Raw genomic sequence first — 262,726 nt, 5'->3', positions numbered from 1 at the left:
CTGCTGGCCTTATTGCCCCTAACTGCCTCTGCCTTGGCCCCCACCACCATGGCTTTGTCCGGAAGGAAGTTGGACGTGCAGAAGATGGCTGGTCGACCCAGTCTAATTAGCATATTACCATTTTGTTAGTATAGATTTTTTCTCTTACTGCAAACATCATAATAGAGCTAAATTTATTCCTCCCCTTATTCTCACACAGAGGCTAAATCTACCCTGCCCTGGACTAACCAAGACAATAAATAGTAACCAAGATGGATCCCTCTGGGCAGGCACCTCCAGCCATTTTCCTTGGAGGTGATATGCCTAGAAGGTCCTTAGAGGCTTGATCCCACAGTAGGGCTGCAAAGTACCTGAGAGCAACATCTTGCGGCCGTGCATCGATCTGCCTGTCTCCTAAGACTCTGGTCTCCCAGCTCTTAAGTTCACTCTTTATTTTAACCTAAATAGTGCTGTCTCACTCCATCTGTGGGAAGGGAAAGGAATCAGAAAGTAGAGGAGTGGCCTGTTTATGGGAGTCTCCATGAAAGCATGACATTTGCAAGTCTAAATGGATGTGTTCCGGGCTAAAGATTTGACTCTAGCTGATCAACTTCTGCCTCACCAGACACCTTATCCAGAGGCAGCTTCTGGTCAGGAAAGCTGGGCTCTGAGATAGGAAAGGGAGGAGACCCTGAAGATGCTGTGCCCACACTTTGCCCTCACCCTGGCCCCAAGGTTCAAATTATAGCAACCCTGGCAGCTCCCGGGGAACTGAGGTACAGTGATGTGAACATTGTCAGTAGAGGGTTCAAGGCCAAGGGCCCTATTTTTGGTAGCTGCCAGTAGTGGTTCCCAAAGTGAGTGCTAAGGATGTGATGGCAGCAAGCTCTGTGATCAGGGTTTAGAGAGAAGAATGTCCCTGCTTTTGCCAAAGGTGATTTTTAAGAAACATTGATCAAAAGCTGTGGATATTCATTTACAAATGGATACCCCTTAACCAGACACCAAAGTCTGAAAAGCTCTTCTTCAAAGCATTATTTGTAGCCATAAATAATTGGAAATGACCTAAATGTTCAACTAGAGAGGAAGGGCTAAGTAAATTATGGCACAGGTAGTAATGAAATATTATGGGCCCATTAAAAATTGTGGTTACATTATGCAGCATGGGAAATGGTGATGATGCAGGTTAGGTGAAAAAGGTAGAACAAGATTTTATAAATGTTACATCCACAAAAATGTAACTATGCATATCAAAAGAGTGAAGGGGTTATGGTGATAGTGAGGTAGGATTATTATATTTATTATATTTTATTATATTTCTCATACTTAAATAATACTTGTATTATTTTCATAATTTTAAAAAAATGAAAGTGAATCATTATTTTTAGGATTTAATCTTCCAATGCATGAGAAACCTTCTGAACTTTGCCACGGTGGAGAGAAGTCATCCTTTTGATGGTTAAGAGGACTCTCCGCATATATGAATATGCCTATTAATCTCCAGAGATATCGATTTTAAATTGTTTTATTAAATAAATGTGAAATATTTATTAAAAGCAGTATTTTTATCTCACCCTATAAAGTAAGTCTAGAGATCTGGCACTCAGCATCCATTCAAACTCCTCCTTGTACTGCAGTTGCTAGAAAATTTGAAACTACCATTCTCTGACTTCTTTGCAGCTAGGAGTCTAGAGTGAATTACTTATATTCTGCCAATTAGATGAACTAGAGAGCTCTGGGGGGTGGAAGGGAGATGGAGGCCAGCTTCCTGCTGCTTTGATATTCTATTGCCTAGCATGGTCATAGACATTTGGATTAGGAGCAGTTGGGGTAGGCAATGCCTTCCCTATTGCAGCAGCTTTGCAGTGTCTGGCCTCCAGGTGCATAGGTGTTGCCTAGGCAGTGTAGCAGGGGGGTGGCAGGAGTGATGGCAGCCTCCTCCTGATCCCTGCACCATAGCTCTAGTGATGGCCTTTCTCACCTCGGCGGCAGAGGTTCCCTCTAAGAGGCCAGTTTGGATCTGGGAGTGATATATCCCTGAAGGCCCGGCAAAGGGTCGGCTCCCCACCCATTCTAACAGTATTGTGTATGGTAGACAAAGCCTGCTTCGAGATAGGTGACATCCCAGACAGAATAACCAAGTGCTTTGGCCACACTGCCAACAAGGAAGGAGGCGTGTGGGGACCCGGAGCACAGCAGTGATGCTCTCCTGCGGGATGGGCCACAGACTCAGAATGACTTTGGTTTCACACACGTCTTACGTAAAGTTCCCGAACGTTGAAATTCTGAAGATGTCATGATATTGCCTAGCCTACCGGGAACCAAGCTCCATGTAGAAAGAGGAAGCTGGGGAAGGGGGGGAGGGGGGGAGGGGGGACATTGTCTGGTGAAGAGCACTTGACTTGGAGTCATGGGCCCTTCAAGTCCTGCTTCTACCATTTACTAGCTGTGTGGCTCTGGCCAATGTGGTTGGTGTGCTCTCTCACCAGTTGACCATGGGTACTGATGCTTAACACATGGTGAATGAAATATAGAAAAAAGTAGACTAAAATCTCATGATGGATTATATAGAATTTGGGGGTATTGGAAGAAAAGAGGACAGAAAGGAGTTATGGGTACAGAGGGAAGAGGCCCAGGCTTTCTCCAAAATCCTGCCTTTTTCACGGTAATTACTCTAGACCTGACATCGGCCTGCCCACACAGCTACCGGAATACCCTCCCAGAATTAGCCAGTGCTGTGTCTCCTCCTGGGGCCCCTCCCATGCTCTACCAGAGAGAGGAGGCCTGTTCCTTGGAGCAGCTGCTGTGGGGCACAGTCTCCTGGAGCACCATGTGGTATGGCCCCAGGGTAGAGCGTGTGCTTTCTGTCTTTGTTTTTGTCAATGGACGCCATCCCCATCCCCATTAATTTTAAACCAACTTTACAAGTTGAGAGAGCTGTCAGCACCTCAGGACGTGCAGGTCCTTCCCTCGCATAATCCCAGAATTCCTTGATTTCCCAAGGATGGCGCTGTGCCTCCTAAAAGCTTATACTTAGGCATGAGCCTCCTATTGAGAAGGAAGAAATGGAGATAAAAATCTAGCCACACTCAGGAGCCCCAGAGCAAACAAGGAGAGGGTGGGAGAGAGCCATCAGATGCAGAGAACCCCGAGCCCTCTCACTTTAAAAGGCGTTCAAGGGCACTGACTGGCCAGGGTCAGAGCTGGGGTGGGGGGTGGGGGGGGGGGGGCGTTGAGAGAAGTGTTGACCTGCCCTGCCTCCTAAAAGCCTGGCTGGCTCGTGCTTCTGCAGACACCGCTGCTGAATCCAATCGTCCATGTGATGCTGACCAGATCCCACTGCTGTGACACCATCCTCTGGCTCCTGTGCCATCCTCCCTGGCAGCTGCCCCATGTACTTTTACTGAAGAGACCCCACAGTGCCCAGCGGGTGTGGTTCAGTGGTTGAGCACTCACCTATGAACCAGAAGGTCACGGTCATATACCCTGACCGAGTTGTGGTCAGGGCATATGACCCAATAGGGGGCATTCAGGAGACAGCCTATCTATGATTCTCTCTCATCATTGATGATATATATCAACAGTTCCACAGTTCTAGCTGCCCCCCATCACCCCTGGGGCCACACCGTCTCTGTGCTGTTCTCATTCCCACTCTTATTCAAGCGTCCATCCCCTACTGGATGGCTTAAAGCCCCAGAGGACAGAGAGGGTGGCAGAGGAGAGCTGAGGCCCCAGTGGAGGCAAAGGATTGGCTAAATTCTGGGTGGGGTGTGACATATCAGTGTGTTTGCAAGAGTTGGCCTTGGGCCATCCTCAGCCACCCACCCCAAGAGCTTCCATCTCTCATTTCCTGCTCTCCTCACCTTCTCCCACAAATATATTCAGTTCTCTACAGCCTAATAAGATCCCTTTTCCCTGCTGCACACCTTAAGCTGTGGTCCTATTTCTCTCCTGGACCAGAAGTTCCTGAAGAAAAATCTCCCCTTGCCTGTCTTTGCTTACTCACAATGCACTCATTCCTGAAGGTTTGATCTGGTGCTTTCTAACCCCCTGCACTTTTTCAAAGGAGCTCTTGAAAAGGTCAACCGTGACACGAATGCTAAATCAGCCCCGTCTCCCAGTGTGACCTCTTGACCTCTGCCTCCTCAGGAATTCCTCTCTCACTTTTGCTCACTTCCTGCCCTTCCCACATGGCCCTCTGCCCCCTTGACTACCTCTCCTTCCTCTCTACACCCTGTCCTCAGAGTTCCTCTCCTGGCTACTCTTTGGATCTCTCTTCCATTCCCACATTCCCGTCACCAACCCTGGTTCTGTTTTAAATCCTGGCCTTTCTCGGCATGCCAGCCCGACACGTTCATGTGCCTCCTAGACAGCTCTACCTGGATACTCCACCTGAACCTAAAGCGTAGAAAGTGCATCAGTGTCCTAGGGCTGCCATCACAAAAGACCAAAAAACGGGTGGCCTAAACCAACAGACATACTCTCTTGTGGTTTTATGAGGCTTGCCGTCCAAGGCCAAGGTGTAGATAGGGCCACACTCCCTCCAAAGACGCTCAGGGGAGGATCTTCCCTTGCCTCTTCCTGCCTTCTGGCGGCTCCTGTCCATCCTTGGCATTCCTTAGCTTGTAGATGCACCACTCCCATCTTGACCTCTGATGTCATATGGCCTTCTTCCTGTGTGTTTCTGTGTCTGTGTCCATATTTCCCTCTTCTTATAAGAGCACTTATCATACTAGATTACGGGACCATGCTATGCCAGTATGAGCTTTTCTTAACTCCATTATATCTGCAAAGACCCTGTTTCCAAATAAGGTCACATTCACAGGTTTCGTGCAGACAGGAATTTGGAGAGTACAGTGAGGTAGAGAAGCAAGAACTTCCAACCAGAGTGCAGGAAGCCCGAGTCCCAGGAATGTTGAATATCGCTGTGAAAGGAGAGGTTAGAAGCAATGTGTACAGGACCCCCTCCAGTTCTGTCTTTCTAACCTAAAACTGAATTCACAATTTTTCCTCGTAATTGGCAATTCCTTCTAATGCCATTTTTTTTTCCCTTCTGTATTTCTGTTTTATCAGGCAACCAGCTGGAAAGCTTAAAGTCATTCCTGCTTCTCAGATCCTATTAGCCATGTATAACTCCGGCCTCGGAGAGAGAATCATTTATAGCTATGGTGACTAGATCCTTTATCTAAACTGGGGTGCTTTTAGGAGTGAAAAGGGGCATTGTGCGTAATTACACCAGGACAGAGGTATAAACTGTAACTGTCTTGGGAAAACTAAGACAAATGATGATATTACTTATAGCCAGCCCTTACTTTCCATCTCCAAACCATGTCGCTAAACCTTTACCTGTCCCCTCCTTACATCCTCTTCTAGGGAAGGGCTCTCCATGTCTCCATATGTCATTTCTCAGCTCAGATGGTTCTCCTTCCATGAAGCCTTCCCTTACACAAGATGTAAGCTGAACCCTGTCACTCTTTCGTTTGTCCTTCACAGCCCTCACAGTCTTCCACCCCATACTACAGTTCTAGTAACCATGTCTTTCCCATCCCATTACACTCTAACTTCCTTGAAGATTTAAGTTGTGTAAATAATATATATCAAAGAAGTAAGAGAGAGAGGGCAAGAGACTGAGAACCTATTTGAAGAAATAATGACTGAAACTTCCCTAACCTGGTGAAGGAAAAAGACATACAAGTCCAGGAAGCACAGAGTCACAAACAAGATGGACCCAAAGAGGCCCACACCAAGACACATCATAATTTAAATGCAGAAGAGAGAATCTTAAGAGCAGCAAGAGTAAAGCAGTTAGTTACCTATAACAGAGCTCCCATAAGACTGTTAGCTAAGTTCTGCAGGCCAGAAGGGATTGGTACAAAATATTCAAAGTGATGAATAGCAAGGACCTACAACCAAGATTATGCTACTAAGAAAAGCTCTCATTTATACTTGAAGGACAGATAAAAAGCTTCCCAGACGAGGAAAAGCTAAAAGAGTTCTTACCACCAAACCAGAATTACAAGAAATGTCAAAAGGTCTTCTTTATCATAAGAAAAAGAAAATATAGCCAAAACTGGTTTGGTTTGGTGGATAGAGCGTCAGCCTGTGGACTGAAAGGTCCCAGGTTCTATTCCAGTCAAGGGCATGTAACTTGGTTGTGGGCACATCCCCGGTGGGGGGTGTGCAGGAGGCAGCTGATCGATGATTCGCTCTCATCGATGTTTCTAATGCTCTATCCCTCTCTCTTCTTCTCTGTAAAAAGTCAATAAAATATATTTGAAAAAAATATATATAAAAATATTAATAATAAAATGGCAATAAATATATACCTATCAACAATTACTTTAAATGCAAATGGGTTAAATCCTACAAACAAAAGATATAGTGTGGCTGAATGGATAACAAAACAAGATGTATATATATTTGCTGTTTATAAGAGACTCACTTCAGATCAAAAGATACACACAGACTGAAAGCAAAGGGATGGAAAATGTCATTTTTTGAAAGAGGAAACAAACAAACAAAAAAGCTAGGGTAACAATACTTATACCAGACAAAATAGTCTTTAAAACAAAAGCTATAGCAGGAGACAAAGAAGGACCCAGCAATTCAACCCCTGGTTATTTATCCGAGGAAACTTAAAACATTAAATAAAAAAGACACAAACATCCATATGTCTTTTGCAACATTATTTACAATAGCAAAGATTCAGAAGCAACTTATGTGTCCATCAACTAATGAATGGAGAAAGAAGAACTAGTGCATATATACAATAGAATATGATTCAGCCATAAAAACGAATGAAATCTTGCCATCTGCAACAACATAGATGGACTTAGGGGATATTGTGCTGAGTGAAATAAGTCAGACAGAGAAAGGCAAATGTCAGATTATTTCATTTATTTATGGAATCTAAAAAAACAAAATAAATAATGAACAGACTAGCAACAGACTCATAGATAGAGTACATTTTGATGGTTGCCAGATGGGTGGGGGGTTGGGAGGAGGGGGGGGAAAGCTGAAGGGATTAAGAAGGACAGATTGGCAGTTACAGACTAGTCACGGGGTTTTGAAGTACAGCTTGGGAATATAGTCAATTATTTTATAATAACTGCATGGTGTCAGGTGGGTGCTAGATTTGTTAAGCTATACAAACATCTAATCACTGGATTGTACACCTGAAACTTATGTACATCAACTGAAATTTAAAAATAAAAATATATTTTTTTTAAAAAAGGAGTAAGAGCTTCCTTCAAAAGAGCTTCATATTCCAATAACATCATTTTATTATAATAATATAATATATTATGGCAGACATGCGTAATCTCTGGGAAGTTAAACCATGTTGTGCCTTAGATCCTGAAGCTCTGGACACAGTGGGGAAGAGAGAAATAAATGACATTTTCTTGCCTTCCAAAGAGCATGTTGCAAATGCTAACTTAGGGTGCAACTTTTCTTAGGGATATAGAGTTGCAAAGCCCAGGAACTGGAAAAGACCTAGAATATGATACAGTCTGTAAATCCCATCTCACAGGTGAGCACAAGATATCCAAGAGGTAAAGTAACTTGTCCAAGGACACAAAAGTGGTTGGTGGCAGAGGTGGGATTAAAAGAACACAACAGAATTTATTCAGTACTCTTCCCTTCACTTATCTTTGAAATAAACTCAAGGGTGATAACACTCCTTTATTGCTGTCATTAGTTATATCTCAGGTGCCTGCTCTGTAAAAATCAATAGTCATCAATTATCCCCACCTTGGCCAGGTTTGCCTAACAGCTTGTTAGCACAGGTGAGTTTTACACAGAGCTCTAAGCATCATTAATAAGTCTGTTGATCATGAGCCTTCAAATGGCATAGTGGCCATATTTCCAATGCTCCACTCGGCATGGGAAAGATGCTCTGGCCAGGATTTGATAACTTTCAGGATTGCCTTGTCAGAAGCAGCTCCTCTTGACTGGAAGCACCAACTATTGCAATGTCTCATGTAGGCTTCCTGTCTGCTTTCCCTGTCCATGGCACTCTGTTTCGCATGGGATGTCACCCAAGTGTGCACCTCAGCTTTAGGTGCCTTGGAGGTGCCCAGGGTCATGACTGAACAAAGCAAAGGCTACGTTAACAGTGGGAGCCTCTCAGGTGAGGGAGAAGGGTTTACCCAGCTCCTCAGTTCCTTCAGAATAAATGGCAGCAGGGAGAGGACAGATCTTGTCCCTTCCCTCAGCTACTGCGTTAGGAGATGGGCACCAATACCCAAGGCTCTCGGCATGGTTATGCTAGAACGGGCTGGACATACCTCTTCCCTAAATTAAAGGACCGGGCTATGGGGAAATCCTGACACACACAAACTGTGAAGTTTTTAACTCTGTGTTGTTAATTTCCAGAGTCCCACTTGATGTAATAAATATATCCTTCTCCATTTAGCCTAAATGTGGTAATTCGCAAAGTCTATGTAGCAGTTTATGCCACAAAATATGCCTACCTTGGACAGGTTAGCAAAAACCAGGATATGTGGTCAACATAATCAGAAGTATTTTTAATCTATTTTTGTTCTTTAAAAAAAAAGAAAAGAAAACTAACCAGCACTGACACAATCAATTTGGAAAACAGTCTGACAGTATTTACTAAAGCTGAACATGCACATAACCTTTGACCCAGCAATTCTACTCCTAATATATACCCAGTGGGAATACATACTCTGTGTGCCAAAAGGCACATACAAAAACGCGCATGGCAGCACAACATGCCCAACATGGAAACCACCCAAAACATCCATCAGTAACAGAATGGATAAATATAGTACACAATGGGATGTTAGGTGGCAATGAGAATGAATGAGATCCAAGGCAACTCAATGCAACAACATGGATGAACTCCATACACATAATATTGGTCAAAAGAAGCCAGACACAAAATATAATTTTATTTATTTATTTATTTATTTATTTATTTGAGAGAGAGAGAGAGAGAGAGAGAGAGAGAGAGAGAGAGAGAGAGAGACATTGGTGTGGGAGAGACACTTGGATAGATTGCCTCTCACACATCTCCAAGCAAGGATCAAATCTGCAACCTAAGTATACGCCCTGACCGAGAATCAAGCCCATGACCCTCTGGTGCACAGGATGGTACTCCCAGGTTAAGCCACACTGTTCAGGGAAAAATATAACTCTTTTTTACATAAAGCTCACAAACAGATAACACTATGTGTTAGTGTTAGAAATTGGCGCAGTGATTACGCTGTGGCAACAGGAAACATGAGGGACCTCTGGGTTCTGGTACGTTCTGCTTTTTCACCCGGGTACTTGTGACACAGGTATGTTCACTTTGTGGGCATTCATAAGATTTCTACGCTTTTCCACATGCATGTCAGTACTTAATTATAAATGTCAAAATATTTATATATTTTGGAGGGAAAATATGACATCTCCTCAAGTGTTGATGAGACTTATAGATAGATGACAGATCCAGAACTAAAACTCCCACTCATCCTCTTCCCTCCTTTCTCAGGAAGATAAGGGTAAGGTGTCTGGGAGCCAGGCCTATGGAAGATTCATTAAAGAACTCTTCCTTCCCCAACACTTTATATCTTATTTATTTATTTTTAATATTTCTATTGATTTTTAGAGAGAGAGGAAGAGAAAGGGAGAGGAACATCAATGTGAGAATGAAGCATCAATCGGCTACCTCCTGCATGCCCCCTACTGGAGATGGAGCCCAAAACCTGGGTATTTGCCTTGATCGGGAATCGAACCAGCAACTCTTTGATGCATAGAATGATGCCCAACCAACTGAGCCTCGCTGGCCAGCCCCTCCCAATCTCAACACTTTAGAATTGAACCTAGAAACACCACTCCTATCCCTCCATCATTGCCCCCAGTTAGGAACAGAGGAACCCTCACGTTCCCACCACACATCTATCCTCCTCCTGGCTACCCCAAGCTACTCGTTCTTCAAGGAGCATGCAGCCTCAAGGCGTGCCCATTGTCCCTGGAACCAAAGCCGCACTCTCCAAAGCCAGGCTCCCCTAGGCCCTCCATAGTCTGACCCCCGCCTGCCTTTCCCAACTCATCCTTCTCACTCTCCAAGACTCTCGCACACCTGGTTCCAGCCCATGTTCTGCCTGGCTCCCTCCTCGGGGCTCTGTACTTGCTGTTTCCCTTCCTGGGACATACAGTGCCAGCTCTTCCCACAGTGGCTTCTTGTCTTTCAAATATCAGCTCTGTGCCACTTCGTCAGAGACAACAAACTAAACCAGTACCCCGTCATTAAAAAAGATTTTTTTAGCATCCAGTGCATTCTTAAAATATCTTTTTGTTTTATATTCTCTCTCTCTCTCTCTCTCTCTCTCTCTCTCTCTCTCTCTCTCTCTCTCTCTCTCTCTCTCTCTCTCTCTCTCTCTCTCTCACCTGCTCGCACGCACGCACAACCACACTGTAAACCTCAAGAATAGACATTGGGTATCATATCTTTATAGCTGTGTCCCCAATGCCTAGGACCATGCCTGGTACAGAGTTGGCAGTCACAAAAGAGATACAAAAGAATAAATAAAATGTCACTTCATCCATCTCTCTCCACTGGACTTCTCTAGGTTGTGTGTGCTGCATCACCCACATGACAGCTGTCATGTACTGCCATGTGCTGTGGTTTGTTTCAGTACTTGCTCTGGTCCCCTTTCTAGATCGTAAATCGCTGCATTATACTCCTTTCTATCCCCGGAAGCTAGCACAGGTTCCTGCACGTGGCAGGAGAGCCATAAACCTGTGCTCAATCGATTAAAGAGGAAGCAGAGCACAGGAGAAAAGATGAACTTTGAAGTCAGAAGTCCTGACTTACTACTTCCTACCTGGCTAAAAATTACTTAAAATCTCCAAGTCGAGTTTCTCAGCTATAAAATGGCCACAGGAATTCTTCACAGGATTAAAAGAAAAGTTGTAAAAGCTGTGTGTGTGTGTGTGTGTGTGTGTGTGTGTGTGTGTGTGTTTAAATATCCATTCCCCTTAGTGTTTGACAAATGTTTGTCACCTCTTACTATAGCCACGGACATATTTCATAGCATATTTATATTCACCAAAGATTTCTGCCTCTAAATTCTGCTTTTTCAAAGATAAAGTGTTCTCTTTATCTCCATCCCCCCTTCCCCTGAAAAAAATATACAAGTATGTATATAAAATCAGGGCATGAACACAACTTGCTCGATTTAGTTTCAATGTTATAGTAAAAAGGACCTATTCAAATTCTCACCATTAGTTTCACACCCACAAAAGCAACTTCGAGAGCAATAGTAATCTCTCAAAATGGAGGAGTTTGGCACACACACAAGGAAGAAAGATGGTGTAGCTCCTCTGTTCCCTGGCTACAGCGTGCCCGCTGAGTCCCTGTGTCGCTCCATTCCCAAGTCATAGCAAATGATAGTTGTGTAACTCTGGAGAATGTTCAAGCACCTTCACAATCTTATCTCTCCCGATCCTTAGGGCTGTTATTAGTGAGTAAGATGGAGCAACGCGGGCTGTGTGATATCACTGTACAGTTGGCCTGATTTGAAGCTGTGCCCCAAGGTTGATTAATGGGGCCAATATCAGCAGGAAAGGAGGTGTGACACAGGACTCTGTCCTTGACCAGGTTCACATCAACTATATATATATATATATATATATATATATATATATATATATATATATATATTCTTATCAGCCACTGGGAAAAAAACATGGAATGCAGATTTATCAACTTCTTAGAAGACAAAATACTAGGAGAAGCAGCTTCTTGGAATGCTGAAAGTCAAGGTTTGTTGTTGTGTATTTTTTAAAATCTCTAAAGACAAAATCCTATCATTATTCAAATTCTCACCATTAGTATCACACCCACAAAAGGGGGATGGGGGTGGTGGTGGATAAAAAGAACATTTGAAAAAGCAGAATTAACTGCTCCTTAAGAGGCAGAAATCTTTGGTGAATATAAATATGCTATGAAATATGTCCATGGCTAGAGTAAGAGGTGACAAACTTTTGTGCCAAACAGGGGAGAGCCCTCCTGAGCTGACAAGTCCTCACAGGACAGTGTAGTTGCCCCTAAGCTTAGCATCAGCTCCAGCTCCAGGCCTTCTACCCTGGGAAGCACTATTGTCCTTCCAGGCCCCATTTAGATGCACCCTCTCTAGGCAACCATCCTGGCTGCTTTCTGTTGTTCAAGCCACAAGCCCTGGAGTCATCCCGGTGTCCTCATTGTCATTCACATAGAACATGGACTATCTCAAAAATCACGTCACTTCCACCCAACCGGTTTGGCTCAGTGGACACAGCATTGGCTGGAGGACCAAAAGGTCCTGGTCAAGGGCACGACTCCTCTCCAGCCCAGGCCCTATCAGAGCTCATGCAGGAGGCAACCAATCGGTGTGTTTCTCTCATAGCTGTGTCCCCAGACAGGTATTTCTCTCTGTCTTTCCCTCTCCCTCCCACTCCCCCTAAAAATCAATGGAAAAATATCCTCTAGTGAGGATTAATAATTTAAAAAAAACAACACAATGTCACCTCTACCACCCAGGAGGCTGGTAAATATAGTTGCATTTATTATTCATTGACATACAGTTTTATCATGCATGGTTTTACTTATGCCTTCAGCTCCCTTCAAAAGAATGTCAGCCTTTGAAGAGAGAATTTTGCTTTTGCCACTGCTACTTCCCAGAATCTATAACACATGGTAGGAACCTAATAAGTCTTCATTTTTCATGAATGAATGAGTGAATAAATGAGGATGAGTTAGAGGCCCCCCTTTAAAGCTCCCCTATCACACTGTAAATCTCTCATCATAAGATTTAATACACTGTAGTGTAATTGGGATTTATTTCTGCTTAAAGAGCTATCCTTTAATTATATGTCTGCCCATGAATACATTCCAGTTGTCGTGTAATGGTTTACTTACAGCCCTTTTGCTAGACTATAAACCACAAAGCCCCATAGCTGGTCCGCCTGGCACAGTGTCCTGCACAGAGAGTAGCACGCTGGTGGAGTGCCAGACTCTCTGCTAATGCTTTTACATGCACTCACTCACTTCATCCTCCCACAACCCAATGAGGCGGGCCCTAGTATTATTTCTGTGTTATAGAAAAGGAAACTGAGGCTCTGAGGAGTTAGGGTTCGTGCCCAATGGCACCTAGTGAGGGATGGAGGTTGGAATCTGACCGAGGAGGTCTGGCTCCAGAGATCAAACTTAAGCTACTACCCCGAATTGCCTCACCTTTACACGGAACCCAATAAAACATGTTCCATAAATGAATCAGTGAAGTATGGCTGCCAAAAAAGCAGGCAACGTGTTCTTTGGCTGTGTTAGTGAAGGGCTGAGATAAGACAGGGTGTGGTCCCAGAGTGGACTTCAGGTCAGTTCAGGTTAGAATAATTCATATTTAGAAGGAGATCAGTAAATTAAAGTACGTAGGTCTGAAAACCTACACCGTAATGGCAAAGAGTCTGGAAATTATGGGCTCAGGACCTCTCTTCCAATCCAGGGATTCCTGTGGGAAGGGGGCCAGTCAGATACTATAGGTCCCAAGGGCAGAGCTGGGCAATCTGGTGTAGGTCACAGGCAGGCAGGTTTCAGCTCCCTGTGTGGAGGAACTATCAGTTAGAACCATGGTCGGCAAACTGCAGCTCGCGAGTCACATACGGCTCTTTGGCTCTTGGAGTGTGGCTCTTCCACAAAATACCACGGCCTGGGTGAGTCTATTTTGAAGAAGTGGCATTTGGAGAAGTTTAGGTTTAAAAAATTGGCTCTCAAAAGAAATTTCAGTAGTTGTACTATTGATATTTGGCTCTGTTGATTAATGAGTTTGCCGACTACTGAGTTAGAAACAAAAAACTGAGGGTCCACCAACGGATGGACAGATCAACAAAACGTGGTCAACACATACAATGGAATATTACTCTGCCTTAGAAAGGAAGGACATTCTGACACATGCTACAATGAGGGTGAATCTTGAAGACATGATTTTTAAGTGAAATGATCCATTCACAAAAGGACAAATACGATAGGGTTCCAATTAGTCAAGACACGTGGAGTTGTCAAACCCATAGAGACAGGAAGAGCATCGTTACCAGGGCCTGGGGAGACAGGGGAACAGGGAGTCTGTGTTTAATGAGCACAGTTTTCATTTGGATGATGCAACGGTTCTGGAGATGGGTGGTGGGATGTACTTAATGCCACTGAATAGTAAAAGTTAAAATGGTTAAAACAGTAACTGTTATGTTCTGTATATTTTACCACAATAAACATAAACACAATTTAAGACACTCAAGGGTCTGCTCTATGAGATGAATAACTTCTTACCACGGGCAGGCAGTAAACATGTAAGGCTGGGTATCAGGGGAAATGTACAGGCATTTCTGAGTTTGGGTGAGAGTTGGAATGGATGGCCCTTATGGATCCTTTCAGTTCTTCTTCTTTTTTTCTTTTTTTATTGACATTAGAGAGGAAGGGAGAGGGAGAAAGAGAGAAACATTAATGATGAGAGAGAATCATTGGTTGGCTGCCTCCTGCATACCCCCTACTGGGGATCAAGCCTGCAACCCAGGCATGTGCCCTTGAGAAGAATCGAATCCAGGACCCTTGAGTGCAGAGACCAACACTGTCCACTGAGCCAAACCGGCTAGGGCTCTTTCAGTTCTTACGTTTTTGTTTGTTTTAACGTTTATGCCTGGGTTATCTCATTATCTCATTGACTCTCCACCACTCCATAAGACAACACTATTATAGCCCCATCTTACAAAAGAGGAAATGGAGGCTCAGAGATCTTACATCACCTACTCCAGGCCCCAGGTGCTCGGCATAAGGAAGAAGAATGGTCCAGAGGCAGCACTGCTGCAGAGCGCAGCCTGCACGCAGGAGGGGACCTGCTGGGCTTGTGACTGCCAGGGCCAGGTCTTCGGAGTGGCCTGGGGCTCCTCCAGGAACTCTGTGCTGCCTTCTCCCAGCCCCCACATGGGCACCACCTTAAGGTGTCCTCAGGAAGCATACCCTCACACCGCCTCAGAGGATGTGATGATGGTTAGGCTGTCTGGTGAGTGATGTTAGCCTGCACCAGCATTGGCGTTACCACTATTGTATTCTCAGGGTCAATTTTACTGGTTAGTAAGCAAGCGACCTTGTTATTTCCATCACGATTTCCCACATCACAGCCTCTGTGTTCCCTGACTTTAAAGGTGGTTGTAAATGATGGTTTGAGAACCCAAGCTCTTCATAGACTCAAAGCCCATTTGAATTTTATGAGGATTGTGCTTTTTTAATAGATGATACAGTCTTTAAAGGCTTTGAGGCAGAGTCTAGATCAGCACCGCCCAACAGAAATACAATGCATACCACAAGCGTGAGTTTCAATTTTCTGGTAGCCACGTTAGCAATGTAAAAGGAAATAGGTGACATTAATGTTAGCAATATGGTGTCTTTATCTTAATTTATCAAAAATAATTATTAGTGAGATATTTTACACTCCTTTTTCATGTCTTTGAAATAGGTATATATTTTATACTCCCAGCACATCTCAGTTCAGACTAGCCATCCTTCAAGTGCTTAGCAGCCCCAGGGAGCTAGGGACTAGCACAGAGAGCAGCACAGGCCCAGGCCCCTTTTTCAAAGAGTTTGATGTGAAGAGTCACAGAGGAATAAGGCCGAGTTTTGAGGGGAGCTGGACCTTGTGAAAGTTTTATTTAATTCTAGTGGCCCAATGCACAAAGATCCATGCAAGAATGGACCTTCCTTCCCCTGGCTGCTGACACCACCTTTGCTCTGGCCCGAAGCTGCCTTTTCATCTTCCCATGCTGCACAGAGGCCAAGAGCAGCTGGAGTGGTGTGGAATGCCTGCATTGTCGCCTTGGCAATGATCCAAGCATCCCGCCCCCAGCTGCTCGGTGCCTATGAATGCAAATTAACTCACCATCTTTGTTGGGTCGATTTGCATACTTGCTCCTGATTGGCTGGTGGGTATTGCAAAGGTATGGTCAATTTGCATCTTCCTCTTTTATTAGTGTAGATGAGATGCATGATCACATATATAGATTACAGGGGATAAAGAGAGGAGAAACCAAAGATGAAATCAAGGATAATAAATAATGGCTCCTCATCCCAGGAGATTCTGGATAGAAGGGGAGATGGAGGAGAGAGTGAGGGGGGGTGGGACCAAGGACCCAACATTGAGGTTGATGCTGGTTGTATACTTCTATAATTATTTAAAATCATTTCACTTTTTGTGAGTCTTAATTTTCACCCTTATTTCCTCCTCTCCTCTCCTGGTCTCCTTGAGCTGAGACTCAAGTCCCCTACAAGTCTGTCCCAGGTGCCTTTGCTCAACTGTGTGACTTGGAACAAATCAACGTCCCTTGTGGCTTTGGTTTCCCTCCTTTGTAAAAGAGGCAGTTGGGCTATTCAGGTATTCATTCATCCAGTCAGTCACACAGTCAGTATGGAATACATAGTGAGCACTGGCCACTGTTCTAGGTGCTGATTGTCACTTCCTCTGCTTCTAATGTTTTGCGTTCCTCACGACTTCCGAGCGGCGCTTTCTCTGTTGCTCTGTGCTACATGTCACAGGCTAAAAATTTCTATTCCCGAAGGAAGCCAGAGGGCCCTCAGTCAGGTTAGAGTGTCCCTGCTAGACACAGAAACAGGGAGGAGAGAAAGAGGTCACCAACAGGGTGGGCCAACACTGTGCCCACTACACATCCTCACGCAGCAACACACTGAGAGGGGTTTCCTCAGTAGAGTGGCCCCCTTAGCTGGCCCTGGAGGTTCTGACCAGCATCCACCTAAGCTCTTTGTACTACGTATGCACCACAGCATGGACAGGGTAAGGGAGGAAGAGGTCATACAAAAACCCCTCAACTGATCTGTCTAGAAGCCTGATGTGTAACTGCTGTCAGTTAGTACAGTAGGTGGGATTATATATGGAATCTAAAAAACAAACTTACAGAAAAAAAGATCAGATTTGTGGTTACTAGAGGCAGGGGTGGAGGTGGGGAAATTGGATGAAGGTGGTTCAGAGGTACAAACTTCCAGTCATAAAATGAGTAAGTCCTGTTCTAACTGGTTTGGCTCAGTGGATAGAGTGTCAGCCTGCACACTGAAGGGTCCTGGGTTCGATACAGGTCAAGGGCATGTACCTGGTTGTGGGCACATCCCCAGTAGGGAGTGTGCAGGAGGCAGCTGATTGATGTTTCTCTCTCATCAGTGTTTCTAACTCTCTATCCCTCTCCCTTCCTCTCTGTAAAAAATCAATAATATATATATATATTTTTAAAAAGATAAATAAGTCCTGTGGATGTAATGTACAACACAGTGACTAGTTAACACTGCTGGATGGTATATTTGAAAGTGTTAAAACTGAATCCTAAAAGCTTTCATCATAAGGAAAAGGTTTTTTGTAACTATAGGAGGTAGTAGATAGTAACTAAGCTTATTGTGGGAATCATTTCACAGACTATGCAAATCAAAACATTATGCTGCGTACTTGAACCCATACAGTGCCGTATGTCATTCATACCTGACGGCTATAAAGTTCATCAGAAAGGGTTACCAAGTCTAGGAATAAAGGGAGAGTCACAGACAGAAACCTCAGCAGCACCTGCTGGTGCTGAGATGAAGGAAGAAGCAAGACCTCGGGGCCCAGCTTCTGGAAGCCTCTGCAATGCCACATCACATGGGCCACAGGGCTCCTGGCTGAGCCAGCATCCCGCTGCCTTTGCTGGTGATTATAGGAAGCCCCGTAAGGCATCTTGCTGTCAAGAATCTCATTCATCTAGTTCCCCTGCATCTGGCTGTGTCACCGGGTCACCATCCGGGCCACCCTTCGGTTCCCACGAGGATTGCCTGCAGAGGGACAACATGCCTCACTGTAAACCCTCAGGGAACTTGGCCTTCTAGCCCCACGTATTAATCTCGTGTGCTTGATAAATCCAACATGGTCCCTGACAAGTCCAAGGACCCTCGGGGAACCAACACCAGTGGGTCTCTCCCCTGAAAGTCTCATGAACGCCCCCAGCAGGAAGGGGCCTCCCCCCGATGGCCACGCCAGCTGGTGGCTTATCCACTGACACCCGTTCTGAGACCCCTTGCTCCTACGGGACACTGAGTTGGGTCTGAGGGACACCACTCTCCTGCTCTCCTGGAGAGTCCGGCTTTGTTTACTACGGCCATCTGCAGAGAAATTAAAACAACAGCCTCTTCCTTATCTTTTCTCAGGTCAAAAAAAAAAAGCCACCTTTAAAAAAAAATCACATAAATGCAGGCCGAAGGAAATTCCTGGAGTCCTGTCCTGCCTGCCCCGTGGGTGTGCTGACATGTAGCTTGTCTTTGAAGGAGAGGTTTCCTGGTGGGGCCGTTGGGGAAGCCGAGCCCTGTGTTTGCTGTCTGCTCCCTGGACAAGACCCTCAGGAGAGAGCTGCCGAGGCGGCCTGGAGCCAGGGAGGACCTGCAGGAGGCAGGCAGGGAGCAATCAGATAGATGCATGGGCACCAATGAGACAAACCCTCCCCAGGGATCCAGCTGTGTTCGGATGTTTTCTCTTTCACTTTAATTCTGTCTGGAAGCGCAGGTCTAGCACAGCTGGTGAAGGTGTGCAAAGGGCCCTCAGGAGGCGTGACTAGGTGGGAGCTGCTGGGCTGCCCATCACTCGTCCACGTATCTATTGAACCTCAAGACACTCCTGGGCAGGGAGCTCCCAGCTGTGTTTATCTCCCAGGGGCTTGCAGGTCCTTTGGGTTGATTAGGGGAAGGGTGGGTTTGGCTTACAGCAGGAACTATCTGCCCTCAGGCCAGAGGCTCTTGTATGAAGCAAGATGTCCCAGTGAAGTGACAGGTATGGGGAGATAAGCAGGCAGGGACCAGCCAAAGCGAGCACACCCATCCCAGAACCCAGGCAAATAAAGGCTCTTAAAGGGGCCACGCAGGTCATTTGTTTCCCATCTGCTTTGACTGTTCAAAATATTTAATTGTATGATGGTGGCTTGCAAGGCAGGTGCTAATGGTCATGCATTGTAGCTAACTGAGGGCATGGCATTGTCCAGTGGCAACTAACAGCATATGTTCTTTTCTTTTTCTTTTGTAAGGAAATATTCTTTTTAAAAATATATATTTTATTGATTTTTTTTTTCAGAGAGGAAGAAGAGAGAGGGAGAGTTAGAAACATCGATGAGAGAGAAACATCGATCAGCTGCCTCCTGCACACCTCCTATTAGGGATGTGCCCGCAACCAAGATACATGCCCTTAACTGTAATCAAACCTGGGACCTTTCAGACTGCAGATTCACGCTCTATCCACTGAGCCAAACTGGTTATGGCTAGCATATGTACTTTTATGTTCACTAGGTGACAGTTTGTAAATGGTAGCTACTATACATAGATCAGTGTTTTTCAACCTTTTTTGGGCAAAGGCACACTTGTTTCATGAAAAAAATCACGAGGCACACCACCATTAGAAAATGTTAAAAAATTTAACTCTGTGCCTATATTGACTATATATAAAGTAATTCTCTTGAATTGGAATCAAATAAACACAAAGAAAGTATTTTATAATTACTTTATTATGAAATATTAAGTAAACAAAATAGTGAAAAATTATAAAATTCTTGTCTTATCTGCACCTACGGCACACCAGGCAACATCACTAGTGTGCCGCGGAACAGCGGTTGAAAAACGCTGACATAGATCATTTAGAACCAACACTTGAAGTTGACATAAGGAAGGCTGCATAAGACTTTCTTGATGCTAAAATACAGACTCCCAGGTGCCACGCTTAGAGAGGCTGATTGCGTAGGTCTGGGGTAGGACCTAGGACTCTGCCTTACAGCCAGCAGCTCCCTGCACCCCATACACACGCCGGATGATTTGGGCCTGCCTCAGCAGAGGACCTCTCTTTGAGAAAGTCTGGGGAAGGGGCACTGGGCTTCTCCACTGAAGGCCTAGTCCTGGGAGCAGCTGTGTGACTTTGGAGAAGGCCCCTCACCTCTCGGGGCCTCCCTCCCTGTATCTATAGAGTGAGGGACCTGCTCCTTCAGGCCCTTCGCAGAGCAGTATTCCAGAAGCGAGGTGCACCCACAATGCTGCCCATGGCTGGGGGTGCTCCAAATCTCCATGGGAACCAAGCCACAGGCTCAGCTTCACCCTAAAGAGGATCTGGTGACAAACACAGAGGGCAGGGGATAGGAGAAGAGGGAGAGAGGGGAAAAGGAGAAGAGGAGAGGGGAGGGGAAGGCAGGAACAGGGAGAAAAGAGAAAACCAAGAGTCTCTCCCAAAAGACTGCCCGGGCACAGTGACCAGCTCTGAAGCACTTGCGCCTGAAGGTGGGGCAGGGGTTAGATTTGTCCTGAGTTACACTCCAGTGCCCTGCACAGCTCCAGGCGTGGAAGAGATGTAACAGGGACCACGTGACAGCGATGGGTTCCCAGGAGTGCTGCCCGCTGCTCCGCTGCCCATTCTTCCGGCCCAGTGTGCCATTTGCACTGACGCAGCCTGAAAACACGGAGACTTGGGGGAAGTCTGCAGGCCAGCGGCTGGTGCTCTGGGGCTGTGTCCAGGAGAATGTTTTGAGACACTGAGGCACTGTGGAGTCACAATTCTGCTCCACTTCGTTGAGCTTCCAGACTGAAATCTTGCTTCCTTTACTCAAAGATTCTGCTGATTGTTCTTAATTTTACTTTTTTTCAATCATAGTTAACATTCAATATCATCTTTGTTTCGTATGTATAGCATAGTGGTTAGACATTTCTATAATTTACAAAGTGATCCCCCCAATAAATCTAGTACCTACCTGGCACCATACATAGTTATTACAATATTATTGACTATATTCTCTGTGCTGTACTTTACATCCCCATGGCTAGTCTGCATCTTCCAATTTGTACTTCTTAATCCTTTTACCTTTTTCCACTCAATCCCCCAACCTCTCACCCCTCTGGCAACCATCTAAAAAAAAAAAAACAAAAACAAATGAGCAAACAAAACCAAGCTTTTTTAAACAAACCAACTAGAACAAAATAAGTAAATGAGTTATTTCAGCACCAACAACAGAAGTATACACATCTTTCCAGGTGGTTAAATATTCTTCTACAACATTTATAATGGCTACAGAGGACACATCAAATTCAGTCAACCAGTCACTATTGTTAGACATTTAGACTGGTTCCAGTTTCTGCTCAGTACTGGAACAAACATTCCTACAGCGAAGCCCTGGCATACAAGTTATTTCTTTAGGAAAAAAATAGAATTCCTATCAGTGGAAATTTCCTTTGTCAAAGAGTCTGAATATTTTCAAGGCTTTTGAGATATATTGGCAAATATACCTTCAAAAAAGTTGTATTAGTTCATGCACACATTAGTATTTGAGAATCTCCTTTGCAAAACTGAAGTCAACTTTAAGAGTTTACATTAAACAAAAATATATTTCCATTGGCTACAGAAAAAATGGAATCTTATCATTTTGATTTGACCTCAGTCACAGAGCTCACTTGCCGCACATTCATTGGACATTTGTGTTTCTTCGTGGTCTCCTGTTGAGGCATTCCTCTTTTTCTTATTGCTTAGTAAGAGCTTCTTTTTTATTGTGATACTAGAGGCCTGATGCACGAAATTCCTGCATGGGTAGGGTCCTTAGGCCTGGCCAGCTATCAGAGCCAATCTGTGGGGCAACTAGCAGGGTGATCAGGGGGCCCCTGCTGACACCTGCCTTGGCTGGCCTGGGGCCTGCAGGCTGGGGGCAGCTCGTGCATTGAGCATCTGCCCCCTCGTGGTCAGTGTGCATCATAGTGACCAGTCATTCCACCATTCGGTCCATTTGCGTATTAGGCTTTTATTATATAGGATTAACTCTTTTTCATTTGCCAAAACCAGTTTGGCTCAATGGATAGAGTGTTGGCTTGGGGACTGAAAGGTCCCGGGTTCGATTCCGGTCAAGGGCATGTACCTTGGTTGCAGGCACACCCCCAGTGGGGGGGGGGGGTGCAAGAGGCAGATGATCGATGACTCTCTCTCATCGATGTTTCTGACTCTCTATCCCTCTCTCTTCCTCTCTGTAAAAAAAAACAAAAAAAAAAAACATTTCCTTTGTTAATACTTTCTTTTTTGTTTTGCCATTTGCCTTTACATTTTATTTTTATTGGGTTTTGATGTACAGATATTTTTATTTAAATATATTAATATTTATCATTTCAGATTCTGTCTTTAGTGTTCTTTTCTTTCTCAAAATCTATATAAATGTTCACCTATACTAGTATTTTCCTCCAATATTTCCCTGGTTTTATTTCTATTTTATTTTGTTTTTTTCCTAGTCTGAAGGCTGAGATGGGGCTCTTTCCCTCCCCACCAGAGTTAGTCATTTCATGAATAAGTCATCTTTTTCTTACTGAATTTAAACGGGACTTTAATTATATATTGGATCGAGTCTGTTTCTAGACTTTCTTCTGTTTTAATTGATGTGTATTCTTTTGCCAGCTTTATGTTAATTATTGTAATTATGGTATATGTCATTTCTAGGATTATGGAAAGTCCTCATTATTTCTTTCTTTTCTTTTTTTAATTCAACATTACTTTGGTCGTACTTGTGTTCCTCCAGAATCATTCTCACAACTCCACTTTGTTTCTTTACTTGTAGCATTATGAGCATGAATGGTTTTTCTAATTATTTCTTTATTATTTATTTGCTGATGTATTTGCACTATAATTTTGAGCATCCCTTGTACTGTATCTGGCTGAAAGGTAAGAGGGGATACAAAAGTGAATAAAAATTAAGCAACTCACAATCAGTGATGAACAGTCGGAAACTAACAGAGGGTGCCCTAAGAGAGCTCAAGAGAGGTCAAGGTTCTCTATTCATGATTTTTCTTAAACCCACATATGGTCTTGACCAGAAGAGGTGGTTGGAGAGAAAAAAGAAACACCAGATGAGGCAAGTCATTGATGTTTTGCTCTAATCATATCACAGCTAACCAGACCTTAAACTCCACCAAATCCATACCATCGGAGGCATGAATGCAAACCTTTGTAAATGGAGAGATAGGGAGAGAGAATATAATGACATACAGGTAGAATTAAAAGAAAGAACACGAAATCTGAAATCAGAAGGAACACAAAGATACCTGAAATCAAAGTACTAAAAGTAAATTAAAAAAAAAAAATCCAAGGTTTTCATTTTCTCACTTTCATTCATTTTTCATTTCTGTAAACAAAAAGGCTAGCCTGACTGGTGTGGATCACTGGTTGAATGTTGACCGATGAACCAGGAGGTCATGGTTCCATTCCCAGTCAGAGCACATGTCCAGGTTGTGGGTTTGATCCCCAATGTGGGGCATGTAGGAGGCAGCCAATCAATGATTCTCTCTCATCATTTATGTTTCTCTCTTTCTTTCTCACTCCCCTCCTCTCTGAAATCAATACACATGTTTTTTAAAAAGGCTAAATGTTTTTAAGAAGACACTGACAGTGTTCAGTATATCCCCTTATCTATTGTAGGATGTATGTGCGGTGCCTTCCAGAGAGTGTAGAGTCAACCTCTGCCCACGGCAGGAATGCCCTGCAGCGCCTGCAGGAGTGGCTTTGCAGACTCTGCTTGGCTACCGCTGACCAGGCCCTGACTCACTACCTCCTTGAGCTCTTTCCATGTTTAAAGAGCCTAATTATTAGAAGGTGCTGTGGCTATAAAGTCAAAATCTGTCTCCCAGGACCTTCCCCACCCCCACCTCCACCCTCATTCTGCCTTTTGGAGCAAACATGGGCCCTTGCTGCCTTGAAGGGGGCTCTCAGGTCCCCCTTCAGTTTTATCTTTCACAGGCTTGTCTCTCCTGATTCCTCAAACCAGTCCTTTCAGGACATGCTCCAGCTTTCTCCTCTGGAAATGCAGCAACACAGCCAACATTCCTTTGAAAAGTGAAACTCAGAAGGTAAGATAATTATCCAAATTCCATCTAACCTGTGCAGTCAATAGGAAGAACTTCATTCCTCCCTTGGTACTTTCCCCTGAGGCTACATTCGCATCCTCAGAGATAACAGACTCTGGCTTGAGCTGATTGGCCTTGCTGTCAAGAAAACACCTTAGGCTGTTTTCCCTGTGAGAGAACAAACCTCACAGGGGAGATGAGGAACTCTTGTAGCCTCTGTGAAATTGGGCCGTGGCTGTAAAGCTAGAAATAAGGAAACAGAAGACCTTTCCATATGGAAACTGAAGATTCCCAGTTGTGGAATGTGAGTGCTATAAAAGCTTCTGTACTCAAGTGTTACCGACATTGGGGTTCTTGAGTTCCCCAAGGTAGAAATTGAGAGGAAACCGCAGAGAAATTTCCAGACTGATTTTATTAAGCTTACTAGGGGCTCAGTGCACAAAATTGCATGAGACCTCAGACCGGCCTTGCTGGCGGGACCCCAGACCCATCGCATGAGGCTGAATCCCAGACCCCAGACCTGCCTTGCAGACGCACACAGTCTCCTGCTGAACAGTCTTTATGGCACAAGGACATGACGACCATTAGCATATTAGCTCTTTATTATATAGGATTATATAGGATGCTCAAGCACAAGGGAGGCAGCCCGGAGGAAAGGAAAGTTCTATGAACTGGCTCAGGGCTGGCTCTGCTCAGCTGCTTGTATAAGCTGGGGACAAAGCGGGCTTGCAAGGGAAGGAGGGCTTTTTGGAAAGGTGGGCTTGCCGAATTTTCCACTTCAGGGTCAGGTGACTTCGTTTTCCAGCTGGGCTGGCTGGTAACTACATTTAGCGCCTGGGCTGTGGGAACAAGATGGCGGAATGCTCATTACCACACCCTAGGAAAGTCCCATAGCAGTCAAACCCGGATCAACTGCCCGTGCCGGTCAATAGTTTAAGCAGGAAGTTAGAAAGGAGATAAAACCAGCTACCTTTGCGGGGGTTGTTTTTTAGTACGGAGTGGGGGTGGGGATGGGGGTGACATTTTTGCCCGGGTTCCTTCTGACCACCCAGTCTGAACTCGGCTTTCCTATTCCCCGGTATTTCCTATTCCTGGCCCGAGTCCCTGTGCCATCTCACAGGGAAGGGGGTGCCTGCCCATCAGTGAAAAAAAACCCTGGACTGTCACCTTCAGGGCCTGCTCCAGACACAGGTCTCCACACCGGCAGACCCAGCATTTGACAACCCCACTGTGGCCACTTTTCAACCTTGCTTCCTGTTGCTAAGCGCTGGAAGTCCTGTCTTGTTTATGCCCAGGTGTGTGCTTGAACATGCAAAATGGCAATTAATACTCAGGACTCCAAGTACTCTACGTCTAGTACCCATGGGGTCCTGGAGAACTTCAGGCGGATCCTCCTGGAAGCTTCTCAATAATTCAGAGAGAGCCCAACTCCTGGGAGACCCTCCTCCGCTCACTTTTCCCTGCCTTGGGATCAATGCTGTCAGCACCCCAGGGGGCTCTGCAGGCACGGCCCCCGCGGCTGCAGAGACTCCCCATTGAGCTGCGGCCCCAGGTACACAACAGTGGGGCAATCAAGAAATTGGAGGCCTCCCTACCTGCACCTGATCGGCCCTCTCCTGCTGCCTCCAGACGGGAAAAAGCAGACAGGTTCACAGGCCGACCCTGCTTGAAATGTAGGTCTAATTGCAGAGCCACAGACCTCCATCTCCTCCTCTATTCTAGCATTGACCATGGTGAGTCAAGTCAGGAGCTAAACACTGGCTTTCCAGGGAGAGTGGAGGCAGGAGGAAGGTGGAGGAAGGGGCACCCTCATTGAGCTTCTATTGATAGAAGAGAAGCAAGGGTCTTCCAGACGCAGAAGTTTCTTCAACTAGCTCATTGTCAGTGGGCCCCGGCCCGCCTCACCCTTTTGGGCATTGTTTTCTATGACTCTATCCCTTATCGAGTAAAATCCAGTTTTGAGTAGGCTCCATATATTTCCTTACACTGCTATTCTTCTTGGCAGTTAAGTCACTGAAGAAGTACTAAGCAGCCTGGCCTTCGTAACTTTTGCCACCGTACGAGGCAGAGGGAAGATGTGGAAGAAGGTTAGGGTCAGCCAGCTGGAAAGGTCTCTCTCTGCAATGTGTACAGGTGGCCACAGGCCTGTGGTTATAAAACTAGAGAGGGAGGAGGAGAGATGGCCAGCAGCCCACATCCTGCCTCAGACCCAGGGTCAGCTCTGAGCCCAGGACCCTTAGGTGGGAAGAATGTGGGGGGAGGGGGGTTAGAGGTGGCTCCATGCTCTCTCATCCTGCCTCCCACCCTCCCTCCAGAACTCTGAGCACTGGTCAGGGAACACACCCCTTGCCCGCCTCCCTTACCACCCTCAGCCTCCTATAAGGTTTGGGATGTTTGCTGAAGTGTTACCTTGTGCAGTTAACCTCTCATTTCTGTACAGGCATACCTCAAAGATATTGCGAGTTCAGTTCCACAATAAACTGAGTATCAAAATAAAGTGAGTATCTCCATCAAGCAAGCTGTAATCTTGCTGGTGGAGATCTTGCCTTCAGTTTCTACAGAAACGCAATATCTGTGAAGAGCAATAAAGCGAAGTGCAATAAAATGAGTGTCTGTCACATGTCATCCTTGTACTCAAGGTACAAACCAACAGTTCTTGAATGAATGGACACACCTCGAAGGCTCCTGCAGGGGAGCTGGGCCCTTAGAAGGTTGTTCCCACACACTAACAACACCGGGGAAGCAATTTGGTGAAAAGCTGCAATCAAAAGTTGGGTTCGTTTCTACTTTCTACTCTGAACATTTATACTCTGCGTTGGAATAGGAAATTAAATTCATAACTGGTTTTGTATCATTTATACTCCACCCATTTATTACCCCGCCGCCCCCACCATGCTTATGTTGAAGCAAACAAAACTCGTCATGTTGTTTTAGTTCTAAATATAAAGTGTGTGTCTCTGAAAGATAAGGACTCCTGTCTTAAACAACCACCTCTGTGCTGTTATCCAAGTGCTCCATCTTGGAGCCTGAGAGCTGATGAGCTCCTTTAAGATATGCCTCTGTAAGGCCCCACTCCTACCACATGGGATGTCATGGGTGCACGGAAATCTTACGTCATGTCCGCTCCGCCACTGTCCCACCTTTTCCCAGTGGCCTGCTCTGGGGGCAGGTGGGGTGAAGGTGGGAACCTGCCTCCTAAGAGGGGCTTCCATGCAATAAATAGACTTAGAAGTCAGACTGGTTTGGGATTCCAGCTCAGTGGCCTTGAGCAAGATGTTTAGCCTCTCTGTGCTTCAATATCCTCATAGACAAGCTAAGATAGGCCCTGACCGGTTTGGCTCAGTGGATAGAGTGTCTGCCTGTGTACTCAAGAGTCCCAGGTTCGATTCCGGTCAAGGGCATGTACCTTGGTTGCAGGCATATCCCCAGCAGAGGGTGCGCAGGAGGCAGCTGATTAATGTTTCTCTCTCACTGATGTTTCTAACTCTCTATCCCTCTCCCTTCCTCTCTATAAAAAATCAATAAAATATATTTTAAAAATAAAAACTAAGTTAGTTAATAGTGCATACTTCATAGGGTTGTTATAAGGATTAAATATACTAAAAATAAGATGAAGCTCTTGGAACAGCATCTGGCATTGATGGGAAGTACCAGTATTTGCTTTTTGAGAAACTCATCCTTTGCTTAATACATGAACCATTTCCACGAACGTCACTTACTTCCTGGAATTAACTGACAAGCAATAACCCCTCAATATGTAGAGCAACGTATGTATTTCTCAAAGCACTTTCATGCACGTTATCAGGTGTGATCTGGCCACGATCTTGCCACAATCCATGAGGGTACCAGGCTGGGCGATTCAGAGGTGTAAACGCAAATGCAGGATTTTGCTTCAAAAAGTCCCCCTTATGATGAGACAAAGTTAGAGCCAAGCCAAAGGTCTAACAACAGGAGACTGGGTAAGCAAAACATAGCACATGTGTGTGTGCTGTCATCATAAATGAGGCAAAAGAACATTTCATGCCGTAAAAAATATCCATGCTGAGTTAACTGAAAGAGAAAGGTTACAAAAAAGTAATTAAAGTAGGGATCTACTGTGCTTTTTTTTTTTTTCCTCTCCTTACAGTATAGTAAAAGACTGGAACGGTAACATCGAATATTCATGTTTGTTATTTCTCAATGAACCAACAAAAACTCATTTTCTTTTCTTCTTTGTGTTTGAATTCTCTGAATGCTCCATAATGAGCATGTGTTATATGTACAATAAGGAAAGGTTCTTGTTTTAAAACAGGGTACATACTTGTATGTGCAGGGTGATTCAGGCATGTAAAAAATAGGTGAAAACAGCAACATGTTGATGGGAAATTGGGGGTGTTTTTCTTTATATATTTGTTTTTCAGGATTCCCAGCTTTTCTTCTCTGAGAGCAATGCCTTGCTTTTAGGAAGCTGGGTCAGGTAGGGAAACTGAGGCACAAATGGGCACAAAGGCTCTCTGGCTCCTGACACATCCTGCCCAAACTAGAGCAGGTGTGGTCATTCCTCCCTAGAGAAGCTCCCCCTTCCTTTGGGGTCGCCCCTGACCCGTGACTTAAGGCTCAAGGCTAAGTGACCATCACATCATTTCAGAGTGCCATCACTGGACCTCTCCTCTCCTTCTTGACAAAAGATCAGCAAGTAGCCACCGGAAGAGAGAAGACAGGGGCCCTGCGTGTGTTTGGGAAGAGGGTGGGGATGCTGGGCATCCAGAGGCACCATCTGGCCGCCTGTAGGGGCGGAGCCAGTCCTCAGCTGGGCCTCCCTGCAGCTGGGCCTCTCCAGATCCCCAGGCCCTGCCATCGCCCCCTCCAGATGCCAGCTGTGAGGGCGGAGTCAGCCCGGAGGCAGGTGTGTCCCTGAGTGATAGCAGGCGGCCCGCCCAGGCCAAAGAGTTTGGGCCTCCCTGATCTAGTCCCCAACAAGTGTGTCCCGAACAAAATAAAACAGAAACAAAAACAGACAGAGGCAGGGAGCAGAAAAGGAAAGGGGGAACTAGAAGTTTTCTCTGTAAAGCAGCAGTGGTGCCTGTACACCGTGGAAGACCACTTGGCCCTCGAAAGGAAGAAAATTTTACCCTCTGGCAACAGAGTGGATGGATCCGGAGGACATCATGCTAAATGACATAAGCCAGTCAAAGAACGACAAGTACCACACAATCTCACTCGTAGGCAGAATGTAATGAACAGAAAGTGTTTTCTAACAAAGCGGTTGGATTTCATGGCAACCCAGGAGGCGGCAGCAGCAGGGAGGGTGGCGTGGCCCAACTGGCACCGCTGTGGGTTAGGTCATGGGCTCAGAGTTCCTTCTTCGCCCACTGCCTGAGGCCGTGTAACCCGAGGCATGTGTACCCCCTCCCCAGGCAGCTCCCCTCTGCGAGAGGCAGCTGGCCCTTTGGGGAGGAAGGTCTCCTGGCTCCGGGAAGGGGTCCCCAGTGCATGTCTGCCCCCGTACCCGCAGGAGGAGTGGTTGGCAGGGCCTTGCTGCCTGTGCCTGTTGGATCCGGTTGGGAGGGCAGATTGCAGTGCTGTCAGACTTGTGCTTCCAGCTCTGCGGGCGAGGAGACAGCGCCGGCGGGGCTGTGCACAGGGAGCCTCGAGCCGGCCTGGCAGCTCCTGGCCTGGCCTTGCTCTGTGAGTGGACAGGCCTAGACTGTCTTCAGGGCAGTCCACTCTGAGTGGCCGGTGCCACCTTCCCAGGCCCACGCTGCCCAGGAGGACATTCTCTTTCCATTGGCCTCAGAGTAAAATGAACTTTAGGGGTTTTTCCCCAGGTGGAACGAAAGCAAAAAAATAGTATCGGTGGCCTATTGCCATTAAAATTATACATATGGCCTGGCAGCCGTAGAGATGCCCAGTGTGTTTGAAGGTAGCCACTTACCCGGTTCTGGACAAAGAGGAGACCCTAACAGTGATGTGGGGGAAGAATAAAGAGAACACCTCTGAGGATGTGGATAGTAGGAAAGAACCATCTTTTCTTAGGCACCAGCATTCTACGTTTTCCTTCATAGGCTGCTATTGAGATCCCACCAGATCCTTCCATGGGTGCCCCTTTGGCTTTGTTAACTGATTCAGGTTTAGGTGCACCCCCCTGGGGCTGGGCAAGGTGTGCGGGAGGATGCAGCAGAAGAACAGGACTTGGGCCTGCCAATCCCAATGCAGAGGGGATGATCAGATCACACATGGCTGACCATGCGCAGAATAGGTGAGGCTATGAGTATGCTCACTCCTAATTAACATCAACCCCAAACAGACCCTATAGACAGGATCCTGAAATGCACCCCTGATGCTTTATATGTCCTCGGCTGGTAATGCATATGCTGTGGGCGAGGTCTCTGCCTTAGGCTGCAGGAGACACAGGGTGGCCGCCCAGTACCAGGCCCGGGCATTCTGGGTGTACACAATGTCCCCCTGTGAGCAGCATCAGCTGGGCTGTTACACATGTGTCTGGCAGGATTTAGATATGTCCTACCCTCAGGACAGCTTAGAACAGAGAAAATACTTTCCGGGACCCAAAATGCATGCCAACAGCATGCCAGCTGCTTCCAGCAAGGGTGCAAGTGCAGGCCTCATATCCCACACGTTCATTTACTGAGCATATTCTTGTAATTAACAATCTCTCTCTCTCTCTCTCTCTCTATCTATCTATCTATCTCTCTCTCTCTCCCCCCTCTCTCTTTCTTTCTCTCTTTCTCTCTCTCTCTCCTCCCCAGCTCAACCCTCGCATCTTCTACTCTTCAATGATGTTTCCAATTGCTCTTCCATTCCAAGTCATTATTCTTAAAATAGAACTAGTTAATGATTCTGTTGAAGTCCAGAGGGTGTAGGAGGTGATGGGTCTTTGAGTGGCACCAAGGTGCCTTCACAAAACTGACAATCCTGTCTCCCGGAAAAGACTGGTCAACAATCTTCGAAGTGGTGGTGACTTTCCATGGTCTGTCGCTGACTTCCTATTAAGTGAGCCCTCATGATCATTAGCTTAATGACTTTGCAAAGCAGGTGGGTCAATACCTAATGAGAGCCATGACGTGCGCCTTAGCCTACGCCAACTAGTTTTTTGTATTAATTGTTCAACCCCATTTTCATCAGCAAACATGTAAGATAGGACAAGGGTCTCAAGGTCTGGGCCAGTGGTCGGCAAACTCATTAATCAAGAGAGCCAAATATCAACAGTACAACGATTGAAATTTCTTTTGAGAGCCACATGTTTTAAACTTAAACTTCTTCTAACGCCACTTCTTAAAAATAGGCTCGCCCAGGCCGTGGTATTTTGTGGAAGAGCCACATTCAAGGGGCCAGAGAGCCGCAGGTGGCTCGCGAGCCGCAGTTTGCTGGCCATGGGTCTGGGTGATTCTTGCCAAATGTAACAACATAGCACCGTATTTTGCAGGTGCAGCTGTAAACAGGATGAGCTAGACAGGACCCTAACAGGATTAAGTGTAGCCAGCTGCAAAGAAGAAATCAATGTTTAATAACATTGATTATTTATTTAAATCAATAATTAAGCAAACAGCGTATAAGCTAATGCCTAAGCCTCCCTTCCCGAGACAGAGCTTTGGATGTGAATCCGCCTTCTTTACCGGCTGCAAGTGAATAAACCACCTACCAACCACCACGCGTCTTTCCTGAATAGAACCCCTTGAGTTTGGTAACAAAGGATTACAATCAAAACAGTATTATTATTATTACAAAAGTAGTAATTTCAGAGTCAGTGGTAATTCCAGGCCAATAATGTGTGAGATACATATCATCTTTGTGAACAACAATTATACAAAAAGCAGAACTACATCCAAGAAATAGCACAAGGCTGAAACCACCTGCTAACTCCTTCCAGAAGAATAAGCAAGCCTGAATTTTCTTCCTATTTACACATCTGGTCCCGAAACGAAGGGCCAATGTGTTTGTCTGGCTATATGACCTAGAGTTATAAACTATATCATGCATAGGGGGCTGAAATATTACGTTATGTGCCCAAAGAATACCTATTTCTATGTAGACCTCTCCATCCACAACAAATTTATAGCTGAACAAATAATTCCTTACTAGACTAGAAGTGAACACAGGTAAACTGCAAATGCTTTCCAGTTGGTTAAGTATATTAGTCTTTGTGTCCTATGTGCTAAGTGTACTTCCTTCTTAGATCCATTGAGAGGAGGTCAGTCTGATATAGAGATTTTAAAATTTACTTTAAAATACATAAAAGTTCCGTATCCCCAATATAACATGAGGTCTTACATTAGTATTGGCATTATTTGTTACTTAAAATGATTTTAAATTTAAATATACAAGAACCAACCAAGTGAAGCAACTATGGCTTCTGCTTACAGTGAATCCCTGCAGGATAACACTTTAAATGCTTTAGTTTATTCTCTTAAATAGGTAAACAGCACTTGTGTCAGTTTCCTGTGGCTGCTATAACTAATTACCACAAATTGGTGGCTTAAAACAACACACGTTTGCCGAGACCGGTTTGGTTCAGTGGATAGAGCGTCAGCCTGTGGACTGAAAAGTCCAAGGTTCGATTCTGGTCAAGGGCATGTACCTTGGTTGCGGGCACATCCCCAGTAGGAGGTGTGCAGGAAGCAGCTGATCCATGATTCTCTCATCGATGTTTCTAACTGTCTGTCCCTCTCTCTTTCTCTCTCTCTATATATTTTTTAAAAAATCAATAAAATATATTTAAAAAAAAAATACCTATGGGGTATTTTTTTTTTTTAAGTAACACATGTTCCAGGGATTAGGACATAGGTATTTTGGTGGGGGATGTTTCTATCTCTCTCTCCCTCTTCCTTCCTTTCTGAAATCAATAAAAATATACTTAAAAAAAAAACACGTTTATTATCTTACTGGAGTTAGAAGTATATCTGTTTCCCTGGACAGAAATCAAGGTGTCTGTCAGGAGTCCTGGGGCTTTCCCGTGTGTTTCCTTGCCTTTTCCAGCTCCTGGGGGGGAGCTTTATTCCTTTGTCTCCCAACCCTTCCTGCCACCACTGCCCCCTCCTACTTCTTCCTCTCCCTGCTGCCTTCCTCTAGAATATTGAAGATGCACCTGGATAGTTTGGGCTAATCTCCCCATGTCAAGGTCCTGCATTTACCATATCTGCAAGTCCCTGTTACCAATACAGTAACACATGTTCCAGGGATTAGGACATGGGTATTTTGGTGGGGGGATGGGAGGGAGGGGGATATTATTCAGCCAACCACACTGTTCATCTAACCTTATCTACAACTGCCTTCTTGGAGCAATAAAGATGGGGCAATATTTGCATCTAAGTGGAGGCTGAAGACAGCGCTGCATTGGCAGTGAAGAGACCCCAGTCTGAGTCCCACTCTGCCACAGAGGCAGGAGGGAGGGTGGCTGGGCACAGATGGGCTGCTTTGAAATCCTGGAGCTGACTTATTAACCGGGTGACCTTGAGCAAATTGCTTACCTCATTTGGGGAACAACCACACCTGCTAGGCCGCGTGGTCCCTGAGACTAAGGTCCCCACTGTGTGTGTGAAGTGCGCAGCATGCTCGGTGTTTAGGAAACAGCTGCTAAACCCAGTTTCCCTTCCCAGCCCACACCACGGGGGTGAGATGATACCTGTGGTTTTGTTTTTTTAATTTCTGAAAGTTAAAAGCTATCAGAAATACAAGTTCATATGATTATCATAGACAAGGTCCGTTCAGTCCATCCATCCTCTGAGTGAAGTTTAGGAAAGAGCAGCGTTGGGGATAAAGGGCGCGAAGGGTTGAACCGAAAGGAAAGAAAAGAAACACGAGCCGAATACAGGCGTAGGGGGTTTTGTTGTTGCCTGAGAAAGTGCTCTTTCTCTTGTTTTAAATATATATATATATTTTATTTCAGGGAGGGAGGGAGAGAGAGAGAGAGAAAAAAAGTCAATGATGAGAAAGGACCACTCCTGGGGATCCAGCCGGCAACCTGGGCACGTGCCCTGGCTGGGAATTGATCTATGACCTCCTGGTTCACAGCTAAGGCTCAGCCACGGAGCCACACCGGGCAGGCGGGCAGGTGGGCTTTAACAAATTAGGGAGGATTATTAGAATTCACCCGTCCCCACCCGGGTATCACAGCGGGTGGTTTCAGCAAGGCCAGTCCTGTTTTGATTGTAATTTCAGTGTTCACGCCCGTGAAAAGGCTCTCGCCCCGCTCTGACTATGTACAAACGGCAACTGCACACAAACCGAGTCAATGCTGGCGCCGTGTCGCGTAAACGGTATTGTGCTCTGCAAACCCACGGTGGCCTCCTAACCGATCGTTATGAGCCACGGTCGGTCGGGCAATGATTTTCCTCCCAGCTTCAAAATGTGATCAGCATGGAAACAACAGGCAGCACAGCCAAGAAAAGGACTTGGCAACCAAATATACCAGCCGCCCCGGCTCCACAGCTCCCAGCCCCATGGTTCCCCACAGAACCACGCAAACACGTCCTCCTTCGGGACGAGAGGCCTGGGAGGCATAGCACCTGCCAGACCAGGCCAGTCCCTTCTCTCCACACCCCAAGGCGCCTCCTGCAACCACTCCTGCACACTCAGACGCGGTTCTTGTTTCTAAGGAAAATGGCTTTGAAATTGCTCTGCCACCAGGGCGCCCCGCAGTGCCCTGGAGATGAAAAGGTCAGTAACAACCAGCTTGTTCTTCCTTGAGCCCCGAGAACAAAAGGGAACATCACCTGGACGAAGCTCTCTGAGTTGTTTTGTTGTTGTTGTTGTTGTTGTTGTTGTTTTAATATATTTTTATTGATTTTACACAGAGAGGAAGAGAGAGGGATAGAGAGTTAGAAACGTCGATGAGAGAGAAACATCGACCAGCTACCTCTTGCACACCCCCCACTGGGATGTGCCCGCAACCAAGATACGTGCCCTTGACTGGAATCGAACCCGGGACCTTTCAGTCCACAGGCCAACGCTCTATCCATTGAGCCAAACTGGTTTCGGCCAAAGCTCTCTGAGTTTCGTCAGCCACAAAGGGATGGGGAAGCAGAGGACGCCACCCCTCTCACTGGGCCCCTACTGGGCTCTCTCTTGGGTGTGAGAACTCTTCTTAAAAGAAAACAGTGTTCCTCTAGGGGTCAAATGTCATGGTTTGCTTTTCTGGCGTTGCCCCTTTTCTGGGATAGTCCTAATCCCTGGGCCTCATTGTCCCATTTTCTCATCATTGGTGTGCAGTTGTTCAAGAATAAATAGGCTGGCCAGCTTGGCTCAGTGGATAGAGCGTTGGCCTGCGGACTGAAAGGTCCCAGGTTCGATTCTGGTCAAGGACATGTACCTTGGTTGCGGGCACATCCCCAGTAAGGGGTGTGCAAGAGGCAGCTGATTGATGATTCTCTATCATCGATGTTTCTAACTTTCTGTCCCTCTCTCTTCCTCTCTGTAAAAAAAAAAAAAAATCAATAAAATATATTTTTAAAATTTTTTTTAACTTATTGATTGGTTTTAGAGAAAGAGAAAGGAAGAGAAAGAAACATTGATTTGTTGTTCCACTTATTTATGCGTTCATTAGTTCATTCTTATATGAACTAATCAACTACCCAGCCAGGGCTCAAAAGACCTTTGACTCAAACCCCTGCAATTAGCCGGGGAGCCCCACCCCACCCACCAAATGGGCAGGGCGGCCCCTCTTGCTCCCACTCCTCCGGTCTTCAGTGGCAGGCGATCCTTTTAGGCACCTCTGACACAGCGCTCGGTGTCTGTGTTGGCTTGTGAACAGAGGGGTGTAGAGCAGGGGCCACACTCAGTGTAAGTTCCCTCCTAAAACAGATGGTTCCTGGCAGCTGGCTCTGCCAGCACGTTGGCCTGTGACTGGCTGCCAGCTCCAGGAAAATGCTCAGAGAGTGAGGCCCAGGAGATTCAGCTGGGCCCTGGAGATAAGATGGGCCAAGCCTTCAGCTGGGTGGGCCACACTGCTGGTGGAAGCGAAGGGAGGTCTCAGAGCCATCGCGGCAGAATCCCCTGCTCGCCTCGAGGGAGGAGTGGAAGAGTGATTGGTTGCAGAGAATTTTTTAAATATATTTTATTGATTTTTTTTTTTTTACAGAGAGGAAGAGAGAGGGATAGAGAGTTAGAAACATCAATGAGAAAGAAACACCGATCAGCTGCCTCCTGCACACCCCCCACTGGGGATGTGCCCGCAACCAAAATCAAACCTGGGACCTTTCAGTCCGCAGGCCAACGCTCTATCCACTGAGCCAAACTGGTTTCGGCTGCAGAGAATTTTTGAGGAACTCTCATCTCTGGGGGCAAAACATATCTAATAATACCGAGGTCCGCTCAGAAAACGGTTTCCAGCAGCGTGGCCCTGGCTGACAAGCGAGGTTCTTCCAACTCCAGGAGAAAGAAAAGATTCCTCCTTGCCCAAAACAACTCAACCAATGGGACACTGCCAAAATTTAGCCAACGAAAAGTCACTATACTTCAAATCATTTTGCTCCAATTCATTCTTCCTTTACAGCAGCCCTTCCCAAGTCCATGAAAGAGCTTCCTCACCTTTGTTTCTTTAGATTTACATGTTGTTGCAAATGACAAGATTTTATTCTTTTTTATTGCTGAGTGACATTCCATGTGTATATGTACCACATCTTCTTTATCCATTCATCTATCAATGGACACTTACATTGCTTTCATATCTTGGCTATTGTAAATAATGCGGCAGTGAACATAGGAGTACATGTATCTTTTTGAGTTAGTGTTTTTGGTTTTGGGGGGTAAATACCCAGAAGTGGAATTGCTGGATTGTATGGTGGTTCTATTTTTTTTATTTTTGGAGGAACCTTGATTCTGTTTTCCATGGTAGCTGCACCAGTTTACAATGTCACCAACTGTGTATGAGGGTTCCCTTTTCTCCGCATTCTCACCAATACTAGGACAAGGGTTTTTTTCTGATTGGGGTAGCCTGAAGAAGAATGAGTTAGGAGAAGGTCCTCTACCTTCTCTCTGGAGATTTCAGAAAACATGGGAGAGACCCACATCTTGGGCTGAACTTTTGGGGCCTGGGCTGCCTCCTCTGGGAGGAATGTGTTCCATCTGACAGTGAGTGACAGGCCGGGAGCCCCTGCCCTGGGTGGGGCCCTCAGGCCCTTCAATAAGGGCAGTAACTTATCAGTCTGGTCTCCACCTACCCGGGAGGCTACCCAGAAAGAGATAAGCTCAACTCATCAGTCTTCCTCTCTTAGAGCACGTCATTTTTATTTTTAAATAATTGTATATTTTTCTGTTTATAAATAATAAATGCTTATATTTTAAAAACAAAGAAAATCAAAATAACACTATTACCCTGGGTCTTACCACCCAAAATAATCACTCTTCTGTATACCAAGTGATTTTTAGTGCATTATTATTATTATTATTATTATTATTATTTGCTGTTTAAAAATAATCTAATTGTATTTAGAATATAGTTTTACTCTACTTTCTCATTTGACATTGATTCATAGCTTTTGCTCTTACAGACTTTATACTAGTATACACCATTTTAAAAGTCCACCTTAGGTTGTAATTAGATGATGTGCTTTCATCTCATCTTCCCTGCTTGTTGGACTGCTTCCAATTTTACACTATTATAAATTGCACCACATTGACATCTTGGTATGCAGTATATTCTATAATTTGAATTACTTCCTTAGATTAAATTCTGAAAAATTGAATTCATGTAATTAAAAGGGTATGAACATTTATAAAGCTTTATATACATGTATTAGGCATCCCAAAATGTTTTCTTTTTTTTTTTTTAATAAGTTTTTATTGTTCATATTATTACAAATGTTCCTTTTTTCCCCCCACCACCATTGCTCTCCTCCACCAGGTTCCCACCCCACCCTCTGCCCTTTCCCCACTCCCCATTGTCCTCATCCATAGTTGCACAGTTTATGTATGTTCAGTCTCTTCCCACGCCCCCCTCTCCCCTTTTCCCCAAGACTCGTCAGTTCACTCCCCTTCCATACCTCTGATTCTATTATATTCAACAGTTACTATTGTTCATCAGATTTTTTTTTAATTTCCTTGGTTTTTAGATTCACTTGTTGATAGTTACGTATTTGTTGTTCATAATTTTTATCTTTGTTTATTTTCTCTTCTGAAAGAACCCCCTTCAGCAATTCATATATAGTAATTCTGGTTTGGTGTTGATGAACTCCTTTAGCTTTTTTTTATTTGTGAAGCTCTTTATCTGACCTTCGATTCTGAGTGATAGCTTTGCTGGATAGATTATCTTTGGCTGTAGGTTCTTACTATTCATCACCTTGAATATTTCTTGCCATTCCCTTCTGGCCTGCATGGTTTCTGTTGAGAAGTCAGCTGACAATCGTATAGGTGCTCCTTTATAGGTAACTACCTTCTTTGCTCTTGCTTCTTTTAATATTCTCTCTTTGTCTTTTGCTCTTGGAATTTTAATTATGATGTGTCTTGGTGTGGTCCTCTTTGGATTCCTTTTGTTTGGAGTTCTGTGCGCTTCCTGGACTTGTAAGTCTAATTCTTTCACCAGGTGAGGGAAGTTTTCTGTCACTATTTCTTTCAGTATGTTTTCGATATCTTGCTCTCTCTCATCTTCTGGGACCCCCATAATTCTGATGTTGGTTTGCTTGAAGTTGTCCCAGAGGTTTCTTACATTATCTTCAATTTTCTGGATTCTCTTGCCTTCTAGCTTCTGTGGTGGAGTGTTTTCTGGCTCTTTATGTTCCAAATCTTTGACTTGATTCTTGCGATCTTCCCTTCTGTTTTTAGGACTCTATAAAATATTTTTTATTTCAGACAATGTATTCTTTATTTCTTGTTGATCCCTTATCATTTCTTGATGACTCCTTATTAATTCTAGTTGATCTCTTTTCATATCCTCATAGGTCTTATCCATCTTTTCTAGGAAATTCTTTTTTTTTTTTTAATCCAAAATGTGTTTATTGGGATAGTTTCCCACTCATCTTGATTTGAGGTGCTTTTAGTGCTGCTTCCTTCTGAAGGAGCATCCTTCTGTAAGCCTTGCTTTTCCTCCTGTTGGCTGACAGAGAACAGTGGAGCAACCAACACACAAAACTACCATTTGTGCGTGGCTAAAGACGGTGGTGATTTTATAGCATCCTGGGCATTTGACATCCATGAAGTAGGAATTGGGGCTCTGCACCAGGCGCTTCTTCTTGTGTTTCCTCTTCTCCTCTTCCGGAGAGGGATGGAGGAGATCCTTAGCGAGAGGCATATTGTCGTGGGAGGTCGTCACCGCCGGAAAGGCTCTAGGAAATTATTGAAAAACCTTATAAGCGTAGATTTGAACTCTATATCCAGACGCTTTTTGTCCTCCATTTCTTTCGTTTGTGATCTATTTTGTTGTCGCATTTCGCAGTTACAGATGGGACGGGGTTTCAGGGTGGAGCCTGCAGCTTTGGCTTCCGTCAGCCCCGCCCTATGCGGGTCCTTCAGTGCTCGCTGCCGGCGCCTCTGAGAGAAAGGTGCCCTCTATTTTTGCCTGCTGCCAAACAGTCTATGCTCTCCCACAATGAGCCCGGTATTGGGATTCAGTTCAGTTGGAAGTGGAGTTGGAGGTGGCGTTCAGAGCAGTCTGGAGCCCCAGTCTCCTTCCCATCAGGGCAATCCCGCGGCACAGCCGACCGTCCCTTCTCTGCGCGCAGTGTGCGCGCCTCCGGGACCTCCTTTCGCCGCTCCCCAGGGTTCCGCCTTACAGCCCAGCTCCCTATGGCTGAGCCTGAGTCCCCAGGGTCTGGCCTAGAACTGGGGTTCAGAGCAGTCGGGGGCCCAGCACAGTCGGAGTTTTATCTCCTTTCCGCTAGGGAACGCCCACCAGGCACTCCGCCTCCCCCTCCTCTCCGGCCGTCCTCTCCGCGCGCGCTGCGTCTCCGTACCTTGGGCTTTTCCAGCTCCTCCGCGCTTCCTTCTGGTTTTCTCCTTGCTTCTCGCTGTAGAATTTCCAGTCAGTCAACTTTCCTGTAGTTCTGGGTAATGTCCGTTTTATATTTTAGTTGTATTTTATTGAAGTTGTTGTGTGTGGCTGCGGCTAGGTGTTTACCTGGGCGCAGCCATGTTGGATCCCCCCAAATGTTTTCTTATGAGTAATATATACTTACTAGAGGCCCGATGCATGAAGATTCATGCAAGAATAAGCCTTCCTTCCCCTGGCTGCCGACACCCGGGACCTGGACATTCACGCTGGCTGCCCTCTTCCGCCTTTGCTCCTGCTGGAAAGCTGCCTTCCACCTTCTTGCACTGTCTAGAGGCCAGGAGCAGCCAGAGTGGAGCAGGATGCCTGCACCATTACCATGGCAACGATGCAAGTGTCCAGGCCTGCCTGCCACCATCTTTGTTGCATCAATTTGCATATTCCCTCCTTATTGGCTGTGGGTGCAGCCATCTTTGTTATGAAGTGATGGTCAATTTGCATATTAAGTCTTTATTAGATAGGATAAAAACAAAAAGCTAAGTAAAATGAATAGGAAAAATTTAATAATCCAACCACCCCAAAATTATCACTTTGGACACTTTCATGTACTTCCTTCCACATTTTTCTGGGATTATTTTATAAATAAAAATAATATTTTTCAGTTATTTTTCCCTATCTTTAAGAATCCCTCTAAAACTTGATTTTTATTTACTTCACAGTGGCCATTGTGTATGTATCAAAGTTTATTTCTTATTGATGGTAATTGGAATATTCCCCACAATGCTTCACTCTGATAAATGATACCAAAACAGATGCTGAAAGGCCACTATAAGCATGAGGGAGACCCTATCTTGGTAGGAGTCACAGAATTATAGATTTTTAGCTCTCATGAACCTCAAGAGAATCACTCTGCCAGCACCCTGCAACCAGATTCACAACCTTGTATATGCTCATTTTACAGAGGATGTGAGTGGCTAATGCAAGGTCATAGATCTAGGAAGTGTCAAAGGTAAGACCTGAAACCTGGTATGTCGAATGGCAAAAGCAATATTCCAAATTCAATAGACCTAAAGGACCGACCAAAACTCTTCCTATTGGGAAGAATTATGAAAATTTCCTTTCTAACAACAACAACAACTGTTCAGTGCTGGTGAACAATGTAACATAGGGAGCCACCAAGTTTCACAACTCCAGGGGCACCATTGACATGTACTTCAGCTTTGAATGTGGCTTCCAAAAAAGCTGCACTGAATTTAGGCTGTATTAACAGAACTTTAATGTTGTTAAAAATTTTCATGAGAGCCCTAACCAGTTTGGCTCAGTAGAGAGAGAGAGCATTGACCCATGAACTAACAGGTCCCAGAACGGTCAAGGGCATGAACTTTGATTGTGGACTTGATACCCAGGAAGGGGCATGCAGGAAGCAGCTGGTGCTTGTTTCTCTCTCATCGATGCTTTTATTTCCCTTTCTCTCTGTAAAATCAATAAAATAGATATTTTTAAATGTTTTCATGATGCCTATTACAGACTTTATTTATGATATCTGTTACAGATGAGGTATTCAGTGGGGGCTACTATAATGGAGTGTTGTTGTAGGGAGAGGAAAGGGACTCAACTCTGAACACAAAAAGGACAAGTGGAAATTTATAGCCGGTGAGCAGGGTCAGAAAATTTACTAAGAGGAAGCATCTGGGGTAACGGGGATTCCTGCTAAACCATCCCAAAGCAGTTTTGCTGAAGGTGGGCCAGGGTGGTAAGATATTGAGGAATAAGAAATCTAGAGTGAGGGATTTTTCCTAAACTGACCCAACAAAATTCTTGATAAAAGTAGAGTAAACAGAGAGGAACACAGAAGCCAAAAAATCAGAGTCCGATTAGAATTAGGACAAGCAGAGAATCTCGGTCAGGGTCCAAAGCAATTATACTTGTCTGGGCCTCCAAATAGAGCCACATTTCTAGAGGAATACTGACCAACTTGAGTATACCAACAAGAAGGTAGCCTGGATGACAAAAGGCCAGGGGAGCCTTGCAGGTGTGGCTCAGTGGTTGAGCATCGACCTATGAACCAGGAGATCATGGTTTGATTTCCAGTCGGGACACATGCCTGGATTGCAGACTCACTCCCTAATGTGGGGCATGCAGGATGCAGCCGATCAATGATTCTCTCTCATCATTGATGTTTCTATCACTCCTCCCTTCCTCTCTGAAGTCAATAAAAATATCTTAAAAAAAAAAAAAAAAAAGACCAGGAGAAAATGTCTTGTTTATCTTTCAAAAGGTATTTATTGAATACCTACTATGTGCCAGTTGATCAGTATAGACCCGTGGTCGGCAAAGTCATTAGTCAACAGAGCCAAATATCAATAGTACAATGTTTGAAATTTCTTTAGAGAGCCAATTTTTTTAAACTTCAACTTCTTCTAACACCACTTCTTCAAAATAGACTTACCCAGGTCATTTTGTGGAAGAGCCACACTCAAGGGGCCAAGGAGCCCCATTTGGCTTGCAAGCCACAGTCTGCCAACCATGGGTGTAGACAACAAAAACTAGATTCCTATCCCAAAGAACTTCACAATCTGGTGTGAGTATAAGAAGAGACTGAAAATGACTAGTACATGAAAAAAGTAAGCAAGATGTTTATAGTATGAAAGGGATAAAGGAGGGAAATGGTGGAGAGTAGGATATAACATTTGGACTCTAGAATCTAGAGCAATTAATGAGGCAGAAGACAATCCGGAGTTTGGGGTGTCACAGAAACAGACAGGAAACTTAGAAAATGAGGGAGGAGTTGATTGTGTTGGGTGCTGCTGAGAGATGAGAACAGAGAGGCAACCACAAACTTTGGCAAAATGGAAGTCATTTGTGACCACAACACAAGCACAGCGTTCATTTGTATTATTGGGAGTGGGAGCTGGTGGGAGTGGTTTGAAGAGAGGGTGGGAAGTAGAAACAACCAGTTCCAGAAGTGTTCACTGTGATTGGGGAGCAAAGAATAGGATGGTAGCTACTGGAGGTCATAGACGATCAGGAGAGAGGGGAAATAAATGCAGATGCATAGTCTTTGAGACAACAAATGGAGATGAGGTGCAGAGGCAGGGTTGGAGCAGGGAGATAGAGGAAGCATATAACTGGGGGGGGAAACACACAGAAAATGTGAGTTTAGCTGCCAGTAGGTTTGTAGACTTGGTTGATAGGAAGATGTCAAGTGCTGCCATATTCTTAATGACGTTGACACTGAGTTGGGTGGGGCAGCTTGCAGGTTTGACGAGAGAGGAAAGATACAAATAACTGCCATGGAAGGCGAGAGCCCGTATTGACTAGGCCCGATGTAGGCAAACTGCAGCTCGCGAGCCACATGCTGCTCTTTGGCCCCCTGAGTGTGGCTCTTCCACAAAATACCATGGCCTGGGCGAGTTTATTTTGAAGAAGTGGCATTTGAAGAAGTTTACATTTAAAAAATTTGGCTCTCAAACGAAATTTCAATGGTTGTACTGTTGATATTTGGCTCTGTTGACTAATGAGTTTGCCGACCACTGGACGAGGCCAACGTAGCAGGATTGTTGGGCAGAGTCGAGTGCCCATCTGAGGTTTGTTTAAGCCTCAGACATTGGCTCTGGCTACAGGAGCAACCAATCTGGTGGAAGAATAGAGAGAGTTTCCTTGGTCACAGGAAAAACTGAAGGAGCAGAGTGCCAGAGCCTAGCGTAGCACCGGGGATCTCAAGCAGGCACTCATGGGTGGCGTTCTAGAATGCAACTTTTGACGTGAATGAGTTCCATTCCTCCTTGTTCGAGTTCCAAGGAGAGAGCGTCTGATTGGCCAGATTGAAGCAAAGAACAATTGGACTGAAAGTCTCACCAAGACAGTTCAGTGGGGAATGGATGCTTCATCCAGCTACAGCGTGATGTGATTACATGAAGAGGAGAAGGGTTCTGGACAGACCAAATCAGATGACTGGTGTGTGTCATGAATTACAGTGGAACCGGTAATTTATGTGTGGGTGGTTTTTTGTGTTTTTTTTCTCCAGCAATATTCAACCTCTCTGGGGCAAGCTCAACGAAAGTGGGTCACTGGGATTGCGCTAAGTAAGCATTGTGGAATAAGAAGCTTAATATAGTACCTAGGCCTTACACAATCGAGGGAGGAGCTGAAGAAGTAAAAGCCCAAATTTGGAGCTAACGGATCAGAGAAAAGCCATGAACCAGCCCTGGCACTGGGGAATGAGGGGGCATTTGCAGGCATTCTAGAAGCCAGCCACCTCCAGCTGCTGCAGGAGCAGCACAAAGGGCTAGTGTAGGAGTCCATGGATGGGTGTCAGTTCTGCATAGCTACCGCCTCTGTAGTTCACACTCAAGAGCCACGGGCGAGTCTGGGGTCACTGTTGGTCAGCAGGGCCAGCAGTTGGGAAAAGAGACGCAGAGAGGCGAAGAGTAAGTACAAACTGGAACTTCTGGAACTTCTGCCTCCACCTCTAAGTTCCCAGGATAAATATGTCATCGACATAAAATGGTGGTGTGGCAAGTGTAATGATAGAAAAGACTGACACAGGAATTTAGGGTATTTTAGGGGAGTGACTCTAAAGATGGATCATAGGAGAATCACATGAATTGGCCTTCTCAAGGTCAAAAGTTTTGCCCTGGGGGTGCCAGAGTGAATGTGCTATAAGGATAGAAGATGATCAAAAGAGGGATTTCAGATGTGTTGTGGTAACACCATGGTGGTAAGAAGGTCTAGGGTGGCTGCGGTGATGGAGACCTGCGTTGGAAGAATCGTGTGTTGAACTTGTTGAGAATGGTGGTTGAGAGAGGACCAGAGAGAAAGTCCTCAGTCAGCCTGGAGCTGACAGTCCTCAGTGAGCCTGTGGCGATGGCTCGCAGGTTGTAAGGTACAGTGGTGAGGGTAGCTGGAGACCAACCTTGAAAGAAGCTGGAGAGTTGGAAGTGGAAGGAAGGGAGTGGTTTTTAAATGGCAATAGAGAGCAAGGAGGGCTCCCACCCCTGTCATGGCCCAGAGGTACCCAGAGGTGATGGGAAAAGATCTGAGGAGGGAAGATGGACTATGTTCCGAGAGCCCCGCCAGAGAACCAATGTCCTGAAGGGGGCGCCAGATTTCACTTAACGAAGTGGGAGGCTCATTCTGGAAAGAGGTGAGAATACAGGGGAATGAGCTGATCGCTCCACATGTGTTCCAAGAAGGCCCAGTGAAATGTCCCCGCAGAGGGGAGGGTGTGAGGGTGAGTCAGGTTAGAGCTTATGTTAGGACTTTCTGTTTCAAATGTCAGAGATCCAACTCAAAACAGAGTAAGCAAAAGAAGAGAGAATTTGCCCTGGCTGATGTGGCTCAGTTGGTTGAGTGTTGTCCCATGAACCAAGAGGTCCCCTGTGGGATTTCTGGTCAGGGAACATGCCTGGGTTGTGGGCTTGAGTGCCCACCTGTGAACCAGGAGGCCAAGGTTTGATTCCCAGTCAGGGCACATGCCTGGGTTGTGGGCTCCATCCCCAGTAGGGGCATGCAGAAGGCAGCTGATCAATGGTTCTCTCTCATCAGTGATATTGCGCTCTCTCTCTCTCTCTCTCTCTCTCTCTCTCTCTCTCTCTCTCTCTCTCCCTTCCTTTCTGAAATCAAAAAAATATATATTAAAAAAAAAAAAGAGGAAGAAGACAGGGTACTGGACAGGCAGAGGTCCTATGTTCTCATCAGTTACATACAGAACAGGACAGGAATGACTGTCAGGATGATGTAGCATTATTTCCCAGGCTGGGATTTAGATGTCTGATGGTCACCGAGGAAAACTGGTATGAGGAGCGATGGGGTTGACACTGATAGCTTCCTAGGGATAGTGGGCAATCCTTATATTAGTCCTGAGGACCTAGTGCACCAGCACAGGCCCTTGGCCACAGCGCCATCTAGCGCTGTGTTGTGATATAGCAGGGAGAGCCATCTGCAAAATGACCTCTCACTAACTCAACCTGAAGTCTCACAAGGTTTGGAGACAGAACTCAGGAGATCTTGGTGCCAAACTTCACAAATTCTCACACAAAAATATCGGATATTGGATAGCCGCCCTTGGCAATTTGAAGATCTGACCCCTGGAAGAGGGAGGAAACATAGTCTCCAGGGCAGAATCAGCACCCATGTGTAGAAGCTAGAGAGGGTTGAACTAAGAGTGGCTGTGTCTTATCAGATGAAACTCTTTGAGTGACTGTGTCAGGGTATGTGGTAAACCCAGCTCCATAGAAGTGTCTCAAACCTCAAACCGCCAAGCGCCTGGCATTTGCTGCACTGAGATGGAGAGCCATAGCTAGGGTGCCACCTGGTGGCGAGTCTGAAGCCTCATTGTAGGGTTGTAAAGGGTGCCAACATGCCTTCATGATATGTGAAGAGCTAAGATTCAGACAGCTGCAATGGGTGGGTCCTGAATCCCAGGCCCAGAGCCCATCATCGCGTCCTCCCTCCAAAACAGTACTCGTTGCCCATGTTGCCCTAGATCCGTATTCCTGAACGGAGTCACCTCTCTCAGCCCACACCTTCACCTTCTTTCTCTAGAAAGAAATTTAAATGCCCACTATCCTCTCTTTTCTATTTCCACTGGTGTTACACACACACACACACACACACACACACACACACTCTCACACACACACACACACCACCTGTTGTCAGGATCATTCGTCAGAGACTTCTGCAGGGAGAACTTTTCCTAAAACTAAGATTCAGGCAGCAGCCTGGGGAGGTGAAGGACCACCAAGGGAGAAAATGCTGTTCTTACCAAGGAACCCTTGTAAGCAGAGCCTAGGAAACAAGCATTCTCGGCAGCCTCTCAAGATGCCAGGCCTCCTTTAGGGCCTCCCCTCTTTTCTCCTGCCCCCTCTCTTTGCCTGGGGTGCCACACCTCAGCCCCAGCCCCGCCTTCCAGCAGGGCAGGCGGCTGTGCAGAGCCTGCACCTGGAAAAGCAGGGAGACCGGTGCTTGCAGGGTCCAGAGGTGCGGGCGTGGCCCTGGTGTCAGAGGCAATGGAGGGCCGACATGGCAGCCACAGGCTGTTCTCTGAATACGACTGGGCGATGTAGAGTTCTCTGAGCTCACACTTACTTTTACCCTTGAGTCACCCAATTCAGCCGTTCATTATATAAGTAAACAAATAATGTTATATGTTTTGTGAATGCCTGTATTTTACATTTAAACCATATCTTCATTTCAGTTCTCATGATGATGGGCAGCATAATCCCTCCCTCAGAAAATATCCACATCTTAATCCCCAGAATCTGTGAATACATTCCCTCATGTGGCCCAAGAGACTTTATAAGATGTGATCAAGTTTAATGACTCTGAGATGGGAAGATTATCTTGGATTATCCTGGCAGGCCCAACCTAATCACATTAGCCCTTTGAAAGCAGAGAACTTCCCTGACTGGTTTGGCTAAGTGGATAGAGCATTGGTCTGCAGACTAAAAGGTCCTAGGTTCGATTTCGGTCAAGGGCATGTATCTTGGTTGCAGGCACATCCCCAGTGGGAGATGTGCAGGAGGCAGCTGATCGATGTTTCTCTCTCGTTGATGTGTCTAACTCTCTATTCCTCTCCCTTCCTCTCTAAAAAAAAATCAATAAAATATATATTTAAAAAATAAAAAATAAAAGCAGAGAGCCTTTACAGGCTATGGAGAGCAAGAGAACGAAAAGGAGAGAAGGGTCCAAGAGAGATGTGATGTTGCTGGCTTGAAGGTGGAGAAGGGGGTCATGTATGAGCAAGGAATGTGTGCAGCCTCTGTAAGCTGGACGAGGCAAGGGGACAGATTCTCCCCTGGAGTCTCCAGAAAGAGTGCAGCCCCGTGGCATCCTGGTGTTAGCCAGTGATAGCCACATCAGACTTCTGCAGAACCGCAAGACCATTTGCGATGTTTTAAGCCACTAACGTCATGGTAACTTGTTAGAGGAGAAATAAAAGCGAATACAGGCAGTAGATCTCAAAGTCACATTCCACATCAAAGGGAGAACTACTGGAGCCATCCTGCCCCCTCAGAAACTTGCCTCTGATGGGGGCCCTGTTCTTTGGATGTTGTCTGAGGATCTGGAAAGGCATCGTTTCGGTTAACAATCTGTTTTGTTTCTCAGAAGCCGAAAGATCTTCTCTGTCCCACCTAGTGGGCCTCTAATGAGTGTCTTCAGACTCCTCTATGAGCTCTGAATCAGAGGCTCCTGGGGACAGCTTCAGTGCCCCTCCTCACTGGCTGGGACACACCTAGAGACAGGTGACGGGTGTGCACTGTAGAGAGGGCACACAGGAATCGTCTCTACCAGGAAGTACTGGCTCCTAAAGAAGTACTCACTGCATCAGAAAATGGTCCAAACTACAAGCGCAGCAATTCCACTCCTGGAATTTTTAAAATTTGAAAAGCTAATTCCAAAGATGATAAGTAAAATATGCATAGAAGAGCTTGTAATATTATCTATTATAGTAGAAGCAACAACAAAGGAAACAGTCATAATTTCAACACAAGGAAATCTTTAATAAATTATGATTTTGTGCCAATATAGAACTATTAGAAATTACAAATATGGAAACATATTCTCATTATGCAAAATGGAAACAGCATATTATAAAATAGTATTTATTCAATAATCCTTTATTGACCATTTGCAATGTATCAGGAATTGTACAAGTGCCAAGTAATGAAAGTACATATACTCCCCACCCTTGTAGACTGAGGTACATAGTGATTGCAAACATCAAATGATCTCTGTGTGGAAGGAGATGTAGCAAAATATGAAGCAGGTGTTATGCTAGGGCTTGGTAAGTATTCCATTTAACCTTCTTTTTTAAATATATTTTTTATTGATTTCAGAGAGGAAGGGAGAGAGAGACAGAAACATCGATGATGAGAGAGAATCGTTGATCAATTGCCTCCTGCACGTCCTGCACTGGGGATCGAGCCTGCAACCTGGATACGTTCCCTGACCGGGAATCAAACCATGACCTCCTGGTTTATAGGTTGATGATCAACCACTGAGCCATGCCGACAAGACTCAATCTTCTTAAATGACTTTCAGTTAATGATCTTTATATTACTGGATAGGCAGGAAGAAACATAAACCTCCGGACCGAAGTCCCAAAGCAGAGCAGGGGTGGGAGCGGGCTCCTTTGCAGAGAACGCGGGGTCTGAACATACTGTTTAGAAACACAACAAACAACTGCGTGGCAGGGCAGGGGCCAGCCTGGTCCCCAGCAGGAGAGCGGGAATCCAGCTGTACACACAGGTCCTTCCCAGTGGGGCCAGCTCTCGGGGGCCACATTTGAGTCTGACCTGACACCGCTGTGTGTTTGGGAAACTTTCACTGCACCAGGCATGGCCCCAAGGGACGGCAGCACCTGTCTCTACCTGTCTCCTCAGCTGCTGAGAGGCTAACTGTGAAAACAGATGCCGCGTGACTCATCGTTTTATGCTGCTGCCTGTGTCGGGCCAGCCACATACACTGGGCCTGGCTCGGTCTTCCTGTGCGAGCAAGGGAAGCCAGGGCTGGTCAGTTTCTAAAGTGCCTTCTGAAGTCTGCAGCTCTGGGAGCTGTGCTGGGCTGTCTGCCACATGCGGTGCATTCTAAGCGGGCACAGCGCCTGGACACCAGCTTATAGCCCGAGGAGACTTCTGTGATGGTGCAGGTATGAGGAACACCTGGAGGCCTGCACAACCACTGAGATCAGCTATGAGCTACTTCACTGTCCTTCTTACTCACTTCAAAATAGCTCTGTTTCTTCCCTCGTGTTTCTCTCCTTCCCTCCCATCTCAAAGGAAGAGGAGCCTTCAAAAGCACAATGAGCCCAGCCAGTGTGGCTCAGTGGTTGAGCATCCACCTAAGGACCAGGAGGTCACGGTTCGATTCCTGATCAAGCACATGCCTGGGTTGTGGGCTCCATCCCCAGTATGAGGCGTGGCGTGCAGGAAGCAGCCGATCAATGATTCTCTCTCATCACTGACTTCTCCGTCTCTCTCTCCCTCTTCCTTCCTCTCTGAAATCATATATATATATGATTTACCATAATGAGATACCACCTCAGAGCCATCAAGATGGTTACTATTTAAAAAAATACAGAAAATAACAAGTATCGGTGAAGATGTAGAGAACATGAGATGGGACCCTTGTACACTATTGGTGGGAATGAAAAATGGTGCTGTCACTACGGAAATCAATATGAAGGTTTATCAAAACGGAATTACTCTATGATTCAGCAATCCCACTTCTGGGTATTTATCCAAAAGAACTGAAAGCAGGGTATTTGTACACTCATGTTCATGGAAACATTAATCACAATAGCAAAAATGCTGTGATAATAGCGAAAAATCAACAAATGAATGGGTACACAGAATGTGGTCCCAGACAATGGAATGTCACTCAGCCTCCCAAAGGAAGAAAACACTGACACCTGCTACAACATGGATGGGCCTTGAGGACATGATGCCCAGTGAAATCAGTGAGTCACAAAAGATAAATGCTGTGTGATTCCATGTTTATGAGGGGCATAGAGTAGTCAAATTCATGGAGACTGACAGTAAGTGGGTGGCTGCCAGTGGGTGGGAGAGGAAGGCATGGGGAGTTGTTTAATGGGGACAGAGTTTTAGTTTTGCAAGTTGAAAAAGTTCTGGAAATTGGTTGCAAAACAATGGGAAGATACTTACCACTACTGAACTGATCTTTCAAAAATTATTAGATGGTAATTTTTATGTTGTGTGTGTTTTACCACAATTTTTTTTTAAAAGAGTCTTTTCTCCTCCTTACACGAATTAATTGTTCTCTGCTTTCTCAATCCAATCTTATGCCACCTGTTCCAGGAGGCTGTGTCTTCTATTCTGTTTTCTCCCTTCCAGGGTTGCCAGAAACATTTGTAAGGCTCAGGGCGTGTGTGTGTGTGTGTGTGTGTGTGTGTGTGTTTGTGGCGAAGGGGGGAAGGGGCAGTAGATTATGTGAATATGTTTGTTATAAATCCAGATAACACACAAGTAAATAAAATGTTTTCAAAGATTTTGACAGATTCAAAGATTCAAGGAGGGCTGTTAGCCCTACCTGAACAAGATTACATATTCAATTTAGTTCAAGTATATGAGCACCTATTCTATAAAATACAGCATGATTTCAAGCCGGAATGAATTTGGAGATAGGGCAAAAGCTTTGTGGCAGGAAGTGGAAGGCAAGGGAGCTAGAGTCTCCTTAGTTCTGCAGAGCTTTGGGAGAAACAGGTCATGGGCACACAAAATGTGTTTGTTGAACTCATGTTTGCTCCAGGCAAGCAACACACAGGGGAATAAGACAGCAGCAAAGACCAACAGAGTTAAAGCAAACAATGGTGGTGAGCGATAAAGGAGAGAGACTCTTTTGCCTGGGGAGGTTAGGGACAACTTGAGCATAACACAGTTGCTGAGGGGCAAATTGAAAGATGAGAACCTTTTTTCATATATATAGGCAGTTAAGAAAGAGGAAATTATTTAACTCATAGGAAACATGTGTAAAGACACAGAGGCATAAAAATAAGGAACGATTTAGGAGCAAGAAAGGAGTGTTGCATGTTAGAGCACAAGGAATATATGGGGAGTGTTAGCACATGAGATTAGAAAGCTGGAGGGGTCTCGGTCATGGCCTTGGAGGTGGGTGTGAGGCCAGCCTGTCAATGACATCTAATCACCCCACTGATTTCCAGCTGATTTGCTAGGAATTTCAACTCTAACTAGAGGTGATGAGAAACTAAGGATGGAGGCTAAGAAGGAGAATGTTATGCTAGATGGGGTAAGGAAGGAACACAGAAGTATTGAGATTCAAGGGTTTCAATAAACAGCCTATTACTTTCTGTCCAAGTCTGAATGATGTGATAAACGAAATACGTTTAAAAAATATATTTTGTGCAGATGAAGCTGCTATTGAAAAATGTGACTTACATCTGATCAGAACAGGATGATTCTTGTGCCAATCTCAGTGGTCAGGGGTTGAGATTACTCTGCTTAACCAGGCCAGGGTCACGCTTTGTGATCTAAATGAACGGAGTGTGAGATGAGCATATTCCTTTGGAACATTAAGGCAGTGTTACCAAAATCAGAAGGGCATGTCCTGTTCTCTCCCTAAATGTGGTTAATGATCCATATCTGTATGAGCCCCTTAGGGTATAGTTGGTCACACTGCGATGATGAGAAAAAGGGGGGAAAAACACCTGAATTCTGATGCTGCTTTGAGCTCTTTCTGCATCGTAAGTTCTCCGTAACAAAAGACCATACAATAAAAATTATCTTGGCCCATTCCCTGCCTTAGGAGTGCTGAGCTCATAACTGACATCATGTCTGTAAAAACTATGATCTCTTTGAAGATAAATGCTGTTTAAATATATATGATTAATAGCTAAGTCACTCAAAAACTAGTCTGTGCATGACTGCCTTGGAAGTCAAACAGGATCAGGGGAGGACAATAGGACTCATCATTTCTGAGGATTACTTGATTCCTTTGTTTTTTTTATGACAATTAATGTTCCTTCTAGTTTTCAATCAACTAGGTAACACCTAGTGCCTCCCCCAGCACTCACACACTGCCAGGAGAGACAGTGTAGCCAACTTAGGTTCCCTAGAATGGTGGGTTAAACATTCAGAGAGCAGTCCAGCCGGTGTGGTTCAATGGTTGAGTATCGACCTATGAAACAGGATGTCATGGTTGAGCATGCACAAGCCCTGGTTGCATGCTCAATCCTTAGTAAGGGACATGCAGGAGACAGCCAATCAATGATTTTCTTTCATCCTTGATGTTTCTATCTCTCTCTCCCTCTCTGAAATCAATCTATATAATAAATGCCTAAGCGGCAGTTAAAGAGGAATAACCAGAATGACCAGTTGCTATAATGCACATTGACCACCAGGGGGCAGACGCTCAACGCAGGAGCTGTGTCCCCACAGGGGAGCACCACTCAGCCAGAAGCCAGGCTCACTGCTGGAGAGTGGTGCAGCGTTGGTGGTGGGAACCTCGAGCAGACTAGCAGGCGGGCAGTAAGGAGCAAGGGGTTCCAGACTGTGAGAGGGCGCAAGCCAGGCTGAGGGACCCCCTTCATCCCCAGTAACTCAGTTCACAAATTTCCTGCACCAGGCTTCTAGTAAAAATATATTTTTTTTAAAAAAAGCACACACACACAAAAAACAAACAAACAAAAACACACACACACAGACATTTGGAGTACAAAGCCAGCAAAATTTCAAGCAATTGGCAGATTGAAAGGTTTTTTGAAGAAAATTAAAAAAGAAATCCTGTTTGGCCTTGTCCAGGTGCTCAGTTGGTTGGAGTTTTGTCCTGTACACCTGGTTGGTATGTGTATGGCAGGCAACCAGTTAATGTTTCTCTCTCTCTCTTTTTCCCTCTCCTCTCCTCTCCTCTCTTATTCTTATTCTTATTCTTATTCTTATTCTTATTCTTATTGTTTTGCTTTCTCTCAAAATCAATATACATATCCTCGGGTGAAGCTATAAAAGAAATCCTGTTTGGGTTTTAAATGCTCATGGTTGTTTACCTGCCCTAATCTATTCATCAAGGTTCCCACATGCACAGTTTTAAGGAACCTAGAGTTCAATTAAAAAAGAAAGGAAAAAAGAAAAGAGAAGAGGAGAGGAGAGGAGAGGACAGGAGAGGACAGGAGAGGAGAGGACAGAAGAGGAGACAAAAGACTTTTATTTTATGTTTGATTTTCTAAGGAGTAGAAGAAGGAAGAGGAAGTGGGGGAGGAAAAAAGGAGAAGAATGAAGGTGGAATGGGAAGAGCTGTTCCTAATCAGGAGGTAGAGCTAGTAGTTGGTACTAGTTCAGTGGTTCGATGATGCCATAGTAGATGATGCCATAAGAAACTCTATCTTCCTATTTCATCATAGTTAGTATTGGCTTCTTATCTGCATTATTGTTGCCTTATGATTGCAAGATGGCTTCTGCAGTCTAGATATCACATTCTTTTTCAAACTTTTTTAAAAAATGTTGTATTGCTTTAGCAATAACTCACCATTTTTTTCTTTTTTAAAAAAATATATTTTATTGATTTTGTACAGAGAGGAAGGGAGAGAGATAGTTAGAAACATCGATGAGAGAGAGTCATTGATCAGCTGCCTCTTGCACACCCCCTACTGAAGATATGCCCGCAACCAAGGTACATGCCCTTAACCGGAATCGAACCCGGGACCCTTCAATCCCCAAGCCGACGCTCTATCCATTGAGCCAAACCGGTTTCAGCCTTTTTCAAACTTTTATTTAATGCTTTAAAAATAACAAACATGTAACAAGGTACTTGGAACTTGTTCTTTTATAGAAACCCTGTCACATTGAGGAAGATCATTCCCTTTGTAGTTGACTAGAGGCCCAGTGCACTGAATCATATGCTGGTAGGGTCCCTAGGCCTAGCCTGTGATCAGGGACTGCCTGCTTGCCTGTCCCCAGTCCTGCTCTGCCACCACTCCTAGTTCGCTGTGGTTCTCGATCACAGCATGGCTCTGCTTCCCAGGAGCCTGCAGGCCAGGGGGAGGGAGCAAGAGGTCAGCTGTTCCACCCACTTGCCAGTCCTGCCCCACCACCACTCTCTTGGTTTGCCGTGGTTCCCCATTCACCATGCTGTGATTGGAGCCTGAGGTGGGGTGGGGGGTTGGGAGAGGGGCAGGAAGGGATCGAGAGGTGGTCTATGCACCTCATAGCGACTGGTCCAGTGGTTGTTCTGATCATTATGCTTATGGTCGCTGGCCTTTTACTATAATATATAAGATTAGAGCTTGTTTGTTTAAATCATGGATGAATGTTGAATTTTGTCAAAGATTTTTTTATCTGGATTAATTGAGATTATATGAATTATATGAATTGCTTCCTTTATTCTGTTTATGTATTAAATGACTCAGATTGATTTTATAGTGTATTCCTTGCAAAAATCCCACTTGGATAAGCTATCTTACATTTTGTAGCTATTGCTGGATTTCATTTGCCAATATTTTGTTAGAATTTTGCATCTGTGTTTCTAAAGGATATTGACATATAATTTTCTTTCTTTTTTATTTCTTGGTGTCAGGATTATTCTGACCTTATATTATGAGTTAGAAAGTGTCCCCTTCTCTATTTTTCTGAAATAATTTATGTAAGATAGGGATGATTTCCTTCTTATGTAATTGATAATATTTACTAGTGAAACCATCTGGGCCTAGAATTTGGTGGCAAGGGTAGGGGGAGAGAATCTTTAAAAACACAGTTCTTCTCAGGTTTTCTATTTCATCTAATATCAATTTGGGGATATTATGTTTTTCAAATAATGTTTCCATTTTATATCTAAATTATTGAAATTATCAGCCTAAAGTTGTTCATAATGTTTTCTTATTTGTTCAGTTTTGTAAGATCTGTAATAATGTTTCTCTTTTATTCTTGATATTTATTATTTGTGCTTTCTTTCTTTTTTTCCTGATCAATGTCATTAGGAGTTTATCTATTTTATTAATATCTTCCAAGAACTAACTTGTGGCCTGTTAATTTTGTCTTATTTTTTAAAATTATTTTCCTTTCTTCTACTCACTATAGGTTTAATTTGCTTTTCTTATCCTAACTTAAGATGGAAACTCAGATAATTGATTTCAAACATTTTTCTTTACTAAAATATACTTATAACTCTATAAATTTCTTGGTAAGTATTGCTTTAGCTGCATTTCATCATTTTATGAACTGTTATGTATTTCATTATCATTCTATTTGAAATGTTTTCTGATGCTCTTGGAATTGTGCCTGGCATAAAGCACTAAGTTGTATCTCTTATTATCTTAGTTTTTTGTTTCTCTTGTTAATAAGTGAGGATAAATTGGTGGATCACTCTGACAGTTCTATTCCTTTCCTTCTGAGCATCTACTGTTTTCACTCCTTCATATAGGCCAGTGGTCGGTAAACTGTGGCTCATGGGCCACATGCGGCTCTTTGGCCCCTTGAGTGTGGCTCTTCCACAAAATACCATGTCTTGGGCAAGTCTATTTTGAAGAAGTGGCATAGTTTAAGTTTAAAAAAACTTGGCTCAATTTCAATCGTTGTACTGTTGATATTTGGCTCGGTTGACTAACGAGTTTGCTGACCACTGGACTAGACAGTTCCTGCAGTTCCTTTGCTGGAACATTCTGTGGCTTTGTGATTGTAACGAGGAGCAATCATTTTTAAAAAAAATAGTATTGCCGAAACCGGTTTGGCTCAGCGGTAGAGCATCAGTCTGCGGACTGAAAGGTCCTGGGTTCGATTCCGGTCAAGGGCATGTACACTGGTTGCGGGCATATCCCCGGTAGGGGGTGTGCAAGAGGCAGCTGGTTGATGTTTCTCTCTCATCGACGTTTCTAGCTCTCTATCTTTCTCCCTTCCTCTCTGTAAAAAATCAATAAAATGTATTTTTTAAAAATAATAATTTAAAAAATAGTATTTGTCCGTGAGTGCCTTGTGTGGGACCTGGATGAGGTTGGTTGACCTATCTGGAAATGTCTTTTGTGTGAAGTGTATCTTTGGGCATGTGGAGGTATTATTGATATAAGAAAATGCTAAGTAACTGATTTACTATCTGAAAAGGAATTTACTATCGGGGAAAGGGAGGGAGGAAGAGACTGAACATAAACTGTGCACCTATGGATGAGGACAATGGTGGATGGGGAGGGGGCGGAGGGTGGGGTGGGAACCTGGTGGAGGGGGGAAGAAATGAGGAACCTTTGTAATAATATGAACAATAAAGATTGATTTAAAAAAATAAAAATAAAAATAAATAAAATAGTATTTGGTTCTAAAGCACAAGGTTCCTGGTCACTGCTAGCCCTTTTCCATGAAGAGTACCTGTATCCAGGGATGAAACATTACCTCAAGGAGATGACCCCATCTCATGCGGGACCAAGAAGAATTCTGCTTAAAATGTGTAACTACTGGTTCTGTCCAAGCTTGTTCTACTTGACAAAAGTAATGGAGTAGATGTTTCTAGGACTCTACTTAAAAAATATATATATATATATATATATATATATATATATATATATATATATATATATATATGTGTTGTAGGTGGTTAGACTGGCTAGTCACTTTCTTTTTCTGGAAAGCAGTTCATTCACCTGTAACAAAAGAGGGGAAACAGGATAGAAGCTATGATTCTCAAGATCCCTTCCAACTCTGTGACTTCAAGTCAGGTGTTTGTCACGCTACAGAGAGAGGCCTTAAGTCTCAGTTCCTGGGTCCAGCTCAGGAACCAGTGCTGTTCACCTTTGCATGTATTGGGGCCGTCTGTCTCCCCCAGAATAAGCGATTAGATGGGCAACTTTTGGCAAGAATGAGATCCTAACTCTTACTAATCATGTAACCATTAAGAAATTCACTGAATGAGTTTGCGTCTTAGTTTCCCCATCTGTAAAATAGGGATAGCTCCTGGTAAAGTTGTAAAAATATCAAGAGTTTTACAGAAATGCTTAAGTTTTTGCTGTGTTTCCAAAGTGTTCTTTTCCATCATCCTTAGAAGCACCAAGGAAAGATAACCTGCAGTGTCATAAGCACCAAGCATCCCTCTGACAACCAGACCACCACTGGTGGTAAAGAAGCCAAGGGGCCGGCTACTTCCGGGACAGCCCTCTCCCACGCCGCCTGACGCAAGACAGCTCTACACGTGACGCCAGCGCGCCCGGCGCAGGCTCCTCCCCCTGGCGCAGGCCCCGCCCCCCGGCGCGCGCGCTCCCGGCGCAGCGTGACGTACGCGTGACGCACGGCGGCGAGGCCGGCCGGCGGTGTGTCCCCGGGCAGGAGCGCAGCCTCCGGGAAGACGGTCGCGCGTGCCCGCTGCCGCCTCTCGGTTGGCGGCCGTGATGCGCTCCGCTCGCGGCTCCCCGCCCCTGGGACTCCCGGCCGCCGGGTCGGGCGCTGCGGAACGGGTGAGCGGCCTTCGCGGCGCGGACGTTGGGAGGGCGGCCGGCCGGCCGGGGCGGAGACGGTGCGACAGTGCGGTTCGGCGGGGCGACGAGGGCCCCGGACCTCGGGCGACCCCTCTGCCCGCGAGCCTCCGGCTCCTGCGGTCGGTCTTCCCTGGGTCCAAGCCGCCCCCGCAGCCCGGCCCGTCAGTGCCGGTGACCCGGGGCGGCAGGTGCTGTCCCCCGGCCCCGGGAGGAGAGCCGGGCAGGCGAGCGGTGGCGCCAGCTGCGGTGACCGCACTGGGTTTTCCTGTTACACGTAGCGGGGGCCGGTCCGGGCACCCCGGAGAGGGACCTGGTCCGGGCACCCGGGGAGGGACCTGGTCCGGGCACCCCGGGGAGGGACCTGGCCCGGGCACCCCGGGGAGGGACCTGGCCCCGGCACCCCGGAGAGGGACCTGGCCCGGGCACCCCGGGGAGGGACCTGGCCCGGGCACCCCGGGGAGGGACCTGGCCCGGGCACCCCGGGGAGGGACCTGGCCCGGGCACCCCTGAGAGGGACCTGGCCGGGAGCAGGGATGCTGCACCGAAGACCCAGCGGCTCTCGCCCGGCACCTTGCCATTATATTGACAGACACGTCCAGCCTAGTTTTTTGCTTTTTATTACATTTCATGCTTTAGATTTCCCCTTGGGGAAAAAAAAAAGATGGAACGAATGGAGCAATAAAGTCTTGATGAGACTAATGTTTCTCAGTCATAGTAATGCGTGGACACCTTTTTTTTTTTTTTTTTTTAAGGAACAGATGGTTCTCTTATTCTCTAGAGTACGGTGTCCCTGAACCCAATGAGAGGGACACTGGTGCAGAGCATTTATCACTACCAGGAAAGAAAAAAAGAGATGCTTTACAATTCAGCGGCTTCCGTGCTGAAAGATAAACGAGGGGTTATTAAAGAGCTCCAAATTGGTGACTCCAATCCCTAGCTTAATTTCACTTTGCCGTTTTGCCTGGGCCCTTCCTTGGATAATGATAGCACCTAATTCTCCAGCCTTGAAGAGACTTAAAAGAATCGCATTCTTTGTGTTATATTGGATGTCACCTTGTCTTTGTATCAAGTTTGTTAATTGCTTGACACATTAGCAGAGTTATAAAACAAAATACTGATTTGTATAAGTAGTTTATGTCTGTGTTTAACTTACCATTAATTATCACTTGTATTTGTTGCTTACTGAATAGATGGTTTATCTTTTTCTTGCCCTAATGGGAATGCATGATCTCAATCCTTGTGTACAGTCTAGAACAGGGGTCCTCAAACTTTTTAAAGTGGGGGCCAGATCACGGTCCCTCAGAGAGCTGGAGGGCCGGACTATATGAATTACTAATTCCTACTGTAACACCTTGGCTGCGCTCACTGCCCAAAAAACCTGGCGGGCAGGATCAGACTCCCCTGGGGGCTGCATGTGGCCCGCGGGCCGTAGTTTGAAGACCCCTGGTCTAGAAAGAAAGAAGAAAAAAAATGTGTGTTTCCTATATATTTAATCAGCATGCTTTAAAAAGAAAAAAATGAACCAAGTTTCAGAGTGTGGGAAAACAATAGAAAGTACAACAGTTTAAGTCTTTGCAAAGAAAAATATTGACCTGTGCCTTGAAGGAAGTACGATGTTGAGAGCAGGACATCGTAAGAGGAAGTGATATTAAAGGGCCAAGGCAAGCATGAAAACAGCTTGCGTGGGAGAGAGGAGACCCACCTCACTAGGGCAGAAAGAGGTTATCTGTGGCCGAGGCGAGAAAAGGTTGGTGAAATAAGATGGGGTCAGTTGATGAAAAGTTGCTGTCGACCCCATGGGGTCCAGAAAGTTCTAGAGCTGGTTATTTTTTGAAGGTGGTGTTTTACAGAGAGTTCTTTCTGAAGGCTGGTATTCACAGTGAAGGTGGAAGGTGAGTGGCCTGCCTAGAGACCTGTGGTGTATCCTGTGGTCATTTTTGATGTGTGGATTTTTTGAGGCAGAATTGATAGCACACAGATATAATACATGGGAATCAAAGCTAAGAACCAGGTGATACCTCTGGTCATGCCTCTCTTAGATGTGGAGGACTTGAAAAGTGGTGTTAATTTGTGTCAAAAGATTGTGACCAGAGGCTCAGACTAAATGGGTCTATGATAATAGCCATTGGTGAGCTCAGGATGTGGAACTGAAACTTGAGGAAAGTCAGACTTGCAGATGTGGGAAACGACAGAGGTGGTTCAGAAAAAGTGTGACCAGAAAAAGATTTCTTAAAATGGGGACATTTTAAATTTAAAAATCAATGCTAAAGAAAATGTAGATGCTAATGCAATTCCATGCATTCTTCTTAAAACAAAGAATGAATCAGGTTCTTTTGATGTCTTTTCCCCACAACTGAGTGCACTGAGTATCCTTCACTTCACCTTCCTTTCACTCTCACAAAAATTCTTCCTTGTAAGCTCTAGTATTCACATCATTCCTTTTTAAGCACCCTTCCTGTCATTCACCTTTGCTTACTCAGAGGTCTAGCTCTTCCAGAGTCTCATTTGTCTATGATTTTTGGTTGCATGTGATCTGAGAGTTTGCTGATACCTGTTTTATTGCATCTTTCACCACAGGAACCATTTCACTTTGCAATTAATGAATATGGTTTCCAGTGTGTGTGTGTTTTGTTTTGTTTTTTCAGTGAGAGAGATGGGTTTCTCTGATGATAAGTCTAACATAATTTAGGCCTTTTGAAAACGTGGCATTTTTAATGTAGTAATAGAGGCCTGGTACACAAATTCATACAGCAGTGGGAATCCTTCAGCCTGGCCTGCAAGATCGGGCCAAAACAGGCTGTCCGACATACCCCCAGGGGTCCCAGATTGTGAGAGGGAGCAGGCCAAGCCAAGTGCATGATCAATCAGGCCCAGGGAAGGACAAGGTAGGTTGGCCAGCCAGACGGCTCCAGGGCTTGTCTGGCCCATCTCACTTAGTCCCGATCAGCCAGACCCCAGCAGCAAGTTAACCTACCAATCATAGCATCTGCCCCAATCATAGCATGGTGGTCAGTGCACGATATTTCAAACGGTTTAGCAGCCTTAGCATATCATTAGTATATTATGTTTTGATTGATTGGATGGCCCACCAGTTGACTGGACACTTAGCATATTAGGCTTTTATTACATAGGATTAATAAGACTTTGCCTCCCTAAACTTTAGTGCCAAGATTCTTAGCTGCAAAAACAATAGGAGTTAAGATCAACTTATCATATTGTTGATTGATGGGTAATATTCAGCCATACTTTTTTTCCTAAATAAAAGTAATTACTTCAGCAACTTATAAGCTGTTCTATTTTCTCTCTGTCTTTAAACACAAGTTTTGTAACATAGAAAAATACCTATTTATACTCTTAAAAATCCTCACATCTCAAAAATAAGTCCTAAGACAAACACTAGATTAAATAACATTTACTAAATTTGCTATGATCATACTAACAGTGCATTTTCTCTTTTGAAATGTATTCTCTATCCTCCCCCATCCAGAGTTGGCCTCTGACTCAGAAAGCGGTTCCTGTTTACCTGCCTTCCTTGAGTTCTTCTCTGAATTCTGTTAGTCCGAATAATTTAACTTTGTCTTTTGTTGTACTCTTGATTATTTCCTGGGTATTACAATAGTATTATCCTGTAACCAGTCTGCAAACTCCTTGAAACTAGAGTCAGGTTGTTATTCCTCAGGACCCGTTAGAGTGCTCATCATTGAATCATTCAAGGCCTTCCTTCCCCTAAGGACCTTGACTTTAGACTTTTAACTAAAGCATTCTTTTTTCTTCTTCTTTCTTTCTTTAGTTCAACTATCACACACAAAAATGTTTAGATCAGAATTCCTGTGTCATGAAGAATTTTTAAACTAGGCTTTCTTGATCTACCCAGAAGAGGATTTGATGCTGGAAACGGAAGATATCAGTCAAAGGTAGCTTGTATAAATAGTTCTGTTGTTTCTTCTAATGATAAAATTAATATGTGCCCTTTTTAAAATATAGGCAAGCCTAGGGGGAAAAATAACGATGATCCATTTCTCACTACTCAGAAATAATAACCACTGTTAACATTTTGGTTTCTCTCCTTCTATTTTGCCCTTTCTTATACATGGTGTGCTGTTTTTTGTTGTTGTTGTTTTTTCACTGAATATATCATGGACATCTTTTCCATGTCAATAAATATGGATCTGCACGATCACCTTTAATAGCCACATTGTACTCTGTTTCATAAATGGGCCATGTTTAACTTAACCCACCCCTGTAATACACATTAGTTTAGAAACAGTGTTTTGCTATTATGCACAATACTATGATGGGTGCATAATTTTGCCCTGTTGTTTTCTAAGTATGAATTTCTGGATGGGTGAGAGGTTGTATAGAGCGTAAGTGTATTAAAAATGGTCATATCTGTTAACCAGTGTCCCCTCAGAAGGTTAGTGCCTACTTAGTTCTCCCTAGCAGCATCCATGACCTTTCTCCCTCCTCTTTGTTGGTATCCTTAGAAATACTAATGAAATTACTTTTATCAACCATTTGTATTTCTTAGTTCATTAATTTCCAATTATCCTTTCTCACTTGTCCCCGTATTTCTCTTACGTGTTTATGTTATGAACTTTTTATATGTAAGGGCTATTTACCTTTTGTCATACATGGTGTAAATAATTTTCTCAAGCCTTATGTATTTGGGAAGGGATTTTTATTTTTAAACATACAGAAGTCTTAAACTCATGTGTAGATGTGTTTTCTTTCATTTAGGTTTGAGACACTGATATTGTAGAAAAGCCTTACCCATTCCAAGATTATGTAGTAATCTTACATTTTAATGGATGTTTAAAATATGAGATCTTTGAGTCATTGAAATTCTAATAAAGGTATATTGTAGTAATTTCACTATAGTCAAATGTTAAAAGGCAGCTACTTTACAAAAACATTAAAATTCATTTAAACACCTAGGTCCGTGGTCGGCAAACTGTGGCTCACAAGCCACATGCGGCTCTTTGGCCCCTTGAGTGTGGCTCTTCCACAAAATACCATGGCCTGTGCAAGTCTATTTTGAAGAAGTGGAGTTAGAATATGTTTAAGTTTAAAAAATTTGGCTTTCAAAAGAAATTTCAATCATCATACTGTTGATATTTGGCTCTGTTAACTAGTGAGTTTGCCAACCACTGAACTAGGTAATTGACATATTTTTTCTTTTTGTGTAAAATTTTAGGTCACAAATATTATTTGTCCTAAGTTTTGAGTCTATGGTACAATGTGGACACCATATTAAAACCTGAACTAATTAAAATGATTTTTAACCTTTGTTAGGTAGGCCTTATCACTGTGTGTGTGTGTGTGTGTGTGTGTGTGTTTTCCCCTCTCCTGCATTAGAAATTTAAGGTCTGGATCCATGTCTTTTTCATCTTTGCATCTCCCATTCCCAGCCATCCGTGACACAAACAAGGTTGTTGGTCACTTGTGTGATGGGCACTGGTCACTGGAGAAACAGAAGAGTTAAGTGGCTGTCCCTGCTGAGAAAGTCAGCCAGCCACAAGTATAATAAATACTGCAGCCCACTACTGTGGTGAGCAAATACTCTGGGGATGAGAGGATTGGGGAAGTCCTCACAGAGGAATCATGCTTGACTTGTGTCACTAAGATTACATAGGAAAGCCAACAGGTGGGCCCCAAAAAATCATTCTACAAATGCAGAGGAATGCAGGACATTTCAGCGACTTGCAGCTTGTGTTTAAGATGGCCGGAGCATAGAGTACATATCTGTCTGTCTGTCAGGGGATAAGACTAGAAAGATAGGGGCTAGATTAGTGCTAATGCAGAAGCTACACGCTCAGAATAAAGCCTTTTTAACAGCTTCAGTGCATAGATCATGTACCAGATTATGTGTGTGGTGGGATTTAAACATACAGTTTATAAAGAACATAGACATTTCTTGGATTGTGCTATCTTTGTGACTTTTCTTACTTCCTGAAACAGGAGGGTTCTGATTCTGGGAGGACACGTTGTTGCTGTAATAGTGGTTGAAGACTGACTCCCAGAACATTGCCTGACCTCTGACCTGTCAGCATGGGGAGGTGAGTGATGGTGCCTAATCACTGCAATGGAAGCCCGAGATTTTGGTGCCACAGAAACAGATTGTGACGGGGAGGAGGATATAAATCCTAAGTGAAAAGTGTTCAAAGTGGTGCTACGCTTCCGTTTTATACCATTGTTCTTCAGGGCCCATGGGCACCTATCACAGAAAGAACACAATAATGCCAGGTGGGCTCTGCAGGAGTTAATGTAGCTTACCGTAAAGGGTATGTTGTGCTGGAATCTGCAAGGGATTGTATTCAGCACTGTGCCGTGCCAGCACAGCCAAGGGTTCGGCGAGCCTGAGGGAGGGCCATCAAAGGATGAAGAAAAGACAGACAAAAAGAATAAGCTGGGTCTAGGTGGATTTTCTGTGCCTGGCTAAGGCCACAGAGAAAAGATCCAGAGGGCAAGCTGTGCTTCTATTTTATAGTCAGAGGTAAACAAGGTAGTGGTCACCATAGTTACAATTTTTTTTTGAGTTTCACTTGTTTTGGCAGCACTTGCTGCTCCTCCCACAGCCCATTAGCTACTCAGGAAGGATCTAGGGAGCTTCATAAGGTCAAGCTTAATTATGCTAAGAGAGCTGTGTCCTGTAAGCTGGGACTTGTTTGTGACTTTGCCAGCAGGTCATCCGAGGCTTAACCCTATAACCGCTCCCTACAAAGCACAGGATAACTGTCTCTAAGCCTCAAAGGGGATGATAAACTCCATGGCCTGGCCCAAGAACCCACATGCAGACTAGAAACTACAAATGGAAATTTCCATTGGGTTAGTAGGATACCTCACTCTTCTGTGAGTCCATGAAGCACTCTTTAAAGGAGAGAGTGTAGAAATTAACTGGAAAACAATAGAATTTATCCTAAAGTTAACAAGTTTTTTTTAAGCCTACTGAAGCCTTTCATTTCTGACATAAACTGAGAAGTGTTTATTTGCAAAAATGTTTCAGGAATATTTCCAAAAACACAGGACATACATACACCGAGTGGCCAGATTTTTATGATCTCTGAACGCATAATAATCTGTCCACTCAGTGTATGTATGTATATGTGTATGAATTTGTGCATGGGTGGGGTCTGGCAATGGGAGAGGGGACATGGGCAGTTGGCTGGCCTGCCTACTGGTTGAACCCCTGGTGGAGGGGACAATTTGCATATTAGCCTTTTATTATATAGGATATACACTGAGTGGCCAGATTATGCGTTCAGATATAATAATAATCTGGCCACTTAGTGTAGCTCATTTATTTGCTTTGTTATGGGGATGTTGCTAAAGATATTACTTTCTCACTTAATCTTCAGGGAGAGATTTGCCTTGGAATTCAGTGTTAGGAAAAATCTTACTCCTTTTAAGATATTTATATGTTTTTAATCTAATGGACAACATTATTGGCCATGAGGATGCTCTGCCACCATTTAAGACCTACCTTATCACCTGCGTTCGTATGTACTAAATTGTCTTGGTTTCATCATCCTTAAACCTGATTGTGTTTTAGATTTATTTATGTTATTGAACTTATTCCTGTAAGCTGTCTCTAATGTTTTACAACAAAGCAGGGTTCAGATAATAATCTATATAATTCTCTCAAGAAAGGGAGGAAAACACAGAAGTGTCCTAACCATCAATATTAGTTCTCATTCATATAATTTTATAATACAGTCATGTGCTGCTTAGTGACAAAGATATTATCTGAGAAATGCATCGTTAGGCAGTTTCCTCATTGTGCAATCACAGAGTGCACTTACACAAGCCTGTATGGTACGGCCTACTATATACCTATCCTGTTGCTCCTAGACTACAAGCTTGTGTGTCACTGTATAACACAACACACAATTAAATCAGGCACAAGCTAAGATGATGCATTCAAGAGACGCAGTAAGCAGGAGATATGTGAGGATGTTGTCCGCATAACATGAGATACTGTTTTACAGCAAGTTTTGTTTTTTTTCATAAGTAGGAAGTACTCTCTGAAGTAATGATAAAACATATAGTATGTTAATACATAAACCAGTAACAGTCATTTCTTATCATTATCAAGAGTATTATGTGCTGTGCACAAATGTATGTGCTTCACTTTTATACGATTGGCAGCACAGTAGGTTTGTTTACACCAGAATCACCACAAAGGTAAGTAATGTGTTACTGCGCTATGACGTCACTGGTGATGGGACTCAGCTTCATTATCATCTGTGGGACCCCTGTCATATATGCAGTCCGTCATTGACTGGAACATCTTCATGCAGCACATGACTAATGAGTTAAGTAGCAAAGTATAATAGTATATGGAAAGTGCTGGTATACAGATGCCTATCGGAAAGTCGGGGCAGCTCAAACTGAATGTCTTGTTTTGGATCAATTTAAGTGAAAGGGGTCCTTTTTGGAGCAGAGTGCTTTAAAATCTGTTTTTTTGTTTGTTTGTTTTTTGGAATTTCAGACTTGGCATCTCCTGTCTTTTTCCTGCTTCCTGGCATTTTAGCATCTCTCCAGTGGGATGTCCTCGAATTTTGAATACCAATTTACGCCAAATTGTTGTTATTAGTATTCTGGCTGCTGCTGTTTCACTTTTATACTTTTCTGTTGTCATAATCCGAAATAAATATGGGCGACTATCCAGAGACAAAAAGTTTCAAAGGTAAAAGAAAACAAACCATTTATTTTCTAGATGGGATGCCACACCTTCATTACATGGCTTCAAGACTTTGGGATTAGGTGGCCTTTAAGGGAGCCTGTAGCTATAGGAAACAGATGCTGCACTGATTACAGCTGGCATGAAAAATTCAACTGTCTGAAACTGTTTAATCATTAACCACCAAATCCTCCTCATAAGAGGATTTAATATAAGCTCCTGTGATATCGTTTAAGCTGATTTTTCAGTTAATATTGATAGTTGGGAAGTAATTTTGTTTTTCAGAACTGGTTTGAACTTCTTTAAAGGAATAATTAGTGTATCTGATTTAGATAATCTTTATCACTGTTGCTTGTTTTCCTTTGACTGATCATTTGGCAGTTGTAAAAATGTTATATTGCTGTCATTGCACTTAGAAATCACTGACTTGGTGTTTGTTTATTGAGCTTACTCCTTTAGGTTTAAGTATATGTTTCAAAAGTATATGTTTGTTGTTCTAAACTAGGTACTTGGCACGAGTCACTGACATTGAAGCTACAGACACCAATAACCCCAATGTGAACTATGGTATCGTGGTGGACTGCGGTAGCAGTGGGTCTCGAATATTTGTCTATTGCTGGCCTAGGCATAATGGCAATCCTCATGACCTGTTGGATATCAGACAGATGAGGGATAAGAACCGAAAGCCAGTGGTTATGAAAATAAAACCAGGTATGTAAGAGATAAATATCTGACGGATACACAGGTTCTGTCCTTTCATTCTCTGTGAAGTTTCACATTTTCCTTTTCTCTCATAGCAGGACCCAATTGTTCTCCTTGTTTTATGTTTTTCACTTCCTTTATTTTTTTCTATCCTTGCATAAGGAGACTAACACCTGAATTAAATATACAAACACCATGCCTTTCTTTTGTCTCTGCAGCATTTACCTTATTCATGGTGTCCACTCAAATGTTTGCTAATTGACATTAATTATGGAAGGACTAGAGGCCTGGTGCACAAAATTCATGCATGGGATCAGGTGTCCCTCAGCCCGGCCTGCACCCTCTCCAATCCTGGACCCCTCAGGGGATGTCCAACTGCCTCTCCAATCCGGGAACTCTGGCTCCTACCTGCTCGCCTGCCTGCCTGCCTGATTGTCCCTAACCCCTCTGCCTGCCTACCTGATCACTCCTAACTGCTCCCCTAACTGCCTCTGCCTCACCCTGCATCTGGGACCCAGGATTCCCTCCTCTGGCTCATCACAGGTACCTGAGACCCGAACTTCCCTCCCTTTGGCTGGCTGCAGGCACATAGGACCCAGGCCAGCTTCACAAGGCCAGCCACAGCCACAGGGGACTTTGAGGGGGTGGCTTTTCCTGGGCTACAACCGCAGGTGCTCGGGACCATGGGATGGGCAGGCGGCTTGTCCCTCCCCTGGGCTGCAGGCGCAGATGCAGCTGCTGGCGCCCGGGACCACAGGGTGAGTGGCTTATCCCTCTCCCAGGCTGCATCCTGGCTGGTCCCCATTCCTCTCTCCATAGTGTTGAGTGTCTGAGCAGTTCTGGTGTGATGGCATGAGGGCATGACAACCATTTGCATATTAGTTCTTTATTATATAGGTTTTTATTTTTCCTATTGTGTAGTCATTGGTCTCGCTCATTAATGACAAGGCAATTTTAGATAATCATAAAAATCTGTACTTGAAGTAATACATTAGTATATGTTTGTCATTTTAAAAATTGCTGCCCCAATTTCATAAGGATGATTATCTAGATTATTTAATAAGGATGACCATAAAACATAGAAGAGCTGGATTTCATTATGTCCAGTTTTTGTTTTTATAAATCTTCACCCGAGGATATTTTTTCCATTATTTTGTGTGTGTTTGTTTTTAAGAGAAGGGAGTGGCTGGGGGTCGGGGGGAGACATTGAGAGACACATTAATTGGTTACCGCTTGCACACACCCCAACTGAAGTCTGGAATCAAACCTGTAACCCAGGTACATGCCCCTTGACCAGGAATAAAACTCAAGAGAGACCCTTCAGTTCATGGGCCAATGCTCTAACCACTGAGGAATACTGGCTAGGAATATGTCCAGTTTTTAAAGATATACAATTTCTAAGTCTGTGAATTATAGAAAAATTGAGATGTACCTTCTGTGCCTTCTCCGTTAGATAATTTACATAAGTAATTCTCAACCTTTTTTTGTATCTATATAATTTACACAGGCAGCGTCTTCTTCAATAACATTAGGAATGGAAGGTGCCAGGACCTTGAAATAGGCATTTTATGTCTTGATAGTTGATAATCACTGATTTAATACAGTGAACCAAAGACACTAGAGATTCAGTACTTTAATTTCATCTTGTCAAGTATGTTAAATGGTAAAATATTAAATCCAAACAACCCAAGGAATTCATTTTTTTAACTATATTGAATGTTGATAAAATTAATTATCATAATCATCTCCTATTTCAAAAGTGAAAAGTAGCTTCAGTTTTGTTTTTAACTTTTTAGTTATTGATTTAAGAGAGAGACAGAGAGACAGATATTGGTATACTGTTTCACTTATTTATGCATTCATTGGTTGCTTCTTATATGTATTCTGACCAGGATTGGACCTGCAACCGTGGTGTACTGGGATGAGGCTCTAACCAGCTGAGCTACTGGCCGGGAGGGACCTTCAATTGTAACATAACAGAATATCTGTCCTCATAAAATGGTTCCTAATTACATAGACTCAAAGACCCCTTGAGTCCTACTTATTCTCCATTGAATAATTCAGGCCCCATTTCCTTCTGTAGGCAACCGTCAAACAAGTTATTGTCCTTGATGTTTGGCCATCTGGGCACCAGCATTGTGCTCTGAAAATTCAAAATCTCTACTTCATTTTTCAGGATAAAGAGAGGGAACTTAATCTGAGTCTCTTGTTGCAAGCATTATTTTAATCAGAGTACATTTTTGTTAACAAAGATCATTTTTTTTTTCTCTAAACCTGAGTGGATGACTTTTAATTTTTACTTTTCTATTTTTCCACTTCTGAAATTTTTATATATTCCTAATCTAGAAACGTTTTTAGTGTTAAAGTAATATTGATCAAATGAAAAATTCACCAGGATTTTAAAAACAAACTATATAGCACTTGTTATAGCTTGAAGTGGACAATCAAGAACCTTTTTATAGCTCTTCTCTTCCTGGAAGCATGGTCTCTCATGTATAGCATTACAGCAACAGTTATCTGGGTGGGTCCACAAATTCCTAGTCTGTGAAATAAGGAATTTTTGGACTTCTGAAATTCCCTTCATCTTTAGTATTGTAGGCTCAGTGACAGGAATATTCACTACTTATGTATTCATTCAGCAAATATTTGCTGAGCACCTACTATTTTCTAGACACTATGTTAGTGCTAAGAATATAAATTTGAACCTTGAGAAACTTCCAGTTGAAATGAGACAAGGATGTTAATAGGTAATTTTGATAAGGTAATGAATGCTTCGACTAGAGGTAAAGGTAAGCATGGAATGTAAAGAAAGCTCATCTTCAGGGATCTGCTGGTGAAGAATTCAGTAGAGGAAGTAGCTCTGGATGAGGAGGAGTTAGAAGATGAAAAGAAGTGGGAAGTGGGTAGGGAGGGAAAAAGAAGGCTATTCCTGGTGGGGGTACATCCGCCATAAAGCCAGCATATGGTATAGAAATTTTATTCAGTGTAGTTGAAGCCAAATGGAAGGAATATGGGAAGAGAGAGGATGGGTGAGTATGCAGGGCAGGCTATGCCATTCTAGAGTTGAACTTTATCTGGAGGGCATTGAGGAGCCCAAAAAGGAATTTAAGCCAGAAAGAGACCCCTTTTTCATAGGGTACGGTCGGGGAATTTCAAGACTGGACAGTAGGCTGGCAGAGGGGGGTATTCAGAAAAGATGAAGAGAAGTGAAAAAATGTGAGAGGAAACAAGGAGATGCAATGGATGAAACCCAGAATACATGTTGGGAGGAGGGAGAGGGATTTTACTTAGGATATCAGGGTGGGCCACTGGATGGCTAGTGATAGTGGTCACTGAGGTGAGTAACAGGCAGTAAGAGCAGGTTTATTGTTCAGATTTGAGCTGTGAGAGGGTTGTGAGCCTTGTTCACCGGGCAGTAAGCACACACTGATCTGCAGATTGGAGAAGAGATCTGATAAGAAATCTGATGGTGGTGCTAACCATGAGAGTGAGGAAGGTGGGAGCTCGTTTCCCATGGGCAGCAATGAGCTCCTGTGGAATCAACTCTGAGTGTTTATACAGATCTCGGTTAGGTCTGTGATTTTTGATGAGTAAGAATAAGAGAACAAGGAGCTAAACGTTTAGTGCCATCATTTGAGGAAGGGAAACGGAAAGGTGTTTCCAGAGAGATAGGAAAAAAATAAGGAAAGAATGGTGTATAGCTTGAATTTCTCTCAAATCAGCTACATTAAAGAAGTATAACTTATTAGCTGAAATATCTGCTTGTTAACAGAGGTGTCCTTTTTCTGTAGGCATTTCAGAATTTGCTACCTCTCCAGAGAAAGTCAGTGATTACATTTCTCCGCTCCTGAACTTTGCTGCAGAGCATGTGCCACGGGCAAAACACAAAGAAACCCCTCTCTACATTCTTTGCACAGCTGGAATGAGGGTCCTTCCTGAAAGGTGAGGGCAGTCCTGGCCTGTGGTGGTTTATTTTCCTCCTCATTTCCCTCCTCTTTCTTTCCCTCTTCTGTTTCCTCCTCATCCATTATCACCACCAAAATGAAGATACACAAATTCCTTTTTTCAAACCTGGAATAGTGCCAGAACTATTTCCTAGCTAGAACTCACCAAATATTTTTAATATATTTGTTTGTGACTATAAATAGTAAATTATAAAGTTGTCATTTAAAAAATTTATTTTATATGTTATTAGTTTAAGGATTTGTAGTTTTATTTATATCTAAGAATCACATAATATATACAACTCTTGAAAATTCATTCCTAAAATTAACAATCTTTTCAATGAATTGCTTTGGTTTTAAACTTTATATAGGATATACCAAAGCCATAGTGGGGAGGGGTGTTCCTTTTTTAAAAGCAAAAATTCAGTATATCATGTTTAGATATGTACAATTTTGGATTGTCTTACAGCCAGCAGAAAGCCATCCTGGAAGACCTTCTGACTGATATCCCCGTGCATTATGACTTTCTGTTTTCTGACTCTCATGCAGAAGTAATTTCAGGGAAACAGGAAGGTTGGTATATTGGTCTTCACTTTGAAATTTAGGAAACTTGCTTTAAATTTTCCCTTTCCCACTGTGTATACTATATTAAATTACTTCTCATATCTTAAAATTTGGAAAACCATGGCTTTGAAATATTATAATTTTTAAATGTTTAAATTATTTTCTTACATGGCTGGCCTTTATTATCCAAACATTAAACTATTGCAAAAATAACTTAGTTTATCTTCACCACATGTAGGAAATTAATTTTAAACTCCTTTTGATAGAAAAGTTTTGTGCTCCTTTCCTAAGATACACAGCTTTCTGGAATTATGACCATTATTGAGCTATCGGAGCCTTCTATTGATTTTCTCTCTAGAAAGGAGAAATTACTCTTGACTTTGATACACTGAGAAAATATTAGTTCTGTTTTCAAAGAAATTATTTCTTTGAGAATTAAATGACTCGTCAGTGACATTTGTGTAATAGCTTATTAGAAATGGAAATTAAAAAAACATTTATTTCAAAGTCATCTAGCATTTTAGCATCTCTATGAAAGACACTGTAGAGAATATAGAATTGGGTGAAACACAAACATTGCCATTGTTATGTTTACAAGCAAGAGAGGTACACAGTTAACTGCTATATGAGTTACAGTTTTAGATACCTTAAGGACAGTAAGGGGAAAACATCATGGGAATTTGAAAGAGGGAGACTTTTTATTTCTAGCTAAGGGCATCATGGAGAAAATGGCATCTGAGCTAATGAGGTAGTTACAGCATGCCAGAGCATGGAATAGCTGGGCTCTGAGAGATACATGCCAAGCAGAAGAAATTGTTTGAGTCAACACAGGTTGAAAAAACTGAACTGTAGACAGAGGTACAGATAGGTTTGACTACATTATGGTCCCTTTTGAAGGTGTTAATAATAGAAACAGTTGGACAGGTCTTGGTGACATCATCGCCATGGCAGTGTGAATCATTCCTTCTTTCTCTCCCATTTGATTAATAATCAGACATTTAAAACAACATATACACACCTCTGCGTAGCACATGAGGGCAGCTGAAAGATATCTCATCTGTCCACCAGAAAGAGGGTGGGTTGGATCCTAGAGGAGGCTGTGGAGCCAGGCGAGTAGTGACAGGGCACGTGCAGCAGGCCAGGACCACCTTTCTGGCAGAGCAGGTGGAGGATGCAGATGGTGAGTGAGGGTCTGTCTGGCTGTGCTGCTGCAGTTGGAGGAACCTGTTGTCTCTGAGAAGACATCACAATGACTGGGGAAGGGAAAAGGCAAAGGAAAAAAGATCACCCGTGGACATCTGAGACACCCCTCACTCAAGGATACCTGTCTCCGTTCTGTGGACACACCGAAAGCACCAGGTGCTAAGCACACGCTTCCTCTAACTCAGTGGTCGGCAAACTGCATGCAGCTCGCGAGCCACATGCGGCTCTTGGCCCCTTGAGTTTTTAGCAAAGGCCAGTTTAGGAGTGCCCTAATTAAGTACCCTAATAACAGTGTACCTACCTATATAGTTTAAGTTTAAAAATTTGGCTATCAAAAGAAATTTCAATCATTGTACTGTTGATATTTGGCTCTGTTGACTAACGAGTTTGCAGACCACTGCCCTAACTCAGTGGCCACTCTTCTCCTTCAATCCCCCTCCATCAGCTTCTTTCTTTCTTCCTTTCTTTCTTCCTTTCTTTCTTCCTTTCTTTCTTCCTTTCTTTTTCTTCCTTTCTTTCTTCCTTTCTTTCTTCCTTCCTTTCTTCCTTCCTTTCTTCCTTCCTTTCTTCTTTCCTTCCTTCCTTCCTTCCTTCCTTCCTTCCTTCCTTCCTTCCTTCCTTCCAACATACCAAGCTCTGGGAAGAGAAACCAAAAACTTGTGCTATATTGCCACCTTCTGGAAAATAAAAGAAAGCACCCTACTTAGGAACTTGTTAAATTGTTAAAATCAAGATGGTAATGAAAACGGGTAAAGATTGGATGTAGGCAGTGTTGTAAAAAGAGAATCAGGTGTTGCAATGAGTGAAAGTAAGAGGTAAAGGAAACGAAAGAGTCAAAGTTAACTTGTTCTAAAACATTGCAATTGATAGGTTTAACTTCATAAAATAAAATAAAAACTCCAGTATTTGAAAACAACCTATAAATTTCTAAGGAAACTTAACCTCTAGGAGTTATATTTTCAACCTATGTAAGTGATATGAAGCTATAAATTTTAAACTAGGGTTTTCTTATAAAGCCATTAGAAAAAGATAAAATACATAGTAGAAGTGTGTTATTTCAGATGATGTTTTCAGGGAGTAAAATAAATGAGATGTTTGCACAGACAGTATTGATCAGAGTTATACAGAGTATTTTAAAACTATTCTTATCTTTACCCTGTGTAATGTCTACAGGTGTGTATGCTTGGATCGGCATTAATTTTGTCCTCGGACGATTTGAGCACATCGAAGATGGTAAGTATCATGTTCCCAACTAATGCGTATAACTGGAAACTGTGGCTTTTTCTGTGTAATGTAAAGGATAGGAAGGAGCTAAGTTCGGTGACACAGCTGAGTGAGGGTGGGATGAGAGGAGTTGCTGTTTCCCACAGCTTGATTTTCATGGGGAGAGGAGACTGGGTTTGCCTAGAAATGTTTGAAACGTGAAACAGGAGCCTCTTGCGAAGATGGCAGTTTCTGGGTGTGTTCTGCTCTAATGGGTGCTCCTCATGCTTCCAGATGACGAGGCCGTTGTGGAGGTTAACGTTCCTGGAAGCGAGAGCAGGGAAGCCTTTCTCCGGAAAAGAACTGCCGGTATTCTCGACATGGGCGGCGTGTCAACCCAGATAGCATACGAAGTCCCCAAAACTGTAAGCTTTGCCTCCTCACAGCAGGTCATTATCTGTACAAATTTCCTTCTTTTGATTTGGTTTCATTTAACATGTCTCCATCCGTTTTTGTTCTGTTTTCTGAGTCTGAACACGCCTTTACTGTGCTTGCCGAGGTACCTCTGCTCAACCCAGGAGAAGGAGATGGGAGGAAGCCGAGGCAAACCTCCCTAAGCCGTGTGTGTTTGGTCATTGAAGCCAGCTGGTTTGTTTTCTGAACTTACACGGAGTTTTTCTTTGATATACGGGCCAGTCACATGCTTGAATTTTGTTTCTATTTTCTCTTCAGTTCTTTTTCTCATCGGGGATTAAAAAACTTAAAATAGCATCAGATAACTTGATATAATTAGGGAAAATACTTTTTTTAACGGTTCAGATAACTTTTGACTTTTCCAGAAAGGACTGAGGTTTGTATTCACTGCTGCCACGTTTCTGAACTTCGGTTTGCTGTCTGTTCTCCATCCCTTAGTGCTCTCAGTCGCTGAGAGCAGTTTCCCAAGAGGCTGTGGCCTCGTGTAGAGAGCAGCAGAAGGGTTTCCAGGTATATTCCTGAAGTTGCTACATGTCTTTATCACCCCGTTTCCATTCTGCTGTAAATTAATACCAAAGCCTGGTCCCCTCTACTTACACCCAGCGTATTGTCATAGTTAAAAACACTGGTGCTAGGCAAGAAGCTTAGGCTGCATCGTCATCCTGTGCTCACTAGTTATGTGACCTTATGCAAGTAACTTCACTTCTCCGAGCTGGTTTCCATCTATGAATGTGAATGCAGGTGCCTCTAACTAGAGTTATCATCAGGTTTAAAGGACATAGTGCATGTATCTAACGCATTGCTGGCCACCTAGTGTTCGCCCAAAAATGACATATTTATTAAACTCCTTAGAAGAGTGCTCTGTAAATTCAAATATTACAATCAGTGTTTCCTACTTCCTATCTAGACATGCTTCTAGAAACTTACTACACTTGGTAAAAAGTCATGTCATTCTCTTCAGAATAGAGTAAAAAATATATATAAAGGAAGCTTGAAAAATACAAATCAGTATTAAAAATGTCCTAATGATGAATCATCTAAAGAAATAGTTGTCATTTTGGTTTTACTTTTTTTCATTCTTTTTTCATTGTTTTTGTAAATGTGGTTATAATCTTACTGTTTATGCAGTTTTGTGCCCTTTATTTAACAGTGAATAAGTATCTTCTTTCATGAACTTGGTTAGTATAAGTTATAAACCCTCCTGGGAGTTGTACATTTAGATGATGTCCAGCTTTTTCTGTCCCAGAATTGCAAAGGACATTTGTGTAGAGAGACTTGTCAATGTTTAGGATTACTTCCAAAACATAGGATTCCTTAAATAGATTTACTAGGTTAGCAGAAATGAACTATGTTACTACCTTTTTCAAAAAGTTGTAATACCATACATGGGCAATGCATCTGAAATCTCTTAAATCAGAATTGTCATTAGAAGGGACACTTAAAAGGAAATACAGAAGCAGAAATTTTTGCTTCATTTAGATGAGAATTTTTTAGATCCTTATTTTTAAAGGAGGTGATTGTTTTTGTATTGCTTAAAATATTAACATTTGTTATCTTTCGTCGTCAGGAAGAAGTAGCTAAGAACTTGCTGGCTGAATTTAACCTTGGATGTGATGTTCACCAGACTGAGCATGTGTACCGAGTCTATGTGGCCACATTTCTTGGGTTTGGTGGCAATGCTGCTCGACAGAGATATGAAGACAAGATATTTGCCAACACGTTTCAAAAGAACAGGTAAAGCACCTTTCTTTTTTTTTCTTTTTTTTTTTTTTAATGTATTTTATTGATTTTTTACAGAGAGGAAGGGAGAGGGATAGAGAGCCAGAAACATCGATCAGCCGCCTCCTGCACACAGCCTACTAGGGATGTGCCCGCAACCAAGGTACATGCCCTTGACTGGAATCGAACCTGGGACCTTTCAGTCAGCAGGCCGACACTCTATCCACTGAGCCAAACCGGTTTCGGCTAAAGCACCTTTCATTGCTCAGCAGGCATGTTCAAATCCAGGTCTCTCCTCCTAGAAACATACGAGGCAAAGCAGGGAGACCTCGATCAGCAGAAGCCTGTCAGCACTGTTAGCTTTTTATTCCTCTGCCAGCTGAGTGGGAGAGAAAGTGAAAGGATACCAGGGTCCTGCCTTTAGCCTGACATCATTCCACCAGGCTCCAGAGTTGGCTGTGGCTGTCCCTCAGACCCACTCCCCTGATGGAGGATAATTTTACTCTTAGCATGTTAGTAGTTCTGAGCCCTGGGTAATGCTTCCAGATTGCAGAGCCCTCGGGAAACTCAGCACCAGCCCCATGGCAGCTGCCTGGAGCCTGCAGGAAGTGTGATAAAGCTGTCACTGGTGATAACATTGAATTATGTGATATTCTGACAACCAGCCTGAGCACTTATTTAGTGGATAAGACCATAGTGAAGGAAGTTATGCAAGAGAAAGAAATGATCTAGGATTCCAAGTTAGTGGTTTTAAACACATCAGTGAAACTTTTTAAAACAAGTTTCTGAAGAATTCTGATATATAGAATATGTAAAATAAATAAAAGCAACATTATAGGTTTACATTTATTTTAAAAGTTTATATAACAATATTTCTTTGAAAATAGTCCATAAAAACAGAAAAACCATTTGGATGGATAAAAATACCTGAAATGGGAGGTCAAGTAAAATATCCTATTAATTACTATTTTGTTTTCTTCTTCTTTTTTTCTTTTTTTTAATATATTTTATTGATTTTTGTACAGAGAGGAAGGGAGATAGTCAGAAACATCAATGAGAGAGAGTCATCAATCAGCTGCCTCTTGCACACCCCCCACTGGGGATATGCCCGCAACCAAGGTACATGCCCTTGACCGGAATCGAACCCGGGACCTTTCAGTCCCCAAGTCAACGCTCTATCCACTGAGCCAAACCGGTTTTGGCTGTTTTCTTTTTGATGAAACAATGTTGAGGGGGAAATTCTTATTCATAGAGATAAATGATAGTATATTTCCTTGATCAGTTTATTCTTAAATCTGTGGAGGCCTGAACTTTAAGGAAGACAAGAAGTCAGAGCCATTTGATACCAAATTTTTCAGAAATTCATATTTGTGACTAGAAAAGGACAAGAAAACTTGTTCTTTGCTCCAAACCTTAATTAAATGGTGTTGTCAAGAGATTGGTAGTCCCATTGTTTCTTTTTTAAGGTAGCATATTTTATAGCACATCTTAGTATAATTATTTTTTACAAATATCTTAAAATAGAAATATTTCATAAGTGGCATTTAAATCAGAACTTTGGAAAAATGCCTTCTTCTGCAACCCTAATGTTTACTATTGATTTAATGTCAACAAACTTGTATAATGGACATTTGAGTGGTACCTTTAATTTAGATGAAGGACAAGCAACTAAAACAGCATGAAGTATACATTTGACTAGTCTTGGACTTTTATAATAATTATAAATGGTAGTCAACACTTTTTATATATGTTATGAATTTGAGCCTTGAAATATTTATCTCCTTGCCATTAGTAGTGATGATTGATTTTTTTAATTAGTGGCAAAGACCTTAATGTATTACATTCAAGTGCATTTTGAGTTCTGATCTTGGGAATAAACAACTTGTCAGTTGAGTAAACACTTGATTACTGTCAGTGACTGAATACTGAATCAGGCACTCTCCTAGTAGCTAAACACCCTGTAGTCCCTGTGATTTCCTGGTATCAGACACTAACATAACTCCAGTTTTGGAAGCTCTTCCCTGTTTCTCAGATGCCTCACAGTGAGTACTACACGTAGCAGGAGGACAGATCTTGATACCTGGGAATTTCATTGACAAGTTAGGAAGCATACATAGTGCAGTTTGGTGAGCAAAGTTAAGATTTTTCTGTGGAGCTTCTCAGTGCCTGTAACACAATAGAAATGCTCTTATATGCAACACTTTAGGTCAGTAGTTGATTAATTTTTTAAAAATCAGTTAAAACAATTATAAAAATAGAATCAAACCTCAAGCATTTTGCTTTAGCATACGTGTCTATTTGCCAACCTTTTGCTCTGGACTGAAGTGTTGTTTTAAGGCTACGTCTGTCATTTCTCAGGTGTGCTCTGCCCTCCCTCAGTTCGATATCATTTTGACTTTCTTTAAAGAATACCAGGAACTAAAAGACATTTTTGAAGACTTTGATACCAAATTTGTCTAGATATTTTCTCCTTTTTCTAAATTATTCTTAAATCTTGCTAACACCTAATTTGACAGCAGTTTTCTAACAACTTGCCTTTATCATATTTTTCTAAGACATCTAACCTATTATAGTTTTCACAGGATACATTTTCACTTGTTACCTTTTTTCAGTCATATTTCATCTTTAAATAATAAAAAGTCACAAGTGCTAGTGGCAGAAATGGGGCTGTGAACATAGGAGTGGGCGGAGCTTATGGACCACAAGCACTGAGGGGTGGGGACTCCAGGCTGTGCAGAAAATGGAAGGCATTGGGTCACATGACCAGGTAGTTGTTTCACTGGACTCTGTGAAGGTGTCTGCCATACAGAAGCGTGTCTTGTCTCATAAGGTGGGGCTCAACTGTGTCTTCCCCTCGCCTAATGATCCTGGAACCCTCTATGTTCCACAGAACACATTTTGAGAGGCACTGGCCCTGAGCCACTTTCTTCAGAACACAGTTTTCTGTCCGCCTCATGATGAAGTTTTTCTTTGTTCCATAGGCTCCTGGGGAAGCAGACTGGTCTAGCTCCTGACACTCCATACCTGGACCCCTGTTTACCCCTAGACATTAAAGATGAAATCCAGCAAAATGGGCAGACCATGTACCTGCGGGGAACGGGAGACTTCGACCTGTGCCGAGAGACTCTCCAGCCTTTCATGAACAAAACAAACGAGACACAGACTTCCCTCAATGGGGTCTACCAGCCCCCCATCCACTTCCAGAACAGCGAGTTCTATGGCTTTTCTGAATTCTACTATTGCACTGAAGACGTGTTACGAATGGGAGGAGACTACAATGCGGTTGCATTTACTAAAGCTGCAAAGGTAACCTTCAGGGAAAGCATTTTCTGTGCTTTGAGAGACTGGTGTAGACAGTGGCAGGTCACGTCCTACTTTACAATTGGAGGCCCAGGCCCAGGTCGAGAGAAGGGAAAGGTGGAGGATGTCATTGGGAATTGAGTGAGAGAAATAGTCACAGCAGGAGCAAGACTCACTTCTGCCCCCACTCTACGAACTAGTTTGCTCTCCGTGGCTCCCAGATTACAGCCCTTCTCACTGGTGTGTCATAGTGGAATTATCATCTGACAGGACTCCATGCAGCCTTCCTACTTCCATTCTCTTGTTATCCATTCCTTTCTGACAGTTCCTTAGGCTCTTTCATGGGTTCCCCCTTCACACCCTTAAATCTTGCTGACCCCAAACATGCACTCTTGACTTTCTGACCCTCAAGTTCTTGGGTGGCCTCATCCATGCTCATGATTTGCTGCTGTCTCTCAAGAATAGGCTGCAGTCCTGACCCCCACCTCGTGCCTGTTAGATGTCACGACCCCAAATACATCTACCATTTTTTCCCCACCCAACCCCTGTTATGGTCTCAGCTAATGGCATCACTAACCATCCAGTCCCTTCCCAGAAAACCCAGGACTTGTAGACTCCCCTGTCACTTGTTCGTCCCTCACTGAACACCCCTGTATAATCAAGCATGTTACTTGGTGTCATAGATATTTCTCAGAGCCCACCCTCCGTTCTGTTCTATCATCCTCATCCCAGCCTCTGTCAGTCACCTGCACTATTACGGGAGCCTCCCAGTTGGCCTTCTTGCATCTGGTCTTCATCATTCATCTTCCAGCCACTCCCAGAGTGTTCTGTCAAAACACAGTGCCTCACTTGCCCTGTTAAAGCCCACAGCAGCTTCCTTTCCTTCCAGGATACATTTCAGATCCCTTAGCATGTCATCCCCGCCCTGTAGAGTCATCTCCCCTCCGAGCTCTTCATACTCTGATCGCAGCAGACAGCTGTTGGTTTCCCTCACGAGTGCTACTTCCCATTTCATCTTCATCAAGGTGGTTCCTGGTCCTGAGATGCCTGTCCTTACCCTCTCACTGCAGGCTGAGTGCTGTTCTCCGTGTGCCCTGTTGCAAGTTGCTCAGCTTCTCTGAGTCTCAGTTTCTTCATCCTTCAAATTAGAATAGTAGCCTTGTTGAGGAGTCATTTTAAGATTTACATCCAGGAAAGGTACTTACACAGTGCTCTGTACATGGAAGCTATTAATATGATTACAGATAGCTCCAGGGAAAGGTGGCACCTCTTTCCCTTCTCTGGAAGATGCAGTCCTTTTGTAATCATTTTTGTGTTCCCAGAATCTCGTGGGAGAGACTGTCTCTTTAACAGTAACTTTGGCAGAATTTTAAGACCAGGAACAAGCACTCTGCTAATCAGTAGTGATATTGCATGTCTGTGTCCCTAGTCTTCTTGGTATCCACATATAAGTGAGGCTTCTGTTCTAATTGGAAGGATATGCTTGTTATGAATAAGAATTTGATAAACTCTTTTTTAATGAAACAAATTTTGAATAAACCTTTACTGATGATTTATTTTGGGTAACATTTCTTTCAGGATTATTGTGCAACAAAGTGGTCGATCTTACGAGAGCGCTTTGACCGAGGACTGTATGCCTCTCACGCGGACCTCCACCGGCTAAAGTAAGTCATGGACGGCCAACCCCAGAGCGTGTTTAGAAACAGCACATTCAGCAAGGGCCCCTAGCTCTCTGCACCCCGGCCCAGCCACCTGTCTATCTTCATCAAGCACTGTTTCTCCTCTTCTGGCCTGGCCTTCTTTCAATCATGATGACACGTACTTGTGCCCAAACATATATGGCTCCAGATGTATTTTTGCTCACTTTTGCTGCACTTTGCACCTGGATTCTCCTCTTCAGCCTTGGCTGTTGAAGTCCTGCCCAGACACCAGTTAGAGTGGACATTGTCCCTTTTGAGTCTCCCTTTCAGCCAGACTCCCTTCTTTCCTCTCTAGTAGTGTTTACCATTTCCGCTTTGTTGATAGTTATTTGTTGCTTTAAAAACATCTTTTCATTATAAGTTGTTTAAGTACATTGACTATCTTATTAATTGTTATTATCTATACTATAAACCGTATATAAAAGGCTAAGCAGCCAGCCGACTGGCTAGTAGGTATGACACTCACTGACCACCAAGGGGCAGACGCTCAACGCAGGAGCTGCAGAGCTGCGATGACTTGGCAGTGGTGGTTCTCTCGGGTGATGCACCTCAGACCCAGAGAGGAGGGAGCCTATTTCTCCATGCAATTTCACCTTTGGCTGTGGGTTATGTTGTTACTGGGGTACTGTCGGCCCCAAACCTGGTTTACTGCACACTTGCTTTTGCGTTCCATATCCTGTAGGACAGCAACTTTGCAGAGTGCCCTCTCGCACTCTGGGACCCCTCTGAGGATGTTGGAGAGCCATTTTTGGCGATCCCCTCTGGCTATGCCAAGGGACCTTATCTGCTGGGGGGACCCTTCTCACTCTGTAGACGCCCTTCGAGCCATGTTGCTGCACCAGGTGCAGCTGGCTGGGAAGGGACCATAGGAGGTTGGCTCCAGGGCATGTCTGGCCCATCTCACCCAGTCCTGCCCCCCTGGCCAACTTCGATTAATTTCCTTTCAATGTGCACAAATCTGTGCACGGGGCCACTAGTCTAATAACTTGCTTAGCCCACTGCTTTGCAAAAAATAAGCCTCTGATAAATAGTTAGAATCATAGAATAACAGGGAAAAGGACCTTCCTCTTTTCATTTTATAATAAAGAAAATGAGGCCTAAGAAGTCGGAACTTGCTCAGCATTTATTTAATGAATTAGATCTGGAATGCCAGAGGAAAAATTGCATCACCCAATGTACTAAATTCTCCTGAGCCACGTTTTATAAGCTGGTTGATTTGCCAGATAAACTGTTTCCTGTTGTGGGACAGGCACATAGACTACGTCAATCACCTTGAAATGCAAGCGACTGGTGTGGCTGCACAGAGCACTGGCCTCGTGAAGCCGTCAGCCACGTTGGTCCCACGGGGAAGACTGTCTGTGTACAGTTTATTTTGACAAGTGAGTCAGTCCCACTTCTGTGTGTGCTTGGTGTTGGCAGGTACCAGTGCTTCAAGTCTGCCTGGATGTTCGAGGTGTTTCACAGGGGCTTCTCCTTTCCTGTCAACTATAAAACCCTAAAGACAGCTTTGCAGGTTTATGACAAGGAGGTGCAGTGGACCCTTGGAGCAATCCTCTACAGGACCCGCTTTTTACCCTTAAGGTATAGATGCTTTTTCATACGCAAAATGCTTTTCTCTTTTGCAATCATTATGGCAGCTGTGGTTTGTGAATGTCTGGGTACTCTTGTTAGCACTGACCGGGGGCAGAATTGCAGACTATTGAGTTTGACTTTGCTCCACTCTCACCCCCAGTCCTTCCCTTGCTCCCCCCTATCCCTTCATGTGCAGCACAGGGTTTGATTATTCTCAAGTGTCAGCTCCCCAACCCCTACACAGAAGGATCAGCTCTAAGTTCTTAACATTTATTGCCTTGAGCCCTTCTCAAAATAATGTTTTTAGTGCATAACATTAATTTATAGGTTACAGAGGAAACCATTGTGTTGAAATATATTTATCAAGATATTATAGAAAATAAGTTTATAATATAGTAATCTGTGTTCTTTATAAAAAATATAAAATTATGAGGTCTGACAACAGAAATGGTACCTTCTGTAATTTCAGTGTAGTGACCTAGGGTCGTATTTTAAGGCATCTGCAGAGCACCACAGTGTGAACTAGAGACCTGTGAGTTTCACCAGGAACAAATCACAGGTCCTGCTGCTATTACAGTAGTTTGCTGGCTATTTCCTGTCCAGTGGACACTTCATTAGTTGGAGGTGGGTAAAGAAAGATGTGTGCTTTTCCCATACAGGCTCACAGACAGGCTCTCAGTAGACCTTACAGATCCCTGGTTCACTGATAAATGAGGTCTTAGCTTTCTCAGTTCCCCCACCCTCCCTCTTCATTTCTTTGAGCATCTGCAGGCAATACTTGATGCGGGGCCAACTGCAGAAGTTGTGAGTAGTGGGTATTACTGATCAGAAACATGGTTTGACTCCACATTGCCTTCCGCGTACAGTGAAACCCTCACAGTTCTAAATGTCTCTGATTTTTATTATAACCAAATTATGATGAGTGCACTTTTCACATGTTACGGTATCTCATTAATACTTGCAAGTGCCCTCTATTAGGCCATATTATCTTATATTTTAGAGGTAAGGTAATTGAGTCTCAAGGTTAGTTTGTGTCTGCAGAGCTGTCCTGACTGTGCCCTCTAAGCCACGTCCTGTGCACTGTTAGTCACATTACTGCCCGATTAGTCCTCGGTGACCTCTCACGGTTGATGGTTTTTGTTTCCGTGTGGGCAGAGATATCCAGCAGGAGGCCTTTCGGGCCAGTCACGCTCACTGGCGGGGCTTCTCCTTCGTCTACAACCACTACCTGTTCTCCGGCTGCTTCCTGGTGGTCCTGCTCTCCATCCTCCTCTACCTGCTGCGGCTCCGGCGCATCCACAGGCGGACGCGCAGTGGGGCCGCCGCCGCCCTCTGGCTGGAGGAGGGCCTTCCGGCCCAGAAGATTGCGGGAGCCTTATGAACCTTATGAACCTATGAACGGGAACAGGAGTTGGAGCACCCAGAAGACCTTCTAAAGGAAAAGCCATTTTTGCCTCAGGGTTTCGTCTCAATTCTTGTTTTATTTTTCCCTTCCCTTTTTGGTCCTTGAAACAAAAACAAAATCCATTGTGTGTAAACTGCTGTCCTAGAAGATTGCATTTACCCTGTTTTGTACACAGCTTTAAATTGAGGAGTAGGGAAAAGGGAAAGTCACTTCGTATAGGACATCTGCCAAAAATTATGGAGATTTTTGGTGTTTCTTTAAGGTATGTTTAATTTTAAACAGATGCACTTTGATAGTGGAGGGAAATCGCAGAGGTGTTTTCTATGGTGAAGCTGGGACTGAAGAGTGAGACTTGCAGAACCCAAAACCTACTGAGTGAAATTAAAATGCTTTTCCCTCATCCTAAAAGCTCTAACCTAAAGAGGATGCTGTTTAGTTTTTATTTATTGTTTAGGTCTGTCACTATGTTTTCTTTGCAGGTTCAAAAATCAAAACCTAAAATAGAGAAATATAATATCCAAAATGGAGAAAACTAGTTACCAAGAGGTAACTATTTTTAAAATTGGTAGTGAAGAGACCTGAAAAATGTGAAATAATTACTAAGAATATTGTGTGTATGTGTGTTTGTGTGTGCAAAAATTCTAAGGAAAGTGAATGAGGAATACTGTGTTCTTTTAGAAACACTCTAAAATTTACTGTTTTATTTTATTTAGAAAAAAATTCCCATTGCTATTATCTTTTCCTGACCATAAATAATTACTTTCTTTATCCCATTTTCCAGTGGCCTTAGAATACCAGGGCTTTGAAAGAGTTGGAAAATTTGTAGTTTCACTGGTTCTGATTGTACTAGAACTTGAGCTGGTGCCAACTGACAGGTACGCCAGTATTTTTTATATAAACACACACACGTATATGTATGTGTATATGTATATGTATATGTATATGTGTATGTGTATTTATATACACTGAGTGGCCAGATTATTGTGATCTCTGAACACATAATAATCTGGCCACTCAGTGTGTGTGTGTGTGTGTGTGTGTGTGTGTGTGTGTGTTTTATATTGACTTTAGAGAGGAAGAGAGTAAGGGAAACATCAATGATGAAAGAGAATCATTGATTGGCTGCCTCCTACACTTTCCCTACTGAGGGTCTTGCCTACAACCTGGGCATGTGCCCTCACCTGGAATCAAACTATGACTCCCTGGTTCATCGGTCGGCATTCAACCACTGAGCAACACCAGCTGGGCACGCCAGCATTTCTTAATAGTGCATCTTTGCTTGTTAAATTGTGCTTACATTTATTCCAACCTTAGTTGCTATTTTCCCCCTTAATTAAACATTGTCTCTGCAGTTTTATTCTGAAGACTCCATATTTAGCTTAATAAGTTCTCTTTATTACTATTGGGGTTAAGGCTGCATTGGCAATGCCACTATAAAGCCACATTTTGAAGAAAACAAGTCTGATGCTTTTTTTTTTTTTTTTTTTTAATATATTTTGTTGATTTTGTACAGAGAGGAAGGGAGAGAGATAGAGAGTTAGAAACATTGATGAGAGAGAGTCATCAATCAGCTGCCTCTTGCACACCCCCACTGGGGACATGCCCGCAACCAAGGCACATGCCCCTGACCAGAATCGAACCCGGGACCCTTCAGTCCCCAAGTCGACGCTCTATCCATTGAGCCAAACCGGTCCCGGCAACAAGTCTGATACTTTAAATAGAAATCTAAAAAAGACAACTGGATTGGCGTACGTGAGATCAGGTTGTTGTTGTTTTTTTTTGTTTTTCTTGTTTTTTGTTTTTTACCTATTTGTTGAGTTTGGAACAATTGGGAATGCTTAGATTTTTTTAGTTGAAGTTCATGTGTGCGTGCGTGCGCGCGTGTGCCTGCCGGTTAACCCCAGAAGAATTATACTGTAAATCTGTCTAGTTGGTACCAGATGTATATTTTTAGAACTATCAGCTGCTTTAAAAAAAAAAAAAATCACTGATTAGAGAAAGAATTGAGATTCTGAGTGGGATTTTTATCTTGTTTATTTATTACTTAAAATCATAGCATACTGTATATTGATGATTTTAAAAGATTAAGATTTGTGAAAGAAATGCAGATTCTCTTATTATGTTCCGCAAAATGAATGTCCTAACAAGGGAAAATTATTGGTAGAATACAGTCAAACCTCATTTCTGGAACATCTTCCATCTTCAACAATTTGGTTGTCAATCAGGTTGTTCACAGAAAGAATGTCTCTATTGTTGTTGAACCAAACTTCCACCTGACAACCCTTTTGTGCTGATACCTCAGTGTGGCAAAAAGCGTATCTCAGGCAACAAAGGAGGGAATGCTTTTGTTGCTGGCAAAATGAATGACTAGCACAATTTTGAAACATAAAGAGGCCATCAAGAGTGCTTATGTTGCTAAGGTTGTGAAAGAAACAATGATCACAGACAATTAAGAGGTAGAATAGCTGTCCTTCATTTGGATAAAAGGAAAGCAGTTAGCAGTGACAGCATTTGGGAGGCAAAGATGCTGCATACTGACCTGAAAGACACCCTGGACAAGTCCTGAAAGTGATTCCTTTACAGCTAGGAGGGGGTAGTTCAACAAATTTAAAAAAAAAAAGTGTTTATTAATACATTAAACTACATTAGCATATACTATATATAAGAAGGGTTTTTAAATGAATCATGTGGGGGTCTGGAACAGATTAATTCCATTTACATTATTTCTACTGAGAAAAATGATTTGGTTTTCAAATTGCTTCTCGAACAGCCCTATGGAACGAATTAAGTTCAAGAACCGAGGTTCCACTGTATTTGCTTCTCAGATGTTCAGAAGGTGGGAGGGACTATGTGGTATTACAGCAGCTAATGTGGACAGGATCTTGTTTCAGAGAGGATGGAGATAATTTTCCCCCAGAAGGAGCCAGCTCAGAAATGCTAGTCTCCAGATACTGAATCCTTGGTCCCTGGTAAGCCCTGTTCTTTTCGGAACCCCACCACAAGCAAGCTTGTGGAGGTAGAATGAGCTGGCCTGTGTCTCCTCGATTTCTCAGTTGGGTTTGCTCTTAGGCTGGGGGTGGCATTAGTGGTGAAGAAGTAAGTTTACACTGGAGCTTTTCTCCACCAACCATTTGGAATAGTAAGGCCCAAAACTGAAGCATAAAGAATTTAAATGCCTAGCATACTTGACCTGCTTTGTACCCGGCTCAGGATCCCTGTGCAAGGAGCCACCTCACCCACTGAAAGAAATCCCCAAATCAGGGTTCCCAGGCCCAGACAGCCTTAGACTTGGCACAGCTCAGTGCCCATGCTCCCTGCCGGAGAGCTCCCTGAACAGAGCTTGACAGCTTGTTGCCCATGGGGAAAATCTGGAAGGCCCTTGAACTGAGACTGTGATTCAATTTTCAAAGGGAAGTTAAGACACACAAAAAAGTTAAGAGTATGCAACGAAGACTCTGTGGCCTATAGAGCCTAAAATGCTGACTGACTGTCCTGTCCCTTTACTGTCCCTGCATGAGCAGTCATTTAAGAAAGGACACACAGAATTCCCCTTAATTTAGGGGTTACCATTCCTGGGCACAAAAATGATGGGCAAGACAAGTGAACAAACTTCAATTTAAAAATATGTGTTTATGCATCAGACTTTCATTTCTTAACCTTTCTTCTAGGTTATTTTCAAGATCATTTTTCTAATAAACCATGAATCATGTCCCACCTCCCACCCACACTTAAAAAGTGCTATTCGGGAGTGCTCACTGCTGTACTGGAATATCTCCAATCACAAGATCTCACGTCGTTCTTACCACCTTATACCACAGGGGAGAAAACAGCCAGGTGCTTTCTCCGTGGTGCAGGGATGGGTTGCTGTGAGAGGCAAGCGGTGGGGAACTTAATTTGGGGGAAGAATTAATATCACTTAGGGCCAGCCAAGAAGGCTGTAGACTCTGAATACTTGACATTGAAAGAGAAAGAGGTTAGGCTGGTGGGTACTTGCTAGAAGCTTTGCCAAAGGAAGACATTCTGTGTTCAGTCTTGGCAGCAGCCATTACAGTAACACTCGGTTCCACTGTCATACTGTGTGTGCTCCTGTGTCATACTGTGTGCTGCTCCTGTGAAGACCCCAGAGGCTGTTCTCAAGGTTTTACAGTCCATCTAAGGAAATCACAGTAAAAGTATGAACATAACTGTTTTTGTACCAGTGGTTTTTGCACATTTCACCCCCTCCTCCTGCCTTTAGGCCGCACCCCCCAACCTGGGGGTAAACCGAAGAGGCTGCTGGTGGCTCAGCCTGGCCACTTTGGAGGCCGAGATCACTTGTTCACCACCTGTTGTCCACGCCTGTGCACTCAGGTTGGAAAGCTCTAGATTCACAGATATTCAAATTTTAAACTCGGGCCTTACATAGAGTGGTTTTCCTTATAAGAAGTGTGCATCTCAGCAAGAAACTCAAAAAGGCAAATGTGTTTTCCAAGCTTTAAAAAAAAAAAATCAGCTTTAGGATTTTGTGTGAAAATGTGCAATTCAGCAGAACCACCTGTAAGTAAATTATTTGGTTATTTATTTCTATTTCAGTGTTTTCTGTTTTATGATACTGATTTTCCCTTTCAATAATAAATGATGTGACCAACCAAGGAGAAATCTTTATTCTGTTATAAGATTATTTTTACATTTAGGAATTACAAAAAGAATAATGGAGCATAAATGTGTTTTCCTTTTGGGATAAGAGTAATTCTCTCTGGGGGATTCTTGTGGTGTGTCATTTCCATTCATAGTAACCTCACTGGCCACACTTGCACTGGAGTTGGTGTTGAGAATCAAACTGGAAGTCCACCAATGGCCCACAGACTTGTGTGAGCTTGCTTCCTTGTGATTTAACTAGATTTTTCTGGCCTTTGAATCTTGTTACCTGTTGCAATGCTTAGTTGAACTGGATTCTAAATTCAGTAAAATAAATTATCTGAATCTGAGGGCGCTTGTGCATTTTCTGTGTCCGATGTGCATGTGGTGAAGTGTCCAAGTGCATTGTGGAGAGAGGGGTCTGTGTGTCCAGGGCCACAGAAACCAAACGCCACAAGAAGTATTTACCAAGGGGAACAGCACTAAGCCATTCTTCAGCAATAAAGGCCACAGCTAGACCACAGTGTCTGAGGTATTTGTTGTTAATCCTCACCCCTGAGGATATTTTCCTTTGGTTGTTAGAATGGAAGGGAGGGGGAGAGACAGAGAAAAACATTGATGTGAGAGAGAGACACCATTAGTTGCCTCCTGCACACACCCTGAGCAGGGCCAGGGATTGAACTTGCAACTGCTATGTGCCCTTGCCCGAAAATGAACCCTGGACCTCAGGTTGACACTGAACCACACAGGCGAGGGCATTTCTAAATTACTTTAAGTACCTATTGCCCGGCTGATGTAGCTCAGTGATTGAGCATCAACCTATGAATCAGGAAGTCACAGTTTGATTCCCAGTCAGGGCACATGCCCAAGTTGTGGATTTGATCCCCAATAGGGGGCATGCAGGAGGCAGCCTATCAATGATTTATCATTGATGTTTCTATCTCCCTCTCCCTCTCTGAAATCAATAAAAAAATATATTTTTTAAAACAATGACGAAACTGGTTTGGCTCAGTGGTAGAGTGTCAGTCTGCAGACTGAAGGGTCCCAGGTTCGATTCCGGTCAGGGGCGTGTACATTGGTTGCGGGCACATCCCCAGTAGGGGGTGTGCAAGAGGCAACTGGTCAATGTTTCTCACTCATCGACATTTCTAGCTCTCTCCCTTCCTCTCTATAAAATATCAATAAAATATATTAAAAATATATATTTTAAAACAATACTTAGTAACTATGTAAAGACAAGAAGTGAACTAATTAATGTATTTTCTCTGATAGTAAAAACAGGTGCCGACTTTATGTTTCACCATTTTGCATAACCAAACTAAGCTTAAAGCCACTAGCTTATTTCCAGAGAAGAGAAATTTGAATCTTATTAATGTTGCTAATAACTTTTAGAAGCTAAAGCTTTTTTTCAGCTGTTTTGAGAATAAATAGAGGTTTTCCTCGTGGACTAAGGTGGGGCTAAAAATAGATGATGGAGACAGATGGAAAGGGAAGGGGACCAGCTGTTAAGAACAACAAAAATAAAATCCCAAGAAGTGTGAGGGGAGGGGCAGGCAGACGGTGGGAGAGCAGAGAGGAGTGCTCAGGAAGTAAAAATAAAAAGCTTCTGCACAGCAAAAGAAACCATCAACAAAACAACAAGAAAGCCCACTGCATGAGAGAACATATTTGCCAATGTTATCACTGATAAGGGTTTAGTCTCCAACATTTACAGAGAACTCATACAACTTAACAAAAGGAAGATAATCAAAAAATAGACAACGGACCTAAATAGATACTATATATATATATATATATATATATATATATATATATATATATATATATATAGTTGATTTTTCTTTACAGAGAGGAAGGGAGAGGGATAGAGAGTTAGAAACATCAACGAGAGAGAAACATCGATTAGCTGCCTCTGCACACCCCCTACCGAGGATGTGCTCATGACAGGAATTGAACCTGGGACCCTTCAATCCGCAAGCCGATGCTCTATCCACTAAGCCAAACCAGCCAGGGCTAAAGAGATACTTTTCAAAAGAGAACATAAGGAAGGCCAAGAGACATATGAAAGCATGCTCAAAATCAGTAATCATCCAAGAGATGCAAATCAAAATGACAATGCAGTACCATCTCACCTGTCAGATGGCTATCATAAACAAACCAACAAATGACAAGTGCTGGTGAGGATGCAGAGAAAAAGGAACCCTCGTGCACTGCTGGTGGGAATGCAGACTGGTGCAGCCACTATGGAGAACAGTATGGAGTTTCCTCAAAAAACTAAAAATGGAACTCCCGTTTGTCTCAGTGATCCCATCTCTAGGAATATATCCCAAGAAACTAGAAACACCAATCAGAATGGATATATGCACCCCTATGTTCATAGCAGCACAATTCACCACAGCTCAGATTGGAAGCCTAAGTGCCCGTTTTAGGCTTTAATCCAGATGAGTGGATTAGAAAACTGGTACATCTACACAATGGAATATTATGCTGTGGTAAAAAAGAAGGAATTCTTACCGTTTGCAACAGCATGGATGGACCTAGAAAGCATCATGCTAAGCGAAATAAGCCAGAGAAAAACATCACGTGATCTCACTCATTTGTAGAATATAATGAACAACATAATCTGATGAACAAAAACATCCAGAGACAGAGAAGCATCCATCAGACTGTCAAACCTCAGAGGAAAGCTAGGGGAAGAGGAAGAGATCAACCAAAATACTTGTATGCATGCATATAAGCCTAACCCAGTGGTCGGCAAATTCTGGCTCTCGAGCCCCCTTGAGTGTGGCTCTTCCACAAAATACCACGTGCAGGTGCATGTACAGTGTGATTGAAACTTCGTGGCCCACGTGCAGAAGTCGGTTTTCGGCTCTTAAAAGAAATTTCAATCGTTGTACTGTTTATATTTGGCTCTGTTGACTAATGAGTTTGCCGACCACTGGCCTAACCAATGGACACAGACACCAGAAGGGTGAGGACATGAGTGTGGGCAGGAGAGCAATGGGGAGATAAGTACACATATGTAATACCTTAATCAATAAAGAAAATAAGTAAATGGGGGGGAAAAGATCAAGAAGTGAAAGTGAGAATGTGGCTGTCACTTTGGTATAAGGGGAGTAATAACTAAATGTACAACCTCTGTTTTAAAAAAGAGAAATAACCGAGAAAGCCAGAGAAATGCAAATGAAATTCAAGAGCTATGACCTATGGCCCTCAGAATTGCCGAACTTAAAGTGCTGACAGTGCTGTGGGGACAACACTTAGGTATTGCCGATGGCCATGTAACCCCCACAGGCACTCTGGAAAGCAGAGCAGCACTTCAACATTAGCCATGCATGTGTCCAAGGGCCAGTGTTCCCCCAAGAACGCCCACCTGGGTCCGTGAGGGGACTGCAGAAGGATGCTCTCCGTGGTGCTGTTGGAGTTACTGTGCTGGAGGCAGCAAGCTCTTGGATAAGTAGAAGGTGACAGATGCATACCATTGAATACCCGGCAGCCTTTAGGGACAGTGAACTTGATATAAATACAGCAAATTGGATGGATCTTAAAACTAATGTTGAATGCTTAAAGAAATGGGATCTGTTCCATGATGCCAGTTAGGTAAGTGTAAATTAGCACACTGCACTATGTCATGAGGACATGCACCTTGCACCTATCAAATGTTGAAATGGATGTTATGGGGGACACAGATTGGTTCTGAGAGGAGGACAAAAGATAAAACGTCTCATTTCAGGCTGGCCCAGCCATACCCATTTGCCTGAGTCTTTCCTAGTTTGGGGACTGAAAACATCACCTCCCAGCAAAGCCCGTTCACAGCCAATGGGATGGCTGGTCACCCCACACCCACCCAGCATGGCAGACTTAGAAAACCTAATTCCCATCAAGACACTTGTTTGGCAAACAAACAACATTCAGTTGGCTCTGTTTGTCTCAGAGGAAGAACCAAAGATGGCATGATGGCCTATGAGGCATACAGACTTCGTCTCCACATCTCTCTGACCACATCTGATATCTCTCCCCAACTCACTCTGCCCCAGCCCGCTGGCCTCGGGGTCTTCAAGAACCAGCTCTCCCATGGAGGCCCACCTGGCACCTACTTAAAGCTGAACACACCTACTTGAATTTCTACCCTCCCCAGCACTTTCCATCCCGCTTGCCTGGCTTTAGTTTCTCCCCATGGACCTGCCTCCTAGTATGCTCTATATTTGTTTTGTTCCTCGTAATTCTCTCTACCAGTGTTGTCGTAAATCAATGAGTGAGATACAAGATGCCTTAATGACCCAATTAATTAGGAGTCATTTGTTGCGTGAGGCCCAGAGGGAGGTGTCTCTTCCAAATCTCTGAGCCCCATCACACAGGAAGTTTCTTATATTTATACCTTTTGAGCTTCTTTGCAGATTTCACAAAGAGCTCTGTGTGGATTATTGTTACAGACAGTTGAACCTTGAATACATAATGAGCTAGTACTTGGCATAAGAATATGGGAATTATTATCAGTATCCTATCTAATAAAAGAGTAATATACAAATTAACCATTACTCTGTGACAAAACTGGCGGCACCCATAGCCACAGATGGCGGCACTCAGTCCTCTTAGCCCTGCAGGAGTCCCCAGTCCACCCAGTGATAGCAGTCCAGGGTGTCTAACTGGGAGGCGCCTGTCCCCATGCAGCAATCCCTGCCCAGTGGCAGCAGTCTGGTGTCTGGCTGGGAGGCGCCAGCACCAGGCGTGATCCTGGCGAGTGGCCACAGCTTCGGCTGGGGTCTCAGGCCAGCAGGGCCTCACACCCAAGCCGCATGATCCCTTGGCCCTGGAGGCAGCCTGGGCTGGGTTCGCATGCCAGCAGGGCTGGGCACCCCCACTGTGCCATCACCCGGCCAGCAGCAGCAGCTGGACTGGGGTCTCAGCCTGGCCAGGGTGCGATCCCCTTCCAGTGGTGGCAGCCTGGGGTCTTAACCATTGAGTCATACCAGCCAGGCAGATATGGAAGAATTTTAAAAAAATTTTTTAAGATATATTTTATTGATTTTTTTTTTTTTACAGAGACAAAGGAAAAGGGGTAGAGAGCTAGAAACATCTATGAGAGAGAAATATCAATCAGCTGCTTCCTGTTCACTCCTCACTGGGTATGTGCCCCCAACCAAGGTACATGCCCTTGACCGGAATCGAACCTGGGACCCTTGAGTCTGCAGGCCAATGCTCCATCCACTGAGCCAAACCAGTTAGGACTGTCCAATATGCTAAAGAAAAAACCTATCTAATAAAGAGGGAATATGCAAGGGAGGGCATTTGGGGGTGACTGGGTTTCAAGGGAGGGCAGCTGGGGACAATTGGGCTGGCAGGGGAGCAGTTAGGCATCAATCAGGCTGGCAGGGGAGTGGTTAGGGGTGATCAGGCTGGCATGCAGAAGTGGTTAGGGGCAATCAGGAAGGCAGGCAAGCAAGTAGTTGGGAGCCAGCAATCCTAGATTGTGAAAGGAATGTCCGACTGGACAGATCCTATCAGGCCTAAACAGGCAGTTGGACATCCCCCAAGGGGTCCCAGATTGGAGAGGGTGCAGGTTGGGCTGAGGGACACCCCCTCTCCCATGCACGAATTTTGTGCACCAGGCCTCTAGTTAGTCTATATTAGTCTATTAAATTTGATGGCTAGCTTGCAAGGTCAGACGGTTAAGTTTATCTTTTTCTATTATTTAAACTGAAAACAGTCATTTTATAGAATAAGAGACTGTCTTAAAGTGGCAGAATTTACAATGGCAGAGTTTACAGGACTAGGGATGATCTAGCAATAGCAGAGAATTTCAAACAGCAGTTTTTTATACAAGATGGAGGTTGCTGTGCTTCACCAGAATGCATCCCCAGGTGCCTGGCACAGGACCTGATACACGGGAAAGACTCAATAAATATCTGTGGAATGTAAGAAAAGGAAGGGGTAAGGATGGGCTGAGAACTGAGAGCGGGCTTAGCCCCACCCTGGGCCATGGCAGCAGGAGGCAGGGCGTCCTCACTGGCAGGAAAGAAAGTGCTTCTCAAGCAGAACCAACGCCTTGGTACTTGGTTAATCCACGCAGTCCTGAAGACAACGCCATGAGGCAGTGCACGCCTTACTCTCATTTCACAGGTGCAGAAACAGACGTGGAGCCGAAACCAATTTGGCTCAGTGGATAGAGCGTCGGTCTGCGGACTGAAAGGTCCCAGGTTCAATTCCGGTCAAGGGCATGTACATTGTTTGCGGGCACATCCCCGTTAGGGGGCGTGCAGGAGGCAGCTGGTGGATGTCTCTTTCTCTCATCGATGTTTCTAGCTCTGTATCCCTCTCCCTTCCTCTCTGTAAAAATATATTAAAAGAAGAAGAAGAAGAAGAAGAAGAAGAAGAAGAAGAAGAAGCAGCAGCAGAAGAGGAGGAGGAGGAGGAGGAAGAGGAAGAAGAAGGAGGAGGAGGAGGAGGAGGAGGAGGAGGAGGAGGAGGAGGAGGAGGAGGAGGAGGAGAAACAACAGACATGGAGAGGTTCTATAACGTGCCTGGGCTGCACAGCTAGTCGAGGGGGGGGGGGGGAGGGGGCGGCCCTGGCAGCCAGACCAGTCTGTGCTGTAGGAGCTGCCCTGTTCAATGTGGCCAGTCCTGTCCAGTGTGGCCAGTCCGATTGTGATGGCTGTGAGTGCAAACTATGCACCAGGTTTCAAAGAGTTAGAACAAAAAGTAAGTCAAATCTCCCAGTTGGTTTATATCAGGTGCAGGTGATAATATTTTGGCTCCATGGAGTTCAATACACTGTCAGTAGAGTCCTGTCACCTGTTTCTCTTTCCCTTTTCAGTGTGGAGACTGGAAACTTTATGATCCGTGGGCTCACAGTATGTTCCTATCGGACAGCGTGGCCTGTGGGCCCCAGCATTGGCGTCCCTGAGGGCCAGTGGGAACGCTGAAGGTCAGAGCCAGGGCCAGACCTGAACCAGACTCTTCCTGTTACACGGCCTCCAGGTCACTCGCAATGACACTGGACACTGAGAACTGCTGTCTAGACCAGGAGTCAGGAAATTCTCGTCCAAAGGCCCAGGTGGTAAACACGTCAGCTTTGCAGACCGTCTGACATTTGTCTGGAACTTACTTCGCTCTGCTTTTATGGTGAGAAATGACTCATAGGAATATGCCAATGGATAGGTGTGGATTTGTTCTAGTGAAACTTTTTTTCTTTACAAAAAGCAGCTGGTGGGCCAATGCTGCCCAGAAACTAGGCCTATGCTGGGCCTAATACTGAGGAAGGACCCCCTGCCTCCAAGATACCAGCGTCTGGCTTTCATTTCCTTCCTGAGAGTTCCTGCTAGATGTGACTTAGATGCCCCATAGGATCCTAAAGCTCATGTCCAAATAGGAGCCCTCCCTGCACCACACCTTCGCTCTCTGCACCACCTGGCAACTCAGACCGGAAACCTGGAATTCATTCTGTATGATTTCTTTCTTATCACCCTCTTTTTTTCATCTAATCAGTCACCAATCAAGTATCAAATCTCCTTTAAAAAATATATATATATATATATATATATATATATATATATATACACACACACATACGGTTCCAGGTGCAGCTCAGTCATTCCCTCTGGACAGTTTCCCCAAGGAGGGCCTGAGTGGGGTCTGAAGCTTCCCCTGGTCAGGCTGTCAGCTACAGAAAGAGATGTCACCACCTAGTGGCTGCGCGTAGGCACGAGCTCTCTCTGAACCTGAACTGAAGTCCTCATCACTGCAACCTGTTAGTGATGGGCACAGAGCAGCACAGAGTCATGAGGCTTTGGCTAGAAATCAGTGATGAAGATTTCTTCAAGGGTCTTATAGTTTTCAAACCCGAAACAAAACTATGCAATGTGTAGAAGGTTCCAGAAAAGAAAGTAAAGCTAAGAGTTCTTCTGGTAAAAAGTACATTCTTGAGAAGAATCAGCCTCTGGATCGGTCTGAGATGCTCATCCTCTAGATGACCAGTGGTCTGATAATGGATGCCGGGTTGTCTGGATCCGTGAGCATTCTCTCCTAAGTTCTTTGGGGGATTACCTGCAGGGTTTCTATATCTCTCCAGGCACCACTGAGAAGTTCAAAAGCTTATGCCCTCAGGCCAAAGAAAAGTACAATCTATTTCCCAGGCTTCAGTCCATTTGACCTGAACCAGCTTTGTCACCCTGACTCTATAGACACCATTTGAAGTCAGCTTAGCCATACTACCGACTTAATCTTTTTTAAAAATATATTTTATTGATTTTTTACAGAAAGGAAGGGAGAGGGATAGAAAGTTAGAAGCATTGGTGAGAGAAACATCCACCAACTGCCTTCTGCACACCCCCCACCGGGGATGTGCCCACAACCAAGGTACATGCCCTTGACTGGAATCGAACCTAAGACCCTTCAGTTCCCAAACTGACGTTCTATCCATTGAGCCAAACCGGTTTCGGCCCAACTTCTTCTTGTTTTCTCAGATCCTTCCTCAGAGGGAGCCAGGAAATGGGACGGCCTGACCAGCCAGTTCCCCTGGAGGAGGCATCTATGCTGCCCAGGCCTGTCCAGGAGCCCACTGCTTGCTCATCAGAGGACCCGAAGAGTTGGGGTCCGGCATGGCATTGCTCACCCGTCACCCCTCACTGTCCCACGTGGAGGGCCTAACGGTTAGGCCCTAACCCATGGTAGTGAGGTGTGAGTAGCAGGCTAGAGAAAAATTACTTCAAATCAACAAGTTGGAATAGCAGGTATATTCACTTCTGTGGCTACTGTGACAAATTACCGAAACCTTGATCATTTAAAGCAAGAGGAAGTTATTCTCTCACAGTTCTGGGGGCTAGAACTCCAAAATCAAGGTGTAAATAGGACCACGTTCCTTCCTCCTTCTGGCCTCTTCCAGCTTCTGGTTGTTGCCGGCAACCCTTGGCCTCCGTGGCTGTGGCAGCATCACTCCAACTTCTGCCTCCACCTTCTCTGTGTATCTCCTTTGTGTCTTCAAATCTCTCCTTACAAGGACGCCAGTCATTGGATTCAGGGCCCATCCTAACCCAGCACAGTCTCATTTTAGGTCAACAACATCTGTAAAGACTTCGTTTTTAGGCGAAGTCACATTCACAGGCACTGCGGGTTCGACTTAATATCTTTTGGGGAGCACAATTTATCCCACAACATCAGGTGACCGTTTAGTAAGCACCTTAATACTAGAAAAGGGCCATGGGAAAAGGGAAAGCCAAGAAATGTATTTATAAAAATTTAATAACTCAAGATTAAAGGAGAAAAACCATACAATCACATCCCTAGACATAGGATAAAATTCAACATACTTGTAATATTAAAAATCCACTTACAAACAAGGAAGAGAAGGGAATTCCCTAGTTGTTAATGGTGGCATTGGAGCAAAGTCTTGAAGGAGGCATGGAAGGAAGCCCAAGGAGACCCAAGCCAAGAGTCCCAGCAGAGAAGACCTGTGCAAAGGCCCCGGGGCATTTGAGGGACAACAGTTTGGGCAGTGGGACTAAAGCAGAGAAACCAAAGAGGAGAGGAGGTTAGAGGAGAATGGGTTTGGGGGCAGAGAATGTAGGAGTTTGTGGGCTGTTGTAATAACTTTGTGTTAGGGTTTGGCTGCTGACACGAGCCTTGAAAGAATTCAGAACTAAAAGAAGAGGTAGACGCAGAGAGAACGTTTATTTTACTTTCCTCGAAGGGAAAGGGCTGGTGCATTGCTAATCCTTACAAGGGCAGGAAATAAACAGTAGCTCCACCTGTTAAAGCTGTTGCTAGGTGACAAAGAAGAGAGGGGACTTGGGGCCTGACATGGAGCAGACATCGGGAGGGTTGTCTTTGAAAAGTTTGTTTGTTTTTTTTAATGTAAATACATTTTTATTTATTTCAGAGAAGAAGGGAGAGGGAGAGAGAGATATAGAAATATCACCAATGAGAGAGAATCATTGATCAGCTGCCACCTATACGCCCCATACTGAGGGGTAGAGCCCAAAACCCAGGCATGTGCCCTGATCCACCCGGGAATTGAACCATGACCTCCTGGTTCACTGAGCCACACCAGCCAGGCTTGTTTTTTTGTTTGTTTGTTTTGTTTTGTTTTTTTAGAGATAGACCAGGCAGATGTCTAGGGAGGTGTCTTATCAGTATTTTCCCCAAGCCTGTAAAACATGTTTAGAGCAAAAGTTATGAAGTTTAAAAGAGGCTTGCTTAAAGAGGAGGGGGAAAGGGAACTTTCTACTAATAATCCCGAGTTGTAAAAACAGCAGGGAGGAGGGGTATATATGAAGGAACGTAGTCTTCAGAGTAAATTGCCTTGAACAGAGCGTCTGTTTGAATCAGAGGAGCTCACAGTCTTGGGGTTTAATTGCCAGGTGCTTCTCATAAATCATGGAAGTCCACATCAAATAAGAGGAAATGCCTTTTTTTCCATCCTTACACTTCGCTTGTACTCTCAATGTGGTGGGATGCCATCCCACAGTGGTCATCAGAAGAGTGACAGAATCTGACTGGTATATATTTTTTTATCCTCACAGAGAATATGTTTCCATTGGCTTTAGAGAAAGAGGAAGGGAGAGAGAGCAAGAGAGAAACATTGAAGTGAGAGAGAAACATCAATTGGCTGCCTCCCGTATGTGCCCTGACTAGGAATTGAACCTGCAACCTCTTGGTGTATAGGATGGTGCCCCAACTGACTGAGCCACCCGGCCAGGGCATGACTGATATTTTCAAAGTATTACTTGTCCTGTGAACTTGAAAATAGAGTGCTGGGGCAGAAGTAGATGCAAAGAGCTCAGTTAGGCTCTTTCGGTCCTCTCAGTGAGATGCCAGGAGAGGAGGCGAGGAGGGTCTGACTCCCGAGATCCTGCAAAGGCGGAGCCCACAGCTTTGGAGTCAATCAAGAGTCAAACAGCAGGAAGGGTGGCAGAGGACAGGTGTGGGGAGAGGAGCAGGAGCACAGTTTGGGACGTAACACAGTTGTGGTGTAGATACCCAGGGGTGAGGTTAAGCATGGAGTGGACACAGGGGTTTGAAGAGTATGGGAGAGGGCAGGCTGGAGACACACATTTCTGGATTGGTGCATCTATAACTAGTTTGACCAAGAAGCCTGGATGGGATCGCTCCAGTATTTCAATACTTTGAAAATATCAGACATGCCCTGGCCAGGTGGCTTAATGGGTTGTTTGCACCATCCTGTGCAGCAAAAGACTGAGGGTTGGATTCCCAGTGAGGTCACATGCCTAGGTGGAGGGGGTTCAATCCTAGGTCAGGGCTCATACGGGAGGCAGCTCTGGAGCTCTCCAGACATTACGAAGTCATTACTATAAAAAATAAAAATAAAAATAAGGAGTGTTAACCTTCAGAGCAGGGAGGCGGTTTTGAGAAAGAACTTGTAGTTTGTGGAGAAGATTATGGATTGGTCGTAATAGTCTAGTTCTTGAGCTGGATGGTAATTCTATGGCTGTTTGACTTATATTGATTCATTATGCTCATGTTTGTATTTTATGCACTTTTTGTATATAGCTCATAACTTTAAAATTTTTGAGATAGATATCTGCCAAATAAGTAAAACCCAGGAGAATGAGATGGAATGGCCAGAACCACAAGGAATTTGTGTTGAACCAAAGGAATTGCTTTTTAAAAATTATTTGTTTGTTACCATTTATTATTTTTTTTCTTCAGCTCAAGAACACCCATGACCCTTTAAGAAAAAAATTATTCCAATTTTCCAGGTAGAAGCTGGTGGAGAGAGGGGCTACGTTCAAAGACAAATGCTGCATTGGCTCCAGCATCCCGAATGTGGTCTCCTAGCAACACAGGAAGCTGGTCACCAGGGATGCGCCTCTAACTACACTGATTTCCTGTTCCTCTCTTCATAATCACACCTAATAACAACGGAGCACCTCCCCCTTTTAGAGTACATGCACATTTCGTTTCTTTAACCTTCCCAACAGCTCTGTGAGGGAGGTGGGACGATGCCACTTTTACAGCTGGGAGGGGACTTTGTTATCTAATTCAACCTCTTGTTTCCTGAGGAGGAAAACTGGGACTGGAACCCAAGTTGCCAGGCATTCCTGGAGCTTTCTGTTACGCCCAGACTTCGTGATCCCCAAGGACTACCAGGGAGCCGAGTCTGATGCAATAAACAAAAGAGCCTTTTCCATGCTAGCATGGGCTCTGTCCCACTCACACTGGCAGCATGGGGGGAGAGAGAGCGAATTTCGCCCAGTCCAGGGGTTTTACTCCAGTCGGTGGTGATGTCACTGCCTCGGCTAACCCTGATTGGTTGGGTGAGGGTTAGGGTTCAATTAAAGAATGGAGGATAACTCTGCCCTGCCCCACAGTGGAGTCAGGAGCCCACCCCGCCCTGCCCTCTCACTTTCCACTCGGTCCGCCCAGCTGGAGGAAGTGGCTGTACTTGCACCTGGCAAGTTGTCAGCTCCAGAGAATGAGCATAAAAGGAAAAAAGATCTTAGTTTTATTATTTATTATTATAATAAAATAAGTTTTATTATCTCAGTTTGATCTCATGGACACCCAGAAGGGTCTTGGTAACCTTCCCAAGCTGCACCTGGGGTCGAGGTCCCAACCTTTAATTGTCCTTTGCTAGGCACCCGGGGCTTTCCGCCCCGGTGACCTGCTGTCCCTGGCCCATCCTCCTTGCTCTGCTCATGTCTGTCTGCCTGCCTACCACAGCACCTCACTCCCAGGTGACCTTTCCTCCCCTAGCATATCGCTGGTCATGCGTTTTGAACCCCCTGACCTTTCCTCTCTAGGGGAACATTAGGCTTCAGTTGTATTTCAGCTCCAGGCCCAGAAAAGCAGCAAAACCAGGCAAGTGACCCCATGGCAGCACACCTGAGCCTTTTCCTCTCCGCTCCTCCTCCCCTGTCCCCAGGCATGTCACCTTTACCTTCCTCACTTCAAGCTCCAGGGGCCCTTCCTTTACATCTACATCTTGTTTCCTAAGCCCATTTCTTCTACAAATTACTTCTACCTCCGTGATTTTATAAATAAACTAGAGGCCCAGTGCACGAAATTCATGCATGGGGTTGGTGGGGAGGTGTCCCCTCAGCCCAGCCTGCACTCTCTCCAATTCGGGACCCCTCAGGGGATGTCCAACTGCTGGTTTAAGCTGGGTCCTGGGGAATCGGGCCTAAACTGGCAGTTGGACATCCCTCTCACAATTTGGGACCAATGGCTCCTAACTGCTCACCTGCCTGCCTGCCTGGTTGCCCCTAACTGCCCCCACCCCTTGCTGGCCTGGTCACCCCCAACTGCCCTCCCTGCTGGCCTCGCTGCCCCCAATCCTACCCCCCACCCCCCAGCCTGGTCACTTCTAACTGCTTCCCCTGCAAGCCTGGTCCCCTCATACTGTCCCCCTGGTGGCCTGGTTGCCCCCAACTGCCCCCCCCCCCCCCCCCCCGCCAGCCTGGTCGCCCCACTCAGCCTGCCGCTCAGTCGTTTGATTGTCCCTCACTAACCCCCCTGCTGGCCTCGTCTCCCCACATAGCCTGTTTGGTTGTTCGTTTGGTTGTTTCAGATGCGATGGCCACTTAGGCTTTTTTATATATAGATGTTCTCTTATCATTTGAGCCTTGGCTCTGAATTCTTTCCTAGCCAGAACTGAAGAACTGGGATTGCTAAACCCAGGTCCTGTCTGACCTCAGAGGTTTAACACTCAGTGCTGTCCCACTGCGTACAACAGAGGGTGGGATAGAGAGGAGAACCCATGGTCCCAGCATGGCCAGCACCAAGCTGTGGCTGCGAGGCCTGGGAAGGAAACGCCACTTGTGTGCTTGTCTTTGTCAACTTGTTTCCAGCACTGCGGTTCTTGGATTCCCCTAGATGAAAATCAAGAGGACACTCCAGAGAAATTTGCAGACAGACTATTAACCTTATGCTTGAGCACAAGGGAGGCAGCACAGGTGGAAGTCCTCTGAACTGGCTGGAGGTCAGCTCTGCTTGACTGCTTTTATAAGTGGGAGCAAAAAGGTGGGCTTGTGAAGCATTCAGGGATAGCATCTTCTATGTCAGGGTTCCTCCTTCTGTAGGTTGCTTGGCAACTATCTCTGCACCAGTGCAGAAGGGGTGCGGGGGGAGACGGTGGTGTTGCGCATGCCATCATCCCAGGAATGACATATAGCATCCAAACCTTGATCAACAGCACTTGGAGAACAGTGGTTTCAACATCTTCTACCCTCTTGGTCTTAACGTGGATTCCTGGCTACCCCGTATTTTTCCATTCTCGGGTCCCAGTGAAACCAGACAATGGATGGGTCAGGGCTGTGCCTGTCACTACTGGAGCCAACTCCGCAGAGAAAGAGGTTGAACTGAATATGAGTGTTTTTATTTTCCAACACTGCTGGCAGTATGGGAGGGCAGCAGCTCAAAAATCTGCTCTCCCCTAACACCCATAAGCCAGCGGCTAATATTAGGTAGAAGGACAAAGATTACATGGCAAAAGGAATATGAATGGATATAATGTTTGCAGATTACAGGCTACATGGCCTAGGGCAGTGGTCGGCAAACTGCGGCTCTTGAGCCAAATGTGGCTCTTTGGCCCCTTGAGTGTTCTAATGACACTTCTTCAAAATAGACTCACCCAGGCCGAAAACTGACTTCTGCGCATGGGCCATGAGGTTTCAATCGCACTGTACATACGTGCCCGCACGTGGTATTTTGTGGAAGAGTCACACTCAAGGGGCCAAAGAGCCGCATGTGGCTCTCGAGCAGTGGTTTGCCAACCATTAGCCTAAGGATCTGCAAAGAATGAGCACCCCAGGACTCCATTGTTTTGGCAACAGGTTATTAATCTTTCAGTGACCATAGGCCATTCTCAGGTAAGGAGAATGCTCGGCCTTTGGAGGTAAGCTCCTAGGTCCCAGGGGCAACAACTCCCAGCAGGTCAGAATGCACTTTCTTTTATCAGAACAAAACAATCGCAGCTAACAGAGCATGCTTAATATTTCTTATAACTACAACAACCCCCCACTGTTCTATTTTTTCTCTCCCGCCCCTAACACAAACAAAACACCACAGAGAAAAAAAACACCACAGACTGCCAAAAACGGTTTGGCTCAGTGGATAGAGTGTCAGCCTGCGGACTGAAGGGTCCTGGGTTCAATTCCTGTCAAGGGCATGTGCCTTGGTTGCAGGCACGTCCCCAGTGGGTGCAAGAGGCAGCTGATTGATGATTCTCTCTCATCAATGTTTCTAACTCTCTATCCCTCTCTCTTCTTCTCTGTAAATAATCAATAAAAAATATTTAAAACACACACACACACACACACACACACACACACACACACACTACAGACTGGGGGCTTAACCAACAGGCATTTATTTCTCACAGTTCCAGAGGCTGGAGGTCCAAGATCAAGGTGCCTGGTGAGGACCTGCTTCCCAGCTTGCAGACGGCAGCCTGGTTGCTATGTGCACATGTGATGGGAGGAGAGAGAAGGGTTTGGTCTCTCTTCCTCTTATAAAGCCACACATCCCATCCTGAGGGCCCCACCCTCATGACCTCCTCTCACCCTTATCACCTACCTCCCAAAGGCCATGTCCAGATCCCTCATGCTGGGGGCTTAGGGCTTCTGCACAAGAATTTAGGGGTTGTGCACAAAAAGGGGCCACATGCTAACCTGACAAGCTCCGGGAAAGCCTCATGGCGGCCTTGCAAACTCAGGATGGTCTGAAATTACAACTTTAACTGAAAGAAGTTTTTGGTGGGTAGTCGTGTCCTAGGCATCTTCCCAACAGAGGTTAATCTTTGCCTTCACTGAGCCTATTGTCTTTTGGCATCTACGATAACATATTGTTGGAATGTCAAAGTCAGTGTCCTTTTTCCAGGCCCCGCTCCGCGGAGACCATACATCCCCTCATTGTCGTTGAGTGAACTGTTGACTGTTAAGTATCCTGCACCCACCGAAGTAAAAGAAGTATGTGTCTCTCATTTCACTTTTCACCCAATGCAAGAGGTTTCCCTGCTCTGCTTTCGTCACCTCCCTGATCTATCACCAGTGGATTTCATGTAACCCACTTTCCTTTTTATTATAATGTATAAAGCAAGGTGAAGGCTGCCATTCTCTAAAGCGTTGTCTCAATCCATTGAGATTCTCCAATTGTCCACAGTTTGCCTCAAATAAACTCACACACATTCTTCACAGGTTTGAATGTTTCTTATCTTAAAAGGGGACACAATTCAGTCCTAGCAGCAGGTCCTGCCATTTTGGTGACTAGCCCTATGGGGGTTTGGGGACCTTTTTCTTTTCTTTTTTCTTTTTTTTTTTTAAAAAAAAATATATATTTTATTGATTTTTTACAGAGAGAAAGAGAGAGGGATAGAGTGTTAGAAACACTGATAGAGAATCATCGATCAGCTGCCTCTTGCACACCCCCTTCTGGGAATGTGCCTGCAACCAAGGTACATGCCCTTGACCGGAATCGAATCTGGGACCTTTCAGTCCGCAGGTCGATGCTCTATCCACTGAGCCAAACTGGTTTCGGTGTGGGGTTTTTTTTCTGAACCTTGCGTCCTCTGAACCTCTTATCTTCTCCAGATATTTACAATAATGGGGGTGCCCTGTGGGCTTGTCCTGGGCCTGCTCCCCCATGGGGGGCTGGCAAGCAGGGCAAGATTTGCACCTCCCCTCTGGTGCTGAACTGGGCCCGGGCATTCAGAAGCCTCGTAAATGCCAGCGGCTGGAATGAACAGCCAGGCCGTGTCCTCAGCCAACCCTGAGTGACCTGGGCAGCCGCCCAGATGCTTTCTGGGAGTCAGCACGGCTTTGCTGGGCCGAGGCCTGGAGCGAGGGCCTGCCAGGTGCCAGCGCATCGCGCTACAGAAAAGCTTCCTTTTATCCGCACCCCTGCCCCTCCCTGTTTTAGCTGCGTCTCTGAGACAAGGTGGTCAGAGCTGGCAGAAGCCAGGTGTCTGGAAATGAGATTTGGACCCGTTTTTGCTGGGGTTTTTTTTTTTTATTATTTTTTTTATTTTTTACTCCTCCCCGCTGCACCCCTAAATCGCTGTGTGAAGTGAGTCTCCTGAGCAGGCGCTTTCCTGGTGGAGGGGCAAATGGGAAGTGAGGGAGCAGAAAATTACACTGTGGGCAAAGCTCGCCTTCAGAACCTGCCCCGTGCTTCATGCCTTTGCCAAGTTTCCAGGGTCCGTTCTATGCCAGCGTGACCCACCTGTTCCCAGGTGTCCCAGGCGCCGCCCTGGGCAAGGATGAGCTGGTGTTCCAGGCCTGGGTCTTTCTCTGGCCACTCCAGGCCCAGCGTGGGGAAGGCTGGCTCTTCTCTCCTGCCTGTCTAGTCCCTTTTCTCCACTCCCCCCCCCATCCCTCAGGTCTCTGCTCCCCGCTTGTAGCCAGGCATTTTGAACTGAGTCTCACATGGCTTTGTATTGCTATTTAATTTCTATGTTATCTTCTCCCCCAAATCGCAATGTAAACCCTTTGGGCACTGCATTAAGTTTTATTTGTTCCTAGTACACACACACACACACACACACACACACACACACATACACACACACCACATACACGCACACACACACAAAGGTATGATACTTTAGGACGGTGCTTCGTGAAAATTGTTCAGAAAATAAGAAGACAAGCCACACACTGGGAGAAAATCTTTGTAAAGGACTGTGTCCAAAATATACAAATAATAATAATAATAATAATAACCCTCAAAACTCAACAATAAGAAAACAAACAACCTCCCTCTCTCTCTCTCGCTCTAAAATTAATGTAAAACATTTGTAAAATGCAGAAAATATCTGAAGAGATACCTCACCAAAAAAGATAAGCAGCCCTCAGATTGGCTCAGTGGATAGAGCATCGGCCTGTGGACTGAAGGATACCAGGTTCGATTCTCATCAAGGGCATGTACCTTGGTTGTGGGCACATCCCCAGTAGGGGGTGTACAGGAGGCAGCTGATCAATGTTTTTCTCTCATCGATGTTTCTAACTCTCTGTAAAAAATCAATAAAATATAGTTTTTTTAATAAAAGGTAAGCAGGTGACAAGCAAGAACATGAAAAGATGCTCCACATCATGCATGATCCGGGGAAAGCACATTAAAACAGCAGTGACACGGAATATATACCTATTGGAATGGCAAAGCCTAGAACCCTGACAACACCAAGTGCTGGCGAGGATGCGGACAACGGGGCTCCCCTTCATTGCTGGTGGGAAGGCAGAACGCTACAGCCACTTTGGAAGATAGCTTGGCAGATTCTTAATAAACTAACTCTTCTTGAATCCCAAAACTGCATTATGTGACTTTTTTCTCATTGTTTTGTTAATCCTCACCTGAGGATATTTTTTTCCATTGATTATATATATATATATATATATATATATATATATATATATATATATATAGAGAGAGAGAGAGAGAGAGAGAGAGAGACATTGATTGGTTGCCTCCCACACATGTCCTGACTGGGGTGGGGTTTGAGCCTGCAGCCCAAGTACATGCCCTTGACCAGGAATCAAACTGGAGACCCTTCAGTGCACCAGCTGATGCGATAACCACCGAATTATACCATTCGGTGCGCTAATTGTTTTTATTGTGGTAAAATACATATAACATAAAATGTACCCTCTTAACTATTTTTTAAAATATATTTTATTGATTTTTTACAGAGAGGAAGGGAGAGGAATAGAGAGTTAGAAACATCGATGAGAGAGAATCATCGATCAGCTGCCTCTTGCACACCCCCTACTGGGGATGTGCCCTTGACCAGAATGGAACCTAGGAGCTTTCAGTCCGCAGGCCAACGCTCTATCCATTGAGCCAAACCGGTTTCAGCCCCTCTTAACGATTTTACAGTTCAGTGTCATTAGATATATTTATGACATTGTGCAATAATCTCATTACTCCAGCTCCTTCATCTTGTAAAACTGAAGCTCTGTTCTCATTAAACAATAACACCCTCGCCCCCATCTGCTAGCCCCTGACAACTTCCATTCTATTTTGTCTCTATGAATTTGATTAAGTGAATCATATAGTGTTCGTCTTCTTGTGGCTAGCTTATTTCAGCATAGTAGCCTTGTTTCATCCATGTTGTAGCATTGTTCAGCATTTCCTTTCCTTTTTAAGGCTGTGTAATATTCCACTGTGCGTATATACCATTTAAACTGAACATACGCTCACTACATAACCCAACAATCACACAATCTGGTATTTAGCCAAATGGGTTGAAAATTTATGTTCACACAAAGACCTGCACACAGATATTTATAGCAGCTTTATCCATGACAGCCAAAACTTGGAAGCTACCAAGATATTCTTTAGCGGGTGAATGGGTGAGGAAAAGGAAAGAGAGGGGAGAAGCTCCTCCCACAGTGGGCAACAAAGGATGACCGCATCCTAGAAAATAGGTTCCATGAATGAAATGATGCTTTAGAAATACACACTCATATGTGCTTCCTGGAGAAGAGGCAAAGCCATCCTCGCTGCTCCTGGGGGCACATACGTGCGGTGTGAGGCTGTGCGCTCTGAGCAGACGAGGGATGCTCCCAGGGGTTAGACACCTGCATCTGGATCTGGATCTGAATCTGGAACTGCTTACCTGCCTAGGGGCCCTGGCCGGCCAGCCAGCAGCTTTCCGGGTCTCTGGTTCCACGTCTGAACAAGATGCTTGGACAGACAGTATGTTCTCTAAAACCTGCTGGTTTTGTAATTTGGCCCTGAAAACGGCAGACGCACACTGCTGTATGAGACGTGGACCACGAGGGGGCGCTGCCTCCTAGGAGAAAGTGGACTTGTTCCCAACCACTTCCTTAGTATCCTCACTCACTGGAGTGGTCATGACAGAACAGGACAGACAGTCTCACATGCTGAAATGTGTCCTAAGAAAGTAATTCCTGTGGCCCTTGAAGGGGGCGGAGCGGGGAGGGGGGCAGATGGGGGGAAGGGGGTGAAGAGTAGAGGGCAGGAGGGTGCTGCTTCCCTTTCGCTCTGGCTCTCACAGGGCCATGCCCTCGTCCAGGGGGAGTTGGGATTTGAACCCAGATCCCCTGACAGCTCTGGATCCACTGTGTGGTTCTGCCTCCTCAGCAGCACAGGGCCTGGACGATGGGGGATGGCACAGCTGGACCTAAAGACGTGAACATGCGGTCGTGATTTTATCTCCTCTCGAGCAGAGGCCTGCTGCCCTCTGCAATGGGGTCTCCCAGGCCTTGGGTTCAACAACAGCGCACCAATGAACTACCCGAGCTCGTTTCTCTGGGATGGGGGCAGTAAGGCGCAGATGGACATCCTGAAGCCTCCAGTGTGCGGCCACTAAGTACGTGAAGGAGGTGTCAAGCCCCAGCTTGACCACTTACCAGCTTTGTGGCTCTGAGGCATGGCTCTCTGGTCGTAACAATTAGTAGAAACCATATACTAGCTGCTCAATAACGATTACTTTCCCAAGGACAATGGTGATGGTGTAACTTATGCCGGTAAAAAGCTGTAAACAACTTGATGTCTAACCACAGGGGAACGATGCCACGGCAGTTTTAGACCCTGGAACAGTCTAGCACCATTAAAAAGCAGACTGAAAACTGCATACAAAATAAAATAGTTAAGAATGTTAAACGCTGAGCACAAAAACTACTTTGGTTTTAAAGAAAGATATCCTGAAGGTGTTCGTTTGTGGGTGAAAGGACACCGGGGTGACAGGCTGCTCCAGGTTCCCTCCCACATTTTTTGAATGTTCCACCAGGAGTTTGCTTTGTTCGGAATGAGACAAAACATAATTTACAAGGTTAGTTCCCTTTCATTTTATGCCTTTTTGGTTAACATTTTAGCAGGAGAGATAGGACTGGAAGTGGAGGGATCAGAGAAGTGGGTGAGGGGAGAGGAAAGAGCTCAGTTCCACTGGCTTTTATTGAACATTTGCCACGTGTAGACTCTGTGGAAGGTACTGACTGGCAGCTGAGAAAGGCCTCAAAGAATTAGGCATTGCTGGGCAGACAAGGCAAGAAAAAGCATGGCATGTGCAAAGGCCCTGGGGTATGAAACAGCAGGCTTGGGGAACAGCCAGGAGGGCCTATTAGGGAGAGGAGAGGATGTGGCTGGGGATGAGCAGGTTGGGAAGGGGATGTCAGAGGAACTAAAGGGTTCCGACTACATTCTGTGGGTCCTGGAGATACTGTGGTTCCTTTTTTTTTTTTTTTTTTTTTTTCAGTTGAAATTTTATTGAGATAATTGTAGATGCACATGCAGTTCTAAGACACAATACAGAGCAACCCTCGTATACTTTGCCCATTTCTCTCCGGTGGTGACATTATAAAATTGACATGGGTGCAATCCACTGATCTTCCTCGGATTTCCCCAGCTTTGCCTGTAATGCACATGTGTGTGCATTAGGTTCTATATCACTTTAAATAAGTTCTTATATCCACCACCACTGACAAGGTATTGAACAGTTCCAACCACAGAAACTTTTAAAAAAATATATATTTTATTGATTTTTTTACAGAGAGGAAGGGAGAGAGATAGAGAGGTAGAAACATCGATGAGAGAGAAACACCGATCAGCTGCCTCCCACACACCCCCCACTGGGGATGTGCCTACAACCAAGGCACATGCCCCGACCCAGAGTAGAACCCTCAGTCCGCAGGCCGGTGCTCCATCCACTGAGCCAAACCGGTTTCGACTAAACTTTTATAATCAATCACACTGGCTCCCTCCTACTTCCACTGCCCACTAGACCAGGGTACGGAGGAGGGGCCTGAGAGGTCAGGCCGAGGTCACAGTGGTTGGGGTGGGTCGTGCGTTAGGGCGCCACGTTTGGGGCGTGCTAGGCTGGCTGTGGCCATGGCATGTCCAGAAGGCCGAGGGGATGCCAGTGGGTTTACAGATCTAAGCTGTGGGGAGACGCTGGAGCTGAGGCTGTGGTGGAGATCACCACCTGTCACCTCCTGTGCCCTAGGTGAGCTGGGGAGGGAGGGCGCGAGGGGAGGGCTGAGGAGGGAGCCGGGAGGATACAGGCAGCGTCTGTGGTGAGTCCACGCTGGGTTCCCTCTGCACCCAGGCTCACAGCCTGGCGCCTTGCTTTAAAGCTATCTGCTCCCCCAAACAACCTCCACCTCTAGGGCTGCGACTGGGACCTCATTGGTCACTGTGGGCGGGTGTGGAGCCAGAAGCCGGTACTGTTCCCCCCTGCCCCGAGTCACACCCTGGGGCGGAGCGGGGGAGGAGGTCTCAGAATCCAGTCCCTCTCCCTCTTCTTCTCCGGCCTCCTTGAGCCCAGGGGAAGCGGTGGCCAGCGTCCTGAGCTCCGCTAGGGTGGGGCGGGGTGGTGGTGGTGGTGGGAAAAGGGCTGAACCAGTGGCCACCAGCCATGCCCAGCAGCTGGAGCCAGAAAGCCAGCAACCTCTGTCCCAGGGGCCGCTGCACGCCTCCCAGCTCAGAGGGGCCGCTGCGGGCGCTGCGGGTCAGGGCAGTGCCTGTGCTGGAGGCGGGGAGGGCGCCCTGCCAGGCTCCCCGCCCTCCCGCCGCTCTGGCTGCGCCGTCCAGGCTCGCTGTACCTCTCCTCATTCGGGTGGATGCTCCTTCCCTGACTGGTCTCTCCTGGCCCCACTGAGGTCTAAATAGACAACGATCACAAAGCTATCTGCTTCAGGTCTGCTGAAGCTTGGCCCTTGTTTAAGAAGCCCTGGGATTCTGCACAGAGGGCTCCCCTCGACCCCCACCCACCACCTCCTCTCTGCTCCTAGTGTGAGGCGCAAAGCCGGGCCGGAATGTCCTCTGCACAATGTACACCCGCTTAGCTGGGTCCAAGTCAGTCTCCCGAGTGCAGGGTTGTTAATCCTGGCCCTGCCTAGCAGGGGGGAGGGGAAGGGGAGATAGAGAGGAAAGAGGAGGAACGGATCGTAGAGGTCACCGGGTCCGAAACCTTGCATTCCCAAAGGAGAGAGCGGATCCTGGGGGAGAGAGGTCTGTGGGGGGCCAGAGAGGCGGTCTGCTGGAAGAAGGGGGCTGCTTGTGGCCCGCTGGGATCTGCTTTCCCGCTGAGGAGACAGCAGGAGAGACGGATGCAAGTTCCTGAACCTGTGTCCTTGTTTATTGAGCGTCTACTGCGCGCCCGGCGGCGCTGGGCTCTGTGCACCAGGAGCTGGCGGAGCCTCGGACTCTCACGCAGGAAGAGAAGGGCGTCCAAGGGTTAAATTCCTGGAGCGCCGAGGAGAGGGGGGGGGGGGGGGGAGCGGAGGAATCTTCCGGAGGAAAACCCCCTCCCAGCCTCCCAGGCTTCCGAAGCCCGGGTGTGAAGGGCCCGGGGCGGCTGCGCCCGGCGCACGGCCCCCTCCGGCCCGGGGTGCCGGCTCTCCAGTTACAACAAAAGCAGCGGGACGGGCCGGCGCGGGGCCGCCCTTGGGAAGGGGTGGGTCCGGGGAGGGGTTTGCAGCTCCAGGCCCCTTAAAAGTCCCGGGAAAGGCGTGAAGGCGCTGCTCCAGCTCGCGGCTCCCAGAGCTTGGAGCTCGCTCTCTCCGGCCGGGAAAGGGGCTCGGCGGCGGCGGCGGCGCGCGCGGGTGCAGACGGGGGTCACGGAGGGAATCGTGGCCCCAACCAAGCCAGGGCGGACCCCCCCTCCTACCAAGTAAGCGAGCTCCCTGCAAACCCCCGGGGAGCGCAGGGGCTCGAGGGAGGGGGAGCGCCCACGCGAGATCTCCAGACTCCACTCCGCGCGGGGCCCGGGGCGGCGGCGCCCACCGTGAAGGCTTCTCGATCAGAGAGGTGCGGGACGTGCTGGCTGACGGGTTCCCCTCTCGGCTGGGACGGACCCGCCCAGCCCCACTCGCTGGAGCCGGGCCGGCGCAGCAGCTGGCGCGCCCGGGGAAGCCGGGCGCTGGGCTCCCAGCTCGCCTGGGGCGCCTACAGCCAGGCAGGGCAGAGCCCACCGGAGCTCAGGGTGCGATCGGTGCCTAGGAGGGTGCGGCGTGGGACCAGGGACACCAGGACAGGGTTCGTTGGTGCCTGGAGTTCTGGCTTGTGGGACCTGGAGGCGCAGGGGATGGGGGCGCGCTGAGCTGGGGCTTTGGGAATGCGGAGCGCACAGGGCTGAGCGGGTGGGGGTGGGGGTGGGGGCCCCTGGGCCTGAGCCTGGGAGCTCCAGCGCCCACTGCCTGGATTTGGGGTTCTCTTCAGCCTTCCAGTTGGGATCATCTGAGCGCCCGAGCGTCCTGAGTCCTGTGGGAAGGGAGGCGCGGTTCGCGCCCCTGGTACTGAGCCTCTCCCGCCATTTGGACAGAGAGACCCTGGAGCGGGAAAGAACCGGCACAAACGAACCCACGGGTCGTGTGAGCAGGATCGCCCCGGGGTAGAGCTAATCCCTGTCCTTCGAGATACTCCTGTGGTCCTCGGTGACTGCAACTTTTACGCAAGCCCTTTGGCCACTGCGCTCCGCCTCCAAACCCCCAAAATCTGGGAGCTCTGGGTGTAGCTGCCCGCCTGGGGCGTCGCTGTATAGTCGCTGTATATCAGCGCCCGGATAGAAATGATGGGAAGAATCGAGCGTGATTGAGATTCTTTTCTCTCTCTCACCCCACCCCCACCCCCCGTAAACATCACCAAATACCAGCGGGGTGGGGCGGGGGAGGAACGGGGTGCAGCCCCTGGCTGGTGGGGGGGGGGGGTTGCTAAACTACTCGTGCTGGAAACCGCAGAGATGTGCGTGAAAGTCAGAAACGTGCCCCAAATTAATTTCGTCGTCTGAAATCTTGGAACTTAGGAGATGAGTCCAGTCGTTTCTTTCTGCAGAAGAGGAAAACTGCTGAAGCCTGAGGCCACTGGCTTAGTCAGTGTCGGACTCGAACTCATATCCCCTGCACCACAGCCCTCCGGTCTGTCCAGAATCCCAAAGCCCACGTGTCACTCTTGGTGGAGTGATTGCGTTTGTTTATGGTGTAGTGTGTCCTTCATGTGCCTGGTCAGTGGCGAGATGAATGACTGACCTACTGGCCACTGCCTTAGCTGAAGTATCACTCTTACTCTCCTGCATCCTTCATCCCTTTGTCCTGGTCCCCTTCCTGGTCCCTGGTATCTGTCCCTGGAATGACCATCAAACCCATGGCAAGATGCACCCATGTACCTGTGGATACTTCAGGATTGAGCCTCAGTGGTGTGTGTGTGTGTGTGTGTGTGTGTGTGTGTGTGTGTGTGAGAGAGAGAGAGAGAGAGAGAAAGAGAGAGAGAGAGAGAGAAAGAGAGAGAGAGAGAGAGAGCGACTTTGTGTTAAAAAGTGACTTGGTCTAAGGCAGTGGTCAGCAAACTGCGGCTCTAGAGCCACATGCGGCTCTTTGGCCCCTTGAGTTTTTAGCAAAGGCCAGCTTAGGAGGACCCTCATTAAGTTAATAATAATGTACCTACCTATATAGTTTAAGTTTAAAAAATATGGCTCTCAGAAGGAATTTCAATCGTTGTACTGTTGATATTTGGCTCTGTTGACTAATGAGTTTGCTGACCACTGGTCTAAGGCCCCTTAGCCATTAAGTGGCAGAGCTGAATGAAACTTAGGTCTGAGGACAACGTATGCACTTGGCATTCTGATGCAGGGCAGATAGAAAATTCGATGAAGTCACTTCCCTCTCTCCCCTCACATCTGGGCTCCTTGCCTGGCCCCTTCCCGCCTGGCCCCAAGTCCCTGTCCTCCGACCACTGGATGCCAATGTGGAGAGGCCTTGTGAACTGAACAGATTTTCTGTGCTCTAGAGATGACCCTCAGTGAAGCTCTCGAATGTTCCAGAAAAGTCTGCTTTGTTTATTTAAAAAGTATTTTCCTGAAAAATTCTAAATATGCACCATAGTAGAGAGAAGGCCCTCAGCTTCAACAGTTAATCAACATTTTGCCGCCCTTGCTTTTATCTCTTTTCTCTTTCTTTTTTTACTGAAGTATTTTAAAGCATCTCCCAGACATCCAGTCATTGCATCTCTAAAAATATTAAAAAATCATGATGCCATGATTGTACCTAGGAAAATTAACAATCATTCTTTGGCATCATCGAATCCCCAGTTCATATTCAAAATGTCCCTCCAATTTCCTTTTTACAGTTGACCTGAGGTCTGTTGATTTTTAGAATTTATTCATATTGTATGTTGTTTCTTATTTGAGTCTCACAATGTCCCACTAAAGAGTAAAATGGGTATTTTTTTAGCTTTCTTTTTTTAAAATATATTTTATTGATTTTTTAAAGAGAGGAAAGAGAGAGGGATAGAGAGTTAGAAACATCAATAAGAGAGAAACATCAGCTGCCTCCTGTACACCCTCACTGGGGATGTGCCCGCAACCAAGGTACATGCCCTTGACTGGAATCGAACCTGGGATCTTTCAACCTGACCTTTCAGTCCGCAGGCCGACGCTCTATCTACTGAGCCAAACAGGTTTAGGCTTTTTTAGCTTTTTAAAAAATGTCTTTATTAATTTCAGATAGAAAGGGAGAGGGAGAGAGACATAGAAACATCAATGATGAGAGAGAATCATTGATTAACTGCATCCTGCACACTCCCCACTGGGGATCAATCCCGCAACCTGGGCATATACCCTGACCGGGAGTTGAAACATGACCTCCTGGTTCATAGGTTGATGCTCAACCACTGAGCCACACTGGCAGGGCAGGACTGGTATTTTTTGGTTCGTTTTATAATTGAGTAACCTGACAAACAGATAGGCTGTGCGGATGGCACAGCTGCGGCTGGCGGGCCAGGACCTGCCCCGGCCGCACCCCTGGGCACTGGGCAGGGATGTCAGCTGCTCTCAGAAGCAGGCATTTGGCTCTGGCTTCATCCCGGGCTTATCACTCCTCACCCACCTGCCGTGATAAATCCCTGCGGGAATATTTAGCAATTGGCCATTTGGTGCTGGACACAAACTGGCTGCCAAGTCAGGAAGCCTGGGTTTATTTCCCAGTTTATTGTAAAACTGTACAAAAAGCGACTTGTGTCTGAGGGGCTCAGAGGCGGCCCTCTGAGTTAGGAGCTGGATCATTTCCCCGGCCTCTGGCTCCAGGGTCTGAAAATAGGCGGGATGAGTGAAATGGCTGCAGCTGGAATTCCTGGGACAGACAAAGGCGAAGGCCCGGGAAAGAAAGCTCTTTGCGAACAATCACCCCTCACTGATCATCACCCAGGGACTGACCGGAATCACCTTTCATCGCCTCCTAAATTCTGAGTCAGCACAGAGGCTCCCGGCCACAGTCCTTGGTTTATGGACAACTTTGTTGAACCTGCCTTTGTCTGATGAGGATGTAGGACACCAGAATTCTTACTTTCAGCATTTTCATTCACTTTGAGATGGGGTTGGTAAAGGAATCATTCTTACATTTTATAAATGAGGCTCATGAGTCAGAATTCTCCCTCCTTGGCTGGCTGTAGGAAGATGGAATCTCATTTATTGACTCTTAATTTTTTTAAAATATATTTTTATTGATTTTAGAGAGGGAGAGAGAGAGAGAGAGAGAGAAACATCAATGATGAGAAAGAATCATCGATTGGCTGGCTCTTGCACACCCCCTACTGGGGATGGAGCCCACAACCCAGGCATGTGCCCTTGAATGGAACTGTGCCCAGGACCTCTCAGTCCACAGGCCAAAGCTCTATCCACTGAGCCAAAGCAGCTAGGGCTTGACTCTTAGATTTTCTGCTCTTCTGTTCATTGCCCTGAAATAGACATGGAAAGGGCAGACCTTCCATGAAACAGCCAGTCAGGGATGGACGAATGGTTGCTCCAATCGCCTTATTCAACAGCAGAACTCAAAGGGGCAAAACATCAACCTTAGACCACACATGCTAAGAGAGAATCATTGATTAACTGCATCCTGCACACTCCCCACTGGGGATCAATCCCACAACCTGGGCATATACCCTGACCGGGAGTTGAAACATGACCTCCTGGTTCATAGGTTGATGCTCAACCACATGCTCTGGCAACTACACATGCTCCTCCCTCCGCTAACAGGCTGTCTCCGCGGGGCAGAACTCCTAAGTGGTTCCACACCAGCAGCTTCCTTCCTTTGATCGTTTTGGGAGCGTTGGGAGGTGCAGCGCCCTGCCCTGTGCCTGCCGGGGTCCAGAAGAACAGCTTGCAATTGCTATTGTTCATGGCCCTCGGAGACAGCCCTTCCCGCTCAGTCCGCAGGGCCTGGTCACACAGGGCCCCCTGCACTCAGGACCTGGGTGGGCCGTGAGGGCTCAGATGGCATGGCGTGGCTGGGTTCTGCGCCGCTCCAGGCCACAGAACCAGCAGGACTGGCGAGTGTGGGCAGAAGAGGCAGAGCCACGCAGGTGTCCACAGAGACATGGCTGCAGCGACGCACTGCCTGTCTTCTAAGTCTGCGGCCGTGTCTGCATTGAAACGAGTCTTCAGACCTTCTCATGCTAGTAATTCCAGTTGTGCTCCTGCTGATGAGCATGGCACCTGGGTGGCAGGGGACACATCTGGCCAGGTGTGCCGGTCAGTCTCTTCCCCCCCTCCCCCCCTCCCCCCCTCCCACCTGCTTCAGAGAAGTCTTTATGCATCAGGACCACCCTTTCAGAATAGCCACCTGTCCGTGGGTGAGAAAGCATGATGGTGACAATGTAGATAAGATTTCTGCCAGAGTTTTTTGTTTCTCCCCCCCCCCCAATATATTTTTATTGATTTCAGAGAGGAAGGGAGAGGGAGAGACAGAAACATCAAGAATGTGAATCATTGATTGGCTGCCTCCTGCACGCCCCCTACTGGGGATCGAGCCCATAACCTGGGCATGTGCCCTTGGCTGGAATCGAATCCAGGACCCTTCAGTTCGCAGGCCCATCCAACAGGCCTAGGGCTCTGCTCAGGGTTTTTGAAAACATTACGCATTTCCCTTGGCAGAGACAATCTACCCCGGCAAATGGTATGTGGCAAGTACAGGTGCAGAGTGAGAACTAACTCAGGGGATAATGAGGACGAGATTAGGACCACCGTTAGTAAGTTCTGGCCCAAGGCTTTTTCATGCCTTCCCTTGGAGTACCTTTAATGTTATGATTTGTGATTTTATATGTCAGTGGTGATTTTTCTTTTTTGTTTTTTCCTTGTCAAAATCTCTGTTAGACAAGCAGGCACACAGGCCACGTGGCTGTCCCATGGCAGCACTCCCACGTTCCCTGATGTGTTGCCAGTGGAATACTAAGTGAATCTTCCGAGGCGATCACGTCGCTTGCTTACAAAGCATGTGTTTTATGAGAAGATAACTTATGTCGATGACTTGTGAACAGCTTAATTTGCTCCGGCAGTTGCTTTATACTGTCCTTCTTGATCTTGGATCCATGAACTTTCCCCACCCCCAGCCTTGTCCTGGGTTCCACGGATGTCCTGGCACAAACTGCACAGCTTTCCAGAGTGCCCACACGATGCAAAGATCTAGAAAGAAAGCTGTTTCCCAATTTATCTTCTCAAAGATATATATATATATATATATATATATATATATATATATGATTTCAGAGAGGAAGGGGGAGGGAGAGAGAGATAGAAACATCAATAATGTGAGAGAATTATTGATCAGCTGCCTCCTGCATGCCCCCCCGCTGGGGATGGAGCCCACAACTTGGCCATGTGCTGTTGACCAGAACCTAACCTGGGACCCCTCAGTCTGTAGGCCGACTCTCTATCCACTGAGCCAAACCAGCTAGGGCTCAACGCTTTTATAAAACCAACACAAATACACATTTGAGGAAAGCACATTTTTTTTAAAAGTAAACTCTTCACCCTTCTTCCCAAGAATAATGGTGGCATACCTGGGTAAGCACCACCAGTCCCAAGCCTTTATCTGGACAGACTTTGTCATCAGGTTAGCTGGAATTGCCCTGGCAGGCCCATTTCCAAGTTGTAAGAATAATCTTTTAAAATACTTTTAAGCTGCCCTGAATTCAGGAGGTCTGTCTGAGAGAGCCTTCTGCTAAGCAAGTTTAGTGCATTTTAATGATCAAGCAGGAAAAACTAGAATTTATACATCAGTGAAACCCTGTTGAGTTAACCATCCTTTTCAATGGCTCCTCATGTTCTTAAATTAATATTCTCCATATGTGTGTGTTTTTTCCTTCTGGAAGCTCTCAAAGCCACGCCCACTTCTCCACCCAACTCCCAACCCCCTACCTCATCTGTTGCAACAACGTCATGATTTACCCCAGTGCCATCCTTTGCCTGGAGAGCTGGCCTCCTTTCCCTCCGTCCTTTTTAATTTTTTTAAATTCTGACCCAAGAATATTTTTCCTATTGATTGCTAGAGAGAGTGGAAGAGACGGAGGAGGGGGAAGAGACAGACAGAAACATTGATTGATTGCCTCCTGAACACACCCCTACACGGGCTGGGGAACCTGCAGCCAAGGTATATGCTCTCCATCAGGAATGAAACTTCTCTGTCTGTGGGCCAATGCTCTAGCCACTGAGCCAAACTGGCCAGGCCTTTCCATCAACCCTAACCCATGAGAAGCCAACCTTTATGTAGTAGCCACAGTGACACTGATAGAACTGGGGTTGGTCAACTTTTTCTCTAAGGGCCAGATAGCAAATATTTTAATGTTATTTTTTTCAAAATACATTTTTATTGATTTCAGAGAGGAGGGGAGAGGGAGAGAGAGATAGAAACATCAATGATAAGAGAGAATCATTGATTGCCTGCCTCCTGCACTGCCTCCCTCCCTTCCTCCCCCCTCCCGATTGGGGATCAAGCCCTCAACCCAGGCATGTGCCCTGACTGGGAATCAAACCATGGCCTCCTAGTTCAGAGGTTGTCGCTCAACCACTGAGTCACGCTGGTCAGGCCAGATAGCAAATATTTTAGATTTCATGGTCCATACAGCCTATGTTGAAACTGGTCAACGCTGCGGTGTTAGTAAGAAAGCAGCCATGGATGACCAGGAAGGAAATGAGCGTGGCTGGGTTCCAATAAAACCTTATTTTCAAAATGTTATTTCCAGATTGGGCCATGGCTGTGGTTCATTGACTCCTGCTCTAGATCACAGTCTACCCATCACCCTCCTGCTTACCTCTCATTGGCTCCGTCTTCATTCCCCAAAGGAAAACACAACATTTCTCTGCAGAACATTCACATGTCCTCACGTCTTCTGCTGGTTTCCAGCCTCATGCCTTCCACGTCCTCTCACTACTCCCACCCGCCCAGCCTTTCACTTTTCATCTCGTCATTCTGAACCACACAGGGCTCCCAGAATACCCTGTGCTATTTCAGACTGGCCTGGAATGGTCTCCCCTCTGGCCCCCACCTGTCAAACTCACTTTCCTTCAAAACCTGCTCGGGTATCGAATGTCTAAAGCTTTCCCTGTTCCTCATCCCCAATTATAATCACTGCCTCCAGTTCTATTTCTGTGCCTATGTCCGTACTGTTACTGCTTCTCTACGTGTACTGTGTACTCCTTGTGAACCCATGTCACATGCATCTTTGCATTTCTGGTGCCTAATACAGTGCTTAACAGATAGATGCTGCTAAACCAAAGTGTCATTTAAGTAGTTTTTGAACAGCTTAATTGAGATATAATTTATATACCATACAATTCACCCATTTATAGTGTTCGAGTTAGTGGATTTAAAAAAAATATATTTTATTGAGTTTTTACAGTGAGGAAGAGAGGGATAGAGAGTTAGAAACATCGATGGGAGAGAAGCATCAATCAGCTGCCTCCTGCACCACCACCCCTCCCCCCGGGGATGTGCCCGCAACTAAGGCACATGCCCTTGACCAGAATCGAACCTGGGACCCTTCAGTCTGCAGGCTGATGCTCTATCCACTGAGCCAAACTGGCTTCGGCAAGTTAGTGGATTTTAGTATATTCACTCTGATGACCCACATCCTGCGTGGTTCAGGGTTTGGGCTCTGGAGAAGGGCCACATGCAAATGACAGAGACGAGACAAGAACTAATAATTTGGAAATTGGGGGGTCACGTGGGAGCCCAACACAAGAAGGACTCCACTTGGGCTCCGATCCTTTTATTGGGTTTGGGATACACCTTTACCCCTTAGGCAGGCAATTTCCAATAACAGACAATCTTATCAGTAAGGATTTACATGAATATCTGGGAAGTTGCTACCATTGTCTCAACTAAACAGTGGGTGCATAGCTCTGACCTTTGCCAGGGCTCAAGGTTCACCAGCATTCTGGGCTCCTTGTCCACACCTCTCTGCTAGTGAAGACAATGGGCAGCTTCCCACAATTCACAGGTATGTACAACTATCACCACAGCCAACTTTAGAACATTTCATCATCCCCTTGTCCTCCAACTCCGCTCCTCCACTCCTAAACAGCCACTGATCTACTCTCTGTCTGTATTTCTAATTCTAGGTATTTCATATACATGGAATCATCACATATGGTCTTTTGCCTGGCTTTTACTTCATGTACTGTGTTTGAGCTTCATCCATGTTGTGGCATATGTATATACTTCATTCCTTTGGATGGCCAAATACTATTCCATTGTCTGCATGTGCCACATTGTTTATCCATTCGCTGCTGATGGACAGTTGGGTTGTTTCCACCTTTTGGCTATTAAGAATACTGCTGCCATACACATTTGTGTACAAGTTTTTGTTCGAACATCTGTTTTCCATTCTCTTGGATATGTAAGTAGGAGTGGAATTACTGGGTCAGATGGAGCTGCCAAATTGTTGGATGCGCCATTTTACAGTCCCATTTTACAGTTACGATTTCTCTGTGTCTACACCAACACCTACTTATTTCCAGTTTTTAAAAAATCATAGCCATCCTAGTGGGTGTAAAGTGCTATTCCATGTGGTATTGATCTGCATTTTCCCTACTGCCTAATGATATTTAGCAACTTTCATGTGTTTTGTTGGCCATTTGTATAACTTTGAGGAAACGTCTATTCAAGTCCTGTATCTATTTTCAAATTGATTTACTATTTATTCCCTTACGAGAGGCCCTGTACACGAAATTTGTGCACAGGTAGGGTCCCTAGGCTTAGCCGACTATCAGGGCCAATCAGGTTCCCCGCCTCCCCTTCTCCTTCTTCCCTCACTCCCTCAGCATTCACCACTGTCACTGGTTGCCCACCATGTTCCATGCCACCCTCTGGTGGTCATTGCACATCATAGCTAGTGATCAAACTCTGGGTCTCCCGGTCACACTCCCAAGGGGAAAATTTGCATATTAACTTTTTATTATATAGGATTGACTTGTAATTCTCAATGCTAGTTCAGGTATATGCTTAACAAATATCTTCTCCCATTCCGTGAGTTGTCTTCTCTCTTCCTTAATAGTTCTCCTTTCCTCCTCAATTCATGTCACGTTTACTAAACATTTATTCCATGTTGGGCATAGGGGATCTGAGATGTATGTGCCCTCCGGGGGTTCACAGCTTTACATACAAATAGTAGAATAAATACTTGATTAATATGCCCTTTTTGCTATCCCCACTCCTGCTGCTCTGGCTCATGAACTATTTTAACAATGCCTGTGATGCACAACAGTTTTTAACTTTGATGGAATCCAATATTGTTCCTTTTGTTGCCTTGTGCTGTTGGTGTCTTATCTAAGAAACCATTTCCAAATCCAAAGGCATGAAGATTTACTCCTGTATTTTCTTCTAAGAGTTACTTCTAAAATTTTTGCTTTTATATTTAGGTCTTTGAGCCATATTGGATTAATTATTGTAAATAATGTGAGGTAAGAATCCAACTTCTTTCTTTTACATGTGGCTGTCCAGTTATTCCAGCACCATTTAAAATATATATTTTTATTGATTTCAGAGGGGGAGAGAGAGAGGGAGGGAGAGAGAGAGAGAGAGAGAGAGAGAGAGAGAGAGAGAGAGAGAAAGAGAGAAAGATCAATGATGAGAAGTAACTACTGATGGGCTGCCTCCTGCATGTCCCCCACCGGGGATGGAGTCTACAAACCAGGCATGTGCCCCGACCAGCAATGGAACTGTGACCTCCTCGTCCACAGGTCAATGGTCCAGCACTGAGCCACATCGGCTGGGCTCCAGCACCCTTTTTTGCTAAGACTCTTCTTTCCCCCATTGAATGGTTTTTGTACCCTTACCCAAATCAACTGATCATAGATATCTGAGTTTATTACTGGACTCTCAGTTCTATTCCTTGATCTATACATCTGTCCTTGTGCTAGCATAGATAGCACCACAGTCTTGGTAACCATTGCTTTGTAGCACCTTTTGAAATTGGGAAGTATGAGTTCTTCCACTTTGTTAGTCTATCTCAGAATTGCCTTGATTATTCTGAGTCCCTTACAATTCTATGTGAATTTAGAATCAGTTCATCAATTTCTTATCTTAACGATATTAAGTCTTAAAAAAACAAAACATTATTGTCACCTGCCTAGTGTGGCTCAGTGGTTGAGTGTCTACCTATGAAGCAGGAGTTCAATGATCAATTCCTGCTCAGGGCACATGCCCAGGTTTCAGGTTTGGTCCCCAGTAGGTGTAGGGGATGTGCAGGAGGCAACCAATCTCTCTCATCATTGATGTTTCTATCTCTCTTTCCCTCTCCCTTCCTCTCTGAACTTAAAGTAAATAAATAAATTTTATTAATTATATATATATTATTTTTCAATATTGACTTCCAGTCCAGGAACATGGTATGTTTTTCCATTTATCTAATCTTCTTTAATAATCTTTCAACAATGTTTAGTAGTTTTCTGAGTATAAGTTATGCATCTCATTTGATAAATTTATTTCTAAGTATTTTATTCTTTTTTATGCTATTGTAAATAGAATTATTTTTTTAATTGCTTTTTGGAGTTGTGTCTTGAAAATGTATAGAAAGAGTCAATTTTTATATATTGATCTTATATAACCTTGCTCAATTCTTTTACCAGTTCTTATAGTCTTTTAGTAGATTCCTTAGGATTTGATATTTATTCGTGTGAGTAGATTCTTTCTTTTAATTTAATTTAATTTAATTTAATTCAATTTAAAAATTACATTTATTGGGGTGATTTTGGTTAACTCGATTATGTAGGCTTTGCCCTGGCCTGTGTGGCACAGTTGGTTGAGCATTATCCAGTGCATGTAAAGGTCTCCAGTTCAATTCCCAGTTAAGGCATATGACTGGGTTGGGGGTTTGATCCCCAGTCAGAGTGCATACGGGAGGCAACCCATCCATCTCTTTCTCTCTCTCTCCCTAAAATCAATAAACACATGTTTTTGGAAAAGATTATTATATGTTTCAGGTCTAGATTTCTATGATACATGATCAGTATATTGCATTGTGTGCCCACCACCCAAAGTCAAATAATCTTCCATCACCATATATTTGGCTCCCTTTCCCCCCACTACCCCACCACCCCTTTCCCTCTGACAACCACCATACTGTTGTCTGTGTCTATGAGTTTCAGTTTTATATCCCACATATGAATGAAATCATATGATTCTTAGCTTTTTCTGACTGAATTATCTGGCTTAGCATAATATTCTCAAGGTCCATCCATGTTGTCACAAATGCAGTATTCCATCTTTTCTTTCAGCTGAGTAGTATTCCATAGTATATATGTACCTCATCATCTTTACACAGTCATCTATCGAAGGACACTTTGGTTGTTTTCATGTCTCGGCCACCATGAATAGTGCTGCAATGAACATAGCGGTGCTTATATTATATCTTTGCGAATAAATGTTTTCAAGTTTTTCAGGTAGATACTCTGAAGAGGAATCGCTGGGTTTGCTGGGTCCTCTGGTAACTCTATTCAAGTGAGCAGATTCTCTTTTAAAAAAAAATATTTTTTATTGATTTCAGAGAGAAAGGAAGAGGGAGAGAGAGATAGAAACATCCATGATGAGAGAGAATCATGAATGGGCTGCCTCCTAAGTCCCCCACTGGGAATTGAGCCCACAACCTGGGCATGTGCCCTTGACCAGAATTGAACCTGGGACTTTTCAGTTCGCATGCTGATGCTCTATCCACTGAGCAATGTGAGCAGGTTCATAAACAAAAAGTTGGTGTTCAGAGGGTGGATATGTCGTGTCCTAAAACAGGGAACAGCAAGTCCAAAGGCAGGGTACTGTGGAAGCAGGTGTCTCTGGGAACATACACACTCAGGTCACTGTGGCTAGAGCTAAGGATTCTGGGTTATAGCTGATATGTGTCATGTTAAAGGCAGTGGGAGCCATGCCATCCATTCCAATAAGAATATTAAGATCATTTCTAGAAGGAGGCCCAGAAAAGACTGGTGATCAGCATGTATAACATTGATCAGCCCAAAGGTAGCTGAGAAAGCCTGCTTTCCTCAGGATGAGCAAGAACTTAAAGGTCTCTGGGTATATGCCACTGCTCCCTGGATGCCATTACCTCCAGGAATGAGTGCCAGTGACACAGTACCGCTGGCACTGTGCAGCCGAGCCCGGTCAGCTTTGGTGATGTGGCAGCTGATGCCTGCTACTGCTCACTGGGCTTCTGGACAGGAGACAGTGTTTCCGTGGAAAACAGAAGCCCAGATCGTAGGCTTTTAACAAACTCCTACCCCCGACCCCCGTAGCCAGACATTTCCAGGCAAGCCAAAAATGGGAGTGGTCTCCATACCAGCTGCTTCCTCCTCTCTGGGTCCCCGGGTCTCAAGCTCATCTGAGGGGCTCATGCCTGAGGAAGTGACTGTTGGCACAGGTTGCATCACTTGGATGAGAGCCTCGCCTGGAAGCTCCACGAGCACAGAAGTGTTCAAAGCCAAGAGTGAGTCCTGCTATGATTAATGTTCCCTGAGGCACGAGGGAGCTAAACAGAAAGGGCTTGGGGAAACCATCACTTAGGAACTAAGCTCACAAGATGCCACCTTGGCCACTTTTGAGGGGCCATTTCTTAGAGAAACTAGGTTGTTTGTCTTCCTGGTGTTGAGTTGTATACGTTCTTCATATATTTTGGAGATTGACCCCTTATCTGATAAGGCTTATCAGATGAATCTTTGGCAAATACGTTCTCCCATACAGGGGGCTCCCTTTTCATTTTGTTGATGGTTTCTTTTGCTGTGCAGAAGCTTTTTAGTTTGATGTACTCTCATTTGTTTATTTTTTCCTGTATTTCTTTTGCCCTTAAAGTCATATTGGCAAAATATCGCTCTGAGAGATGTCTGAAATTTCACTGCCTATGTTTTCTTCTGGATTTTTATGGTTTCACAACTTATGTTTAAGTCTTTTATCTATTTTGAGTTTATTATGGTGTAAGTTGGCAAATTAGTTTCTTTTGTTCTTTCTTTGTTTATTTTATTTTGCATGTCCCTGTCCAATTTCCCCAACACCATTAATTGGAGAGACTGTTTGTACTCCATTGTATGCTTTTTCCTCCTTTGTCAAATATTAATTGACCACAAAGGCATGTGTTGATTTCTGGCCTCTCTAGGTTTTTGTTTATTTGTTTTGTTTTGTTTTTTAAATATATTTTTATTGATTTTAGAGAGGAAGGGAGAGGGAGAAGGATAGAAACATCAATGATGAGAGAGAATCATTGATTGGTTGCCTCCTGCATGCCTTCTACTGGGAATTAAGCCTGAAACCTGGCCATGAGTCCTGACCAGGAATTGAACCATGACTGTTTGGTTCACAGGTCAACACTCAAACACTGAGCCACACCAGCGGGGCTGGGCTCTCTGTGGTTTTGTTTGTTAGTTTTGGTTAATCCTCACTCAAGGATACTTTTCCATTGATTTTTAGGGGGGGTGGGGGAGACAGATGGAGAGAAACATTGATGTGAGAGAAACACATCATTGATTGTCTCCCACATATGTCCCAACTAGGGCCAGAGATCAATCCTGCAACCTAGCTCCATGCCCTTGATCAGAATCAAACCTGGAACCCTTCAGCCTGCAGGCCGACACTCTATTCACTGAACAAAACTAGGTTGGGCTGGGTTCTGTTTTGTTCCATTGATCTACATGCCTGTTCTGTTCCAGTACCAGTCTGTTTTGATTATAATGGCTTTGTACAATAGTATAGTTTGATTTCTGCCATTGTGATCCCTCCAACTTTGTTCTTCTTTCTTAAGATTGCTCAAGGCGATTTGGGGTCTTTTATAGGTTCCATATATTTTTTTTAATATTTGCTCTAGATCTGTGAAAATATGCCATTGATATTTAATTGCATTGAGTTTATAGATTGCTTTGTGTAGTATGAACATTTTAATGATATTAATTCTTCCATGAACATGGTATATGCTTCCTCTATTTCTTTTTTTAATGTCTTATAGTTTTTTGATTAGGTCTTTTACCTCCTTAGTTAAGTTTATTCATAGGTACCTTCTTTTTTTTGTTGCAATAGTAAATGGAATTTTTTTCTTAGTTTCTCTTCCCAAGAGTTTATAATTAGTGTATGAGAATGTCACTGATTTCTGGATATTAATTTTGTAACCTGCTGCTTTGCCAAATTCATTTATTAGAGCCAGTAGCTTTTTGTTGGAATGTTTAGGGTTTTCTATGTACAATATCGTGTCATCTGCAAATAAATTGCAGTTTTACTTCTTTCTTTCCAATTTGGATGCCTTTTTTTCTTCTTATCTGATCGTTATGGCTAGGACTTTCAATACTAAATTCCTTGAGCATCCTTATAATCATTACTTTGAATTCTATGTCTCATAAATTGCTTGCCTCAGCTTTATTTACTTCTTTTTTTCTGGGGATTCCTCCTTGTCTTTCATTTGGAGCCTGGCTCTTTGTCTCCCCATTTTAACTGTTTCTTTGTGTTTGTTTCTATATATTAGATAGAACTGCTATGACTCCCAGTCTTCATGGGGTGGCCTTATGTAGTGTCTTGATAGACCCAGTGGAGTCTCTTTGATCTCCTGATCTGGATGCTTAGGAATCTCCCTTGTGTTGGTTACTTGGGGTTTCCTGTTGTAATTGGGTCTTGATTGTTTTCCCCTTCATGGGTCTGATCTCACCTTAGGCTAGCTGACTGTGAAGGCACAACCCCAAGGTCATGTGAGTTGTACAGGTGCTGAGAAAGAGCCATTGATGAACCCTCCTTTCTTTCCTCTTCTGCCTCAGGAAACAATAGACTTTAGCATTAAATCACTGTTGGAGACACCGTTGTAGGGATTTCAACTTTGGTAGTGACACTAAGGCTTCACACATAGGAATATAGACTGAGATGCTAATGTTTAAACCATAAAAGGCCTTTAAAATGTATTTTACATTATTGATTTGAGAGAGGAACATTGATTTGTTACTTTACTCACAAGGCATTCATTGATTGATTCTTTCTTTTTAATTAAAAATATATTTTATTGATTTTATATGGAGAAGAAGGAAGAGGGATAGAGAGTTAGAAACATCAATTAGCTGCCTCCTACACATCCCCTTCTGGGGATGTGCCCGCAACCAAGGTACATGCCCTTGACAGGAATCGAACCTGGGACCCTTCAGGCTGATGCTCTATCCACTGAGCCAAACAGGTTAGGGCCTTTGGTTGAGTCTTGTATTTACCCTGTCCAGGAACCAAACCCACAACATTGGCATATCGGAATGATCTGTGACCAATGGAGCTACTGGGCCAGGGCATACAGTAATATCGCCTTGACGCAGCAGCACTGATTTTGGGTTTTCCCTGCCCCCTCTCTATGGGTGTGTGCTATAGAGATAAGATTTGTTTTTACAGACAGTGTAAATTTGGCTCTCCTCCTGATCCAATTTGAGTGTCGCCAGCAGGCACATTTCAAAGTGTTTAAAATTGTATCCTCAGCCTCGCCAGGAAACAGCCTGGTCAGAATGAGATTCCACCCAGAGCTAGAGGTGGATTGTGGGGAACCCCATCGGTCATAACAAATTATTTCTCACAAAGGCCTCTTTCTGGAGGCTGAAAAAAATTCAGCGCTGCATGCCTACCTTCTCACCGTTAAATTGTGTCCTGAACATTCATGCTCTGTGTCCAGAAAGAGATGGGACTGAGGTGAAATCTTTGGCCAGGGGCCCCAGGGACCAGCCCTGGCCAAGCATGATGTCAAAGTCGGCGATCTTGTCCGATGTGGTTCAGAAGGACCCCCTTGGCTGCCAGTCACTTCCTTCATCCTATAAGCACACCCCATTCACCCCAAACAGCCCTCCTCCACAAAGGAATGTGTTCCATGTGGGGTCAGCAGTACCCAGACCGCAGCTGGGGTAGCCCCTCTACAGTGCACTCTGGGCCCTGAAAGAGAACCATTCATCACTGCTGCTGGCCGAGCAAGGGTCCCTGGCGGCCTGCGGGGGATGGAGAAGACTCTCCCACCACATCCCCTGACGCCAGATCTGAATGCCTACATCTGAATGCAGATGCAGAGACGTTGAATAGACTGTTCCATCTGGGGAAAAGAATTCAGCTGAGCCCCACACTTCGCCGTTGAGTACGTGGCCACTGCTCCCAGCTGGGGGCGTGGCATGGCTGTTTATGTGATGCATCCCATTTGGGTTAGGCGAGCCAGCTCCTGGGAGCTCCAGAGCACACGGTGCGGAGCAAGTGATGGGAAGAGTGAATCATTTCCCCCACCTGGGGCCTCAAAAGCAGCAGAGCTGTCACACAAAGCTGGAGTCAGAGTGAGGCCTGCTTTAAGAGGGTCCTGTGCCGTAGATAGTCACGTTCGAGGGTGTAGGGATGGGGGACAGTTGAGAGAATCAGCCTGTGTACGGACTGCTTTTTGCTTAATGTATGAAATGCACTATGCACAAATTTTATGTCTTTTCCTCCCTTATCTGTGTTGTTAACTAGGACTCTGTTGGTCACATTGGGCATTCTTTGATTGGGCCACGAAGTAAGATGTCAGCGGTAAGAGGCCACAGCCTATGATATTGTGTAAGAATGTGCTGCTGAAGTCAGTAGCCATTTGACTTTCAGAAAAATTGCTAGGCAGGCAAGTTCTACAGCACAGAATGCCTTCTTCAGGTGGTGATGGAGTGATTCAAACGGGACTGCTTTGGAGGAGGGGGGAAGAAAAACATTGGAGTGGCCCCAAGGATATCATGAGGCCCAGAGATGTTTGGGGGAGCAGGCCTTTCACACTCTTTCCGAGGTGAAATGATTCCGCTGTCAAACTAGCAACCTAAGAAAAGGACCCTGGAAATTCCCACTGGACGTTTTCTTTTTCCTTTTGGAACCTGATTGGGTCAAGGTTAAGTAATGGATTTTCAAATACTCATTCATTATCAGTACAATGCCACTCTCAGAATCACAGAAATCATTGTTCCCATAATGTCCTAGGAAGTTCCTCGGGTGACATATGCTTTAAAACTAAAGATGTCTTCCGATAAATGATGTTTATCAAGCTATTGAAATAACTCTCTTCAGGATCAACTGAGAAGCTTGAGCAAGATCCAGGTCAAGAACCGCTTTCTCCCCCTCTGGCTATACCTCAGCCTCTATTCTCACAAGACCAGGAGGCCCAGGTTGGCTTATGTCCTGCTTAAAAGTCTTATTTGCAGCCCACCCTCCCATTGAACTCAGCACCTGCCTCATTTACATAGCACAAGTGAAGACACCTTTTTATTTAAGTAAGTAAGCTTTCTCCAATAGTGTGTATTCTTTTTTTTTAAGCACATTTTATTGATTTTTTTCAGAGAGGAAGAGAGAGGGATAGAGAGTTAGAAACATCGATGGGAGAGAAACACTGATCAGCTGCCTCCTGCACACCACCTACTGGGGATGTGCCCGCAACCAAGGTACATGCCCTTGACCGGAATCAAACCCGAGACCTTTCAGTCCGCAGGCTAACGCTCCATCCACTGAGCCAAACCGGTTTCGGCCAATAGTGTGTATTCTTTAGGGCAAATGATTATTTCTAGTTTTCAAATATATCGTTGCAAGAGATGGGTCCAGGACGGAACTACCTAAGCTCATTCTTGGGAGTTCCCAGTTCCCCAAATAACACTTGGGGAAGTCGGAAGAAAAAAAATTGAACATGACCAATTGTGTAATGCAGCTTAGCATCTTGTAGTTGGCATTTGGCACTGCTTGCTGACCCAATTCTAGCAAGCAGTGCCTGTTTGAACCAAAATGTTTGAACCAAAATGTCATATATATTTGTTAATCCTCACCTGAGGATATATTTTTTCCATTTAGAGAGAGTGGAAGGGAAAGGGAGAGACAGGGAGAGAGAAACATGGATGTGAGACAGATACATCGACTGGTTGCCTTCTCCATACACCCCAGCTGGGGTAGGGGATCGAGCCTGCAGCCGAGGAGGTATGTGCCCTTGACCAGAATCGAACCTGTGACCCTTCAGTTCTTGGGTGGACCGCCCTAACCACTGAGCAAAATTGGGTAGGCCTTACCCGATATTTTTGACCACCTACTATGGGTGGTCAGGAATTTAAGAAATATATCTTTGATTTTATATATTTATAAATTGTTTTCAGAGAGGAAAGAAGAGGGAGAGAGACATAGAAACATCAATGATGAGAGAGAATCATTGATTGGCTGCTTCCTGCACCCACCCTACTGGGGATTGAACCCGCATCCTGCACATATGCCCTTATCCAGAATCGAACCTGGGACCCTTCAGTCCACAGGCTGTTTGATGCTCTATCAACTGAGCCAAATCAGCTAGGGCTATTTGTTTTTTCTTTTTTAACAGTATTGAAAAGTAGATGTTTCTTGTTTTCCCTTAAAAATTTTGCTTTTAAGTAGTACATATTTCCATTTTATAAAATACTGAGACTTTGAAAATCTGCCTGAGGTCACAGAGCTAATAAGTAGAAGAAATGAAATTTGAATCCACTTCTGTGTGACTCTAAGCCGGTGGTCCATGTGGCTTACTGGCAGCAGAGTGGTGGCCCCTGTCCCGCTGCTTCCTTGAGGAGAAGAATGTGCAGGCTGGGTGGATGAGTCGCTGCATGCAGGGAGCTGATTCAGGCTGCTATCTGTCAGGAATGCTTGGGACCGTGAGTCCCTGTGATATGCAGGAATTCTATCCCTAGCTGTTCCAGACACCCCCTGAGGGCCAAGTGTCTCTGTCAGCAAGTTTATACTAGCATCAACCGTGTGAACGCTGTATCCTCAATGGACTGAATTGAATGTAAGAATGTCTTCAACTGCCCCGTCAAGAGTCCCCTGAAAACATATCAGGGAAGATCCTTTACCACTTTCTGCTGAGCCCTAGCCGCACTCCTCTGGCATGTGCTGCCTCTTACTTGTGTCAGTCAAAGGCTGTGGTCCTGGGGCCTCTTGCCTTGAACCCTCCCACAAGCTACACTGTGTTAGTAATTAAAACCATCTGCTCCATAGTTCCTGGACTTCACGTGGGCGAGGTTTTCACAGAATCCTTTGACCTCCTGGGGACGGTCCTCTGCTGCCTGGAGAGGGCTGGTGAGACCTGGGCTGTAGAGATGCTGGCAGGTAGATGTGGTCAGGTAGAGGGTGGCCCTAGAGTTTCCATAGTGGTGGTATCTCCCTGGTGCAATCTCCCTGGTGCAGGCTCTTCCTGGGTTGCCAATGACCTTGGAGATTTTCAAAGGTGAAGGCTGAGAAAAGATCTTCCTGTTTAAAAACTCCCCCAACTGTGTATCAGATAGATGTTTCCACCAGGTGTGTGTGTGTGTGTGTGTGTGTGTGTGTTTAATCCTTACCCGAGGATACTTTTTAATTGATTTTAGAGAGAGAGGAGGGAAACACAATTGCCTCCCATATGTGCCCCAACTGGGGGTCAAACACACAACCTAGGTATGTGCCCTGACTAGGAATCGAACCCACAACTTTTTGGTGTTGGGAATGACACTCCAACCAGCTGAGCCACCTGGCTAAGGACTCCACCAGGCTTTTTGATGTCTTTAGAGAAATACAACTTTCTGAGCGAAGAGGAAGAGCAGGTGTGAGGAGGAGAAATGTGTCTTCCATCAATCCAAATGTCATCAAATGTTCCGAAGGGTCAAAGAAGAATGAATTTACCATATTTGTTTATGATTCAAGACATAGTGTAATTCTGTGGATTTTTAAAATTATTTATTTGAAATTGAAAACTTTTGTATGAAACCTTTGCATTCTGCTTTTTAAATATTTTTAATTTCATTTTTCAATTACATTCAATGTTATTTTGTATTAGTTTCATGTATACAGTGGTTGGGTAATCATATACTTTAAAAGAGATCCCCCTGATATTTCAACTATCCACCTGGCCCCATACATATTACAATACCAGGGATCAGGCCTAAACCGGCAGTTGGACATCCCTGTCACAATCCTGGACTGCTGGCTCCTAATCGCTCACCTACCTGCCTGCCTGTTTGCCCCTAACTGTCCCTCTTACTGGCTTGGTCGTAGGCAGCCATCTTGTGAGGACATGACAGTTATTTTGCATATTACCTCTTTATTATATAGGATTATCGACTATATTCCCTCTGCTATACTTTACATCCCCATGACTATACCATAACTACCAATTTGTACTTCTTAATCCTTTACCTTTTTTGCCCTGCCCCCCACCTCTCTCCCCTTTGACAACATCAGTCTATCCAACCCATTTTAACAAGCACCTGACCTGTGCTAGGCGGGGGCCCACAGCACCCCTGCAGCTTTAGCAGAGAGAGGACTTCTTCAGCCACCAGGAAACAGCCTCACCCAGCCTGGTTGGCAGGCGCCCATCTGGGCACGGCTCCAGCACAGCTGTTGCTGGCTGGTGGGAAAAGCCAGGCGCAGAGCCTGTGGGCAGTTCCCGCCCTGGGACCCTGGTAGGTCATGCCTGCGCCCCGCAGGCTCACGTGTGCAGCTGCCCCTCGGACACAGGACCACCTGGACCATCAGGACCAGCTCCTATGGACTGCAGAGTCTGTCCTGGTGCCGCCCTCTGCAGTTGGACCACCTGCCTCCTCTGCACCTCCAGCCAGGGCTCAGGTCTAAATGCGTCCTCTGGTGGCAGGCGGCCCGTGCTGCCGATGCCCGGGTGAACCAGCTGAGCTGCAGCTGTGAGACCACCCTGAGTGGGTTCCCTATAGGCCACCTCGCCCCCTGCAACGAGGGTCTGGGATGGAGGAGGGCTGTATCTGAGCTCAGAACTGCAACAGCCACCAGGAGAAGCCTGACCTATCCTGGTTGGCAGGCTCCCACCAGGGGAGCAGGCGAGGCCTTGGGCCTGCAGTGGGTTATGGTAGAATGAAGCCTCGTTGAAGGAGTGGTCCAGCACTCCATCTACCCGAGCTCTGCTTTGGACGTTGGCTTCTACCTGATGTGTTTTTTGCTCCTGAGGGCTGCATAGATGCCCATGAAAATGAATTTTGACAAAGCATTAAGGGAAAGATGAACTTTTTGTTTGTTTTGTTTTTGAAATGTTCATTTTTAAAAAATATATATATTTTATTGATTTTTTACAGAGAGGAAGGGAGAGGGATAGAGAGCTAGAAACATCAATGAGAGAGAAACATCGACCAGCTGCCTCCCGCATACCCCTACCGGGGATGTGCCTGCAACCAATGTACATGCCCTTGACCGGAATCGAACCCTGGACCTTTCAGTCCGCAGACCGACGCTCTACCACTGAGCCAAACCAGCTTCGGCTGAAATGTTCAATTTTTAAAAATATATATAGTTTTATTGATTTTAGAGAGGAAGGGAGAGGAAGAGAGAGAAATAGAAACATCAAAGATAAGAGAGAATCATTGATCGGCTGCCTTCTGCACACCCCCCACTAGGGATTGAGCCCACAACCTGTGCATGTGCCCCTGACAGAATCAAACCCGGGACCCTTCAGTCCACAGGCCGACCCTCTATCCACTGAGCCAAACCAGCTAGAACAAGGGAAAGATGAACATTTAATAGAAAAAGGGATAAAAATCATGAAGAGGTAATTTCCTAAAAAAAGCAATATAAGTGACCAATAAGTGGGGGTGTGGGGTGGGGAAGGGAGTTGGGGGGCGGGGAGACTCAACCTCTCTAGCAACAGAATAAATGCTAGTCATAAGATACCTTTTCCTGCTTATCAGTTTGAAAACATGGTCACAGCTGGAGTGTTTGAGGATGTGGGAAACCTATATCCTGTATTGACATGAATATTGGCACAGTCTTTCTGAAGGGCAGTTCATATACAAAAGTGTTCACTTTTTACCAGCCCTTTGACCCAGCAATTTTATTATTAGGAATTTATTCCAAGATGATGGACAGTTTAGAGACAAAAATATTAATTTCAACAATCTTTATAGCAGTAAAAAATAATAATAATGATAGCCCTGGTCAGGTAGCTCAGTTGGTTAGAGCGTTGTCCTGATACTCCAAGTTTGTGGATTCCATCCCTGGTCCGGACACATACACGAATCAACCAATGAACGTATGAATAAGTGGTACAACAATTTGATCTCTCTCTCTCTCTCTCTCTCTCTCTCTCGCTCTCGCTCTCGCTCTCTCAAGTCAATCAATAAACTAAAAATTAAGAAGAAAGGTGATAAGATTATTGTAACCAGAAACCCAAGTTCTGTTGCCTGCTACCACAAAAACCAAACTCATTACACAGAGCGGGATTCCTGTCACAAAGCCCATCTCCCCATCCCAGGGCAGGCAGAGATTTTTATAAGGTGGGGGAGGCAAGTCAGAACAAAGAGATCAAGGGGAGAGGCTTGAAAAGTTCTCTACATGCAGGCCAGACAGTCATTCCCATGAAGACCTGGAAACTGGTCAAGAGATGGTCTGTTGTGCATCATCCTGGTTCTATGTTTGAAAGTCAGCAAATTTCCCAGAACTGGGATAAACTGCAGGTCGGAGTCTTTATCTTCTGAAGTTAGTTCCTAGGATTCTTATACAAACACTAGAGGACTCATGCATGAATTCAATCACAGTGGGGTCTCTTGGCCTGGCTAGTGATCGGGGCACTTTGGGGCCAGCTGGCCTGGGGAAGGGACCGTGGGAGGTTGGCCAGCTGAGGGAGGTTGGCTGTAGGAGCACTGACCACCAGGAGACAGTGCCTGCGTTGAGTGTCTGTGTCATAGTGACTGATCGACTGGTCCTTCGATCAACCAGTTGTAATGGTCACTTAGGCATCTATATAGATAGATGCTTCAAGCTACCTATTAGTCAGAGTCAGCATCTACAGGAATAATGTCAAATGAATGGTGGGGTGGCTAACAATTCCCACTACTACATTATAAGATGGAATATTGAGGCCTTAGCTGGTTTGGCTCGGTAAATAATAGAGGATCAGCCTGTAGACTGAAGGGCACATGCCTGGTTTGCAGGCTTGATCCCCAGTAGGGGGTGTGCAGGAAGCAGCTATCAATGATTCTCTCTCATCATTGATGTTTCTATATCTCTCCCTTCCTCTCTGAAATCAATAAAAATATATTTTTTAAATTGTGTAATAAAAGTTGCGTAAAATAAGAGATAATGAGGTGTAATGTGTGCAATATACTGTGAAATGTGAAGAGCAGTTTACAAAGCACAATGTAGATTAGGGGTGTCGAACTCAATCAGAGAAGGGGCCAAAATCTAAAATCCAGCCTAAATCTCGGGCCGAATGGTTTACTGAACAGTCATAAACTAACAATGTCATAAACTGACAGCGGAGTGCAGTGATGACAGCACGGTGCGGGCCACATTGCAAGGCCTGGCGGGCTGGATTTGGCCCGCTGGCCTTGTTTTTGACACATGTGATGTAGATGATTCCAGGTTTTTTAAAGTTTTATTTTATTCTTGAAAGTTTTATAGATGTCTCCTGCTTCCCCCTTTTGCCCTGCCTCCACCCATCTCCTACCACACCCCAGGCCTTCACCTGTCCATTGTCTGTGTCCATGGGCTTATAAATTCTTTGGTTCATCTCTTCCCGCCCTCCTTCTGGCCTTCCTTCCGGCCCTGCCTCTGAGATCTGTTAGTCTGTTTCACACTTCCAGGTCACTGGTCCTATCTTGTTCATCAATTTATTTTGTTCCTTAGATTTCACATATAAGTGAGGTCATGTGATATCGGATGATTCCAATTTTGAAAAGCAAATATTTATGTACAGAAAAGGGCCATAAGCGGTATACGCCACAGCGGTGTTAACAGTTACCTCTGACAGTGGTGCTGCGAATGATTTTCTTTCTTTGACTTACAGCCTTGCCCACATTTTATCACCAGCTCCTATAACTTTGGCAATAAGAAGCAGCAACAACAAAACCCCATAAAAGTTATTTTTAAAAGAGGAGGGAAGCAGCTGGGTGCAATCATTTACAATTCCCCAGAGCGAGGCGTCGGAGAAAGGCCTGCAAAAGAAGCAAACATTTCAGGAGCACTTTTCTAGGAAGATTTAGGAGTTGAACACTGGCCATTCCCACCAATGAGAGATTCCAAGATGAAGGGTGGAGCAGTTTATAGATATGCACACCCAGAGATTAAGATTTCTTTTTTAAAAACGAAGGAACACTCCCCCCCTCCCCCCATTTCTTTTTGAGATAAGAATAGGTGGTCTGGCCGAAACCAGTTTGGCTCAGTGGTAGAGCGTCTGTATGCGGACTGAAAGGTCCCAGATTCAATTCTGGTCAGGGGCATGCATGTACATTGGTTGCGGGCACATCCCCGATAGGGGGTGTGCAAGAGGCAGCTGGTCGATGTTTCTCTCTCATTGACGTTTCTGGCTCTCTATCTCTCTCCCTTCCTCTCTGTAAAAAATCAATAAAATATATTAAAAAAAAAGAAAAAGAAAAAAAGAATAGGTGGTCTGGCCGAAACCTGTTTGCTCAGTGAATAGAGAGTCAGCCTGCCGACTGAAGGGTCCTGGGTTTGATTTCGGTCAAGGGCATGTACCTTGGTTGCGGGCACATCCCCCATGGGGGGTGTGCAGGAGGCAGCTGATCGATGACTCTCATCGATGTTTCCACTCTCTCCCTTCCTCTCTGTAAAAATCATATATATATATAAAGAATCGGTGGTCTGGAGTGAGGGGGACAGTGGGAGGTAGTAGGCACGGGAAGCGTCAGGGGCAGTGAGCACAGTGGCGAAGGACACAGCCCAGGTCAGCCTGCTGCCCTCTTACCCACATCCTGGCTTGTCCCTTACCATTGATGCAACCCCAGGCAACTCGCTGACCCCCTCTATGCCTCCTTATCCTCCTGAGGCTAATAATGGTGTTTATTAAGTGGATGAATGCCCTAACAGTTTATTTTCCCTTTTATCGCATTTGCAAATATTTGTAGAATTTCTATCTATTATTGGTTTACAGCTTAATTCTACTATAGGCAGGCAACACATTCACTGTGATTTCATTAAATGTGTTGAATCTTGTTTTATGACCCAACTTAGGGTCCATTTGGGTTAATTTTGCATGTGAATTGAAGCGAATCTGCCTTCTGTAGCTGCTGAATGCGGTTGATAAAACCTTGTCAGTTAGTCCCGTTTGTTAATTGTGTCCTTCACATCTTCAGGGCAAGGATCTGTTTGCCTGCTTCATCGGTTACTGACAGAGGTGTGTAGAACCTCCCACTGTGGTTCCCTCTCAATTTTTTTCCTGTTAAATCTGTCAGTATTTATTTTATTCATATTGGGTCCATGTCTTCTTGGCAGGTTGGCTCTTGCATCATCATAACCTGTCCCTTTTTGTCTACAGCCACGTTTCTTGTCTGAAAGTGACTTTATCTTTCTTCGTACCAGTGTTTGTGTGCATTGAATATCTTTTTCCACCCCTTTACTGTAAGCCTCTGTGTCTTCTGAAAAAAAAAAAAAATTAATATTGTTTTGTTAAATCATCTGATGTCACTCTTGATATATTCGGGTTTAAATCCACCATCTTACTTTTTTTTTTTTTATTGTGACAACTATTTTGTGTTACTTTTTTCTCTACTTTAATTTGGAGTAATCAGTACCTATAATAATAAATGTGTAATATGCTAATTAGACCGGACAGCCAAATGACCTTTGAGACATCATTCCGGACATCCTTTAGCAGCAGCAGGGGCCAAAGCAGAGGCAGTTAGGGGTGATCAGGCAGGCAGGTATAGTGGTTAGACGTGATCAGGCAGGCAGAAAGGATGGCGAGTGGTTAGGAGCCAGTGGTCCCGTAATTCAGGATCAGGCCTAAACTGACAGTTAGACATCCCCTGAGGGGTCCCTGATTGCTAAAGGGTGCAGGCCAGGCTGAGAAACTCCACTCCCACCCCCTCACCCCGGTGCACGGATTTCATACATTGGGCCTGTTTTTTTTGTTTTTTGTTTTTTTAAATAATTCCATCACCCCCTTCCTTATTACCCTGTTCATGCTACTTTGCTTTTACTCTTATGATTACAACATGCAGCTGTTAGGCTTTGCAAATCTAATAGAAAATAGTAATTTTACCACTTCCAGACAATGCAAGGACCTTGGAATACGGTTCATTTAACCTCTCCTACCTTTTGTGCTGCTGTTGATGTGCTTTTAATGATGTATAGACAGGGCTGGGCAAAATGAGCTTCACAGTCGTGGGTATGTGAAACAGTTTATTCTTGTATTATTATTTATTAATTGTTGTATTACTTATTTCTATTATAACTGTACACCTACTTGTGCCCACCCCATATTTTAACCCCCACGAGTCATTTTATTGTGTTTACAAGGTTGATCCTCCTTTAGATTTACCTACAAGCTGCCCTTCCTATACCCTCATTCCTCCTGCTCCTCCTTACTAACATCTCGGATCAGTTTTCCTTTGGCCTGAAGAACCTTTTTTACTATTCACATTTTATGGATCCTCTGCTAACAAATTCCCCCCGTGTGTGTGTGTCTGCAATGTCCTTGTTTTACATTCATCCTCTCCAGCAGTTCCAGAATCCCAGGTTGACTGCTATTGTTTTCCTCCTTTTGAAAACGTCATGCCATCGCCTTCCTCCTCCCCTTGTCTTCCTTTGAGAGTTCCGCTGTTGGTCTCTGCTGCTCCTTAGAAGGTAATGCTCCGTTTGTACTGTGGCTGCTTTTAAGGCTGGGTTTTCTGCAGCTGGGTTTTGATGTGCTCAGATGCTGTTTCTATGTAAACTATACTGCTTGGGCTGATAATCTGTCATCAATTTTAAATCATTCTTGTCCATGATCTCTTCAAACAGTGCTTGCCTACATGCTCTCTCTCCCCTCCCGGGGAATTCCAAGTATGTGGCTGCCAGAGCTTTCTAACAATAGAGCACGGCTCTGTGCTCTCACTTGGGCCCCTTCCACTCCAGCCCCGGCCTCAGTAGCAGAGCCCCCCCTCCTGTTAGAAGGCTCCGGGAGGCTGCCCAAAGCAAGCTTCTCAACCTCTTGGCCAATGCCTTGGGAACTGGCTAATGTCTGAGGGGGTTGAGGGGCAGGTGAGCAGACATAGGTATGAGGCTCACCTCAGTGCACTTCCTGTCTCTTGGGGTTCTTGACTCTTGCTGCCTCTATAGGGTTCCAGTGTCTTCAAATACAGGCCTTCAGAACTTCATCTCCTATTCCAGCTGTTCTTGTCCGGTCTTTCTAATTACAAGCTGGTCAGCTGAAGCCAGAAACATGAGGTGCTGTGTGCGAATGACACAGGGATGGCTTTTGCCCGTCCGGGCTGTGGGTTTGGTAGAGCCTGGCATGGCAACAGTATAAATCAAAATGCTGTTTTTAAGGGAACCAGAGAAGACATTCATTAGAATCTGGGAAGGTTTCCTTGAAGAATGGGAGGGCTCATGACCTAGGCCAGTGGTCGGCAAACTCATTAGTCAACAGAGCCAAATATCAACAGTACGATTGAAATTTCTTTTGAGAGCCACATTTTTTAAACTTAAACTATATAAGTAGGTACATTGTCATTAACTAGGGTCCTCCTAAGCTGGCCTTTGCTAAAAACTCAAGGCACCAAAGAGCCGCATGTGGCCTGCAAGCCACAGTTTGCCGACCTCTGACCTAGGCTATTTGGAGGAAAGGGAAGGGATGGGAAAGGAGACATGTTGCTCTAGGAGGTGGAACAACTGAAACCAAATGCAGGCTGATCTGATGGGGTAGGTGACATGGGAAGGGCTGAGTGGGGGCAGGGAGAGAAGCGTAGTTAGAACTGAAGCAAGGAAATGTAGACACATGCCAGATTGAAAGGTGTCTGTGTCCCAGGCGAATTTGGACATTGTAGAGTCAATTTTTTATTTTTTTTTGTTAATCCTCACCCAAAGATGTTTTTTCATATATATATATATATATATATATATATATATATATATATATATATATATATATATATATAGTATTTTTCGGACCATAAGACGCACCGGACCATAAGACGCACCAGTTTTTAGAGAAGGGAAATGAAGAAAAAAAGATTCTGAAACAAATAGTGTCCTAAAATATTTTATGTGCATTAAAACCCAACATCACAGTCATAAACACATGTAATCAACCCTGTAAAGTAAACAGCAGCATTTAGAACCATTTTAGAGCCGGGCAAGCACACAGAGACCACACAGAGCCAGGCAAGTAAAAAAACTTTTTTTTTACAGTATATGTGTAGGCTATATTTGGACCATAAGACGCAGGGACTTTTTCCCCCCACTTCTGGGGGAAAAAAAGTGCGTCTTATGGTCCGAAAAATGCGGTGTGTGTGTGTGTGTGTGTGTGTGTGTGTGTGTGTGTGCGAGAGAGAGAGAGAGAGAGAGAGAGAGAGAGAGAGAGAGAGGGGAGATACATTGATTGGTTGCCTCCCACTCATGTTCTAACTGGGGCTGGGGATCAAACCAGCAACCCAGATACGTGCTTTTGACTGGGAACCGAACCCAAGATCCTTCAGTGTGAGGGGCTGATGCTGTAACCACTGGGCAACAGCAGCCAGGGTGGAGTGATGCTGAACTGTGGACGTTTTGGTAGCTTGGGAGTGATGCGTTCTGGCTCTGCCTGCAGTCATGGTGTAACTCTGGTTCCGAATTTTCTCTTTTGTAAAATAAGAGTAATAATCTCTGCCTCCTCCACTCGCGCCTCAGCCTCTAGTGAGGGTAGATGAGCGCCTGCATGCAGACACGCTCTGATGGGCACGAATGTGGCCAGGGCAGGGGAGGCAGGATGCTCTCCTTCAGGGCCAAGCTTTGGTCTGAGGGGCTGTCACAGGACCTACAACCCTCTGGCCTTGTTTGTGAGTAACGGGAGAGGATGGCTGGGTGTTCAGTGACACTGAGCCTTCCACAGTCCTCAGTCTCACTGTACCCTCAGTGCTGTCATCTAGGCACCAGCACCCGCCGTGGGGAGGGGCCCTGACATGCCATCCCAACAGCGGTGAAACTGCTTCTCGCTGCTGACAGCATCCCTCCTGGGCAGCTCTGGGCAGTTACCTGGTCCTTCATTGATGGCAGTGAGCCATGAGCAGTACGATCAGCCTGCCCTCTGTGCCTGGTTAAAATGAAGTGTACTATGGCACCTTTAGTTTCCACCTCCTGGTCCTGGTTGTGCTTTGGGTGGCCCCATATGCTGAGTGTGTTTTCTTTTCCACGAGACACACCTGCAGTGCCTTTGAGATCGTTTTCCCTCTCTCCGAATTGTGAAAGGGCCAAGGCACATGATCTTGTTATGTGACCTTACGCTGGAACTCTTGGAGGCAGGCTCTGTCTGGGTATGGGGACCATGATCTTGAGAATTTTAAATGTTTGTTAGATGCTCCAATAGTGTTTATTAGATGGCATTCATTCAACCTTCAAAACAATGCTGTGAGCTGGATATAATCATCGTCCCCACTTCATATTCAGGAAACAGAGAAGTGAAGCGTTTTGCCCAAGGTCGTAGAGCTAGTAAGGGTCAGAATGAGGATTCACACTCAGATTACCTGGCTCCAGAATCCGCTCTTCCCCACGCTGCTGTCCTGCCCACCTTTCCCCGATGTCAGGCCACTCAGCCTCTTTCCTGTTTGCCACGAAGAACGTCATGCCTCTCCTCTGTGCAAAGAGCAGGCTGCTCTCAGCCCCTGCACCCCTCGGGGACAGAGGCTGTGAGCTGTCACCAGGGCAGGAAGGCTGCATTCTGAGGCTGCTGCTTGCAGAAGCCACAGTTCAGCCAAGGACAGGCCCTGTGTCCAGCTGTTCAAGGGGCTTTGCCACTAACCTTCTCACTCTGCGGCCTCGGCGGTCTCGTGGCCCAGAGTACAGACATGCTGCGACCAGAGGCACGGTGGGCGTGTGCTGGTGTCTGAAGGCAGAGCCCAGGGGGTCAGATGTGTGCGCAGCGGGAACAGCTGCTCAGGAGCAAGTGGAGACAGACTCCAGGCCTCCCGGTGTTGTTCTCAGCACCCGGAGGAGGCTGCTTCCATCCAGGGCAGCTAAGGTCCAGAGGGAGGGAGGACCTTACATGGGAGCCCCCAAGAGTCAGTATAGCATTTCCCCAGCAGCGTGGGCCCTGGAACAAATCACCCTCTCCTTCAAGAAACAGGTCCATGAACCTATGCTAGTCACTCTGGAGGAGCCAGAGAAGTCCTGCCCATAAGTTTGTGACCATGCCCTAACCTGTTTGGCTCAGTAGATAGGGCGTCGGCCTGCGGATTGAAGGGTCCCAGGTTTGATTCCAGTCAAGGCCATATATCTTGGTTGCAGGCACATCCCCAGTAGGGGGTGTGCAGGAGGCAGCTGATCGATGTTTTTCTCTCATTGATGTTTCTAGCTCTCTATCTTTCTCCCTTCTTCTCTGTAAAAAAAAAATAAAAAAAATCAATAAAATATATTTGAAAAAAAAGAAGTTTGTGACCTACTTGGGGACATCTGGGAGGGGTGAGAAGAATGTCTAGATAATAAGCCTGTCTTGGAAGCGGGATGTTGCCCAAGGAGGGATTTGAGGTGGGCCCTGGAGATGGAGCAGGTGTAAGAGGTGGGGAGAGAGAGGGAGTGCTGGAGACCCTCTGCTAGCCCTTCCCACCTGCTCTCTCCCCCCACCATCCCCTGTGCCCAGGAGGCCAACCCATGCAGACTCCACCAATGGGCTTGGGTTTGCCCAATGGGAGGCACGGGGAAGGGAGAGAGGAGGAGAGTGAGGCCCCTGCCTCTGTTGCTGTGGGTTGGCTCTGGGACCCTTCACTGAGGCCACAGCTTCAAACTGGTGGCCCTCTGAGCTTAGCCACTCTCGCCAGCTCTGGTAACCACGCCCTCCCTGCGCTTCCAACCTGGGTGCCAACAGCACCTCTCGATGGCCAGCCCGGGTATTACCGTTATCTCTGCTCCTGGCCATGTAAATACTCTTTTAAAACACTCTCCTCAGATTAAGTCTCCGTGTGCTTCATTTTCTGTCAGGAACTTTGTGGGGGGAAAAAAGCAATTCAGAGGTAGGGGAAGGTGGATGGGCAGTGTAGGGGGCTGAGGGGGGGGGAATGCACATTTCTGGCTGAAATGAAAGGTGGGAGAAGAGAGGAGGTTGGAGGCTCGAGTGTGAAGGGCTTTCACTGCTAAGCAGAGGAGTAGGAAGTCCCTGGAGGTTCCGGAGATGTCTGTAACCTGCATCTTTCCTCTCTTCCAGGAGGCTCCTGCCTGCAGCCCGAAGCACCTGCTGCCCTCCCTGCTCCGAGAGGCTGTCCGGCCAGAGGGTAGGCATGGCGAGGCCCAGAGGCCCCTGCCTCTGCAGCTGCCTGGCTGTGCTGTCCCTCCTCCCCGTGCTGGGCCTGGCGCAGTACGAGAGCTGGCCCCAATACCCGGAGTACTTCCAGCAGCCCGCCCCCGAGTACCACCGGCCTCAGGTGCCCTCCGACGTGCCCAAGATCCAGCTGCGCCTGGCGGGGCAGAAGAGGAAGCACAGCGAGGGGCGGGTGGAGGTGTACTATCAGGGCCAGTGGGGCACCGTGTGCGATGATGACTTCTCCATCCACGCTGCCCACGTCGTCTGCCGGGAGCTGGGATACGTGGAGGCCAAGTCCTGGACGGCCAGCTCCTCTTACGGCAAAGGGGAAGGTAAACACTGTGCTTTGGAGCGAGTGCCGTCCCCCGGAAACCCCGGAACGGGCTGGGCTGCGTGCGGTTGGCCTGGGAAAGGAATCTGCCTCTGCTGTCAAGTCTGAATTCCTGACAATTCCATCTGGGCAGCCTTCTGCGTTTGTGCAGGAAGGTGGGAGGGGAGGGGTGCTGGGGAACCCTGCAGTGACCAACAGGCCTGCGTTGCCAGATTTCCCGGTTTTAGTGCACACAGTCTGGTGTCCTCGGTGAACCAAACTGGTTGGTGCCTGAGGCAGGAGCTGAAGTCAGGAGCGGTCTGTGGGGGAGAGTGACTGTCTGCATAGCCAGGTTTGGGTTTCATTGAATTTGATCATTGTTATGACCCTTTGCAACCCTGGCTTTCTGTTATTCTAGAAGTTATCGGAGAAAGGAAACTTCGTGTCATGCATGTCTCACTTCTGTGCAATTGAACATATCCTGTTGGAGTAAACGTACTGGGAGTGACGTGTTCTCTGACGCTGACTCTGGGCTCTAGGCAGGGACCAGAGTAAAAGCAGCACAGACGAGTTAGCAAGTGCTGGGCTCTCAAACACATTTCCTGTCTGCTTCACAAAACCCCAGGCACGTCTCCATACTCACTCCTCTCTGTTTATTCTGCTAGCTGAGTGATTTGTTTTCTATTCCAGGCTGTCTAAGCCTAAATATTTTATTTTATTATTTTCAATATTTTAAAATTTATTTTAGAAATAGAGGAAGGGAGAGAGAGAGAGACAGAAACATTGATAAGAATAACAATATCCATCTGCTGCCCCCTGCATGCCCTCTACTGGGGATTAAGCCTGCAACCTGAGCATGTGCCCTGACTGGGAATTGAACTTATGACCTCTTGGTACATGGGTCAACGGTCAACTACTGAGCCACACCCACCGGGCTAAGCCTAAATATTTATAACAGTACTTTCCAATGACTGGGTTGTTTGTTTGTTTGTTTTTTACAGTAATAGCTTTATTTTATTTCTATCCAAACTTAAAATTTACCTGTCATCAGACAAAATGGGTGTGGTCCCCCCTTCACTTTCATCTGCCCAGGAGTGGGCAAAGGGTGACTGGAGAAGTGGTGACCTGGCTCAGATGGTGTCATTCAGGTTTGATGATGGGAGAAAATTTCAAGGGAGTAAAGTAATTCAAGTCATGGTCCACGGAAGGTGCTGCATGGAGGAGTGACGGACAGTCGCAAGCTGGATCAATCGACTGTGGGTCTCTGCAGAGATTGCAATGCTAGAAAAGTCTGCTAGAGAGATGGGGTAGGGACATGGGTGCAGGGCACAAGGATACAAATGGGGATGAGGGGTATGGTTATTGGTAATGACAAGGTCTATGGCCATGGGTAGTAGCGGACTTAGCATGGAGGAAAGTCACTGGCGAGAGGAGGTTGAGTGACAGTGAGTCCAAAAGCACTGGAAAGGTAATCTGTGTGGATGTTGAAACCATCAAGACGTAGAAAAGAAGTGTCCAAGAGAGGAAGGGAGAAACAGATGCTGTAATAATTTAACTGTCCTCATGCTATCCACAGAAAGTGGTCATTGATTTATATCATGGGCGACCTTTTATTTTTATTTTTTAAAATATATTTTATTGACTTTTTTTTTTTACAGAGAGGAAGGAAGAGAAAAGGTTAGAGAGTTAGAAACATCGCTGAGAGAGAAACATCGATTCAGCTGCCTCCTGCACTCTCCCTTCTGGGGATGTGCCGCAACCAAGGTACATGCCCTTTACCAGAATTAAACCTGGGACCCTTCAGTCCACAGTACTACGCTCTATCCACTGAGCTAAACCGGTCATGGAGGTCTCATGGGAGACCTTTTAAATGTAAATATTTGATTTAATCAAAGAGGTCATGAGTTCGATTCCCAGTCAGGGCACATGCTTAGGATTTTTATCACTGGGTTCATAGCGGGAACTCAGTCAATATTAGCCGATTGATTCATGTCGATTTGGGAGATCATTAAGAACAGGTGGCAAACAGTATGTGGCATAGTGACCAGAGACTGCGACCGGGTTGGGGGATGTTCCCCTAGGCCCGTGGTCTGCAAACTGAGGCTCACGAGCCACATGCAGCTCTTTGGCCCCATGAGTGTGGCTCTTCCACAAAATACCACTGCCTGGGAGAGTCTATTTTGAAGAAGTGGCATTAGAAGAAGTTTAAGTTCAAAAAATGTGGCTCTCAAAAGAAATTTCAATTGTACTGTTGACATTTGGCTCTGTTGACTAATGAGTTTGCCAACCACTGTGCTTAGGCTGAACCCGAGAGTCGGCTCTGTGGAAGAGCTGGGATGCGCAGCTGCGCCCCTCCGAGGCGGCCCTCCAGGAGGGCTCACTGTCACCTACTTCCCTCAATGTCACGGTGTAGTAAGGAAGCCAAGGAGTCCCCAGCTCCCAGGGACTGGCCTGTCCACAGTGTTTTCTCCCAAAGCGCCTCCGAGCTCAGGGAAATCTCCAGCCCCGTTAGAGGGTTCTAGAGGGACAGCTGCCCACTGCTCACCATCGGGACGGGTCTCACAGCCACCTGAGCCGAAGGCAGTTACTTTCCTCTGCCTGTCTTTAGATCCGAGATGGGGTCTGATTCCCAGTGCAGATCAGTGACAACTCCCGCAGTTGACCACGTGAGGCCCCGAAGATCCTAACTTGAACAATTTGCATTTCCCTGGCAGCTCTGGTGCTCAAGCAGAAATTCATTTCTGGTCTTCCTCTTCCAAATGGTCTGTGGATTTGTTTATACATCTCTTCTCCTTATGTCAGTAGCATTTCTTTTTTAAAGATATTTTTTAAAATATATTTTTAATTGATTTTTTTATAGAGATAAGAGAGAGGGATAGAGAGTTAGAAACATCGATGAGCTGCTTCCTGCACACCTCCTACTGGGCATGTGCTCGCAACTAAGGTACATGCTCTTGACCGGAATCGAACCTGGGACCCTCTACCAGGGGTCCTCAAACTTTTTAAAGTGGGGGCCAGATCACGGTCCCTCAGAGAGCTGGAGGGCCGGACTATATGAACTACTAATTCCTACTGTAACACCTCGGCTGCGCTCACTGCCCAAAAAACCTGGCGGGCCGGATCAGACTCCTCTGCGGGCCGCATGTGGCCTGCGGGCCGTAGTTTGAAGACCCCTGCCTAGTCCGCAGGCCGATCCTCTATCCACTGAGTCAAACCGGCCAGGCCCAGAAGCATTTTTAGGGTACATGAGTGGAAAGGGAGAAATGAAGTTTTGCTTCTGATTGACTGGCATTTTGTGTCCAAGGTTTGACCCCCGCATGTGACCCAAATGCCACCTTCCTAGCAGCTGGTAGATGGCACCTGTTGCACTGAGCCTAGAATCTGCCTTCAGTGGGCAGAGCCAGAGCTGGCCACTTTGGGATCAGGACAGTCTAGTTGATGGGCATTAAGTAAACAGGGGGAAAAATTGTAATGAATTCAGGCCACATGAGAACACATGTTTGGTGATGCTGTCTTGGGCTGCGTAGAAGTCTGTATTTCTACCATCTAAGAAATAATGAGAGAGAATGTGCAAAGAGTAGAATGATTGGAGGTGAATTGAAGCTTTTTAAGAAAGCAGTTCTGCCCAGCCAGTGGTTGAGCAGCGACCCATGAATCAGGAGGTCACGGTTCGATTCCCGGTCAGGACACCTGCCCAGGTGGTAGAGTCAGTCCCCAGTGTGGGGCGTGCGGGAGGCAGCCGATCAATGGTTCTCTCTCATCATAGATGTTTCTATCTCTCCCTCTCCCTTCCTCTCTCTGAAATCAATAAAACATTGAAAGAAAAAAAGAAAGAAAGAAACGAAGGAAGGAAGGAAGGAAGGAAGGAAGGAAGGAAGGAAGGAAGGAAGGAAGGAAGGAAGAAAGAAGGAAAGGAAGAAAGGGAGAGAGAGAGAGAGAGAGAGAGAGAGAGAGAGAGAGAGAGAGAGAGAGAGGGAGGGAGGGAGGGAGGGAGGGAGGGAGGGAGGGAGGAAGGAAGGAAGGAAGGAAGGAAGGAAGGAAGGAAGGAAGGAAGGAAGGGAAAGAAAGAGAAAGTTAGTTCTTTGAGGTTAAGTTAGTTCCCATGAGCACTCCAGGGGCTAATTGCTAACATTCCTGATGAGAAGTTAAGCAGACCCTGGTGTAAATTTTTTAGCTTTTCGCGATGCCTTTAGCCGTGTGCTATCTGGCTCCCCGTCCCCTTAGCAAGGGCGGTTCCTCTCATTGCCGATGGGATAAGGGCGCTGCTTCTTTCCAGCACGCTCTCTGCCCCTTCAGCAGCTTTGCTACAGAACGTTCCGGGAAGAGGCCGGGTCAGCCGTGGAGGGTCTTTTCCCTGCTGCTACTTAGCAAGACAAACATTGGTTTGTTGTTGAAACAGCAATCGGTTAGGGAGCATATGTTTCAGTGGAGCTTGATGTCTTGGAAACCGGGCCAAATTGAGAAACCAGTTGGAAAACCTCAGCCCAGATGTTTTCAATAGCTCTTTGTTCCCCTCCATGCAGCCCAAGCGCTCCTGTTGGGGCCTGACCAGCCCTCTGTCACAGCGGGCACGTTTCGTCAGGGCCTCGATGTCCGGAGGCTGGCCCCGCGTCCTCCCTGGCCTTCAGAGCCTCAGGGTCTCCTTGGTTTTCTCATCTCTGCAATGGGAGTGTTTTTATCCGCTTCCTCCTGGCATCATGGAAACAACAGTATTCATTGTTTTTTCTGACTTTCTGGGAGAGGGAAGGGGAAAGGGAGGTTGAAAATGTACCAGGAACAAGATTATCTCATTGGATATCCATGGCAACCTGTTTGTTGGGTGTCATTGTTTTCACTTTGGGAATGGGGAACAGGCTTGGTGAAGCGGTTGACCGAGTCATGAAGTACCCAAGCCTCAGAGAGAATGGAGCCCTGTTATCTGACCTCATTATGGTATAGGGTTCTACATGGAGCATTAAGAAGCATGACAGGCTTACCTGATTTTGTTTCCTTTCATGTGGTAGTGTCACTTATAAAAATCACTATTTGAAAAATCCTATAGTCCTTTTAAAAATTTTTTATTTTAATTATGGTAAAATGCACATAACATTAAAAACATTCCGTCTTGCCCTAGCCAGTTTGGCTCAGTGGATAGAGCATCCTTCTGCACACTGAAGGGTCCCGGGTTCGATTCGGTCAAGGGCATATGCCTGGATTGTGGGTTCAATGGGGGGCATGTAGGAGGCAGCGGATCAATGATTCTCATCATCAGTGATTCTCATCATTGATGTTTCAATCTCTCTCTCCCTTTCCTTTTCTCTCTGAAATCAATAAAAATATTAAACACACACACACACACACACACACAGAACAAACATGCCATCTTGACTGGTTCCCAGTGTACAGTTGGGTAGTGTTAAGTACATTCAAGTGGTAGGTGACCGTCTCTCTCCAGGACACTCTTTATCTTGGGAAACTGAAACTCTGTCCCCATTGGACAACCACTCCCCATCCCATCCCTTCCAGCCCTGGCACCCACCATCCTACATTTGTCTATGAATTCTGACTACACGAGGTACCTATGTCAGTGGGAACAATGCTGATTGGCCTTCTTGTGACTGGCCTATTTCACCCATATTGGTGCATGTGTTAGAATTTCCTCCCTCTCTTTTATTTATTTATTTTTTTTAGACTTCCTTCCTTTCTAAGGCTGACTAATATTCCACTGTATGGATATACCACTTCTTGGCTATTGTGAATAATGCTGTAAGACACATGGGTGTGCTGATAGCTCTTTGAGGCCCTGCTTTCCATTCTTCCGGGACTTGCTGGATCCTATGGCAATTCTGTTTTTAATTTATTGAGGGACTACCATGCTCTTTTCCATGGTGGGTGCGCCATTTTACGATCCCACCAACAGCGCACAAGGGTTCCAATTTCCCCACATCCTCGTCACCTGACTTGTGAAAAGTAAGGAAGTTTCAGGCAGTGAGAAGAACACTGAACGGAGAAGAACACTGAACGGACCAGGGCCCCAGTCTCAGGGGGTGGCCTGCAGAGTGGGTTGCCCTCTGAGTCAGAGCTCAGCATCTGTGAAGTGTGACTAACAAGGCTACCTCATCCTCTTCCTTGAAGTACGGGGAAGTCAGGGGAGATGACACAGGGAAATGCCTTCAAAGCCTCATGTGCAGGATGGCTGAGGGTCACTCTCCAGCCTCTGCTACAGGTGAAGGTAAGTCTGGCTTGCATCATAGTCAGTATAACTAACATCATCATCATTACTGTCATTTTTTAGTAACTATGGGTCTACAATAAACTAGACATGTGCCATGTACTATCTCTCCTGCCTACACTCCTGCGATTAAAGTGTCTTTATTATCCTCACTTTACTGATGAGGAAAAGGCCTTAACGGAGGCGGAGCCAGAATTCACATCTAGCTTAGTTATCCAAAGTCCTCGCTCTTTCCCCTACGCCATGAGACATCCGGGCTCAACACTGATTTCTACCCTGATCATGTCCAATCTACCATATCCCTCTGGCAAGGGAATCCAGATGGTCTAGAACAGTGGTCAGCAAACTCATTAGTCAACAGAGCCAAATATCAACAGTACAACAACTGAAATTTCTTTTGAGAGCCAAATTTTTTAAACTTCTTCTTCTAATGCCACTTCTTCAAAATAGACTCGCCCAGGCCGTGGTATTTTGTGGAAGAGCCACACTCAAGGGGCCAAAGAGTCACATGTGACTCGCAAGTCGCAATTTGCTGACCACGGGTCTAGAACTATATGCAGTATCTTAATGTGCTAAAAATCAATTGATGACATACCGCTGCCAAGATTAGAGAAAAATTCTCTTTCTATGTACAACTTTGGTGCCCTCCCTCCACCCCCTCTCCCCCCAAATTCAAACCTACTCTGACATAGTGCTCAGTTTTCCTCTTCTCTGCCTCCAGGGCCCATCTGGCTGGACAATGTCTACTGCACGGGCAAAGAGGCAACCCTCGCAGCCTGCACCTCCAATGGCTGGGGTGTCACCGACTGCAAGCACACCGAAGACGTGGGTGTGGTGTGCAGTGAGAAGAGGATTCCTGGCTTCAAATTCGACAATTCGTTGATCAACCACATAGAGGCAAGTCGTGCTCTTGATGAAGCCTTCATAGGGACGTTTTCTTTCTCTTTTTAATGTGTTTTTATTGTTTTCAGAGAGAGGAAGAGAGGGGGAGAGAGAGATAGAAACATCAATGATGAGAGAGAATCATTGACCATCTGCCTCCTGCACATCCCACACTGGGGATCAAGCCTGCAACCCATGTGCCCTGGGTCAACATTCAACCACAGGGCCACACTGGCCAGGCAGATGTTTTCTTTTCTACATGTAACTCACTTTTCAATTACTGTGAGCATGTGAGCACTAAGGAGGGGGACCAAGCCAACAGAATTTGGTGTGGGGGCCATTGAGGGAGGGTTTCTGGAAAAGGGGATGCCATCAGTGGGAAAAGGGCATCAATAGGGAATGACTTGGGCAAGTTACAGAGGTATGGAGGTGTGAACTGGGGTAAGCAGGCCAGTACTGCTCAAGAAAAATGTGAATCTGGGGGTCCTGAGAAATGCAACTAGAAAGGTGGCATTGATGGCCTTCTGTGCTATGTTCAGAGCTTGCCCTGTGGACTAGGGAAACGTATTAGCTATCCGTTGCTACGTAACAAGTCACCCCCCAGATTTTGCAGCTTCATGGAACAAACGTTTATTAACTCACATAGGTCGGAGGGTCAGGAATCCAGGAGTGGCTTAGCTGGTTGATTCTGCTCAGAAGTCTCTGGTGAGGTTGCAATCTGGCTGCTGGGGCTGGGACATCCTCTCCCCAGTTGACTCATGTGGTTGTTGGCAGGCTTTCGTTTCTTTCTGGCTGTCAGCGGGGCCCCTCTGGTCCTCTCTGCAGGCTGCCTAAGTTTCCTTAAGACATGTCTCGCTCCAGAGTGAGTGATTTAAAAGAGAAAGAGAGCAAAACTTAGAAGCCACAGTATTGCCTAAGCGAATCTCGGAAGTGCTACCCCTTCATTTCTGCTATATTCTGTTAGTCACACAGAACAGTTGTGTGCAGTGTGGGAGGAGGTTACCCAAGGGAGTGACATAGGAGATCAACACTGGGGCCATCACTGAAAAGTGGCTACCACAGGGAAATTGTTCCCAAATGTAGCTGGGGATCAGAGTCACTTTAAAAATGCAGCTATGAGGTAATATTGATAATGCTGAAAACTTATGACTCAAAGTTTTATATCTAAAATTTTAATTCTGTGTTATATATCATGAAAATGTTATCGTGTTTCAAAGATTCTCCAAACCATTGTTTTTCATTAGTTGCCAAACTAGAGGCCCGGTGCACGAAATTCATGCATGGGGATGGGGAAGGGGGAATTGCCCCTCAGCCCAATCTGCACCTTCTTCAATCTGGGACCTCTCGAGGGATGTCCAACTGCCCGTTTAGGCCCGAACTCAGTGGGCATAACCACTTCTGCCTGCCAGCCTGATCACTTCCTAACCACTCCCATGCCAGCCTGTTTGCCCCCAACTTCCCTCCTCTGCTGGCCTGGTCACCTCTAACTGCCCTCCCCTACAGAGTTGATCACCTTCAACTGCCCTCCCTTGCAGGCCTGGTGCCTCCCAACTGCCCTCTCTGCTGGCCATCTGATGGTGGCAATCTTATGTCCACATAGGGGCAGGATCTTTGACCACATGGGGGCAGCCATATTGTGTGTTGGAGTGATGGTCAATCTGCATATTACTCTTTTAATAGATAGGATAGAGGCCTGGTGCATGGGTGGGGGCCAGCTGGTTTGCCCTGAAGGGTGTCCCAGATCAGGGTGGAGGTTCCCTTGGGGAGTGGGGCAGCCTGAGCAAGGGGCCTGTGGTGGTTTGCAGGCCAGCCACGCCCCCCAGCCTCCCAAGCAGAGGCCCTGGTATCTGGGATATATTTACCTTCTATTATTGAAACTTTGTAGCCGTGAGTGAAGGCTAAGGCCAGCAAGGGTAGGTGGAAAGCTTGGCTTCCTCCATTGCCAGGGAAATGCCTCCCTCCTGCTCTCTGTGACTGTAGTCATTTTGGTTGGGTTTATTTGCATACTTGTTCTGATTGGCTGGCAGGCATGGCTGGTGGGTGTGGCTTGTGGAGCAGAGTGATGGTTAATTTGCATAGTACTCTTTTATTCGGTAGGATATTTTATCTTATGAACCTGCTATAATGTAGTTATCTTTTCTTGCATATTGGACAAGTACAGTACATAGAATTACTATACATATCATAGTTGATAGTCTTTGATTTCATTTTTTATCGTATCAATAGCATTTTGGACAAGAAGTAGATTTATGGAATCATGGGTTTAAATAGTATGAATATTAAAGTTTCTTGACACTGATTTAAAAAAATAGAGAAAACCTTTTCTAAACTGTTGGTTCCAGTTGTGTATAAAAGTACAATTCACTGTTTATTAACATGCAGACCCTGGGGCCTCCCTTCAGGCCCGCTGCATCAGAACCTCCCGCTGTGGGGCCTGGTTATTGTTTCCAGCTCTCGCAGATGACTGAGGTTGCCAGCATGGCCCGAGCCAGCATCTGGGAAAGGCAAGAGGCTCGTGACCCTTCTTTTACATTTGTGGCTTCATTTCAGATTTATCTTTTCTACAAGCTCTCCACTGAAACAGTGAAATTAGCAGATATTTGTGGCACTGCTCTTCTGTGCAGGAAATGTGGGGCATGGGGCCAGAGGAGGAGGCAGCCAAGACGCCTTTCTCAAGGAACATGTTGAATGTCATCCCCCAGGGGCTCTGGGAGCTGCATGAGTCTGGGCCAAGGAGCCTTCGCTGTGCTTTAACCCCAAGTCTAACGCTGAAGAAAGGTGACTCTTGAAATTGCCCTATTTGGGCTTCAGAGGAAGTTCTACCCAGACTGTGGTCTTCATGTTTCCTCTCATGACTCACACGGTCCTGCTCTTTTCTCATATATTCCTAGAGCATGCTGGGAACTTGCCCAAGCCTGCACTGTAGCATGTGAAAGGACCTCTAGCCTTCTCCCAGCTGGCAGGATGAGACCACCTTTAGCCAACATTCTTCAAATGCAATTTTTTTTAGGAATAACTAGAAGAGATTCTTATAGTTGGCTAGAGGCCTGATGCACAAAATTCATGCAAAAATAGGCCTTCTTCCACAGGCTGCTGGCTCTGACTTCCCTCTAGCACTCGGGACCCGGGCTTCCCTGCAGCTGCTGGCAGGCACGTGAGACCTGGGCTTCCTAGCAGGAAGGACATCCCGGAAGGACATTCAGTTTAATTATGCTTTTATTATTATAGATGTACTTTATCTAAAGCTCCAGGTACTGATAACAACTTTGCTTTACCATGAAGCCTATGATTTGGGCTTTTCCAACTCAGTTTCACACTTTTCATCTCCATTCTTCATAACCTCATGCAGAATACTTAGCACCACTTATATGTATCCCATCTTTCCAATGAGATTAGAAGTTCCTGGAGGGCAGGAGTTTTGTTGAAGACACCATCTTAACCAATAGAAATAATGCTAGGGACCTAATGGGAACGACATCTCCAATTCCCAAATGTTCTTCCCAGGAATGCAAACCAAAAACCACTATTCCCATTGGTGAAGAGTCTCCCAGGATGAAGCCTCAAACTAAACAGCGATGAGAAATACATAAAAGGAACTCATTCCTTTACAGTATGGCCCTGCCTATTACATCTTTAACAGGCCTCTGTTCAGCCTAGAACCTTAGGCTAATCCTCTTTGATTGTCAAGTGAAGATCTAGGCTTCTTGGCATAAGAAAGTCATTGATGGTTTGAAGCAAAAGGAGGTAGGCCAAAATGTACAAAAATTATTCAGGAAAAGGACTCTGTGAGTAATACTTCAACAGAGAAGTTTGATTGGCTACCTCTATGGGCACTTCTAATGCTGAGCATTGAAGGGGAAGTAAGGTCATATGAAAATTGGGTAGAATTAATTGGGTAGAATAGGTAGATTCGTGACTGAAAAAATACGTTGGGCAGTACTTTCTCATGCTGGAAGGGTCGAGAATCCATGGTAGGAAAGCTTGATGCCTACTTTTATGCTGGGGATTTGCTGGGTGTCTGCTATATGCACATCACAGTCTGAGACACCATTTAAGGAAGAAAAACTTGACCCTGTCCTCCAGCCCTTATAATCTGAGAAGGCAAGATGCATGCCTTTGGGGACCCGGGAAGGAGCCTAGGTCCTGAATGAAATTATGGTAACTCAGAGAGGACTACCTGGGGGACATAGAGTTGAAGGACCAGATACCTTCCACCACCTTTCAAACTCGGCCCTTTCCTAGAAGGCCTCCCTCTTACCTTCTACACATCGAGCCAGACGTTCTCGGGAGCCAGACTGGTTCCAGCAAGCCCGATGATTGGTTCCCATGAGTCAGACTGGGGGCTCTCATGTCCAGCCACTGACACTGAGGAAGTTTTCAACTGATGGGCAGTGCCCTACACCTCTTCCCTGTGGTGTCTGTGAAAGTAGGTCATGAAAGGGCACAGATCTCGGGATGTCTGAGGAGAGCCTTTGGGAGTTGCCAGAGAATTCTTCCATCCATGATTTCGTGGCTAAAGCCAGAGCTGGCCCGATGGGCAGGGAGCCGCCCAGACCACCTAAGGGGACTTCTGTGGGCTGCTGGAAAGTTCCTCTGAAATATCTCATGGAATAGTCTGTCAGGAGCTGAAGTCATGGAGTCACTTCTCTTGGCTAAAGAAATGTCTCTTTTTAATGGTGTGGACGAGAGGACAGATAGAGGTTTGGTGGGCATGCCTGTGGGTGGAGACACTGTGCTGACTAATGGTGCCCAGGACAGCGGCTGAGTGGCCAGTGTGAACACAGGGGATGGGCTCTATGGTGTCTCCCAGGGCTCCTCTCCTGCTTCTCCATCACTATCAGAAATGTACATGGAGAGTAAGATGAGTCCTGATCAAATTCATGTTAGACAGAAAACCATGAAGGTTGCTGGTATAGAACAATGGTCAGCAAACCGCGACTTGTGAGCCACATGCAGCTCTTTGGCCCCTCGAGGGTGGCCCTTCCACAAAATACCACAGGCAGGCACGCATGAACAGTGCAAGTGAAACTTCGTGGCCCATGCGCAGGTGTTGGTTTTCGGCCTGGGCGAGTCTATTTTGAAGAAGTGGCGTTAGAACACTCAAGGGGCCAAAGAGCTGCATGTGGCTCTCGAGCTGCGGTTTGCTGACCACTGGTATAGCACATTATGGAACGAGGTTCAGAAAATCCTCAGCAGGTTGAAATGATAGGCCCTATAACATATTAGGGATGAATAGAAGGACCTATATCAAGGTTAAGGGTGTGTGTGAGGTTAGGGGGTGATCAGCCACAGAGCAAAAGCTATGGCACATGACTGAAAAGTGTTAATTATATTTAAAATATCCCTGTTGGTTGATAAGTATAAGCCACAGGGATGATATGGAGGCTAAAAAATAAAGTGAATATAAACCCATACATTAAAAGAAGAGTTATTTCTTTAAAGTCTTTGCATTTTGGACCAAGAAATGAGTGCAGGATTCAATTCTGGGGCCATCTCTTAACTAGGTCACCCAGAGGGGGACCAGCAGGATGGGGACGGGTCTGGAAATTGTATCAAAAGAGAAAATGAAAATATTGGGTCAAGAAAAGCAACCTGGTGGTGGGGGACATGGCGGCTCTCTTCAAACACTCGAAGTGTTATCCTAGAGACAATGCTCATGATTTGTATTAAATCCCAGAATTAAGATGGATGGGAAGGTAGTGGGATGTAAATTTCAGCTCAGCATTAAATTCTGTCACTGAAGGCTGCCTGTTTGCAGTGGGTGATGTCCTATTAGTGGTGAGCTCCTTGTTGCTGGAGTGATTCGAACAGGAACTGGATGTCCTCTGACCAGGAAAATTGCAGCTAGATTTCTATACTGGGGAGGAGGCAGCATGAGGCGTTTTAAGATTGCCAAATTTTAAGTTCCCTTGTCACTCCACACTTGTGAAAATGCACCCACCCAGCCCACACAGCAGGCACCCACAGCTGGTTATTGGCAGTGTCTACTATTATGTGAATCAGTCTCTCTCTCTCTCTCTCTCACACACACACACACACACACACACACACACACACACACACAGAAAAGGGATGCTGGTAGTGTGTGTGCTGGGTACTTGCCTCTCTTCCTGCCTCTTCTCTGGCTCCTCACGACCTTGGCCTTGAAAGTAGGAGCAGGCTTCTTGCCCTCACTCTTCTACAACAAAGTGTAAGAGCTAAAGCCCTCTCTCAGTTTCCCCCAGGTAGGGCACCACACATTCAAAAGTGGGGGGCAAGAGGGAAATGTGGCCAAGAGTGGAGTGTAGTCAAAGTGAAGGGCCAGTTAATGCTTTCTCTGTGTCTTGGAACCCCAAATGTAAATGACTGGACTCGTCCAATGAATGAGATGCACACACCCCATCTCTTCACAGCCTCCCTCTGCAGAGGTGTAGCCAGCTCTCTGATATCTATCCTCCTTGACCTCTTGAGGTTGCGTTCAGATCACAGACCCCCAAAGTGTGGGAGATGACCCTGGTAGGCGTAGGCCTTCCCAGGAACATACTGGAATTTCTGAGCAGAGAGTGGAAGAAAACCGTGCCTCGGTCCAGACCAAGTTCATCCCACTCCGGGATGCCAGAGGCATGAGTCACTGAGCCTTGGGGCCCAGCTGATGGAATTTCACTCAATGAGCTAACTGCTTCCAGTGGACTCCTCCGTCTGCTTGGGGCATCCCTGTGGCCCTTTGACACTTCATAAATTTCCACCTTCTTTGTGTGAATGACCCCACCAAGGGAGAGTGCACAGGTGTGGACCCGGAGCTACATGTTGGCCAGCAGCTAGGACGCCAGGCTAGTCCATTCTCTTCTTTAAGATGAGCGGGTTGAATCCAGTCCTTCTAGCTAATCCAGAGTGGCAGCGATTATGTTGTCAGAACAACACAGCCTGCACTCATCATTTACAAGACAGATTTAAATATTCCTAAGGGGGAGGAAAAACAGATGCCTTTGTAAAAGTGTTTGCAGACTGTGGAGTTTGTCCTACCACGGATTAACCAGCCTGGGTTCATTTAATCCAGAAAATTAGCCAGGCAAAGTCTCAGCTCTCCCTTTTCTGTCACCTCTTCCTGTGGATTCTAAGTTTTAGACCCCAGAGCTGCGGGCAGGGCACGTGAGTTGTGGTCCAAGTGGAGACCGAGGCTTGCAGCCGTACATCTGGAGCAACTAACCCTTCAGAAGTCTCTGGACACCTCGCTGTAAAATAGCCTTTTCACAGGGACAATGAGTTTCGAGCCTTAAAATCACACAGTCTTGCGGAGAGGTAAGCAGGAGCGAAAAATAAAAGGGAAAGACTGCTGGTTCCAAGGGGACAGATCTGTTTTAAACCTAGAAAACAGAGCCCTAACCAACATCCCCAGGAATTCATAGGTTCTTAAATCGAGAGGCTTTGCTTCCGGTCTGTGGCGGGTAGACCGCTTGGAAAAAGCATTAGATAAGGAGAGATGACAAATCCAGATGCCCTCCGAGCAAACCTCGAACTGGCTGCTTTGCGCATTGCTAAGCCATGTGCTCATAGGAAGGCTTGTGTCTGGGGCCACGTGTGGTTAGATCGGGAACAGTCGGGTCTTTTCCTTCTCTCTCCCTCCCACCTCACCTTCTTCCTGACCCATTTTTTAAAAGGCTTTTTTGCAAAAGCAGTTAGGTTTCCAGAACTGATCGGAAATCTCTAGGCTGTAGGATTTAGCCGTGGCCTTCCCCCCCCCCCCCCCCCTCGGTGGCCCCAGAGACTCAGTTTCTCCTTTGTGACAGCAAACAGCCCAGGCTGTCTGCAGGGGCCAACAGCGGGACGAGGAGGACAGAGCTAGGAGAAGTGAGGGGCCTGAGACCTGAAAAAGCTTTTTCTTCTCTTCACCACAGGGCCTGAAGCTGTTGCAAGCATTTGATTCCAGGAGTCCAGGTTTTTATTAGTCACAGACAGCTACCAAATGCTTCAACTGTGTGTGTGTGTTTTTTTTCTTCTTAACAGCAGCCTTATCTCACCAGCATCTGAGGCATCTGGAATGGAGGCCTGGGGCCCAAAAGGGAGGAATCAACTCTTAAAAAGTCCCAGCACCCCCAGCCAGAGTTCTGTTCTCCCACCAGAGAGAGGGCGCAGCAGGTTGCCCCGGGGCGTTCAGGGGAGAATGGGAGGCTGTGTTCATCGCTGTGCAGTCAGATGGTGGGGGTCCCTCCAGGACTAAATATAGACCTGCTTCCCCCAGCAGCCACCGGATAGCTGGACGGCCTCCCTCCGTGGCCGGAGGAGAAACGGTAACAAGGGGGCAGTGTGTGCCGGCCTCTCCAGCAGGGCGGTGAAGCCCCAGGCCTGCTGACTGACTGTCGGGCCATCGTCCCGGGCCTGGTCTCCCGCTCGCAGGGAGAGGGTGTGTGAGGGCCTGTCCGCGCTAACATTCCACAGTCCTGTGGGTCCAGGGCCTCCGTGAGGCCAGGCATGCCAGCCACCACAAGGGACACAAGAGAAGCAGTTCTAGGGTGACCTATTTTTCCCAACTAAAAATAGGTCACGGCATCTGAAAAGCAAAAGGGCATTTATGCAGCTGACACGGAATGTTTGAAACCACGCACATCCTGGCGGGTCTGGGAACTTGGTTGGGGGCCAGGGCACATGCAACGCTTTCCAAAGCACAACTACGATCATCATTGCCGGTGAGATGAAATAAGTGAATAAGCAGCATTATAAATTGTTTTCCATGGAATAAGTGAATGAACAGTGCAGCGTGGGGTGGACGGTAAAGTGTGTGCAGGCAGTTTGGGAAGGGCGGGGTTAATGGGGAAAGAACGGTAGGATGATGATCTGTGGAAGGCATGGGGCTGAGGTGGGCGGGCGGACGCCTCTGTCGGGAGTCTGCTGATGTGATGAACCAGGCTGGTGGTGTCCAGTCTGGCTCTGCAATGGGCCCATTGGAGTCTCCTCAGCCATGCCAGAGGGGTCAGTGCCAAGGAATCCACCCGCTCCATCCCATTGAGGCTATTGCGAAGGCAGCTGGATGCTGTATCTGTTCATTCATTCATTCACTCATTCATTGAGCACAGACCCAGTGCTAGGCCCTGGGAATAAAGGATTCATGAAATGAATGGACAGCCTTGCCCTGGTGGACTGCCCTGCTCAGCAGTGGAGAAAGATGATTTCACAGGTCATTACTCTGTTACCATGGTGATGATTGCTATGAGAAACATCAGATATCCCACCTGGGAGTGTGGCCTGGCCTCAGCCCTCCTGCTGGGTCAGAGGGACTGGCCGCTGGAGCAGGTGTCCCGCCAGCTTCCTGCAGACAGCAGGGCTTGCCTGTTCTCAAAGAAGCAGCCTCTGTTACCTACCCCAGGGCTTCGGGTCGGAAAATGAAACAGAGCATTCGGTTTTCCAGCAGCGCCGCAAACTCATGATTTATAGGAGGAGCGCCCAGACACACTGCGGCTTTTTCCTCTGGCAGCTCAGCATGACCTCAGCTCTCCACACCACCCCAACCATCACAGAGCTGAGGGGCAGACACGGATGGCCATGCCGCCCCTCTCCCCTCTCCTCCGTCTGACACAAGTCACAGGCTGGGAATGTTACAGGCAGTTCTTACGTGAATCCCCGATTTAATCATCAAAGGGGATCATTACCTCGCAGCCATGCCCTTCTCATACTACGTGCCTCAGACGCTTTACAAATTTACACTTAGCTATTATAAACTGTCTGAAGCGTGCTGACGGTCAGATCCGCTTTTGATTTTGTTCAATAACTACTTATTTGCATCAGATTTCAGTGGGGGGGAAGGGGGTGGTAAGTAGCCCAGATGACAAGAGAACGCACGGATAAAGGACAAGCATTTTTATTCCTCTGTTAAGTCACACAGGCAGTGCGAACGCTGTGAAGAAGGGAGGCAAACGCTGCCGCGCTGTTTGGGTTGCATTAAACAAAGAATAAAGGGAGTCTTTATTCAACGTTTGGCTTGGGAGCCTGATGTTCCCAGCTAAACCGAACTCCTGTCATTGGGTTTTTAGAAATTAGTACTGGTTCATTCCAAAAATATCTAAGGACCCACTACGTGTCTGTCTGGCGGTAGGAGCCGTGGGTAATACAAAAATGAAGGCGCACAGTCCTGCCCTGGAGGGGCTCACCGTCCAAAGAGGCAGCAAACACACATGGACAGATAAAGGGTAGCATAAGGTAGTCAGAATAAGCAAGGAGCAACTCAGAAAGCAAACGCTAGAGGGATGAAGAAGAAGTCAGATCCTCGTGGATGAGGCATTTGGCTGAGGGGGCTGCGTGCAGGAGGTGGTGCTGTCTGCCCTCTGTCAGGAGTGACGGCAAGACTTGCCTACTTGGTTGACCTATGTCTCAGGGCCTCGAACAGTCCCCAGCCCAAAATAAATTTTTTAAAAATATTTTTTTATTGATTTTAGAGAGGCAAGGAGAGGAAGAAAGAGATGGAAACATCAATGATGAAAGAGAACCATTGGTTGGCTGCCTCTTGCATGCCGCACACTGGGGATCAAGCCCACAACCCGGGCACATTCCCGGACCAGAACTCAAACCGTGACCTCCTGGTTCATAGATCAATGCTCAACCACTGAGCCATGCTGGCTGGGCAACAAATTTTTTTTTTTTTTTTTTTTTTTTTTTTTTTAGTTTATCTTTATTGTTGAAAGTATTATAGATGCCCTCCTTTTTTCCCTCCATTGACTCTCTCCATCCCAACCTTGCCCCCCTCTCCAGGCCTTCACCACACTATTGTCTATCTCATGGATTATATATCCTATCTAATAAGGAGGGAATATGCTAATTGACCATCACACCCTCACAAAAGATGGCAGCGCCCACAGCCACAAGATGACAGTGCCTAGTCCCCTCAGCCCTGCCAGGGCGGCAGGTGCATGACACAGCCGGTTCCACATCCAGGTGGGCTGGCCACCTGCCTCCAGAGTCCCCAAGTCCAGTAGCTCCCCAGCTACCCAGGACCAGCTCGAGGTACAGGCAAACCTCAGATGGTGGCTGCCCAGCTGCGTAGGGCTGTCTGAGGCTCAGGTAACCAGGGCACGGCCTAGGCTTGTGCTGCAGGCAGTGGCAGCAGCAGAGGTGTGATGGGGGTGTCACCTTCCCCTGATTGCGAGGTCACCTCCTGCCCCTGAGGGCTCCCGGACTGTGAGAGGGGGCAGGCCAGGCTGAGGGATCCCCTTCCAGTGCATGAATTTTTATGCACCAGGCCTCTAGTATGCATATAAGTCCTTTGGTTAATCTCTCTCCCCCCCACTATCCCTTTACCTTTACCTTCCCTCTGAAATTTGTCAGTCTGTTCCATGCTTCTATGTCTCTGGATCTATTTGTTCATCAGTTTGTTTTGTTCATTAGATTCCACATATGAGTAGGATCATTTGTTAAACATTTTTTTTAATTGATTTTAAAGGGAGAGGGAGAGAAAGAGAAACTTCAATGAGAGAGAAACATCAGTTGGCTGCCTCCTGACCACCCCCTTCTGGGAATCAAGCCTGCAACCCACAGACCGGCAACCTTGTGGTACATAGGAGGAAGCCCAACCAACTGAGCCACACAGGCCAGGGGGCAACAAATATTTTTTGAATGAACAAATGAAATTGTCCTTGAGGTTTAGTAGGATTCTGATAGAGAAGAGAGAATTGCAGGAGTTCAAAGAGTGACCTTGGAAAGTACTGGGAGATCACTGGCTGGAAAAAGGGAAGGGACCTGACCGGAATCAAATCCGAGACCCTTCAGTCCGCAGGTCGAAGCTCTATCCACTGAGCCAAACCAGCTAGGGCTCCATATAATTTGATTACCGAATTATAATGCCCTTCTACCTGTACGATTCGCATTGCACAGCTGGCTGGGAAACAGCTCGGGTGGAAAGACGGTGGGAGGATAGAAAGAGCTTGCTGTGCAGAAAGGGCTGTAAGAGTGAGGAAGAGAGCCCTGGTTGGTTTGGCTCCGTGGACTGCTGATTCTGGTCAGGGGCATGTACCTTGGTTGCGGGCACATCTCCAGTTTGGGGGCGGGGGGTGTGCAGGAGGCAGCTGATCAATGTCTAAGGAGCCCTTAGTTAGACAAGGAAAATGTGTATGTTTTAGCGTTTCAAAGCTTTTCTTCTCTTTGGGAGTTGAACTTCTGCGGAGGGAATATCCTAGCAGTTGTGGTTGTGGAAGGGATTCCACAGCAGTGACATAAGCAGGGAAGTGACGTGTGTCTGCGTGTTTTCCTGCACGGGCTCTCTGAGGGGCCGTGTGAGCTCGGTAACAGGCAGTGAGCACAGGGTTTCCCTGTTGCCCCAGCCCAGCCAAGAGCAGCTGGGAGGCAGCTCTGCCCTCAAGTGTAAGCACTCGAGTCTGACTCGTGGCTCCTCCGCGTGGGTGCAGGGGGAGCTACAAATGTGCACAGGCCTGGGCAGGCCCTTCAGGACCACCCAGAGGCCTGAGCCCCAGGCCCTGCCCTGTGTGGGTCAACTCAACACCAGGCAGTGGACAGGGTCTGGGTGTGGGGCCAGGACCACTCAGAGACCAGTACCTGGGAGCCTAGGCTTGGAGTCAGAGCTGTTTTCATCCTCGTTTACCCACTGATTGGCTGTATGAACTTGGAGAAGTTGCAAAAGCCAGCCAAATTTTCTCGATTTTTCCCTGGAGTGCGGTTCACCATTAGCCTGCTCATAGGTTGTCTTGGGAATTGAGCAAGGAATGGACAGGAAGTTCTGAGCAGGAGCTTGTCCTGTAATGACTTGGTTGGTGTTTGATAAATAAAGGCCCTAGCGGTCATTATTATTCAGAGAAGAGGCAGGCCTTGTGGTTGGGAGGAAGCCTGGCAGGGCCCATGAAGGGGAGAGACAGTATTTTGTTGAATGAATGAATGAATGAATGAATGGGGTGGGTTTGAGCCCAACAGAGCCAGAAGGAGTTGGTTCCATAGAAGGTGAATAAAAGACATCCCATTGCAAAGGGACAATGATTATAAACCTGCACAGGCCACCCTCCTAAGGCTTTGTAGGAAGCAAGTCCCTCTGGACCTGCGCTCCACAAATAGACACATGCTCATGCACAGAGACCCACACAATGCACAGTCAGACGCACAGCCCTGAGCGTACACATAGTCACACTCAGACACACACAAAAAGGCTCATCCCTCAGAGACGTGTACAGATACATGGACACAGACACACAGAGACATACATGCCATCACTCACGCCATCACACACACCATCACACACAACTGAGCTGGTGAAATAACAAGGACAGTGACACCTGTTCTAGCACTTTCACTTCTCCAAGCCTTTTTTTCTGTGTGTGTGTGGGGGGGCAGAGGGGAGGAGTAAGGATATTTTTTCCCATTGATTTTTATTTTTCAAATATCTTTTTATTGATTTCAGAGGGGAAGACAGAGGGAGAAAGAGACAGAAACATCAATGATGAGAGAGAATCATTGATTGGCCGCCTCCTGCACGCCCCCCACTGGGGATTGAGCCCACATACCGGGCATGTGCCCTGACCAGAACCAAACTCAGGACGAACCCTTCAGTCCACAGGCTGACACGGAACCCAAACAGCTAGGGCTCCATTGATTTTTAGAGAGTGGAAGTGAGGGAAGAGAGAGAGAGGGGGAGAGAAACATCTATGTGAGAAAGACACATCCATCTGTTGCCTCTCACACATGTCCCGACCAGGGGCAGGAATTGACAGGAATTGAACCCACCATGCTCTGGTACACAGACCGACCCTAACCACTGAGCCACGCCAGCCAGGGCTCTCTCCAAGCCTTATTTTCCACATCCTAGAGCTCACCTGGCTTTCCCCACCAGTTGTACTTCTGCTGAGGGGGTGCTGTCCTCCATCAGGACAAGGGAACAGGGGTCTGCCTAGCTCCCCCCACCCCAGGCCTTCCGTCTCCTGTTGCAGCTGGGGTGCTGACGTCCACATTTCACACCTGGTGGGGGTGTGGGGTGGGGTGAGAGGGCAGGATCTGTGAATGTAATAAAGGCCTTGGGGCTTGCCTGCCCTGTGAAGCCACAGAGCTGCTGTTACAGCGGTAACTTTCCTTCTGGGCATTACACATCGCCGGCTGGAATTCCAGCTTGGCTTCCGAGGTGGGGAGAGGCAGGGGGGGGCTGGCCCGCGGCTGGCTTAGCCCTCAGTCAGGCCCTTTCTTGGCTCGCCCCTGGCCACGTGTCTTGGTGGCACGGGTCCTGTGGCCTGAATGGAAGCTGTAAAGAATCTGGGATCCAAGCTGGCCAACATCATCCTTCCACTCCGTGTGGAGAGGAACCAGGGCCAAATGCCATCACTGCCGCCCAGCAGGGCTGGTGGGCGGGGCCTGGCTTTGCACCCTGAAGCTAGAGGCCAGGAGTCAGGAATGCCTGGGCATGAAATAATGGCCCTGTTCAACCTTGTGGTTCATTTGCACCTTCACTGGCATTTGGGTGGAGTCTCTGGGTTCCCCCCTGCCAAGCCCAGCCCCCCTCTCCTCACTCCCCCCCAGCCTAGCCCAGGTCAGAGAGCTCCTGACCACATACCTCGGGTGGTCCTGGGGAGGCAGATGGGGCCAACCAACTTTCTCATCTGGGTCAGGGAGGGCAATCGCTGTAAAGCACCTCCTTCTGCAGTGAGGCCTGCACGAGGGAAAGCACAGGAGGCCTCACTGTGGGGTTCACGCACAGTAGGTGTTCCAGTTTTCATTTCGTTGGATCCGAGTACACATGTGGGGCTGGGGTCAGGGGCGCTGGAGGGGAGGCAGAATTAGTCATGTCGGGCCGTGGGCGCCTCTCTAAGTGAGTGGCATTACTCCATGGGCACGAGTGGACGGTCAAGGGACAAGATTACAAAGAGCTTTCTGGTGGCTGGCGGGGGGAGATGGATGGACCGGGAGATGGAGGCAGGGGCTCAGCAGGGAGCTCAGCGCTACGTGCAGTGGCAGCGGCAATGGCAGAGAGGAGGGGCTGGCAGTGAGAGGTTGGGGGCAGCTTCCTGGTGTTTGAGGGAGATGGGGTGAGCCTCGGAAAGGCATAAACCCCAGGACAGCCTCGTTCCTCTCACCCAGCGTGGCCTCTCAAGGCCCCTGTCCTTCTACCGGATCCCTGTGGCCCAGGAGGAGGTGTGGGGCAGGGACATTGCTGCTCAGTGTTGGGGTGTAGGGGGAAGAGCCCAACCCCAGCTGTGGTGAGACAGGAGTCTGCCCCCCACTGAGCCTCCTCTACCTCCTCCGCCAGGGCCGCCTCTCTCACTCGCTGTCTGATGGGTGGGGCTGAGGGTGAGTGAGTCCGGGCCTTTCCAAAGGCCTCAACACATTCAGAATCGTTCCCTTTCTTGCCACAGACTGTGTCCACCCTTCCCTCCTGGTCCCCAGGGTGTGTCCCCCCACTAAGCAGGCCTGGGTCCCTGCACACGCTCCCCTCCATGCTTCTCTCCAAGCTCTGCTCTTACTCTCCTGTGATGTTCTCACTTAGAAATGTCGACCCTGAGATACTGACTGGGTGGTGTGCAAGGTGCACCATTAGCTGCAGGGGAGCTGAGGCTCATCTGCCTGAAACTTCAGTCTTAGGAGAGACACACACACAGTCACACACACACACACACACACACATAGAATCACACAGTCACACACACACACACAGATAGAATCACTCAGTCACACACACACATATACTCACAGTCACACACATAGAATCACACAGTCACACACACACAGAATCACACAGCCATACACACACACACACACACACAGATAGAATCACTCAGTCACACACACACATATACACACAGTCACACACATAGAATCACACAGTCACTCATACACATAGCCACACACATGCATTGCTTTGGAGTAAAATACAAAATTAGTTATAGTAGAACGTGAAAATCCAAAGAGCATGTTCTCTCTTCCCCTGTAGTTTACGAGTTTGCAGGAGGGCTGCTGCCTCTCTCTCGGGCTTTGTGGGGGCCATGGGAGAGGCTGCTGGCCCTCCTCGTCTTCTGATGGCCAGCTCACCCTGCCCCCCGTCCTCGGGGGCCCGCAGTCACACTCCCTCCCACGCGTGACGCTTTATCACGGTGGCCTTGTGCTGCGTGCTCCCGGGCAGGGCCCGTAGCCCCTGCGGGGCCCGAGGGTGGGAGAGGCTAGCCGAGACCCCTCCCCGCCCCGGGCCAGGGTAGTCACCGTGTCCTCCGGGGCCCTCTCCTCCCCAGAACCTGAACATCCAGGTGGAGGACATCCGCATCCGGGCCATCCTCTCCGCCTACCGCAAGCGCACCCCCGTGACGGAGGGCTACGTGGAGGTGAAGGAGGGCAAGGCCTGGAAGCAGATCTGCGACAAGCACTGGACGGCCCAGAACTCCCGCGTGGTCTGCGGCATGTTCGGCTTCCCCGGGGAGAAGACGTACAACGCCAAAGTGTACAAGTAAGAGGCCGCTCAGAGCGCGGTTTCCTGGGGGCGGGGCGGGGGGGGGGTCCCCGCTTTGTGAGGAGCAGGCTCCTCGGTGGGCGCTGCACAGAGGGGCTCCGCCAGCTGGCTGTCATGTGCAGGCCTGGCCCTGAGGAACTCACTCCTGTGGATGACACAGGCGGGGCTGGGGGGGAGGGGCAGAGGTAGGTTTGGGGGGAGGGCGGTATGGCAGAGGTGACGTGCAAGAAAAACCCCACCGCTCAGCGCCCACAGCCAGCTCCCTGACCACCGGGGCCGAACCGGGACAACACCGACTTGAGACATGTTTGCTTGCCCTCAGTAAATGATTAGTTTGGAAAACCTGGGACTCACAGACACTGTTAGGAAATCCGATCGGTTGCCCCAGTCCCAGAGCAATCTTATAATTTAGTTATGGTTTCCAAAGTTAGTCTCTCCCGCAGGGAAAGGAGTAGATAATAACAGGACTTCAAGCAGTTCTCCCAGGGAAGGGGCTTCACCCGTGACAAGGGGGGCGGGCAGGGGGCCGGGCCCCGGGTGGGAGCGGGCCTTCCTGTCTCCTCTCATGGTGACTGGTTTCCCGAGGGCTGACCAGGAGCCGGGCCCTGTTCTCAGCCATTGAATCCTCATGGCGTTGGGAAGCAGGGGTTGATTTCACAGTTGAGGAAACGGAAGTCAGGGAGGAAAGTGGCAGATCTAAGATCCAAGCACCCACCCCCAGCGACAGGGTCCCAGCTCTTTCCTTTCAACCCAGGAGACGTGGCACCCAGACCCAGCTCCCTGTCCTGGTCCCCGGGCTCAGGGCAGACTGCGGGTCCTGGGCCTGGCTGGGCCGTTTGGGGTCAGAGTCCCCAGCCCACCCTGAGGCTGAGTGCTGGTGGCTAAGCTACCTACTCAGCTGGGCGGGCTCACCGCCCCTCTTGGGGTGAGCCTGGTGGTGATCCGCACCCCAGACACCCTCAGATGTGGCCCAGACTTTCCTGTTTGCAGCGGGGTTCCCGTCCTCTGAAAACTTTGGAGGATTCCTGCCAGCTGGCCAGCTTCTTCCCTGAAGACACCTTCTCAGCTTTTCCTGTCATGGGAGCCAAGAAAAGCAGACCCACCCACCCCTACCCCCGATCCCCCACCCCAACCAGCTCCCATCTGGCTGCCCCCCAGTGCCCCGGCTGACAGCTGGTCTGAGTCCAGTGCTGGGCCCGGGAAGGCTGCCATCAGCCCTGCCCAGGGCAGGACGGGGTCCCTCAGGCCGGCAGCATGTGCCTGTTGAAAGGCGTTTGAAAGCCATCTCCCCAACTGCGGCTGGCCCTAGTGCTTTCCCTGATTTTGAGGAGGCACCTCAGATCTATGTAGGCAGCGGACTCTCTCACATGCTAGTTTTAAAACTGCCTCCCTGGACCTCCCACCCCTGAGTCTGTGCCTTTGCTCTTTGCAACGAAGACAGAAGAGGGCCTCACACTGGGAGCATCCGGGGTGCTGGCGGGTGGTATTTTGGGCTCAGGCTGCTGCAAACCAGCTCCTCCTTTGGACCTCCAGTTAGAGGTGGTGTGGGGGGCAGGAGCATGGGGCAAAGCCATCTCGGCTGGTCTGTGCCATTGTGTGTGTTGTCTCTGGGACTCCGCTGACAGTCGGGCCCCCCGAAGAGAAGTTGCGTGGGGAGAGTGTTCTGTGCCTCTGTGGTGCTGTGAGGGGTTGAGATGGCAGCCAGCTGGAGAAGGCTGTTAGCGAAAAGCATGGGGCAGCATCAGAGGACACCCGGGCCAAACCCTCCATCTGCACGATGAGAGACCCAGGCCTGAGGACAGTGGGTTTGGGGGTCACAGAGCCCACTCCTACCAGAGCCCGCAGGGCTACTCGGTTGCTGTCCACGTTGCTACCTCCACCTTCAGACCTGCTCCAGCTCTGGCCACTCGGCCCGGGCTCCCACCACGGGGCTTGCTGTTATGTCAGAGCTGGAGCAGGGCTGGCTTGAGGGTGGGGTGTCTGTGAGCCCTGCTCCGAAATTGAGAACAGAAGCCTGGGAGCCAGAGAGAGGGTCACTCCCCCTCATGGTCCCTGAATCCGAGGCCAGTTACATCTTTTTCATTTCCCTTTGCCCTTCCTAGCCGGCCCAGGGGAGGCTTTCACTCTAGGAAGGAAATAGTTCTCAGAGTAATTGCGACTGGAATGGTGTTAGTAATCTCTCCGCACGCACAGGGGCTTGGCAGCCATGGAGGCTAACCAGGGTATGGCCAAGGCTCTCCACCCTGGCTCCCTCTGCAGCCCTGCAGGTCTGATGCCACTCAGAGTCTTCCCCAAGGCTGGACTGCAGCTCTTCCTCAGCTTCTGCCAGCCACCCTGTCCTCCAAGTCAGAGGCGTCTAGGGAGGTACCCACGTGTCCCCAGAGGCCTCTGCATCCAGAAACACTCAAGATGGCGTCCAGGGCTCACCAACACGGGCTGCTTTGCTGTGAGCTTTCTGCTCTGGGCTGGGGGGGCCTCGTAGCCTCAGGAACATCCCAAGGGCAGGAGCAGTTTGTACTGTGGTCTTTTCTTTTCCGCCTGAAAGCAGGAGCCCCCTATTGATGCGATTTTTTTTTTAAATATATTTTTTATTGATTTTACACAGAGAGAAATTGAGAGGGATAGAGAGTTAGAAACGTCGATGAGAGAGAAACATCAACCAGCTGCCTCTTGTCCACCTCCAACTGGGGATGTGCCCGCAACCAATGTACATGCCCTTGACCGGAATCGAACCTGGGACCTTTTAGTCCGCAGGCCAACACTCTATCCACTGAGCCAAACTGGTTTCGGCTATTGATGTGATTTTTTTACACAAGCAGGAATTTTGCATCTGGGGAGAGTGGAAGGGCTCTGCCTGGCTGGTTGGCTGAGACATGGAACCAAAAGGTCTGTGAGTGGAATGGAAATGCCAGCCTCCCTTGGTTTCAGGTAGAGGAAGGAATTCAAAGTATTGATGCAAGAAACATCCAAACCCGTGGGGAATTTTAATGAGTTTATTTGAGCCAAACTGATGACATTTGCCAGGAAGCAAAATCTCAACGCATTGAGCAAAATGCTCTGTAGAATGGCAGTTTTACAGCTTATTTTATACATTAGAATAAAAAGGGAAGATGTGAGGAGGGAGCAGGGAAATCTCTGACACTGGGTACAATGAGAAGGCAAGTGCTTTTGCATGGTGGGTACAGGATAGTTCACAATGAATGTTTACAGCACATGGAGATAGTATTTGGGCAACAGAAGGACCATGAGAGGTTCTGTGGTCTCACACTCTGGTGCAGTGGGTGTGCCCTGAGGCGTCTGAGAAGGAGATGACAGCTGATGGTCTAAGGGTCTGCTATCTTAGATGCACAAAGACAATAGACTGGCTCACTTATGGTGAAGATGGACCATTGTCAGGAACTACAGGCCATGATCCACTTTTAGGGCTTTTAGGTTGGAGAAAACAGAAGAGGGAAGAATCTATAGGGTTGGATAAACAGTAAGGAACAGACACATAGCTCTTTTACAAGGTGGTGCAGGACAGCTAACAGTCAACAATAGTGTGATAACAATAACAATGGGGGATTAGTGGTCTCTGCTCTGTGCAATGGTTGTGCCGCAGGAATCCGGGGATGGGGGGTGGGGAGAGGATTACCTCAACATTCCAAAAGGTAGATGCAAAGACAATAGACGGGCTCCGTTAAGGTAAAGACTGACCTTCCCGGGAAGATACTGGCCTAGGAAATGACTACCTTCCAGGACCTGCTTTTAGCTAGAAAGTTAATTTCGGTCTGTCTGGTTACTTTACAGTGGATCGCAGACCTCCCCTGAGCTTGTCAGGTTTATATGTGGCCCTTTCCATCCACACCTACTTCCAAAGTGTGTAATTGGAACAGACGTGCTCAGCAGCTGGCAGAATTCCTGGGAAAGCAGGGTTCCCCTTGGCTGGGAGGGAGCCAGCAGGACTTTTTATTTTTAATTGAATCAGTCCAGCCATAGAATGGACAGTTCTCTCTCAGGCAGGCTTCCCATCCATGCCAGTGGCTCTCCCCTGAGTCCCGTCCCTCTCCAATCCCTGGGCCTGGAGTGGCTGCCCACCCATCCTCCCCAGCGCTTCTCTGCACCCTCTGGGGCCTGTTGGGGGTGAATTGTGGGGGAGGGGTGGGTGCTGCCCGCTGGGAGCCTGTGGAGGGTCAGAGTGCATTGCTGTGAGCTGATGTAAGAGGGCGGCCGGGCTGCCTGGGAAGGTGGCAGCATTCAGCACGTCTGTTCCTGGCAGAGCTGCTGTTTCCTGAAAGCTGAGAGGAAGGATTCTCCCAGCCCTGCGAGCTGGCCAATCCTCGTGCCGCTGACCCCCCCCCTACCCCCCCCCCCCCCGCCCGAGCGTGCTCTCTTTCCCCCTGTGGGGGTGTCACAGGGAACACGCCGGAGGCTGAGGCTCCAAGTGCAGGGCCTGCAGGAAGTGGGGAGGGGCAGAGGTTCCCGGAATTATCAACAGTCCCCCTGGGTGGCTGCCGCTCTGCTGAGCACACTTCCAGAACTTTCCCGGACAGTCCTTGTTTCAAAGATTCCGTGTCATCGCTCCCACACGCATACTAGAATTGTTACAAGTCTCAGTTTTTGGTTAAGGAGAGATCCTGGTGGTGGCCGTAGGGTTTTTCCTCCCTCTGTGTTCACATCCCATCCACCGGGAGACAAAGCAGAAACTCCCAGGCCTGCCGGGCCCGCAGGGACAGGACCTCGCTCTGTCCCCTCCCCTCCGGGGGCCAGGCCGCCCGGGGCCCCTCTGAGCAGCCAGCACACATGCAGTCTGGCCCTCTGCCGTCTCCCTGGGCTCTGGCGAGCTGGGACGAGCACACGGACCCCGCTGAGCGAGGACAGTGTGGGAGGACAGGGGTCCTCTCGGTCCTCCGCCTTCACAAACCCTGCCTCTGTCCCTACAGCCACCCTCTCTCCTCTCTTCCTCTTCCGCTTCACCAGTTCAGTCTTATTTATTTATCTTACAAACACGTATGTAGCCCTTCCAATGTGTTGGTCCTGGGTGCTCACTTAATTTTTCTAACCGTCTTACTGAGCGGATCCTAATGCTACTTCTAACTTGGAGATGGGGAAACCGGGGCGCAGTACCCTGTCTGTTAACCAATTCCTTACTCACGGATAGTTACTGTTTTTAGAAAAAGCTCGGACCCCCTTGCCTGCCTTCCAGAAAAAGGGGCTGCGGGTAAGATCCTGCCTAGGACTAGGACAAGGGGTGGAGACAAGCAGCCTCACTGGGCCCGGGTGAAGGACTGATGAGGTCTGTGGCTGAGTTTCGTCACCTGCCTGTCCGGCCCTCTGCAGAATGTTCGCCGCCCGGAAGAAGCCGCGCTACTGGCGGTTCTCCATGGACTGCTCGGGCACCGAGGCCCACGTCTCCAGCTGCAGGCTGGGCACGCAGGTGACGCGGGACCCCGTGAAGAACGTCACCTGCGAGAATGGGCTGCCGGCCGTGGTGAGCTGCGTGCCCGGCCAGGTCTTCAGCCCCGACGGACCTTCGAGATTCCGGAAGGCCTACAAGCCAGAGGTGAGGATGGGCAGGAGTCTGGCCACTGGGTGCCTGGGGTGTTGGGATGGTGGTGGCGGTTAAGGGAACAGATGGGGATCCCCAGGAGAGAGGGAGGAGAGCCAGCCCAACGCAGACCCCGTTTCCCAGAAGTCAAGGCCGACAGCCACCTCCAGGAGTGACAAGCAGCTGGGCCCCTGCCCCCAATCATTAGCACCCCTCCCACCACCGCCACCCCACTCTGAGACCCAAGTCCCTGCTGAGACAAATCCCAGGCGAGCCGAGGGCCTGATTATCCAGATGGTGCTTCTGCACAGTCCCCGGAGGACAGAATGCTTTAGGTTAGTGGTCGGCAAACTCATTAGTCAACGGAACCAAATATCAACAGTTCAACAATTGAAATTTCTTTTGAGAGCCAAATGTTTTAAACTTAAACTTCTTCTAATGCCACTTCTTCAAAATAGACTGGCTCAGGCCGTGGTAGTTTGTGGAAGAGCCACACTCAAGGGGCCAAAGAGCCGCATGTGGCTTGCGAGCTGCAGTTTTCTAACCACGACTCTAGGGCTTTGGAAACACGCCACATACAACCCTCAGAAGCACGTGACACGAGCTACAAAGGTTTCCAAGCATGTTTTGGTTCATTTTGCAACAGAAAGGATTAAAATTTTAAAAAGCTGTCACAAAGATAGGAAATGAAAACCTGCCATTAGCATGCGTATGTTTGTGCACCAGCACCTGTGAGTGTGTGAGTGTGTGAGTGTGAGTGTGTGTGTGTGTGTGTGTGTGCACGCATGTGCGTGTGCATAAGTGTGTGAGTGTGTCCAGAGATGGAAGTGGGGAGGGGTGGTAGTTCTCAGAATTACCAACAGTCCTCCTGGGTAGTTCTATGAGCAAGACACATAGCTGCTCATACAAATGAACATCCCATTTCAACTGACTGGTTTCCCGGGACAAGAGAACTGTCCCAAACAGGGCAGCGTGGCGCTTCTCTGAGGAAGAGAGAGTGCACTTCTACTTCCCTGGAGAACCCGGGAGACTTGCCTTGCTTCTGCTCTTCTTTCTTCATGGGTCCCGGGACGTGCATGTCCACGGGGACCGGGGTGGGCACAGTGGGTGGGAAATGCACATGCAGGAGGAGAGGGTGGAAACGAGCACTGAGCCCTTAGTAGGGAATGGTTCCCTGCGCCAGATCTAACCTTGGAACTTAGGAATTCGGCGGCTGGACAGGGGTGAGTTCCCGGCCAGCTCTGACCACGGCAGGGGCAGGAGGAGGGGAAAGGTCATGATGAGGGCAGATGGTGTGTCCAGGCAGTGGGGCCAGAGCAGACCCTCCCAAACCTGGCGGGTTTTGTTGATCGAGGCAGCTTCAATCCCTCCTCTTCTCCTCTCCTTACCCCCGTGTCTGTCCCCTCTCCTTGCCCCCCTTCTCTCCCCTTCACCCTCTCCCATGGCCCCTCCCCACCAACATCAGTGACCCGCTTTGGGAAAGAGGGTAACAACACATCCACCCCAAAAGGGAAACCAGGACCAAAGACAATAAAGCATACTGGGGTCCCTCCCACACCGGGCCCCGCCCACACCCGGGCCCCGCCCACACCGGGCCCCGCCCACACGGGGGTGGTGTGTTGCAGCCCAACATCAACCAGAGGGCCCCGCACAGGGGCCTCCAAAGTGTACAAGCCTGACCATGACACCTGATCAGTGCCAGCGCCCCCGCCCTCTGCTGTCCCCTCCACACCCCCACTTGGGCCCCTGCCATGCGATTTGATGGCCACATCCTTTGAGTGGCCTCAGCATGAGCCTCTGAGCTTTCCTGGTGTGCCCGATCCCAGGCCCTACTGTTTGGAAATTCCTCTGACTGTGCGGTTTAAAGCAGATGAATCAAGTCCATTCCAAACCAATTAAAAAAGCAAAAAGCAAGGGAGCCTGACATCACTTTTTCCCTTGGTTCCTCGCTCTCCTCCAGGCCCGCTGACTCGGCCTGGCCACTGAGGTTGCTGGCGCTCGGCCTCCGCTGAGCGTGGGTCAGGGATGGCCCGCTCCATGGGAAGGGGGCTGGCATCCAGCCAGACAGCTTGGGAAGGAGCTGGGAGAAGGGAGGGTCCTAGGCCGCAGGAAACAGGCTGGAGCCAGCAGTTACTTGTTTTGCTAAAATCAGAGCTCCTGAAGCCAGTGGGCATTTTGCACCCACCCCATCCCATTTTTTGTCTCCTGAGCAGTCCCTGAGAGCTGTCACAGCACCCCACCCTGCCATGGCAGCCATGAGGCGCAGGTAGTGGGGGAGAGAGATGTGACCGAGTGGGAACCTCGGCTGGAGGATGGAGACCCGGGTTTCGTCTGATCCCTGGGCCCTCAAGGTGGCTGGTGTATATGTGAATGTTTAAAAACCTCTACCTCCAACCCTGGCCTGGTGGCTCAGTGGGCTGGGTATTGTCCCATGCACCAAAAGGTTGCTGGTTCGATTCTGGGTCAGGGAACATACCCAAGTAAGGGGAATGCAGGAGGCAATTGATGTTCAGCTCTCACATCAATGTTTCTCTCTCTCTCTCTTTCTCTCTCTCTCTCTCTCTCTCTCTCTCTCTCTCTCTCTGTCTCTCTGTCTCTTTTCTTCTCCCTTACTCTCTTTTTAAAATCAATTTTTTAGGAAAATTTTTAAAAAACACCACTCCAACCAGGCCTGCTTTGCCTGGGCCATCGGTGGGGTGGGGATGGGGTGAAGGGAGCCCCGGGTTGAGGATTACACAAGCCAGAGTAGAACAATGACTGTTCTGATCCAACACACATGGGACAGCTGCACAGTCACCCCTTACTCCCTTGGTGTTGAATCAAATGAGAATCAATAGAATCAAACCCCGAAGCCTTTGGGGTCCCCCACTCCAACACACATGTACAGGTACACACATGCATGCACACCCAAGGATGCACAGAAGCAGATGCAGACACAGGTGTGTGGCAGATGGAGTCAGGTGACCAGGCTCCCTTCGTGTAAGGTGCGGTCCAGTGGGTAGAGACGCTGGTGGAGAGGGGCTCTGACTCCTGTGCAATGAAGCAGGCCCCATAGGAGATCAGGCTTCCAGGCTGTAGTGAGCGTCAGGGGTGTTTCATCTGTAACTGCCCAGCCTGTCTGCACCTTCCAAAGAGTGGGGCCTCTGGGACCGGAGTGGGGTCAGGCCTGAGAGGTGGCCAGGCAGGCCCGGTTTTACAGGGCTGTTAGGTGGAATGACATCCACCTGGGGTCTGCGGACTTGAGGGTAGGAGCTTCCTTCTGTAGCTCGAATGCTTGAGGTTCTGGGTGGAGGGCAGTGCTGGTGGTAAGGTCCTTGAGCCAGGCATGGGTTGGGGAACAAGCTGATGAGGGTCCTGCTGGGCTCCCCAGAGGCCCAGGACTAAAGCGCCATAAGAGACTGCCAAGCAGAGCGACCTTGCAGAGTGAGTGTCCCGGCCACACACACACACACCAGTTTTAGCTCCTGGGCCCGGTGCCTGGGCTGGGGGTGGGCAGTTGGGAAGGGAGCGGGTGGGCACTGAGCGCCTGCTGAATGTGCACCAGCCTCTTCACTCATCAGAATCGTGTGTCTCTTCAGCAGCCCCTGGTGCGGCTGAGAGGTGGTGCCAACATCGGGGAGGGCCGCGTGGAGGTGCTCAAGAATGGCGAGTGGGGTACCATCTGCGATGACAAGTGGGACCTGGTGTCTGCTAGCGTGGTCTGCCGAGAGCTGGGCTTTGGGAGCGCCAAAGAGGCCATCACGGGCTCCCGGCTGGGGCAAGGTAAGGAGCGGGGGCCGTGCGAAGGCCTCTGTCCCCGGAGACCATGGCTGCTGGAGCTTCCCATGCTCTCCCTGCATCTCCTCCCGCCCCCAGTAGCTGCTTCTCTTAGAGACTCTCAGGCCTCTCCCTGGGTAGTCAGAGCTGGAAGGGCCTCAGGGAACACCCAGTCCCCACGTTCCGGATTTGGAAGCTGAAGCCCAAAGGAGGGAGATGAGACAGCATATTAGCAGTCAATGAGTAACGGGGCTCTCCCAACCCCTAACCCAGGGCTCCCACTGCCTTGCTGAGCACCTGGAAATCTTGGGAGGGTCCTCCAGGAGAGGGCCACAGAGTTCAGGCTGTGGACCCCCCCCCGGGGCACAAAGGAACCCCCATGACTCTTCCACTCCGGCACAGCCCCGCAAAGCTCTCCCTGGGAACGTGATGCCCCTCTCCGATGTCATGGGATGCTAAGGAGAGGGGCCTGGTTTTTATTAAGTGTCCTGAACAAATGTTCCGTTTGAGCAAAGAACAAAACACAAGGGACTCTCGAGCTGAGAGCAATGTTGTGGACGTGACATGACAACACAACAGAGAGCGTCCTTCCCGCCCGGCCAGGAAGGCCACTGACCCGTGCGAGCCCCGGGTCTTCGGAAGGAGGCTCTCCACCCAGACACTGCAGCCCAGTGTGCCCGGCCTCTCCGGGGAACTGTGGGCTGGGCTGGGAAAGCCGCCCTGGGTGCAGACCAGCTGGGCGGTGCAGGGTATGTACCTGGGCTGGAGGGCCCAGGAGGGGGAAGAATGGGCTGGGAACGGGGAGAGCATGGACGGGGAGGGGGAAGAATGGGCGGGGAGTGGGGAACATGGGCGGGGAGGAGGTGTGTGCTGTCCTGACCAGAGAGGATGTTTCCAGGCTGTCAGACATAGGGTCATTGCCCCACAGAAAGGAATGCAGTGAGGTCATGGATCCCAGCCCCGAGGAAATAATAGCAAATAATGGTTTGGGAGGCAGCACTGCTGGAGGGGAGCTCAGGCTGTCTACTCCGAACAATGAGGAATTTGGGGCTCTGGAGAACAGCCCGAGATCATCCCATAGTTAATGGTAGAGGAAAACTGAAACCCCAGTCCTCTGACTCAGAGTTGGGCCTTCCCCTTTGCAACAAGTCCTGCTCACTTTCAGAACACCCTCTGCCGGCACTCTCCAATCTCTGCAAACTTCCTGGGCGGGCACTGAAATTTGGGGTCTAGGGTGGACTTTAATGGTTGTGTGACTTCTCCTCCTTCCCGGTTATGGGCTTGCCTTAAATCTCGCATATTTAGCACAGAGCATTTTCCTGGCTGGCTGATGTGATGGTTTGTGCTCTCCCAAGGCCAACAGGGCAGAGGCCGCGCTGGTTTTGAGGAATAAACAGGCACTGGGGAACATAAACATTCCCTGTCTCCCGGGTATGTGCTGTTTGACCCAATTACTCCGCTGCCTGGAGCCTCCAAAGGCTCCCAAGGGCTGCAGGCCTCTGGGAGAATGAGATGTTTGCCCTTTATGATGCATGAAAGAACCCGTGGATGATTTACTATCTGTTGCCACACTGGGTGGGGTCAGCTCTGCTGGGCAGAAAGAGAAAAGTCCACATTCAGTGTCAGGTCACAGGGCAGATGGGGTCATTCCTGGCTCCGGCTGGTAGAGCAAGTGACCACACCCAAGTGAGGGCAGTGAAAGGGTGGCCACTGCAAATCCCCGTCCCAGCCCTGCCCCTGCTTGCACGGTGACTCTGCGTGGCCTTCTGGGCCTCAGAGTTCTTCCTGGATGTATGTCTGAGGAGATGTCTGACTCCAGCCTCCTGTGATCCCCTGACACTTGTGCTTCTGGCCAGCATGCACGTCAGGTCAGAGTCGGGCACTGCGCTTTGTGGTGCGGGACCTTCGGCACGCAGACCGCATTCACTTCCAGCTATCTATGCATCCGCCAGCACCCATGATTGAGTGCTGCATGCAGGGAGGGCCTCTGTCTTTTATCTCTGTGTCCTTAGTGCCCAGTCTGTCCCAGCTTGCAGTGCTCCGGGAATGTTGATTTTATCAAGAGTGAATGAATGGATAAATGAATAAGTTCCGGTTGCACATGTAGGGCCAGCTGAACTACATAGTAAAGAAGTTTACACATGCAAGACTGGCATTGTTGCCCTAGCCAGTTTGTCTCAGTGGATAGAGCTTCCTCCTACACAGGTTCGATTCTGGCCAAGGGCAAATGCCTGGGTTGAGAGCTCAATCCCCAGTAGGGGGCGTGCAGGAGGCAGCCATTCAATGATCCTCTCTTATCATTGATGTTTCTATCTCTCTCTACCTCTTCCTTCCTCTCTGAAATCAATAAAGAAATATATATTTTTAAAAAGACTCGCATTGTCCAATAATAGAAATATTTTGCAAGCCAATTACCTAATTTAACATTTTCTAGACATAATTTTAAATTTTCTAGTAGCCACATAAAATAAATAAGTAAACAAACAAATAAGAAGTAGGAAAGCCCTGGCCAGTGTGGTTCAGTGGGTTGGACATTGTCCCATCCATCAAAACATTGTCAGTTTGATTCCCAGTCAGGGCACATGCCTGGGTTGCAAGCTCAGTGCTCAGTGGGGAGCGTGCTGGAGGCAGCTGATCAATGTTTTACTCCCACATTGATTTTTCTTTCTTCCTTCCCCTCTTTCTCTCTCTTTTTTTTTTTTAATATATATTTTATTGATTTTTATACAGAGAGGAAGGGAGAGAGATAGAGAGTTAGAAACATCAATGAGAGAGAGTCATTGATCAGCTGCCTCTTGCACACCCCCTACTGGGGATATGCCCGCAACCAAGGTACATGCCCTTGACCAGAATCGAACCCGGGACCCTACAGTCCCCAAGCCAACGCTCTATCCATTGAGCCAAACCGGTCCTGGCTTCCTTTCCCTCTTTCTCTCTCTTTCTAAAAAAAAAAAATTTAAAAAAAATATTAACAAAAAGGTGAATTAATTTTAATAATATATTTTCTTTACCTAGAACACATGACGTATTTTTATTTCAACATGAAATCAATGTAAATGTTATTAATGAAATAGTTGACATTTCGTGTACCAACTCCTTGAACTCCAGGGTGTTGTGTACACTTACAGTACATCTCAGCCTGCACTGGCCACAGTCCAAGTGCTACTGCATTAGACAGGGAAGCTCTACATCAGCGATTTTCAACCACTGTACTATAAGAATTTTTAAAACGTGCGATACCTGACTATTGAGTCAGGATCACTGGCCTCTTTTCCCTTAGATCAGTGGTTGGCGAACTCATTAGTCAACAGAGCCACAGTTTGCTGACCACTGACTTAGATTATCAAGTAAAACAGTGACAACCACCAACACAACAATAGCAGTCCAATGTGAATGAATCAAAATTTATACATTTTGTCTGATTGGCGAAAAATATAATACATTTTTTGTAAGCCTCAGAATTTTAGTAATTAGTTTATGTGTACCATGAGATGAAAAGGTTGAAAAATCACTGCTCTAGAGCTTTAAAACCCTTTGCTTGCAATGCCCTATCAGAAAGACATGTGATCATGTATGCCATACACATAAAGCTGAAATAAAACTTTGTGAAGCAATGCTAACCTTTACAACATGCAAAACACTGCTGTGTCCTCTGCTCTTCTTCTGGGCTCTTAAAAGGGTGATTGCAACCTGCAGAGTTGTTTGTGGATCCGGAGCCCATACCTGGCCCCCTGTAGTCACCTGGGGCCAGGGCTTGTACAAGAAGGAAGAGCAGAGCCAAGATGGATGTGGGGAGCCATTCAGGGTACAGTCCAGAGCCCAGGAATAAGCAAAAGCTGGGGATCAGGATGCAGGTCAAACCTAGGTCAACAAGAGAAGCCAGGAGCCTCGGACCCCACTGGCTGTGCTGCAGCTGCACACCCAGTCAGTGCCTTCCATTGACACCTCCTGTCCTGCCCAGCCCACCTCAGGACTGGGTGGTGCAGAAAAAAAAAGGGTGATAAGCACTGGTTTTCCCAGCTCGGTGCTCTGCCTGGTGCCCCATGAATATGCATGCTGCAGGAAAGCGGGCTCTGATCGCTGGGCCTCGGCCCCCAGCCTTTGAGAAAGCCATGTAAGTTTACATCAGTGAGGCCAGAAAAAGACTAAACAGATGTTAGTTGGAGTCTAAAGCATGCTAAGTTCTTGTGTTAATATTTCCCCTAGAGTCTAGCAATCCACAAACACTCATTGAGTAGTATTTGGGCTGCACGGTGCAATGGAGAATTTACTTATTCCATAATTACTTGTAGTAATTGTTTCTGTTCTCTAGGAGCTCATCTCAAGTGGAGAAAATGATATAACCCCAGAGATAACTTACACTAACAAAGAGGTGATGACATGTAAGAGCTAATGCTAAAGCTCTAGCCGGTTTGGCTCAGTGGACAGAGTGTCGGCGGCGGACTGAAGGGTCTTGGGTTCCATTCCAGTCAAGGGCATGTACCTCAGTTGCAGACTTGATTCCCCGGCCCTATTTGGAACATATGCGGGGGCAACCAATTGATGTGTCTCTCTCACATCGATGTTTCTCTGTCTTTCTGTCTCTCCCCTTCCCTTTCACTCTCTCTGAAAAATCAATGGAGAAAATAATCCTCTAGTTAGGATTAACAAAATAATATACTAGTAATAATAATGAAAATAATACCTACCATTGGACCAGTTACTTAATCTTTCATCTCCAGTTTCCTCATTTTATTGGGTTATTGTGATGATTAAATGATTTAATAGAAGCAATGTGTATAGGACAGAATCCAGCACAGAGTAAGTGCTCAAATATTAGATATCTTCATCACCACCATCATCATCATCACTGCCTTTCTCATCACCACCACCACCACCATTATTATACCATTACCATTACCACCACCATCATTATACCATTACCATCATCATCACCACCATCATCATGATCCTCATAATCATCAAACAAGGTCTGCCTGATCTAACTGGAGTCCCAGGTTGCTGCCCATTTCTAAGCCCATCTTAATTCATGAGCTGTGGACTCCACTTGCTTCAGGACCCCTGTTTGGGATTTCTATTTTATGTCTTTTCACTCTGAGTCTTTGGATGCTTCCAGCCATAGTGACAGATGTGATTTTTGTAAATTTTGTAAAATTCCAGCGAATTGTAGGCTTCATCACTTACGAATTTCCAAGGAAATAGAACTTGGCTTTTATAACATGGATTGCTCTTACAAGTTAATTTTTGGCCTCAGTGAGCCTAGATACTGGTGTCTTCAGACCCCGTGGCACAGCCAACGGCCCTTCCTTTAGGTTCAAAACATAGATAGGACCTGGCCGGGTGGCTCAGTTGGTTGGAGTGTCATCCTATACACCAAAAGGTTTAGGGTTCGATTCCAGGTCAGGGCATCCCATACACCATAGGTTGTGGGTTTGACTCACATGTGTATGGGAGGCAACCGATTGATGTTTCTTTCTCCTTTTGATGTTTTCTCTCACATTCACTTTCTCTCTAAAATCAATAAAACATATCCTTAGGTGAGAATTTTTTTTAAAAATCATAGGTAGTCACCTCCATCGCTCATATTATGTCCTTGCATAAGTGTCTGCCTCCCCCACAAACTAACTGAGCACTTCATGGCAGGGGTCTGCCTTCTTCATGTATGAGTCCCAACACCTAGCACAGAGGCCAACATCCAAGTCCTCAGTGGAGTCAACATCCATCCAGACACTATTTGCAGCACTTCTTATCTGCCGGGACCTGGCTGAGAATACAAAAGGAACACAGAGACTGGCTCGGTGGTTGAGCATCGACCTAGGAACCAGGAGGTTACAGTTCGATTCCTGGTCAGTTGTGGGCTCAATCCCAGTAGGGGGTGTGCAGGAGGTGGCTGATCTATGATTCTCTCTCATCATTGACGTGTCTATCTCTCCCTCTCCCTTCCTCTCTGAAATCAATTTAATATAAAAAGAAACTAAAGGAACACAGGCATGGTGCCTGCTCTTGTGGGCCCTCTGGCCTATTGGGGAGACAGACAATCATTGAACAGAGAGCCATGTGAATGAACGTGTAGCAGAGTGCTCAGTGGGAGGCTCCCTGAGAAGACCCAGCTTAGATGGGGTCTGAAAGGCTTCTCCAAAGAAATGGCATTGAGGCTGAGCCCTGAGAGATGAGCAGGAATGAACTGCTGAGGACTGGGAGGAAGACAGTCCAGGCAGGGGGTCCATGCAGAGAGAGACACTTGGCTCAGGAGACCAGATGGCTGAGGACGGGGAGCTGGCAGAGCCAGAAGGCTAAGTGGAGGTCAGATTCCATAGGGCCTGGTAGGCCATCTGGGGGAGGCAGGCCCTTAACATAAAGACCCAACATAATGTGGTAAAAGATGGAGGTGGCTGCCTATGACTGTGGATTTTACCATCAGGGCAGTGAGAAGCTACTGCAGGGATTTAAGACGAGACGTGACATAATTCCATTTGCATTAGAAAATCTCTTGGGCTACCATGTGGAAAATACTTTGGAATAAACAAACGGGAGGAAGACTAGAGACTATTGAATTCATCCAAATGGGAGATGGCAGGGTTGGACTAGTGTTGTAGCAAAAGTGAAAAAAACAAAAGCTTTGGGGGAGTGAACAGAATCTGGTAATGGATTGCTTTTGGTGAAAAAGAAGTCAGTACAGTACTAGAGAATAACCAGGAGGGTGGAGGGGCCTTTTCCTGGGAGGGGGAAGAGCTGGCGAGGAAACAGACTGGGGACAATCCTACTGTTGGCAATGGAAGCAGAACAACAGATGTTGCTCTCGAGAAATTCTGCCTGAAGGGGATGACAGTGATGGGCCAGAGGGAGGTGCAGAGGTCAGGGGAGGGTCATCGTAAAGATGGGAGGTTTTAGCGGGTGTTCCAGTGATGAGGGTCAAGAAGGTGGTGAAGATCAGGAGAGGGAGAAAGTCACAGACAGGCCAGGGGCCAAGATGGGAGTCGATGCAGCCCAAAGCTGGGAACAGTGGGCTTTGATCCATCACGATGAGTGGCTGAGCTGAGCTGAATGCTGGTCAGCCTGGGAATTCTTTTTCCCCAGCAGTGGGGAGCTTCCCCTTGTTATCTCTGCCTGTTTGAGAGCTTCCCGAACGCTCACCGTAGGTCAATTGCAGGATACTTCCATCACCCCCTTCAGCTCCACTCTCCACCTTTACCCATAAAATCCAGGGGCACATTTGGGTGTGGCCAGCAGGGAGCGCTGGCAGAGCCTGGAGGTGGGGAGAAGAGAGAGGCCAGCTATTTCTTCTCCCTGCAAGGTCCCTGTGGCCACCCAGTCCCTCAACCAAAGGTGACAGCTCTTCTCAGAGGCCCTTCCACACAGCTCCGCTCTCCTGGCTTCGATGTTGGCACCCTCCCCTCACTCCTGCAGGTCTAGGCTGGTGTCTGTGCCCAGTGCTAGTGGCCCCCGAGCACTGCACTGTCCTTTGGTCACTACACTCAGTTCATACCTTTAGTGTAAAAATGCATTTTTCTAAGTTTCTTCAGATCATCCAATTTGACCATGCTATCTCTTCCTAAAGGGACCCCGACTATGCAGCAAGAGTCACCCTTTCCAGGTTCATAAACGCATAGAAGATGAAAGTTGGGAAGGAAACCTCCATATCTTCTAGTTCGTCTCCTTCATTTAAGGGAGAAAACCAATATTCAGGAGGCTGAGCGAGTTGGCCAACGTCACACAAGTTAGCACAACCCTCATTAGCTCTTATGAGGGAAGAGGATCCCAAGACAAGAAGCAGTTCTCTGCAGTGAGGAAAGGCTGGGTCATTGAGCTGACTGTGGGAGGCAGTTGGGAGAGTTTTGAGGGTGGGAGAGAATTGTTCTGATTATCTGGGATTTTCTTGCAGAGACTTTCCTTCAGACGCTCACCGTGTTTATTTTCTTCTCCAGGGATAGGACCCATCCATCTCAACGAGATCGAGTGCACTGGGAATGAGAAGTCCATCATTGACTGCAAGTTCAATGCCGAGTCCCAGGGCTGCAACCACGAGGAGGATGCTGGTGTGAGATGTAATACCCCTGCCATGGGCCTCCAGAAGAAGGTGAGGGGACTGGGCACAGATGGGACCGTGTCATGTTTAGGTCCTTGAGGCTCCAGAAATTACAAACCCATTGGCCTCACGCTGAAGGTTTCTCGCAGGTGGTATGAGGGTACTCTGACAACGATCTCAGGAAGGTCTCGGGCTCTGCTGCATCACTATTCAGGGCATTGCCACCTAGCACTTGTAAATGTGCCAAAAAGAAAACATGTGCATAAGCACCACTGTCCTTGGTGGCAAACACTGAGCCACAACCTGCACTGGGCCTGGACGTGTGGTGTGATCGCAAGGCAGTCCCTTCTGAGGGACTCCAGGTCTACAGCACCTGTGACACCCTTGGCAGGGGCCCTTTCCAAGGGCCCAGAGGAGCCACATGGACAGCAGATCTGCAAATCACAGATATAAGCACAGCACAGTTAGTACATTGGGAATCAGAGGGAAAGAAAGGAAATCTTAACAGCATTAAGTCAGAGACACACCTTCCTGTCCTGAGATAGGACCTCAGAAACCTGCCTCAGTGTGTCTCCTGGCTCGGATGTCCTTGCCCACAGGAGTAGCCAACAGATTACCTCCTCTTTGCCAGGAGGGCTCTCCAATGTTACCAAAAGGCCCAGTGAAGCCTATTTGATGTTCCTCATTATGCCATGAGTGTGGTCGGGTCTGTGAATTAGCTGGTGGGTGGCACATTGGAAGAGCTTTCTGAGTGCATATTTTAAAATGAGCAAACATGGCCCTAGCTGGTTTGGCTCAGTGGATAGAGTGTCAGCCTGTGGACTGAAGGGTCCCAGGTTCAATTCCGGTCAAGGGCACATGCATGGGTTACAGGTTCAATCCCCAGAGCAGGAGGCAGCCAATCAATGATTCTCTCTCATCATTGATGTTTCTATCTCTCCCTCTCCCTTCCTCTCTGAAATCAGTAAAAATATACTTTTTTTAAAAAATGAGCAAACATGGACACATCGGGGTGCAGGACGGTTCCCCAGCTGGGCTCCTGCTCGGACAGTGATTCTTGACCTTGGCACCAGGATGCCAAAGGTGCTACTGAACTTGTGCAACTCATTGCCCAACAGCCAAAAATGGGCACCCTATAGCACTCGGCCAAGCCACACATCTGCTGGTGTATGAGCAGGAGTGTGGGCCACAGGGCCACAGCCCCACAGCTGCGGGAAGGCCGGCATCTCTGATTGCCCAGCAGCATTCTGATAGCCATAACAGAGCTGCAAATGCCGACTGCGCTGAGTCTGGCTTGCTGTGGCACCATTCACTTCAGACAGATTGGAGCTGGGTGGAGTGGGGAACGATCTGGGCCAAAGGAAGTGAAATTTTCCAGAACTCTTTTATGGTGGGAATTGCTGAGCCAGGTCCAGGGATGCCAGCAGAGGCACCAAACTCCCGGCACAAACAGCCCTCACCCTTTCAGGGACCCTCCAGGCTCTAGGAGGTGGCCCCTGAGCTCAAGTACAGAGTGTGGGAGAGTTTGACACCTAGATCTGCTGTTTCTGCCCCCTGGGAGGGAATGAAGATAGTCACCTCTGAATGAAATCCCTGTGAGCTGCATCAGTTCTTGCCACATCAGATGTGGCAAGGTCAGGCTTCTGCATGGCCAGCTTAGGGCCCCCAAAAGTACTGGCAACAACCAGATGTTATTGGTGTCCAGATTTTATTGGGCAGAATGATCGAGACTCCTGAGTTTTATCACTGTTAGTTTGCCGGGACTGGCAGAACAAAAATACCACAGACGTGTAAACAATAAAAATTTATGGTCTCATAGTTCTGGAGGCTGGAAGTCCAAGATCAAGGTGCTGGCAGGGGTGGTTTCTCCTGAGGCCTCCCTCCTGGCCTTTCAGTTCTCACTGTGTCCTCACGTGGCCTCTCCTCTGTGCTTGTGCATCCCTGGAGTCTCTCTCTCTTCTAGTAAGAGCACCCGGCAGGTTGGATTAGGGCCCCACCCATGTGACCTCATTTAACCTAATTGCCTCTGGAAAGGCTCTTCAAATACAGTTACATTAGGGATTAGCATATTAATTCAATATATGAATTAGGGGGAGGGGCACAAGTTAGTTTATAACAATCACTCACTAGCCAATTCTTTAATCTCTTTGAGGCTTCAGTTTGCCCTTCTAGAAATAAGGCCTCTTGCCTGTCTGAGCCTTTTCACCTGCTCTGAGGAGCATTTTTTTTTCCTTTCTTTTTTTAAAATATATTTTATTGATTTTTTTACAGAGAGGAAAGGAGAGGGATAGAGAGTTAGAAACATCGATGAGAGAGAATCATCGATCAGCTGCCTCTTGCACACCCCCTACGGGGGATGTGTCCGCAACCAAGGTACATGCCCTTGACCTGAATCAAACCTGGGACCTTTCAGTCCGCAGACTGACGCTCTATCCACTGAGCCAAACTGGTTTCGGCCATTTTTTTTTTTTTCCTGATGGGATTCCCAGCTGATAATGATCATTGCTAAGACAGTGCCTTAACATTTCTCGAGCACTTCCTGAGTGCCAGGCCCTGTCTGAGCACTGTCCGTGAGCTATCTCATGTCATTCATCTACTCAATAGCCCAGGGAGGTTAATGGAACATTGTGGCTGCCCTTAGCTGGTCGGTTTGCCGGCAGACCTATTTGATCTTGCAGGCCTTAAGTCCATGGCAGGAATTAAGACCTGTGCCCCGAGGGCCATGCTGAAGCTAAGGATTGGTCTGCTGTTGTGCTGTTGCTAAGGACTGTTGACCAGACAGTTTAATGTGCTGAGGATTCCTGCAGGTGTCATGCCTTATCCCAAAGGCGTGAATTGTTAGAAACATGAAGGGTAGCAAGGTACTGAATTTGGATTAAGGTTTGCATTTTTAGAACCCTTCCCCAAATGTCAGATCTCCCTGCTTGAGCTCATATAAGTTGATCCATGCTTTCATTCTGCAAAATTGATAATTTATTCATTCATTCCAAAAATAGTTGAGGAGTACCTAACATTCCTGAAGTGCTGCCTTTGATAATGATCACACAGGAAAACAGACAAAATCAGCTCTGTCCTTGGATCTTCTATTCTAGCAGAGGAGACAGGCCTTAAACAAATTGTAAGGTAGCTTAAGTATAACTGTCACAAATGCTAAGAAGAAGTGTAGGTGTTCTGTTCTGGGCTCAGCCTACCAGTAGCCAGTGTGTGGTTGGACTGGCCCCTTTGGTTCTTATGAGGATTCCAAGATGCCCTTCAGCTGTGACCATCAGAGACTTTTGAAAGCACACAGGTTTATTATTTACAAAAAGGGAAATGACACAGCACACTTGGGGCCACACTGTGAGGTCACAGGTAGAGAGAGAGAGCGCGCTCAGGGCGGGGGTTCTCATTTTATTGGGGTCAAGGGGTTCTGATTTTATTGGGGACTGAGGGTTCCGTGGGCTCGCTTTTTATTGCTGGGTGTAAAAATACAAGTTGGATTTTAAAGCACAGGTAGAAAAAACAAGTGGCCCAAATGGTCGGTTATAAAAATCAACCAAGATCTCTGAGACCAAGGAGCCCCCGTGGGCAGAGGGGCTGGCTCTTGATCTAGTCGAATGGCTGGCAATGTGTTCATTTGAGATGGGCTTCTTGGAAGGAGACACCTCAGTAGTCAGAGCCTAAGGCAGGCTCTTGCCCTGCACAAAGAGAAAGCCCACAGCCAGGCCTTCACCACAGCGGGGAGCAGTGGGATGTAAGGGGCGCTGACCCCCATCGGAGGGGAATGCCAGTGGGTACGGAGTTGGAAAGAGGAATGAGATCAGCCAGGAAAGGGCCTTTGTATGCAGTAGGCTTCCATGTGAAATGTGTGACTTCTCGTGGGACAGGGTCAAGAAAGTCAGAAAGCCACGGAAGCTGAAAAAAGGCCCACGTGCCTGGAGGTGGGGGAAGAAGGATGAGGGAGACGGGACAGGCAGCAGCGGAGAGCCGTGGAGCCCTAGGAAGCCACTCACCTGTTCTAAGCGGGTGTGTGTGTGTGTGTGTGTGTGTGTGTGTGACAGAAGCAGGTGCTTCTTAAAAACGACTGGCTTCTGAGTCGAATGGGCTTCTCTGGACTCATTGTTTGCTTCTTTCTCATGGATACTGTGACTCCTATTCATTACATTAAAGGTTTCTCTCTTTCTTTTGACGGGGATGGAAGCAAGAGTAGAGGCGAGAGATGGTGGTGCCTGGGGGAAGGGGGAAGGAGGTAGGTGGGCTGGAAAGAGACTTGGGAGATAAACTGCACCAGGATGTGGGGCATGAGAGAGAGAGGGCAGGGCGGGCGATGTTGAGGATGCTTCCCAGATTTCTGGCAGAATGGATTAGGGATCAGCAGACTACAGCTTGCAGGCCAGACCCAACATTCTGCCTGTGTTTGTAAATATAACTTTAATGGAACAGCCACGCCCAGTCATTTGCATGTCGTCCGGGCCTGCCTGCACACCACATGGCAGAGATGTGCTTATGACAGAGAGAGCACCCGCCCGCAAAGCCTGAAGTGTTTACCAGCTGGCTTTTATACAAACTTTGCTGCCCTGGGACAGAGGGTATGACTTTAGCTGAAATAGGGAACGAGCGGAAGATACAGCACAGGTTCAGGTGGACAGAGAAAAGAGGACAAGTTCGGATTGGGAGTCTCAGAGGGACCAAGTGGAATGATCAAATAAGCAGGTGGCTCTAGTGGTCCCAGAAGAGAGTGCCCGGGGGAGAGGGCAGCAGAGAGCCCTGTAGGAGGAGACAGGATCAGGAGCTGGAACCAGCCAAGTTGAGGGTGTGCGAGAAGAGGGTTCCAGAAGAAATCTCGGGGAATTCTAACATGTTGGGGACCCTGAGCGCGTCCTATCAAGTGTCTGATTCTAAGAGCAGCTCCCCACCGGTGGACTCCGGGGGAGCAGCGGGGAGCCATGCAAGAACCTGACCTGACCTTTGGTTACTGAGGCATCTCCTTCCAGGAGGCAGGCTCTGCTGTGGTGCCCAGTGGTGGTCCAGGGCCTCCTGGCTACCCAGGCGAGGACCCCAGGATGCCAGCAGCGGGACCTAAGATGTAAGAGCATGGGTCTGGGGATGCTGTGGAATCGGAGTGTCCCAGGCAGGAAGGACCCCGTGGCGTGGGAGAACTGGGGCTGGTGGCATTGCTCTCCATCCTCCTGGTGACCATGCCTGCCTTTCTCTCTACAGCTGCGCCTGAACGGGGGCCGGAACCCCTTCGAGGGCCGGGTGGAGGTGCTGGTGGAGAGGAACGGGTCCCTTGTCTGGGGGATCGTGTGCGGCGAGAACTGGGGCATTGTGGAGGCCATGGTGGTCTGCCGGCAGCTGGGCCTGGGGTTCGCCAGCAACGCCTTCCAGGTGAGAAGCCCGGGCTTCAGCCCTCCATCCAGTCTGAACCTCCCGTCTCTAGTCAGCCTCCATCCCCCACGGACCTTCCCCGGCCACCCAGAGGGAGGGGAGCCACGTGCCATGGGCTGGGCGGGAGGCAGCAACCTCATCCCAGCCTCACTTCTGCCCCTCACGACTCTGAGTCCCGGGGTCAGTCACCCTCTGCTTTTCCCCGCTGCAGAGCGAGGGCCTAGACTCTGGTTTCCCAGTCCATTCAGTTTGCACACACTGGGATTCACCCTAGGCCGGGAGCTGATCTTGGGGTGTCCTTCTATGCCCTTTGCAGAGGGAAGCAACTCAGTCCTATGGGCTAATGGACAGCCAGGCCAAGGCCCAACACGCCCTGTGCCTTAGCTTCTCCCGAGGAGGCCCAGTGTAGCCCCTGCTCATGCGTTCTCTGGTTGATTGGCCGCTAAATTTCCACGCCCGTCCAGCACCCTGTCACAGCCGCTGCCCTTCCTCCCGGGGCCCTTCCTCAAAGGGAGTGACTCAGGGGAGGGCAGCCAAGCTCCTGCCCCTACCGAGAGGCAGCAGGAGAAAGACAAGCAGCGTTTGGCTTCAAAAGTGATTCCCTCTGGACCCACTGGGAGGGAACAGGCACCCCCAGAGTAGAAGCGTGCCAGCAAGAGGCCGGGGTGGGGCAGGAGACAGAAGCCTGGCAATCTTCCCAGCTGTGCTCCCAGCAGCCACCTTTCCAGGCCGCACTTCTCCTCCTGTGGCTTGGAACGGACAGTCCCAGGTCCACAGGACCCCGGCTCTGCTTTCCTTAAGCTTCTCCCAGAGCAGGGAAAGGGCTGGAGCACCCCGCCCCCCACTTTGCTAACCCTGACTCCAGCGCCCTGCCAGGTGGCCCTGCTTGGGAAGAGGGATTCTAAGGGCGAGACCTGGAAGAAGCCTGGCAGCCGTGCTGAGCCTGACGGCCGGCCAGGTCCGGGAAGACAGGACCGGGGCAGGGCTGCCCGTGGCCTCTGACGCTGCTGCCCGCACCCTCTGGGGGCCGGCTTCCTGGGCAGCACAGCGTCTCCGCTAACTGCCTGTGACAAGCCAGGGTGCTCTGTTTCTCTCAGGAGAGTAGGAGACGGTGCTCATTACACATAGTGGCCTTCCAGCTATTTTTGTTCCTTATCAGCCCATTCCTAAGACATCTGGGCCTCAGCTGGGGTAGGGCCTGCACCTTGTATCTGTCACTGATTACAAGTCCTGTCCCTTCTCGAGGCCCCAGTTTTCAATCTAGAGGATGAGAGATGTAGTCAGGTTCTCTATATGTATGGATAGCAAACTAATCACGGCCATATGTGAATACATTTCTCCTCTCCTGCCCATGCTGATCCATTGGTGGTGTCTTCCTGGGTTACTGTGTTGAGAAGGATTCTGAGATCGCAGTCAGCCACAGAGGAGAGTGCCGTGATTGATTAGTAATGTCTGCCCTGGGCTCAGGATAAGTCAGTGACAGCAGAGTTGCAGGTGCCAGCCATTCCTGACACACACACAGCACTGAACAGTTGTTTGACCAAAGCTCTCCAGAGGGGGGAAGGAGAGAGAGGGGAGTGACAGACTCTAGTTCTCATGGTCAGAAGACTTGGATTCTCACTCACTCTGCCACAACAAGCTGCATGGCTTGAATAAGTGTTTCTTGGTGCCTCAGTTATCTCCATCTGGCAAAGGGATCATAAAGGGTTGAGAGCTTTGTGAGGCTGAACGATGATAGAATGTGAGAAAGTGACCGTTCGAGGTGACATACCGGCCATTTCTTTTGTTGACTCCCCAGGAGACCTGGTATTGGCAGGAAAACATCAATGCCAACAAGGTGGTGATGAGCGGCGTGAAGTGCTCGGGAACGGAGCTGTCCCTGGCGCACTGCCGCCAGGACGAGGACGTGGCCTGCCCCCAGGGCGGGATACAATATGGGGCCGGAGTCGCCTGCTCAGAAAGTGAGTTCCTGGGGGTGGGATCCACCTCCCTGCCAGGCTCCAGGAAAGGACCAGAGTCTCAGTGGTTATTCCTCGCAAGGCTCTGGGCCCTCTGTCATTGGCTGAGCAACAAAGGAACGAAGAGGTTAATCCTTGTTACACGGGAAGGTGGGGGCTAAAGGGTCTCCCCTCCCCCCAACCCCACCCAGAGAACCTTGCTTGATGGCGAAGTGGGTTAGGGTTAGGGAGTAATCAGGGTGTCTGGGGGGCCTTGGGTTCGAATCTCAGGGCCACTGTAGACTCTTTAAGCAACCTTGAGCAAATTAAGTGGCTGAGAACTCCTTGCTCTTAGCAGGAGGATGGTTCGGAGGTTAGAGAAGCATGAAGCCCTTGCACACACCACTTCCTTCCTTCCGCCCTCCTCTGTAGGTCATTTTCTGTTGCACAGCCTGGAGGTGATTTTGCTTCCTGGTGACGCCCTGGGCATTCCAGAAAGACTGACAATATAGAAGGGGAAGAATCCCTGTCAGGATTCAGAATGGCCGAGGGTGTGAAGTCTCCCTCCCAGGCTGAGAGAGAGGACCAGGGAACAGCCTTCGGGCCTGTCATCTCCTGATCCCAAGCGCCACCCTCCCCACGCCCTTGTGAATCAGGGAGGCTGGAGAGGCCCGAGAGATCTGAGACCAGACCCGCCTGCCACTTACTGCTGATCTTGACAACGTTAGTTAACCACTATGATCTACAGTTGTTTTTGCTAGAAACTGAAAATTAAACGTGACAATGAATACGTGCAGGCGCTTGATAAAAAATGATGCACTGTCATTTACCATCCTGGAGAACGAGGGAGACTATGAAACCTTGAGCTCAGTCCGTTCTGTTCTCTCATCACCCCCTGCAAGACTCACTCAGCAAGTCCTCTGCCTGGGGAAGGCAGGGCACTGGCTGCCAGCGCTGGCTCCTTTGGGCAGACATCCCAAGCTATTGCATCCTGTCTGAGAGGAGAGCCTGAGATCATCGCCAGTACAGTCCCCTGGGGGAATACATCCAAGCAGCGAGAAGCGAGACCGCTTCCTGATGCTGTCATGGCTTATTAATTCATTTGTACCTGTAATACACCTTCTCCCCCTCCCCCCCCAAAAAAAGGACATTGAGATAACATAAACCTAAATAAAACTCAAGGTAGCATAAAATACAGGCAGATGAAAGAAAAGTAGATATTGGCAAAAAAAAAAGACTAAACCTACATACAGTGTTACACAGGTTGGAAAATAGATCTGTATCCACTCCCAAAAGAATCGGACCCACGTATTAGAGGGTTCTTTTGGGGTAGAGAGAACATTGTTACTGTTTGTCATCATCCTTATTATTTTTTAATATATTTTTATTGATTTTTTTACAGAAAGGAAGAGAGAGGAATAGAGTGTTATAAACATCGATCAGCTGCCTCCTGCACACCCCCTACTGGGGATGTGCCCGCAGCCAAGGTACATGCCCTTGACCAGAATCGAACCTGGGACCTTTCAGTCCACAGGCCGACGCTCTATCCACTGAGCCAAACCGGTTTCGGCCATCCTTATTATTATTTGCTTTCCATTATGGGAAATCTCAAACTACTCAAAAGTAGAGAGAATGATATAACGGTGATAGTATGAATCCTAATGGACCTATTAAAGATTGCACAATTTCCAAGGTTTTGCCCATCTGCACTGATATTGGCCGAGGCGTCCAACTGGGCACTCAGGGAAGGGGAATGTGGGCTGGTGTTCCTTAAGGAAGGTGACCTTGAGAGAGGGAGACCATGGATCGTTCCAGAAGGTGGTGCTAGGCAGGGATGGGGGTTTGTCTCAGTTCAGGAATCAGAAGTCAAATACCTGGGAAGGGGGAAGGGTCTCATCGGATGTTGCTTGAGCGCAGTGTCTGCCCTCCGCAGCCGCCCCTGACCTGGTCCTCAATGCGGAGATTGTCCAGCAGACCACCTACCTGGAGGACCGGCCCATGTTCATACTCCAGTGTGCCATGGAGGAGAACTGCCTCGCGGCCTCGGCTGCCCAGACCAACCCCACCACGGGCCACCGGCGGCTGCTGCGCTTCTCCTCCCAGATCCACAACAACGGCCAGTCCGACTTCCGGCCCAAGAACGGCCGCCATGCGTGGATCTGGCATGACTGCCACAGGTGAGGCCTCCCTTCCGTCTGCAAGGCCCCAGGTGGGACTGAGAATCACAGGGTCCCAGAGGGAGGCCACACAGCCCAGGGGGCGGCCGGGTTTCCTAAGTTGGAGGGGGTCGGTCTGCCACCCTGGCCTGCCATTCTCCACTCCCAGTTGCCCTGGCCCAGCTCCCCTTCCCGGGGCCTCCCAGGCCTCTAACATTAGGAAAGAGACTTGTTTTGAGTACCCCTCTCCCCTCCATGGGCCTGTCAACAGTGTTTAGGTGTGTCCACAGGAGGTGGGCCCTCTACAGGGTGCTTGGGGTTCTGCAATGATTGGACTCTAGGTTCATTTAGAAATCAATTTTAAACACCAATATGTGTTTTAAGAATTTCTAGGGAGGTCGTGGGTTTGGAGATAAGCATTCTAGCCCCAGGAGTCCAGAGACCTGGTCTCTCAACCCCGCTGTGCCTCTAACAAGCTGTGTGATGTCAGGACATCAAGGCCACATCACCCAGGACCTCTGCTGTCCCTTCCAGGCCCCAGTCTGTGGGTCTGATCCCAGGGCTATAAATCCTGGACTGGAGCAGAGTGAAATCCTGGAGCCAGCTCTAGCTGGAGCCAACAGAAGCCGTCTCATTCATCTCCTGCATTTTCCTTTGCCTTGGTTCTTACTCTAATCCGGAGCCTGCTGCCCCTGCTTGTCTGTGTTTTCCTGCTCAGACCTGGCTGGGCAGGTGGAGGGAGCACACTTTTGAAAAGGAAGGGAGGCAGGCCCAGGCGTGGGTCCAGTGCGTGCCCGTCTCTCTCCGCAGAATCCCATCTGCACAGCAGAGCTTTGGCCCGCGGTCCCCGCTTCTCACAGCGAGGCCATGGGCTGGCATGGCATGTCAGCCGTCACCGCTACACCCCGGGGCCCGGTGCATGGGAATCTAATTTAACAGGATCGCCACGCGCTTGTGTGCACACGGCAGTGTGAGAAGCCTGGTCTATCTCATCCCCAGGCATCCTTCCTGCCCTAGAATGTGGTGGTCACCGTTAGGGACCCCCTCTAAGTGCCCGGCAGGGGGCACCCGCGTTTTCAGGGGTAAGGACACGGAGGCTCCGTGTTGGGGTGACACAAGAAGTTACTGGGCAGGGAACCCAACTCGGGCCTGTCTGACCCCAACGTGTGTGCTCTTTCTGTCCCCTCCACTGACCCTTCGTCAGAAATCTGTCTGCTTTATCACGGGACAGCTGATGCCCTAATCCAGTGGTCAGCAAACTCATTAGTCAACAGTGCCAAATATCAACAGGACAACGATTGAAATTTCTTTTGAGAGCCACATTTTTTGAACTTAAACTTCTTCTAATAGACTCGCACCAGGCTGTGGTATTTTGTGGAAGAGCCACACTCGAGTGGCCAAAGAGCCGCATGTGGCTCGCGAGCCGCCGTTTGCCGACCGTGGCCCTAGTCACCTTCGAATCAGCTTGGGGATAGAGTTGTTCAACTCATTCCGAAAGAAAGGACTCAGGCAGAACGTAGGGCTGCCAGTTTTCCTTTACAATGACCGTCCTGTGTTCTGAAGGTTGTCATCAGCCATAGAACATGTGCTTTCCGTACCGAAGCATGTCGGTGCAGGGTGGAAGGCAAAGGGTGCAATGAGAGGCATGACCACATCGATGCCTGATTTTTGTGGGGAATGTGTGGAGGAGGCCAGGGCCTGCAGGCGTACACCGCCTGCGCGTCTATAAGTGGAAGATAATTGCATCTCTGCCCCCCACATGACGGTCCACCCAGACATTACACGGCTGAGTGTCAGTGCGACAGATGCTGGCCCTCCTCCGAGAAGCCACAGGGACGTCGCAGAAGCGCCGCTCCGATGGCCTGCCCCCGCTTTTCCAGGGTCTGTCACTTCCCCGCTTACACATGTTCCAGGAAATGGCTTGGGAGGCTGGGCGGGGAGGAACATGTGGCTAAGCATGTGTCCCTTCAGATCTCCCCTGCTGGTCTAGAACTGAGAACCTGTGGCCATAGGAGCCGGGGAGCGTAAGAGCCCCGCCAGCCCCCAGAGCTCTGGGACTCTGCAGGCTCTGCGGGAGGCCTTTTTCCACAGAACCCCTGGCCCCAGACCTTTCTGGGGTCCCTTTGGGAGCCTGATGAAAGCTAGCCCTTCCTCCACTCAAAAAATTATTTTTTCTAGAATATTTAACATCCTGGCTCAGCTGGTCTTTCAGATACTCTGAGCCCATCTCTGGACCCAAGGTTGAGAACCCTGGTTCCAATTAGTGCGAATGAGGAAACCATCGCTCCCAGCTGAATTGGTCCTACAATGAGAAGCAGGGCCGTGTTCTTTGGAAGCCCCGAGATGACCCAGAGGCTCGACCCCGCAGCAGTCTCCTCGCCAGCCAGAGGAGGATGGTGCGCTGCGTCATGCTCTCTCACACGCACGGCCCCTGGTGGGTGATCTTAAAGAGGCTCCCTCCTGCCTCTAACCGGGCACAGCTTTACAGGGGGCAGATCCAGCTGGACACCAGGACACAGCTGTTTCGGGGCTGCCCTCCCCCATGGGGAAGCCCAGGAGAGCTGCCAGGAGCTGGAGAAGCAGGAAGGTGGACATTCCTCGGAGAGGCCAGCCCTCGAATCAGGGGTGGCTTTGCTATAAAGGGGAGACTTGTGTGTATTTTTTTTTGCTTTCTAAATATATTTTTATTGATTTCAGAGAGGGAGAGAGAGATAGAAGCATCAATGATGAGAGAATCATTGATCGGCTACCTCCTGAATGCCCGGACAGGGGATAGAGTCCATAACCCGAGCATGGGCCCTTGACCAGAATCGAACCCAGCACCCTTCAGTCCGCAGGCCAACGCTCAAAACACTGAGCCAAACTGGCTAGGGCAAGGGAAGACTTTTGTTCGCCCCACCTGCCTCCCCATGTGTGGAGCAGCCCCCAGGTTGGGTCAAAGCCCCAGAGATGTGATGTGGCCTCAGCGAGCTTAGTTCAGGCCCTCAGCACATCTGCGGGGCTTTGTTCCGGTCAAGGGCATATACGGTACCTCAATTGCAGGCTCCTCCCCAGCCCAGACCCTGATCGGGGCACGTGCAGGAGGCAACCAATCAAAGTGTTTATCTCATATTGATATTTCTCTCTGTCTTTCCCCCTCTCTGCCACCCTCTCTAAAAATCAATGGGAAAATATGCTCGGGTGATATATAAATTTTTTTTTATTGATTTCAGAGAGAGGGATAGAAGAGAATCATTTGATTGGCTGCCTCCTGCATGGCTCACACTGAGGATTGAGCCCCAAACCCAGGCATGTGCCCTGACCAGGAATCAAACCGTGACCTCCTGGTCCATAGGTTGATGCTCAACCACTGAGCCACACCAGCCAGGCATCTGGCCCAGTGTTGTCTGTCATGAAGGATGCATCCATCACCTCCTTCCTCCGTGAGCATCATGTCCTCGAACACTGGGCTCGATCGAGTTTTTTGGCAGAAGGCCGTCCTTCCTTTATCCAGCTTACAATGACCTCCATCAAGGCTCACATTATTCTGTCTCCTCAGTGTTCTAGTATTCTTTCCAAGCGAAGTTTTTCCTCTCTTTACCCCTCCTCTCAGGCGCCCAAAGTTTAGGGCATCTCAACCTGGGGAGCGGAGGTATATACCCTCATTACCAGGATGCACCTTCTCACCTTCTGGGGTGGGGCATGCGGGGGTGATGGGTGGGGTGCCCTGGGCCCTCCAGCCAGCCAGCTGGGTGGAGACATGGCCCAGGGTGGTCTCCATAGGCTGGAGAGGCCAGGCAGAGCGGCTCTAGACTGCAGCGAGCTGCAGCTGGGAGGCTCAGACCAGCTGCCCCATCCCTGGGGTTCACGGGGGGAAACTGAAGAGCTGGGGAAGGCTTAAATCAAGTGTGCAGAGGCAGGGGAAGCGGGAGGCGGCCAGCCGCACAACAGTGTGTCTGTGGCCTGTCTGAGTTTTGTTTAGACAACGGAACATAAACCTATTTCTCCTCCGTCTTCCAGCTGGTAAACAGGGCAACAGAAGCTGTTCTCAGAGAGACGCAGACATGTTTTAGGCAGTGAGTCAGACCTCGGGCCTCGTCTTGCTCCTGCAAGGAGCCAGAGGAGACTTTGGGAGTCACCGCTCAGCTGCCACAGAATGTGTCCTTGTGCGAGTGCCAGTGGCCCTGGCTCGGCTGCGTTTACCCAGAAACATGAGTGACCTGGGAAAAGCCCGGCGTAGGAACTTGTGACACTATTTCCAGCAAAAGCAAACACAGGAGGAAGAGGAAAAGAACCTCTCATTTCCTCTCTGAAAAGCTACCCTGCTAATCCCCCTCCTCCCTCTGTCCTCTGCCACGCCAGGCCCAGCGGAGGGAGCCTGAGGCTGGCCGGCCAGGGCAGCCAGGGCGGGGAGAAGCTACCCTGGGCCTGGGAATGACTGACTGCAGGGATGGTAGCAGTGGCGGTCATAATAAGAAATATTCCTCCTCTTACTAAGAGGGAGGTTAGCAATAAGGAGAGAGTGGACAGGTACGGAGTACCCCTCTGTCCCAGCCAAGGGTGAGTCATTTCTGCAAGGCCTCCTGCCCGAGGTGGGGTCCTGTTGCCATTCTCTCTTCCCCAGGAGACAGCTCTGTCATCCGTAGGCCACGCAGGTGCTTCTGCTCCCGTGCCTTGGTGCCTTGTCCATGTCCCCGTCCCCCAGCTGTCCCCTGAGAGAGGGAGGCAAGCGTGTTCGATAGTCGCAGACTGTGACACACAGGCTGCGGCTCAGGACGGCAGGGCCAACCAGTGCCTGCAGCCACGTTTCCCCCCCCCCCCGTGCGCTCTGCACCGAATGCATCACTTTCCAGGAATCTGCATCTGTTCTCAATTCCTCCCATCCCTGCCCCGAGAGGAGGGGCGCTGTGTGTAAACAGGGAGCTGGCTGCACAGCAACCCTCCTCTGCTTCGCTCCCTCCACAGCGGCCTGGCCCCTCGAGGGCCTTTGCTCCGTGCAGGGAGCACAGACTTCCTGCTGCTCACTTCCAGCTGTGGCCGACCACCCTGCACCCTGCTCCCGCTCCTGCTGGCCTGTCCCAAGTCTCCCCTACTCCACGGACCCTCCTCATCCTCTTCTTTCCCTCTCTACCATATTCCCACTTTAAAAAAGTTTTCAAAAACATCAGCTTTTATTAGTCTGCGGGATGGGTACCAAATAGGAATGGGCTGCAAGAGCCACTGGAGCGCTCAGGGGGCGGGGAAGGAGGTGGTGTTAGAGGCGCTCAGAGCAGATATCTTGGTTTATTGGGCTTATTGTATGCCAGGCCCTGGGCATCCACTCATCTCACTAACTCCAGCACCCCATGCATTCCGCTCATTGTTATTCCCATTGAGCCGATGAGAGAACCAAGGCCCATGAGCTGCTGCCCCTCTCTGGATTCCACGTAAACTAAGGTGACCGGATGTTCCACTTTTGGCGGGACAGTCCCGATTTTTAACAATTTGTCCCGAGTCCCGAGGCGTTTTAAAAAAGTCCCGATTTTTCTTCAAAAAATCGGGACTTTTTTAAAATGCTGCGGGACAAATTGTTAAAAATCGGGACGTCTGGTCACCATAACATCAACACCCTGCTGCCGCCTTACGCCGTCACCCCTCCTCTCCCGCTGGCCACCCCTTTGGACCACGCTACTCAGGGGGTCCCCACAAGCAAATCGCCAGCCAGGCAGTTGCTAGCAGGCGGCAGTCGCCCCCCCAAACTGACTCCCCGGCCCTGTCTCCCACCCCAGGCACTACCACAGCATGGAAGTGTTCACCCACTACGACCTCTTGAACCTCAACGGCACCAAGGTGGCAGAGGGCCACAAGGCCAGCTTCTGCTTGGAGGACACGGAATGTGAAGGAGGTATCTTTGTGAGGGTGCTGGAGGGGGAGCTGCGGGGCGGGGGGGGGGGGGGGGGGGGAGGGCACGCCCAGGTGTGATGCTGGACTCCAGCCACCGCTGACTCGCCACGTGACCTTCCTCTGTGGGGGGGCTTCCAGGCTATGCTCGGGGTTGGGGTGTGGGCAAGACCTGGCTATAAAGGCACCAGGATCCCCCTGAGTTATGCTGATGGGCACTGGTCAGGCTCTAACCCTTGGACCAGAGACAGAGTCCCCTCCCACTCTGGCTGCCACAGCCATTCTCCCTGCGTCCCAATACCAAGTGCCCCCGTCCCACAGGCTCTTAGCCTTCAAGTTCAAGCTCAAATGAGCCCGTCTGCAACTCCCGGACTCCCAGCTCCCCGAGGCAGAGGCAGCAGCCTGCTCACACTGCTGGGAGGCCGCCCACCGGCACTGGGCACACCTGCCATGCCGGCATGCCTGGGGTTCCTCAAGGGGAGACACGGGATTCTTCTTGGTACACCCAGAGTGTGGAGTAGTGCTCTCAATAAATGTAGCCACCACGGATGCGCCATGAGACCACACAATTGGGTTTTGAGCACCTAGTGTGTGCCATATGAGCCGCTGGCCCGGTAAGTGTCAGACAAACCAGACCTGAGCCCAAATTCAAGTGCTGATTGTACAGACAGAGACAAGATGCCCCCACATGAAGCTAAACATTAACTGTCAGGGCTTTTCCCGACAAGCGTGTGCTTCATTCCCAGGCCAGTGGTTCCTCCGAAAGGCCGGGGTAAGAAAATTGGGTAAGCCTTACCAGTAGTCGGCAAACTCATTAGTCAACAGAGCCAAATATCAACAGTACAATGACTGAAATTTCTTTTGAGAGCCGAAAATCGACTTCTGCGCATGGGCCACGAAGTTTCAATGTGCCCACACGTGGTATTTTGTGGAAGGGCCACACTCAAGGGGTCAAAGAGCCACATGTGGCTCGCGAGCCTCGGTTTGCTGACCACTGGTAAGGGGTTCTATTGGAAGGAGAGAGGATCAGATACCACACAATGGGGTGGCATGCTGAGCCCTGATGAAGCGGAGGATGGGGTCTGGGCATGTCATGCACCCAGCAGGGCTGTTTGGGGTCCTGTGGGGGGAGGGGGTGCTGCACAGAGGGCGGAGGCACCACGTGTGCATGGTGACTGGGGTTCCCTCGGCACCTGCCTGCAGACATCCAGAAGAATTACGAGTGTGCCAACTTTGGCGAGCAGGGCATCACCATGGGCTGCTGGGACGTGTACCGCCATGACATCGACTGCCAGTGGGTGGACATCACCGACGTGCCGCCTGGAGAGTACCTGTTTCAGGTGAGGGCGGCGGAAGGCGCCTGGGCCCCTGCTGAGGGAAGGAAGGGCCTTCTTTTCCCAGGGAGGGAAGGCAGCCTCCTTTCCGCCGGTGCCAAACAAAACATATATGCATGGCGGCCAGGCTGGCGGAAGTGCAGGCGTCCTGCGCCCAGAGGCCTGTGCGCTCCGTCCGGGACCCTGAGTGTGTGAGGCGGGCAGGCTGGGGCAGGGCGGGGGGCGGGGAGGTGGACTGCAGACCTGAGACAGCCGCACTCAAGTCACTTAACATCTGGTGCTTTCAAATGAGCATGCATCTGCAGCCAGATGTGGCCCTCAGGCCGGGAATCTGTCCCGCAGACGCTAAGGCCAGCGGCCCCGTGTGCTCCCTTTGGGGCTGCACTCTCACCTCCTCGGGCTTCTCCTCCCCCCGCCTGGGTCTGGGCTGTCCAGGTTTAAAGCAATCACTGAGGGACTGAAAGCTCCAGTCCCTCAGCTGTTGTGACGGGACCGTGCCTGGCACTAGAGACAACCTGTCCAGTGACTGTGGGCACTTGCCAGGGCTGCCAGGTACTCAGTCTGGGGGGGAATGCCAGCCCTAGGGAGGAACCAAGGATGTTAGCTCCTCCCCCTAACCACTCTATGCTCCCACCACCACCTTCCTGCAAATGGCTTTTATGCTCCAGCCAGGGCCCTGCCTGGTGGGGAGACAAGCCCCGCCCCGGTCTCCCCTCCCAGTGCACAGGTGCACTTGTGCCTGCACAGGCTTCCCACACCCTCTCATTCCCCCCACCCGTCGTGCTTTCCAGCTTGCCCCACGGGTGCCAAAGTAGGTGACCAGAAATGTGTCATTGTGCCTGGAAAGTTTTCCCCGGGGGCACTCCGCCAGCCCACGGCCCGGCCCACAGGCCCCGCCCGGTGGCAGCCCTGGGATGAACCAACACCTGCAGAGAAGGAACCACAGAGTGAGAGCCTCCCTGGGCAATTCCAGAGGCCAGAAATCAGACAGCCCAGCCCTTTTCCGCCCACAAGCCCAAGCCGCAGACTTGGAGCGGCCCCGCCAAAGGCGGAGCTCGGTGTCTCCAAAGCTGGACCTCTGTGTCTGCACGTACGCCGCGGAGGGCGGCTCGCGTTTGAGGTCTGCTGTCACTCTGCTGGGCCAGTGCGTGTCGCCGCCGTGCACTCTGTCCTGACGAGGGCCCTCTGTAATGACTGGCCAGTGGAGACCGACGGCAGGCGCTGTCTCCACTGGGCCAGTCTGTGGAGATATTCATCAGATGGCCAGGCACACCCAGCTCACATCTTACTCTATATTCTGCTTTCTCGGCCCCTGAACTATACAATCCACAAATGAATGCACTGTGGGCACGTCAGTGCCGCTGATGAATGGAGAAGAGTATTTCCCTGGGCGTGGACACGAAGCTTCAGGAGTGTAGGCCTCCCCATTCCCCCGTGGGTCCCCATGCAGAAACGCTGCATGTGGCAGGGGTGAAGGTAGGTCTGGGGCAAGCAGGCCCGAGGCTGAGGTGGCTCCCTGGGTGACAAGGTTCCTGGAGGCCTCGCTCTGGCTGCCTTCTCACCACTCCTGGGTTCACAGCAGATCTTCTATCTAATGAACTACAGCCCCGTCCCACAGGCCCTCTCCAGGTTTGGAACCGTAGAATGTGAATCCAATGGGTTGGTGGAGACCACACATTTCAGTCTCCACCCCCCACCCCAAGGGGGTCAAGCTGACCCCGGTGGCCCCAGAGATGAGCCCGTGCCGTACCTGCTGCCCTCATGGCTGCGCTGTGGGGTGGGCTCCCTGGGGCACAGCTATCTGTGGGCGAGGAGCTGCACAGGCCTCGGTGGGCGGGGTTTGTGTGCCCTGTGCTGTGAGCCACGGCACCTCTGGGAGGCCCAGGCAGCCTGCTAAAGGGTCATTCACGCCCAAGCCCTCCTGGACAAGACGGTCTTTAGGCCCCAAACCTAGAAACTGTTCCTTAACTTAGATGCCACTTTCCCATCGCCACAGACCCAGGGCAGCACTGTCCCCTCAGCACTGGGCGTGGCAGGGCCCTCAAGGGAAAACCTGTCATTTGTCCCCGGTACCTCACCCCCCTCACCTCCAGCCCGGTGCAGCTCTGATCTATTCTCCCCTCCCTCCTCCCTTTCTCCTCTGGGCTCCCCTCTCCATCTCCCCTTCCTGTCCTTCTCTGTCCCTCACAGAAGCCCTCTCCACATGACTGCCCTCCCCTTAGGGCTATGCCCTTAGCTGGGGAGACCCACAGAAGGGGTGCTAGGGTGTCCAGTCTCCACCACAGCCCAGGCCCTTGGGCTGGCCGAGCAGGGAGGGCTCAGGGATGGCCTAGAGCCGTGGTCGGCAAACCGTGGCTCTTTGGCCCCTTGAGTGTGGCTCTTCCACAAAATACCACGGCCTGGGCGAGTCTATTTAAAAGAAGTGACATTAGAAGAATAAGTGTAAAAAACTTGGCCCTCAAAAGAAATTTCAATCGTCATACTGTTGATATTTGGCTCTGTGGACTAAGGAGTTTGCCGACCACTGGCCTAGAGCAACACCAAAGCCCAGACAGCAGGAGGGACAGATGGGTGACACCACCACCGGCCATGTCCGGTCTCCAATGCACAGGGCGCCCTTCTCCCACCTCCCACGGCACCTGTCCTTGCCCCTCCCTGTCTGTGCACGCCCTGCCCCCTTCTGTTCCTCTACAGCACATGTGTCACACACAAGGCCCGCGGGCCAAATCCAGCCCGCCAGGCCTTGCAATGTGGCCCGCACCGCGCTGTCATCACTGCACTCCGCTGTCAGTTTATGACATTGTCAGTTTATGACTGTTCAGTAAACCATTCGGCCCGTGATTTAGGCTGGATTTTAGATTTTGGCCCCTTCTCTGATTGAGTTTGACACCCCTACTCTACAGCCTGTTCTGTGCCCGCCCCAGGCCCCCACTCCTGCCTCTCCTCCGCTCAGACCCCCCAGGGCACCAAGAGAGGGAGGCCCCGTCCGAAGGCTGCTTTAGGCGGGCTGTGTAAGTCACACTGAGGGGCAGGGGCATTCACGCCTCCAGGACTTGCCCGCTGCCTGCCTGGCCTGCTCTGGCCAGCCCTGCGCTGGCTCCTCAGCGCCGCCACACTCCCTCTCCCAAGGCCAGCGGCTCTGGAGGCAGCGCCAGCCTCGGCAGGACCCTGGGCCGGGGGGCGGGGGGCTGAGGCAGGACCAATTCTCCCCCAGGTTGTCATTAACCCCAACTACGAGGTGGCCGAGTCTGACTACACCAACAACATCATGAAGTGCAGGACCCGCTACGACGGCCACCGCATCTGGATGTACAACTGCCACATAGGTGAGGCCCCTGGACAGCCCCCCACCCCCCCACCCCGGGGGGGACCCCCAGGCCTGCTGGCTCCCCCCACTCCGCCTCCCATGGCACAGGCAAGAGCGTCCTGCTTCGTCAAGGAGCCAGAGCAGCCCCCTCCTCCGGGTGCAGCCAGCCTCCCTCTCCACGCAGGGACACAGGGAGGGCCTGGCTGCGGGCTGGGCTTCACACCAGCCTGGCCAAGGGGGCGGCGACCCCACAGCTATGTAGGGGCGGGCGCTGAGGCCACACCTCATCATGCATGTGCCCTCAAACATGTGGGCGTTAGCACATGTTTGTGGCTCTGTGCATCATTTTCTTGCCCGGAACTACCCTGTTTCCCCGAAAATAAGACAGTGTCTTATATTAATTTTTGCTCCCAAAGATGCACTAGGAAAAAAAAAAAAAGAAAAAAAAAAAAAAAGATGCACTAGGTCTTATTTTCAGGGGATGTCTTTTTTTTTCCATGAAGAAGAATACGGTACACATTTATTGTTAAATGAAAATAAAGGAAATTTATTACCTGTATGCGGTATGGCAGTACGGTAGTTGTCAACACAAACCAGACAAACAATCCTACAGTATCAAGAATTTACTCATTTATTCAATGACAATCACGTCATCATCTTCTGGAACATCATAACAATCCAATTCCTGAATTTCCTGGTGAATTTTTTGTGACTCCATTTCTTTCAGAATCAGTGGACCAAATCTCTCATGTTTAGCCTAGGGAGGGGCCTTATTTTCGGGGGGATGCCTTATATTTCACTCAGAAGGAAACCTGTAAGTAGGTCTTATTTTAGGAGGATGTCTTAGTTTCGGGGAAACACGGTAAAAACTGGTGAACCAACGTGGCCTCCGTCGCCACGGAAGAACCTCCCTCGCGTTACCCAGCCTGGGGCACGGGAGGGAGGCCGAGCATCTGCTGAAGTGGTGGTCCTCGCGCGTGGCGAGGGCAGCCGGAGCCCCTGGCGCCCATTCACCCCTTCGCTCCACGCCCAGAGTACCTGGCGGTGCCTGGTCCTGCGTGCTGCCCGGTGGTGGCACGGAGAGGTGCCCGGCAGGCCCCCGGGTGGAGGGTGGTGGCTCCATGGCCAGGTCTGCGCGTCTGATTTGCTATAAACTCTGTCCCTCTGACGCCCACCCCTCAGGTGGTTCCTTCAGCGAAGAGACGGAAAAAAAGTTTGAACACTTCAGCGGACTCATAAATAACCAGCTCTCCACGCGGTAAGGCCGCTGCGGCCACTCCCGCCTGCGGGCTGCAGCTCCTCTTCCCGCTGCCGTCGGCCCGATGGATGCCACCCTCCCCTCGCCCGCCCGCCCGCCCGCCCGCCTGCCGTCTGGACACCGGCCACGGCCACGGCCACGCTCAGGAGGAGGGGGTGCTCCAGAGTGAGCTTGTCCGCAGGCCGTGGGGGCAGCGCACCAGCCATCCTGTCCGGGACGCCCGGCCGTCATCGCGTCCCACCCAAACCACAGCCCCCCGAGCCTGACACCACCCTGCTCAGCTGACCACTGATAACCCAGGGCCGTCCCTCCTCAGGTGCCACTTGGGCGACGCCAGCTTACAACCTGAGGGGTCAGGCTGGCTCGTTTCTCCTCCTCATAGGTGGCTGCCAGCCAACTTGAATGTCTAGCGCTCTCTTCCAGCTACACCGCCTCCCCTCCCCTCCTCCTGTCCACGTATAGAATAAGCTGCCACGTGTCCTCTGAGAGGTGAGGTCAGAGTCGGTGCTTCTCCTCCCCGCACCCCCTGCCTCCTGTTTCCCAAGACATCATCATCATCATATTCTATTTCCGTGGACTTTGAAACACAAAGTAGTGGTATTTAATGCTGGCGATCTAGGCCTTTGAAAATACAGCTCAAAGGAAAACCCGCCCCCCTGTGTGGCTCCCGTTTGTCGCCGCGAGGCTGCGGGTCACTGTTAACGGTGCTATGACCAGGGTCCCGGGTGACGAGGACGCTCCCCGAACGCCGTGTTATCACGGACACTTACACATACTTGAAACTTGGAATAAAGCGTTGACGACGTGCGTCTGTGTTTCATTTGGCCCGTGCCCCGCCCCCGAGCAGCAGAGCCTTGTACACGGGGGCCCAGTCCCGCAGAGCTGGGGTCCTCTGTGGCTGCAGGGGGCCCCCTCCCACACACCCCCAGAGAGCAACGCCTGCCCCTTGAGAGCGGCCTAAGGAGGTCGCAAAAATGAGTCACCACCTCTTTGAGCTCTTGTTTTTTTGCCCACATTTGTCAGGGGGCATGCAGTTGTGAAGGACCAGAGGGACATCTAGCCTGGATTCAGGCTCCATCTAAACCAGAAAACTGAGTGCTCGGGGCCTGTCCCCACAAAGATGGCCCTGCGTCTGCCCTTGTGGGGGAGGCACACGCGGTGGCCACTTCAGAGTCCACCACTGGGCCTTGTTCACGTTTGTTTCTACAAGGAGCCCTTTGAGAGCTGTACGGACAGGAAACACGGGGGCCGGTCCAGGGGGGGCCAGCAGCACCGCCGATAGCCACAGCCATAGCCACCCTCACACCCCAAGCAGATTAGGACACCCCGCTCACGAGGGGACACCGCACAGGTGTCACACAACGGCTACAACCAGCTCCCCGAGCTGGGCAGGCTTTGCACGGAGATGCCCCCAGGCCCAGCAGAGCCACTCCTGGCCGTCCTGTGAGTGACCAGTTTCCAGAACCCTCAGGTCTACACTGGGAGGCAAACAGCACCCTCTAGTGTCCCACAGCAGACCACATTTTGAAGCAATCACATAACTTTTTCTTCTCAGCCTGAGGGTATTTTTTCCACGAAGAGTGGAAGGGAAGTGGAAAGAAACATCAATGTAAGAGAGAAACATCGACTGGTTGCCTCCTGCATGCTCTCCGGCCAGGCCAGGGATGGAACCTGCAACCCAGGCAGGTGCCCTTGACCGGGAATCAACCCATGACCTTTCAGCATGCAGACTGACGGCCTAACCATTGAGCCACACCAGCCAGGGCAGTTTATGAGAACTTAAAAGTGTTTATTTTTTCTCAACTTCTGGAAGTAGACCGAGTTGAAGCCCACCCCGCCGCACAGTGGTGCTCCGACGGGAGCTCAGGGCTGCTCTGTGAAGGCTTGTGGTGTTGAGGTACCGGCTTGTCACGGGGTGTCGATCCAGGCTGGCCGGGCCTCTCAGGGCCTCGGGGAGGTAGGAGACTCAACAGCGGGCCGCTCCTTCTTGTGTTGAAGCCCCAGGGCCCGGGCCACCAGCCTCCGGGCCACTGCTGTGCTTGTCTGCGGTCTCTCCTTCGCCAGGCGCAGGAGCTCTGAAAGGAAACCCCGTGGGGCGGGGACTCGAGTCCAAGACCATGGCCACCTCTCCTCCCAGCGACGGCAGCCTCAGAGGCCCCCTGAGCCAGCCTCCAGGACCAGTGTGCCCGCAGCCTGGCCAGTGAGGGGCCCGCCTCGGGCTGCCAGGTCCTGACCTAACCCTGCCACCTCCGTGCCCTGCCTGTGTCTCCCCCGGCACAGGCCCCCTCCCTGCTCTGTAGGGCCATTCGGGAGGGAAGTCACGTCAGGGTGCGACACCTAGAGCTCTTGGACGGACGGGGCATTTACTGACCCCCAGAAGCACGGGGCAAAGGCCACCGATCCACAGAGTGGTTGGCGTCACTTATTTGGCCCCTTTTGTATGCCTCTCCCCTCCTGGCAGGTCTGCCAGGCTCTTTTATTTACGCCTCCAGCATACTCTATGATCTGCTTATCTTTCAGAGAAAGAAACCAACTCGCACACATTCAGTGGCTCACCCAAGGTCAGCTTAAATAAGTGACAGAGCCAGGATCACACGCAGGGCGGACTCTGTTTACCCCCCTGCTCAGCATGGCTCCCATGGACGTGCAGAAAAGACCCAGCTTCTCCCTGAGCGGGTGTGAGCGGGAGGGCCAGCCCCGAACAGGGCAGCTGGCAGACGCCTGCGGGGCGTCCCGGCACCCGGGGGTGGGAGCAGCACCCCACGGCCATTGAGCTCAGGGGTCCTAACGCAGCGAGCTGGACGGGGGGGGCTCACGGACACGCACAGCCTCCCAGGGGGCCGGCAGCTCCCTTACTTGGTCTCTGCAGGGCCTTCAGCTTGGACTGCTTGCTTCCCTGCGTGAGGGGCCGGATCTTGAGCCCCGAGAACTCCCTGGTCAGGGCTTCGGCGGCTGTGGAAAGAACACATCTGGGCATCCTCTCCTCTTCCTGGAAAGGCCCCCTCGGGGCCCAGGAGCACACATACCGCCCAAGACAAACGCGGCCACTCCACGCGCCATTCAAAGCCCAGGGACGGGACTGCCCGGAGGCCCCTGTGCCAGCTGCCCAGCTGCCCACCGGCCCCGCCCCACACGCCCGCGCGGCCCCTGGTGCTCTCAGGGGGAAAGCCTGCGAGCCCAGCTTCCACCTCCGCCCTGCACTGCTTTAGACCTAAAGAAACAGCACTTCCAACACGCGAAGCCCCTAGGGCTTGGCCTGTGACGCGTGCTCAGCGTGTCCTGCACCCCAAGCCTCTGGTCGGAGGGCAGGGACGTGGACAGGAAAGGCTGTGACCGCCTGGCGCGGAGCCCACCCCGCTCCCCGGACTCCCACACCAGGGCTGGGAGGGGCTGCCACCCGGACACGGGCGTCTGCACCAGGGAGACCAGGGCCCTCCCCCATCCGTGACAAAAAGGGCCGAGCCCACGCGAAGCCGCCTACCTGAGGCCAGGCAGGGAAAGACGCCGAGTGCATGCGTGTCGTCCACCCAATGAATCTTGAACTCCTTCTCTCTGAGACGGGGAAGAGAGATTATGAAAGCAGAGGGCAAAACCCTTTCTGCTAACGGAAGTCCCCTCCCTCCTCCCATCCACAAACACTGTGAGCCCAAGACAAATTCCATCTCCTCGGGGAAGGAGACAGTCATTCCCAGCAGACCTTCCCTGAAGACCATGTGGTTGGCTTCCGCAAGACAAACCACCCGCTGGTCGGGTGGGTTCCTGCTCCTGGGTCTGGCAAAGCCAGGACTGAGAGAACTCAGAGACCAACACCAAGGTGATGAGGCTCCTACTGGCGCTGGCACAGCCCCCAAGGGTGTGGGGTCTGAGGCTGCAGACAAAAGGGTTGTGCGGTAGGGACAAGGAACAGGATCTAAAATACCCATGTTTGCGTTACTGCCTCCGATCAACTTCTCCCCGTCTCGGGCAAGCAGCACTGAGCCTGCGGCCACACAGCAGCTCCCCCGCCCAGTGCCTCTGCGGCCAAGGCTACGCTGCCTGGGGAAGTCACAGGGACCCCAGGTTGGCCATGTGAAAAAGGGGTTTTTATTAATTCATTTACTTATTTTTGTTAATCCTCACCCGAGGATATTTTTCCATTGATTTTTTGAGGAGAGTAGAAGAAAGAGGGAAAAGACAAGAGAGAAACACTGATCTGAGAGAAGCACATCCATTGGTTGCCTCCAAGCCCGGAGAAGCCTACAACCAAGGCACACGTCCTAAACTGGAATTGAACCTGGGACCCTTTGGTCCGCAGGCTCTATCCACTGAGACAAACCTGCTCTATCCACTAGGACAGTGTTTCTCAAACTTTTGACATATGTGTACCCTTTCTATAATTTTCGTATCGCTGAGTACCCTTCGTACTCATGAGAACGTAGGATTAGGCACAGCTAAGCACGGTGCAGTGCATATCCCCACCAAACTCCGGTGCAACGCGTACCCCCACCAAACTCTTCCCGTACCCCTGGGGGGACGCGTACCACACTTTGGGAAACACTGCACTAGGACTCCGTTGACTTTTGGAGAGTGGAAGGGCGGGGGAGAGACATAGAAACACCCATGTTTGGGTCTCATCCATTGGTTGACTCGAGCATGCACCCCGAACAGAGCTGGGGATGGAGCCTGCAACCGAGGCCTTCACTGGAATCGAACCCAGGATCCTTTAGTTCAGGGGCCTATGCTCTATATCCGCTGTGCCACACCAGCTAGGGCAGGAAAGGGATTTTTAAAAGCATAGGTCGGAAAAGAGAAAGGGACTGGAGAATGGAAAATGAGCATTTAAAAAAAAAAAAAAAGAAAGAAAGAAAGAAGAAAAGACTGGCGTTGGAGTTAAGGAATTTGGGGAAACAAGAAAAGTCTCTGAGTATATCCCTTCGGCTCCCATTTCCACCCCGGTTCTTCCCAACTCGGTTCCCGCATGAAGATGGCTTCATGGGGTGGGGGGGTAGGCCACACTGCCTGCGTCCTGCAGTGGGGCTCTGGGCCTGACAGGCATGTGGCATGTAAGGGTGCCAGTAGGACCAGCTCTAGGGCCTCTGGAAGGCGCCTACAACCAAAAGCCGCTCTCCTCCTCCCCCGCACGGCCAGGAGGCCGAACTGCCCAGAAGTATGGAGCCCACAACACTGGCATCTCCGTCCTGCCTTTCTTTCTCGGTGGCTGGGCACCGGGAGAGGGGCCCACCAACAAAGGCCTGTCCCAGCTCCTCTCTAGAGGGAGCACCCCGCCTCCCCGGCCTGCCCGGAGCCCGACCTGTACTCACTGGAACTCGGAAAACGCCGCCAGCAGGTCCTCGGTCTTGAGTGCCGAGTCGAAGTCGTAGATCTCCACCACGTGGGCAAAGTCCTGCTCTCCGGGCAGCTCCTCCGCGAAGGAGGACGTGTCCACGTGGACCTGCTCCACCTGGATCTCCTTCTGGGTCAGGTTGTCCGTTATCTGGGTGAGATCAGGCCTGTCAGCCAGGCGAGCTCTGCACAGGCCCCACACAACTGCCTGCAAACCCACCCAGAGTCCTGCCGGCTCCTGGGCGGGCAGGAAGGGACGGGGGAGAGTTAGGGTGGCTTCCGGGGGAGCCACACCTGGCAGGAGCCTAGGAAAGGCAGCGTATGGGAGCGGAAGATGGAGAAGGTATTGGGGGAGGGAACTTGCTTTTATGAAGTCCCTGTGGCCCACACGTTATGCTTCATGGAATCCTGAAAGCTCTATTCTGTCTGTCTGCTACCGGAGGGGACACTGCAAGTCAGGGAATTAAGTAATTTTGCCCAAAGATGCACAGTCAGTAGAGAAAGGGCTGGGCAAGTCCGGGATCTTTCCTTCCCTCCTGAATGACGTGATATTAAGCAAGACTTTATGGCCTCCATCCTTCACCTCTAAAACAGCAATAAAGCACACCTGCCATCGGAACACCACAGCCAGTCTCAGGGAGACACTGTTCCAAGCAAACAAGCTTTGTAAGACAAAGCTTCAGGCGGAAGAAAAAAAAAATCATGGCCAACATCTGCGGTCTTTAATTTTCATGACCAACATCTGCAGTTCCTTACAAAGCAAGTCCACATACCTCCTACCTGCTACCTTGTGAAGGAGGTATTATCACCTGCTTTTCGGATGAGGAAACTGAGACTCGGCAAAGCAAAAGGACTTGCCTGCAGTCAAACAGCTCCTAGGTGGTTGAGCTGGGGCCCAAATCCATACCCCTGACTCAATATGCATGTGCCTCCTTCCTCCACAATATCAGTCCTGACGCCTCTGGGCCAAAGCCCCATGCTTTACCTCTATGTCTCCTCAGGGACCCTGTCACCCAACACACGGCCTTTCTCAGCCAGCTCAGCCAGCCCGTGCCCCGCCCGTCCATAACCCTGGGTCCCAGCCACCCAGGACTGCACCCACCTCCCTTCCGCCCTCCCTTTTCCGGCCTTAAGAGCTCGTCACCTCCTGCAGCAGCTCGCTGTAATCTTCCGCGGAGAAGCTGCCAGGCCCCTCCACTTCCATCTCTGCCTCTTCCTCCTCTGCTGCCACGCTCTTCTCCGGCTCACTCCCATCCCCCTCTTCCAGGTCCAGCTGCGCCCGGGACAGAAGCTGGGTGGCCTTCTCCAGGCTGTCCCCCGTCCCTGCGAGGCTCCCGGGCCCCGCGGGCTCGGTTCCCCCTGGGTCCTGCGGCTGCTCCTTCCCGCACGGCGGGCCGGGGCCCTGCAGGTCCTCTGCTGTCTGAGTTATCGACACGGGGGGTTCCTGAGCGGAGCGGGGGTCCCCGGCACCAACACCTCCAGGCTCTCCCGGGAGTCCGCCGGCGGGAACCCCATCCTCGGGCCCCGGGGCCAGGGGGGGCGCCCGTTCTCCCGGCCTGCGCAGCACCCGGGGCACGTACAGAGCCTGGTCCGGCTTGCGTCCTCGATGCCCCCGCCCCCCGCCTGCCCGCGCCCCGCGGGGGCCAGCAGCCGGACCCTGGTTTGAGGGGGGCCAAGGCCCTCGGGACTTGCTAGGGTGGGAGGCAGGAGGGCGGCCGGGGCCGGAGAGTCCATCTGAACTGGGTAACCTGAAGCAGGAACAGAAGGTGGTCAGAGCATGTCTGGGCCCCGAGGAAAATGAGCTTCCAGAGCGACCTGCCGTTCAGGCCTAAGGCTCTCACGTCAGCATTAGGCAGAACCCTCCGCCAAACCACCCCTGAGAACGCCTCAGAAAGGCACCTAGCGGAGGCTGCACGCCATCTCTGCAGTACCCCCAGCAGCCAAGCGCTCCCTCCAGTGTTTGAACTGCACTCATTAAAGATGGCCGAACCTTCCGTTAGGTGCCAGGTAAATACCGGGTGGCATTAGGAAAATATTAAAAATGGTTCGATCCCAGCTTTTGGCAAACCACACCCCCCCCCCCCAAAAAAAAAAAAAAAGAAGAAAGAAAGAAGGAAGGGAAAGGGAAAGGGAAAGGGAAAGGGAAAGGGAAAGGGAAAGGGAAAGGGAAAGGGAAAGGGAAGGGAAAAGGAAAGGAAGGAAGGAAGGAAGGAAGGAAGGAAGGAAGGAAGGAAGGAAGGAAGGAAGAAAGAAAGAAAGAAAGAAAGAAAGAAAGAAAGAAAGAAAGAGAGAGAAAAGAAAGCAAACACTGGGCTCCTAGTCATTACAACAAGATCCTAAGAAATGCACACGGACACAGAGATGAGTGAAGGCTCAGATGTGCTTCTCACATTCATTCCATGGCCTCTGGGCACACACTCCGAGTCCTGTGCAGACACCCTCACTGCTTAAACTGTGTTCTCTCTCTCTCTCTCTCTCTCTGCCCAGCACGTATAGGTGAACTTGCTAAATTGTGGTCGGCAAACTCCTTAGTCAACAGAGCCAAATATCAACAGTACAACGATTGACATTTCTTTTGAGAGCCTAAAACAGGTCTGTGCATGGGCCACGAAGTTTCAGTCGTACTGTATGTGTGCGCCCGCAGGTGGTATTTTGTGGAAGAGCCACACTCAAGGGGCCGCAGTTTGCCGACCACCGTGCTAAATGAACTCCACAAACAATGCACATCTACTAATCCACTACCGAAGCAGGCACCGCTGACGGTAAGCAACAGAGGCTGAGGGGAGAGGCAGCAGCGGGGGGGCTTCTTGCCCCAATTTCCTGACCAGCCACCCCCCTCCCCCCACTTGCACTCCCTCCTCCCAGAGGCTGATCAGATCACTCACCTGCCCACCCCCACAAGGAAGGACCGAGGGCCCTGGAAGGCAGGGTGACACACACCTGACGTCCAGGTGACAGATGACCGTCCTCCTCTTCCAGCCTTCCCCCACAGAGAAGCTGCTCAGGAGATCAAAATTCTCCGCCGTCCTGTGGATCAGGTACCGCAGGCGACTGGAGAGTGGGGGGAAGAGAAGCACCCTGGGGGGGGGGGAGCGCGGAGGGGTGCTGAGCGGGGGGCTCCAGGCACAGCCTCTGGGGCCTGACCCCCTCCCCCCAGACGCCCTCCCAGCCTACAGGTGCCCGGCCTCACATCAGGCTGCCTCTGCCCCTTTGCGCCTCAAGCTGACTGCAAAGGACCTGGGCATAGGGCTTGTCACAGGGAGTGACTGTCCTGTCCCCGTCCCTGTGCTGGGTGGGCCCCTTCAGTCTCTAGGGAATGCTCAGAATTACAATCGAAAACTGTATCTGGGAGAGGCCAGCGTGCAGACCGGAAAACCTAAAGGCCAAGGTCAAAGGCGACTGCGGGCCCGTTACCCTGGACGCACCGCACCCCGGGGGGAAGGGGCCGAGGGGTGCCCGCTTACTTGGACAGCTGCTTCTGCAGCAGGAAGCGGTCCAGCTCCTCCTGGACGCGGAGCACGAAGTCATTCTCGGTCGGGGAGAGGAAGACGCCATCCAAGCAGAGGAGGGCCAGGGTGGTGGGTGGGAGAGCCTGTGGGGCAGAGGGGCCGGGGCGGGATCAGAGCACAGACCCAGCACCTCCAGCCCCGCAGTGTCGGCGCCGCAAGGGACTCGGGGGCATCACGGCCAGGTCTCTCCTCCGACAAGAGAGAAGCGGGCTCGAGGTGGGGAAGGAGCGTGTCCCGGTCCCCAGGCCCCACAGCAGCGGGGTTCGGGAGGGGTCCCCGCCCGTGCACGCTGCCCCGCCCCCCGCACGCGAGCCCGATGCTGCGGGCCTTTGTGCCCAAGCTGCGCGCGCCCGCCCCGGGCTCCCGGCTCCAGGGCCGGGCCGCCTCCAGGCTGCCGGGGGCGCGGTCGGCCCTCCCCGGCCCGGAGCCAGGAGCCCGGGAGCCCGGGGAGCGCACCCGCCCCGGCCCCCGCCCGCCGCACTCACCGCAGCCCTCCCCGCAACCGCGCTGCTCGCAACCGCCGGTCCGAGGAGCCCCAGACGCCTGCGCGCCCCTTCGCGCCGGCAGCAGCCTGGGCCTCGGCGGAGGCGCAGCGCCTCTGCGCGGCCCGGGGGTGGCATTGCAGAGGGAGTGTCATTGATAATTGATGATTTTTTTTTTATTTTTTATTTTGCCCCTGAGCGCTTGCTGTGTTCTAAATCCAGACAACATTTCTTTTTTTTTTTTTTTAACACATCATGGTCAGTAAATATAATTCTATTTTGTTCTTTTTTTAATTTTTAATTTCTTTATTGATTAAGGTATCACCTATTTGTCCCCATCTCCCCCATTCCCATCCCCCCCACTCCTCCCCACTCATGCCCCCACCACCCCCTATTGTCCTTGACCACTGATTAGGCTCCTATGTATGCACACAAGTCCTTTGGTGGATCGCTCCCTTTGATCCCCACCCTCCCTTTGAGGTCTGGCAGTCTGATCCATGGCTCCTTGTCCTGGGTCTGTTCTTATTGTTCATCATTTCCCCTAGATGAGTGAGATCATGTCCTGCTGGAGATATACTTATAAGAACCGAAAATGAAACAAGCAATAATAGCCAACATTTCTGAGTGGCACCTATATAGGTCTTGCAGGTACCAGATTTTCCTGTTCTGTTTTTCCCTAACAGAGCAATAAAGAGAAAGGAAGTTTCTGGGCACCAAAAACATTTCTCTCTTCTTTTTTTATTCCTTGTTATTGAATTATTGGGGTGAGACTGTTAAACAAAATCATACAGGTTTCAGGTGCAAGTCCTCATCGTCTGTGTACTGTACGGTGTGTTCACCACCTCATGTCTCCATCCATCGCCATGTATCTCTCCCCCCCACCCCCCCATTTGCTTATTTTTTCCCTGGCCCTAGGAAAGAGACCAGAAAATATATTGCTACGAGAAATGTCCGAGATTTTACTGTCTTTGGTTTCTTCTACGGTTGCTATGGTTTCAAGGCTAACATTTAAGCTGTTAATCCATTTTTAATTTATTCTGTGTGCGGTGTAAGAAGGTGACCGAGTTTCATTTTTTCACACATGTCTGTCCAATTTCCCAACATCATTTCTTGAATAGACAACCTTTACCCCATTGTATGTTTTTGCCTCCTTGCCAAATACAATTTGACTATAAAGGTGTGCGTTTATTTCTAGACACTCTATTCTGTTCCATTGATCTATATGTCTCTTTTTTATGCCAGTACCATGATGTCTTTTATTACTGTGACCTTGCAGTGTAGTTTGATATCAGGTAGCATGATTCCTACCATTTTGTTGTTCTTTCTCAAGATTGCTGTGACTATTCGGGGATTTTTGTGATTCCATATTAATTTCTGGAATATTTGTCCTAGTTCAGTGAAATACAACCGATTTCTGGATATTTACTTTATATTCTCCTACTTTACTGAATCCATTTATCAGTTCTAGTAAGTTTTTAGTGGAATCTTTAGGGTTTTCTATATACAGTATCGTGTCATCTGCTAATAATGATAGTTTTATTTTTTCCTTTCCAATTTGGATGATTTTTATTTCTTCTTCTTGTCTGATTGTTGTGGCTAGCACTTCCAGTACTATGTTGAATAAGAGTGGTGAAAACGGACATCCCTGACTTATTCCCAATCTTAAGGGAAATGCTTGTAGTTTTTCCCCTTTGAGTATGATGTTGGCTGTGGGTTTATCATATATGGCCTTTATTATATTGAGTTTTGTTTCCTGTATTCCCACTTTGCCAAGAGTTGGGTTTTTGTTTTTGTTTTTGTTTTTTAATCATAAATGAGTGCTGGGTTTTATCAAATGCCTTTTCTGCATCTATTGAAATGATCATGTGTTGTTATTTTTCATTTTGCTTATGCAATGTATCATGTTCATTGATTTGCAGATATTGTACCAACCTTGCATCCCAGGAATAAATCCCACTTGATCATGGTGTATGATCTTTTTAATGTATTGGTGCATTCTGTTTGCTAATATCTTGTTGAGGGTTTTTGCATCTACTTTGTTTATCAGGGATATTGGCCTATAATGTGCTTTCTTTGTTGGGTCTTTGTCTGGTTTTGGAATTAGGATAATGCTGGCCTCATAAAATGAGCTTGGGAGTCTTCCCTCCTCTTGAATTTTATGAAAGAGTTTGAGAAGAATAGATGTTAGTTCTTCTTTGAATGTTTGATTAAATTCACCTGTGAAGCCATCTGATCCAGGACTTTTGTTTGTTGGGAATTTTTTTTTCTTTATTACTGCTTCAATTTCACTACTTGTAACCTGTCTATTCAGATTTTCTGTTTCTTTTAGATTCAGTTTTAGAAGATTGCGTATTTCTAGGAATTTATCCATTTCTTCCAGATTGTCCAATTTGTTGACGTATAGTTGTTTGTAATGTTTTCTTACAATCTTTTGGATTTCTTTGGTGTTAGTTGTTACTTCTCTTTAGTTTCTGATTTTATTTATTTGGGTCATCTCTCTCTGCTTCTTGCTGAGTCTAGTTAATGGTTTGCCAACCTTGTTTATCTTTTCAAAGAACCAACTCTTGGTTTCATTGACCTTTTGTGTTGTTTATTTAAAGACTCTATTTTGTTTATTTCTGCTTTGATCTTTATTATTTCCTTCCTTCTACTCACTTTGGGCTTTGTTTGTTGTTCTTTTTCTAGTTCATTTAAGTATAAAGTTAGATTGTTTGAGATATTTCTTGTTGGTTGAGGATACCTGTATTGTTATGAGTTTCCCCTTATCATTATTTAAGCTATGAATTATAGATTTTGGTTTGTTGTGTGTTCATTTTCATTTGTTTCAAGGTATCTTTTGATTTCTTCCTTGATCTAATTGTTAACCCATTCATTGTTTAATAGTGTACTATTTATCCTCCATGTGTTTGTGTTTGTTTGTTTTTTCTTGTGATTAATTTCAAGTTTAATACTATTATGGTCAGAGAAGATGCTTGATATGATTTCAATCTTTTTAAAATTGCTGAGACTTGTTTTGTGTTTTAACATGTGGTCTCTCCTGGAAAATTTTCCATGTGCATGTGAAAAGAATATATATTCTCTACTTAGGTGTGAAATGCTCTGAAGATACCAGTTAAATTCATCTGATCTAGTGTGTCATTTAAGGCTGGTGTTTCCTTGTTGATTTTCTGTCTGGAAGATCTATCTACTGATCTCAATTGCATGTTAAAATCCATTACTATGACTGTATTACTGTCAATCTCTCCTTTTATGTCCATCAAGATTTGCTTTACACACTTAGGTGCTCATATGTTAGGTGCGTTAATGTTTACAAGGGTTATATCCTCGTGTTGGATTGCTCCCTTTATCATTATGTAGTGTCCTCCTTTGTCTCTTGCCTTTGTTATAAAGCCTGTTTTTGTTTTGTGTGTTGTTGTTTTTTTTCAGATATAAGTATTGCCATCCCAGCTTTTATTCCCTTTCCATTTGCATAAAATGTCTTTTTCCATCCCTTCATTTTCAGTCTGTGAGTATCTTTCATTCTGAAGTGAGTCTCCTGTAAACAGTATGTGTGTAAATGCTTCTTGTTTTCTTATCCAATTCAGCTACCTTATCTTTTTTAATTGTGGCATTTAAGTGGGCACCAAATAGTTCTTTTGTGCATCACTTCCCTTCCTTGTTGATGGAACCTGCAAAGAGGTCCAAACCACATCGAAGAATCATTTACAAGGTGTCCCAGCCTTGCGGGTAGCCACTCACATGGTGATGTGCAGGCCATCAAATTATGTACCTTGCTGCATCCAGAAAAAACTCAGGCACCCATCTTAAAGAGGGCTTCTAGTCCTTGCCATGGGACAAGGGGCTATAATAATCTAGGAGACTCAGGTTGAAATCCATCCTGTTTTCTGAGAGGTGCTGAACTGTAATCCCCTTGACCATCTTGAATTCAGAAGCTTAGAGCCAAGCAGGGCCCTGAGCTTCCAGCATTTAAGTTCCAGGTCAAGGACCCTCTGGGGTGGGATAGCCTGAGTGGGCTCTACGGTAGGATATGAGGGTGAGGTCAGGGGAAGAACATACTCAAAAGGCCAGCTGGGACAAGAGGCTGGGAACAGAAAAAAGGGGAACAATTACGATGCGTTTTGCCCCCTTGCGGCTTTTCCCAGAGTATTTCTAGAAATGATGGTGCTGTTATATCACATTTACAAAAACTATCTTTCCAATATTTTTTTCAAGAAGAAAGAGGGCCGAAACCGGTTTGGTTCAGTGGATAGAGTGTCAGCTTGTGGACTGAGGGGTCCCAGGTTTGATTCGGTTAAGGGCATGTACATTAGTTGCGGGAGGCAGCTGGTCAATGTTTCTCTCTCATCAGTGTTTCTAGCTCTCTATCCCTCTCCCTTCCTCTCTGTAAAAAATCAATAAAATATATTTTTTAAAAGAAGAAGAAGAAGAAGAAGAAGAAGAAGAAGAAGAAGAAGAAGAAGGACCTAGACTAAAGATAAGAACTTTAAGAAGGCTTGACAGAACTACACACCTGCAAACCTAAAATCTAGGAAACAAGCCACACCTCCTCCTCTTTGGAGCTGGTCCATGAGAGAAATTCAACACATTCAGAAACAAAGTTATCCATCCCTGGCCGGTGTTTCTCAGTGGTTATTGTGTGGGCCTCAGCACCTAAGGGTTGCAGGTTCAATTCCTGGTCAAGGGCAGTTACCTGGGTTGCAGGTTCAATCCCTGGCCCGGTTGGGGTATATGTGGATGTGTCTCTTTCACATCAATGTTTTTTTCTTCCTCCAACCTTCCTTCCACTCTCTCCTAAAAATAAAAAATAAAAAGAAGAAGCAGCCGAAACCGGTTTGGCTCAGTGGTAGAGCGTCGGTCTGCGGATTGAAAGGTCCCAGGTTCAATTACTGTCAGGGGCATGTACATTGGTTGCGGGCACATCCCCGGTGGTGGGTGTGCAGGAGGCAGCTGGTCGATGTTTCTCATCGGCGTTTCTAGCTCTCTATCTCTCTCCCTTCCTCTCTGTAAAAAAATCAATAAAATATATTTAAAAAACAATTTTAAAAAAAGAAGAAGAAGAAGCAGAGTTCTCAGAGGAAGGCTGCCCATGAAGCCTGTTCCTACAACCAGGCTTTCCAGCCTCTTCAGATAACTCAGAGGTTGTACAGAAGACCTCCAGACTGGGGTGCCTAAATAGATGCGGAAGGGACCAGAACGCATCTATTTAGGCACAAATCTCAGGTGAATATAGGGTGGTCCTCATTCAGAGGAAAATAAGCACACCGGATACACAGAATTCTACAGCGACAAGTAAAGAAAAGCATAGCAGAGAAAAGATAAGAGGATAGGCGTGCACTGGAAGATTCTCTTGGGGTGTGGGGAGAAGAAACTTTCAGTTAACTGCTTCACATTCCCAAGGAAATAGGAGAAAGCCTGATTTTTATGTCACAATGGATAAGCCAGCAGATCTGAGATGAAAGAACTGTCAGAGCCACGGGAAGATGTAAAAGAGGCAATCATGTTCATCAGAGAGGCAGCAGCAATTAGAGCCAATGATACTAAAAACAAATCAGCGGCACGGAATAAAGGCTTGTGAAAATAAAGGAAATGACTGGTTATTAAAGCTTGCCACCCATATAAACCGCATGTATTTAAGCTTCATAGCAGCCACTTTCGATGGAGATTGTGACCCTTATTGTAGGAGACTAATCTGAGGTCTTCCAAAGTTGGGAACTCACTCAAATCCAAATCTAGCTTGACTGCCACTAAACAGCACAAAAATTAAGATTTTCCACCTTTCGAATGGCATTAGAATTGCCTGGACATTGTGGCCAATAGCCAGACTCAGAAGTCAGGAATTCAATAAATTAGATGAATCAGTCAGTTGGAGAAGGTTGCTAGGTGTGTGCTGTAGAATTTTATCTGAAACAGGGAATACGATTGAAAGAGCAAGAGAGGATTTAATGCAGGGATATGGGTTGCAAACAGTCCTAGCTGAAAGGGTGGGCCTACAGTCCCCTGCTGCCGGAGTGATTCTATAGCCCAGCGCACCTTTCCTTGCCATGGGCAGGTTCGCTGTGGCACCTGCAGCCCTGCAGACTTTGTCCCAGTGCATGACTCCTCTGAGCCACCTCCGCCTGCCTGAGATGGTAACAGAGGCATTGAACTGTCAACCCAATAACTTCAGCTGGCTTGAGATGACAAACTAGTCTCTTCATGTTTAAGGTTAGAGGAAATCCCAAAGGAAATGGAAAAACAATGCATGAATGGAATGATAATTATTAGAACATAACCAAATTTGTGGGACATGGGGAAGCAGTGCTGAGAGAAAGTTTATAGCAAAAGATATATATACTATACTAATACATTAGGAAAAATGGAAACATCTCAAACCAAGAAAGAAGAAGAAGAAGAAGAGAAAAGAAGAGCAAAATAAACCCAAAACAAAAAAATATACCGTATTTTCCGGTGTATATAAGACGACCCCCTAATTTTACAGTTAAAACATAGGTTTAGGCCTATATTCGCTGTATAAGACTACCCCCCACTTTCGAGGCAACACCAGTTCTTTTTTTAGTAGACCGCCTCTCTGACTCTGGCCAATCTGAGCAGGCTTTTTACTAGAACAGTGTCGTCTTATATGCCGGAAAATACGGTAAAACAAGGGTAAAAATCAATGAAATTGAAAACAGAAAAATAACAGAGAAAATCAATAACACAAAGAGCTGGTACTTTGAAAATACAAGTAAAATTGATAAGTCTCTAATAAAAATGGGGGGGGAAAGAGAGAAGACACAAATTATCAATATCAGGAATGAAACAGGAGATATCACCACAGACTCTTCGGACATCAAAAGTGTCATAGGAAATACAATGAACAACTTTACACACACATTTGAAAACTTAGTGAAAAAAATCCAATCTTAAAAAGTTACTTAGTATATTTCATTTATATAAACTTTTTGTAAAGGCAAACTTTTGGAAACTTTTAGGTAATTGATTGAAGTGGTTAGGGACAGGAGGTGAAGAGGGGAGAGAGGTGAAAGGAACAAAGGTGTAACCGAAAGAACTATAGTAGGAATCCCTGTGTTTTATATCTTGACCATGGTATTGGATACAGGAATTACACATGTAACAAAGTTATATATAACTAGATACACAGACACACACGAATAAGTAAAATAGAAAATCTGGATAAGATTGGCCAATTGTATTAATGTCAGTGTTTTGGTTGTGATATTGTACTATAGTTTGCAAGATATTACCATTGGGTGAAACTGAGTAAAGGGTACATGAGATTTCTCTGTATTATTATTATTTTGTTGTTGTTGTTAATCCTCACTAGAAGATATTTAGAGAGAGGGAGAGAGAGAGAGGGAGAGACAGAGAGAAACATCAATGTGAGAGAGACACATTGATTGGTTGCCTCCTGCACGCACCCTGACCAGGGTCGAGGAATCTGTAACCAAGGTAGGTGCCCTTGACTGGAATTGAACCCAGGACCCTTCAGTCCATGGGTCTTGATGCTCTATCCACCAAGCCAAACCGGCTAGGGCTGTATTATTTCTTATAATTGCATGTGACTTTACAACATGCCCAATAAAAATGTGCAATTAATAAAACAGAAAATCAAATGTATCAAATTTATAAATATAGATTAAATGTTTAATAATAATGAGTAAAACCAGAACTAAATGTTTAAGGTAAATGAATTTGTTCTGTCATTTTTAGTTTATCAAAGTTGTTTTCATTTTTTATAAACTATATTAGATATATAAATAAAATTATATCTATAAATTGAAATTTAAAACTATGAAAAACTGGATATTAGAATGTGTGATTTCACAAATTAATATAACTTAAATTTAAATAATTATAAAAAATATTTTGTGAATGAAAAGTCACTCTCAAACATGTAAACTCTACACAAAACTACATAAAATTCAAAGAAAAAACCCAAGAGATTAAAGCCATTAAAGAAAATATAAATATGGATGCCTCCTGCATTGGAGAGCTCACATATAAATAATTAGTACACCCAAGGAAGAAAACAAAGCTACTGGAACAGATAACGAATTACAATGCAAAAATATTTTGTTGAAACACACACAAAAAATGTGAATCTATAGATTAAAGTGGTTTATTGTGTTTCTTTCTGTCTAGATAGATAGATAGATGGATAGATAGGAGAAAATGGCTGATACAGATCATGATAAAATTATCTTCTCAGGGCATTGAAAAAATACACACCCTATATTGATTTCAGTGGAATGCAAAGGGAAAAATCAAATGGTTTGTACCGCTCTCTTTTTTTGCCTAGTGCAGTCATGGCTCGTGGTCCCAAGTAGCATCTAAAGTGTGTAGCAGCTCCAAAGCATTGGATGCTGGGTACACTGACCGATGTGTCTACTCCTTGGCCATCTACCAGTCCCCACAAGCTGAGAGAGTGTCTCCCTCTCGTCATTTTCTTAAGGGACAGACTTTAGTATGCTCTAACAGGTGATGAAGTAAAGATCTGCTTGCAGCGGTTTATTAACATCGATGGCAAAGTCTGAACCGATGTAACCAACCCTGCTGGTTTTATGGATGTCATCAGCACTGACAAGACTGGAGAGAATTTCTGCCTGACCTATGACACCAAGGACCACTTTGCTGTTCGTCGTATGACACTGGAGGAGGCCAAGTACAAGTTGTGCAAAGTGAGGATGATCCTTGTGGGCATGAAAGGAATCCCTCGTCTGCTAACCCGTGATGCTTGCACCATCGCTACCCTGATCCCCTCAGGGTGAACGGCACCAATCAGATTGATTCGGAGACTGGCAGAATTACTGATTTCATCACGTTTGACACTGGTGACCTGTGTATGGTGACCGGAGGTGCTAACCTGGGAAGAATTGGCATCACCACCACCAGAGAGAGACACCTGGTTCTTTGGACGTAGTTCATGTGAAAAATGCCAATGGCAACAGCTTTGCCACCCCCGCTGCCCAACATTTTTATAATTGGCAAAGGCAACAAACCATGGATTTCCCATCCCTATGGAAAGGGTTACTGCCTCGCCATTGCCGAAGAGAGAGAGACAAGAGACTGGTAGCCAAACAGAGCAGTGGATGGAATGAGCTCTAGGTGACATGACTGGAAAGTCTTTGTACTTAAAGAGAATATAGCATTTTAAAAAATGATCTGTAGCTGAAACCGGTTTGGCTCAGTGGAGAAAGGGTCAGCCTGCGGACTGAAAAGTCCCAGGTTGGATTCCGGTCAAGGGCATGTATCTTGGTCACTGACACATCCCCAGTAGGGGGTGTGCAAGAGGCAGCTGATCGATGATTCTCTCTCATCGGTGTTTCTCTCTATCCCTCTCTCTTCCTCTCTGTAAAAAAAAATTAATAAGATACATATATATTTTAAAATGATCTGTAGATTTCCCTTGCCACTCATTTGCCAGAATTAAAGTGAATAATATCTGAAGAATTGTAAAGGGAAAATCTTAAGGCTAGAAAATCCTATAAAGTAAAATGGCAACAGGAAGCTGTTTTCAAACCTACGGTGACTGTGAGAGTCTAGCTCCCAGACATTCTGCTGAGGAGATGGACCGATCATGGCCTGCCTGTGGGCGAGGCCAGAAGGACGGACACGGGCAGACACTGTTGACAGGCAGCCTGTCAATGTCTGGCACAGCTTCAATCTCAAGACTTTTTGGGAAATACACAATTAACTGAAATTGTTTTCTCTAATGACTTGTTTTCTCTTTGACAGCTTCCAGCTAATCACAATCCACTCTTCCTATACTGGTGCCTTTCCCCCCTCTTCCCCTCTTCCCGTTTTCTTACATAAATCCTTCCCTCCACACTCGTGCCCCCTGTTTAAAACTTTGTTCATTGATAAGAATCTGACTGTCTCCTTGGTGTACTTGAGAGTTAGTTATATAACTCTAAATGTTTTTAAGTTATGTTTTGACGTTCATTATCCTTCCTGGGAAGTTATGAGAAAGCATAATCCAGACAACCAAGAGATGATTCAAACTAAACGACTCACAACTGGAATGTCATGAGAGAAAAGCGTCATGATGTGCATCTAATTTGCTTTCTCGTTTAATTAACTGAAACAATCACAGCAACAAAATGGCATACAAATATATTTTTTGAAAGGAGGACTACAGAATGTAAAAACAAAAGCATTTTTAAAAAATTAGGTTAGGACAGAAACTGGAAAGCATTCTAAAGTGTGGAAGATAAGAAAAAGGGCATAAAATTGTGACAATGTCAACAAGCACTCTTTTCTCCAAGTAACTGACAGAACTGTGGGACATCCTATATAATAAAAGGCTAATATAATATGCAAATCGACCACTGCTATGAAGCACACTGACCACTTGGGGGCAGACTCTCAACACAGGAGCTTCCCCCTGGTGGTCAGTGTGCTCCCACAGGGGGAGCACCTCTCAGCCAGAAGCCAGGCTCTCAGCTGGCAAGCACAGCAGTGGTGGTGGGCGCCTGTTCCACCTCCGGGGCAGCGCCAAGGATGTCCAACTGACAGCTTAGGCCCACTCCCTGCACGGGCCTAAGCTGTCAGTTGATTCCCCAAGGGGTCCTGGGCTGTGAGAGGGGTGCAGGCCAGGCTGAGGGACCCCCCTGAGTGCACAAATTTTATGCACCAGGCCTCTAGTTGGTTTATAAACACCTAGCACATAGCAAAATATTACAAAGAAAAAAAGAAGAGCTTAAAAACAAACAAAAAGAGGTGATAAAAGTAACACTAAAAAAAAAAAAAAAAAAAAAAAAAAACTTGTGTGCATGTTTAGGGGGAGCATGAGATTTCTGTAGTGCTATCAACAATAAAAAATATATTTAAAAAGAAAAAACACATTTGTGGCAAAACCATAAATGGGATAGATTCTATTATATTACAACCATTAAATTGATTCAAAAAGCAAAATGTCATTTTATATTCTTTACCAAACTAACATTTGGAACAACTCTATGAAATTCATTTAAGGATCTAAATAAAATACTCAAAACATTATACAAACTTAACAGGGAAAAACTAGAGACAGGACTGAGATATCTGCTACTACCTCTATTATTCACCATTTTGTTTTCATCGAGGCTCTAAGAAAAGCGATTAGACAAAAAAATAAATAAAAGAAAGAAAGGAAAAAAGAAAAAAAATTTTTTAAATGTTTGGAAATTTGATGAGTTTAAATTACCATTGTTTGCAGAATATTTTTTCCACCTAAAAATCCAAAATAAATCAACTAAAAAACTCTTATAAGCAAGAACTGTCTCCAGCAGAGGATGTTGGAGTGACAACAGAAAGACAGAAAGAAGCGGGAATGGGGAAGAAAGGTGCGACTGGGAAAATGTGGAAAAGGGAGAGGGCTGGGAGAGGTAAAGAGGCCAGAGGAAGAAAGGAATGAGAAATCCACCCCCAGTCCCTGCTCTACCTGATTGGCTTCTGGTGTGCCAGGAGCTGCTGAGGTGGGTCTCCCTCCCCAATGCCACCCCAACCTCTATTGCGTTTGTTGTTCCCAGGAGACCATTGCATCAGGCTTGCCCAGAGTTCCAGATTCCTTAAAGGGCCAGAGTCAGGGAACCCAGATGTAGTATCAGTCTGGAAGATGGACTGTGGGGCTCAGGCTTGTCCTCATCTCAGCCTCCAAACTCCTGCAACTCCTTACAGTGCCTTGCAGGGTCTCCATGGTGATACAACTTTGCAGATGTTTGCAAACGCAGATCCCCAGTTCAAGTGCCACCTCACATTCTGCTGCAATGGACCTAAGGGGCACGAGGAAAGAAAGATGAATATTAAGATTCTGCAATGGCATAGGACATGCCTGTGTTTAAAAAGTTCGGATGAACAACATTGATCTCCTCTAAAGAAAGACAACAGAAAAAAAATATTGAAAGAAAACACACTAAATTGCGGGTGGTGGTTGTCTCTGGGTGATTTTATTATGACTTGTTTTGTTTTTTTTCTTTAGACTTCTGGACTTCTCACACAAATTTTCTATAATATATGTATAGAATATGTGTAATCCTATATAATAAAGAGGTAATATGCAAATTGACCCACACGCCTTGCATTACAAGATGGCCTCCCCCACATTGTTATAAGATGGCTACCACAAGATGGCCACCCACATCATGACAAGATGGCCGCCTCCACATTGTCACAAGATGACTGGCAGGGGAGGGCAGTTGGGTTGACCAGGCCTGCAGTGGAGGGCAGTTGGGAGTGATCGAAGTTAGATGTCAATCAGGCTGGTAGGGAAGCAGTTAGGGGGCAATCAGGCAGCCAGGCAGGCAAGTGGTTAGGAGCCAGCGGTCCTGGATGGTGAAAGGGATGTCTGACTGCAGATTTAGGCCTGATCATCACCTGGGGGGGGGGGGGGGTGTCTCAGATTGGAGAGGATGCAGGCTGAGCTGAGTGACACTGCCCCCCCACCCCCGAGTGCACAAATTTGCATGCATTTGGCCTCTAGTCTATAATAATAAAAGGGTAATATGCAAATTGATTGAACAGCCAAACGGCGGAATGACCATCAGGATGACCTTCCAAATAAGCCAGGGCTCTGAGGGTATAGGCAGTCAGGGCTGTGAAGGCCTACCCTTGCACAAATATTGTGCATCAGGCTTCTAGTTCTATAATCTACACTAATAAAAGAGAAATATGCAAATTGATTATATCTCCAAGACACCCACTAGCCAGTCAGGTGTGAGTATGCAAGTTAACTCAACAAAGATGGTGGGTTAATTTGCATATGTGGGCATGGAGCAAAGTCTAAAGGCTCCATCCAAGTGAAGACTGAAGACTGAAGAATGAAGAGGCTTGGCTTCTCCACTGTGGCCGGAGTGAAGGCCTGGGTCCAAGGTGCAGGAGGAAAACTGGTGCCAGCAGCCAGGGGAAGGAGGTCCTATTGCACGAACCTTTGTGCAACAGGCCTCTAGTATATGTATAAATGTATGTTATTTTTATAAGCAGAGATAATATACCTGTTTTTGTTTTCCCAAATCATTCAAAGGTAACTACATGCAAATTCAGCAAAACCTTTTAAACTTAACAGTTCAGCAAACATTTTAAAAATGACACCCTCTCAATTGCAAACTCCACAGACTTCCACCCCTTCCCAGTGGAGCAGGATTTCATTTACATGAGTTAAGGCAGCGTTTACGCAGCAGGAGGTCCTGGGGAATTCTGGACTCAGCATCCTCGTTTATTGGGCCTAGCCCTTTCCATATATTTCCATGTTGAACCTATTGCAGTCTCTGGTTTTCACCCCCATTTTACAAGCATAAAATTGGGCTTCCTACATTCAGTAGATGGTAGGTTGATCTGCTACTTTCAAATTCAGGGAGATGATCTCAAATCATGTGTTCTGTCCTCTATTCCAGTAATTTCCCAACAGATCTTAAGCTTTGAAACCCTTGGTTCAAACAAATGCCACCCTGATGTATAGTTTGCTAGTGTATTAAGATAGGAAGAAGCTAGGAAAATTCCAAAGGCAGGAGGAACAGAGAAACTGAGACAAGAAGATTAAACAAGGCAAACAGTTTGGGCAGCTTGCAGCCAGTTTGCAGCCAGATCTAATTTTCCCCAAATAAGGACATTTTAGAACAAAAGGCTAATGTCTCTCCTCCCTAACCGAAGAATACATAGCTTAAATCACCCTGGAGCTGCTAAGGCAGGGCAGGTGGGGAAAGGAAGGAAAGAAGGGAGGGTTTATCTCACTTGCTAAACAAAGCAGGTTTTTTGTTTGTTTGTTTTTTGAAAGGGGGAGTGAAGGGGAAGTTTCTATCTCACTGCTTAAGCAGAGAAACCAGCAGTCTTCAGTCTTGGGGCTTGTCAAAATGAAATTGCCAGATGCTTCTCATAAATTCTGGACTCTCTCTCTCACACACACACATACACACACACACACACACACAAAACACACACACACACCCATGCACAGACACACACACACACAGTAAAAGGGAGACCTTGAGATCTAGTCTGCACTAAGTTATCTGGCAAAGGAACTTTAAAACCTATAAGCAGAAAAGTATAAAAGTATAAAAGGTTAAACCTCTACCAGGCAACACTCCTCAGATTAATTGAGGGTCCGTCTGTGCTTCAGGGTTCACAGTGGGAGCAGCCACTCATCCCGATCAGCTCAGCGGCACTCCCACTGTGGTAGCGCACTGACCACCAGGAGGCAGCTCCTGCACTGAAATGAAACTCAGCTGGCAGAGGCCATTATTCCTTTCCTGAGCCGGTCCCCTGCAGAGCCTGCAGGTGGGCACCGTATCAGAGCCTTTGTCAATCTGGCTACCATTGTTCACCTCATCCTCGTGATTCCCTGAGACCCTGCTCCACCGAACATTTGGACCCTCTCAAGAAGTTTACAGTGGCTTTTCCATACACACGGCCTGTCTTGGCTCATGCTTCAGACGTTTCTAAAATCTCTGAAACAAGCAGCATTTGGTGTTGGTGTGCCCCCTAACTCTCACTAACGAGCCCTAGGCCCAGCATCAGTGGCAGCCAGACTCAGTTCGCAGCTTGGCCCCTCCTGGGCATCTCCATGCCCAGCACAAGTAGCAGTCATCTGCAGATCTTTTTGCAGATCATGCAGGGTGGCCAGGGCAAAACATAGGCAGTGGCTGACCTTAGTCTGCACCTTCCTAGAGGTCCCAGAGCTAGCAACACCCAGTGTACAGCTTCAAACCATATTGAAGCACCACCCAATCATCTCCACAAGTGACACACTCAAGGGTGGTTGGGGAGGAATCTGAGGGCACTAGAGCTCTGCTGAAGTAAGTCCTGTTCCATGGGATGGGCAGATATCCTTCACAGTAGTCATAGCCAGTACTTGCAGCTGACTGGCCTGGGGGTGAACCCTCCCATTGACTGACAACAGCAATCAATGCTCAACAGGAGGGTGTACATGACCTACACAGAGTGAGGGATATGGGGGCACCTGGAGTGCACAGCTTGGGTGTATGGGGAGGCTGTGCCACTGGATCTACAGGATACCTACTCCCTAAGGCCAGTCTACCAAACTGGAAACCAACAAACCCAAGTTCCCCTGCGAGCTCCATGACCTTGACCTTGGGCAAGTCATCTAGGCTTCCGTGTCCCCACTTGTGAAACGGAAGGCTTTCCACACATTTGCTGAGGCTCCTCAGGGCTCGCAGGTTCAGATACTGTTTGTGTGCAGGAGGAGATAAGGAGCACGCTTTCCTCCAAAGAGTAGCTGCAACTTGAGTAAAAACGAGATGCTGGTGAAGAAACAGTAAAACACTTCAGAGGCACAGAGAGCTGCCAAGCTCAGCCACGAACCTCAAAGCCAAGCTTTGCTGGGTTCCTTGAGTCAACAGTGCTGCCTGGAGATTGATTACATTTCCAGCAGATTGAACAGAATGTCTTGATCTCTTGGGGGTAGGAGTGGGGAGTCTGCTCAACCTTGAACTCAGCGCTGCAGGCAGGCAGGGATCAATAGCTGCAGTGTAACTCTTACTCTTGTGCCTCACAGCAGGGCATCTGACTCAGAGCCCACCCAGGTCCCAGGCCTGTGGCTAGGAGCCCCTTTCAGGAAGGCCCAGGAGGCTCTGAGGCTTTGCCTTTCCCCCAACCTCCCCAAATCCACACTTTCCCCTCCCCCAGCACCTGCTCTCTCTACCGTCCCCCAGCCAGCAGTGATGGGGACTCTCCAGCCACCTTTCCAGGCTTGGCATTGCCGTGGCCCTGCACTGACTCCTGTCACAAGGCAGTAGGGATTTGAGAGAAGGGAGAAGAGGACCATACAGAGGGACACTTTTGGAGTCATCTTGCCGTCTGCTTCACATTGCAGCTGGGAAACGAGGGGCTGGTACCTCCAAAGCCATAGTACAATCAGCGGGTGGCTGAGATGAAACTGGAAGCAGGTTTCTTGATTCCCAGTCGGCACCAGCCCCCACCTGATTCATTACATTATCTCCCTCCTTGATCTCAGTGGAATCATGAGTAGATGTGATTTTAAGACTTGTCGATTGCTGTATAAGGTTTTGAATACCCATGGAAATAGTCAAGGGAAATGACAGCTTTCAATGTCCCTGGGGCCCCCAACTTGAAGTGTTTATTCTCCACACTTCTTTACTGTCTGTACCTCCCACAGGACACTTGTTTCAAAAAGGCAGTATCTGAACCTGGTCCACCTGGGTCTGATCTCTCTCTATATGCAAGAGAACTTATCCACTCCCTTAATAAACCAGGTCCATTCCTTCAAGAGGAGAACTGTGGTTAGACTGACCCCCCTCCCCATGGGGATCAATGCTCAAAACGCAGTCACCTCCAGTGACTCCTTATTCTCAACTGATCCAACCCAGACACATCTTTCCATTTCCTGTAGTTCAGCAAAGAACCGGGCCAAGACATTTAAACAAGGGCCCCTCAGCCGCTTAAGATGGCGGGGGAGAGTAACATGAGACCACACAGAGGCTCATTAAGTCCAAGTCCATGGTTCACTTTTCTCTGTTCAAACGGTTTGTGCTCTGGGCTTCCCCCAATGCCTTTTCCTGCTTGGTTCACCTGCTGACTGATCTAGAGCTGTGAGCCTAGTGTTGTGGTAGATCTTCTAGCTCTGCACTCAGTCCCAAAGCCCATTCCCCCTCCTCACCCCAGGGGGTGACAAGCACCAGGCATGTAGCAGGCACTGAGTAACTATTGGTGCCAGACTACAACATAGTATGACCCCATGGCCAGAGGAAATTGGGTCATTTAAACAAGCAGGCAAAGGAAGAGAAAAACTAAACGATGGCACACTCCTATAACCAAGGAGGCTGGCTATTCAGTGGATGTAGCCTCCCCCTGAACAGCATGTGAGAATCACAGTGAGACTGGCCGGCCTTCAGCAGAGCTCAGCACTCACACTGTGAAGCTGCTCAGTTCTCCTGCAGCCCTACGTGAAAGCCACGTGGGTATAAATGTTGGGGGTGGGGGTGGAGAGGCATGAAATAACAAGAAACTATGCAACTTAAAGAAGGGACAAGGGCAAGCTCTTGGGTTTTTTCTTTTAATTATTTACCAGATAAAAAAGAAAAAATAGTGATTGTATCTCTTCCCTCCCAACATTTCAGTTGACCCAGGTCCAGTGGGAGAGACATTTGTTGAAAGGTGATTTGAGCTCCTGGCCTGGAGCAGACTCTTCCTCTCGCCCCGCACCACCTCGGGTAGAGGGCCAGGAGCGGCTCCAGGCAGGACTTGCTTGGTGGCAGCAAAGTGGCAGTGCGGCCGGCCATCCTCCTCTTCTCCTTGCTGCCTCAGCATTCACTCTCCGGTCTGTCCCCCTACGCCATTCTCCCCATTCACCAAAGGAAGTAGGAAGATGGGCCGGAGGAGGCGGGGACAGGTGGAGAACAGGACTGGGAGGCTCGCAGCAGATCCAACAGAAGGCCCTGATCTTCTGCTTCTATTGCACGGCCTGGCTCAGGTCCCCTGCCCTGAGCAGTGGGCACAGAGCAAAATGCTTCTGAAATTCAAAGAACCTGTTGTTGTGCCAGGCTCAAGGAGGGGAGGTGTGCTGTTGTGTGGCTTGTTCTGATATATACCGTATATATCACCTTTAAGTTATTCCATGATGGGGCAAGGCAGGTTATGCCTCTTTAAAAAAGCGTACCGGATTTGGACACTCGGGGCCCTGCAGTCACCTGGGCTTCTCTCTCTCAAGTTCAAAAGTCCAAGAATAACCCTTTCTCCAGTCAGATCTTGTGCTGCTAAGACAGAAGAGGCAACAGGCCCACCACCACACAAGCGCCCTCCACAGGTCATGCTTCTCAGCCACGCAGGGTGACCTCCTTCTCTGAACACCTGGAGGATTGACAAATGACCCTAGAAAAGAGGCTTTCACACTGTATGTTTCTGCATAAAGTGGCAGCTGTTTGATTCTCATTCTTCTCATTACCAGCGAAAGAGTGGGACTGGAACAAGTTCCTTAACTGACCTTACAGACAGAATACATTCCTCTAAGAAACAGTGGGGGTGGGGGAGAAGACTGAGTTTGAGTTAGCAAAGCTGCAAATCTTTCACCTCCATTGGCTAAAACAAAACTTTCCCCTCCACTGGTGGGTGAAGATAAACCTAACCGAGCCAACGGCAAGAAGTGCAGGCTATGAGAGACGACAGGGCAAACACAGAACTGTATAAATTGTGGCACTATAAAGATGACAAGGCAGGTCCATGATGCCAGCTGGGAGCAGGCCTCTGGCACACGCTTGCAGACACTCTGTCCTGTAGCATCCGATAGATCAGAGTGGCTCTTCTTCCTCCTCTGAGAGTTTCTCATTTAAATAACTATGTACACACATACAGGCCGGTCTCTCTTTTATAGGAAGGTCCTTCACTCGAGGGCCATACAATGGCTTTAGAGAGTCGGTTCCAATTGCCTTTTTGGAGATTTACTGCTTGGGACCAAACCTGCAAGGAGAAAAAATGATGAGCATGATACCAGGAAGACCTTTGAGATGGAAGCATCCCAGTGTTGAAGGCATTGAGTCCTAATATAAACAAGAAACCAAACCCGCAGCTCCCTTACCGGGCTCTGGTACCCTGGCAACTGAGCAACTGGGCTGGGACTCATCAACCCTGTGTGGCTCTGGCCAGCCAGGGGGCCCCATGCCCACCGCAACCCTGGGAACACAGCTCCGTACCTCCATCCGATAAGGACAGTTTCTCAAGTTCAGCTTCAAGTTCAGCGTCCGAGATCCTAGGGACAGGCACACTGTTGGTATAAAACAACTCATGGGGGTTGTCGGGCAGATCCAAAGGTTCTTTGGTGGTATCCTGAAGAAGGATGTCCAATTCCTTCTCTAGCTCCTCGTTGTCAAAATCTGGAAAGAAAAGAGAGTATGAGGACATATACTGCCCAAGGGAAAAATGCATTTAGGAGCCAAGGACTGAGGACAGCACAACTCAGCTCAGCTTTCCAAAGGAAGTCCGAGGCTGCTCTGGCTGGGCGGCTCAGTTGGTTGGAGCATCAACCAAGTTTAGTCCCATAAACTAAAAGGCTGTGGGTTCGGTCCCTGATTGGGGCACGTGCGAGAGGCAACCAATTGATAGTTCTCTCTTACATTGATGTTTCCCTCCCTCTCCCTCTCCCTCTCCCTCTCTCTCTCTCTCTCTCTCTCTCTCTCTCTTCTACTCTCTAAATATATCCTGGGTGAGGTTTAAAAAAAAAAGTACAGGTCTCCTTGCAGATAAAAGAAAAAAAATCATGTGGCTGGCCAATATGACTCAATGGGTTGAGTATCATCCCATGCATCAAGAGGCCATTAGTTAAATTCCCTGTCGGGTGGGGCACATGTCCAGATTGTGGGCTCGATCCCCAGTAGGGGCATGCAGGAGGCAGCCAATCAGTGTTTCTCTCTCTCTCTCTCTCTCTCTCTCTCTCTCTCTCTCTCTCAAATCAATAAAACATATTTTTTTAAAAACAAGGTATAGCCGAAACTGGTTTGGCTCAGTGATAGAGCGTCGGTCTGCGGACTGAAAGGTCCCAGGTTCGATTCCGGTCAAGGGCATGTACATTGGTTGCGGGCACATCCCCAGTAAGGGGTGTGCAAGAGGCAGCTGGTCGATATTTCTCTCTCATTGACGTTTCTAGCTCTCTATCCCTCTCTCCTCCTCTCTGTAAAAAATCAATAAAATATATTTTAAAAAAACAAATAAAAAGAAGGTATATTTTGCTAACCCCAAAGAACTGACCCTGCTTTGTCTTGTCTGTGAAGAAGCATCTGTCAGTCAGAAGCCTAGTCAGTAAGGAACGCTGGAGCAGAGCGGGAGGAACCGACCACTCCTTCCACTCTTTCCAAGCCCCGGGGAGGGGGAGGAGAGGAGAGCCCTGCCTGCACCCGGAAAGGCAGATCCATGGCCAAACCCACCAAAGTACAAGGAATGAAGTCCCCTGAGGAAGGAAGGAAGAAAGAACCACAGTGTCCACTCACCTAAGCCATTGGTTACCCCACCAGCCAGAGTCTGAGAAACTTCATCCTGGGTGTCGCACAGCTGTAAGGGAAAGCACAGGCCTTGAACTCTGAGTGGTATCTCTTTGGGCCTCAGTGTTCAGGGTTGCAAAGTAATGCTATCCCATTTGGGAATCAAGGAAAGCTTCCTCAAGTTCACAAGAGAGAGGCCAGCCTGGGACAAGAGGAAATGCAAGAGTCCCAACTGCCCTCAGGACTTCCTTCTGCAGATCCCTCCCGCCCAGCCCCTCCATACCTCTTGAATCTGATCCACCAGGCTCTCTGCCTTCTCCACTGTGACGTCCTTCATGGACAGTTTTAGGGCTCCTACCCCGGCCTGATAGGCATTGAAAACCTAAGGAGAAAGCAGTTATTAGCGCAAAAGAACAACTTAGACAAAATACATACAATGTTATTCTCTCCAAAGGATATCTTTGGGGTCTGAAGGTTGAGGGTTATTGTTAAGCTGATTAACATTGTTTCATCTTCAAAGAACAGCTTGGAGTTTTGGGTTTTTGTTTTTTGCTACCTACACTTGGTTCACCCCATGAACTCTGGGGTCAAAGCTTCTCAACAGAAAAGGCTCAGGCAGCCATATCCTTAAAGAACCCAGGCCTCCTCCTAACAGCAGAGCCGCATGGAGGGAATGAGTGGGTGCCAGACGGGCCAGACAAGCACTGGAGCAGAGGGGCAGTGGCTACCATCTGATCCGTCTGGGAGGCGTAGATCCGGTCCAGGATGCCTTGAACAGTGTCCAGCTTGGCATGCAGGGCCTCAATGCGCTTCTCCGTCCGCTGTTTGGCTTTGAGAGACCTCAGTGCCTAGGGGACGTGGAGACTTGGTCAGGGTCAGACTGGGCAGCGATTCCCAGATGCTAAGACCATCCCAGGCCTCCTTATTTATAAAATAAGCTGTGGTGCCTGGCCGCCCCCTCTGAACTGCTGAGACACCTGTCGCTGCCAGCCCAGGGCGCAGGTCCACAGCTGGAGGGGAAAGAGAAAACTTACCAGCTGCTTCTTTCCTGCTCGGCATGCCCGGCGGGCCTCTTCCTTACACCTATGGAACAGGGACAGGGTGGGATGACAAGGCTTAGGATGGGGTGGCAGGGTCCTGAAAAGTCCCCAAGAGCAGTACTGAGGTAAGGTGCCTCCGGATCTGAAGATCCGTGCATTCCACCCAACGGCAGGAAAAATGAAGCCCGACAGCTCACAGCCAAACTCTTGCAAGCTGAGAAATAAGCTCGAGAACACACAGGGGAGAGAGCATGCTAACAAGGCCCCTGGGAGCCAGATCGGAAACAGATTCCTAACACCAACGATGACTTTGGACACACCCCGTGGGTTTCCCCCAGGTAAGATGGAGTGAACAAGTACATCTTAATCCAGTGTCTCCAAATCCGACTTTAGAGAAGTGTTCTGTAGCAGGGATGCCTTATATGATCAAGTGAGGGGGGAAAGCAGGAGTCCCTCAGACACCTCTCAAAGGCAGGGACTTGCCTCATTCACTATTGTGTCCAAGTCCTCAAGACAAAGCCTAGCTCAAAAAATATTGGGCAAATGGATACTGGTGTGGGAGAGCATAAACATAATGTGATTGGTCATAATCTTTGGAGGAAGACTTAAAATTCATTTTTTTCTCCTTGGTGATATTCTGTGCTTTCCATGATTGCTGGGTTAATCAGTGAGTAGTTTTGTAATTAGGAAAAAAAACAAAAAAAACAAACCCTTTTATTTTAAAGAGCCCACAGACACCAATTCTTTGCTGGCTGTGGGCCAGCCGGGTGGTTGGGGCACTCGGCTCCAGGGTAGTTACCTCTCTGCTTCCTGGGATAAGGACTCCACTTTGCGCGAGAGCAGCTGCTCACTCTGCATCAGCTGGTACACCCCAACATCTACGTCGTTGACAGGAGAGACCTTGGCATGTGGCCCCCGGGCAAACTTTACAATCTAAGGGACAGGGACAAATTACTGCCGCCCCTCCCACAAACGCGGAGACATCCCCAGGCAGGAGTGCTGGTGGGCATGTCTGCACCGCCTCAACGAGTCATCGGGGGTCAGGGAGTGACCCGCTGACCTCCATACCTTTTCCCCGTTCTGCTCAAGGACTGTGACTCTCTTCTCTTTCTGGAGCTGCAGCAACACCAAGTAGAAGGTCCTCTCGTCGGGACAGGGGCCCACACAGAGGGTGCTCAGCTCCGACAGGGCCACCACAGGGTGGGAGGAGAGAGGAGAGTTCTGATACAGACGATACACCTCCTCAGCCTTCTCCTGCAGGGAAGGCGAAACATGCTCACGGGCCTGACCACCACCCACGGGACCCGGTGAGCCTGACCCCCGGCTTCCAAGCAACAATCACTCAGGGAAGAGCAGGGGGTGCCAAACTCTCTCCCCTAAGTGGCAGCTTTGGAAAAGAAAAGGGGTTTGTGTTTTTTAAAACGCTGAGGGAGTTTGGTGAATACGGATGAAATGAGGTTTATTGGAAGCCAGCGCTACGCTTGCACCCCATCTGGGAGTTCATGTTTAGGTGTCTCCTTGGCGCACGGTTCCCCAAGGGAAGAATGCGTGGTGCGAGGTGGTGGAGCGGCCAGGAACAACAGCTGATGCCTGGTTCAGCCCAGCCTGTGCAACCCCAAACCAGTCAGCCTCACTGTGCTCAGCATCCCTCTCACAAACTGAAGGCCTCTAAATTCCCTTCCAATCTTGGTCAGGCCTTTTGTAGGCCAATACTGCAAGTGAGAACATTCCTGTTCTCAAGAGAGAAGTATGGGACAAAGAGGTAGGACAGGGTTTTTGCAAGGAGTCTAAGAAATATATATTCCAAGAAATCCAAGAAATAATGCCTGTGTTTCTCCTACATGTGAGTTACTCTCTCAGTTTTCTGCACACCAGAAATATTTACTGAGGTATTCACAGAGCGCTGTGAAAATACAGAGAAAGAATATCCAGGAATTTGGGAGGAGAGGGGAGTTCTGATTCAGATGATATAGGAAGTTGCTTGGCAACAAATGGTTGTTGCAGGGTGAGTTTCTAGGTGGAGCAAGCGGGAAGGGCATTTCAGGAAGAAGGGTGATCCAGAGCAATGGCACGAAGTCTGAGTCAACATGGTATTCACAGATCAGATGGAAGGGGAAAGAGCAGAAGCTCTTCCATCCTGTGCAAGCGTAGTATCTCCTGTGCTGTCCTTCATTGGGCAGATGGTGGGAGGCAGTGAAGGGAAATGGAGTGGTTAGATTAACAGAGATCTAGCTGACAACTGGGAAAGGATGGATTGTAGGAGTTAGGCAAGAGGAAATGAGGGACTGAACAGGGACAGAGGAAGGAGGGATTCAAACAACATTTAGAAGATAAAGCTGGCAGGCCATGGTAACTGGATATAAAGTCTGGCAGGACTTCAGGGTTATGGCTTTAGTGACTGGATCGATGTGATCCTATTAGTTAATAGCAAGAATACAGGAGTAGAAAACATATATTAAATGAAAGATAAAACATTCTATGCTGGATTTAGGATACCAGAGGTACATCCAACAAAACCTATACAGATAATTGGATATACAAATCTGAAGTTCAAGGAGACACCCGAACAGGAGATAGAAGGTAATTAAAATCACAAGGAAATGCATAGAGTAAAGTAATAGACTGAAGGAAGACGAACGTTTAAGAGATGAAGGAGCTCACAAACGGGATCCAGAAATACTGCTCAGGGAGAACCAAGGAGAACCCATGGTATAATGACAACAAAGTTAAGGAAATGGAAAATTTTAAGGACTAGTCAACAGTGTCAAAGGTAGCAGAAGAGTCTAATATGTTCCAACCTAAAGTTTTCCTTAGCCGAAACTGGTTTGGCTCAGTGGTAGAGCGTCGGTCTGCGGACAGAAAGGTCCCGGGTTCGATTCTGGTGAAGGGCATGTACATTGGTTGAGGGCACATCCCCGGTAGGGGGTGTGCAGGAGGCGGCTGGTCGATGTTTCTCTCTCATTGACGTTTCTAGCTCTCTATCTATCTCCCTTCCTCTCTGTAAAAAAATCAATAAAAAATATATATATATTAAAGTTTTCCTTAGATTGACTGCCCCATCAAATAAAAGTTACTATAAAGCTACTGTAGTGAGAACAGGATGCTATCAATACACAAATAGATTAATGGTACACAACATTTTAAATAAGTGATGTTAAAACAAGGGTTATCCATTTGGAAGAAAATAGTTTTTCCTCCCCACATATACAAAAATAAATTATTGAACTTTAAATGGAGAAAATGAAAGTATAAAATAATTTGAAAAAATATTTTAAAAATCTTAAAGTAGAAGATGCCTTCCTAAGCAAGACCAAGAATTCAGTAGCCATAAAGAAAAATTGGAGCCCGCCTGGCGTGGCTCGGTGGTTGAGTGTTGACCTATGAACGATGAGGTCATAGCTCCATTCCTGGTCGGGGCACATGCCAGGGTTGTGGGCTCGATCCCCAGTGTGGGTGTGCAGGAGGCAGCCAATCAATAATTCTCTCTCATTATTGATGTTTCTATTTCTCTATTTCTCTCTCCCTTTCCCTTTCCTCTGAAATCAATAAAAATATATTTAAACAATAAGAAAAATTGGAAACATCTGACTACAGAAATAGGAAACTTCTATATGGTAAAGACATCATACATAAAAATAAAAAGCAAAAGAGACTGAGAAACAGTATTTATAGCCCTAAACCTAAATACACATACACAAATATATATAATATATAGACAATTCCTATAAATTAATATAAAAGATTAACAACCCAATATAAAAACTGGACATAAATAGGCAATTCACAGAAGGGGGTATGTAAATGGCCAATACATAGTTGAAAAGATGCTCAAATCTTTTGATTTGATGAAATATCATTTTTGTTCATCAAATTGGCAAATTTTGAAAGACTGATATTATCCAGTACTGACAGAGGATGAGGGGAGATTGGACATGTAGTCTTAAAAAAAGTGCAAATCAGTACAAATTTCTGAAAAGTAATTTGACAATTTGTTATAATGTAAAATATACATATACATTTCCAGAAGTCAATTCCAAAAAAATAAAAGTAGAAGTACATAGATGTACAGACAAAGCTATAAATACATACTTTTTTGTAACAGAGAAATTGGAATGAGTTAACTGTCCCTCCATGTGGTAACTACTGCATAAATTCTTCCATATCCATAGATTATCATGCAGCCCTCCAAAAGAATGCAGGAAATCTATATTGTGTAGGGACCTGGAAAGATGCTCATGATACTTAGAGTGAAAAGAACAAAAAGCAGGTTGCAGACCAACAGATAAAATAAGCTTCCACTCTGGAAAAAATGGAGTACATGTGTATACATATGTATGTATGTGTGTATTCATTTATTTATTCAAATAAATGAATATGTATTGGCTCTGTTCCCAGGGTCCCGGCAGCTGCTCCGTTCTGGCAGAGGATAATAAACAAACAAGGAGATAAAAATGTTCAGGAAGTACTGAATGCTAACAAGAAAACAGAATGGAAAGTAATATAATAGCGTGAGGCAGGGTCAATAACAAATGTCTGTGAGCACGCGCGCACTCACACACACACACACACACACACACACACACACACACACAAATGTCTGCATGTCTGTGCATGCACATGGGAAGGAAACCTACCCAAAGAGATGAAAATGGGATGAACAGAAAGGAAATGTTCGTTTTTTTGTAATACTTTTTTAAAATAGCAAAATCAATGGGCAAATTTTTCTTTTTGCACTTGTTTTTCAAATAAAAAATGACTGGTTGCTTTCTATGACTAGATTTGAGAAAATCGATTTACCTCAGAAATAGGTTTCCTTTCTTTCAGAAAATATCCAGATAAGACCCTTTAGTTTCAAAGAGATAAACAAGTCTCCATCCCAGGAGAAAACAGTGAAGTCACCAAATATTAGAAAGCAGAATGAGATTAAATATTCCATGTTCTGTTTAATGACATAAACTGGGTACAGATATAATAGGACCATGCCCCTATAGAGCTAGAAGATCTGTTTTTCTACCTAAATAGGATTAGACTACAATGCTGCCAAATATTAGGTGGTTCTTGGAAGACCTATTAATTCTACTTCCACCTCCAGCTCTGCCTTTGCTCTCAAAAGACTGAGTCCAAAATTTGTTTGTGGACTCATGTGTGGGGATAAATGGGTCCATCTCCCTTTGCTCCAGGTTGGAGGCATTGAATACTGCACAGAGGAATGGGGCGTGGCCTGAACCATCCAAGCCACCCTATGGTTTCTCTGGGGCCTTGGCTAAGCCCTTAGCTAAGCACTGAGTCAGGGGGTAACCATGAGGGTGGAGCTGGAGTGCCATGGGGCAGAGAAGTGTCCCCCTGAGAAAACATGCACTGCTCAGTCCTGGGAGACTGAGAGGTGGGAGATTTGGGAGGCTTCCTTCTCAGTCTGTGGCAGAGAGGTTAGAGGTCTGTTGAGATGAGGAGAAACGAGCTTCTCTCGGGGCAGGGGAAGGGATTCTGAGCTGGATCCAGCTGTGAGGAAGCCTCCAGGGCTTGCAAGGACCCTGATGTTGGGTTTGGTATGCAGTTTCAAAAATAGCTACGTCTGCAGTATACTTTAGTACTTCTGCAAAGCAGACAGTTCAGTTTTGGTGGAGTGGCAGGGCTGAAGCAGGTGGGCACTAGGTCTAAGAGAGTGTGGGAGATGAGGAAGTGTGACGACAAAGCTTGGACGAGGAGACAGGGCAGGAACTAGGCTGTGGCCCAGGTCCTACACAGAAGTTGAGTGGGTTTAGGGGCAGAAGGTGGTGAGCACCAAAGAGAGGGAGACGGAATATACAGATCAAGGGCTAATTGGTGGGACGGGGGCAAGCAGTGTAGGGGCAGACTCAAGAGCCCATGTGGCAGAGAGGAAGGGCACTGCACCCTCTGGGCTCTGCCCAGGAGGAAGGCCTTAGAGTAGGGGTGTCGAACTCAATCAGAGAAGGAGCCAAAATCTAAAATCCAGCCTAAATCGCGGGCCAAATGGTTTACTGAACAGTCATAAACTGACAATGTCATAAACTGACAGCGGAGTGCAGTGATGACAGCGCGGTGCGGGCCACATTGCAAGGCCTGGCGGGCTGGATTTGGCCCGCGGGCCTTGTGTTTGACACATGTGCCTTAGAGGTTACAGCGGAGGAGGAAAACAGAACACTGACGGTGCTGACGCAGGAGACTCTACCTTCCCCATGAAGTGTCTGCAGACAGCGGGGAGGGCAGAGAATGGAGGAGCGTGTGAGGGGCTGGGCCACGACAAGAAAACCAGGCTGCGGAAGGCTCTGAGGGTCCTCCGAAAGCCCAGGGCTGTGAAAGGGGCCCTCATTCTGGTGACAGGTGACTTTCTCCGGCAGGGCTGGACTGTGGGCTGATCTACGGTGGTGGGTTTGCTGGTGCCCCTGTTGTGGACTGGGAGCGTGGCAGAGGAGCTGAGGGTACCAGGAGGGAAGCAGGCATAGCTGATGCTCTAGGCGGGGTAGGGAACAGGCCAGGAGGCTGACTGACCAGGAGAGCAGGACAGGATCAGGGCCTGGTGGCCTGTAAGGCCTTTAGTTAAGCTGGAACAGGGAAGGGTTATAGCCAGAGAAGAGAAAATCTGAACCTAGTTTGCTGATTTGGGTTGGGGATGGGGGGCGCCAAAGCTGACAGTCACAAGGTCCTCAGGAATCCTGGGAAATGCTTGTCAGTAAACTACAGAAGGCAAAGCTTTTCTAAACTTTTAGCTTATCACGAATCTGTACAAATACAGAAAATAATCAACTGTACTAGTATGTTACTGACAATTCCTAGACAGAGAATCACCTGTGAGATGTAGCAGCCCAACTAACAACTAAATAACGCTACAGAATAAAGTATGGAGAAGGGAGGTTAGGTAAACTCAGTCATTGCCCAGCAGCAAGTAAAAAGCTATGCTCTTCTAGGGATGCCTACAAGGGGTGTGGGGGAGCCGGTCAGCACCCCAGAGGACACCCAGACCCCTCCCTTCCGAGCACCCACCTTAAGCAGCTCCAGGGCCACGAGCACCTCCTCGGCAGGAACCTTATTATCCCCCAGCACGTTGGAAAGAGTCCACTTGAGGGGCTTCAGCAGGAAGACGCCGACCCCCCAGGAGATCCAGCTGCTGTCGACACTTGCCATGAAGTCTGACTCCCGCTGCAGCTCCCCGCGCCTGCAGAGAGGAAAGGGCATACAGTAGGCGCAACGCAGTGTCCCACTCCAGACCCCACATCCCCCGGCACCAAATGAGGAATCCGATCATGACCACCAACACCAGTTACTAGGCAGCTTCTCTGTGCAGCTCCGATGAGCAGCTGCTATGTTTATGCTCCAGCTCTCAGCCTCACAACTCACTTTAGCCAATGAGAAGACAGAGGCGCTGAGAAGGTAGAGAGGCCAGATCTAGACTCTAATTTGGCTCCAAAACAGAAGCTCTCCACTAAGACTGCAGAGGCACAGGGGCTGCAGGGCCTATGATGCGACTTACAAATGGAACTCAAACACGATAAAAACGAAAGTGAAATGCAAGTCATAAGAATACAAAGAATTCAGAGAAAGGGTTTTCTGCTGTCCCCAGGGTAGGGTGCAGAGAAGACAAGTATTTCATAATCCTGGTAGTAGTAGCTACATTTACTGATGCAACTTACCACGGGCTAGTCACTCTGCTAAGGGCTCTGCAAGGAATATCTCTTTAAATCCTCACAATAAACCTAGGTACAATAATCAGCACCACTTTATAGTTGGTCAAACGAAGCCTTAAAGAGGTACACACTGGTCTGAGGTCAGAGAATGTACCCATTGTCACATAATTTAACAAGTGGCAGAACTAGGATTTGAGCCCAGGCCATTTGGCCCTCGAGCAAAGCTGTGAAACTGCTATGCTATGCTGCTTCTGGAGCATATCTTTCTCTGAAACTCTTCAGGTTCCAGATGCTGTCACACCAGGAAGTGTGACACACAGTCAGGAAAGGTGAAACTCATGTATTAAAAGACTCTGCATTGGAAGTGGTAGGGGATGGTCCAGCTGCAATACGGAAGCCTAGACTGATCGCATCCCTTAGCTACCGGCTCCCCTGCATCCCACTTCAGGCATGAACTAAAACTCTGTCCACTTGCTCAGAAAAGAGAAGTCTCAGAAACAGCTGTTCCATCCATGTCAGCCAATGGGCAGGTGCTGGGCAGAAGGGGGACTTCCGAATCAGGAAGAACAGCAAGCTAAAAGCACTGCAAAGTTGACGGACTTTCTCCTTCATTCACTGAGGGAGGCAGGCGGGAGGCTGGCTGGACTGCTCTCAGAATGAAACATGCAATGTGAAGTGCAAATGGTCAGAAGACGAGGGTCCATTCCCGGCATTGTCTCTGAGTAGCTGAGTAACCCCGAGTCGTTTGGTCTCTCTGAGGCTGTTTTTTCTGACTGCTGAGGGAGGGCAGTTCTATGATCTTGTCCTCAGATGAAATGGTGTAAGCTGAGTTCAGATGAAATGGTGTAAGCAAGGTTATCTACACACTGTGAAGTGCTCTTCATCGATCAGATATCCATGTTATTGCCTCAGGTATCCCAAAACACTGTACCTGTCGCACAGGCAGCACCTGCAGGACCTCCTCAGAGCGCCGAGGTACTCAGCAAGGCCCTCACCACCCGCCATGGTCTCTGCTCCAAACAGCCTGCGCCAAGGACGAGCCACGACAGGCCAGACACATGGCTTGTGCTCGGGGCTGTTGGCAAGATCCCTGCAACAACTTGGCCTCTTCCCCACCACTGCCCTCTCCTTACCTCTGACCTCGCCTTAATTCAATAAATCGTACTGACCTGTTCTGGGGGTAACTGCACGTGGGAGGCCCTAGGAAATAACTCCAGAGCGGGATTCCCGTCCAGGCAGATCACCGTCACCTCTGCCAGGATGGCTCCTCCTCTTACCGTCTGGATCGCCCCTAATCGGACCATCCCCATTCCCCGTCTTCCCTCTCCCCGCGGACGCCCCTGCCCCGGCCTCCTGGTCCTCCTCTTCCTTCGCCTAGGAACCTAACGGAGGCTGCTCAGAGGCAGACCCCCGCCCCCACTCCCAGGCCCTCGGGAGCCGCCCCCACCCCGGGCCCGGCCCGCCCTCACCGCAGCAGGTCCTGCAGCACCGTGGCCAGCCCCAGCGGGACGCTCCCCTTGCGCTGGAAGGCCTCCTGCAAGTCCCGCAGCCGCAGGCGCACCACCCCCTGGCGGCGGCTGTGGCTCAGCACCAACGGCGCCCAGAAGCCCATCTTGCTGTCCCAGTCGGTACTGTTCACCTCGCGGCTCCTCTTGAAGGCGGAGAACAGGAAGGACATGCGCTCCTCATCCTCCTCCCACTCAGGGGGCAGTAGGCCCGCGGGGTCTCCCCCGGCCGGGACTTGGGCCTCCCGCTCCGGAGACCACATCGGAACCCCAGCCCCGCCGAGACTCCGAACACAAGCCTGGCCCGGCTCCCCTTTCGCCCTAGGTCCCTCCCGGCTTCCGTTGTTTGACCGCCGCCTCCTCTGTCATTACGTCACCGCCTCCCCGGCGTGAAATAAGGCGCGCGCGTCTTCGCGGCGCATGCGCGGCCCTGCCCCCTCGGCGCGCAGAAGCGGAAGGATGACCCTCTGTACGTGGCCCGCCCCCCTCGCCGTCTTTGTGCCGAAAGAAAAGCTTCGCGCATGCGCAGCAGCGTGCAGGTGCGTCTGGCGCCCCCTCAGGGTTTGTGGTTTGTGGAAGCGTTTTATAAAGAAAGTGATAATGCCTCCCATTTGTGGTTTCAGGTAGTGGAACTGCAGTCCCGCTAAGGGGCGCTAGAGGCGCTCGGATGGCCCGGGCGGATCACTAGCTATCGCTTCTCGACCCACCTTACTTCAGATGTTTAAACTTCCAACTTACTTCCTTTCCCCTAATGTCAGCGGGTAAGTGGGTCGCCCACGCTCCGTGACAGTGCATACACTGATTTGAGAGGTATATTAGCTTCTGCTACTCCCACTTCTGGCGATGTAAGAAACCTCCAAACATTAGAGAATGTTTCCCAGTTTATTTGAGCCAAACTGTTAATTGCCTGGAAGCAAAATCCTAAGGGAATGAGAACATGCTTCAGGGAATGCCAGTTTTGCAATTTATTGTATATATTGGTGTTACAGAGTTCCCGAACAATCAAACAACACAGGAGGAGAGTTTGGAGAGACTCAACTTTATTCATCGCGCGATGGGCTTAGAGAAAATGAATTCAAATTCTCAGCAAGGCTACAAGCAGAACTTCCCTTTTTATTAAACAGCCAGCCCTATGTGCACTTAGTGGTTATCTCGATGCTGGCCTTGAAAACAATACAGTTCTATCCAATTAAAAATGCACCTGGCATGGCATTGAGATTATGGGCATATCTAGTCTCTGGCCTACAAGGTCATACAGCTAAGTTTATCTTCATCATCATTCAAACAGGCTACAGCAGACTAGAAAGCAAACATTTTATCTAAGAAAAACAGCAGAAAATTCCAAACAGCAGTTTTTTACAAAATAGGAGTTTTCCTTCTCATTAGAATCAAAGGAGGAGGCACAAGGAGGGTTACATGGTGGTAGGTTAGGGAGGTGGGAGAAAGCAAAGCAGGGAAATCTCAGAGTGGATAAAATGAAGAGACATCGGTGGATACAGGATAGTTAATTGATATTTACAGCACATACGGATGGTATGTGGGCAACAAGATAATGATGAGGGGCTCTGGGTTCTCATGCTGTGGTGGGAGATTGCACCCTCTGGGAAAGGGATTGCTCTGACATTCCAAAGGTTTGTTAAGGTACATGCAAAAAATAAGATAGGCCCAGTTAGGATAAAGATTGACCTTTGTTAAGGAAGATGCCCGCCTAGGGTATAACTACCCACTGTGACTCGCTTTTAGTTAAGAAGTTTTCATTTCAGACAGTCCCATATGGTTACTTTCGGTCTCTGAGTTTGTAAGGCTGCCATGCAGGCCTCCTTGAGTTTGTGGGTTTTAGTTAGTATTGCCCACACTCCCTACTGCATGTGCTGAGGTGTTCCTGCTTCCTTCTCAGTATCGATATTCTGATCCCTTAGGATGGAGCTCAATTCTGATCTTCCCTGAAACCTTCTCAAACAGTCCTGACTCATTGTTGATCTTTTTCCTGGACTGCAGTTTAGGATTTACTATTCTGTGTCCTGTTGACCTCGTTCCCTGAGGAAAGGTGCAATGACATATATCTTGCTATGACATATGCTGAAGAAGTATGTCATAAGCCGAAAATTGCATAACCTGAACCTCGGCCTTCTAATATCTTAGAACTGTGTTAGAATGAGAGCTCATATGTATAAGATTTTCACAAACAACTTATCTAGTGTGTTAAGAATAAATTGATTTTCTTTTTCATTGAACTATTTTAAAGGTGAAAGGGGTTTGTTTAATGGAACCATGTGACAACCACCAGAGCTGAATATAAATCTGGCCTATGCCACTCACTGGCTGTGCGACCCTGGAGATAAAATAAGTAAATAAATCAGAAGGTAGAGGAATATGTTAAATGAAACCTGAGATTGCAATCAGCAAATCCAGACTGTAGAATTCTACTAGATAATGACTTTTTTCCTCAACAAATAATGGCAAAAAAAAAAGAGACTTTAATGTGCAATGTTATTGCATGTGATTTGGGTCTAACTTGCACAAACAATAAAAAAAATTGTCTATGATAATTAGATACTTTCAATATTAGCTAGATATTAGTGAATTATGTTGAACACAGTGATATGGTGCTTATGTTTTGAAGATACATCGAAAGTATTTTTGAGGAAAACTGTATGATATTTGGGGCAGGAAGTTGGGTGGGGGACCGTAGAGAAATATCAAATAAGTTAAATTTCATACTCTGTACTCAGCACTCAGCACTTAGATATCATTCAGTTGTTTTAATGAATAAATAAATTACCTTGCCCAGCCAGTGTGGCTCAGTAGTTGAGCATTAACCCATGAACCAGGAGGTCACGGTTCAATTCCTGGTCAGGTCACAAGCCCGAGTTTCAGGCTCAATCCCCAGTAGGGGCCATATAGGAGGGAGCCAATCGATGATTCTCTCTCATCATCGATGTTTCTGTCTCTATCTCCCTCTCTCTGAAATCAATAAAAATATATATGCTTTTTAAAAGAAATTACCTAGACCCACATTCTGGTTTCATCTCTTTTAATAAATAACTGCATGACCTCAGAAAGGCCAATTTCCTCTCAGAGGCCTCCTCTGTGAATTAAAGGTTTCTGCACTATGATCTTGAGGTTTTTTTCCTAGCACTCACTCTCTAATTCCAAATTTAAGGTCTACTATAGATGTGTGAGTGACTGCAGGAGCTCTGGAGAGGTCAAAGAACAAAATGTCACCTAAACATCACCATATCGTGGCAGTGATATTTATTTGCTGATGCCCCAATGTGTTTTTGGTCAGACACCTAAGCAGCCTCACTCCAGCCATAATGAACAAACTTGTCTGAGGGTTCAAACACTTTAGCACTTGTGTAATGCTGCATGATACTCCATGTCCTCTCTCCTGCTTGTTGGGCACGCCTCATCATTTTTACAGAAATATGCATGCCCTGTTATATTATCCAGTTATTTCTAGTTCTTATCTCTAAGAGTTACAGCCTTAGAACCTGGCTAAAAGAGGAATGAGACAAAAAATACATTGTACATAATCTATGAGATATAGAGGAGAAGAAGCTGGTCTTGTTAATATTCAGGCACCACTATGTTCTGGAAGCCTTCTCCAGGCGGGAGTTGATGTCCTTCCTTATCTCCACTAATAAAAGAGTAACATGCTAATTGACCATACATTCATGACACTCACCAGCCAATCAGGAATGAGTATGCAAATTAACCCAACAAAGATGGTAGGTTAATTTGCATATGCAGGCACTGAGCGACCCGGGGTGGGGCTGGACGCAGGTGTTCCACACCACCCCAGCTGCTCCGGGGACCTCTGGGCAGCATGGCAAGGAGGAATGGTGGCTCCGGCCAGAGCATAGGCAGTACCAGCCAGGGGAAGGAAGGCCCATTATTGCACAAATCTTCATGCATCGGACCTCTAGTCTTTCTATAACCTTGTATATCTCTCTGTCATTTTATGTGACATATTATTTGCTGTTTCCATTTATGAGCCTATCTTTCTGACTAGCTTAAGGAGACTTGTTGGCAGAAACAGTGTTCTTAATTTTGTGTCTAGCACAGTGCCTGGTACATCCTAAGGATTCCATTTGTTGAATGAATGAATGAATGAATGAGTTTAATTAATCAAACTATGAGTAAAGAAGTAATTCCATCAAGGCCTATCCTTTATCCTAAGAACACTTATCTAGATATAATCTACTAAAAAAAATAGTCTAAACTTTTACTTACTTGAATGATTTATTTGAAGTTAGCTGTTTTGTGATGAAATGCCTCTAAATTTAATTGCCTACTTAGTGGTTAGAGCAATCCCAGATGTGGGAAATTCCCTTGCTTATTTTGCCAAAGCATTTAAACCACAGGAAGCTGTTGCTGTCTATCCATTCACGACCACAATCTTTTAGAAATACCCAGTCAGTGACCATTTGTGAAATTGTCCAATATCACCCCAAGAATTTACCCTTCTTTAATTTTACCATCTTCTCTTCCACTCTTCATTTTTTGCTCTTTATTTTCAATCCAACATGTGAGTAACTTGGAAGTTGTCACTCTGTCCTAACCGGTAAAAAGTAGAACAAACTAAAAATCAGTAACTCAGGCAGCTGGGTGAGGCGTGTCCTGAGCATCTCTGTTGCCCAGGCAGTGGACATGTGGATGACTTGGCACGGCGCTCCGGCTGTTGCTGTGTCAGTGTGTTATGATGCCATCTCGTACCAACCTGGATGCTGGAATCCCCAGTAGTAAAGTGAAATACTCAAGACTCTCCAGCACAGATGATGGCTACATTGACCTTCAGTTTCAGAAAAGCCCTCCTGCCGAAACCGGTTTGGCTCAGTAGATAGAGCATCGGTCTACGGACTGAAAGGTCCCGGGTTCGATAGGGTCAAGGGCATGTATTATACATTGGTTGTGGGCACATCCCCAGTAGGGGGTGTGCAGGAGGCAGCTGGTCAATGATTCTCTCTCATCGATGTTTCTAGCTATCTATCCCTCTCCCTTCCTCTCTGTGAAAAATCAATAAAATATATTTAAAAAAAAAAAAAAAAAAAAAAAAAAAAAAAAAGCCCTCCTAAGATTCCATATAAGGCCATTGCACTTGCTACAGTACTATTTTTGATTGGCACCCTTCTCATCATCATAGGCTCCCTCCTGCTGGCGGGCTATATCAGCAAAGGGGGGCAGATCCACCATTCTTGTTCTCATCATTGGCATCCTGGTGTTCCTGCCAGGGTTTTACCGTCTGCGAAGCATCGCTTACAGTGCATCCAAAGACTGCCGGGTTACTCCTATGATGACATTCCTGACTTTGATGACTAGCAAATACCTTAGCCCCGAGGGGCAGAGTCAGCTTTAAGATACTGAGCAGAAACTATAGCTTGGGGCTAAGGAGTTCTGCTGATTGCAGATGCTTAACAGAACAATGGCCATGTTTTATGGGTCCATCCTAAGAGCTTACAATTAGCTAACTAGGGCATGCTTTACATTTCATCTCCTGGCCCTGACAAAAAGCTGACAAGTTTTTCCAGATGAACCTGTATCATGGAAGAATAGCAATGTTAATTGGAGAAAGAGGGAGATTATTCTGTAGTGGGAAGTGTTGAGCATTTCTTTTAAATTGTCTTTATTATAGTAAACAAAGGCCCTGGCAGGCAGCCAGCAGCCAGCTAAGGGAGGCCCTGGTGAGCAGCCAGAAGACCCCGATTGGTCCTGATCACCGGCCAAGCCTAGGGACCCTATCCCTGCATAAATTTTGTGCACTGGGCCTCTAATACTATCTAATAAAGAGGGAACATGCTAATTGACCCTCATGCAGTGCCCACAGCCAAAAAGAAGGGAAAGATGGCGGCACTCACAGCCAATAAGGAGGGGACGTACTAATTGCCCCACCCTCAAAGATGGCAGCACACACAGCCAATAAGGATGGATTATGATAATTGATTGCCACACCCTCAAAAATGGTATCGCCCACAGCCACAAGATGGTGGTGCCAAGTCCCCTCAGCTCCCCAGCCTCCTAGGGCCAGCCTGAGGCATAGGCAAGCCTAGATGGCAGCTGCCCAGCCACCCAGGGTCACCCAAGGCTCAGGTAACCAGGGGCTGGCTGAGGCTTGCGCTGCCGGCAGTGACAGCAGCAGAAATGTGATGGGGCATTGCCTTCTCCTGATCACCAGGTCACCTCTTGCTCTTGAGGGCTCCTAGACTGTGAGGGGGCAGGCTGAGCTGAGGAGGACCCCCCTCCAGTGCATGAATTTTCATGCTCCAGGCCTCTAGATATATAAAAGTCTAAACGACCATTGCAATGGAATGGACAACTGAACAGGCTGTGTGGGGCCACCAGCCTGGCAGGGGTGTTAGTGGGGGTCAACCAAACAACTAAGCAGGGAAGTTAGGGAGGGTGACCAAAGGACCAGACAGCAGGCTGTATGGGGCAACCAAGCCTGCGGTGGTGGGGGTAGGGGGAACAGTTGGGGGTGACCAGGCTGACAGGCGGGGCAGTGAGGAGCAATCAGGTCGACAGAGGTGGGCAATGAAGTGTGACCAGGATGGCTGGAGGGGGGCAGTTGGGGGCAACCAGGTCAGCAGGGGGGTCAGTTAGGGGTGCCCAGGCCTGCATGGGGGAGCAGTTGGGGGTGATCAGGTCAGCAGGGGGAGGGAAGTTAGGGGCGACCAGGCCAGTGGGGGGGGGGAACAGTTGGGGGTGACCAGGCCAGTGGGGGGGGGGGCCAGTTAGGAGAAATCAGGCAGGCAGGCAGGTGAGTAGTTAGGAGCCAGTGGTCCCGGATTGTGAGAGGGATATTCAACTGCCAGTTTAGGCCCAACCAGAAGTTGAACATTCCCTTAGGGGTCCTGGATTGGAGAGAGTGCAGGCTGAGCTGAGGGGAACTTCCATGCATGAATTTTGTGCACCAGGCCTCTAGTATATATGATAACAGCCTAAGCAACTGTTATGGTGGAACGACCAGAATGATGGGTTGCTATGATGCACACTAACCACCAGGGACAGACGCTCAACACAGGAGCTCCCACAGGCAGAGCACTGCTCAGCCAGAAGCTGGGCTCACAGTTGGCAAGCACAGCGAAGGTGGCAGGGGCCTCTCTTACCTCCACAGCAGTGTTAATGAGCAGCGAGCCAAGCAGTAAGGAGCAGCAAGCAGGCAGGCGGTAAATAGCAAGGGGTCCCAGACTGGGAGAGGGATATTGACTGCCACCTTAGGCCCGATCCCCACAGGGAGCGTGCCTAAGCCAGCAGGCGGACATCCCCTGAGGGGTCCTGGACTGTGAGAGGGCGCAGGCCTGACTGAGGGGACCCCTCCCCCAGTGCACAAATGTCATGCACCACGTCTCTAGTAATTAGTAACCATTTTATTGTTATTCAACTTATTGGGGTTACATTGGTTAATAAAATTATAAAGGTTTCAGATATAAAATTCTATAGTACATCATCTATATGTTGTATTGTGTTCACCACCCCAGATAGGTCTTCTTTCATCATCATTTATATGCCCTTAGTTTCTTCTACCTCCCCCACATCCTTTTTCCTCGAGTAATCTCCATATTGTTGTCTGCATCTATGGGGTTTTTTCTTTAATCCCTTCACTTTTTCACCTAATTCCCCAACCCCCACCCCTCTAACAGTTGTTAGTCTGTTCTCTTTATGTGTCTGTTTCCTATTTTGTTTGTTAGTTTATTTTATAATTAGATGCCACATATAAGTGAAATCATATGGTATTTGTCTTTCTCTTTCTGGCATATTTCACTTAGCATAAAACTCTCCAGATCCATCCATGTTGTCACAAAAGGTAAGATTTCCTTTGATAGGGATGAGTAGTTTTCCACTACGCAAAAGTACCACAGTTTTTGAATTCACACATCTACTGTTGGGCACTTGGACTGCTTCCAGATCTTATCTACTGTAAATAAAGCTCAGATATATACCCAGAAGTAGAATTGCTGGATCATAAGGCAGCTCCATTTTTAATTTTTTTGAGGAAACTCCATACTGTTTTCCACAATGGGTTGCACCAATCTATATTCCTATAAAAAATGCACAAGGGTTCCCTTTTCTCCACATCCTTGCAAACATTTATTTCTTTATTTGTTTATTTATATAATCCTCACCCAATGATAAGCCTTTATTGATTTCAGTGAGAGAGGAAAGGAGAAGGAGAGAGACAGAGAATTATCTAAGTGAGAGTAAAACATAGATAGGCTGCCTTCCATATAGACTACATATTGAGAGCACCACACGCAGGTGGAGTCCACAGGACCACACTGTTCCAGGTGTAAGCAGTCTTTTTAAAGGTCCAAACCACAGGAATTTTCCTTTGTTCTAAATTCTAAAGTCTGGGAACATTGGAATGTGGCCCTATCTTGCAGAACTCAGAGGTTAATCTCTAAAAGTTATCTATAGTTTCTATCCCTGAAGCTACTGAGTCAGTGGGAATCGTTCTCCTGTATTTCTGGTCCCAGGCACAGGAAAATTGCCTTTGCCTCCAGGTCTCCACCTGGAAGCGGAGGTAACTATCCTATGTTTAAGCAGGTGCAGAAGCCAAAATAGCAGAGTTAAAATTCAAACAGCAGTTTTTACCCAAGTATGGTTGTGTTACTCCCAGACTTCATGATCCCCCAGGACCACCAGGGAGCAGAGTCCAATGCAATAACCAAAAGAGCCTCTTCCATGCTAGCATGGGCTCTGTCCCACTCAAGCCGACAGCATGGCGGACAAGGGGGTTTTATACGGGTGGTGATGTCACTGCTTTGGCTGACCCTGATTGGTTGGGTGAGGGCTAGGGTCCAGTTACACAAAATGGAGGATAGCTCCGCCCTGCCCCACAGCACAAAATGGAGTCAGGAGTTAGCCCTGCCCCGCCCTGCCCTCTCAGTTGCTCCCATAGTTCATATACCCAGGATTACCAACAGCCCCGAGCACCAGAGCCAACACCATTGGCCCACATCCAGCCCTGAAAGGCAGCAGGGCTGCGGTTTGTCTGGGAGACCAGAGAAAGCCTCTGTTCCTGTTTTTAAGTTTTTTGTTTTTTTGTTTGTTTGTTTGTTTTTAAACCTAGAGCACAGGAGCTTCATTTGCAGTTACTTACCTGAGGCTTTGGTTGAGGGAGGGCAGTGTGGACTCAAGGTGCCTAACGAGAGGCTGGGGTGGGAAGCATTAGGGGGGAGACATGGAAAAGCAGCAGCTGGGGGCCCTGCATTTAATCATATCCACCCAAACCAAAACCAAAACGGCCATTTTTTTTTTTTTTTTTTTTTTTTCCTGAGAGGAACTAGCCGCTCACAGAAGGCACAGCCCAGAAAAAGGAAATTAGTCACCCTGCCTGCCCACTCTCAGAAGCCCTGCCTGCCAAACGCTGTATCTTGACCTCTTGACCTTATCTGAGGAAGTGGCAGTAGAGGCCAAGTCTGTGGGTCTTAGATAGCATCAGTGACTGGGTTGGTGGTGGAACTGTCCGGGGACTGACCAGGTGCTTCCCCAACAAAGGAGAATTGATAGAAACTCCAGCTGATCCCACAGGATTACCTATGAGGATCTCTGCCCAGCCAAGGGCAGTAATATTCTGGGCCACTCACAGAGGAGTAGCTCCCACTTGCCCTGAAATCTGAACAGCAGCACCTCCCCTCTCCCCCCCAGAGGTCGAGAATTGTGATTCCGCCTAAAGCCCTTCCAGAAGTGATTAAGATTGACAGCTGGCTGGCAGGCAAAGTCAGGCTGAGGTGGAGCCAGGGAGCCTAGGGAAGCTTACTCACCCAGCACTGCACCCCATGCTGCTAACCTGCTTTAGAGAGCAGGTTGGCCCCTTCTGCGCACCGCCACATCCCGTGGAGACAGACACAAACCGTGGATCTCACGGAGCTTCCAGCAGGTTGCTGAAAGCCAAAGGAGGACAGTTTCTGACAGTGATTAGCTCCTAAGTACCTCCTGGGAAACCCAAAACAGTCAGAACAGTCAGCCGCAGTTATCAGAAGAGCAGGATCCAAAGAGCTCCCAGGAGGCACGAAACTGCTGAGGTGAAAAGCACACCACTTTCTCCTTTTTCCTTTTTTTTTTTTTTTTTAATGTATTTTTATTTATTTCAGAGAGGAAGGGAGATGGAGAGAGAGAGAGAGAGAGAGAGAGAGAGAGAGAGAGAGAGAGAGAGAGAGAGAGAGAAACATCAATGATTAGAATCCTTGATTGGCTGCCTCCTGCACGCCCCCTACTGGGGATTGAGCCACCCACCCAAGCATGTGTTCTTGACCGGAATCGAACCTAGGACCTGTCAGTCTGTAGGCCAATGCTCTATCAAACCAGCTAGGGTTCTCCTTTTCCTTTTTTATCTTCTTCATCTGCTTTATTGATTTGTTATTGTTTTAATTTCTATTGTTTCATTCACATATCTAATTTTTCTCTTCCCTTTTTCTACTCAATTTCCCCCCTTTTTGTCTTTTTCTCCTGCTTTCTCATCTTTTTACCTTTTCTTATTTTGGGTCTATATTCTTTCTCCCCTATTTTCCTTTAGAAATTTTGGGTTCTTTTTTATTTTATACCATTTCCTTCCCTTATTCTTTATTCTTATTTTCTTTATTTCATGTCTGCCCCTTCATATTCCTTTTTCTCCCCCCTTTTTGTTTTGTTTTCTTGTATTTTTTCTTCTGTTATTTTTGCACTCTGTTCTCTTTCATAATTCTCTCTTCTCTGATAGTGGCTTTTGTTGTTATTGTAGGTGTCTTGTGTATGTTTTTGTTTTGTTTCTTGTTTTGTTGTATTTTTTTCTGTTTTGTCAGCACCTTCATAACTGCTTGCATGGTGTGGTCAGGGATGAGCCTTGTAGTCAGCCTACCTGACAGGAGATTCCATCCAAGAATGGGACAACAACATTCAAGACCCGATTTCAACAAGAGAACCCAAATAACACAAGTGGTATTCCTAGAGTTCAGATCTAGGAGACTGCACAATTGAGTCTCACAAAACACCTACTATATAAGACCACTCCATAAAGTCTGGGAGGAATAGCAGTTTGATCTAATACATACAAACAAATACCAAAGGACAGTAAAAATAGGGAGATAAGCAAACAACCTTCAAATGAAAGGAAAGGAGGAAATGCCACAAAAGGAACTAAATGAAATGAGGGCAAGCAATTTTTCAGATAAAGAATCCAAAATAATAGTTATAAGGGTGCTCAAGCAACTTAATGATAACTACAAGTAGCTTAATAAGAACATTATGGAACTTAATGTGAACTACAGCAGCATAAAAAAAGAGGTAGCAATCATCAGTAACAATCAAGCATATCTGAAGAATGATATAGCTGTTGATTCCTGGAAGGAATAAACAGTAGATTAATAGAAGCAGAGGACCAAATCAGCAAATTAGAAGACAAGGTAGAAAAAAAAAAAGCCAAATACCTATTTAGAGTGGCAATTAGAAAAAAAATTAAAAAGCAGGAGGAGAGTCTAAGGGAGCTTTGGGACAACATGAAATGTAAGAACATTCACATCCTAGGGGTACCAGAAGAAGAATCTGAGCAAGGAATAGAGAACCTGTTTGAAGAAATAATGGCAGGAAATTTCCCTAACCTGGTGAAGGAAAAAGTCACTCCAGTTCAGGAAACACAGAGTCCCAATCAAGATGAACACCCCCCCCCCCAAAAAAAGAGCCACATCTAGACACATCATAATTAAAATGGAAAATATCAAAGACAAAGAAAGAACCTTAAACGCTGCAAGAGAGAGACAGAAAGTTATGTAGAAGGGAACTTCCATTAGACTATCAGCTGATTTCTCAATAGAAACATTTCAGGCCAGAAGGAAGTGGCATGACATATACAAAATAATGAAAAGCAAGAAACTGTATCCAAGACTGCTCTATCCATAAAGGCTGTCATTCAAAATTGAAGGCGAAATAAAGAATTTCACAGCCATAAGAAAGCTAAAAGAGTTTATTACTACCAGACCAGCCGTGCAAGAAAGGCTACAGCAAAAAGAACACCTAGTTACATCAATCCAGAGGCCCTCTCCAAGAGACTTGGTAATGCAGCTGTCAAACATTAATGACAAAAAAGTTCTCAATGCAGCCAGGGAAAATAAGGAAGTGAACTACAAAGGAAAATTTCTCAGAATTTCATCTGACTTCTCAGCAGAAACCCTATAAGCCAGAAGAGAGTGAAACCAAATATTCAAACTTCTGAAAGAGAGAAATGACCAGCCACACATTATTAGTCAGCAAAATTATCCTTTAAATATGAAGGAGAAATAAGAACATTCCCAGACATACAGAATGTGAAGCTGAGGGATTTTTATTACCAGAAAACCTCAATTGCAGGAAATACTCGAGGGAGTTATTCTACCTGAAACAAAGAACACAAGGTTACAACACTAGATCGCCAAAAAACTTGCAGCATAAACAGGGATAATTTGTGACAACAAAAACATAAGAAGAAGGTATGAACTGGTAAAGGAAGATGAAGATCAGATGCACTTTAAAAGGGAAAAAAACTACAATATATATGCAACTTCACTTTTTATAAACCTAATGGTAACTACACACAAAAATCTCAAAAATAGGATATACAGCTTTAAAAAAGAGGAAACAGGAAAGATGTATGGAACCCCACCAAACAAAACAGACAGAAGCATAAAGGAAAAGAACCAATGGAGTCACAGAGCTACCAGAAATAAAAAAATGAAATGGCTATAGGAAATCCTCATCCATCAATAATTACCCTAAATGTAAGTGGTCTGAATTCACCACTAAAAAGACACAGAGTAGCAGAGTAGATCAAAAAATAAAGCCCAACCATATGCTGCCTCTAAGAGATATATGTAAACAGAAAAAAAAAAAGCTAGATTCAAAGTAAAAAGGTGGAAAATGATCCTCCAAGCAAATAACATCCACAAAAAAGTAGGTGTAGTCATACTTATATCTGACAAAAAAAGAACTCAAGATAACAAGAGACAAAGATGGACACCATGTAATAAAGGGAACATTACATCAAGAAAACATAACAGCCCTACCTGGTTGGCTCAGTGGATGGAATGTTGGCCTGCGGACTGAAGGGCCAGGATTTGATTCCAGTCTGGGGCATGTGCCCACACTGCAGGCTTGATCCCCAGAAGGGGGTTTGCAGGAAGCAGCCAAACAATGATTCTCTCTCATCATTGATGTTTCTATCTCTCTTTTTCTCTCTGGAATCAATAAATATATATTAAGAAAAAAACCCATAGCACTTCATAATACATATGCCCTCTAACTAGGGAGTTTTATTTTAGAGAGAGATGAGAACCATCGATTTGGTGCTTTGCTTATTTTTAAAAAAATATATTTTATTGATTTTTTACAGAGAGGAAGGGAGAGAGATAGAGAGCTAGAAACGTCAATGAGAGAGAAACATCAACCAGCTGCCTCTTGCACACCCCCTACTGGGGATGTGCCCGCAACCAACGTACATGCTCCTGACCAGAATCGAACCTGGGACCTTTCAGTCCGCAGACCGACGCTCTACCACTGAGCCAAACCAGTTTGGGCTGTTTTGCTTATTTTTTATGCATTCATTAGTTGATTCTTGTATGTATCCTGACTGGGTATCAGACCCACAATCTTGGCATATCGGGAACATGTCCTAACCATCTGACCTGCTGGGCAGAGTCTTATTATTTCTTTATTTGACAAAGCCTCCAATGTAATTTTTGCATATCAGATAGGCCTCACTATTTTTAAAGTTCTCTAATAAGTAGAAATAAAGCAAATCTCTCTCTCTCTCTCTCTCTCTCTCTCTCTCTCTCTCTCTCTCTCTCTCTCTCTCTCTTACAAAATTAAGGTATTACATATGTGTCCTTATCTCCCTATTGTTCACCCAACACCCCATTCATGCTCTCACCCCCACTGTTATCTGTGTCCATTGGTTAGGCTTATATGCACGCATACAAGTCTTTTGGTTGAGCTTTCCCTCTTACCCTCCCCTTCCTCTATCTATTCCCTCTGCGGTTTGACTAGCTGATTGATTCTTCTCTGTCTCTGGATCTGTTTTTGTTCATCAATTTATGTTGTTCATTATATTCCATAAATGGGTGAGATCATGTGATATTTATCTTTCTCTAACTGGCTTATTTCACTTAGCATAATGCTCTCCTGTTCCATCCATGCTGTTGCAAATGGTAAGAATTCCTTCTTTTTTACTGCAGTATAGTATTCCATTATGTAGATGTTCTACAGTTTTTTAATCCATTCATCTGCTGATGATAACTCAAGCTGTTTCTAAATCTTAGCTCTGGTGAATTGTGCTGCTATGAACATAGGGGTACATATATCCTTTCTGATTGGTGTTTCTAGTGTCTTGGAATATATTCCTAGAAGTGGGATCACTGTGTCAAATGGGAGTTCCATTTTTAGTTTTTTGAAGAAACTCCATACTGTTCTCCACAGTGGCTGCACCGGTCTGCATTCCCACCAGCAGTGCATGAGGGTTTCTTTTTCTCTGCATCCTCACCAGCATTTGTCGTTTGTTGATTTGTTGATGATAGCCATCTGACAGGTGTGAGATAGTACCGCATTGTCATTTTGATTTGTTATCTCTCAGATGATTTGTGACTTTGAGAATGGTTTCATATGTCTCTTGGCCTTCCTTATGTCCTCTCTCAGAAAGTATCTATTTAGATCCATTGCCCATTTTTTGATTGGGTTGTTTATATTCCTTTTATTAAGTTGTATGAGTTCCCTGTAAATGTTGGAGATTAAAACCTTATCAGTGATAACATTGGCAAATATGTTCTCCCATGCAGTGGGCTTTCTTGTTGTTTTGTTGATGGTTTCTTTTGCTGTAAAAAAGCTTTTTATTTTGATGTAGTCCCATTTGTTTATTTTATCTTTAGTTTCCATTGCCCTAGAAGCAGTATTGGTGAAGAAATTCCTTCGGTATATGTCTGAGATTTTGCTGCTTTTGGATTCCTCTAGTATTTTTATGGTTTCCCATCTTATGTTTATCCATTTTGAGTTTATTTTTATGAATGATGTAAGTTGGTGGTCTAGTTTCATTTTTTTGCATGTATCTGTCCAACTTTCCCAACACCATTTATTGAAGAGATTGTCTTGACTCCATTGTATGTTCTTGCTTCCTTTGTCAAATATTAATTGAACATAGTGGTTTGGGTCGATTTCTGGGTTCTCTAGTCTATTCCATTGATCTATATGTCTGTTCTTGTGCCAGTATCTGGCTGTTTTGAGAACAGTGGCTCTGTAATACAGCTTGAAATCTGGTATCGAGATCCTTCCTACTTTATTCTTTCTCAGGATTGCTGTGGCTATTCAGGATCTTTTTTTATTCCAGATGAATTTTTGGAGAATTCTTTCTAGGTCTGTGAAATATGCCGTTGTATTTTAATGGGGAGTGCATTGAACCTATAGATTGCTGTAGGAAGTATGGACATTTTAATGACGTTGATTCTACCAATCCATGAACATGGTATGTTCTGCCATCTGTTTATGTCTTCCTCTCTTTTTTATCTCCTTTGTTAAGTTTATTCCTAGGTATCTTACTTTTTTGTGTGTGATAGTAAATGTGATTGCTTTTTTAGTCTCTTTCTGTAAGTTCACTATTGGTGTATAAAAAATCCATAGACTTCTGGGTGTTAATTTTGTATTCTGCTACATTGCTGAATTTATTTATTAACTCTAATAATTTTTTTTAATGATGTGTGGGGAAAGATGCCATTTTAAAAAATATATATATGTATTATTGATTTTTTACATAGAGGAAGAGAGAGGGATAGAGAGTTAGAAACATTGATGAGAGGGAATCATTGACCAGCTGCCTCTTGCACATCCCCTGCTGGGGATGTGCTCGCAACCAAGGTAGATGCCCTTGACCGGAATTGAACCTGGGACCTTTCAGTCTGCAGGCCGATGCTCTATCCACTGAGCCAAACCGGTTTCGGCAAGTCTAATAATTTTTGATGGAGTCTTTATGGTTTTCTATGTGCAGTATCATGTCATCTGTGAATAAGGACAGTTTAACTTCTTTTCCAATTTGGATGCCTTTTATTTCTTCTTGTCTGATTGCAATGGCTAGTACTTCCAGTACTATGTCAAACAGGAGTGGTGAGAATGGGCATCCCTGTCTTGTTCCTGTTCTTAGGGTAAATGGTTTTAATTTTTGCCAATTGAGTATGATGTTGGCCGTAGGTTTATCATATATAACTTTTATTATGTTGAGGTATGATGCTTCTGTTCCCACCTTGCTGAGGGTTTTTTTGTTTTGTTTTGTTTTGTTTTTTTTAAGAAAGGGTGCTGGATTTTGTCAAATGCTTTTCCTGAACCAATTGATATTACTATGTGATTTTTACCTCTCAATTTGTTTATGTGATATATCACATTTATTGATTCATTGTACCGTCCTTGCATCTTTGGGATAAATCCTACTTGGTCATAGTTCATGATCTTTCTGATGTACTGCTGGATCCAATTTGCTAGAATTTTGTTGAGGATTTTGGCATATATGTTCATGAGGGATATTGGCCTATAATTCTCTTTCATTATTGTGTTGTCTTTATCTGGTTTGGATATTAGGGTAATGCTGGCTTCATAGAATGATCTTGGAAGTGTTCCTCTTGAATTTTTTGGAATAGTCTGAGGAGGATAGGTTTAGTTTTTCCTTGAATGTTTGGTAAAAATCCCCTGTGAATCGTTTGGCCCTGGGCTTTTGTTTGCTGGGAGATTTTTGATGATTGCTTCAACTTCTTCCATAGTTATTGGCCTATTGAGATTTTTAGATTCTTCCTTATTGAGTTTTGTAAAGTTATATTTTCTAGGAAT

The 262,726-nt window shown here is 47.3% G+C and overlaps 5 protein-coding genes, 1 long non-coding RNA gene and 2 pseudogenes across 12 annotated transcripts; 5 read left to right on the top strand and 3 right to left on the bottom strand.

The window, feature by feature from the left end:
* Positions 1 to 38,797: 38,797 nt before the first annotated feature.
* Positions 38,798 to 39,131, bottom strand: LOC311623444 (small ribosomal subunit protein eS27-like). Its single transcript, XM_084885448.1, has one exon. The coding sequence runs from the start codon at positions 39,099 to 39,101 to the stop codon at positions 38,847 to 38,849; it is 255 nt and encodes an 84-aa protein (XP_084741574.1). The 5' UTR covers positions 39,102 to 39,131; the 3' UTR covers positions 38,798 to 38,846.
* Positions 39,132 to 57,495: 18,364 nt separating this feature from the next.
* ENTPD4 (ectonucleoside triphosphate diphosphohydrolase 4) lies at positions 57,496 to 85,648 on the top strand. Of its 4 annotated transcripts, none has more exons than XM_084885498.1 (13): positions 57,496 to 57,702; positions 63,682 to 63,779; positions 66,212 to 66,409; positions 66,909 to 67,114; positions 70,897 to 71,047; positions 71,519 to 71,622; positions 73,990 to 74,049; positions 74,314 to 74,444; positions 76,061 to 76,227; positions 79,194 to 79,518; positions 81,091 to 81,176; positions 82,632 to 82,793; positions 83,940 to 85,648. In XM_084885498.1, the coding sequence occupies exons 2-13, from the start codon at positions 63,772 to 63,774 to the stop codon at positions 84,163 to 84,165; spliced, it is 1,824 nt and encodes a 607-aa protein (XP_084741624.1). In that variant the 5' UTR covers positions 57,496 to 57,702; positions 63,682 to 63,771; the 3' UTR covers positions 84,166 to 85,648. The 4 variants fall into 4 exon arrangements, with proteins under 4 accessions (XP_084741624.1, XP_084741622.1, XP_084741625.1 ...); XM_084885496.1 differs by having other exon boundaries at positions 74,314 to 74,468; XM_084885499.1 differs by lacking the exon at positions 57,496 to 57,702 and adding an exon at positions 61,513 to 61,637.
* An 11,708-nt stretch (positions 85,649 to 97,356) lies between these two features.
* LOC311622949 lies at positions 97,357 to 106,945 on the top strand. Its single transcript, XR_014795071.1, has 3 exons — positions 97,357 to 97,535; positions 104,641 to 104,729; positions 106,808 to 106,945. It is a non-coding gene; the product is annotated as an uncharacterized lncRNA (long non-coding RNA).
* Positions 106,946 to 112,233: 5,288 nt separating this feature from the next.
* On the top strand, positions 112,234 to 207,304 carry LOXL2 (lysyl oxidase like 2). Of its 2 annotated transcripts, none has more exons than XM_084884447.1 (14): positions 112,234 to 112,390; positions 144,079 to 144,506; positions 151,417 to 151,592; positions 167,756 to 167,967; positions 173,290 to 173,512; positions 177,079 to 177,259; positions 185,179 to 185,330; positions 190,479 to 190,646; positions 192,445 to 192,607; positions 194,517 to 194,760; positions 200,487 to 200,602; positions 201,802 to 201,938; positions 205,147 to 205,258; positions 206,422 to 207,304. In XM_084884447.1, the coding sequence occupies exons 2-14, from the start codon at positions 144,152 to 144,154 to the stop codon at positions 206,499 to 206,501; spliced, it is 2,319 nt and encodes a 772-aa protein (XP_084740573.1). In that variant the 5' UTR covers positions 112,234 to 112,390; positions 144,079 to 144,151; the 3' UTR covers positions 206,502 to 207,304. The 2 variants fall into 2 exon arrangements, with proteins under 2 accessions (XP_084740573.1, XP_084740572.1); XM_084884446.1 differs by having other exon boundaries at positions 112,235 to 112,390; positions 177,076 to 177,259.
* Positions 207,305 to 208,264: 960 nt separating this feature from the next.
* R3HCC1 (R3H domain and coiled-coil containing 1) lies at positions 208,265 to 215,948 on the bottom strand (the record flags this gene model as incomplete). The annotated part of the gene is made up of 8 exons (XM_084883874.1): positions 208,265 to 208,572; positions 209,354 to 209,449; positions 209,979 to 210,049; positions 211,798 to 211,970; positions 212,964 to 213,567; positions 214,760 to 214,897; positions 215,284 to 215,411; positions 215,814 to 215,948. The coding sequence occupies 8 exons, from the start codon at positions 215,946 to 215,948 to the stop codon at positions 208,439 to 208,441; spliced, it is 1,479 nt and encodes a 492-aa protein (XP_084740000.1). The 3' UTR covers positions 208,265 to 208,438.
* Positions 215,949 to 224,116: 8,168 nt separating this feature from the next.
* On the top strand, positions 224,117 to 224,915 carry LOC311623920 (small ribosomal subunit protein eS4-like; annotated as a pseudogene). The gene has a single exon. The product of its transcript is annotated as a small ribosomal subunit protein eS4-like (transcript).
* Positions 224,916 to 232,806: 7,891 nt separating this feature from the next.
* CHMP7 (charged multivesicular body protein 7) lies at positions 232,807 to 246,275 on the bottom strand. The gene is made up of 10 exons (XM_084884457.1): positions 245,885 to 246,275; positions 243,775 to 243,946; positions 237,841 to 238,026; positions 237,572 to 237,705; positions 236,767 to 236,815; positions 236,461 to 236,580; positions 236,016 to 236,114; positions 235,742 to 235,802; positions 234,452 to 234,631; positions 232,807 to 234,218 (listed from the first exon to the last, which is right to left on the bottom strand). Exons 1-10 carry the CDS (start codon positions 246,181 to 246,183, stop codon positions 234,166 to 234,168), a joined length of 1,353 nt encoding a protein of 450 aa, XP_084740583.1. The 5' UTR covers positions 246,184 to 246,275; the 3' UTR covers positions 232,807 to 234,165.
* Positions 246,276 to 250,617: 4,342 nt separating this feature from the next.
* On the top strand, positions 250,618 to 251,242 carry LOC311623443 (transmembrane protein 230-like; annotated as a pseudogene). Its single transcript has 2 exons — positions 250,618 to 250,759; positions 250,990 to 251,242. The product of its transcript is annotated as a transmembrane protein 230-like (transcript).
* The last annotated feature ends 11,484 nt before the right edge of the window (positions 251,243 to 262,726 follow it).

Source organism: Pipistrellus hanaki, assembly GCF_964339955.1.
Source record: "Pipistrellus hanaki genome assembly, chromosome: 5".
NCBI classification, from domain to species: Eukaryota; Metazoa; Chordata; class Mammalia; order Chiroptera; family Vespertilionidae; genus Pipistrellus; species Pipistrellus hanaki.
The sequence above is the reverse complement of the archived record's forward strand: the minus strand, read 5'-3'. Positions and strand labels throughout refer to the sequence as shown.

Bases quoted from the DNA above. Each gene is read 5' to 3' on its own strand.
- LOC311623444 (XM_084885448.1), bottom strand. From the start codon at position 39,101: ATGCCTCTCGCTAAGGATCTCCTCCATCCCTCTCCGGAAGAGGAGAAG.
- ENTPD4 (XM_084885496.1), top strand. The intron at 71,623-73,989 runs GTTGGTATATTG...TAATGTCTACAG, and splicing joins AATTTCAGGGAAACAGGAAG to GTGTGTATGCTTGGATCGGC. The intron at 79,519-81,090 runs GTAACCTTCAGG...CATTTCTTTCAG, and splicing joins CATTTACTAAAGCTGCAAAG to GATTATTGTGCAACAAAGTG.
- LOXL2 (XM_084884446.1), top strand. From the start codon at position 144,152: ATGGCGAGGCCCAGAGGCCCCTGCCTCTGCAGCTGCCTGGCTGTGCTG. The intron at 144,507-151,416 runs GTAAACACTGTG...CTCTGCCTCCAG, and splicing joins CTCTTACGGCAAAGGGGAAG to GGCCCATCTGGCTGGACAAT. The intron at 173,513-177,075 runs GTGAGGATGGGC...GTGTCTCTTCAG, and splicing joins GGAAGGCCTACAAGCCAGAG to CAGCCCCTGGTGCGGCTGAG.
- CHMP7 (XM_084884457.1), bottom strand. From the start codon at position 246,183: ATGTGGTCTCCGGAGCGGGAGGCCCAAGTCCCGGCCGGGGGAGACCCC. The intron at 238,027-243,774 runs GTGGGTGCTCGG...CCTTCCCTGCAG, and splicing joins TGGCCCTGGAGCTGCTTAAG to GAGAAGGCTGAGGAGGTGTA. The intron at 234,219-234,451 runs GTACGGAGCTGT...TTCTCCTTGCAG, and splicing joins ACTGTCCTTATCGGATGGAG to GTTTGGTCCCAAGCAGTAAA.